Raw genomic sequence first — 274,881 nt, forward strand, 5'->3', positions numbered from 1 at the left:
GATCGAACCCAGTTCTCCCACATTGCAGGTGGATTCTTTACTAGCTGAGCCACAAGGGAAGCCCAAAAGGAACCATAAACAAAAAGGACAACTCAAAGAATGGGAAAAAATTTTTGTAAATGATGTGACCAACAAGGGCTTAATTTCCAAACTATATAAACAGCTCATACAACTGAATAAGAAACCAAACAATCCAATCAAAAAAAGGCAGAAGACCTAAACAGAAATTTCTCCAAAGAAGACATAAAGATAGCCAATAGGCACATGAAAAGATGCTCAACATCAATTATTAAAGAAATGAAAATTGAACTACAATGAGGTTATCACTTCACACCAGTCAGAGCTGCCATCATCAAAAAAGTCTACAAACAAGTGTTGGAGAGGGTGTGTAGAAAAGAAAAATCTCTACACTGTTGGTGGGAATGTAAATTGGTGCAGCCACTATGAAAACCATTATGGAGGTTTCTTAAAAAACTAAAAACAGAGTTAACCTAAGTCTATTTTCAAAAGATACATGCAACACTATTTACATATTCAGTTCAGTTCAGTATTAAACGCAACTTACATATTACTACATGTAGGATTGGAACATGGAACATATTGCAAATGTTCATAGCAGCACTATTTATAACAGCCAAGACATGGAAGCAACCTAAGTGTCCTTTGACAGATGAATGGAAAAAGATGTGGTATACATCCACACACATAATGGAATACTACTCAGCCATTCAGTTCAGTTGAGCTGCTCAGTTGTGTCCAACTCTTTGCGACCCCATGAACGGTAGCATGCCAGGCCTCCCTGTCCATCAACTCCCGGAGTCGAACCCAACTCATGTCCATCGAGTTGGTGATGCCATCCAACCATCTCATCCTGTGTCATCCCCTTCTCCTCCTGCCCTCAATCTTTCCCAGCATCAGGGTCTTTTCAAATGACTCAGCCATTAAAAGAATGAAATAATGCCATTTGCAGGAACATGGATGGACCTAGAGATTGTCATAATGAGTGAAGTCAGAGAAGTATATGCTATCAGTTATATTCAGAATATAAATTAATAAGGCATAAATATATTTACAAAACAGAAATAGACTTATAGACTTGAGAGAATGAACTTATGGTTACCAGGGAGGAAGGTGTGGGGGAGGGATAGGAAGTTAAGAAAAAACGTGCATTCAGTTGGGAGGAAAGATACTCACTTTCTCTCTTCACATTTAGTATCTTTATGAAGGGTTATTTGAAGCTCGATGTACAAAAGAGCAATGTTCCATGAATTAAGGTACTCCTTCATTCATGATGATAATTGTTTTTTCTATGATATTTTTGAAATGCTTAGATAAAAACAAGCATAAACAAAACAGGCCTTTTTGTATGACAGAAAGAAAGCCAATTAGCTATAAAATGCTAAGCAGAAGACAGACTGTGTTAAGATTTCAAAGTAAATTGCAGATTCAAAGGAATCCATGATTTTTTTATATTTTATTGTTTCTTCCCAACTTCTGGATTACAGAGGCACACAACTTCAAGTATTTATCAGGCTCATTATCAATAATGTATTATAATAAAATTAACTAGCTTTTCTTTGGTTCTGACTTGCCTTTCTAAAAACCAACTAGCTTTTAAAGGCATAAGTCATTTTTTCTGTTCATCTTAGTTGTTTTTTAAAAATCTGTTGTTTTTTAAAAATCTATTGTCTTGAGATTTCCCAAATGGTCTAGTAGTTAAAAATCCACCTTCCAGCAGAGATGACACAGGCATGATCCTTCTGGGAACTAAGATCTCACACACTGCATGTGTACAACTGCTGAGCCTGCATGCTCTAGAGCCTGTGCCCTGCAACCACAGAAGCCTGTGCTCAACTAAAGAAAAGCCCACGTACTACAACAATGACACAGTGCAGTTAAAAAAAAAAAAACAAACAAAAAAACGAGTATAAACCCAGTGAATGCTGAAAATATATAATCAGTTTCTTAATCCAAAACACTTTTTAAAAAAAATCATTACGGGTACTACACAGTATTTATTGGAGGTCACTGAGAGAGCCAAGGCTGAGAAAAAATGTTCATTATCCTATTTAAAAAGCAGAATAGTAAAGAAAATAACCACTTATCAACTATCAGAGTAACAACTGATTGAAGTGAGACTCATCAGTGTATTTTCTGGGGGGCAGTACTGGGTCGTCATTGCTGTGCGCGTTTTTCTTCCAGTTGCAGCCGGTAGGGACAAGTTCATTGTAGTGCCCGAGCTGCTCACTGCAGTGGCTTCTCTTGTTGCAAAGCATGGGCTCTAGGGCATGTGCGCTTTAGTGGTCGCAGCACATGGGCTCAGTAGTTACAGCTCCCAGGCTATAGAGCCCAGGCTCAACAGTTGTGGTGCACAGGCTTTAACTGCTCTGTGACATGTGGGATTTTCCTGGATTAAGGATTGAACCCATGTCTCCTGCAGGTGCATTCTTATTTCTGAGCCACCAGGGAATCCCAATGGACACTAAAACTAGTAGATGAAACTTAGAAGAAACAGGTATTTGCAGTGTCTTCCCATAAGTTACTTAATAAATCATTTCCAGAGGGAAAACTAGTAATGATACATTGAAGATACTATCTTGTGTATATTACCATGTGCAGAGAGGTAAATATGTTATGATGTTGAAAGCCAGGGTATGTATACATACTTGATTAAAACAAAAAAATACAACATTGTTTGGGGGTCAATAATGTACATATATGTGTCAACTAAAATGAGGATAAAAGAATACATACAGTTGTAAGGTTTCTACATTTTATATTAAGTAATACAATATTAACTCCAAGTGGACTTTGAGAGTTAAGGACTTATTTGTCAAAACAGGTAGAAAAAAAAAAAGCAAGACCCAACTATATACTGTCTACAAGTCATGCATTTTATATATATAAAGGCTATATTAATACTAAGACAGAGATCACCAAAGACAGTGGTACATTTCTTAATGCTAAAAGGGTCAAATTATTCAGGAAGATAAAATACTCAATAGCAAAGTTTTGACTGTTTTTGTAAATAAAATTTTATCAGAACAGAGCCACACACATTTATTTACATACTGTGGATAGCTGCTTTCATGCTGCAGTTGCAGATTTTAGTGGTTTTAAGAGACCAGGCTGCATGTCTCACAAAGTCTAAAATACACTACCTGCCCTGTTACAGAAAATGTTTGCTGATTTCTGCAAAGGAATTAAGTCATAAACAGGACATGTGTTTTATCTAACAGGAGGCAAGTCAAAAGTAAAGTGGTAAATACAATTCATAACTAATAATATTTGAAAAGAGGAAAAGAAAAAAATCAAAGTAAAATAAGGTTTGTGTTTTAGGGAATATACCTTGATTAGAGGTAACAAAAATATAAGAATAAGCCTCAAGCAGAAGTTGAAATTCAGTTATATTTTCATTTAATGAACAGTCCTAGCTCAAGAAAGAACCTCAATATATTTTTAACACAGACAACTAGTTTTTGCAACATACAATAAATGAAACTAAAAGGATACCAATCTGACAAAGTTTCTGTAAAACAGAGCATTAGGTTTTAATGACTTATTTTTTGCCCTGACATTAAATGGGTGACAGTTTAGTATAAACTCCAACCAGCCAAATTTTAAGAAAACTCTATTTGTTCAAGTAACAAATGTAAATGGTTACAAGGAATTGTGTTAATGTATACTTGAATTCAAACTTCACAGCAAAATTCTTAAAGAATATGAACAACTCCAATATGATATATTTATTTACTTACTTGTATTCTCCATCAGGAAATGGACATAAACACATAGGAATCATTTGTAAAACTCTGACTAGAGATTCAAATTTGCTTAAAATAAATATTATTAATATTTTTACAAAAGAAGAACATATACACACATAAACACACACACTTGGTTTTTGATTGAGGTGTATACAGAACCAAAAAGCAAAAAAAAAAAAAAAGTATCCAATATACTAAGGTTAAGACAAACAATAGGAATATGAAAGATGCTATAAGAGACAGAAAGACCAGGAAAAAACAGAAATGAAGATGGATGACAATTAGTACTTACCGTTAAATCTGAAATATGGGTTTTTTTTCTTTAGAGAGAAGAGATTAATAGATTAAAACTACTGTATTAAAAAAAAAGGCTGAAAAATACATGCAGTCTCTGCCTACACAGGCTTTTAAGAATAGGCAAATTGAGTGGCTTAAATAAACGCATACTTGCAAGAATAGACTAGATCTGAACTGTGCAGTTGGATGGAAATTAAAGTTACAATCAATTAAAATTAAATAAAATTAAGAATTCAATTCTTCCACTGCACTAGACACATTGTAAGTGCTCATTAACCACACGTGGCTCAAGGCCACAGTACTGTATAGTGCAGACAAAGAACACTTCCATCATCACAAAAATTCTACTGGGTAGCACTGGGCTAGGCTCAGTATCTTGAATAGAATATGCCCCTTAAGGAATGCGTAGCAACTTAAAATGTAATATATGACACAATGCTTTTTGAAAAATTTTCAGAACTGTACAAAATGCATACAAATATATGAAACTTATTAGTTTGATATTGTTTAGTGTAACTAGTGAATTACAAAAAATGTATTTTCTAAATATAAATCCAGATATACAATGGTTAAAAAACAGAAGTAAATCTAAGTTTACCTAAGTCAAATAGAGATACAAATAGTGAGGAATACACCAAATAAAATCAATGGTTGTAACAGCATAGCAATAAAATCAACCAAAATACAAATATACAAATTCTTCTTAAAGACTACTTAAAACATTCAATTCAAAATAAAGTACTAAAAAATTCCCTTGTATAAAAGAAATACATGAATGAGGATAAAGTTATGCTTTAAAATTAAATGGCCTAATGTAAAACTATTTAAATAAAAGATGATATATTAAATGAAATTTACTTCAGAATTAACAAATAATGTGGCAAAGGTAGAATCCAAGTTATCTGTATGTTAATAAGAAATTCATAACTGACTGAAAATGACACTGGTGGGTGAACATGTAACATTTTAAAGAATAAAACTAAAGGTATCCATAAATAATTCTTTAAGTTACTACAGGTTTTTATGTGACAATATAGTCACTTAATACAACAGCTATTTTTTAATATTTATACATTATTTCTACAAATATTCACTGTATTTTTTAAAAAATTTAGAACTTACACCATGTATCTTACTACATTTTACATGCAGTAATAAAGTTATTTTAAATTCACTGAATGGGGGTGAAGGGAGACTCAGATGAAGGTGATCAAAGGGTACACATTTCCAGCTTTAGGTAAGTAAGTACTGAAGATTTAACATACAGCATGATAAAGACAATTTACACTGCTTTCTTTGACTTACATATTAAAGTTGTTAAGAGAGTAAATCCTAAGTTATCTTCACAAGGAAAAACAACTTTTCTGTTTCTTTAATGTTGTTTTTATGTAAGACAACGGATGTTCACTAAACCTATTATGGTCATCAGCTCATAAGGCAAATTATTATGTTGTATATCTTAAATTTATACAGTGCTATGTGTCAACTATATTTCAATAAAAGGAGAAAGAAAAGTTCACTGATGCCTGATTTTAAAAACCTAATCACAAATGAGAATAAACAAGCAGAAGACAGTGGAAAGCAACTAAGGAAAAGGGGAAAAAAAAAAAAAAACTTTAGAAAAAATAAGGAAGGTTAAGAAGAATATTCTGAAGAACTAAAGTAAGTTTTAAGCAGTAAAATATAGAAACAGGAAGTAAAAATTTAAGACCAAATAAAAACACGTGTCAGATCAGGTTCTTTACTAATAATTAGATAATAATTTGCTCTTTTGGAGTCACAGATTAGCTTTCCTCCCCAACCCTGCCAGTACATAAACACATAGTGTCTATATACTGAGATTCACAGTTTCTGGATTTATTTTCCCACCACTTAGACTGTGGATCATTGCTATCATATGAGAATGTTTGTTTAACTCCTCTTGCTGAAGTTTTACCAGGGACTCTTTCTCTTCCAAACGACCTTCTAACTGAGCCTTTTGAACTTCCAGGGAGGAAGCCTGAAAAAAGGGGGTGGGAGAGAGAAATTGAAGAAAACAACTTAGCATGTTTTCTCTTCACAGAAACCTGCTTTAAGATGTCCTTATGTTTTATTTGTAAGACAACCATATCAAGGCACATTAATGTAATATGCTTTACTTAACAATTATATGCTAAGTTTAAGATCTGTTAACTGTTAAACAATAGTAAACAAACTGGGAAGACATGATTCAATTTGTCTTTTTAAGCCTGGACTTCTGCAGAAAATACTACATATTTACTATTTAGAATTACTATTAAGATAAACATATTAAAGCTAACTTGTATGCCTCTCCTGTCACTTATATTCTGTAGTTGTTCAGTCTTTTTAATCTTGGTCTGTTCTCATCTTCCTTGTAGTAGATGGTCCAGAAAGCATTATTCATAGCTACCACACTCAGTGAAATTGTTAGTCGCTCAGTTGTGTGTGACTCTTTGTGACTCCATGGACTGTGGCCTACTAGGCTCCTTTGTCCATGGGATTTTCCAGGCAAGAATACTGGAATGGTTAGCCATTCCCTTCTCCAGGGGATCTTCCCGATCCAGGGATTGAACCTGTGTCTCCTACATTGCAGGCAGATTTTTTCCTGTCTGAGCCACCTGAATAGCCCACACTCAAACAATCATAATGTAGAAAGAGCAATGAACTTAGAATATATGCCTACTATTTCACATAGCTATGTGACAATCTTGAGCAAGTAACTTAAGACTCAGTTTCATTTGTAGGATGAAAATATTTATAAATACTTATATATTAGTATATTTATTAAAGTGAGAAAGATTAAGAAAAATATTTCAGAGTCCTTTGTAAATTATGAAATTTTACATATATACAAACTTCTATTATTATGACCAGCCTTGTAAGCAAAGAGATACGGTTATATATATACAGGTAGCTATCTGTACATGCCATTATGCACTGAGAATCTCCTTCTGTATTCTTTACCCTCTTGAAAGCAGGAAGTGCTAGAACACAGTATACATTTAATCAATGTGTAACAATTTTAGAAAATACAAGTTTTCACACTATGACAGTCCTCATAACAAACAACTGTCCAATCAATTTGAGCTTCTGGTATCTTCTAAGCAAAATTACTGAAGAAACAGAACACTAATTTATACAGATTTACCTTTTTTCACAAAATAAGATTTTATCATTTCATTGCAAATCAGAATGCAGTAGATTCTTACCTTAATGCTCAATTCTTTTCTTATCTGATCTGTTCTATTTAATTCTTTTCTAAGGACACCAATGGTTTCCTCTTTGTCTTCTTTTTCTCTTTGTAAGACTTTAATCTTTTCTTCCTGTACTTTTATTTTTTGTTCTAGGTCTTAAAGCAAATAGTCAGCTTTATACTCAAAGGTCTTAAAACAAACAGTCAGCGTTATATTCAAAGGTCCTACACTGACATTACCCTGAAAAGGTTTAGAAGCTATTATGTTATAAAAGACAATTACAAAGAAAAAAGAAACATCTTGCTACACATAAGTTATATAGCATTTGATGAATTAAAAAAAAAAATCACGAGACTTTTCTCCTATGCCAGGATTCTACGGTGGTGGTTTAGTCGCTAAGTTGTGTCCAACTCTTGTGACCCCACAGTAGCCTGCCAGGCTTCTCTGGTCCATGAGATTCTCCAGGCAATACTGGAGTAGGTTTTCATTTCCTTCTTTATGGGATCTTCCCAACCCAGGAAGTGAACCCAGGTCTCCTGCGTTGCAGGCAGATTCTTTACCAACTGAGCTACAAGGGAAGTCCAGGATTCTATAGAAAATGTTACCATGTCTTTCCCTCTTCCTCTGTTCTAAATACAACATATAGTACTGAGGGGAAGGATAATCCTTATAGAGTTTAAGGGTTAGAAAAGAAAGGGTAAGAGAAAATTATGAACAATTATATAGGTAGATTTCTGTGCGTTAAGGCAAGTGAGTCAGAACAAAAACATTTTTGTAGATCACTTTAGAGTTACTACCATTGAGAAGCTAGCAACTATAAGTTACCTAGCACTGCCACCTGCTGTTATTTTCTTTAAAAAAAATTTTATTTTAAAAAGGGCAATCATTTCCTGTAACTCCTGATTTCAGAAAAAATGTATTGCTTTTTTAGTCTAACTAAACTGCTTTGTGGCAAGAAAAGGAGAACTTTTAAGATATGACTTAAGGATTAAAAAAAATGAGAGAAGTAGAAAATGAAACAGCAAACTAAAAACCACTCATGCTTTGATTTTCTTCCAACATAAGATTTATTAAAATATAGATAATTTATTAAACAAGTTACTTACTTGCTAGCTTACATTCTCTGTCTACTAGTTGGTTCTGTACTTCTTTTCTCTGTTCTTCTTTCTCTATCAATTGGGCAATAGTTCTGAAGTTATAAGACAATACAGAAGAAAACATTAGTGAACCATATAATTTCTTTTTCCCTCCAACAAGTATTTTAAGAAGAAATTTCTAAGACTAGTAATCACTCTTAAAATTCTGCCAAATATGTACTTTATATCTATAAGTAATAATTCTATTAATTTTAGATATAAAAAATAATGTTCTATATATAGGGAATCATTCTTTTTGAAAAATCCAAATAATTAAAATAAAAAACTGTAAATTTTACTTTTCATTTTGCTGCTTGAGTGACTCATTCAGCTTTTTCACAGTCTCAATTTGTTTACTTAGAGAATCACAAGTGACCTGTAAATCTTTGTTCTTCTTTTCAGCAGTTTCATTCCTGGAAAGACAAGGAGATACTTTTAGTAGAGGAATACACAGAGAAAAAGAAACTGAGTGTCTTCTTTACTACCTCTTCTGACTAAATTGCATATACTGCAGAAGAGGAGGAATGCTATGTGAACAAGCAAGACATAAACAGTTAGGTTAACTGTAAAAGACAATAAAGATATGTTTTGGCTGATGAAGAAGTAAAAAATTACTATGAAATGGAAACATGTGGGACGTTAACTTCATATTTATTGATAAACAGCTTTATTTACAGAATGCTACACTACAAAATTTGCTATTAATATAAAATACATGTCTTTTTCTTTATAGTCAAGCCCAGAAACTGAAACAATTTCTCTTAAAGGATAAGGTATTAAAAACAACAAAAAAAATTAAACTTACACCTATCATCACTAGCCTGTTGGGCATAATACATGTTCAAGGAAAAACATCAAATTAATGAATTAAGTGGTTGAAGATTTTAAGTTTCTCTTGCCTCTTTATAGTTCTGCATCATATAGTCCTGTGCTTATTTTACCTGTAAGGTAAACATATAAAAAATCCTTTCCAAAGTGATACTTTGACACCCAACTATCTTAAGCATAAAATGTCCTTTCAGAGGATAAACAAAACGGGTGCATTGGCCAAATGTGGCCAGCAGAAGTTTTATTTATCCCACAGAGAGTTTGTAAAATTCTGAAATTTGAATGCCTTGAGGTATCCCTATCATTACAAGCAAACTTTCCCAGCCAGCTTCATTTGTTATCCACCTGCCCCTCAAGGCTGGAGTTTCACTTTCTGGCCCACCCCTCACTATCTGGAACATAAGCAAATCCTAGAAAGCCTATTTTCTCTTGAACCACTGCCTACTTTCTTTTACACTCTAACTGAACACTAATAGTCCACATTATCAGGGCTGCCTCAAACAATCAGACTTAAAGTTGCTGGAGGAGAATATCCTATTTAAAAATCACCATGTCCTCACAAATTTTGTAGATGCTATACATTTCCACCCTTCATTTTTATTGATGGGCAAATAAAATAAGGGCTTCCCAGGTGGCACGGTGGTAAAGAAACTGTGCTTTCTATGCACGGGCACTGGTTCAATTCCTGGTCAGGGAACTAGATCCTGCATGCTGCACAGTGAGGCCAAAATAAAAAATAAAAAGAAACATTATCTTGCTAAAAAAAAAAAAAAGAAGTTAAAAAAATAAAATAAGCACACGGACCTTGTAAAGTTAAATTTTTCTGTATCTCTATATTAATACCAGAGAAAGAAGGACATTTTTTCAAGTCTTAACCTATCTTAAAGTATATATAAAGAAAAACAAGAAACAAGTTAACCAGAGTGTAATTTTTGTTTGGCAGAAGTAAATAACTATTACTGATCTTCCTTATAATTTATAAGTTAAAACTGGCTTAAAAGATAAAAAGTGACAAGGGGGGGAATAATCACTCTCATACTTTGTTAGTGAGTGTACAAATTGGCATTGGCATAGCCTTTCTGAAGGTAAACTGGACAATCAATCAAAAATTTAAAAGCACATACCCTTTAAACCAGCAATTCACCTGTAAGAATTTATCTTCCAGATATAGTCATACATATAAGTAAACTACACTCAAGGACTTTAAAGAGAAATACTGACTACAAATTCCAAGGTGAATTAAATACTAACATCCAAATTTCTATGCTATTAGGCTGATGATATGACAACTGTTAATATTCAACCACTTTCGATCTGCAGAAATGGCCAATTCATATGGTTCAACCTAGTATGAACTGTGACAACTAAGGTCATTCAACAATTACTTACGCTGTGCCTAACCATGCATCAAACACTGTTCTAGGCTCTAGAGATCTGTCAGGGAATAAAACAGGTCAAATTTGTCCTTGTGGCGCTAAGATCCCAGATGACTGATGACTGAATAAATGAAACTGGAAAGAGACACTTATATTCTGTTTCCAACTGTGGTACTGAATTTGAGTAAGCGATACTTCATTTCACTATGACATAAGTTTCTTGCTAACTACTTATCTTATATTAACAGTATTATTAGAACATATGAATGTTCAGAAAAGAACTTTAGGGACAGAGAAGAGAAATGCTGTGTGTTCATTCTAAATTCTAACTTTACACAGGAATTTTTACTTTATTAATTTACCTCTGAAGAAGTTCCATGTAGGATTTTGTCAGAACTTCATGTTCTTCAGCCACAGACTCTAACTTCCTATTATGTTGAAAGAGATGCTCAATATCACTCTGGGCTCTTTCCGATTCAACCTGCTGTGACTTCAGCAACACAGCAAGCTCTTCGTTTTTTCTTTCAACTTCTCTCAACATATTAGCAAGTGTCCGAGCCTAAAAGAAAATGGAATACTTTTCTACTATCATTTATATAATATGCTCAGTTTCTATAATTTAAAAAATTAATGAAATAAATCTGTTTATTGTCAATTATTAGGCCAGTCTAGAGTGAAAGAGGAAAAATTTTCCTCTCGAACATCATCAAGGGTGACGGTGGGGTCATACAATTTTCACACAGTGTGAGAAGTACTCTAAAAAAGGCAACACGGGGAGGAAGGGTCACCAAAAGTGTGGGCAACAGAAGACCAGAGAAAAGCTTCCTGGGAAATGGAGGAAGCTTTTAATAGATTTAATTTATTTAATAGATTTAATAATCTAAAGGATTATTAAAAGAGAAGAGAGGAAAAGGTATTCCAGATACAGAAGAGCAAGTGCAAGGGCAGGAAAACATAGAAGTATGTCAAGTTTCAGAAACTGCAAAGCAATCTAATATATTTATTTAACTGGGAAGAACGCAAAGAAGTGCAAGGAGATGGGGAATGAGAAGTAGTTAAAATCCCTGTGCAGTAAGTTCTTAGGAATTTAAATTCTCTTCTGAGCTAAAAGGTGAGACACTGAAGGATATTCGGTAAAGGAGTATATAGGATCAGAGTACTGCCTCAGGTATGACTGTGAAGGAAAAGCAAAGAGGATGGGTAGATCCAAACACAGCCAGTGACTGTATGTAGAGGGTGGATGAGACGAGGGTACTAGACTCAAGTAGGGAGACTAATTAGAGACTGCTGTCATTCATGTGAAAAAATAAAAAGGACCTGGCCTGTGACAAACAGCCATAGAACAGAGACAAGGCAAAAAGTATTATGTAGAAAGCAGAATCAACTGAATGTGATGAATGAATGACTACAGAAGGTAAACTATGATTTCCAGATTTCTTGTTTGGAAAACTCTAAGAATAGTACAGGGAATACGTAAGAAAGAATACATTTTTTAAAAAGGGAGGGTGATAGTTCATTACTGGTTCTATTGAGTCTGAAGTATTTGCTGTGTATTTAAATGGAGCTACACAGAAGATACTTAGTGCTTAAGGAAAAGGATCTGGCTCAGCATAAAAAATTTGGTGAACATTCTGGTAATAAGTAGAAATAAGTAGAAACCATGAATCACCTAAATAAAGGAAAAGGGCTTAGAACATAATCCCACTCAACATTTAAAGGATGAGTAGATAAAAAAAGATTTAGGAAAATAATATACATTAAGGTAGAAAAAAGATAACTGTGTAACCAAGATTAAAGGGGAGATAGTCTTAAGACAGAGGAAGTATTTGTGCCAAATGCTAAGGATAACTTACTTCAATCAGAGTAATGAAGGTAAAACTAATATTTTGTACATGTTCTATTTATTTATTTTTCTACTAATCAGATGTCTTTATATCGTACACACCTCAGTCTCAGCTTGAGTTCTTTGACAGCGATACTGAGCAATCAGTCTATCAGCCTGTGCAAGGGCTAGAGCTTTTGCTTCTAAGAGATCCTGTAGCCTGCTTTCTTTGGACTGTAAGAAAACATATCATAAATCTTCATTTGCTGGAAAATATCTCTTAGGGTTTAATTGATATACATAATTAAAATACAGTTGTACTCACAGCTAATGTGGATAGTTTCATCTCATACACATCCATTATGTCAGATAGTCTCACATCATTAATCTGATCCTTTACCTGGTTTTAATAAAGTAAAAAAAATCAGAAATCATTAGCACTCAATTAAAAAAAAACGAAAACACCTACCAAAACCAAATAATTGAAACTCAAAAACAAAGGGAAAAAAAGGATGTCATATGAGGCAGGTCACAAACATTCCATTAACCTGACTATTGCAGAAGAATTATCTTGGTGATCTGCTTGTGGGAATTTAAAGTATATTTAAACTGGGGGTGATGGGGGTAGGGGGGCAGGAAGGTAGGCTCGTATGGGAAGACTAAGAGAAAATTTATAGCTGTATTAAAACACTGGAATTTTATGACTGAGTTTTTCCTCTTTCCAAACTTTCCAGAATATTGCTACTTTTTATATTAAATAATGTTTCAATGATCAAATCTCTATCTAAGGTTGCTTAAGTAAATGTTATAATATGAGTTGATATTTAGCAGGTATGTTGTGGCTCAGCTGGTGAAGAATCTACCTGCAATGCAGGAGACCTGGGTTTGATCCCTAGGTTGGGAAGATCCCCTGGAGAAGGGAAAAGCTACCCACTCCAGTATTCTGGCTTAGAGAATTCCATGGACTGTATAGTCCGTGGAGTCACAAAGAGTTGGACATGACTGAGTGACTTTCACTTTCACTTTAGTTGGTATGATCAGGCAGAATCCCACTTTTCATGGCTATTTATCACTCACCACAACTCCAGATTGAAGTTTCTCTATTAATTCCTCAATGTTCAATCCAGGAACTCTATCTTTCAAAAGTGGAGGAGTTAAACATTTTACTGATGTTGGAAAACTGTGATTTAATGACTGCAAAGGCACTCTTCTAGGCATATGTTCTGTTTCCTGTTGTCTATAGGCATTGTTTGCTGCTATACTTTCTCCAAGTCTGAGTGGGAATCAAAATAAAAAAGAGAAATAATTATATGAAAATAGAGCAAAAGGCAGAGTTAGTATAGAACTAAGGACTTATTTAGAATGGGTCTTTTGAGAATTAAGTCTTCAAATATTTCTGAAATAATCTTGGACTCCAACCAGTCCATTCTGAAGGAGATCAGCCCTGGGATTTCTTTGGAAGGAATGATGCTAAAGCTGAAACTCCAGTACTTTGGCCACCTCATGCGAAGAGTTGACTCATTAGAAAAGACTCTGATGCTGGGAGGGATTGGGGGCAAGAGAAGGGGACGACAGAGGATGAGATGGTTGGATGGCATCACTGACTCGATGGACATGAGTCTGAGTGAACTCCGGGAATTGGTGATGGACAGGGAGGCCTGGCATGCTGCGATTCATAGGGTCGCAAAGAGTCGGATACGACTGAGCGACTGATCTGATCTGATCTGATGATGAGGCAGAATTTGGGGAAATACCCAAAATTTGCCAGAGGAAAACTTTTCTACTTGCAACCCTTTACAATGACAACTCCACCTCTGGTTTGGAGCCTCTAGAACTAGTTTGTGAGTATGGATTATTTGTAAAAATTACAGTTATTGTTATTGGTAAGAACATCCTTCTAACCATGGGCAATAACACCTGGCCTTTAGTTTTCCTTTACCCTTTCCTTTTCTCACTCAATATTATTCTTACCAACCTTACCACCATTCTGCCCCTGCTTCTGAAAATATCATCTCAATGGTTGAAACTGATGAGTACAGTAGATAATTCTGTCTGGCCATTATCCTACCTTCTTTAACGACAGAATTTTTCTTTAGGAATCCTTCCCATGGTAAATGACCCAGATCTAGTCAATGAAAGCAATACTCAGATTTAGTAATCAAACAGCTGCGAAGGAAAAGCTCTTTCTATGGAGAAACTAAATTGGTAGGATGTAAGCTTAGTACAGAAGCTACTGCATTAAACAGAGGTGTTGAGACAGGTATAGCATCTGAATAATAAATTTAATCACCTGAATGGATCTAGCTGTTTTCTAAATAAGTATACATCTGGTCTTCTGATTTGTTCGAAAGTTTATTTGAAAAATTACTATTACAATGAAGTCAATTCACTAATTTTCCAATTTGTCCATACTGAAGACTATTAAAGAAACTGGCAGGATATTCTAGTACCATACAAGATATACTGCAAATGATTATAACTCACACTAATGCAGGAAAATCTGGGAGTGGAGAAGCTTCCAATAATATTCCCAATCCAGACTGCACTTGTTCTCTATTATCTGATGTTAAAGCAAAAGCCAAGGGAGTAATCAGGCGAGGATCCTATGCAAATCAGAAACCAGAAAACAAAAAGTCAGGTCTTTCAGAGTAAGGTGAATAAATAGACCTAAATCATAAAAAATTCTAGGCAAATTCTAAAATTTCTATCTGATGTCTGAATGTATTTATTAGTCTTTACCTAATGTTAGTTTAAAAAACTCTGGCAAAAGTTTTGAATGCTTTTACTGTGCCTGAGAAAATCATGTCTTAAATGTTTTGATTTATTTAAAATATCATCTACAACTGATTGATGTTTTGAGTTACTGTTTTCTTTTTCTAGCTATCATTTAAAAGAAAAACTGGCTAGAAGAAAAATGGTAAATCATTTCCAAATTAAAGTAAAAAAATAAAATTCAAATTAATTTCATACAATATTTTAATTTAGTGAATGAAATAATTATATTTTAAGTATAAGTCCTTCATATCAGTACTTTAAGTACTGATTTAGTACTTTAAGCCTCAAATCTGTTGTGAAAAAATTTTTATTGACATAAAATCACTGTGACTCAATTTAAAATTTGAGTAAGTTGCTAACAGAGAAAAATATTACAATATAAATTCTTTATAATTATCAACATTTTAAAATAAAAATATTTAAAACTGGAAAAAAAAAAGCAAGAAACTAAAAAAAAAAAAAAGTTAAGTGTTTTATAGGTACTCAAATATAATCTAATGCCACAGAACCATAGGAGATGGCTTTTACCTCCAAAACCCTCATGGTAACCCTTCATATCTCGTCCATGAAGGGGGATCATTATTTCTACTTTGTAATCAAGAAAACGAGCTCACAGAGGTGAAGTAACTTGCTCAAGTCTGTACTAAGAAATGGTGGAGTCAAAATCCGAACCCCATCTTTTAAGCCCCGTGCTCTCAAAGTATACAAGTAGGTTCCAGTTTTAGCTTCTACCCTGTCTACACAGGCACTGGAGACATTTGTGTTATTACAGTAACTTAATTCACACATGTTTGTTATATATCTGTTATAAGCCAAATTTTGTGGCTATCAAGGAAAACATCTAGAACTTGTGTTTAGTTACAATGGTCAATAAAGTCGGTGAGTTAGCTATTTTCTGCACAGCTATCAAATTATCACTCACAATCAAGTTCTTTTCTTGCAGATGTCTTCTTCCTGCCTTAATACTCTACCTCATCAACCTTAACAAAAAACAAACACTCCAAAATAAATACCACTCCCCACTACCATAAAGCCGCCAGTCCAGGTTCAATGCACAATGCTGGATGCTTGGGGCTGGTGCACTGAGACGACCCAGAGGGATGGTATGGGGAGGGAGGAGGGAGGAGGGTTCAGGATGGGGAACACATGTAAAAAAAAAAATAAATAAAATCAATACAAATATAAAAAAAAAAAAAAAAGAAAGAAACAAATGAAGAAACCAGAAATATGACACAAGAAAGGAAAAGGCTGTGGAAGCACGGTTATCATGAATATCCCATACTTCAGAATAGGAAGCACTTAGGTTTAATCCTTGTGAAACTCTATAAAATAACTGTAGTGAGAAGATTGTTATATCAATGAACAATTTTCAAATTTTTTCCAATGGCCAGTTCTAAGAATATTAAAACAGAAACATGTATTAGGAAACATTTATATATAAATCAACTTCAATATTTTAAAAGTTTAAACTCACCTGAAGGATTTTGTAGAAGCTTACTTCCATACCAGGAACCAACTGTTTAAGTTTGTTCATCAAATCAAGAGTTTTCAAAATCACATCAGCAGCAAGTTTGCTTTAAAAATAAGTCATATTTAACTTAGATAACTCAAAAATTGCTTACAGCTTATTTCTGTCCATAAATCTAAAGAAAATAAAAACTCAAAACCTTTGTTCTTAAACCTCAAGATTAACCACTGTTTGTCATGAGAAGTAAAAATATCAGAGACCAACATCCTTTTAACTCAAGATCCAAAGAGAACTGGTATTAACAGTTTAAGTTTAGACAGTGTTTCTTTTTCTAATCTCAAATACCAACATGTTTCAACTTTTGCTTGAAATTACTAGTAGTATTAGCAATAGGACTCATTTAATTCTTAGTTTTGTCACTAGAATATGAACAGTAGAGGACAATTCTGCGTGTGTGGGTGTTGTCGTTTCAGTGTGTCCAACTCTTTGTGACCCTATGACTGTAGCCCATGAGGCTCTTCTGTCCATGGGATTCTCCCGGCAAAAATACTGGAGTGGGTTGCCATGACCTCCTCCAGGGGATCTTCCAGACCCAGGGATTGAACCGGCGTCTCGAACGTCTCCAGCACTGGCAGGCGGGTTCTTTATCACTAGCGCCACCTGGGAAGCCTAAGAGGGCAACCTTCAGCAATCTAGAGTATCTAACATTTACTGAACAAATTATACTAAGCTGTTTTTCACAGCCTTTTAATTGAAAAGGAGTACAAAAAAGTAAAAAAGAGATCATTGTTATTCTTGAGGAGTACAATCACTGACAATTATGACATTTATGAAAATTGGAACAAATTATAGTGTTTAGCATTCAGTGGGTCCTCAACAAACACTTGTTAGATGAACTTAATTCATAGGGGAGGACAGGGATAAAATAATCTCATTACTATCAGTGAAAATCCACATTTAACTGTAAGCCTTAACATGCTAAAGAAGAGTTGTCTTTATTACTAGAAACTTTCAGCAGTGATTGGCCTCTTTGAAATAAAAATGTTTTTTTCATGCTTTGTCATTTCAAAATATAAAATTAAATATAAAATAATTACTGAGTCAAAGTCAGGAAGGAACTCTAGGGGAAAAAAATGCACTGAAGCATAAAAGACTCGTAGATAATCACAATAAATTAAAACAAGACAAACAAACCTAAACAATGAAAAACAAATAACAGATATTAATATCTCTGTTCAGAAGCACGTAATCTATGACTTAAATTAAAAAAAAAAATTATGAATGTATTTTTAATTTTCTTTATATCTTGAGTTAACAGAACATACCCAAGGATGATCCTCTAAAACGAATGAGAATTACTACATTTTTTGATTTTTATTAAGTTTGGACTTACCATTTTGCCATTTGTATTTCATATACTCACCATAATTCAGAATCTGCTACCTTTGTTCCAAAGCCCATATCAATCTTGCCATATGTAAACTGTTGTTCTATCAGAGTGGTACACTTGATAGTAGTGAGAACTTTTGCAACATGCATTTTTAGAGTGTCATCTCCACACAGAGGTTAAGTTTTGTTAAGAAAAACAAAAAATTCTCAAAAAAACCCCCTTATATTTGTATAGCACTTTACAGCATTTAGGATGATTTCAAACAAATTATTCTTGTCACTGCAATCTGGTGTAATTATTGCTACATTAGCTCAATGACAGATTAGGAATTTAGGAGCTCAGAGCCGTTTAAATGACTGACAAGTGGCAAGAGATGGGACTGCCACCAAAGTTTCTGACTCAAAAGTAAAACAGAGAAAGGATCTGCTTTTCACTGGATATTAGTTTTTATTAACAGGTTTCACAATGGGTCAATAAATACTTGTTGAAATAAAGGAAGTTATTTTCTCATTTGTTTTTTTCTCATTTCTCTGTAAGTTAATTTAAATATCTATTATTAAAAAGGGGTTAAGTTTGGTACTATTCAATGAGAGGAGGCCTAAATATTTTAGAGAGTATCTCAAGGTCAAGCAAAATAATCCTGCCTTTACAGCAGTGGTTTTCAACTTTGGCTGCATGTTAGAATCACCTGGATAGTTTAAACAGTCACAAATATGCCTTCACATCCCAAGGTTCCACATTATTTAGTCTCTGGAAGTAGGAGTCAAGCATCAGTATTTTTAAATGTTCTCCAGATGATTTTAATACATAGCCAGAATTGAGAATCACTGCCATCAAGAAAGAAGAAAATTAAGGAGGAGCAGTTCAGAGAAGAAATTAAAAAGATGTTGAGTTTGCTATAGGGCAGGACAAAATTGACTACATTCTTGTTGCTCTGAAATACAAGGTTATCTTTTTTATAAGTAAGTGTGATGTCATCTTTATTGACAGGCTGAAAAACTAAGCTACAATAATAACTCCCAATGTATTTTTCTTCTCTGATATAGTCCATCACAACATACATCATCCAGGGGCAGCAATCAGCATGAAAAGAGAATATCAGGGTAGTTATTTATGTATCTACTAACCTCAAATTATGATAAAAAATGTACAAACCAAACTTAAAAAGCATTTCTAAAAATGTCTGAAAGTTTTATACAGAAAAACATGGGAAAAAAGTCTAGGTAATTTTTTCTAAGAGACTCTTCCGTGAGTATCAGTTCTTTAATTTAAACTTGAGTTCAGTAATTCTGTACAGATTCAAGCATGAGAGGTGTAAAATTATAAAGAAAGACATAAAGACAGTAAAAATGCAGAAAATAAATTCTAAAAAATATAAGCAGTTAGTTTCCATGGTTAAACTGAAGGATATTTAACAAAACTTCAATGGCCTTGACCATTCTTGCACATTTTTTCCTTATTAAGGCTTCGTCTAGATTTTGTTCTGTGAACTGAAGCTGATCAAGGATTGTAGGCAGCAGAAGAGTCACAAAACGGTCAGCTGAGGAACAGTTAGCAGTATCTATGACATCCTGGAGAATTCACCACCACCAAAGATTAAAAAAAAAAAAAAAAGAGAGAATACAGAAGGCACAGTCATCACTGAACTGCAACACTCTTTATATTTCTTATACAGATGGTCCTTGAACAATGTGAAGGTTAGGGGTGCCAACCTCACCATGCAGCTGAAATCTGAGTATAATCTAATTGGCCCTGGCCTCCTGTATCTGTGATTCTGTATCTACGGATTCACCTAACCTTGCAGACTGTGTAGTACTGTAGTACTTACTATTGGAAAAAAAAATCTACATATAAGTGGACCCAAGTAGTTCAAACCTATGCTGTTCAAGGGTCATTTGTAATTACTTCAGATATTCTTGACCTGTGTCTCCTATTTAAAATCTACACTTTCATCCAGTTTTGAGGGCTATGATGACTTTTTTATCAAATGGACCAGTCTCAAACAAGACTTTTTAAAGTGGACTCTGTGACTTAAAAATTATTCTAAGTATGTACTGAAAACAAATATCGTTAAGATGCTAAATGCAATTACAATAACAAGAGACACTGGTATTAACACTTTACAACCACAAATAATTCCCATCAGGAATCTCACAGGGCTTTTTCAAAGCTAAAACTGATTGTTAAGTCAAGATCAACATGAAACATAAAGAATAATTTGTGGATAATCCTTAACAAATATATTTAATCACTCATACACATTTTGGTTTGTGCATAGGATCTAGTCATGACAGTCATGAGAGGGTAAACATTCTAGGAAAATGCTGGTATAGACAGAATGGGTATAAAAATAGGGTAACAGTAGAGAAAACATAATGACCTAGATAACAGAATCTATCAGAATTTAATGGCCTCTGTGAAAAGGGCTTTTTTTCAGCCTGCACTGCATGGTATATGAGATCAGTTTCTGGATCCCAGATTCAACCCATGCCCCCTGCAGAAGAAGAGCAGAGCCCTAACCCACTATACTATAAGGGAATTCCCAGTAAAGGATTTTTGTTTATATCCTTAAATACCTGACATGTTCCACTCCATTTGACTGACTTAATTCAATGTTACTATATATCCACTCAATAAAAACAGCAGACAGTATCTACTGAGATAGAGAGACAGAATATAACTATTGCCAAGTACAGTCATACACCACAAACCATACAAATCTTAGTCATACCTTTACTTATTATTCTGAAAGGAGTATATGTAAGTTATTTAGTGAAAACACAGGAGTCTCACTAATTTTGGGGACTTGGCCAGAAAAACGAAATTCAGTAACTAGGGATTTACTACTAGAGGCAGGGAGTCCAGTAATTGCTAAGTTCCTAAAGGGTATGAACAATTGGAAATTTATTATAAACATATAATAAACATTTTAGAAAACTGTCTACTGAGAATCATAAGAGTGGAAAAGTCAATTTGTTAGTCACTCTAGTACCTCAAATATTTCCTTGAACAACTCCAGCGCTAAAATAGGACAGTTTTCTGATCCATCCAAAGGTTGGCTTGACCAACGAAGTAGAGCTACAGTAGGTTCTAAACACTTAGAACGGGTTCCCAGAACAGTGCTGCCAGATGGAGTTTGCTCAAATATCATCTGTGTGAGCACGTGGCGCAGCTGAGTCACTGAACAGAAGGCAAGAAGTAATTCTAAAACCTGTGCAATATAAAGTCTTCATTAAGGTCTATTTCATTAGACTTCAATGCACAAAGCAACCAAAAGATGAAGTTGGAAATGATATTTACTTTTAAATAAAATAAAATAAAAATTAAAAGTTGCTTCCCATTTTTCTCAGAGTATTATTTCTCAAAACGTGTCATTAGGTTCCAGAAGGTTACAAATAAACTTGTTAATGGTAGTTACTTCAGTTAAGAGGACTATGGGAACTGAAGAAGGGCAACTTCAACTAATGTTATATACCTTCCATAGTACTTAATTTTTCTTCAGCACAAACATGTGTCTCATGTTGCTGCTGCTAGTCGCTTCAGTCGTGTCCAACTCTGTGCAACCCCATAGACGGCAGCCCACCAGGCTCCGCCGTCCCTGGGATTCTCCAGGCAAGAATGCTGGAGTGGGTTGCCATTTCTTTCTCCAAGGCATGACAGTGAAAAGTGAAAGTGAAGTCGCTCAGTCACATCCAACTCTTAGTGACCCCATGGACTGCAGCCCACCAGGCTCCTCCATCCCTGGGATTTTCCAGGCAAGAGTTATGAACTGCTATAAAGTGTACTTTAGGATAATATTTAAAAATGGCATCCCTTTAAAACTTAAAGGATGGCTATTTCCACAGTTTACATAATGCTGGCAATATGCCCCTCAGCCTGCTTCCCTGGTCTACCACATTTCTTTTGTGCTTCATAACTAAGCCTTATGCCATTACATAGCATTCCACATCAACTTGTTTATTAGCTATTAAGTTAAATTCTACCTTATTTAACATACTACCAACTTATTATTAAAAAAAAAAGTATTGGTATCTCTTTGTGTGCTTATTTCCACCTTTATCTGTTCCTTGTAAATGACATACAATTGGGATTTGTGTTTTAATCAACCTGACAGTGTCTGATTTTAATAAATTCAACTCATTAGCATTTACTATGTTACAAATGATAAACTTTGACTTACTTTCTTTTAAATACAAATTGTAGTACTTGTTTTTGAATAGATAATACATTCACTTGGTTCCAAAGTCGGTACTGACCTGACCTCTACCTAACATTCCCTGGAAGCAACAGACACTATCACCAGTTTCTTATTTACCTTACCAGAGATTATGTACTGCACATAGAAGCAAATACTCTCATTTACAATTTCTCTATAAGTGTAACATAGAGGGAAATAAAAACATCAATAGCTAATGCAAAGCTAGATGTTCTCCCCAAAGTGAATTACCTGAATAACTAGCAACTAGATCATGAGAATTCCATCAAAACTCCTGAATTCCCTTGAGTCCCCTTCCAGACAATGCCTCAATCACTACTTTGACATCAGATTTTTGACACCAGACATTAATTTTACCTTAGCTATTCTTGGATCTTTGCATTTCCATATAAAATTTTCAATCAGCTTGCCATTTTATATAAAAAACTCACATGGAACTTTATATACCAATACAATCTTACAGTGTACACTTTCACATCTGTTTTAACTTAGCATTATGTTAGTGAGATTCACTTATATTTTCACATGCAGCTTCACCTCATACATTCTCATTGTTGTATAGTATTTCAGTGTATCAACATACCACAGTTTATTTGCCCATTCCACTGTTGTTGGCATTTAGGTTGTTTACAATTCCTGGCTATTGTTAACAACACTGCTGCGTTTTGTACATGGTGAACACATGTATTCAACTCTGAGGTAAATAAAAGAGTGGAACTGCTGGGTCAGAGTTTATACATGTATCCTATGTTAGTAGATAATACCAGTTTTCATAAAAGCTTTTACCAATTTTCAGCCCATGAGTATTTCAATGTTCTTTACATTATCTATGTTTGATAGTATCCGTATTTTAAATTTTAACCATCTTGCGGGTGTGTAATGGTATTGTATTACCATTTAAATTGGCATTTCCCTGAAGATTAATAAAGCTGAGCAACTTTTTCACTCTTTAAATTATTAGTGGCCTCTCATGAACAGAAAAGCTCTTAATTTTAACGTAATCTAACTTACCAACATTTTTTCCTACATAGTTCATGTTTTTGTTTTCTGTTTAAGAAAATCTTCATCCCAAGGCTACACAGATATTCTGCTAGGTGTTTCTTCTTAAAGTTCACTATTCTCCTTCCACATTGAGAGCTACAATCTTTATAAGACTGATTTTTTCATCTGGTGTGAGGTAAGGGTTAAAATTCAGCTTTCCCCCATATGGATATCCAATTGACCAGTATCATTTACTGCAATGATCATAATTTTAAGAGCGTACTGTTATCAATCAGGAGGCTATATTCTGTGGGTTTGTTCTGTACTGTACTCTGTTCCACTGAGCTAGCTGTTTATCCTTATGACAATACTGCACTATTTTAATTACTGGAGCTTTGCATTACACTTCAATATCTGGTACTATAAGCCCTCTAGCTTTGTTCACTTTTTTCAGAATAGTCATGGCTATTTTTAGACCCTTGCATATCCATATAGTGTTTATAATCAGCTTCCCAATTTCCATATACACCAAAAACAAAAAAAACTTAAAGCTTGCTATAATTCTGACTGACCTAATACGGTAAACTCGTTCAATCTATGAACTTGCTATATCTGTGTTTACTTAGGTTTTTTCTATTAATGTTTTGTAATCTCAGAGTAGAGGCCTTGTACATGTTTTGTTGGGTTTACCCTAGGATCTGCATTTAAAAAAATCAGTAAATAGTATCAGTTTTAAACTTTCACTTTCCATTTAACACTTTCTACGTCTTTTGTGAGCTTACTGACATCTCTCTCAACTATGTAGATGGGAGTGGAATCTGTGTCATAGGGTTTACATGTGTTCGACAGGCACCGTGAAAACAGTTTCCTAAAAGGATTATGCCAGTTTATGAGGATTCAAGGAGGGTTCTAAATATTGGTAATATCTAGTTTCTTGCTTGAGATCTTGGTTACATGGCTGTGTTCATTTTGCAAAGATTCAGAGATCTGTGCACTTACATTTTTCTGCATATTGTAGTTTTTAAAAACTTTAAAAACAAAAAGCTATATATACCTTTGAAGAAGAATTAGGATCCTTTCCATTAAGAAGACCTAATACTTGATTAAGACATGAAGAAAAGTGCTCATACCTAGGTTTAAAATAAAAACACACATCAAATGATAAGTATGAAACTGATACATTAAAAGGATTTATATGTAAGATAATCATACTGTTCAGAGGTAAAACTGGTTTTGCAAAGATTAATCAAGATATGTATATTGTGGAGAATGGTACAACCTTATTTACCTAAGACAAAGTAAAAAATACACACATACCCTTGTTATACTTTCATATTTCAAGTCAGAAAAACAAAAAGAACAGGAACATAAAGCACATGAAAACATTCTGATTTTAGTCTATTGTAAGTAAGTAGAGTCCAAGTTTACTAAGTGTAAAAAGGCAGTTTTATTACAAATACATTTTGGTTTAAAAAACGTCCTAAGTTAGTCAGATAGCCATACCTGGTAAGATAATCAGCAATTTTAGGATTCTTAAGAAGATCCACCAGTAGATCAACTGAATACTTTCTGGTCAGTGTGCCATCCCCATTTATGAGAATATTAAATATTAGCTGAAATGTCTGATGAATATTTCGTGCATGGAACAGCTTAAAAACAAATCAGGAAAAGGATATTATACAAAAAAAAAAGTTTACGTTGACACCACACTAAAACTCAGAGTCTCAACAACTTTTAAATTATCAGAGAATATAAACTTTAGAATTAGTTTCATAAATTGCAAAAAAATTTTTACCTTTTCCCCAACCTCTTCGTTTAATGTCAAACTGGATAATATTGAAAGTGCAAACACAACCACAGTTAAACTACTATGGGCCAAGAAGCTTATGAGAGTTCGATAAAAAGATTTCACATTATTCTGAGGAAGAAAAAAATTTAAAAATAGATTAGAATGAAAAAATTATGAGCCTTACATTTTGTTTTAGAAAGTTTGTCTTGCACAGAATAGGTAAACTTTTTAAAATATTATTATCAACTTAGAGATCATTCAAGGTGTAAGTGGTACTTTCACAAATTGCTTACAGTAGTATGAACAGGTACAATCTGAGTAAACAGCAGTGTGTAGTTTGAGTTTATGAGCAAATGTTTACCTTTCTCAAACAGTTTCATGGCTCAAAATAACCTCCACCAACAAAACAGGATGAGGCCAGAAAAATCCAGCACATGGACAAATGAGATACTGTTAAATTTAAAACTAAACAAGTAATACTGAATATTGTACAGCAAGGGAACTGTTCATAAAGAAACTTAAAGAATCAATGAACTTTCCTGATTTAATATATTTCTAACAGTGGTTCAGATAAACCTCATTTGAGTTCCTTCACTTCTCACAAGTACTGGTAATGATGCTACTGCTACTGCTAAAGCCACTTCAGTTGTGTCCGACTCTGTGCGATCCCATAGACAGCAGCCCACCAGGCTCTCCCGTCCCTGGGATTCTCCAGGCAAGAACACTGGAGTGGGTTGCCATTTCCTTCCTCAATTCATGAAAGTGAAAAGTGAAAGTGAAGTCGCTCAGTTGTGTCCGACTCTTAGCAACCCCATGGACTGTAGCCTACCAGGCTCCTCCGCCCATGGGATTTTCCAGCCAAGAGTACTGGAGTGAGGTGCCATTGCCTTCTCCGGGTAATGGTGCTAGGCACTTATAAATCTTTTTGAGAAAGTTGTAATTGATTGTGTAGAAATACAAGACTGAGGTAAATGCAACTGCCAATGGCATGTCTCCTCTCTATTAGCACAAAACTCAGCATTTCTTATATTATTCAACACAACAAATAATGAGATGCTACAGAAGAAAAACTTCTAGTATATAAATTAACATTTGTATTAACTCGTCTTAATTAAACATATATGAAGGCTAGAGTACTTCAAGTTACTTACGTCAATCTGATGCTTTGTTAACTTTGATAAGTCAGCTAGACAACACAAATTCTTGTTAAATTTCTTTTTAAAGAAAAAGGTGAGCCTATCACAAAATAAAAGAAACACTTTATAAACTTCTTACCAAAGTCTTTATGTGCGTTTGAACAGAAAGATTGTGCCGGCAAAGATTTGCCAATAATCCTAGACAAGGCATTGTCAACTCATCTTCAGAAGACTGACTGTTTTAAGAAAAATAATAAAAGATAAAAATATTAAGTTCCTTCTAAATTACTCAAAAACAGTCATTTACACATTTAAATTCCTTCCTTTTTATAAGCAAAAAGAAAAATCTGATTAACATGTGAAGACTGCCAAGTTTTGAATAGTACTGATCATTTATTTCATGTTTTGAAAGTCAATGATCCTACTCAATTTAGCATAAAAATATAGAAATAATTATCAGAGCAATCATATGCTATCTCATCAGTATATTCCTTCAAGAAGATTAAATAAAAACATAATTTTCAGTTTCAATAAGTTTTTCTGTCTCAATCAATTCATAAGTTTCTGTTATAAAAACTGATCAAAAACACCATTTGGTCCTTGAAATCATCCAATGAATAAACAGGAGTCATTATCTCAGTTTAAAAATTAGGGAAAAAATTATTTAAGAAAAATTGAATTATTACATATTTTAGTTAAAAATAAACCAGTAAGTCAACACAATGTGTTCCTGAAAGTGAAAGTTGCTCAGTTTCGTCCAACTCTTTGTGACCCTATGGACTATACAGTTTATGGAATTCTCCAGGCCAGAATACTGGAGGGGGTGGCCTTTCCCTTCTCCAGGGGATCTTGCCAACTCAGGGATTGAACCCAGGTCTCCCACATTGCAGGTGGATTCTTTACCAGCTGAGCCACAAGGGAAGTCCAAGAATACTGGAGTGGGTGGTCTATCCTTTCTCCAATGGATCTTCCCAACCCAGTAAATGAACCAGGGTCTCCTGCATTGAGGTGGATTCTTTACCAACTGAGCTACCAGGGAAGCTCAATGTGTTCAATGTGTTCCTCTTTCCCTATGTATTTTTGCTTGTCATTGTATTTCTTGAATGGTTTCATATTATTTTTTTCCTGTCTGTGAAATGGTTTTAAAAAGAAAACTTGGGACTACAAGTTGTACAGATGTATGTCTTTACCTGGTTGTTTAGGTAGACTGTTTAGTTAAATTGAAAAGAGTCAATTGATAGCTTATATTAGTTTTTAAAATTAAATTAATCCTGGATAAGAGTTGTTGTTGTTGTTTTTTTAAAGGGGTTAGTCCTTGACCACTAGTTTGAGACCACCTCTATTTTAGGTGACTTGTTTCACCAGCAGGCCTGTTACTCTCTATGACTAATTGTGTAAGTGCTTATAATGGAATCAACACTTCTTCTACATTAAAAAAAAAAACATAAACCAGTAGATTATTTGGTTACATGTGTGGTTGCATACTCACATATGATCTATCAGGAATGTAATTAATTCATCTATATTGGCACCGGAATGCAAAATTTTGATGTTGTATGTTAACCTCTGCAGAAGCTGAATGCACTGAGAATAAGAAAATAGCAATGAATATAAACACATAAAAATATATTTGCATGATCACAAAAATGAACTCCTACACATATTCTGAGCATGTAAGCATTTTAGGAGGCATTTAGAGTAAAACTCTTTCCATATCTTAGAAAGGTTCTATTTTCACATGCAAGTAATGAGATTTTACTTAAACATACACAATTAATGAGACTTTAAAAGTTCACCTCCTGATTCACACATTTCTATACATTCTATCTCAAACACAGCATTGTGTCAGCAACCTGGTTTACTTAATCATCTTAAACTTATATGCAAGTTGCGAATATATTCTATCAATTCTAAGATATATATTATTCATATATTATCATCTTTAAAATTGCATGTCAGTTTAATTTACAATGTTTTTCTTTCTTACAACTGATGGCATTTTAGGTTCAGAGAAATATGGGTATAAGAGCATTGAGCCTATGTTAAAGAAGACTAAATCTATATAGCTTTAATTTTTATATAATGTTTCCTCAACAGTATGAGCCTAGATACTAACTTTATTTATTTATTTTAATTTTTTAAATTAATTTTATTTTATTTTTAAACTTTACATAATTGTATTAGTTTTGCCAAATATCAAAATGAATCCACCACAGGTATACATGTGTTCCCCATCCTGAACCCTCCTCCCTCCTCATACCATCCCTCTGGGTCGTCCCAGTGCACCAGCCCCAAGCATCCAGTATCGTGCATTGAACCTGGACTGGCATCTCGTTTCATACATGATATTTTACATGTTTCAATGCCATTCTCCCAAATCTTCCCACCCTCTCCCTCTCCCACAGAGTCCATAAGACTGTTCTATACATCAGAGACATTGATACTAACTTTAAATTAAAATTTTAAAATGAACAGCTTACACCTCAAAATGCTGACATCTATGTTTATAAATCTGTCAAAATAGTTATGTGAATTTTCCTTCAATAATAGTGCTAGATGTAAATTTTCTTCTTTAGAATCTCTTAAGTGGTAGTACATGTGAATAACCAGTTTTTAAATTTAATGATGGTAAGAACTGTGCCTAACTATGCAGTATTAATGCCAGCATGCAGTACACTGTATGTCAGCACTTCATAATAGATACTATCAATTCTGATTTGAAAATAAGGAAGAATAAGCATGAAGTGGAAAGTAGGTGTGTATACCTGCAAAAACACTGAATCATTGTGGCAAGTACTGCTCCGACAAACCACTCCTGCCAGCACACTATTTAGGTTGTATGTATTCTGAAGACAGTCTCTAGTTTCATTGTCTACAGCTGTAAGTTAAAATAAAATGACACGAAGTAAATCATCTTTATATATGGCCTTAATGGATGAAAGACAAATAATTTAAAACTTACTTCATATTAAATTTACCATTATATAAAAATGTAAAATATGATGTGGCTATGTTATTTACAAATACCTCCCAATTCAGAATTTCAACCATGGTGGCTACTATACTGGACAACACAGATACTGAACATTTTTATGGTCTATTTGAAATGATCTGTTACCACTTCTGTATCAGTTTTTTTTTTTTAAATAAGCATGTACTAATTTTATAACCACACACAGAAATATCTCCCTTGTACCCCCAAACATAAATCAGGAAAAAAAGTAACCAGTGAATTAAAATCTAAAAACTAAGACAAGGCAGGGAAAAACAGAAAAAGCAACACTTGCATTTTTAGCTTTTAGCTCCAGGTTTAGTATAGTCTATCAAAAAAAGGATGATATTTTGATCACTAGTTATGATTTTCCAATACTGTTCATACTGACATTTGTACATGTATTTTTTTAAATTTGAAGGCAATGGCACCCCACTCCAGTACTCTTGCCTGGAAAATCCCATGGACGGAGAAGCCTGGTAGGCTGCAGTCCATGGGGTCGCTAAGAGTCGGACACGACTGAGCAACTTCACTTTCACTTTTCACTTTCATTCACTGGAGAAGGAAATGGCAACCCACTCCAGTGTTCTTGCCTGGAGAATCCCAGGGACCAGGGAGCCTGATGGGCTGCCATCTATGGGGTCGCACAGAGTCAGACACAATTGAAGCAACTTAGCAGCAGCAGCAGGGAAATGTACATTTCCCAAGGTACATTCTTTTCTGTAGACCACTGAACCCTTGATATGCTTCAGATTCTGTTTCAATAATCTTAAAAAAGGATGCGTATAATATTCCCTTTACAGGACATCCACAACAAGATAGTTCAAAGAGGTCCTGCAGCAAAGAAATATTTTTTTTCTAAGACATCTTTCAAATGTGAATCATCCTCCAAAAGATTCTGTAATGGAACCTGCCCTTTAAGAAAATACTAAATTCATGCATCTTCTAAAAAATAAAAGAGAAACTAAATACATTACCTAGTTGAGATAGCAAACTGATGATACTTAAGATCAGCGTGGCACTTATGTTTGGGTCTTCAAGTAGTTCTACAAGGCAACTTAAGCATTCACTTGGTAGTATCTGATTTGATGTAAATAATCGAGTGAGCTTCTGTCCAGAAATTACCTAGAAAACAGTCATTAAAACGTGTTAGTTAAGAAATGGCAATTTTCACTTCTCCATCTTACATATAACCCAGTTTTTCCAAAGTGGCACTGCCACACTTTTCCAATTTAGAAAATTCATACACGCTGTTCCCTCTACATGGAAGATCACCTATCCCTTCACTAACTAATGTAATTATTCCAGTCTGGTTTTGTTTCCTCTACTAAGCTTTCTCTAATTCTCTTCCACTAATTAGGTTAGGTTTGCCTGTTACACTATCCTATAGGGCATTATAAAAAGTACACATGAATCCACTTATCTGGACAAGGGACATCTGAACAATCCATGTAAAGGACAACTTATGTGGTGCTGGAAATGTTCTACCTCATGATAACAGGTCGTAGCTACTTGAGAGTACACTTTGGTTTAAAAATAAATAAAACTACCAAGCTCTTCATTTAACATTAATGCACTTCATGCAATGCACGTGTGTTATATTTCAACTAAATGATAGAAGAGTTTTTGGTAAACCTCTTGAAAAGTCTGAGAACAGAGTACATAGAAGTCAATCTCTAAGCCTCAAATTTCTTTGAAGTCTCTTTCAATTGTTGATAACACTCTGCTCAGATTCATAACATACCTGTTTATTCTCAAAAATAAACAATGTTTCAGATTACAATCTAAAATTCTTAACTTAATTCTTAAAGAAAACAAGTATTCTTAGGAGACAGGCAGCTCAAGTACTAAGAAGAAGAGCACCAGAGAACCTTGAGAGTTCTCAAGGTTACACAAGTAACCTTGAGTGTACACCAGTTAGAGCAAAGGCTGATGTTGCTGGGCCATTCACAATAGCCTTCTTCGTAGCAGTTTCTAATCTTTGCAAATTTAGCCTTTTATCATAGGATTAATATAACAAATAGGATATATTTTAAAATTATGTTCAATTCTATGTTGAGAAGCTGCAACACAGAATTAAGAGTAACTTTGAGCTTAATTACTTTTTATTAAACTGATGTCAATATTAATTGGAATTCCATTAAAGTATAAGAAATGACAGCCGGAGTTTAAGAGTCTAAAAACAAACAGGATCACAGAAAGCTGTGGTTATATCTTTTAACACAAAATAAGCACACTCTAGAGGCAAATCATTGGGAAGTAACGGAAAAAGTGACAACAATTCAGCATTTTAGGACTGAAAAACTGTGAGCAATACATTTTGGTAAAGAAAAAAGGATTATGATTACTAGTAAAGAAGATTGGTCCTCAATCCAGAGTAAATTGAAAGAGTAATTTTCAAGCTCGAGATCAACACGAGTTCAAATAAAAGCAATAAGCAACAGGTTCAGATTGCAAAATGCCTAAGGGACAAGAGATAAATCAAATTTTAATCCTTATTCTCTAGCATCTCCACCTCCGAGAATTGCTGTACCTCTGAAAAGGCCTGTTACAATGGAAAAACGAAAATAAGCAGCAAAGGAAAAGATACAGCTCGGAGCTCTTTCCTCTACCAACTCCAAATACGCTGAAATTCCCCCACCTTTTGTCTCACCCTCCCGCTTCCTAGGGCTTTCAGTACTCTTTCCTCACTGCAGTCAGCTGAACGCGGAGAGGCCTGGGGTTGGGTGGGAATTCAAAGGTGACAATCTCTCGCTTTCTATACCAATACAAAAAGACAGCGGTGGGAGCGAGGAGTTGCCCTTTGTTTTCGAAGCTGAGACCGCTACAGTCTCGGCCACCAAGTGAACGAAGGCTACAGGGAAGTCCGTCTCGTCCGCCATCCCCGGAGCCCCTTACTTACCTCTAAGTGCCGCAAAAGCTGAGCGGTGTTCGCCTCGGACTTAACGGCTTTATACTGACTGATGCTCAGAAGCAAAGACTTCAAGCAGGCAGTGGAGTCCATCCGGACCCGCCGCAGGGCCGCTTGGAGCGGGTACCACCACCGTCCTCCAGCTTTTACCGCGCTTTTTTTGATTTTTCTTCTCCACCCCCTCGCTCCCAGAAGCTTCCGATTCCGGTTGAGCTCCGGAAGTCCCTTGGCAACTTGAGGATGGCACCCTACGAAGGAAAGGGAGGGCTGGGATGGAGTGGTGGAGGTGGGGGATGTCGAGGCCCAGTGTGAGTCCGTAAGGCGAGCTAGTAGTTGTCCTTTCAGACCCCCCGATCTGAAAAGCCGCGAGGTTTTAGTTCGAGATCCCGTGAAGCTGAGAAATCTCGCGAGAAGTCAATTGCGGCTCCACTGGCGTAGGGGGCGGTGGGGTAGCATGGGGTCCCTGTTCGTCTGTGGGCCCTCTTTGCATTTGCTTCCTTGGCCTTCACCGTGGGTGGCCAGTTGTTTCTTTGTGCGTCATCTTCTTCCTGAGAAATGGTCGCTTTCCCCTAGTCTAGACACGGTGAGGAGCTCTGAGGAGGAGAATCTTGGGTTCTAGATTTTGAGGCGGCCCGGGAGAGGCCTGTTTTTAAAATCGCTTGTTTGTCCACCGCTTCTACTGAGGAATGTTGGTTTCTGAGTAAACCTATGGCCGTTCGGATTCGGTGGCAAGTTAGTCATGCGCTTATGATAGTCGTTGTCAGTTTATTTGAGAAAGCTGGCCCAGGTGACTCCTGTGCCAGGTGTTGCTCCGAAGGCTGTTCTTATTAGCGTCAGTTTTGTAAGTGAAGGTGTCTGCTTTTATTTGGCGTGGTGGATTTATGAATCTTGGTGTCTAAGGGAATGGCACTGTTCGCGGTTTTTGTTCAGAAATAGTATTATGCATGTGAATATCATGAAATGAGTCAGAGTGGTTCTGGAGCTTTTTTGCTTATTGTACGGTATTGTTGAATGAAGCTTTAAAAGCCAGTTTGGAGAAAATTTTAAGAACTGGGTACACATCCTTTTTATTAAACCATCTGTCAGAAATTGTGTTTTGTCAATTCAAAAAAGCCTATTTTGCGTCACTACATTTTTAAAGACGAATTATTTTTATATTAAAAAGCAGTTTAATTCTGAAAGAAAAAAAATTGAGGCATAAATCATTGGGTAATTAATGTGTTTATGCATTTATTCATTCTGTAAACAATTATCGAGTGTATAAAGTGGGCTAATCCTGCTAGTTAGGGACCCTGCTGGGAAGGAATTAAATGTAGAGGATAATAGTAGGTACAAAATTCACCAATTAGAGGCATAATGCGATTATGGTAAGGAGCGGAGCCAGGCTGTTCGCTTACAAATCCTAGGTCTACCTTTTTACTGTGTGACCGTAGACAAATTCTCACTGTTTCTATCTCATCTTGAAGTAAAATCTGAGTAACAGTAGCATCTATTTCATACGATTGCTCATTGAATAAATAGCTGGAGCCTACAGCATGCTAGGCATTGGTCTAAGCACTAGATTCAGTGAACAAAGTAAAAATCCTATTGTCATGAAACAAAAATCCTACCATTACATTCTGATAGGGGAAAAAAAACAGTAAATAATAAGCACAGTAAGGAAAGGGAGATGGAGAAAAAGAGAATTACTCCTCTAGAGTAATGGTTTAAAAAAGAGAAATGGGAGGTCAGGATAGAGAAAGCATGATTTGAAAAATACTTGAAGAGTCGAAAAAGACCTGTGCTTTCTAAGGGGAAACATTTCTAGATAGAATAGCAAGGGGGAAAGCTTTGAAATGGAGCCTGATAATATAAAGAACAGCAAGGACCTTGCTATGGCTGGAGTAGAAAGCGAGGGTGAGAGAGAGTAGTAGAGATGAAGTCATGTCAGGTTATAAAATGAGCTAACCAATGACGAACAGTTGTCTGGCATAGTTATGTTCTCAGCAAGTGTCAGTTACATCTTAGGTCCTTGGCAATACAGGTGATAACAGTTTGACAGCATTAGACTTTTCATTCACAATGAGAAGTGCCTCACGATTGTCCCCATTTAGATCTGAGGGAAAGGGTCAAAGCTGTGTGCTAAAAGTGCTATCCTTTGAAATCTTGCATTTTAACTTGAGCAGTCGCACACATTTTGCATCTCCATATTTATTTTAATGTAAAATAACATCTTTCTAAGAAAATCCTCACCAAAAATTGAGCTGTGAAAAGGTCTGACATCTTTTGTCAGAGATACTCGTGTATCCCAATATGAGAAACAGAGCCATATTTTTAAGACCCAAAAGGGGAAAAGGAGGAGGAGGAAATGGAGCTGGGTCCAGATGACTGAAGGCTGTACTAGCCTTTGAGCTGGGACTCTATCTTGAATTAAGTGGTGATCTCTGGTTTCAAACTGGGTCCTGATAGTTAGGTTTGTGTTTTAGATTGATTACTCTGACACTCTGAGGAAGATAAGCCCAGAAGTAGGGAGAATATTTATTTTACTGGAGTCTTTCCAAAGGATGGCTGAGATAATTGAAGTGGAGTTAGCAAAAAGGTGACAAATTTAAGAAATATATATGACGTGAAATAGGTAGGACTCTGAATGACTTCAAATGGAAGAATGAGAGGGATAGGATTCCAAGTTTCTAGTCTGGCTGATAGAGAAGATATAGAAACTGCTGAGGTAGTCAGTATTAAGTATTCACGTTGTATTTTATGTTCAGTGAAATATTGTATAGCTTATCATGTAGTCTTGTACCATTCTCATTAAATTTATTCCTGGATATTATATAATGTTTGTTACTGTGAGTGGGTTCTCTTTTTCCCCTAAATTTTTTTAGTTTGTTTTTGCTACTGGTAAAAGAGAAACTGATTTGTGGTATGTCTTTTACTCAGTTTACTGACTGAAATATCCTTATTGATTCAGTTTTGCTTTCTCTCATAAATTTTCTAGCTACGTATCACCAGAAAATAATAATTGAATCCCTTCCAATATTTCTTGTCTTACTTTATTTCATCAGTGTAATTTCTAAAATATGGAATAATCATAATGATACTATTTAGCTTTGAAGATATGCTCATTAAGTTTTAACTCCCTTAAATGTGTTTCCTGATCTATAAATTAGGAAAAATATCTCCATCAAATACAAAGAACAGACAGCAATACCATTTTATGGAGAGATTTCATGCCAACCCCTGATAAAGAAATTGGATACTTGGTATTTTGTCTTAACACATTTAAGGGAGTTAAAACTTGCCTAGGAGCTTGCAACTCAAGGGCCGTTAAACTCCTTTATATCTTCTGGAAAAACTTAATGAGCATATCTTCAAAGCTAAATAATAAAATGGAAATTTTTAATGTCATGACCAGGGTTTAAGTCGTATTAGATGACTCATATTGAATGGAGATATTAACTGTATTTTTTGACAAAAGTGCAGTGTACTGAATGTTGTAATAGAGGAATTATATCGGAGGTGTGAATACAGAGCTAATTTTTAATTCATTTAATCTCCATATATTTAATGAGTGCTTGAGTAGTAGGTTCATTTCTAGGTTCTGGGGATAGAGTACTGAATCAATTAAACAAAAATGTCTGTCCACATAGAGCTTTTATTTTAATGGGAGATATAGCAAAGAAAAAAAAGAGATATAAGTAAAATATATGAATGTTAGTAATAAGTGCTATATAGGAAAAGAAAAAGAAGGGAGATAGGACATATAAGAGTCAAGATGGAGAATTGCATTTTTAATTAGGGTGAAGTATTGATCAATATTTGCTGCATACCAAATCACCTCAAAATTCAGTGGGTGAAACTGAAAATTTCTTTCTTGGTCTGTGAGTTGACTGCAGTTAGTCTGATCAAGGCCAGACTTGGCTGAGTGGGTACTTCAGCTGTTTCCTGGGGAAGGGGAGATATCCAGAAGTCAAGCTCAGTTATGGTGAGGTATCAACTAGACATCTGGAAGCTTTTGAGTGGGCTCTTCAATATATTATTTGTCATCAAAGGAGTGGTCAAGGCCAGAGATAAAAATGTAAAGCCTCAAGACTAAATGACATGGGGTGAGTAGGGTAGAAAAGACTGAACCTCGAAGAACTAAAATATTTAGAGGTTGGAGAGATGTGGACAAACAAAAACACTGAGAAGTAGTTGCCAGAGGACAGGGTACCTATGTTGACCCTGTGGTTGTCTGTTGGGATTCCTGTTACCTGTAGCATTTGGGCTGCTTTCAGCTTGTGAAGGTGGACTCTAGGTTGACAGAGAAGGAAGTCTTTATCTATATACAGGTTTCACTGTTTATTTCTGCCTTCAGAGGACTTGAAATGTGAGGAAGGATCGGTGACTTTATTCTTTATATCAGTATTGAATGCTTGAAGTATGCCAGGTACTAGGCACTGGGGATGTAGCAAGGGATTTATAAAAAGAAAAAAAAAAAAAAGTGTAACTCTGTGGGACTTCCATGATAGTGAGAGCATGAGGCCAAGACTAAAGCTGAGAGATTATTCAATAGGCATAAACAGCAGGTAGAACAAAAGTCCTATTGGCCCAGGTTCCAAAGATACAAGACAAATCAATGGTAGAAAATTGGCAGAGGTCTAAACATGAGGTCATTTGGATACCATGTCCCCAGTACGATTAAAATAATTTAAATATGTACTGATATTAAATTGATTTTAGCCTTTATACAGAGCCAGAAAACAGTCTGTACAGTTAATGTCAACTCTCATTTTTCAAAACAGTTTACTTTCCATCACAAAGCCAGGAAACCTAAATAAACCAAAATTATTCTCCATTTAAGATTATTTTTCATCCTGGTTTCTTTTCCAACCGTATATGATTAAGCTAATCTGTAAATGACTTACCAAACCATATAATTAACGTTCTCACTTTTCAAACAGTTCCTGATTTTATTTAATGTACATTTCACAGACTTCAACTCTAAGAATACAAGCAATGGATAATTTGGGTAAATGTTTTGTCCTGTATTTTCACATCTAATTTCATATCCCCAAAACTTTTGACTTTTTAAAAAGTGCTATCCATTGTTTCTGAATCGAATTTTATAGATACTACTACTACTACTACTAAGTCATTTCAGTCGTGTTCGACTCTGTGTGACCTCATAGACAGAAGCCCACCAGGCTCCCCTGTCCGTGGGATTCTCCAGGCAAGAACACTGGAGTGGGTTGCCATTTCCTTCTCCAATGCATGAAAGTGAAAAGTGAAAGTGAAGTCGCTCAGTTGTGTCCGACTCTTAGCGACCCCATGGACTGCACCCTACCAGGCTCCTCCGTCCATGGGATTTTCCAGGCAAGAGTACTGGAGTGGGGTGCCATTGCCTTCTCTGATTTTATAAGTAAACATGAAATGCCCACTCCAGTACTCTTGCCTGGCAAATTCCATGGACGGAAGAGACTGGTAGGCTGCAGTCCATGGGGTCGCTAGGAGTCGGACACGATTAAGCGACTTCACTTTCACTTTTTACTTCCAAGCATTGGAGAAGGAAATGGCAACCCACTCCAGTGTTCTTGCCTGGAGAATCCCAGGGATGGGGGAGCCTGGTGGGCTGCCGTCTGTGGGGTCGCACAGAGTCGGACACGACTGAAGCGACTTAGCAGCAGCAGCAGCAGCAAACATGAAATGGCGTACTTTTAAGTTACAGTAATCATTTTTAATTATAACTAGTATTTGTTGAAAGCCTCTGTGCAGAGCAGTGTCTTCTGCATATCTCATTTAAAATTTTCTAGTCTTTTAGGAAATAGAAATTATCAAGATCAGGAAAGGGGTATATGTTTCCTGAATTAAAATGTGAAGTCATTTTCTGAAACGGGAGTCCAAAGTAGAGTATGCACACCTTAGGTATGTGAAACTGACTATTACAGTGTTCAGTTCAGTTCAATAAATATTAGAACTTTTGTTTTTACCAATTTTAGTCTTACTCTTTTTATTTTATAGTAGTACTTACAATAGCATTAATAACATAAATGAATTGCTAGCCATATATTTTCATTGTATTTTCAGATTTGCTTCTTTAGAAGTATGTGATCCAAAAAATTGGAGACTTCTCCAAAATCTTTAACCTTGATGGAGGATAATATTGGATTTGGGTAGGGTCATTGGTGGTGGGAGAGTCAAGTATATATTGTATTCTCTATTCCCTGCTTGACTGTCATCTCGATATGAGTCATGTCTTAACAGTCTGTCATATCCTTTTTTTTCATTATTGTCTAACAACTGTAATGACAATGTAATATTTTTAAATGACTGAAAATATCCCACTTTGGGAGCGTTTCCTGAACAAATGGTCCTTCCAACAGTCCTAGCTGCATTTTTGAGTAGCATGGTTTTCGCAGTGCTACCTGTAAGTAACCTGAAACTGATGGATTGTTTAATATTTGGATTTTTTTCAGGCGAAGTCTAACCTGTGCATATTTATAATAGATACATTCCAAATATTTATAATATATATATATATATATATACACATATATATATACACACATATATATATATACATACACTTCAAATTTGCTTGTGTAAGTTCAGGAATAAATGACTGAATAGATCTGAAGAGAATTAAATACCTTCTTCAGACAAGATGCTAATTTTGGCAAGGATGTTCCCCATATTGGCAGATTTGTAAGGATGGGGCCTTGGGTGTGCATTGCTATTTTCTGGGCCTTGGGTGTGCATTGCTATTTTCTTGTGTCCTGGTGTGATCTGCCAGATAGTGCCAACAATGATCTTTGCTAAATAGCTAGAGCTGAGTAGTACCCTGATCTTTGGGGACAGATTAAATCTTTGGTTTCTGATAACTTTTGCATAGATTTTCCAACCATCGTCAATCAGTCTTGGAGTTTACTTAAGCAAACTATATATTTTTTCCTTGGGGGAAAGTGATATTTTGGCTTCCCTTGTGTAGGTATGTTTTGAGGCCTTGCCAAAGTGAAAGTCACTGTTGTGTCTTTGTGACCCCATGGACTGTAGCCCCCCAGGCTCCTCTGTCCGTGGAATTCTCCAGGCCAGAATACTGTAGTGGGTAGCCATTCCCTTCTCTAGGGGATCTTCCAAACCCAGGGATTGAACCCGGGTCTCCAGCATTGCAATGGGTTATTTATGTCTTGCAGATGTTCATTTTGAGTCTTTGCCAAGAACCTAAATTAATACAAAATGGAAGAAATAAATGGAAAAGTAGAAAATCAAATAATCAGTATATTTTGGCCATTCTTCAGACAGCTAATAACAAATTAATTGTACAATCTGTTATTCTTTGAGTTTAAACTGATGTCTTTAGCCCTTGTTGTTTACTATCTCACATGTGAGAGTGCTGAAGCCACAAAACTCCTGCTTTACTCTTTTCAAAGCCACCAAGTATGACTGTTTCTATTTGACTGACAGATTAATAGTTAAAATTTTGGTTCAAAGAAACTCCCATAAAAATGTCTTGAGTTATTCCTAGAAAGTGTCCTCTTTGTAGTTTCTTCAGCCTTGGAGTGGTTACTGTACTATATGTGGCCCGAACATCTCACATCTCCAGTTACAGGAGTGTTTTAGAATTCTTTTGGTAAAGTCTAGCAGAAGTGATAACTAGCATTGTCAGAATTTGCTTTAGTAACAGACCTGAAATACATTTAATTCAGTGCTGAAATAGAAATCCAGCTTTGTAAAGTAGCTTTCAAAATTTGACCAAGTTGCATGTTCAGGATTGTTTATTGCAGCATTGTTTATAATACCAAAAAATATATATATAAAACCCACATACAAACACAAACTGGATACAATTGAAGTATTTATCAGTAGTGGTCTGGTAAATAGTTTCATTTATACAATGGGATATCATGCAGTTTAAAGAATATGGCAGATTCATATGTGTTGATATGAAAACTGCAAGGTGCCAAATATATGCAGATTAAACTGCCAATTGTTATCATGTAGGATATATTTGAAAGATGTTTTTGACCCATTTTCTTAAGTCTCATTATTACTATTCCTTTTCATATAATAGCTTTTCTCCAAGGTAGAGAATTGGAAGGAAAGTGAACTGATTTTGCCATAAATTTAAATGAAATTAAATGAAGATGATGATAGTAACAAATATAGTCCTTACTATGTTCAGTTACATGTTTTAAAACATTTACTCTTTGCAACCACCCTGTGAATCATGGATCAATTTTCCCCCTATTTTTCAAATAAGGAAACTAAAGTACGGAGATGTTCATTCCACTTAAGGTTTCATGGTTAAATGTGTTGAAGCTGACTTGTACACTCTTATAAACTGGCTCCAGTGTCTCTTGTGCTCTTAGCTACGAATCCTGTGCAACCTCTCAACTTTTCACACTGATGGAAACTAAATGAGATACTTTATAATTTCTCTTTTTTGTAGACAAATGATTTGTTGTGTTTATACATGATACCTGAGTCCAGAAGATCCCCTGGAGTAGGAAATGGCAGCCCTCTCCAGTATTCTTGCCTGGAAAATTCCATGGACAGAAGAGCCTGGCAGGCTACATTCCATGGGGTGATAGAGTCAGATGTGGCAGAGCACACACACACGTACATGATACCTAATCACAGGATTTTTTTTTTTTAATTGCTGAGAACAATCTATATTCATTTAGTTAGCCTTTTCATTTTAATTCATTTAATAGGTAGTTCTGAGCTGTGGGCAATTTTGTCCCCTGAAGGACATCTGGCAGTGTTTGGTGATGTTTTTGATTGCTACAATGGGACTGAGGTGAGAGAGAGTTGCTACTGTCATACACTGGCTAGCTAGGCATGTTTCTGAACATGCTAAAAATGCATAGGACAACTTCTCATAACCAAGATTTACCCAGCCCAATATTTTTTTTTTTCAAGCTAGTAACATTAAGAAAGATGAACTTTATTTTTACTGCTTTTTTTACACTGTTATTATGCACTTTTCCCACCTGGCAGTGTGTTATCTGTAAGTGCCACAACTGATAAGGCTAGCAAATTCATGGGACCATAGGACATCCACCCATACATTGAAATGTAAACTTGTTGGCCAGGTGGAGCCTCTAACTTGGTCAAGTAACAAGAGTTAAAATGAGCATTTAAGTGGATATAAAGACAATGTAAATATATACAGTTTAAGGAGGTGACAGTGCTGCAAGGTAAATGTTTGAATGATTAAAAAATTATAAACAATAGTTGTGCCTACTTTTTTGTGAATAGCACAGCTTTAAAAATAGGGAAAGGAAACTCTTAAATTAAAAAAAACTTGTTATAATTCCATGAGAGGAAAAGTGGGTGATGGAACCTCAGAAAGGGGCAGCAGTAAAAAAGATATTTTGCTGCTTCAGGATATGAATGGCAGTACCTTATTTTCAACCAGTAAAGCAACATGCAGGTAAAATCATTTTGGTTAGTGGATAAAGGTGTGCTTTAAATCGACACTAAACTTTAGCTTGCCTTGTGGTCAGCCAGCCAGACCTGAATAGTTCCTGTTGAAGGGCAGTTCCTCAATTCCAAAAAGGCAGAGTAAATGTTTCATTTCCTGCTGACAAGGAAAGTCTACTGAAATGAATACACATGGGGAAACTGGATTCACCCTTTCCCCCATGTTAACCCTGATTTTCAGAGAAGGCACTGGCACCCCCCTCCAGTACTCTTGCCTGGAGAATCCCATGGATGGAGGAGCCTGGAGGGCTGCAGTCCATGGGGTCTCGAAGAGTCGGACATGACTGAGCGACTTCACTTTCACTTCACTTTCCTGCATTGGAGAAGGAAATGGCAACCCACTCCAGTGTTCTTGCCTGGAGAATCCCAGGGACGAGGGAGCCTGGTGGGCTGCCGTCTATGGGGTCACCCAGAATCAGACACGACTGAAGTGACTTAGCAGCAACCCTAATTTTAAAAGTATCCTTTAGCCTCTTCTAGAATAGTGAGAACTTTTGATTATTTCAGAAGTACAGTGGTAACTTTGCAGGCCGGCTGCTTCCTTTCTGTTGCTAGGCATTTATACCTTCTTTCCCAAGAAAGGCTGTAAAGTGCTACTGCTGCCGGTTTTGCCTGTGGGGCTTGCCACATGGCAGCTCAGCTCCTGGGAAATGATGGGATTAATGATCAATTCTGGAAAACCTTTCACCATAGATATTAAGAAGAGGTGGCAAGAATACACAGAAGAACTATACAAAAAAGGTCTTCATGACCCAGATAACCACAATGGTGTGATCACTCATCTGGAGCCAGACATCCTGGAATGTGAAGTCAACTGGGCCTTAGGAAGCATCACTACGAACAAAGCTAGTGGAGGTGATGGCATTCCAGTGGAGCTATTTCAAATCGTGAAAGGTGATGCTGTCAAAGTGCTGCACTCAATATGCCAGCAAATCTGGAAAACAAAGCAGTGGCCACAGGACTGGAAAAGGTCAGTTTTCATTCCAATCCCAAAGAAAGGCAATGCCAAAGAATGCTCAAACTACCGCACAATTGCAATCATCATCTCACACACTAGCAAAGTAATGCTCAAAATTCTCCAAGCCGGGCTTCAGCAGTACATGAACCGTGAACTTCCAGATGTTCAAGCTTATTTTAGAAAAGGCAGAGGAACCAGAGATCAAATTGCCAACATCCACTGAATCATCGAAAAGAGAGTTCCAGAAAAACATCTACTTCTGCTTTATTGACTATGCCAAAGCCTTTGACTGTGTGGATCACAACAAACTGTGGAAAATTCTGAAAGAGATGGGAATACCAGACCACCTGACCTACCTCCTGAGAAATTTGTATGCAGGTAAGGAAGCCACGGTTAGAACTGGACATGGAACAACAGACTGGTTCTTAATCAGAAAAGGAGTACATCAAACATCAAGGCTTTATATTGTCACCCTACTCATTATATGCAGAGTGCGTCCTGTGAAATAGCAGGCTGGATGAAGCACAGACTGAAATCAAGATGCCCAGGAGAAATATCAATAACCTCAGATATGCAGATGATACCACCCTTATGGCAGAAAGTGAGGAAGAACTAAAGAGCCTCTTGATGAAAGTGAAAGAGAAGAGTGAAAAGGTTGGCTTAAAACTCAGCATTCAGAAAACTAAGATTATGGCATCTGGTCCCATCACTTCATGGCAAATTGATGGGGAAACCATGGAAACACACTTTATTTTCTTGGGCTCCAAAATCATTGCACATGGTGACTGCAGCCATGAAATTAAAAGATGCTTGCTCCTTGGAGGAAAAGCTATGGCCAACCTAGACAGCATATTAAAAAGCAGAAACATTACTTTGCCAACAAAGGTCCATCTAGTCAAAGCTATGGTTTAGCCAGTAGTCATGTATGAATGTGAGAGTTGGACTGTAAAGAAAGCTGAGTGCTGGAGAATTGATGCTTTTGAACTGTGGTGTTGGAGATGATTCTTGAGAGTCCCTTGGACTGCAAGGAGATCCAACCAGTCCATCCTAAAGAAAATCAGTCCTGAGTATTCACTGGAAGTTTGATGCTGAAGCTGAAACTCCAATACTTTGGCCACCTGATGTGAAGAACCGATTCATTGGAAAAGCCCCTGATGCTGGGAAAGATTGAAGGCAGGAGGAGAAGGGGATGACAGAGGATGAGATGATTGGATGGCATCACCGATGTGGTGGACATGAGTTTGAGTAGGCTCCAGGAGTTGGTGAAGGGACAGGGAAGCCTGGCGTGCTGAAGTCCATGGGGTCCGAAAAGAGTCAGACACGACTGAGCAAGTGAACTTAACTGAATCATCCTGTCTCCTGGAAAACCTTTCACCACAGAGATTGATATCAGGTTGTATTTTAAAGCAGGCTGAAAAAGAAAGCCATTAGCCTTTTTAAACTCTTAATTTATGATCCAAATACATTTTAATTTATTGATTAATTTTATAATCTTTTCTTTTTCAAACTGTACACTGAATAGCTTAGTAGAGGCCTTCCATTCTGTCTGCCTTATTGCCAGAGGGTTTTCCTCCTTTTCAGCCTCACTATGATCTATGCAAACAGCTACTAACTGAAGGAGAGCTTATCAGAAAGGGGAATATCCAGGCCTGAGTTTTTAAATTCAGAAAATGAGAGGATTATTTTTTCTAGGAGAGGCATACTTTGTATGCTCTGGCTATGAAATGTCAGGTTTTTTTTTTTTTTTAATTAAAATAACAGGGAGGCTAAAGAAACCATAAAAACAGTTTGATCACAGTCCTACAATTTTCAAAGCCATGTCCTTTTCTGTACAGCTTTATTAAGAGAGAAAGCAGATCTGAGTTTGTGTGAAAGAATAGCAAGTTTTATCCAACCTTTCTCTGCTTCATTATTGGCTTTAGTTTGTATCTTTGTATTTGAATAGAGAACACAAATTTTAATAGACATATGACTTTGTATACTGAGTTTTTGAAATAAAACTAAAAGTAGAAAATAATATACCTAGGAGAACTATATTGTATAGGCGAGTTATGTAAATACTGACAGCAAGAAGTGTTTTATTAGGTATGGGCAGGAAATGGGTGTTAGAAAGCTCCATTGTAAATGATGGAGTTTAGTGGAAGTCTGTAAATCTTTGCATTTGTACTCTGATTAAGAAATATCAGCTAGCATTGAATTGTTAGAGAATTATCCTTTATCCTTGTTTCTCAAGCCTTTTTGTGTAACTTAGAACTGGTATGTGTTACTGGCTCAGTCGTGTCTGACTCTTTGCAGCCCCATGGACTGTAGCTTGCCAGTCTCCTTTGTCCATGGGATTCTCCAGACAAGAATACTGGAGTGGGTTGCCATTCCCTTCTCCAGGGGATCTTCCCAATACAGGGATCGAACCTGGGTCTCCCGAATTGCAGGCAGATTCTTTACCAGGTGAGCCAACAGGAAGTAAAGTCTCTCAGTTGTGTCCGACTTTGTAAGACCCCATGGACTGTAGCCTACCAGGCTCCTCTCATGGGATTTTCCAGGCAAGAGTACTGGAGTGGGTTGCCATTTCCTTCTCCAGAGGATCTTCCCCACCCAGGGATTGAACTCAGGTCTCCTGCATTGTAGGCAGACACTTTACCATCTGAGCCATCAGGGAACAGAGAAGCTAAGTCAAATACATAATATAGATAGAATAATTTCTTTCTTTGTCCCAGAGCACCATGCTCTGATGTGAAGAACTGACTCATTTGAAAAGACCCTGATGCTGGGAAAGATTGAAGGTGAGAGGAGAAGGGGACGACAGAGGATGAGGTGATTGGATGGCATCACGGAATCAGTGGACATGAATTTGAGTAATCTCTGGGAATTGGTAATGGACAGGGAGGCCTGGTGTGCTGCAGTCCATGCAGTCGCAAAGAGTTGGACATGACTGAGTGACTGAATTGAACTGAACCATGCAATAGTTTTATATACTTTTACTGTAATTCTTCCTCAGCTTGTGTACAGTGGGACCAGAAAGGGAAGCCAGCGTAACAGAGGGCAATAGAATTTGGAGACCTGAACCCTCAGTACAAGAGATCAAATGGGACTAACTTTGGAAGAATTGGCTTTGGGATAGTTAAATTAGAGAGTAATAAAAGATGTAGATACGCTGCTACTGCTGCTGCTAAGTCACTTCAGTCGTGTCCGACTCTGTGCGACCCCATAGATGGCAGCCCACCAGGCTCCTCTGTCCCTGGGATTCTCCAGGCAAGAACACTGGAGTGGGTTGCCATTTCCTTCACCAGTGCATGAAAGTGAAAAGTAAAAGTGAAGTTGCTCAGTTGTGTCTGACCCTCAGTGACCCCATGGACTGCAGCCCACCAGGCTCCTCCATCCATGGGATTTTCCAGGCAAGAGTACTGGAGTGGGGTGCCATTGCCTTCTCCGGTAGATACGCTAATGATACTTTATTCCCCTTTAGTTTTCATTTATTTTGCCACAGTTTTTTTTTTTTTTTTAATTCTTTCAGGAAACACCCACAACATCCAGTGATATTTGAATCAGAGAATATGCAAGAGTTCTTCACATCTCTTGTCTCCTATTAATGGAGATTCATACAATTTTGAAGAAAAGTAGCTAAATGTTATTTTTTCTGTCTTTCTTTGAGATCGCTCAGTCGTGTCTGACTCTTTTCGACCCCATGGACTGTAGCTTTCCAGGCTCCTCCATCCATGGGATTTTTCAGGCAAGAATACTGGAGTGGGTTGCCATTTCCTTCTCCAAAATATTATTTTTAGACTAAGAGAAATGTTGAGGCTTGGGAGAAACCAACATGATTCTGTAAAGCAGTTATCCTTCAATTAAAAAAAAAAAGATTGTGTTAAAGAGGTACTTCTTATAACTGGGAAATAAATTATTACAAACCATTTGGGAAGCCATTTAGCAATATGCACCTAGAAGCTTAAAATATTTGTGTCTTTGACCTAGGAAATCTATTTCTGAGGATTTATAGTAAGGAATTAATCCCATTACAGGCAATGGAGTTTATCACAGTACTAATTATTTATTGAAAAAATGGGAAACACTAAATGTTCGACTATCAGGAAGTGGCTAAGGAAACCGCAGTCAATCAATTGTTATGTAGCCATTGAGAATGTTTACTAGGAGTATAAAATAACATGAAAAGTGCTTTTGATATAATTCAGTGAAGAAGCTACTGTGGTGTATTCCATATTCAATATGATTATAAATTGGTAAAATATACATATGCTTGTATATTAAAACATAGGCAATGATTTATTTATGTTTAGATGATGAAACTATGTAATTTCACTTTCTTTTATAGCAGTTTCAAAATTTTCTTTAATGATTATATATTATTTAAGTAGTGGGGAAAAAGAATGAAATCCTCCTACCCTCCTACTAAAAACATTACTTTCCTTACAGCTTTAAACAGCAGTCGTAAAAGTCAGTCTTCAAGCCTTGGAATAAGATTTGCATAAGAATATTATGCAGCATGGATTCTCTACCAGAAGAATTTTTTGTGAGGTAAGGGATGGGCTGACAAAAACTGACTGTAGGTGTTACATTCTAAAAACACAACATTTGCCTTTCTCAGAAAATTTTGAGAAGCTAGTGTGAATGAGATACCCTTATATTTCAAGACAACAGTTTTTTAGTAGAGGATGTAAACTGGGTAAAATCTAATTTTAAAAAATTTCTCTAAGGACTTAGACCCTGACTCAATAGTTAAGAGTTGATGTGCCATAGCTTGCCACACTGGGGACATTCACAACAAAGTAATGTTTTATTTATCATTTAACAAGCATTTAAATAGATTTGGGACTTCCTTGGTGGCTCAGATGGTAAAGAATCTGCCTGCAATGTGGGAGACCTGTGTTTGATCCCTGGGTCAGAAAGATCCCCTGGAGAAGGGAATGGATACCCACTCCAGTATTCTTGCCTGGAGAATTCCATGACCAGAGGAGTCTTGCTGGGTATAGTCCATGGGGTCGCAAAGAGTTGGACACGACTGAGAAAGAAACACTAAATAGACTTACTTTCTGCCACACATTGTTTTGAATGCTTTTACAAACTTTAACCCATATAAACCTCATAACAACTCTAAGAGGGAATGCTATTATTTTTTCCATTTTATATAAAGTATCCTTAGTATAACACAGAAGACTACTAAGTGGTTCAACTGGGCCTAGGCTAAATGTCAGTCTCTCCCCTCCAATTAGGGAAAGTTCATCCTGCTTAGACCTTTCCCATAAAATAGCAAAGAGCTGGTTAGTATTGGAGGTCTCCTTCTCACCTTGCCCTATCTCATATAATAAGCAATGTGTTGTTTTTGCAAATATTTAATTACCTCCTTGACACTTAGGGAATAAGACTAAAATAAAATATCTGTACTTAGATAGCATCACTGACTCAATGGACATGAATTTGAGCAATCTCCTGGAGATAGTGAAGGACAGAGGAGCCTGGTGTGCTACAGTCCACGAGGTTGCAAAGAGTTGGACATGACTTAGCAATTGAAAACAACTTAGAATTATAATATAGTCAGAAGATATATAAAAAGTTGTTTTATATTTAGGCAAAATGCATGCGTAAGTATTATAGTAGAAATGCTGTGCCTGTATATAGAATGAAACACTAATTGACGGGGGGGTTCAGTGGGTTTTTACAAGGTGACATTTGGACTGAGCTTTAAAGGATAAAGATAGCTTTTGATGAATGTAGAAGCAGAGCACATGGGAGGTTGTTTAGCTGAGGAAACAGCAAGAAAAAAGTATTTAAGATAAATTATTGGGGAGGAGTTTGACTCCTGATGAGTTAGCTTTATTTTGTTCAGAGTTATGAGAAAAGGGGCAGAGGAGAAGTAAAGATAGGTTGAAGGTTTGTAATGATCACAAGGAAATATGTACTGTTAAGTAACATGGAGATCACAAAAGGAGAACAGTTTTAATGTGTGTTGAGAAAGTAAGTGAGGACAGATAATGAGTTCAACTTTAGCTATGAGCAGATTGAGGTGTTGCTAAGATAGTCTTACGGAGATTGTCAAATAGGTGGATGGAAATATGTAGCTATAACATCAAAGAACAATTAAGGTTGCAGATACAGATTTGTGAATCATTGGAATGGGTTATTATTTGAATTCATGGAAGTTTGCTTACTTATTTGTTTGTATATTCATACATTCAATAAATATTTGAGTATCTACTTTATATCAGATGTTGAGCTGGAGACTTGAAGGTAAAGATAGTGAATAAGAAGAACCTGATTCCTATTTGAGGGTGTTTATTCATGGGCATAAATGAGATTGATTTAAATAGAAAATTTAGTAAGAAGAAAGAGGGCTAAATATGGAACATTACTATATGCTATATATGTATATTTTGGGTTTATTATTATAGCAAAATTTCAGCTTTTCCTAGCAGCAGAGTAAAGTACACAGATGGTAGAAGTAGCAGAAGAGCAAAAAAAAAAAAAAAATACTAGTCTTGCACTTTGTTTTAGCTTTGCTGCATTCTAGTGTATGACTTCTTTGGGCATTAATTTACCCATTAATAGAATAAAGTAGATGCCATATATGACCACTGGGGTACCGTCCTGATCTAAGACATGGGGAGCATGGTTTGATAGTGTTAACATATGCAGTTCTATGTAAATATTATTAAAATAATATTAAGGTAAATGAAAGGAAGAGGGCTAGCCAGTGGTACAAACTGGTAAGTGGACAGCTGAGGGGGTAGGAGAAGAAACAATAGCAGCAAAGGATGTAGAGGTTTTCAAGGAGGGTTGGAATATATGATGTATTATGTTAAATAATACAGAAAGGGTCACTAAATGAGGACCCAAGACAAAGCTACTGGAGTAGCAAATAGAATTTCATTAGCAACTTTTATTAGAGCACTTTTAATGTTGTGGAGCAAGTGCAGATTAGTCAAATTTTCACATCAAAATTTGTTATGGAACCTATGGAACATATCGAAGCTCATGTTCCACACTTTTGTTTAAGAAGTTCTGAAGTAGGGTTTGGACATCTGGATGTTTCCAAAGCTTCACAGATAATTTTAATATGCATTAAAATCTGGGACTGAGAACTACTGGGTTAAGGAATAAATGATCCTGAAGTGGAGTCAACAGGTATAATATACCTTTCAAGAACATTTTTTACTCTCTCAAACCTTAACAGGCTTCAGAAGACTGCTTAGTATTTTTCATTCCTTGATAACACAAATGCCTTGTGTTCCCTTTGGAATGGGGCTTAGAAGTGCAGGAAAAAATGGTTAACAGGTTTCTTTTTACCATGACATTTTAAAGGGCACTGACTCCTGTTGTGAAATATTGTTTGTGTGTATAAATCAGCTTTTGTTGTAATGTTCACTGTGTAGACAGTTCTGTACTGTTTATCTGTCCCAGTTTTCCCTGACAAAATCAATTAGCACATAGTGGATGATAAATGATTGTCAGTCAAATGAGTATATAAATGTAAAGTGAAATAGGATATTTACAAAATACAATTCTGAATAAATCAATTGTACAAAGTACAATTCTGAATAAATCAGTTGAGGTTTCTCCCTCAGTTTTCTCTCTGCTAGAATATAGAATTAAGCAGATTATATAAATCATATATGACCCTATGTTATGGTTCTCAGATCTTGTGTCATGGTTCTGTATGCAGGCAAAAGCAATTTTATAAATAAATTTTTGGTTCAATAAACAATACTGCATATGTTCACATTTCAAGTACATGTCAAAAGCAAAACCTGTTATTCCTTTCTACAGAAATAGTTAAATAATTTCTAAATATGATACTGTTCTATTTCAGTTACAAAAGCCACTTTGGAAAACCAGATAATCTTGATGCTAAGAAGCTGGAAAAAAAAACTATGTAAGATAGACACTTCCCAAACCTTAATTATTTTCATAAACACACACACACCTGCACACACAAAACAAAATATCAATCTTTTTTTTCCTTTACACTGAAACAGTGCTATAAAGTTAATTTTTCCCATTATTTTGATCTATTGTGTGTTTGTTAAAGATGAAAATTTTTTTACATCAGTTTTCTGTTCTCTCTGCCACCATCCAGTAAGGACTTGGAATAATTTCTTTTCTTTGTCGTGAGTCCTTAAAGAGAGATAGCATGTACCACTATTACCAGGCTTTGGTACGTATTGTTTACACTTTTGAAACTTTCAGGCAAAAATTCATATGTTAGAGTCTTTACTAATACAGGCAAAAATTCATCAAAAATTTTTAATTGTGTTCTTTGTAAAGAGATGCTCTGAATATACCTTTCTTTTTCATTTAAAATAGGCATCTTCCTCTGGAAGAGCAGGCTACAGAGGAAACCAAGAAAAAGATAGACAAATCAACTGATCAACTGGTAAGAGAAAATTTAGTTAACTAATGTTGTGTAAGAATAGAATACTAAATCTGATCAGTTTAATTATCTGCTAAAAGTTTTCCTACCTATGTGGTCATCACTAAATCTTTTTTTCATAATTGATATTCGTGTCTCAAAGTTATTATAAACATCCATCCTCACTGTAAGTTAAAATTAGTAGATAAGTGAATTGACTTGCCCAGAAACATCACAATAATCAGTTTTAAGATATCTCTTATTTATCCTTTTAAGCAAAATTCAAACAAGATGAACACTATACACATAGCAAGAAAACATACACAAAGAATTTTATTTAGTAAGAAATTTCGTTGATGTGTTTCGGAAGTTAATTCTTTTTCCTGTTTTTATTTTTACTATCAGAACCTCCAGTTCTAAATGAATAACTTAATTATACACTAATACAAAGTGCTTGTTACCAGCAACAATAGACTTTATAGTAGATTAAAAGATACATTTGTGAATGCCATATGTATTTATATTTAGTGAAGCCTTGATGAGAGATATTTGTTTGATAGATTCTTTTTAATGCAGTTTTTACTTTCGACATAGTTTTATACAATGAATGATGTCCACTTGTTAATAAAGTTTATAAAAGTTGTCTAGTAACTTAGAAAAATATATAAACATAACATAACTATAGTATTCACCTGCATAAGGTTATTAAAATAATGTTGCAGAGAAGATACAACATGTGCAAATATACATAGGGATGTACACTTGGTCTAGGGGGACTGGATCCAGAAAAGCCATTTCTAGATATAGATTTCAGAACACATGGGCAAAGGAGGTAGAAAGTTTAAGTTGACTTTGGCTTAGATGCTAAATCTATTTTGCAAAAATAGATTGAGTACCAACTATTTTGACAACTTAAAAATTAAATTGTGTTTATAATAAGATTATTTAACAAACATGAAGCTTATAGTATTTCCTGTTGAAAATATTTTATTCATGCCATGATCTTACTTGTGTACCAATTTGATAATTAGTCTTAGATGATTCTGCAATGACTTTGACTGCAGAATTGATCTTTACTTTGAAATACATGCACTTTTGACAATGATCATTCTTTGTAAAAGTTTGTTTGGTTATTTTTTAGAAGCTCTTTTTAATTAACATTTTGAAATATTTCAGACCTACCAATAAAATTGTAAGAATACAGTGAACACATATAGTCCTTACTGAGATTTAGCAAACTGTTAACATTTCCTACATTTTTGCATGTAAATATAATGAAGTGTACCATAAAATGCAAGATGTATTTGTTTGGTGTTGTAGGTGGTGAAGGAATCTCAATTTAAGACTCAAACCCAGAAGGGGAGAGGAGGAGGAGGAGGAGTCCTGCATTAGACCTTATTTTTTTCTGAGTAGTTCCAGGTCTATTAGAAACCTGGCAGTCAGAGTCACCCCATACCAGTGATTGTTTTGCCTTCTCAGTGACTCTACGTGGCCTCTGCAGTAAAAATGTTTTTATATACATAGGTCAGTGGCTGCATATTCATAATCCCAAAGTTTCAGCAGGGTGTAAGAACTGTGGTATCTTGTTAAGGTTTGAAGGAAGGCCATCATCCATCCGTTCCAGGACATTTATTCATTTCTGTTGCCCACTCGTTTCTCACAATTAATGTTAATAGAAAATTCAGCAAGACTTGACTATATAGCTATCAGTTAACCATTAATTACAGCTTTATTAAGTCTACAAGGATCAGTTCCTGAAGTCCCAAGATTATTACTATTTATTCAGCTCTGACTGAATTGAGGTTAGGTGTAGATTATATTGTGCTAATTAATTATAATTTAAAGTATTACAACTGCATTCATTTTCAAATTGCTGTATGTAGTAGCTGACGCATTAGTCACATAATGTAAAAAGCACTGTTGGAGATACTTTTCATATTATTTTGTAGAATAACCTATTTAATATTTTAAACTTAGCATTTTTTATGCCTTTAAATGGACCAATTCACTACATGCTGTGTATTTCTCAAGGGCAATCATTTTTTGAGGCTTAATTCACATTTAAGCCTAAAATCATTCATGTTTCCCATCCTGCCACAATAAAAAAAGATATAATTATTCCCATCTTTGAATCTATGCTTTGTTTATAACTTATAAATGCGTTTATAATGGGCTTCCGTAAATTAAACCTTCTAGAGTTTTGATCTTAAACTTCTGGCTGTGTTTTACATTCCTTGAGAACAGAGAGAATGTCTTATGGGGATTTTCTGTAGTCTGTCAAAGTGATCACATATAGCATGGAAAGGTACTTTAAAAAAAATATGTCAACTGGTTTTAATATTGGAGTAAATAAGATCATGAATAATGGTGTAAATTTTAAAAAATGTTGTCTAGGACAAACAGGAAAATGACACACCTACTGATCTTGTCCCTGGTAACCTACTATTAGAAGTGAAGAAATTATTGAATGCAATTAACACTCTACCAAAAGGTGTGGTTCCTCATGTCAAGAAGTTCTTACAAGAAGATTTTTCCTTCCAAACTATGCAGGTAAGATAATAATTTGGTATTTGGGGCAGAAGTATAGCTCTCTATATATGACACACTGTGTTCCTTTACTGTCACACTACTGTCATACTCACACCACTTCTGACACTAAATATGTGGCTTTAGTCCCACACTAGTCAATTCTCCAGCATTCTCTGGGTGTCCTACAAGTCACTTCAGTTCTGACACTATCTACCTAGAGTTATCATCCAATCCCACAAGTTAAGAGCCCAGTCTAAGACTGCTCCCCTTCAGATGCCAATCACCTGTCCTCGATTTTCCCAGTACTTATGACTGGCTGGCTATCCATTGGCCAGTCAGTGAACACTTGTATACTCAGCTATGATCCCTCTTGAGTGCAGTAGTTTGCTAGAACAGCTCACAAAACTAGGGGAAACACATTTACCAGTTAATTACATGATAAAGGATGTGATTTATAGAGGATACAGCTGAACAATCACATGAAGAGATACATAGGGCAAGGAAGGGTCTCAAGTTCAGGAACTTCTCTCCTTTTGGAGTTTGGGTTCACCATTCTCCTGGCATGTACAAACGGGAAGTTCTTCAAACCCCATAATCTTAGAATTTTTACAGGGACTTCATCATGTAGGTATGTTGATGTATTAATTATTAATTTATCTTCCAGCTTCCCTCTCCTCTTTAGGGGTATGGTGCTAAAAGTTCCAAATTTCTAATCATGGCTTGATCTTTCTGGTGCCCAAGTGTCCATCCAGGAGTCCACCAAGAGTTACCACTTTAGAACAAAAGACACTGTCTTCCCTATCATCCAGGAAATTCCATGGGTTTTAGGAGCTATGTGCCTAGAACCAGAGTCAAAGACCAAATATTGGCAGGAACTGGGGACAGATCAATATTTGTATTTCTTATTACTTTACAATGACCCTTCCTCTCTCCCTCCCATCCATTCTCATTCTCTCTCTCCCTTTCCTCTTTCGGTCCTCTTCCTTCCCTTTCTTTCCTTCTTTCTTTACTATAACAGTGACACTAAGTTCTTGAAACTATCTTACACCTTATGAAGGGCTTTGGTTTCAGCTTAGACTTTTATTAATTAAATAAAATTGATGCTAGGCTTTCAAGAGTAATAGTAAGGATGTGGGTTAGTAGCTTATAAGCTATTACTAGCTTATAAGGTCTAGGGTTGAATTCTAATAATGGGCAACATACTGTTCTGGAAGAGGGAACTGCTTTCAGTTTTCCAAATTTGTAAAATGCTGATGGCTTTTTAAAAATATAAAATGTAAAGAAAATAATAAGACTTCTGGATTTTTAATGAGATAAATATTCTAGAGAATAGATTGTTGATTTGCATCTTATAGTTTTTCTAGATAATTTGTGAAGCTTTTGACACAAGATAGCCATTAGTTTGTAAATTAATGAAATTTCCCAAAGTTAAAGAAAATGATTATCTACTCTTCTTTGTGACAGTTAATTGGGGGAAGGAGACAACACCATATGTGTCCTGAAAAGGCCACATTTATTTTTTCTGTGCAAGAATATATTATTAATTATTTCCATGAAACAAATTAATACTATTATGATTAAAAATTCAAAAAAGCTCTAAAAATATCCAAAGACTTTATGTACAATTATAACCTTAACTGAGGTAATATACCACAAATATGAATTCTGGATTGAAATTGATGGAATAATGCCACTTTTTCCCTCTCATCTTTTGAAAATCACCTAGAAACCACAATATGAAATAGAAATCAGTAGCCTTATTATATAAACAATAGCTAATTAGAAGGTAAGAATGAAAGAAAAGTACTACTGATGGCAACAAAAAAGATAAAGTACCCAGGAAAACACTTAAGAAGTACACAAGAAATAAATTGGTATTTCTCAAAGTTTTTTCTAAGCCACTTACATGAACCTGTTCTGACCCTGATACTAGTCTCAAAGAATGAAAATCTATGGGGGTAGGTCTGGGAATCTACATTGTAGCAGGTACCACGAAACACCTATTTTTTCACATTTAAGTTTAGAAATAAATACTATATTAAAACAATATGTAAAAATTTCTAAGACTTTATTAAAAAGTAAGGTATGAAGACCTGAATGGGAAGCAATAGATATAGGAAGACACAGTGTGATAGAGATGCTGATTTTCCTGAAATTAAAATTTACAAATATCACAAAATTCCAAGAAAAATAACAAGAGGGTTTTCTATTTATTAAAAGCTAATTCTAAAGTTCAAATCAGAAATTAAAGGAAGAATAGCCAAGAAAATTATGAAAGCATTGTAGAAACAAAGGGCTGGGAGTTTGCCCACTTTGATGTTAAAACTTACCGTGAAGCTCTAATAACTAAAAGATTGTGTTACTTGCTCTTGACTCTACAGACAAGTCTGGAAAATAGAAGAGAAATTCCAGAAGTAGACCCAAATATATTCAGGAATTTTATGTATAAGATAACAGGAATTGATAATACTAAAGGGGAAATGAACCGATCAGCAGTCCCAGAGGGAGATTTTAACACAGCTGTCTTAATAAGTGATAGAACATGAACACAAAGCTAGTAGAACTGTAGCAAATGTAGTCTAATTTATTTGGTCTAATTCATTTATATATATGTAACATTGAACCCAACAGTGACAAAAAATATATTCTTTTTAAATACACACAGAATATTTACAAAAATTGACCGTGTGCTAGTTCATAAAGCAAGTCTCATCAAATTTCAAAGAATCAAAACATGCAGAGCATGTTCTCTAACATTTGTACAGTTGATTTAGAAATTAGTTATAGATATACAAACTAGAAAATCATTGTTCCTAAATTAAGATATATACCTCTAATCTAGTTAATCTAGGGGTCAAGTAAGTTAGCACATTGGACATTAGATACATTTTAGAACTAAAATATATGAAAAACATGTATCATAATTTGTGTTGTTAGATAAAAGCTGTGCTGCAAGGATTATTTGTAGCTTGAAATGCATATAGTAGAAAAAGAAGTAAGGTTGAATACCAGTCATCTAAACAAAATTCAAGAGTTTAAAGAAAGAACAGCAAATTAAAAGCAGAGTTTAAAAAAAGAATAAAGATAGCCAAATCTAATGAAATAGAATAAAACAAATGCCTGGTAAGAATGTTAAGAAAAAAGGCAAAAATAACCAAACTCATAAATAAATGAACATGAAAGCTTCAATACAAATTCCATAGTCATCTACTTTGTCTGAGGGGATTAAGAGATACAGACTTACAGCTGTAAGATAAATAAGTCAAGGGGATATAATATACACCTAAGGAATATAGTCAATAATATTATAACAAGTTTGTATAATGATGAATGGTAACTGGTGGTATTGCAGTCATCATTTTATGAGGATGTCATAAGAAAAATGTCAAATCACCATGTTTCACCTGAAATATGTTTATTATAAGTCAATACAGAATTCTGGTACTTACAATGGCTGCCTGGGTTGGTTTCAGGCAACCTTCTTTTGAGAATAACTAGAAAAACAAGGCAGAATCTTTCTTAGTAATGATTATTTGTGCTTTTCTTACAGATCACTTAATTTAGCTAGGGATTGAGATGATTCCAAGTTTTACTTCTGTTCTATAAAGTGTCTGTTTGTGGCTTACCCTTTGTAGCAGATACTGTTGGTGCCCTGCCCATACTCCTTGGTCCCTTGAATCATTTCAGTATGCTCTGGACAGTTTCTAATTTTCAGTATCTACATCTCTATGCTTCAGGCTTTTTTTTTTTTTTTTTCTGAAACTGCATGCATGCATGCTTAGTCACTCAGTCGTGTCCAACTCTTTGCAACCCCGTGGACTGTAGCCCAGCAGTCTTCTCTGTCTATGGGATTTTCCAGGAAGAATACTGTGAGCAGGTTGCCATTTCCTAGGATCTACCCACCCAGGGATTGAACCCACATCTCCTGAGTCTTGTGCATTGGCAAAAATATTCTTTACCACTGTGCCACCTGGAACTGCAGAAAGCTATAATTCTCACAGAATTTTAGAGATCTCAAGGAATTAGTACTCTCCTTGACCTCAGAAAGCACACCATCAATAAGCCTTGGGAATTACTATATAAAAAATCCCAGTTCTCTCTCTCCTTAAATTGAATAATACTGAGGTTGAATTTTTCAATGGTTTCTGTTGTATTAACCCTAGTGAGCCACTGTGGTAACTAGCTTAATAACACACCTGTTAATTTAAAGCCTGCTTTCTCTTCCCTGATTCCCTTCTTCACTCCACTACCATTGTTCTCTGCACCTGTCAAATAAAGTACTTGCATTCATATCTTTGTGTTAGGGTCTGCTTCCAATTGGAACCAAAACAGACACTTTTACTCTAAGGGTAAATTTCTTCAGGATTCTAACCAAAAGAATAAGGTGTTTACCAGGGACCCTGTTCCTTGGTAGGTCATACACTCCCAATTTCCCTCCCAGCTCCACAACTTTGTTGAAAGCTTTGCCTAGCATTTCAACCTCTCAGCCACAACTGAATACAGCAGTTGCATTAAGAAAAAAAAGTGGCTGCAAAATCAGTCTCTTGTCTCTGGGCCTTCCTTCTCTCTTGCATGTTGGCCCCATAGATTTTAATGCCTTGGTAGTCCATTGCTTTCAAAATTAAAAAAAAAAAAATTGTACTTTATTCAGCTTTTTAAAGTTCTGATTGAGAGGATTGCTCTGAAACTACCTAAACTGTTTGGCAAAGGTAGAGCTTCAGTGTTATATTTTATATACCTTCTCAGATTCAAGAGATATTCTTGAGTATATGAGTTAGATGAGTCTGCAATTCAGATGATAGTTCTGAGCTCAAAATATGAATTTGGAAAATGTCAATGTGTAGACACTATTTAAAAAGATGATCCTGTATTACTTTATCTAGGGATGTGTTTTGATAGAGAAAATTGAATGTTATGGAGACTGAAGTAAAGTATCTAGTTAACCTAGGAGAAGAACTGGAGAATATTGGAAACTGGAAACTGAGTTAAAGTATAGATTAAATTTCCGAATGTAATTTAAGCCAAGCACTTTGGGGTACAAGGCATTGGGGAATGGACACAGAGATAAGACATAGGTCTTCCTTTATTTCATCCATGTAAGTAACAAACTATGGTACATAATTTATATATTAACTTGGTTTCAATTAGATGACAGCATAAGATGATTTGCCCTGGTGTTGGTATTTTTAAAGCCAGCCTTCCTGCTTACTAGAGTTTTAGGGCTGGAAAGAAGTTTTTAGCTATGTTAGAGAATAGAAGGTATCAGAAGGAAGTGGGATTATGACTTTTCCTCTGAAGTAGGAGTGGACGTTACCAATTCTTTTGCAAAGTTGGTATTTAGTATTTTGAGGAAGTAGTTATAAAGATTTGTCAAATCCTTAAAAACAAACAAATATAAGAACAGTTTTGTCTAGGTTGTGTGGATTTTTTTAAGGCCTCTTTATTCTTTAGATTTTCTATGATTAGCATATATTATTTGTTTAATAAAAATAAATGTTGATATTTGTTGTAACTTAAGGAAATTTTTGGCCAAATTATTTTTCACAGAGAGAAGTTGCAGCCAATAGCCAGAATGGGGAGGAAATTGTTCCTGCTTTGACCTTACGTTTCTTAATAACACGACTAGAAGCAGCACTTAAGAACATTCAAGCTACTAATTATACTGTAAGTGTTTTCTTTTGGAAGTTTGAAATAGTGGATTTGACAACATTTTTCAGTGAGAGAGCATCCAGTATATGCTTATTTTAAGGTGTAGGCCAATTTGTATTTTCCTTACTTACCTCTAGAAATACATATAAATTGATTTCTTGCATTTGTCTTGTACTTTCTCATGACCTCATCTCTTTAATAAGCCTATTCTAGTTTCCTTTCCTACCATAAAATTGTTCATCTTAAATAGAGAACTTTGAACTAGTATAAATGGGCTTTCCCAGTCAGACATGAGTTATGAACTTCAAAAACTACTTCTTCCTTTCCTTCTGATTAATAGACATCTCTTCTTTTTACTGATATTTCTTTAATTGAAGTGTGTTAATTTCTGTTGTACAGCAAAATGATTTGGTTATATATACTTTTTTTATATTTTTTCCATTATGATTTATCTCAGGATGTTGAATACAGTTCCTTTTACTATACAATAGGACCTTTTGTTTATCCTTTCTATACATAATTCTACTGATATTTCTGTATTTGTAAAAATTGGAACTTCTATTATCTGTGTAATCATGTAAGATACAATTGACAAGACATATATTTGAGGTCAAATGATACTTTAGAAATAGAGAAAAATCTGAGGAAACATAAACATTGCTTCAAAAATAAGAACCAATAGAACAGGACATAAAAGGAAAAGGCAGTTCTTTGAATAATTGGGTCAGTAAAGTAAGCTAAGTTTTGCATACGTGTAGAAGATGGATTAGAGTTATCTTCAAGCAAGGACTACCCAGACATCAAACAAAGTAGCCGAAGACACCACTCCCATATTACAATGGTGTACACAGAGATGGAAAAATGATCTTTTTTTTAGGACTTTCAGGATAGGTTCTAAGAGATGATATATACTGCTGCTGCTGCTAAGTTGCTTCAGTCGTGTCCGACTGTGTGCGATCCCATAGACAGCAGCCCACCAGGCTCCCTTGTCCCTGGGATTCTCCAGGCAAGAACACTGGAGTGGGTTTCCATTTCCTTCTCCAATGCATGAAAGTGAAAAGTGAAGGTGAAGTCGCTCAGTTGTGTCCAACTCTAGCGACCCCATGGATTGCAGCCTACCAGGCTCCTCTGTCCATGGGATTTCCAGGCAAGAGTATTGGAGCGGGGTACCATTGCCTTCTGCGATCCTCTGTCTAAAATGTAACAAAATTCCGGACTCACAGAAGAAACTTCCTGATGTTCAGCATAAGTTGCTTCTTTGGCACAAACAGTCTAAGTACAGTGAGCCACCCCTGTTGGAGAACAATGGTAACACTCTTGAAATCCAGATTTCCAGACACCAGCCAAGGGTCAGACTTGAAAGCAGGTGTTTCAAAGGATAGCATTCTCAGGCCAGATATGATAAGGTTTTTTATGTACAGGTGTGTATTGGTTTCTGCCATTTTGTCACAAGTGTATATGTTTATAACCACTGCTGCAGTCATGATAAAAGAACTGTATCATCACCATGAAAATCTTTTGCTGCCCCTTTACAGTCACATATACCTTTTACCATCCTCACTCTTCCTAATGCCCAATCTATATTCTCCATCTCTAATTTGGCATAGGCTGTTTTTAAATAAGGGCTTTCCAGATGGCACTAGTGGTAAAGAACCTGCCTGCCAATGGTGGAGACAAAAGATGCAGGTTTGAGCTCTGGGTCGGGAAGGTCCTCTGAAGGAGGACATGAAGGAAATATTTGTGTTTCAATTTTTCATTAAATAAGTGATAAACTTTGTTTATGACAAAGTTTGGTTCATAACGGAGAAGGCAATGGCACCCCACTCCAGTATTATAACAAAAGCACCCATGAACAGTAAAAGACTTTGTTAAGAGATCCTTGTGCTTTTTAAGCTGGATGGTAGATACTTGGGTATTTGTTATTATCTAAAGTGTTTCTAGAGGCTTCCCTGGTGGCTCAGATGGTAGAAAACCTGCCTGTAATGCAGGAGGAATGGGTTCAATCCCTGGGTCAGGAAGATCCCTTAGAGAAGGAAATGGCAACTCATTCTAGTATTCTTGCCTGGAGAATCCATGGACAGAGGAGCCTGGTGGGCTACAATCCAGGGGTTGCAAAAAGCTGGATACAACTGAGCCATTAACATAACAACAACAACAACAGAGTGTTCTTCACCTAAAATACAATGAGAAAAATGGAGAATTAGAATTTTTTGAAAAGTTTTAGTATAATAAATATTGATGGCATTTGCTTTTATTTTCTTTGCTCAAACTCTAATGTTTTATTTTGAGATTATTAACTGTTTTTCTTCTGGGTCTAATTATTAAATACATCTAAAATGAATTCTGTCATGATTATTAGATGATTGACAATAAAATGATAATTTAGCTCCTTTTAATAGTTATTAAATAGGCCAAGGGTATTTAATTAAGCTTTCTATACTGAGAAGTAGCATAGTCTAAATAATCAACTAAGGTATATTTTATCTTTTTAGGCACATCAGATTAATATTGGTTATTACCTGACATTACTGTTTATGTATGGAGTAGCACTCACTGAAAGAGGAAAGAAAGAGGTATGTAGTATGTGTTATTTGTCCATTACAAATAAATCTTTTCACATACTTTGACTTCATTTTAGTAAGTTAAAATCTTGCTTTTTAAAAAAATTCTCTAAAAACTGAAACCATTCCATGACTTTTCTGTCATGTTTTTAAGATACAGAGTAATTGTGCCAGAGACTATTTTGTGAAACTAAAAATATTGATAAGATAAACTTAATGTAAGCGTATAGCCTTGAAATAACTACCATTTGTATAAAACAGAAAATTTTGTTTTGCTTGTTTCATATATACATTTTAATCCATTTTCTAGTGTAGTAGTGTAGTTTAATCTCTCTGGTTTTTATCTTACCCTCTTACGTAAAATATGAATTTGACCTCAGTTCTTCATTAAATAAGGTGAAGTACAAAAGTAAAAATCTAGGAGTTAACTAGGTGATCTCTAAGGGTCCTTACAAATTTAACATTTTCTTTTGCTTATTTTTAATGATTTCTCAATTTCAGCCTTGATATCTCTTTTACTTTTTGTATTCTTAAATTTGTACTCTCTTCTTGGTTTCATAAATAAGTCTAACTTATTAATTAGGTGAAGTAGAATTTATAAGTGACAAACTGAAAACATTTCCAGTTTAAATAATTTCACATAATGCTAATTATTGTTTAGTGTGTTGTGCTAGAGGATGTTTTAAAATGAGGCCATGTAGTACTTTTTTTCCCTCAGGGAGATTGGGGCTATTGTGCCTATTCTAATAATAGTAACTGAAACATTTATTAGAACTGACCTTTACTTCTATACCTATATTGCTTAGAATCAAGATGATCCTTCCCCAAAAGAGACTGTATGTGTGGTCAAAAAGTCACTTATTTCCTGTTTTAAAAATTAGGAAGATTTGTGCTCCAATTAGAAAAAAAAAATAGGAAGAATTATATTCCCATAGTCATTAGAAGAGCCCTTATTTTTGCTAGTAATATTTGTCAGTTTTAGACATAAAGATTATTATTTTAATGTTTCACTTTGAAACACTAAAGACCTTAAGTTCTTTTGTAACTGTTTTATTAAGCGCTGAGTACATTTTTTATGGGATCATATGCAGAGATTCTACAAATAGAGATGTGAATAAATGACCAAATGACTGAATCAGTATTAAAGCTGCTCTATCTTTTCTAGTTTAGCAAATAATTGTTTATTGTAAAAGGAAAAAATAATTTTTACATCAGCCAAACCTAGTTTTATGTTGCTACAGGATTATATAGAAGCTGAGAATAAATTTCTAGTGATGAAGATGGTAATCCAAGAAAATGAAATTTGTGAAAACTTTATGTCATTAGTTTATTTTGGCCGTGGTTTGCTTCGATGTGCTCAGAAGAGGTAAGAATTTTAATTAATGGGTAGTTCTTGCCTGTTAACTTTCAGTATTATGTAATGGAAATAAAGTTTGCACAATATACCAGGGATCATGACATTTGTGCTCCATTGATTCTTTTTTCTGTCACTGATTGTGTAGATCATTTCATTAATGTACTTGAGAATATTAAATATCAAATTTAACAGGCCATGGCAATAAAAGGTGGTATAGCATAGGCATTAGAAACATAGGCTTTGGAGTCTGACAGGCCGATTCAAATACATTTTATATCACTTCCTGGTATACGACCCTGGGAAATTTAATGTTGCTAAGCCTAATCTTTGGAACTAATAACAGTGCCCACCTATTAAGGTAATTAACACAGTGCTCAGGACACAAAAATACTATTCTTAATAAATAATAATTATAGTTATTAATATTATTACCACTTGAAATGGGTGTTTAAGTTATAAATGAGCTTATAACACATTGAAAGGGTCCCAGTTCTGAGTCCAGGGGTATTGGGTATTACGCAGTTAGGTACAGAGGAATGTACATGGGCTATCTGTTCACTTCCCATATGTATGTTGTTTAATCACTAAAGTCATATCCAGCTCTTTTGGAACCCCATGGACTGTAGCCTGCCAGGCTCCTCTGTCCATGGGATTTCCCAGGCAAAAATACTACAGTGGGTTGCCATTTCCTTCTTCAGGGGATCTTCCCAACTGAGGGATTGAACTTGAATCTCCTTCTTTACAGGCAGATTCTTTACCACTGAGCCAACAAGGAAGCCCTCCAATATGTGTATCCTTAGCCATTTGTAGAATCAATCATTCATTTTATTTCTAAGCATTTATTATATATTAGAGACTGCTCTAGGTGTTAGGGGTAAATAGTTTACAAAACAGTTTCTTTTCTCATGTAACTGACAGTATAGTGAAGGTTTATAGACCTTAATAAAATAATCAGTTATTTAAATAATCAATTATGAAATGTGAGAAAGAGCTATGAAGGAAAATATAATAAAGAATTAAAGTCCTTATTGGAACCTCAATGGGTTTCTTGGGAATCAGAAGTCTCCTTGAAGAATTAATGTTTGGTTGAAATCTGAAGGATGAATTAGGAAAAATGTACTTATGCAAATCCTTATGAAGGATTACTGCTGGGCCCAACTGTTGAATCCCTAAAAGCATCACTTAATATGGTAGTTCCTTGATTCTTTGAAAGGCTGATCGTCCATCCTCTGGTGTGCTTGGTTTTTATTATCCAGAAGACGTCCTGCTTCCTGTTTATTAGCATGACGTTCTCAATGTAGTTTGCCACTGTGATATTTCACAGAAAGTCAGGATAATCAAAATCTCTTTAATACTGTGGAGAGAATTAGCATAGCTCTGAGTCAAAGAATCTGGACTGCTGTCCTTCCTTCAGATATGTGAACTACCTACTGTTTATTTTCTTTATTGATGGGCATCGAGAATCCATTTTCCAAATCATTGACACTAGAAAACCCAGTCATCTGGCAGCAGCATTTCCTTTCATCCCTGGCCTATAGAGAACAGTCACCACTGAGCTGCTCAAAATGTCCTTCTTACTCTGTATTTCTTACTGCATTAATAAAATGGAATGTCCTCTGGACCTTTCTAGGGTACCCTGTCTGGTAATGGATTCAATGGTGTTATGTCCATTCTACCATCTTTTCCTCCCTGAGCTTTCTTGAATACTCTGCCAAGAAATTTTCAACGTTTTCATCTCAATTACTATTATAGAGGCCATTGGTTGTGTCCAGGCTTCAAGTAGCCTCAGCAACACGTTGGGATTGGCTTCGCATGTCCTTACACTCAGTAAATGCTGAATTATGGGAGAGTTGCCCCATATCAGTATACATTTCCCTATCCAGCTATATACTTGATCCTTGGTTTAGCTCTCTTGGACTTCCCTGGTGGCTCAGATGGTAAAGCGTCTGTCTACAATGTGAGAGACGTGGGTTCAGTCCCTGGGTTGGGAAGATTCCCTGGAGAAGGAAATGGCAACCCACTCCAGTACTCTTGCCTTGAAAATCCCATGGATGGAAGAGCTTGGTGCAGGCCACTATCCATGCAGTCACAAAGAGTCGGGCTTTGCGACTGAGTGACTTCACTTTCACTTTCAGTTTCATGACTGAGTGACTTCACTTTCACTTTAGCTCTCTTAGGATCCACTCCCAGACACATTCCTGCCACTGCACAGTAGTGAAAGTAGTGAAGTCTGCAATGCTTATGGTGAACAAGCCTTTTCTTCCTCTTTTTTCACTTGGGCTTTGCTTGTACCTGATCCTAGATTTTTCAGTATTTAGGCAATGAGCAGAGATAGGGGAGGATTTTGAGAAGGAAGAAGAGCATCATCTTTTGGGACATGTACCTCAGATAATGTACAGATATTTGCATGGGCTACTCGTTCCATATCAGAGTCCTGATAGTGTAATAGTCTTGTTGAGGCTGTGCTTTTGGTTTTTGCTGTTGTTATATCCCTGTGATTAAATACTGGGTCTTATTTTCAGCATGGTCTGCCTTTATGTTTAGAGTTGGTCATATTTCTTTAAATGTTACCATAGAGGCCTTTTAACTTTCACGGAGTACCCTTAGTTGATAGTAGTAGCCAGTTTCTCCCACTTTGTGGTTAAATCTGGGCCTGATTTTAGCACAAATTATCTTTATGGCTGTCAGAGCTGAGGGTCTCTTTAAATGCTGCCCTCAGAGGCCTCTGTCTTTCATTGTGTCCTGAGTCAATCATTGGCTGACCTGTGCCAGTCCTCTTTCTTCAAGGCTTCCAAGACAGTAAACAAAAGCCAGCCAACCCTACAACCCCTTTGATTTACCATGGCCCCCATACTGTTCAAGCTTGAGCTACTACATAATCTATTACCTCCCCTTCTACCTATATTTCATCTCAGTCTATTATAGGTGAGAATCCTAGTATTGTAGCATGCTAGACATTATCATCCTACTTACACACACACACACACACGCACACACAAATGGGTTGCCTGTTGTCTAATTGGTAAGCTAGTTACAGAGTCTTGTTCAAATTAACCTTTTAAAATGCCTTGCAGATATAATGGAGGACTGCTAGAGTTTCATAAAAGCTTACAAGAAATAGGAGACACAGATGATCATTGGTTTGATATAGATCCTACAGAAGATGAAGATTTACCTACAACTTTTAAAGTAAGAAATTATTTAATCTATGGCTAATCAGAATCATCTTTGATAAAGTGCAGTTTATGCTATGTCATTCTATAGAAAACATATTCTTTTATTGGACATTAGCTTTTTGTATGAGAAAACTTTGATTCCTTTATCTGGTACAGAATGTGAGTATGATTCAACAAGTAGAGAGAAGTGAGGTGGATGTGTTAGCATTTCCAGATAACAAGAAGATTAAAAGTTGTACTAGTTGACATGGCTAGAGATAAATGTAAGTTAACTTATTTTTTCTAATTATATTTGCCATTTTTTGTTGTTGATTTAAATTTTAAAAGTATTAAATGATCATTTTAGAAAACTTGAAAAATGTGAAAATGCCAAAGATAAAAAAATTCATCAATATATTCCTTCAAATGGCAAACTATTGTTAGAATTTTCATTTATGTATTTCCATACACACATGTATAAACACTTTTATTTTTAGTAAATTAGTATTATGTTATATACATTGATTTATAGTATAAAAATATATTATTGTGAATTTGCCAGCAAGTAGATTATTGTATATTGAAAGTATAATTTCTCATAGTCTATCATAAACTGTGCTTTAATTTGGTTAACCAATTCCCTTGGATTGAACATTTAGTTTATCCTAAACATTCTAGTTTTTTAGTATTACAGAAAGTGATCTTTTTTAATTTCTCACATCATTGCCTTAGTGTAAATTTCTAGAGGTGGAATTGTGAAGTGTTTACACACTTATATAAGTTATTCATGTATATTTTCACATTTCCTCCCAGAAAGTTTGTCCTGATTTATATTCTCAAGACAGAGTGTAAGAATTGCTCTTTGCCCTCATGTGCTTAGCCGCTCAGTTGTGTCCAACTCTTTGTGACTCCATGGACTGTAGCCGCCCAGGCTTGATTCTCTAGGCAAAAATACTGGAGTGGTTGCCGTGCCTTCCTCCAGGGGATCTTCCCAACCCAGGGATCAAACCCAGGTCTCCCACATTGCGGGCAGATTCCTTACCATCTGAGCCACCAGGGAAGCCCACACTCTCTGGATATTCTTTACCTTTTGGGTAATTTTTACCCATCTAATAAGCCATATTGGTCACTTTTTAGTTGTTTAATGTGAAAATAGCTACATTAGGCTTCTCTTGGTTAACATTTGAGTGAGGTATCTTATTCCAAACTTTTGCTTTAAACCTTTCTGGATCCTTACATTTTAGCTGACTTTAAAGCCAAATGCATTCCTCAGATTAAAAAGGATGTTTCATAAAAATAAGAAATTCAATTTTTCTAGGAATCTTTAACAACTCAAAGTTTCTATATATCTAATAATATAGCCTCAAAATACTTGTGACAAAAACTGGTAGAACTAAAAGGGGAACTAGAAGACTTCCCAGTCACAGTGGAATATTTTAATATACCTCTCTCAGTAATCAATAGAGTAAGCAAGATAATCTTTGGTGTTTGGTGAGATGATTATATGTCTTTTAACTTTGACTTAATATATTAAGTAGTAATTTTATGCATTAAAAAAATATTGAATTTCTGTGTTTACCTGAAGCAGCTCCTACTTGGTCTTGATTGTTTTTCTCCTAGTCCTTCTCCTTTTAAAATATTTTTCTTTCTTATCCAAATTTTATTTTTGTTTTATGCAAGCTAGTACACGTATACAGTTTGTTAAGTATATTAAAAGATTTTAACAGTCTGTGGTTCATCATTTCTAGTTGTAGTTTCTGACTATAGATAACTTATTTGAACCCTCTAGGCATTTTCCTTTGATATTAACCTGTACTTTTAAAAAGCTGTATCACTATTTAAAAAAAATTCTCCATCTTAGGTGTCATCTTTTGATTTCCTACTGTTGAAGATGAGGGTTTAGTAACTTCCCTATACATCTCCTTCACACACACACTTCCCAGTCCCCATCCTTCTAATAGTTACACGTTGTTATTAAAGTGGCCTTAGAGTTTCCCTTTATTCCTGGGAATACCCTTACCCTTCTCCTGTGTAAATCCCCTATTCTTGGATTAAGTTTTCCTCTTTCTAGGTGTACTCCCTTATTTTGGGGGAGTAGCTTTTATCCAGCAGCTTCCTAGAAAGAGAATTTACATGGGAGTTAAATTTTTTGAGACCTTTCAAGTCTCAAAATAATTTATCCTTTGTACACTTTACTTGTATCTTGCCTGGGTGTAAAATTATAGGTTGAAAATAATTTTCCTTTAATTTAAAAAATTATGTTTCTATTATCGTTTAGCTTCCAATAGTAGTACTTTTGAGATATTTGATGTCATTCTGATTCTCAATCTTTTGCTTGTAACCTGTTTTATTTTTTCTTTCTGGGAATTTTTAGGATATTCTGTATATCCCTAGTGTTCTGAACATATGTTTTTTTGGTGCTGCTGCTGCTGCTGCTACTGCTGCTAAGTTGCTTCAGTCATGTCTGACTCTGTGCGACCCCATTGATGGCAGCCCACTAGGCTCCCCTGTCCCTGGGATTCTCCAGGCAAGAACACTGGAGTGGGTTGCCATTTCCTTCTCCAATGCATGAAAGTGAAAAGTTAAAGTGAAATTGCTCAGTCGTGTCTGACTCTTAGTAACCCCATGGACTGCAGCCTACCAGGGTCCTCCATCAATGGGATTTTCCAGGCAAGAGTACTGGAGTGGGGTGCCATTGCCTTCTCCATTTTTGGTGCTAGGAAATTTTATTATTATTTTTTTAATTTGATGATTTCTTCTTTATTTTCTCCTTTCTTTTTGAGATGTTTGCTATTCAGCTGCTTGACATCCTGGACTGAATTTCTGACTTTGTTATTTCTATGGTAATTTTTATTTTTTGTCTTTTCTACTTTCTAGGAGATTTTCTTAACTTCATCTTTTTGCATAGAGCTAGTATTCAGCTAGTATACACTAGTGCTATCATACTAGTTATTATAATGTTAAAATATTTCCATACTACTTGGAAAATAGTTTCTGCCTCAAAAATAATTTGGGTAACCAGCTGCATTCCAGGTGCCCTATTCTGTCCTCCAGCCCTCTCTCGCCATACTTCTCTAAAATTCAATAACTAAAGGTTTAATGTACAATAGAGCAGAGCATGTCCATGATCCTGCTCTTGCTCTAGGCCAGCATGTTCTTATCTGTTTTAATTGGTACCTATGCCTGTGGCCCACCAAAAGTCCTACTTCCCAGACATTGTGATTAGTTTCTAAAGGAAACTTAGAGGGCTGGCCTGTACCCTTTATCTGGCATTGACAAATTCCAGATGAGTACCACCAGAGGCCTGCGCTGCCCCAGTTGCTCCTATCCTCATGTGTCTCCTGAGATGAACTTACCCTGTTGAAAGAAGATCATACTTATAGAGATACTGGCACCCTTGAGAGCAGTGACTTTCATTTCATCATTTTCAACATGATTCTTGTTTCTATCCTTCAGTTGAATTTTTAATTTCCATGATTATTTCAGCTATCATCTACCAAGAATTTTCTTGTTATGAATATTCCTTTAAAAAAAAAATAATATCCTGTCCTTTTTTCTTGCACTTGAGAGGTAAATGTTAAAGGTAAATGTTAGCCAGATCATTTAAGGCTTTACAAACAGTGGGGTGTTATAATTAAATTATAGTAAACATCTGAATACAGAGTTCCAAAGAATAGCAAGAAGAGATAAGAAAGCCTTCCTCAGCAATCAATGCAAAGAAATGGAGGAAAACAACAGAATGGGAAAGACTAGGGATCTCTTCAAGAAAATCAGAGATACCAAAGGAACATTTAATGCAAAGATGAGCTCAATAAAGGACAGAAATGGTATGGACCTAACAGAAGCAGAAGATATTAAGAAGAGATGGCAAGAATACACAGAAGAACTGTACAAGAAAGATCTTCATGACCCAGATAATCACAATGGTGTGATCACTGACTTAGAGCCAGACATCCTGGAATGTGAAGTCAAGTGGGCCTTAGAAAGCATCACTACGAACAAAGCTAGTGGAGGTGATGGAATTCCAGTTGAGCTATACCAAATCCTGAAAGATGATGCTGTGAAAGTGCTGCCCTCAATATGCCAGCAAATTTGGAAAACTCATTAGTGGCCACAGGACTGCAAAAGGTCAGTTTTCATTCCAAACCCAAAGAAAGGCAATGCCAAAGAATGCTCAAACTACCACACAATTGCAGTCATCTCACACGCTAGTAAAGTAATGCTCAAAATTCTCCAAGCCAGGCTTTAGCAATATGTGAACCGTGAACTTCCTGATGTTCAAGCTGGTTTTAGAAAAGGCAGAGGAACCAGAGATCAAATTGCCAACATCCTCTGGATCATAGAAAAAGCAAGAGAGTTCCAGAAAAACATCTATTTCTGCTTTCTTGACTATGCCAAAGCCTTTGACTGTGTGGATCGCGATAAACTGTGGAAAATTCTGAAAGAGATGGGAATACCAGACCACCTGATCTGCCTCTTGAGAAATTTGTATGCAGGTCAGGAAGCAACAGTTAGAACTGGACATGAAACAACAGACTGGTTCCAAATAGGAAAAGGAGTTCATCAAGGCTATATATTGTCACCCTGTTTATTTAACTTCTATGCAGAATACATCATGAGAAACGCTGGACTGGAAGAAACACAAGCTGGAATCAAGATTGCCAGGAGAAATATCAATAACCTCAGATATGCAGATGACACCACCCTTATGGCAGAAAGTGAAGAGGAACGCAAAAGCCTCTTGATGAAAGTGAAAGTGGAGAGTGAAAAAGTTGGCTTAAAGCTGAACATTCAGAAAACGAAGATCATGGCATCCAGTCCCACCACTTCATGGGAAATAGATGGGGAAACAGTGGAAACAGTGTCAGACTTTATTTTTCTGGGCTCCAAAATCACTACAGATGGTGACTGCAGCCATGAAATTAAAAGACGCTTACTCCTTGGAAGGAAAGTTATGACCAACCTGGATAGCATATTCAAAAGCAGAGACATTACTTTGCCAACAAAGGTTTGTCTAGTCAAGGCTATGGTTTTTCCTGTGGTCATGTATGGATGTGAGAGTTGGACTGTGAAGAAGGCTGAGCACCGAAGAATTGATGCTTTTGAAGTGTGATGTTGGAAAAGACTCTGGAGAGTCCCTTGGATTGCAAGGAGATCCAACCAGTCCATTCTGAGGGAGATCAGCCCTGGGATTTCTTTGGACGGAATGATGCTAAAGCTGAAACTCCAGTACTTTGGCCACCTCATGCGAAGAGTTGACTCATTGGAAAAGACCCTGATGCTGGGAGGCATTGGGGGCAGGAGGAAAAGGGGACGACAGAGGATGAGATGGCTGGATGGCATCACTGACTTGATGGACGTGAGTCTCAGTGAACTCCTGGAGTTGGTGATGGACAGGGAGGCCTGACGTGCTGCGATTCATGGGGTCGCAAAGAGTCGGGCACGACTGAACGACTGATCTGATGTGATCTGATGGTTTATAGAATTTAGGACTTTAATGGTTTCTATATGTATGGTAAAGGAGGAGTTAATAGCTGCAAATTGTAATCAGTGTTTTAAAGAAAAACAAGGGACTGGGATAGAGAAAATGGAGGAAATGCAGACACATATACCTGCATGTATCCATATTTATATGTATATATGCATAAATGTATATGTGTGTCTATGTGGTTAGGAAAGGCCTTTCCAGGAGGAAATATTTAAGTTGGAAGCCCAAGACTGCTAATGGAACTAACTCTGTAAAAAGTAAGGGAATAACTTTCTAGGTAAATGGCATTGAGTGGGAAAAGGCCCACAGGCCTTGAAGAGCAAGTTTGAGGAACTGGAAGTATAAAATCATATGAATTTTATAGGGAGTGAGGCTAGAGATGAATTTGAAGAGATGGGCCAGCGATGGATAGGTGTACTGGGTTCAGATGCTGCAAGTTCTGCAGAACCTTGAAGTCAGTCTTAAGGTAGTGGGAAGCCACTGAAGAGTTTTAAGCAAGAAACTGACATGATCTTTTGCTTCTTTATAGAGTGCTTTGGAACATAGTAGTCAGGGATGAGGGAGACCAGTTAGGCAGTTGTTATAGTTAGTAATCTAGGTAAGACGTAGAATGGTACTAATGGAGAGAGAATTAGAAAAATTTGCAGTATAATTTGGGAGAAGTCTCAACAGTATTTGCTAATATATTGCATGTAAAGGGTGATGGAATAACTATGTGATGGATGACTTCAAGCCTGCTGGTTGGAAATTAAATAGATTGTGGTAGATGTGCTTGATGTAAGTTCCATGAGGACTAAGTATATATTGACCTTCTAAGTTCACTGCTGTATCCTTAACATCTAACATTTCCTAGCATTCACAACAACCTAGCCCGAAACAGGCACTCAGTAAATGTTTGTTGAATGAGTGAGTATCAATGACTGGCACAGAAAATAAGAAGAAAGGAACAAGGAACAGATTTGGTGGGCAACTCAGTAGATCAGTATTGAACTATTAAGCATTAGATATGTGAAACGACAGTAGCTATATACACACTATGAGTCCTGTCCTTTTATTTCAGCATCTGCTCTTCCTATTGGCTATCCTCATAGGATATACTGCTTTCATATGGATAGGTCCTTGGATGCTGCTTCTTTATTTTTTGACATTTAAAAATTTCTAGTTGATTTGGTTAAAACATTTTTATTCTTCATAAAATTCTGAATGTCATTAAACAAATGTTATGAATGCTGACTTGATGCTTATAGAGGTTTACTTTATCATGTCATATACCCTCAGTATATATGGGTATGTCTCTCTAAGGGGCAGTATTAAGGACTTGTTTAGCTTAGACTTGATAATATGTTTCACAACCTTTAGCCAGCATTTTAAAATATGGAAATTGCATTCAAAATTGTAACTCTGAACACTGGAAACATTTCTGGCCCTGCCTCTGCCCATTTTAACTGAGCAGCCTGTTGCACCACTACAGGAGTCCCACTGCCAACACGGTGCTTGGGGGCCAGTTCTAGCAAGGACTCTCTTGGGTTTCCAACAATTTGTTGTTTCCCTGTATCTGTTTCAGAGAAAGTGATTCTTGTTAGGAACCCGCTGGCTGTTATGAGTTAGAATGGAAAATAGACGTATAGCTTCAAATGCAGACTTTTTCCACTTTCTCTGTGTTTGTATTCAGGAATAAATTTAGTATTTCATGTTTAGGGCCCTTCTGTGTATTGTTTTCTTTGAATGAGGGAAATAGGTTCTATGACTAAAAAAAACAACAACATAAAACACCTTCAAATAAAGGACATGAAATGAACCTATACCTTAATATAAATGTGTGGTCTTTTTATTACTGATTCATAAGGTTTTTTATTTTTAAAATTTAGGACCTTCTTAATAATTTCATCAAGACAACTGAGGGTAATATAATGAAGCAGACCATTTGCAGTTATTTAGATTGTGAGCGATCTTGTGAAGCTGACGTTTTAAAGAACACCAATTATAAGGTACTGTAATTATCAATCAACTGAGTTTTAAAAATGTAAAATTAAACTTAGGTGAAAATTGTTATATTATCATTCATCAAAATACTCTTTAAAAAGTACTTCATTTACTGTTTGTATACTTTTTGATAGCAGCCTTTCTGACCTGCGTGAGATGGTACCTTACTGTGGTTTTGATTTGCATTTCTCTGATAATGAGTGATGTTGAGCATCTTTTCATGGCTGATTCATGTCAATGTATGGCAAAAACCACTACAATATTGTAAAGTAATTAGCCTCCAATTAAATAAATTAATTTTTTTAAAGTACTTCATTTAATTACAGCAAAATGCAGTTGAGAAGTTGTTTGACTCTCGAAAATCTCAAAAGCTTAGATTCACTGTGATCAGGGATTATTTATATCCCGTGAGTCAATAAAAAAATGAATTAGCACAGAACCCCTGTTTGAGTTTCCTGAGCCATACAGCAAATTCCCGTTGGCTATCTATGTTACGTATGGTAATGTAAGTTTCCATGTTACTCTTTCCATACATCTCACCCTCTCCTCCCCTCTTATGTCCATAAGTCTATTCTCTATGTCTGTTTCTCCATTGCTGCCCTGTAAATAAATTCTTCAGTACCATTTTTCTAGATTCTGTATATATACATTAGAATATGATATTTATCTTTCTCTTTCTGAATTACTTCACTCTGCTGTATGGCTCAGGAAACCCAAACGGGGGCTCTGTATCAATCTAAAGGGGTGGTGTGGTGCGGGAGATGGGAAGGAGGTTCAAAAGGGAGGGGATGTATGTATACCTGTGGCTGATTCATGTTGAGGTTTGACAGAAAACAACAAAATTCTGTAAAGCAATTATCCTTCAATAATAAATTAAAAAAAAAAATGAATTGGCTTTGCTAGTGCTTTTGTAATATTCACAAGTACAGTAGTTCAGGAGCTGTTTATCACCAATCTAAGGTCTGGTGATTGATGACAAAGAAGTTTTAGGGACTAATGCTATGGAATTGGGGCTGAAGGAAAAGAGAAATATAAAAGTTCTGATGAAGTGGGGCAGATAGCATGTTCAGCTACAAAGGTCACTCACTGAGTTTCTGATATTTTGTTGTATATCAACAAAATGTTGTATACAGCATATGAAAAATATTAACTTACTCAAATTATTGCCTATTTTTTGTCTGTAATGATATAAAAATGATTTTTATAGTTCTTTGATTACCAGTGATCTGTTGATAAATTTTCAATGCCAAGCTCATCTAGTTATAGAATAATAAAAAGTAACTTAAGGTGATATTTTCTTTATCTACATGATTTCTTATCAACAGTTTTTACTCTTTTCCAGGGATTTTTTCAGTTAATGTGCAGTAAGAGCTGCTGTGTTTACTTCCATAAAATTTGTTGGAAAAAGTTCAAGAATTTAAAATATCCAGGTGAAAATGATCAGGTATTATATTTGTACTTCCTTTAAAACTTTACTAGAGCATATCCTCTTCTACTCTTTCCTGCTTTTTTATTCTTTCCCCTTCATTCCTTTCTGTTTACATCCTTCCTCTTCCTTTCTCTCTCCATTTTTCTTTCCCTATTCTCTCTGGTACTTTTCTCCTCACTATTTGGTCATCATTACTGTTTATTAAACAGGTCTTTGTAGGAAATTCACATAAAGGACATAAAATCAAAGAATAGAAGTGTTTAATAAAAAGAAAGGACAACTGTATAGTTTTAAGGGTAGAGAACAGTGATACATTTTATAGTCTTCAAAAATATATTTGTGTTATTGGGAATTCCCTGGCAGTCCAGTGGTTGGGGCTTGGTGCTTTCACTGCCAGGCCTCGGCTTCAATCTCTGCTTAGGGAACTAAGATCCCACAAGCTGCATGGTGTGGCAAAAAAAAAAAAAAAAAAAAACCAACAGAAAACCTTCAAAATATATTTGTATTACTTATATTTGCCTAAAATCATATAACAAAATTGAATTTTTTCCACTGAAATTAAAATAGAAATTGATTGCCTGAGTCTGTTACTTACTCTTTACTCTTTAATGAGGTAATAGCCATAAGTTGGGTCTATAATGTTTAATTCTAAAGTGTTTACATTGTGCAAACCACAGAAAATACTTATAAAGCAATTGTATATGGAGTTGAGTGTTCTGAGTTCAAGTCCATATTGAGCCACTTACTAGGTTTTTTTTTTACACTAGGCTGAAACTCATTTTTCTAAGCCATAAAGTGAGGATAGTAATACCTACTTTATAAGGTTGTGAAGATTAACAGATAAATTTGTATTGTACATTGTAAAAATCATTATATAAGGCACAGTTGTTCATTTTTTAAGCAGTATGTAAATACTTTTCACTTTCTTTGATTGTTAGGGCAATCGGTAGTGCTCAACTTTAGAAAGACAAGTAAAAGAAAACTAAGTAAGTTAACCAGAGGAAATGGCAAGATCAGGATCAGAGGACTCAAATTTTTATTCTTTCTTTTCCACTGAAATCTTCACTTATCTAATAAAAATTCAGTATTTCTTTTTGCACTTATTTAATTTGTATATTTTGCTTGAAGTTGCTTTCACTGGGAGCAGCAAATTCATTTTAGTTTATAATGTAACTATGTAAAGATTTTGAAATATTAATAGAAATGAGAGAGAAAAGTGTGATCATACATTTTAAATAGGAAATCCATTGGTACAAGTAATGGACTATCTTTGAACAGCTAACTCCAAGTGTTCGTTCACATCTTTTGTTTTACTGTTTAGCAATATTTGCTTCTAACTTTATATAAATATAATCAGTTTTGCACATCAGTGGGTTTTTTCTATTTTTATTGTTCATATTATTTTATCTATTGATAATTTATTGTTGTTTTCTATTGATAAAATTTATAGAGTTTTAGTGGAAAAAAATGTTTAAAGGAAGGATGTACGGGTGACATGGTAAGGATGCTGCAATGTGAGGTACCTGGAATTGTCAAAATTTTGGTGAGTATCTTTCTCTTGTTTTTCTTGCTTTCCTTCACTGGAATGATGTTTTTGACTTGGAACAGATTTGGGAATTATAATAATAGTAGCCTAGTCATATTCTCTTTGATGGTGACTAAGCTCTCTAACATTTTGTTGTGTTGATTTCTCTAAAGTAGTATTTAAGTGGTACTTAAAAGTAAAAAAAAATAAAAAAATAAAACACACACACACAGAAACTAACAAAACAGGCCATGACCAGTGATGAAAGTCTATCATGCACAGAGGATGATAATCTAATTCTGTTCCACATATGGTTAAAAAAAATTTCAGAGTTTCTGAACCCTTTATAGTCTTGGTTTTGCTATTTCATTTTATTTAAAATATCTTCTTGATTTTTTAGTTTATCAGTAAGTAAACCAAAATTTAAAAAATATATATATGTATTATGTTTAGGTATGATCTTCTCTTTTAGATTTGGCATTTAAATCCTATGGCCATATAAAGTAGAACTGGTTTTTGAGATCAGCTCTACTATTTGACTGAGATTGTTTATAGCTTGTTTCTTCTGTTTTATTTGTTGTATATTCATTATAGTTTCATTCTCACTGTCTTCTTTCAAACATTAAAGCTAAGAAGTAACACTAAAGAATTTTGAAAATTGAACTACTTTAGGGCTTTTTTTTTTCCCATCACTTGCAGTTTGAAGTTGTGAGAAAGGATGAATATATAACCATTGAAAATTTAGGAGCAAGGTAAGTTTGAAATTAAATATTCTACTTTTTTTTTTTTAGCATGTATATATTTTTCAGTTGCTTCTTTCTGTGTTTTCTGTTACTTTTTGGTGCTTCATTAAATTGAAAGACAATATCAGTTGTGTGAAAAACTGTATTTAATTGACATTTGTTTACCCTTCCCCACCTCTTTGTAGACACTTAAATTCTAAAGAGGAAAAGAAAATTATGTGGATGCTTTTACCTTAAGTATGAAAAGAATCCCTTCATGAAAACCAAACATATTTTTCTTAAAGTTATTTAAATTAGGTTGTTATAAAAAACTTTCTTCTAGCTTTCACAACTCATCCAGGCCTCCAGGCTCATCTGAGAATTAGAATCATTCTGTTTCTTAGATGAGAAAGCTGTATTGTTACTGTATATACTGCTTATATATCATATATAAGCAGAAATTCACTGAGCTATAAATTGTTTCTGTTGAAATTAGGAATTTCAATATAAAACTTACCCTAATCCATTGATTTTCTTTTCTTTTGTTTAAAATGTCTACCATTTTTTAATCTACCAGGATTAGACATTAATACCTGAGGCATCAATTTTCCCTGTGAGCTAATGAAACGCAAATCTTTATCTCTGCTTCAGATCTCACTCTCAAAACTCTAGGTCTATCTACCTGAATGCTAAATATTTCCATTTTTATTTTTCAAAAAGATCTATAGTTCAATATGCCCACAGTTAGATTCACAATATTTCTTCCCAACACTGCTATGTAACTTTTTTTAGGTCCAATTAATTCAGCTTCTTAAATATATTGTACATGCCTCCTTCTGCCCTTGTGCTTCTATTAAGCTAAATAAAGTTATTTTTCATTTGGAATTCTGAAATAGCTTCTATACTTGTCTTTCTGGCTCCAGTCTTACCTTTCTTCAGTCTGACTGTTCAACAGTCTATAGAACTGTCTGTTCAGCCATTAAAATAGCTTTTTTAAAAGAAAATTGGAAATACTTCACTTCTCTGCTTGAAAATCTTTAACAGACTTCTAGTTGTTCCTGGTTAAGTTCAGACTTATTAGCTTGGTTCTTTAAGACACTTTGGACCCTGCTATACTCACTGGTGTCTCTTGTCATTCTTTTCTTACTATATATGCAGCAACTATACTCAACTTGTTTTAGTTATTAAGTGTGCCATCTGTTTTACTTCTAGAATTTGCCCAGGATACTCCACTCCTTTGAATTTGGCTGGTTAAAACTTCTAGAAAGTCCTATTTACTTTGCATTAGGTGTTTCAATGACATAGTCCCTTTTTTTCTCCTATTAAAACATTTACTAAGTTCTGTTGTACTTTTATGGCTCTCTTTTCCATTTGACTATAGCCTCCACGAGGGCAAGAACTTTAACTTGCTTACTGGTATATTCCCAGAATGTAGCATAATGCCTGGCATATAGCTAGTACCCAATAGTTACATGACAGATGTGGAGATTCTGCAATGAGTGTGTTAGTTTTGTTTTGATAGGCAATTAACTTATTTGGAACTGAACTGCAAGGCTGTTTTTTTTGCCTAGTGGTTCCAGTTTCAATTCAGATCTTTTGTCTTTAGCTGAGCTGCTGTGAATGAGTGTTCCACATGTATGGTTCAGCTGTCAGTCAGAGACATGGCCAAAAAAATTGGGGGATCTCTTCTCTATTTCCTTTCTGGAATTCCCCCACACTCAACAGCCATGGCTCCATGGCTTCAATTTTTTGGTTCCTTTAACCAGGGAGACCTTTGTTTTCCTCTGTGTTATACTTGTGCCAAAGAATTGATGCTTTTGAATTGTGGTGTTGGGGAAGACTCTTGAGAGTCCCTTGGACTGCGAGGAGATCCAACCAATCCATCCTAAAGGAAATCAGTCCTGAATATTCATTTGAAAAGACCCTGATGCTGGAAAAGATTGAAGGCGGGAGGAGAAGGGGACAACAGAGGATGAGATGGTTGGATGGCATCACTGACTCAATGGACATGAGTTTGAGTAAACTCTGGGAGTTGGTGATGGACAGGGAGGCCTGGTGTGCTGCAGTCCATGGGGTCGCAGAGTCAGACATGACTGAGCGACTGAACTGAACTGAACTGAATGTTATACTTAGCCTCAGACTAAAAGCTCTAAAAGTGATAAACTTAATTTCATGTAGTTCTCTTCTCTTCTCTCTCAGCATATATGTATACCCTCTACGTTCAGTTTGTTTGGTTGGTTTGTTTCTTCCACTCTTTGGTGTCTTCAAGGAGTTGCTTTTTGAAATTTGTGTAAGTTTTATAGTTATTTTCTGTGGGAAAACCCTGGAATAATTGAACCTTATTATCAAAAGTGGAAGAACTACCTCATAAGGTTTTATGAATGAATGACAGAAATATTTGGTTGTTTTTTAACTTTAAAATGCTTTATTGTTATTAAAACATGCTTAAAGAAAAGCCCCAAAATGCTTTATTGTTATTAAAATATGCTTGAAGAAAAGCCCACAAAATATAAATACAGAGTTTAAAAAAGAATTATGAAGCATACAGTCTTGTGGCTTTACCGAAAGCACCAAATAGTTTTGTTAGTGCTCCAGAAGCACTCAGTTCTCCTCTTCCTAGGTAACTGTTGACCTGACTTTCACAGTAATCATCTCTTCACTTTCTTTATTAATATAAATGCATTTCTAAACACTGAATTTTTTTTATAGGTTAGGCTTTTTTAAGCTATAGTTCATATACAGTAAAATTCACTTAAAAAAATATACGTTTAAGTGAGTTTCTTTATATACAACCAGGTGACCACTACCATGATCAATAGCTCTTCGTCTTCCCTAGTCTTTATAAAATCTATTACATAGTCATTCCTCTTCAACCTCTAAATTCTGGTAACCAGTGATATGATTTCCATTCTGATTAATACTGCTTTTTGCTGATTATCCTCTAGTAGGAAGACCTGTAGCATCTGGATTTATTTTACTTAGTGTAATGATTTTGAGATTCTTCCTTGTTACTGCATGTATCAGTAGTTCAGTTTTCTTTGCTGCTGAGTAGTCTTCCTTTGTATAGATGTACCATAACTTATTTATCCATTTAACAATTGGTGACATTTGAATTGTTTCTGGTTTTTGGCTTTATATATAAGGCTGCTATAAATATTCATGGATTACTCTTTGTAGAAAGAGATGCTTTCATTTCTCTTGGGTAAATTCCTAGAAGCAGGATTGCTGAGTCATATGGTATGTGTTTAATGTTACAAGAAACTGCCAGACTGTTTTCAAAGTAGCTATACATTTTGTTATTTTCACCAGCATTGTAAGAGAATTATAGTTTCTCTGTATTCTGTTTAGCACTTGGTATTATTAAATTTAAAAATTTCAGCCATGTTAAAAGATATGTAATGGTATCTTATTGTGGTTTTAATTTGCATTTGCCTAAATTTTCAAAACTAGTTTTCTATTTTAGATCCTTTGCTTTTACATGGTAAATCTCAGAAACACCTTATAAATTTCTGTAGACTTCTTGCTGAGGTTTTGATTGCATTGAATTTGTAGGTCAGTTTGGGGATGATTTATATCTTAGCAATATTGAGAACGCCCATCCATGAAGATGGTGTATAATTAATTTCATTTAATTGAGTCTTCTTTGATGTTGCTCAGAAATATTTTGTAGTCTTCTGTGTACAGGCTTATAAATATTGTGTTAGACTATCCATGTATATTTGACTTTTTATGCTATTGTAAATGATAATTATAAAACTTCAATTTCTAGTTATTTCTATTATATAGAATTGATTTGTGTCTATTGAACTTATATCCTGTGACTTGCTACTTACTAATTCTAATATTATTTGTAGATTCTTTGAGGTTTTCTGTAAATGATTATACCATCTGTGCATAATGACAATTTTATTTCTTTTTTGCAATCTGTTTGCTCTTTGTTTATTTTTCTTTACATGTTGCATGAGCCAAGTTCTCTATTACAGTGTTGAATACACTTGTGAGAGCAGACAGACATCTTTGTCTTTTCCAGATCTTAGGAAGAAGACTTCAGTGTTTCACCATTTAGTATGCGGTTACCTGTAGAATTTTTACAGATGTTCCTGTTTAGGTTGAAGAGATTCATTTCTCATGCTACCTCTCTGAAAATTTTTATAATGAATGAATAATGAACTAATGCTTTTTAGCATGCATTGAGATAATCATATGGTTTTTGTCTTCTTTATTGTTAATCTGTTGAATTACATCAGTTTATTTTCAAATGTTGAATCATATGTGCCTTACAGGAGCAAATAGTTAATTGTCATGATCTTTATTTTATTTCATGTTGCTGCTTGTCTTTTAATTTCTAGCTTTATTGAGCTATAACTGGTATGTAATATTGTGTAGGTTTAAGTTATACAGTGTGATGCTTTTATATATGTATAATATTCACATATATATGTTCATATATATATATATATACACATATATATATATGAAACAGTTACCACCGTAAGGTTAGTTAATATATCTATCACCTCATATAGATTTTTTGTATGATGGGAATTTTTAAGATGTTTTGTTTTTTTGGCTGCACCTTGTAGCATGTAGAATGTTAGTTCCTCAACTCAGGATCAAACCTGCACCTCCTGCATTGGAAACATGAAGTCTTAATCAATGGACTGCCTGGAAAGTCCCTAAGATCTACTGTCTTAACAACTTTCAAGTATACATTGTAGCATTGTTAATTATAGTTACATGATATATTTTGGATCCCTGGTTTGTACCTTTTGACCCCTTTACCCATTCTGTTGTAGAAACCAGTACTCGAGAAACCAGGCACCACACTTGGAGAGTGGGAGAACTCAGGTCTATTATGCTGGGGGGCCCAGAGGAGTTAACACTCCGAACTCTGAGCCCCAAACAAAGGGGTTACAGAGTTTTTTATACATGGACAGGCATGATTAAATGGGTTTGCAGGTTTGCAGGGGCTAGGGCGATTGCAAAGAGCAAAACAAGGGTGAGTGAGATAAGCTCCAGTTCCTAGTATTGTGAGTCCCTACTTTCTGAGACCTACATGATCTAGACTTTGCAAGGAGCAAGCTGGGTTACAGATGCAGAAGGAGCAGGAAGTTATGTAAAATTTTAATTTTTTCCTTTCATTTACCCCCTCTTGATGCTTCTATCACTTATTGTAGAAAGCATCATCTCATGTTTTGGTAGGACATTCAGAGCTCCCCATCATTTAGGGGGCTATATTGAGCTATTACCGTTTGTAACTTTATGGATTTAATCCAAGAGGTTATGAACTGACAATTACATTGAGAATACAAGGACCACAGAAGAGCACTGCAAAGAACATGAAGAGAGGACCTGTTAAAGGGAGAAGTCAAGATGCCCAGCTCCAGATATTGTTCTAATTACCCCAGAAATTAGCTAGTTTCTCTCTTTGTATGATTTATTCCCTTAGTGGTTGGGCCTTGCCCTTGACTATTTCTGATTGGTTTATAGCGTTCTTCAATTAAGAAGAGATAGAGTCGTCTCTTTTCAGCTGTCAGTAGGTCTCAGTTCAGTTCAGTTCAGTCTCTCAGTTGTGTCTGACTCTTTGTGACCCCATGAATCATAGCATGCCAGGCTTCCCTGTCCATCACCAACTCCCAGAGTTTGCCCAAACTCTTGTCCATCGAGTCAGTGATGCCATTCAGCCATCTCAACCTCTGTCGTCCCCTTCTTCTCCTGCCCCCAATCCCTCCCAGCATCAGGGTCTTTTCCAGTGAGTCAGCTCTTCGCATCAGGTGGCCAAAGTATTGGAGTTTCAGCTTCAGCATCAGTCCTTCCAATGAACACCCAGGAGTGATTTCCTTTAGAATGGACTGATTGGATCTCCTTGCAGTCCAAGGGACTCTCAAGAGTCTTCTCTAACACCACACTTCAAAAGCATCAATTCTTCAGCTCTCAGCTTTCTTCACAGTCCAACTCTCACATCCATACATGACCACTGGAAAAACCATAGCCTTGACTAGACAGACCTTTGTTGGCAAAGTAATGTCTCTGCTTTTGAATATGCTATCTAGGTTGGTCATAACTTTCCTTCAAAGGAGTAGGTGTCTTTTAATTTCATGGCTGCATGCACCATCTGCAGTGATTTTGGAGCCCCCCAAAATAAAGTCTAACACTGTTTCCACTGTTTCTCCATCTATTTGCCATGAAGTGATGGGACCAGATGCCATGATCTTAGTTTTCTGACTGTTGAGCTTTAAGCCAACTTCTTTACTCTCCTCTTTCACTTTCATCAAGAGGCTTTTTAGTTCCTCTTTACTTTCTGCCATAAGGGTGGTGTCATAGGTCTAGCCCTTTCCTATTCTGTAAAACCACCTCAGCCAGGGAGTCTAGTTGGTCCTGTAATGAAAAGCACAGCAATAATACTGATTAGGGATAGAGGCCAGAGTTGACAATGAAAATCCATTGATATTTGGATAGCAAGATCCTCAAACTTTTGCCGTGCGTTGACCAGCCAGCTGCCAGAGTGTGGCTGGAGCAAGGCTGAAGAGTCCTCAAGCTTCTGCTGTGCATTGACTAGTCAGCTTCTGGAGTGACTAGAGCAGGGCTCAGCGTCCTTCATGGGTGAGGGCTGTTGTCTTTGGAACCAGACCTTGAGGAGGTTTTTTGGGGTCCCAAACTGTTTTCCAGGTGTCCTCATCAAGGAAGCTGCAGATTTCTTGACTCTGGTGTAGTGACTCGAAGGGATGACATCTGTAACTTTAACAGCAGTAAGGGTTGCCAGGATGACCATGTGAGGGCCTGTTCAAACTGGCTGAAGTGGTTCCTTCTTTTAATCTTTAACCCATATCTCATCTCCTGACTGATAGGGATAAACCCAGTTGCCCAAAGGAATGGGTATCCTTTTTAAGGTTTCTTGGGCAATATGGCTGAAGACTTTTCCAGGGCCTGGAGGTGTCAGGACATCTCCAGGTCAGCTAGTTGTTGGTGGTCTCCCTTGAGCTTTTCTATTACTGGGGGCAGTCTCCTGTATAAGATCTCAAAGGGAGAATAGCCTGAGGACCTCAGGGTGCATTTATGGAGGGAGAGGAGAGCCCACAGAGTGATAAGGCAGCTTGTTCTAGCATTGTCTGGGTGTTTGCTGGGTGGATGGATATTCTTGTTGTACTACTACTTGGAGAAACAAACTTAACAAGAAAGTTAAAGATATATAGCCCAAAGATTAATAGATTAGGAAAGCTGTTGTGGGGCTAGCCAGGAGAACCAGGTCCAGACATTGGTTTGTGACATTAGTGCTTCTCTAGGTATGAGAAGATGCAAGAATTTGGACTCAAAAATCTTTACCTAAAAACATCTGAAGGCCTGTTTTCTGGGTTTTTCCCAGAGCATAGAGTGCCTTATTTTTTTTGTCTCCATCCTGAACTCCTTTCAAGGGTGTGTTGAAGGTCAGCATTTTGTAGTGGTCATGATTTAATCTTTGTAGAGGCAGCTGGCAAGGGCCACCTTCCAGTCAGCAAGGTCCCTTCATAGCCACATACTTGGCCATATTTTTGGGGCATTTCATGGTCATTCTGTCCCACTTAGCTGGGAAGGCTCATTCCCAGATCTAACAAAGATTCCATTGAAAGGCCAATCAATGTGTTGTCACTAGACCAGGCCTTGTAAGTAGCAAAAGTCTCTGGACCATATCTGTCTTACTAGCCTCTTGGTCCAGGAAAATATTTTCTCTTGTTGTTTCTATCCATATCTAGAGTTACATTATTACAATTATTGATCTCATATGAAACTGCATATCAGCATTTTATCACAGGCTTAGTCACACATTTGGTAACATAAGAGATAATCTTCTGAAGCAAGCTACATAGAAAATAATATAGTTAGCAGTTATTAGTAAGGTCACAAGCAAGAATTTAAGTCAAGAATTTTCACTGGGTATAGCCTGGTGTACCCCAGCTCATTTGACTCAGTTAAATGATTATAGCCAAGTTTTCATCTCCTGGTTGTATATCATGGAACATCTGATCTTTATGCAAAGACTGGTTATTGAGATAAGCTTTTAGAAACAATCTTAGAGTGTCCTTTTTAATAACTTAATTAAAACTTTTGGCAATATAACATAACAAGGAACTATCTCAGAAGTGTCTTAGAAGCACAGACCTTAATTAACAACACTAGACTTAATATTCAGTGAAACATTTTTCTTCTTTTTTTTTTTTGGAGAACTCACTGTGAGGGCATTAACACTGTAGCCAGGTAAGGCTTTAACCCATCAAATAAAAATGAAGTCTGTCAGGGAGCTGGGAAAAGCCAAGAGGTCATCTTGGATTTCCCCTAGCCCTGGCTCTTTGATTTTGAGCTGTTGTTTATCTATTTTTAATTTCCTGATTTAGGAGCAGACTATTGCCATGTTTTAAGGACATCAGGACAGCAAAAATCTTAACTGTGAGGGTTTTTTTGTTGTTGAAGCAGAATGAACTTTGGCTACATGTACCATAATCTTAAATGATGTTTATTTACTTTATCAAAGTAACAAAAATATTTTAAAAACAAATATAACTCACTTAAATTTTTAGGCAAAGAAATTCATAATCTGTTATTTAAAGCTGCATTCTAAGAACTTTGTTCTCTAAATAGAAAGAAGACCAAATTCCAGTCTGGGACCGGCTTACTGTTAGTAACAAAATTTGTTTATTTGCTTAATCTTAGAAACTCTTTTCTATAAATCTTGAAGAACTAGCAGTATTTTTTTAAAGGCATGAGAATAAAACCATAGAAAGCATGTTTAAAATCCGATTCTATAGCAATTGACAAGGAAACCTGGTCATAACATTTTAATATGATAACTAGAATTATAATTGACCATATTTTATCAGGACATATCAGATTTATATGAATTTTACACAATTTTAGGATACCTATATTAGTAACATCAACCATACAGTATAATCTGAAATGATTTATTACCCCTTCAACAGTACTTCCTTTGTGACTCAGCTAGTAAAGAATCTGGCTGCAATGCAGGAGACCTGGGTTTGATCCCTGGGTTGGGAAGATCCCCTGGAGAAGGAAAAGGCTATCCAGTCCAGTATTCTGGCCTGCAGAATTCCATGGGCTGTATAGTTCATGGGATCGCAAAGAGTCGGACACAGCTGAGCAACTTTCACTTCACTTCAACAGTACTTCCCATGTAATTTAACATGTCCAGTGAACCCAGGTAGCTTAATAGCTCTTTGGGATGTCTCAGGGGCCCTCTGAAGCATCCCAAATTTATCTAGAAGTCAAGTTGTTTAGGAAGTTTTATCAATAAATATCAAAAGGGTTTATAACAGTCAGGTAAAATCGTATAAGTCACAATAGTTATTTACTTAGCCAAAGTTAACAAAAGATTTTAAAGGTAAATTTAGAACAGATCAATTAAGAGGTAAAGAAACTTAAATCTATTATTGAAAGTAGTTCAACATCTGAAGAAAGTATGTCCTGTTAACAGAGAGAAAGGCCAAATTCAAGTTTTGTACCAGCTTACTTTAAACTCATTTAGGTGCACAGACTTTTTAGGGTCCATTTTCCACAAACCTTTTAATCAGTCTCTATAACAGCCACCTGTAAGTCAGACCTACTTTGTTTTCCCTTTATAAAATAAAATTTTATTTTTTATATCTTCTTTATTAAAAACATACACCTTACTTCTTTATTAGATTAGCAAACAAACATTAATACTAGATATTTAATATTGAATATTTCCCGGTTTATGTGAATCTGAAATTTATTTAGGTTAATTTTTCATGTGCTTAGAATTGTTTAATTTATAAGCACTCAATTTTCTTTAGGTCAATTAAATTAGAATGCATTTACAACTTAATATTATCAGTAAAAAGACATACACTGAGACATACATAAATCCAGACAGACAGACAGAGATCTTAGAGTTTTCTGTTTGAGATTTAAAATATCTCTTTGACCCCTTTTTTTTCTTTGCATGAAGTTCTAATTTGCCCAAGACTGAGGTCTCAGGCAGAGTGGGCTGTGTATCTCAAGGACATGGAAAGGGTTAACTTCAAGCTTTTTCCTTGGCAGGCCTTTTAACAAGCTAGTTATTTTTAACTGTATATGCAAAAAGAATTGGCTTTGCAGTTTCCAAAAAAAGTTTCTCTCACTCAGTTCAGTCAGCAATCACGCACTCACAATCATTCAGAGGCTATCACAATGCCTCCCTTCTCCTGAGTCCCCAGGTTTTCTTAACTGTTGCTCCCTTCCTGGGAGCCCCAAGGAGGTTATCAGTTACAATGCCTCCCTTCCTCCCAAGTCCCCAGTTCTTCCTATCTAGTGTTCCCTTCCTGGGAGCCCAAGGAGGTGATCAGTCTCTTCTACCCGTTGGGGTAGGTTCCTGCCTGGGGAGCGACCCCAGAGCCTTACCTTATCCTGTGGCCATTCCTGGTGAGTTAGTCCATCCCTCCAATGAGTCCAGTCGGGGCTCGGCCGTCTGGAGATTTGGAACACCGGTCTGAAAGAGAACCTGGAATACCTTCAGGTAACATACCGCCACATTCATCTCCAGGTTCCTTGCCTCCAGCCCGGCCAAGCCACCAGTCTAGTGGCCCAAGGGGCCAGTGTGGTTGGAATCTGACTGGGGCCTCCAGAAATGTTGCAGTAATAAGTACTCAAGAAACCAAGCACCACACTTGGAGAGTTGGAGAACTCAGGTTTATTATGCTGGGGCCCCAGAGGAGTTAACACTCCAAGCCCTGAACCCTGAACAAAGAGGTTACAGAGATTTTTATACCCAGACGGGCATGATTAAGTGGGTTTACGGGTTTGCAGGGGCTAGGGTGATTGCAAAGAGCAGGACAAAGGTGAGTGAGATAAGCTCCAGTTCCTAGTATTGTGAGTCCCTACTTTCTGCGACCTATGTGATCTAGACATTGCAAGGAGCAAGCTGGGTTACAGAGGCAGAAGGAGCAGGAGGTTATGTAAAATTTTAACTTTTTCTCTTCACTCCCACCCCTGGCAATCACCAGGGGTGGTTTTTGAGTTCAGGATTTTTCAGCTCCCACATATAAGTGAGATTGTACAGTATTTGTTTTTCACTGTTGGACTTATTTCACTTAGCATAATGCCCTCCAAGTTTACCCATTTATCACAAATGGCGGTATTCCCTTTTTATGGCTGAGTAGTATTCCATAGTGTATATATATGCCAAATTTTCTTTATCCATTCATCCATTAACAGACACTTAAGTTGTTTTCCATGTTTTGGCTGCTGTAAATAATGCTTCAGTGAACATGGGGATGTAGATGTCTCTGAGACAGAAATTGTATTTCCTTTGGACACATAAAATGAAGAAGTGTTAGTCACTCAGTCGTGTCTGACTCTTTGCAACCCCATGGACTGTAGCCTGCCAGGCTCCTCCATCCGTGGGATTCTCTAGGAAAGAATACTGAAGTGGGTTGCCATTTCTTTCTCCAGGGGGTCTTTTCAACCCAGGGATTGAACCTTGGTCTTCTGCATTGCGGGCAGACTCTTTACAGTCTCTAGGTTGCCTTTTCATTTTGTTAACTATTTCATTCAGTGTGCAGAAGTTTTCTAGTGTGATGTAGTCCCACTTAGTTATTTTTGCTTTTTTATATGTGCTTTTGATGTCATATCAGAAAATCATTGCCAAAATCATTGGCAATGTTGCCTTCCTCTTTACTTTCAAAGGTCTCTCTTTGTCTTTTACTTTTGTTAAATAAGTTATAATGCATCTCAGTGCAATCTTTTTAAGGTTCAACCCATTTGTGGTTCTTTGAGCCCTATGTATCTGGATGTCCATTTTGCACCTGAAGTTTAGGTAAGGGATATTATTTGTTTTAAATACTCTTCTGTCCCTTTTTCTTTCTCATCTTCTTCTGGGATTACCGCACAATTGCAGTCATCTCACACACTAGTAAAGTAATGCTCAAAATTCTCCAAGCCAGGCTTCAGCAATATGTGAACCGTGAACTTCCTGATGTTCAAGCTGGTTTTAGAAAAGGCAGAGGAACCAGAGATCAAATTGCCAACATCCTCTGGATCATCGAAAAAGCAAGAGAGTTCCAGAAAAACATCTCTTTCTGCTTTCTTGACTATGCCAAAGCCTTTGACTGTGTGGATCCCAATAAACTGTGGAAAATTCTGAAAGAGATGGGAATACCAGACCACCTGATCTGCCTCTTGAGAAATTTGTATGCAGGTCAGGAAGCAACAGTTAGAACTGGACATGGAACAACAGACTGGTTCCAAATAGGAAAAGGAGTTCGTCAAGGCTATATATTGTCACCCTGTTTATTTAACTTCTATGCAGAGTACATCATGAGAAACACTGGACTGGAAGAAATACAAGCTGGAATCAAGATTGCCAGGAGAAATATCAATAACCTCAGATATGCAGATGACACCACCCTTATGGCAGAAAGTGAAGAGGAACGCAAAAGCCTCTTGATGAAAGTGAAAGTGGAGAGTGAAAAAGTTGGCTTAAAGCTGAACATTCAGAAAACGAAGATCATGGCATCCAGTCCCACCACTTCATGGGAAATAGATGGGGAAACAGTGGAAACAGTGTCAGACTTTATTTTTCTGGGCTCCAAAATCACTGCAGATGGTGAATGCAGCCATGAAATTAAAAGACGCTTACTCCTTGGAAGGAAAATTATGACCAACCTAGATAGCATATTCAAAAGCAGAGACATTACTTTGCCAACAAAGGTTCGTCTAGTCAAGGCTATGGTTTTTCCTGTGGTCATGTATGGATGTGAGAGTTGGACTGTGAAGAAGGCTGAGCGCCGAAGAATTGATGCTTTTGAAATGTGGTGTTGGAGAAGACTCTTGAGAGTCCCTTGGACTGCAAGGAGATCCAACCAGTCCATTCTGAAGGAGATCAGCCCTGGGATTTCTTTGGAAGGAATGATGCTAAAGCTGAAACTCCAGTACTTTGGCCACCTCATGCGAAGAGTTGACTCATTGGAAAAGACTCTGATGCTGGGAGGGATTGGGGGCAGGAGGAGAAGGGAACGACAGAGGATGAGATGGCTGGATGGCATCACTGACTCGATGGACATGAGTCTCAGTGAACTCCCGGAGTTGGTGATGGACAGGGAGGCCTGGCGTGCTGAGATTCATGGGGTCGCAAAGAGTCGGGCACGACTGAACGACTGATCTGATCTGATATTGTTTCTCTTATCACTGTCCTATAAATTCCTTAAGCTTTATTTATTTGTTACATTCTTTGTGCCTTTTTCAGGAGCCACTGCAAGAAGGAATGTAGTCTGCCAAGATACAAGCACTGCTTGCTGTAATTTCTACCCCTCTTCTCTGTTTATCTGATACTCAATGGTTGCACTCAATAGATTTGCCTCAGTGATCCCTATGAGGCAAGACCCAAATGTAAGCCTCCTAGTAAGCCTCCGACAGTGCTAGGTTGCCAGATGCCTATATTGAGTTTTCCTTTTCTCAATGGAGAAACTGTAGGCCCAGAGGGACCCTCTTGGTTCAGTGCTGTGCCAGCCTGGGAGACGGGTATGTGGTCAAAGAAGGACTGCTTTTCTAATCCTTTTAAGATAGCTCTGCTTTGTCTCTGTTGTCCAGGGAGATGCATCAGCCTCACAGTTGGGTTCTTGGATTTTCATAAAGGTGTCTTGTCTCTGGAGAGTTACTCGTTAGTCTTTTTTTTTGTGAGGGAGACTGAAGTCTGGAATGTTCATGTTGCTGTCTTGATGATGTCATTTCATTGGTGTTGTTAAAAATATTATTCATGATGAGTTTTAATATGATAAGGCAGGCTTTATTCAGAACTTTCATGAGAGGCATAGAGACTACTGCTAAGGGTTTTGTAGTAGGGAGTGAGACTGGACAAGTAGGAATTTATAGTCAGGAAGAAGAGTGGGAATCAGTGGACGAAAAATTACTAAGAATCATCAAGGGTAATTCTTTGTTAAACTTACCTAATAGGACTCTTGCTGAAGTCAGGCCAGGATAATCAATGTTACCTGAGGGAATACGGAGGAGAGGAATTTGGTCTGATATCAAGAGTGACCAAATAACCAGTAGCGGATTCTGGCTAAAATTGACGTAGCAGAATTCTTCCTAATTTGGAGCTATTGAGCACCTGGACAGGCATGGGGCCTAACTGAAAAAGCATTCAAAAGGAACTGACTAGCGTTTGGTCTTAGAGAGAATCTTTGTCATTTGATTCAATTTTCTAGTATAATTAAAGGATTTCTGCCCTTTGCACCTAAGGGAAATTGATCCAAAGTTTGTTTGTTTGTTTTTGTAGTATCTTTGTCTAGATTTGGTATCAGTGTAATGCTAGCCTCCTAAAATGAGTTTGAAAATTTTCCTACTTTTATTTTGTCAGAATGCTGCCTTGATACTATTTTATAAATGCTTTGAACTGTATAAAAGGCCAAAAAGATAGGACACCAAAAGATGAGTCTCTGAGGTCTGAAGGTGTCCTATATGCTGCTACTGGGAAGAATGAAAGAGAATCACCAATAGCCCCAGAATGAATGAAGTGGCTGGGCCAAAGTGGATACAACACTCAGTTGTTGACGTGTCTGCTGTCAAAAGTAAAATCCAGTGCTGCAAAGAAAAGTATTGTACAGGAACCTGAAATGTTAGGTCCATGAATCAAGGAAAATTGGATGTGGTCAAGCAGGAGATGGTAAGAATAAACAACATCTTAGGAATCAGCAAACTAAAATGGATGGGAATGGGCAAATTTAATTTGGATGACCATTATACCTACTACTGTGGGCAAGAATCCCATAGAAGAAATGGAGTAGCTCTCATAATCAACAAAAGAGTCTGAAATACAGTACTTGGGTGCAGCCTCAAAAATGACAGAATGATCTTGGTTTGTTTCCAAGGCAAAACATTCAACATCACAGTAATCCAAGTCTATGTTCCTTCCACCAATGCCAAAGAAGCGGAAGTTGATCAGCTCTATGAAGACCTAGAAGACCTCCTAGAACTAACGCCTAAAAAAGATGTTCTGTTTCATCATTGGGGATTGGAATGTGACAGTAGGAAGTCAAGATATACCTGGAATAACAGGCAAGTTTGGCCTTGGAGAATAAAATGAATCAGGGCAAGGCTAACTGAATTCTGCCAAGAGAATGCACTAGTCATAAAAATACTCTTTTTTAACAACAGAAGAGACAACTTTTCACATGGACATCACCAAATGGTTAATACCAAAGTCAAATTGATTACATTCTTTGTAGCCGAAGATGGAGAAGCTGTATACAGTCTGCAAAAACAAGACCTGGAGCTGACTGTGGCTCAGATCAGCAGCTCCTCATAGCAAAATTCAGGCTTAAACTAAAGAAAACCGGGAAAAACACAACGCCAGCCAGGTATGACTGAAATGCTGTATGAATTCACAGTAGAGGTAACGAATAGATAAGGGACTGTTTCAAGGGACTAGATCTAGATAACAATGTGCCTGAAGAACTATGGACAGAGGCCTCTAATATTGTATAGGAGGCGGTGAACAAAACTATCCCAAAGAAAAAGAAAAACAAGGCAAAGTGGTTAACTGAGGAGGCTTTATAAATAGTGGAAGAATGAAGAGAAGCAAAAAGCAAGGGAAAGAGGGAAAGGTACATCCAATTAAATGCAGAGTTTCAAAGAATAGCTAGAAGAGAAAAGAAGGCCTTCTTCAATGAACAGTGTTTAATAATAGAAAAAGAATACAAAAGGGGAAAGACTAGAGATATCTTCAGGAAAATTGGAAATACCAAGGTAGCATTCCAGCCAAAGATGGGCACAATAAAGGATAAAAATGGTAGAGACCTAGCAGATACTGAAGAGATCAAGAAGAAATGGAAAGAATACATGGAAGAACTGTATAAAAAAGATCTTAATGAACTGGATTACTACGATGATATGGTTAGTCACCCAGAGTCAGACATTCTAGAGTGTGAAGTCAAGTGGGCCTTAAGAAGCACTGTTAATAAAGCTAGTGGATATGGCGAAATTCCAGCAGAACTATTCAAATCCCTAAAGGACAGTGCTATCAAGGTGTTGCATTCATTATGTCAGCAAATCTGGAAGACCCAGCAGTGGCCAACAGGACTGGGAAAGTCAATTCTTATCCCAATTCCCAAGAAGGATAGTACCAAAGAATGTGCTAACCATTGGACAATTCCACTCATCTCCCATGATAGTAAGATCATGCTTAAAATCTTGCATGGTAGGCTTTAGCATTATGCAAACCAAGAACTTCCAGATGTCCAAGCTGGGTTTAGAAAAGGGAAAGGAACTAGAGATCAAATTGCCAACATTTGCTGGATTATAGAGAAAGCAAGGGAATTTCAGAAAAACATCTTATCTCTGTTTCCTCAAATATAATAAAGCCTTTGACTGTGTGGATCATGACGAACTGTGGAAGGCTCCTAGAGAGATGGGAATACCAGGCCATCTTACCTGTCTCCTGAGAAACCTGTATGTGGGTCAAGGAGCAACAGTTAGAACCCTATATGGAACAACTGATTGGTTCAAGGTCGAGACGGGAGTATGACAGGGCTGTCTGCTGCCACCCCGTTTGTTTAACCTATGTGCTGAGCACATCTTGAGAAATGCCAGGCTGGATGAATTAAAGGCCAGAATCAAGATAGGTGGGAGAAACACCAACAGCCTCAGATATGTGGGTGATACCACTCTAATGGCAGAAAACAAAGAGGAACTAAAGAGCCTCTAGATGAGGATGGAGGAGGAGAGTGAAAGAGCCAGCTTAAAACTAAATATTAAAAAAAGTAAGATAGTGGCATCCGGCCCCATTACTGCATGGCAAATAGAAGGGGAAAAAGGTGGAAGTAGTGACAGATTTCCTTTTCTTGGGCTCCAGAATCACTGTGGACAGTGACTGCAGCCATGAAATCAGAAGACAATTGCTTCTTGGCAGGAAAGCGATGACAAACCTAGACAGTGTGTTGAAAAGCAGAGACATTACTCTGCTGACAAAGGTCCGTATCGTCAAGGGTGTGGTCTTCCCAGTGGTCACATATGGTTCTGAGAGGCAGACTGTAAAGAAGGCAGAACACTGATGCCTTTTAACTGTGGTGCTTTAGAAGACTCCCGAAAGTCCCTTGGATGGCAAGGAAATCAAACCAGTCAATCTTAAGGGAGATTAACCCTGTATATTCACTGGAAGGACTGATGCTGAAGCTGAAGCTCCAGTATTTTGGTCATCTGAGGCAAACAGACGACTCATTGGAAAAGTCCTTAGTGCTGGGAAAGATTGAAGGCAGAAGAAGAAAGTGGCAGAGGTTGAGATGGCTGGACGGCATAACCGATGCAATGAATATGAACTTGGGCAAACTCTGGGAGATGGTGAGGGACAGGGAGGCCTGGCGTGCTGCAGTCCATGGGGTCACAAAGAGACACAACTGGGCGACTGAACAACAACAACAATTTTATAAATGTTTTGAATGTTTACTCGAGAATCCATCTGGACTGGAATTTTCTTTGTGGAATTTTCTTTTACATATTAATTAAAAATTTTTAAGAGATCAGTTCAGTTCAGTCACTCAGTCGTGTCCGACTCTTTGAGACCCCATGGACTGCAGCACGCCAGGCCTCCCTGTCCATCACCAACTCCCGGAGTTCACTCAAACTCATGTTCATTGAGTCAGCGATGCCATCCAACCATCTCATCCTCTGTCGTCTCCTTCTCCTCCTGCCTTCAATCTTTACCAGCATCAGGGTCTTCACAAATGAGTCAGTTCTTCGCATCAAGTGACTAAAGTATTGGAGTTTCAGCTTCAGCATCAGTCCTTCCAATGAATATTCAGGACTGATTTCCCTTAGGATGGACTGGTTGGATCTCCTTGCAGTACAAGGGCCTCTCAAGAGTCTTTTCCAACACCACAGTTCAAAAACATCAATTCTTCGGCACTCAGCTTTCTTTATACTCCAACTCTCACATCCATACACGACTACTGGAAAAACCATAGCTTTAACTAGACGGACCTTGGTTGGCAAAGTAATGTCTCTGCTTTTTAGTATGCTGTCTAGGTGGGTCATAACTTTTCTTCCAAGGAGTAAGCGTCTTTTAATTTCGTGGCTACAATCACCATCTGCAGTGATTTTAGAGTCCAAGAAGAGGAAATCTGTCACTATTTCCACTGTTTCCCCACCTATTTGCCATGAAGTGATGGGACCAGATGCCATGATCTTAGTTTTCTGAATGTTGAGCTTTAAGCCAACATTTTCACTCTCCTCTTTCACTTTCATCAAGAGGCTCTTTAGTTCTTCACTTTCTGCCGTAAAGGGTAGTGCCATCTGCATATCTGAGGTTATTGGTATTTCTCCCGGCAATCTTGATTCCAGCTTGTGCTTCATCCAGCCCAGCGTTTCTCATGATATACTCTGCATGTAAGTTAAATAAGCAGGATGACAATATACAGCCTTGTCATCCTGCTTATTTAACTTGACGTACTCCTTTCCCTATTTGGAACCAGTCTGTTGTTCCATGTCCAGTTCTAACTGTGGCTTCTCGACCTGCATACAGATTTCTCAGGAGGCAGGTCAGGTGGTCTGGTATTCCCATCTGTTTTAGAATTTTCCACAGTTTACTGTGATCCACACAAAGGCTTTGGCATAGTCAGTAAAGCAGAAATAGATGTTTTTCTGGAACTCTCTTGCTTTTTCAATGATCCAGCGATGTTGGTAATTTGATCTCTGGTTCCTCTGCCTTTTCTAAATCCAGCTTGAACATCTGGAAGTTCACGGTTCACGTACTGTTGAAGCCTGGCTTGGAGAATTTTGAGCATTACTTTACTAGCGTGTGAGATGAGTGCAATTGTACAGTAGTTTGAGCATTCTTTGTCATTGCTTTTCTTTGGGATTGGAATGAAAACTGACCTTTTCCAGTCCTGTGGCCACTGCTGAGTTTTCCAAATCTGCTGCATATTGCATGCAACACTTTCAGAGCATCATCTTTTAGGATTTGAAGTAGCTGAACTGGAATTCCATCACCTCCTCTAGCTTTGTTCGTAGTGATGCTTCCTAAGTCCTATTTGACTTCGCATCCCAGGATGTCTGGCTCTAGGTCAGTGATCACACCATTGTGGTTATCTGGGTCATGAAAATCTTTCTGTATAGTTCTTCTGTGTAATAGACACATAGCTATTAAGATTATTTTTTCTTGAATGAGCTTTGATAGTTTGTCTTTTTCAAGGTATTTGTCAATTTCATTCAAGTTATATATCTTTGCATAAAGTTATTTATAATATTCCCGTATGATCCCTTTTTAATATCTGTAGATTCTACAGTGACGTCACCCTTTTCATTTCTGATGTTGGAAATTTGTGTCTTTTTTTGCTTGATCATTATGACTAGAAGTTTATCAATTTTGTTGATCCTTTCAAAGAATCAGTTCATTTCATTGATTTTCTCTCATATTTTTCTGTTTTCAATTCATTGTCTTTTGTTCTTAACGTTTGTTGTACATCCTTGCTTCTGCTTGCTTTGGGTTCAGCTTTCTCACATTTTTATACTTTTTTAGAATGAAAGATTTCATGATTGATTTGAGACTATTTTTTCTTTATAGAATATATAGCTTTATATATAGAATATATAGCTTTCCTTTAGCATCACTGCTTTTGTTGTGTCCCATCCATTTTAATATGTAAGTTGTTTTTAGGTTTTTCAACTCAAATTATTTTCTAATTGTGTGTGTGTATAAGTATGGAAGTGTGTTAAATAATTGCCAAATATTTGGGGATATTTCAACTATGTTTCTATATATGAATTCCAATCTCATTCCCTGTGGTCACAGAATATATTTTCAAGCATTATAGCCTTAAAAATTGTGGAGATTTCTTTTATGACACTTAAATATTGTATATTTTGATAAGTGTCTCATTGCATTTGAACTATATCTGCCTTTGTTTAGTACCATGTTCTATTAATATACCAAGTTGATTTATTAGTTTTGTTTCAGTGTTTCTGTATCACCACTGATTATCTGTTTACTTTTTCTATCAATTACTAAGAGGGAAATGTTGAAGTTTGATGTCTATATATTGTCTTTTTCTATTGCCTATTAGTATATTTTTAAACTCTTTTCATTAGATACTACACACATATATAGGGTTACTTTCTTTTTTTCTTTATGATTTGAATCCTTTATCCTAATGTAAAAGGATATCCCTGATTATCCCTGATAATATTTTTGCTTTAAGTTTATTATCTGATATTTGCATAACTATTCCAGCTTTTAGTTACTGTTTGTGCGGCATAGCTTTTTGCAACCATTTACTTCAATTTATATAATCCCATGGATAGAGGAGCCTGGCAGGCTACAGTCCTTAGGGTAGCAAAGACTTGAACACGACTGAAGTGACTTAGCACACAGCACATATATATTTTTACCTTTAAAGAGGGTTTCTTAGAGATAACATAGGTCTTGGTTGTTTTTTTTTTTTTTTATATCCAGCTTGACAATGTCTGTCTTTAAATTAGATGGTCATTTCCACATACATTTGCTATAATTCTTGATTGTGTTGGATTTAAATCTACCATATTCTTGGTTGTTTTCAATTTTTCCCTTCTGCCCTTGTTTTTTGTTTCCCGATAGCAGTTTTTTGTTATATTTATTATATTTATTTTTGTTATAGTAAGTGACTGCTCTGAAACCTTTGATACACATTTTTAAATTATTTTATTGCAATATAGTTGATTTACAATGTTGTGATGATACACATTTTTAACCTATAAAAATCTGTTTTTAAATAATGCATCATATATAGTGTATGAGCATTACAATAATATAGTGTGATTTCTTCCCATTTTTGTGCATCATATATTTTACTTCTACATATTTCCTTGATTCCATAATATACTGTTGCTTATAAGTATAGTTTATTTTTTTCTGTTTTGAATTTTATATACATTTAAACACTCATTTTTATGCTTTTAAATAGACATTGAAATTTTTTTCCTATTATAGTTTTTCATTTCACTGGTCTATTTCATTTATAGCTATGGGGCTTCCCTCTTAGCTCAGTCAGTAAAGAATCTGCCTGCAGTGCTGGAGACCTGGGTTCGATTGCTGGGTTGGGAAGATCCCATGGAGAAGCAAATGGCAAGCCTTTCCAGTATTCTTGCCTGGAGAATCCTTTGGAGACATTTATAGCTATACTACTTTAGTTGTTCTATCATTGATAGACATATGGGTTATTTCCAGTTTTAGACTGTAACAACAGTTCTATGATGTACATTCTTATATATGTCTCCAGGTGTACGTGTGCAAAAAATTCTCCAGAGTGTATTCCTAGGAGTATAATTGCTAGGCCATCTATTCATATCTTCAACTTTACTAGATTTTGCTGAACTGTTTCCCATAGTGGTTTTACCAATTTACACTCTGGCTGGCTGGCAATGTAGAATTCCTTTTACTCAGTGTCTTTGCTGTTACTATATATTGTTAAGAGTTTAAAATGTTTTCTTTGTAGCAGATGATTGGCAGTGTTATGCTGGTGCTAGAGATAAAATCAGTAACAACCACCACCACCATCTCTGTCCTTTAAGCTAAGCATACATTCTAGTGTTGCCTTTTTTTTTGGTATTGTTTTCTGTGGGAGAGTTCTTTTCCAAGTCAAGTGCCAAGTTTTTTCAGCTGTTTCATGGCAGCATTTACTTAGTCTATTTAATAAATCTTGCTACTTTTTTTCTCTTTTTTTCCTAGTTATTTGTATTGACACTATACCAGTTTCTTTCTTTGTGTCTCTTTTAATTGCTAGTCATTAAAAGGGGGACTTCCCCAATGGCTCAATGGTAGAGAATCTGCCAGTGATGCAGGAAACGCAGACACAAGTTTGATCCCTAGTTAGGGAAGATCTCATCGAGGAGGAAATGGCAACCCATTCCAATATTCCTGCCTGAAAAATCTCATGGACAGAGCAGCCTCGTGGGCTACAGGCCAAAGGGTTGCAAAGAGTCAGACACGACTGAGCGACTGAGCATGCATGCAGTAATTAAATGAGTTTTTTAAGAATAGTTGTTGGTAAGAAGATTCTGTGGTGGAAGAGGATATGGGAGGAGTTCCAGGTTTGCTGACTTTTTATAATGCAAAGATTTCTATTTTTTTGCTACCATACAGTCTTCTTGCAAACAAGTTAGTCATGTGATTCTTTTTGTATGAAATCTAACAATTCTACTTGCCTCTGAATTCCAGTGAAAATGGCCTTGTAGGGTTGTTATTGTTGGTGTTTTTATTTGTTCATTCAGTTTTCTCCTTTGCTTTTAAATTATTTCCAGGAGTAGAAGAAGAAAGTGCTCACTGACTTAGCCATGCTGATATCAAAAATCTTCACTGACTTTTTTAACTTATTTTTTTCCAATTGCAGCTATAAAAAGTTGATGCATCTGAAAATAACTGATACTGATATAAGACCGAAGATCAGTTTAAAACTTGGTACAAAAGGTATATTTTACTTTCATATGTCTGCTATTAAAAACTGTGTTAAAAAATTTGACTTTCTATGTAAAGTATCATGCCATTAACAACCATATGTTTATTTATGTTTGCCGTTCATGGGCTTGGGTTTATACTAACAAGCATCACTTGGTGTAGGCTGGAATTCACTGACAGAAATATCAGGTGTACGGGTATCACATTACCTTGCCTCTACAGAGAGGTAGTGCATAACTGTAGCTATAGAGATTGAGCTTCATCTGATCTTCTTACCAACCTCTCCTTCTTTGCTGCATTCCCTGTTAAAAGGGTGAAATGGAAAGAATGAACATTTTGGGTTCAAAGTCCAAATGGTGCCACCTCTTCAGGAGTGCGCTAACAAATGCCAGCTGCTCAGCATTTGGAGACCTTAAGGTCTCCTGGCCCCAGGGAAGTGTAGTCTGGTGGCATTCCTTCTTGTTTGGGGATGTCCCTGATTCTAGCCAGCTGCTTATTTGGCAGCCCAGAGAAAGCTCCTCCTTGAGTCATTTGCTTTGTAACCATGCTTGCCTCCACAGTTTATGTCAAGTATATCAAGCAAGAGTATATTACTTTAAAAATCTTTTGAAACACACATTCATTAAAGATAATGATAAATATTAGTTTAAAAATATACTGTCATATACCAAATTCTTATTACTTTCTAATTCATCTCAGTCTGCTTTCTCGTTTGGAGGTGCTACTAAACCAGAAAAAATATCAAATAGTTCAAATAGTTCAAAATATCAAATATCAAATAGTTCAGTCTCATGCCTCATTCCATTTCATTGATGAAACACCTACTTAGTCATTAGTTTATTTTTTGGGAAGATAAGAGTAAGAGATTCATTAGATTGGTGTGTCTCAAACTTTAATATATGTTTGAACTATCTGTGGTTTTGTTAAATTATAGGTGCTGTAGGTGCCAATTCAGTAACTCTGGGTTAAGACCTGAGATTCTATATTTCTAGCCAGCTCCCACGTGGAAGTTGCTGTTGCTGGTCAATGGACTATACTTTGAGGAGCAAGGCATTAAATCATTTTACGTTTCTTAATATAGTTCTGCATTTTCTAATAAGGTAGCCACTAGCCATATGTGGCTATTTAAATTTAAACTCGTTAAAATTAGATAAAGTTTCAAATTCAATTCCTATGTCAGACAAGCAGCATTTCCACTCTCACTGGATAGTGGAAAGCAGAAATTTAAAATATTTTCACCACAGAAATTTTTATTGGACAATGCTGATTAAGGTAAAACGTAATTGCCTAAATAAAGTATAATTAAACACCGGCAATTACCATTCTTGACAGTCTTCAAAATATTCAAAGGCCTAATACTTTTATGCCATTTGGTGGCCACAGATCATTTATTTGAACAAAACACTGAATGGTTGAAAGGCTTCTGTGGTGATGAGTTTTTGTGATTTCTTTTGCTTGGAACATACTGTTTTTGTTTTGACTTTTTGACAGCTAGACAGATAGCAGCATGCTTATTGAGCACTGGCTGTGGCAAAGCTCTGTAGTATATACTTTATTCTTTTGGAATAGTGCCTGTCCTACATGAACTTAGGATGTAATACCTGAAACCACATAGAAAAAGAATGTTAATGTGGAATCTTTTGACTTCTCAAAATTCATTTTCAGATGAAATGCCTATCTTCAAACTTGATTATAATTATTTCTATCATCTGCTTCATATAATTATTGTTTCTGGTACTGACATTGTTCGGCAAATATTTGATGAGGCTCTGCCACCCCCTCTTTTGAGAAAAGAGCTTCTTATACACAAGAATGTACTGGAACCCTACTACAACCATCTTTGGACCAATCACCCTTTGGGTGGAGCATGGCATCTGCTCTATCCCCCAAACAAGGAGCTACCACAGTCCAAACAGTTTGACTTATACCTCCTATTAGCTCTCATAAAACATTTGAATGTGTTCCCTGCACCCAAAAAAGGCTGGAATATGGAACCACCACCTTCTGATCTCTCTAAGTCTGCAGACATCTTGAGGCTGTGCAAATACAGAGATATCCTCCTTAGTGAGATTTTGATGAATGGTCTCACTGAGTCACAATTCAATTCAATTTGGAAAAAAGTTTCAGATATTCTTCTGCGCCTTGGGATGAAAAAAGAAGATATTGACAAAGTGAAGGAGAATCCCATTGAGAATATCTCCCTTGATTACCATCAACTGTCCATCTATCTAGGCATACCAGTACCAGAAATCATCCAGAGGATGTTATCCTGCTATCAACAAGGTACAAAATAGTTATTTACCTAAGCTAGTAAACCTTCAGTGAGTGTCTGCTATGTGTCAGACACACTGCTAAGGCCAGGAGATTCAGTGAGCTCACATTCTTGAGAGAATAGACTCATCAAGACATTAGTAGTAATTACAGTGCTAGAGATGTTTTCAAAATACCATGGGAAATTATAGTCTAAGAGAATCCAAAAAGGCTTTCTGGAGAATATAATATCTTAGGAATTCTTAAATGTAAAAGTTAGCCAAGTGAAGAAGATGGAGAAAGACATTTCAGAAGGAAACAAGAACAAAGGTATAGAAACATAGAAATATAATTCAAGGAACAAAAAGTTTGGCAATACAGAGTTTAACATAGGGGAGAGTTCATAGAATAAATTCAAGAGGATTTCTCTTGCCACGCTGAGGAGTTTGTGTTTTCATAAAGGAATTGTTGAAGATTTTTAAGTAGAGGAGTTTTATCACTTCTACAAAATTAAGGATGCCTAAAACCGTGAAATACAGGTACTGCGTGTTTCAAGAATGCTCTTGTAAATACCATGAGTGCATGTTTCACCTTTCTATCAGAACTGTGACTTTTAGTTTAGAAGTTTAGCTCTCCATTGGTCATAGGTAATCTTAAAAATCAGATAACATTTATGCAAGGTGTCTAAAGTCAACAGTGGCCATGCTCAGACACTCTCTGTTATGGGAAAGACTTTAGACCACCTTTCCACATTCCAGGATAGCTTCTCAGCTGTCATGGAAGGTGAAGGTGAATGTATGTCAGCATCACTGAAACCCTCACTGTGCTATTCTGGCTGCATTTTCCTGGTCCCAAGTTATTAGTCATACTACCTGGTGAGCAACTGATGATTACACTGATGCTATTTAAACATACAGCTTTCCAAGTCTAGTAATTGTTGACCTGGTCCAGATTTTCTTCAGAAATAATTGCTAGACCCCATCCCAGTCCTTTAGCTAAGGCTCTGGGATACCATTGTGTTTTCCTGCTTAACCTTTAAAAGCTGTTTTTGAACATGAAAGAAGAGAATGCTGAGTTTGATGATACAAGAAAGTCAGGCAAAAACCCTTGACTTGTAAATTAACTTATAAATTAGAGGCTTTCTTTTTTGCATTTATTCTGTTAAGATTTTAAATAACAATAACTTAAAATAAAGGTAATATTTGGGAAAGAGCTTTGAGTAATAAATTCAAGGCATTTCAGTTCTCACTCTGGAAGTCTGTAGAGCTTACTGGTCAAGTCTCTTTAATAGAGGCTTTCCTAGAATCTTATCATTCTTCCCTAGTAGTTACTACAGTTGTAGTTTTCTTTTGTGTATCTGATTAATATCCATTGTCCCCACTAACTCTCTATAAAGGTTATCTTTTTTCTTCACCTTTAAAACTCTAGAGCCTAATACAACCTCATATATCATAGGTGCTTAATAAATATTAATGGGTAAGGAGAGGGGCTGCTTATCAGGATTTTGCTTAAAAAAAGGCTCAAACTTACAACGGAGATTTGCTTCATAATTACCTATTATTACTTCATGACCTTAGACTGTCAATTGTAAGAATTTGCTTCTTGGTTTAAAGTACTGGTGTTCTAGACATTATTATGAACTATATTTTTTAACTTTTCTTTCTCTAATCATGGATTAGATAAGCTTTATAACAAAATTTATGTTTTAATCTAAAAATTATACTTTGTTTAAACTGGATTCATGAGTGAAGTTGGTTATTTTTAATTATATTTATTGGTGCAATATAAAAAAACTTTCTTTTCTGGTTTTTCTTATTCTCAGTCTGATATTTGTTGGTTGCATTTTCAATTATACATCTAAAATTTTTCTTTATGTATCATAGGAATTGCTCTACAGTCAATAACAGGCAGTCAACGTAAGTATGTTTAGAAACCAAATACCTAAGTGACCTTTCAACCCTGTGTAGCTAAGGGGCACCTGTAGATTTTTACTTGGCCAAATAAACTGTATGATAAACTGTGTTTACTGTAAGTTTGGAAAATTATATGATCAAATCACTACTGATCAACTGAATCTAGTATGAGCCTTTTTACCCTGCCTTCCTCTTAGTACATGTGCCCTGAGGTTTACCCTAACAGAGTATTTTAACTTCTGACACAAAGGACACTTCAACAGGCAAAAATGCTTACTTGTTTGCTCTGCCTGATCATATATGCTACTCGTTAGCTTATGTAGCTTTTATTTGGTTAACTATCCATTGTTAAGCTATATACTTTTTGCCAGGTAATGAGTTGCTAATTATTTGATTTTCATTTATGTACTGTTAGTTTTTTTAAATGTAATTCAAATTCTGCAACTAAAATTATACTTAAGAAAGGAATACCATGCCTTTTGTTTGAACCAATTGTGATGAGTCAAAGGAAGGAGCACAATCAAGGAGCACAGTGTCAAAGAAGAAGTTACATTATAGGGGGCTGATACCCTTTAACAACCTTTGGTTATGAAAAAGAAGGAAAAAAGGGAAAAAAATAAATCGAGCTTTTCCTTCTTTTCTTTATGTTTCAAATTTATGCCCTAAAATAATACTAGTTGCAGTATTAACAGTGTCAGTGTCAGGATACTCAAAAGCTAATATTTAGGGTTGACTTAAGTTCTAGATTATCTAATATCTATAGTCTTCTTAAGATAAAAGTAAAATATCTTACCATTGTGTTCATACTGATTGGTTTCAGGCTAGTATATGTACCTATTATTATTTGGTCATTGATAAATAGACATTTTATTTTCATTTAGTACTTGAACAGAGTAAGATGTCTTCTATTTTTATTTCTGGGATGGTGTTATGGGGGGAGTAAATATATTTAAAATAGTGATAAAGCTAAAATTATGTGCATACAGATTTTGAATGTTTTGGTTTTAATATTTAGGTATTGAAGTAGAAGAGTTACCAAATGAAGAAGAAGAACTAAGTCCACCTCTTATGGAGTACAATATAAATGTGAAATCAATCCCTGAAATACAGTTAGCAGAAATGAATAAAGATGGGGCATCGATACTCAGTGAATCTTCAGCAGAATCTATTAAAGATCTCCAGGAAGTATAAGCTCTCATTAGTATTTGAATTAGAAGAACTTAATCAAGGCTTTCAGTTTGTTACATGTTCTGTTCTTAAAGAATCCTAGATAGTCTTACTTTATATTATCATACTGTTTGTACAGAGCTTGAATTGGAATAGTTCTTTTCCCAGTACTTTCTTCTACAATCTTCCCTGCCTTAATCATGTATTTTTGACAGCATTTATTGAACACTTATTATGTGCCAGGCACTGTGCTAGATTTCCGAACATGTTTCTTCATCCTAAATGGTGGAGTGAATATGGAAGGTTAGCAGAAAGTGGAAGAAAGCATAGTAGGGAATAGAAGGAGAGAGAAAGGAAGAGAAAACAGGGATATTTCAATACTATTTACACAGAGGTAGAATTAAAATCATCCAGGATGTATTTCTTTACAGATAAGTGGTAGCAGTTAATATGTGGTCACTAAATTCTTTTTAGGCTTAGTTTTTCATCTTATGGACCTGAATATGTTGATTTTTTTAAGGTGCCTTCTTCCTTTGTTAGTCTTACATGCATGCACGCACACACACACACCTTTGTTAGTCATACATGCACATGTGTAAGTGAAGACCTCTGAGCTCTTTTCAGTAGCCTACTCATCAATGTTATATATTGTTCCTTTATACATCAGTGATTTCTCAAGCAGAAAACTGAGATTGAAATTAAAATGAAACTAATGTTCCATAGAATCTAGAGGAAACTATGATCTATTTTAGAAGATAAAATTCCAAGTGGTTAGAGGAAATATATTTTGCAAAATAATCCATTGTACAGTTTGAATTGCATATTAAATAGATGTATTTCTTACCTATCAGGTTAAGAGTAAACCAAAGAAAAAGAAAAAGACCAAGAATAAAAAGGTAAGTGACATTATAATGGAGGAATGTCTGATTATGAACAGTTAGGTTTAATACATGGTTTTACTGTTGTTTAGTTGCTAAGTTGTGCCTGACTCTTTTGCTGACCCCATGGATTGTAGCCCGCCAGGCTCCTCTGTCCATGGGATTTCCCAGGCAATAATACTGGAATGGGTTGCCATTTCCTTCTCTAGGGGATCTTCCCAACCCAGGGATCAAACTTGCATCTCCTACATTGGCAGGCAGATTCTTTACCACTGAGTCACCAGGGAAGCCTGGTTCTACTGTTTTTTGTTTTTTTTTTAATTAATTTTATTTTTAAACTTTACATAATTGTATTAGTTTTGCCAAATATCAAAATGAATCCACCACAGGTATACATGTGTTCCCCATCCTGAACCCTCCTCCCTCCTCCCTCCCCATACCATCCCTCTGGGTCGTCCCAGTGCACCAGCCCCAAGCATCCAGTATCGTGCATCGAACCTGGAGTGGCATCTCATTTCATACATGATATTTTACATGTTTCAATGCCATTCTCCCAAATCTTCCCACCCTCTCTCTCCCACAGAGTCCATAAGACTGTTCTATACATCAGTGTCTCTTTTGCTGTCTCGTACACAGGGTTATTGTTACCATCTTTCTAAATTCCATATATATGCGTTAGTATACGGTATTGGTGTTTTTCTCTCTGGCTTACTTCACTCTGTATAATAGGCTCCAGTTTCATCCACCTCATTAGAATTGATTCAAATGTATTCTTTTTAATGGCTGAGTAATACTCCATTGTGTATATGTACCACAGCTTTCTTATCCATTCATCTGCTGATGGACATCTAGGATGTTTCCATGTCCTGGCTATTATAAACAGTGCTGTGATGAACATTGGGGTACACGTGTCTCTTTCCCTTCTGGTTTCCTCAGTGTGTATGCCCAGCAGTGGGATTGCTGGATCATAAGGCAGTTCTATTTCCAGTTTTTTAAGGAATCTCCACACTGTTCTCCATAGTGGCTGTACTAGTTTGCATTCCCACCAACAGTGTAAGAGGGTTCCCTTTTCTCCACACCCTCTCCAACATTTATTATTTGTAGACTTTTGGATCGCAGCCATTCTGACTGGTGTGAAATGGTACCTCATAGTGGTTTTGATTTGCATTTCTCTGATAATGAGTGATGTTGAGCATCTTTTCATGTGTTAGCCATCTGTATGTCTTCTTTGGAGAAATGTCTATTTAGATCTTTGGCCCATTTTTTGATTGGGTCATTTATTTTTCTGGAGTTGAGCTGTAGGAGTTGCTTGTATATTTTTGAGATTAGTTGTTTGTCGGTTGCTTCATTTGCTATTTTCTCCCATTCTGAAGGCTGTCTTTTCACCTTGCTGATAGTTTCCTTTGATGTGCAGAAGCTTTTAAGGTTAATTAGGTCCCAGTTGTTTATTTTTGCTTTTATTTCCAATATTCTGGGAGGTGGGTCATTGTATATCTGAAATTCCAAACTCTACTTTAGATTTTTAATTTATGCTTTTTGGTATTTGATATCAATTTTGTACCTGTATTTTCTTTATGATTTTTGTGACATTGTTTGTTTTTGTTTGTTTTCTGTCTTTATGCTTCTTCTTCCTTTTTTTTTAACATTGTATTTTTGAAATTCCAAACTCTACTCTAGATTTTTAATTTTTGCTTTTTGGTATTAGTTATCGATTTTGTACCTATATTTTCTTTATAATTTTCGCGACCTTGTTTGTTTTTCTTTGTTCATTTTTTCTCTCTTTCTTTTCCTTCTTCTTTTCTTTAACATTGTATTTTTGAAATTCCAAACTCTACTCTAGATTTTTAATTTTTGCTTTTATGTATTTGTTACCAATTTTTTACCTTTAAGAACCCAATCTTCAGGACCCATTTTTCACTAGGGAGCGAGATTACTGGCTTGACTGCTTTCTCTCCCTTTGGACTCTCCTTTTCTCCACCAGGTCGCCTGTATCTCCTCCCTAACCCCTCTCTACTCTACCCAACTCTGTGAATTTCTGTGTGTTCCAGATGGTGGAGAACACTTAGGGAACTGATTACTGGCTGGATCTGTCTCCCTCCTTTTCATTCCCCCTTTTATCCTTCTGGCCACCTCTGTCTCCTTCCTCCTCCTTCTCTTCTCTGTATAACTCCGTGAACATCTCTGAGTGGTCCAGTTGTGGAGTGCACATAAGGAAGTGACTATTGCTACCCCACTCTCTCCACTATTGATTCCATCTCATCTCATTGGGGTCACCTCTAACTCCCTCCTCCCACTTCTCTTCTCCATGTAACGCTGTGAACCTCTCTGAGTGACCCTCACAGTAGAGAAACGTTTCATCTTTAACGTAGATGTTTTATCAATGGTGCGTATAGAAGGAGAAGTTTTGAAACTTCTGTAAAAATAAGACCGATAACTGGAAGCAGGAGGCTTAAGTCCAAACCCTGACTCCAGGGAACTCCTGACTCCAAGGAACATTATTTGACATCAAACGCCTCCATACCGACACTGAAACCAAGCACCACACAAGGGCCAACGAGTTCCAGGACAAGACATACCAAGCAAATTCTCCAGCAACAGAGGAACACAGCCCTGAGCTTCAAAATACAAGCTGCCCAAAGTCACCCCAATACCATAGACATCTCATAACTCATTACTGGACATTTCATTGCACTTCAGAGAGAAGAAATACAGCTCCACCCATCAGAACACCGACACAAGCTTCCCTAACCAGGAAACCTTGACAAGCCACCTGTACAAACCCACACACAGCGAGGAAAAGCCACAATAAAGAGAACTCCACAAACTGCCAGAATACAGAAAGGACACCCCAAACTCAGCAATTTAAACAAGATGAAGAGACAGAGGAATACCCAGCAGATAAAGGAACAGGATAAATGCCCACCAAACTAAACAAAAGAGGAAGAGATAGGGAATCTACCTGGTTCTACTGTTAATAGAACTTAAAACTAGTCCAAGTAGACAAGTAGCACAAATGACTTATAAATGTTCATAGCTTATTGAATATATGATTATAGAGAAGTCTATATATGTTAGATTCTGAAAATGATTTAAATTTATAATATACCCTACTTTACTTCTCTAAATCATAATATATACATTTAAATATATAAATAAATTGAATTCATCACTTTGAAATTTCATTAATTTCTGGATATCACTTTCATTTTAAAAATACCTACTCTGTTTTAAAAACAGCTTCTTTTCATATTTCTACAGATAAGTTCAGAAGCATTTTTCAAATCCTAAGAAATCTTGATTTTCTCCTCTGTATCTAAGACTCTGCCAACAATGCAATAATGTACTAAAATGGTACAAACCCAAGAAGCTTCTTTTATGCCTCTTCCTGTTGTATGAGAGTTGTAAAATGAGCAAGTTACAGTCTGTAGCAGTTTTAGCAAGAAGTCTCTTAATAGCTTGAAAAATTATAAGAGAAAGTCAAGAGTATTTTTTTATTGGCTTAATTTTTTTAATCAAGACTGTATTAATAATTTTAGAGCAAGTTTTTGGTTCAGAGCAAAACTGAGAGAAAGTTACAGATATCTCCCATATACTTTCTTACTCCAAACACGCATGTAGCCTCTTCACAACCAACATCCCCTTGCATACTGTTACATTTGTTACAGCTGATGGGCCTGCATCCATAGATCATAATTACCCAGAGTCCATACTTTACAGTTTGGTTCACTCTTGTACATTTCAGTGGATTTGGACTCAAGATGATTTTTTTATTATTTCTGGCTTGAAACATAAAGTCTAGATTAAATTATAAACAGTGAAAGTATTTGCCCAACTGCAAATTCATCTTATTATACATGAATTTACATTATTTATATACACAAACTTTAGTCATAAATGAAATTTTACACAATGAAGGTAAATTTACAAAATACTTATTAAAGTCAAGAACAAGATAAAGATTTTTATTCTAATCTGATCAGTAAAATATCAGTATCATTTTCATATTTGTTGAAAGTTATCTTAAAATTAAATTTTAAAAATTAAATTATGTTTTTAAAACACATGAGTATAAATATTTTTTCCTTGCTTTTAGACAGTTCTTATCTAATAGAACATAGCCTTGTAAATTGGTTTAGCTGATGTTTTTTATTTTTGCCAAAACATTTGTAAGTTCCAGGTCTAATACAGTGTAAGACTGATCAAATATATCTACAGCTATCAGACCACTGATCCAAACTCCAAGAGTTACAGTGTATATCTTCCTTACTTCCAAAGGATTAAAATATGATAATACTCAGATTGTCAATTTTAGCTAAATGGAAAGCCCACTCCTGTGTCAAATTGAAATTAAACGGAATAAACACAAGCAGAAATAATGTAATCACTACTTCAAAATTTATACACTAGTAATACTAAAAATTTCTTATAAAGTCAGCAACTATTTATGGATTTTTTTTTAAATTTAATTTTATTTTTAAACTTTACATAATTGTATTAGTTTTGCCAAATATCAAAATGAATCCATCACAGGTATACATGTGTTCCCCATCCTGAACCCTCCTCCCTCCTCCCTCCCCATACCATCCCTCTGGGTCGTCCCAGTGCACTAGCCCCAAGCATCCAGTATCGTGCATTGAACCTGGACTGGCATCTCGTTTCATACATGATATTTTACATGTTTCAATGCCATTCTCCCAAATCTTCCCACCCTCTCCCTCTCCCACAGAGTCCATAAGACTGTTCTATACATCAGTGTCTCTTTTGCTGTCTCGTACACAGGGTTATTGTTACCATCTTTCTAAATTCCATATATATGCGTTAGTATACTGTATTGGTGTTTTTCCTTCTGGCTTACTTCACTCTGTATAATAGGCTCCAGTTTCATCCACCTCATTAGAACTGATTCAAATGTATTCTTTTTAATGGCTGAGTAATACTCCATTGTGTATATGTACCACAGCTTTCTTATCCATTCATCTGCTGATGGACATCTAGGTTGCTTCCATGTCCTGGCTATTATAAACAGTGCTGCGATGAACATTGGGGTACACGTGTCTCTTTCCCTTCTGGTTTCCTCAGTGTGTATGCCCAGCAGTGGGATTGCTGGATCATAAGGCAGTTCTATTTCCAGTTTTTTAAGGAATCTCCACACTGTTCTCCATAGTGGCTGTACTAGTTTGCATTCCCACCAACAGTGTAAGAGGGTTCCCTTTTCTCCACACCCTCTCCAGCATTTATTATTTGTAGACTTTTGGATCGCAGCCATTCTGACTGGTGTGAAATGGTACCTCATAGTGGTTTTGATTTGCATTTCTCTGATAATGAGTGATGTTGAGCATCTTTTCATGTGTTTGTTAGCCATCTGTATGTCTTCTTTGGAGAAATGTCTATTTAGTTCTTTGGCCCATTTTTTGATTGGGTCATTTATTTTTCTGGAGTTGAGCTGTAGGAGTTGCTTGTATATTTTTGAGATTAGTTGTTTGTCAGTTGCTTCATTTGCTATTATTTTCTCCCATTCTGAAGGCTGTCTTTTCACCTTGCTAATAGTTTCCTTTGATGTGCAGAAGCTTTTAAGTTAATTAGGTCCCATTTGTTTATTTTTGCTTTTATTTCCAATATTCTGGGAGGTGGGTCATAGAGGATCCTGCTGTGATGTATGGAAGAGAGTGTTTTGCCTATGTTCTCCTCTAGGAGTTTTATAGTTTCTGGTCTTACGTTTAGATCTTTAATCCATTTTGAGTTTATTTTTGTGTATGGTGTTAGAAAGTGTTCTAGTTTCATTCTTTTACAAGTGGTTGACCAGTTTTCCCAGCACCACTTGTTAAAGAGATTGTCTTTAATCCATTGTATATTCTTGCCTCCTTTGTCAAAGATAAGGTGTCCATATGTGCGTGGATTTATCTCTGGGCTTTCTATTTTGTTCCATTGATCTATATTTCTGTCTTTGTGCCAGTACCATACTGTCTTGATAACTGTGGCTTTGTAGTAGAGCCTGAAGTCAGGTAGGTTGATTCCTCCAGTTCCATTCTTCTTTCTCAAGATCGCTTTGGCTATTCGAGGTTTTTTGTATTTCCATACAAATTGTGAAATTATTTGTTCTAGCTCTGTGAAGAATACTGTTGGTAGCTTGATAGGGATTGCATTGAATCTATAAATTGCTTTGGGTAGTATACTCATTTTCACTATATTGATTCTTCCAATCCATGAACATGGTATATTTCTCCATCTATTAGTGTCCTCTTTGATTTCTTTCACCAGTGTTTTATAGTTTTCTATATATAGGTCTTTAGTTTCTTTAGGTAGATATATTCCTAAGTATTTTATTCTTTCCGTTGCAATGGTGAATGGAATTGTTTCCTTAATTTCTCTTTCTGTTTTCTCATTATTAGTGTATAGGAATGCAAGGGATTTCTGTGTGTTGATTTTATATCCTGCAACTTTACTATAGTCATTGATTAGTTCTAGTAATTTTCTGGTGGAGTCTTTAGGGTTTTCTATGCACAGGATCATGTCATCTGCAAACAGTGAGAGTTTTACTTCTTCTTTTCCAATTTGGATTCCTTTTATTTCTTTTTCTGCTCTGATTGCTGTGGCCAAAACTTCCAAAACTATGTTGAATAGTAATGGTGAAAGTGGGCACCCTTGTCTTGTTCCTGACTTTAGAGGAAATGCTTTCAATTTTTCACCATTGAGGATAATGTTTGCTGTGGGTTTGTCATATATAGCTTTTATTATGTTGAGGTATGTTCCTTCTATTCCTGCTTTCTGGAGAGTTTTTATCATAAATGGATGTTGAATTTTGTCAAAGGCTTTCTCTGCATCTATTGAGATAATCATATGGTTTTTATTTTTCAATTTGTTAATGTGGTGTATTACATTGATTGATTTGCGGATATTGAAGAATCCTTGCATCCCTGGGATAAAGCCCACTTGGTCATGGTGTATGATCTTTTTAATGTGTTGTTGGATTCTGATTGCTAGAATTTTGTTAAGGATTTTTGCATCTATGTTCATCAGTGATATTGGCCTGTAGTTTTCTTTTTTTGTGGGATCTTTGTCAGGTTTTGGTATTAGGGTGATGGTGGCCTCATAGAATGAGTTTGGAAGTTTACCTTCCTCTGCAATTTTCTGGAAGAGTTTGAGCAGGATAGGTGTTAGCTCTTCTCTAAATTTTTGGTAGAATTCAGCTGTGAAGCCGTCTGGACCTGGGCTTTTGTTTGCTGGAAGATTTTTGATTACAGTTTCAATTTCCGTGCTTGTGATGGGTCTGTTAAGATTTTCTATTTCTTCCTGGTCCAGTTTTGGAAAGTTGTACTTTTCTAAGAATTTGTCCATTTCTTCCACGTTGTCCATTTTATTGGCATATAATTGTTGATAGTAGTCTCTTATGATCCTTTGTATTTCTGTGTTGTCTGTTGTGATCTCTCCATTTTCATTTCTAATTTTATTGATTTGATTTTTCTCCCTTTGTTTCTTGATGAGTCTGGCTAATGGTTTGTCAATTTTATTTATCCTTTCAAAGAACCAGCTTTTGGTTTTGTTGATTTTTGCTATGGTCTCTTTTGTTTCTTTTGCATTTATTTCTGCTCTAATTTTTAAGATTTCTTTCCTTCTACTAACCCTGGGGTTCTTCATTTCTTCCTTTTCTAGTTGCTTTAGGTGTAGAGTTAGGTTATTTATTTGACTTTTTTCTTGTTTCTTGAGGTGTGCCTGTATTGCTATGAACTTTCCCCTTAGGACTGCTTTTACCATGTCCCACAGGTTTTGGGTTGTTGTGTTTTCATTTTCATTCGTTTCTATGCAAATTTTGATTTCTTTTTTGATTTCTTCTGTGATTTGTTGGTTATTCAGCAGCGTGTTGTTCAGCCTCCATATGTTGGAATTTTTAATAGTTTTTCTCCTGTAATTGAGATCTAATCTTACTGCATTGTGGTCAGAAAAGATGCTTGGAATGATTTCTATTTTTTTGAATTTACCAAGGCTAGCTTTATGGCCCAGGATGTGATCTATCCTGGAGAAGGTTCCATGTGCGCTTGAGAAAAAGGTGAAATTCATTGTTTTGGGATGAAATGTCCTATAGATATCAATTAGGTCTAACTGGTCTATTGTATCATTTAAAGTTTGTGTTTCCTTGTTAATTTTCTGTTTAGTTGATCTATCCATAGGTGTGAGTGGGGTATTAAAGTCTCCCACTATTATTGTGTTATTGTTAATTTCTCCTTTCATACTTGTTAGCATTTGTCTTACATATTGTGGTGCTCCCATGTTGGGTGCATATATATTTATAATTGTTATATCTTCTTCTTGGATTGATCCTTTGATCATTATGTAGTGACCTTCTTTGTCTCTTTTCACAGCCTTTGTTTTAAAGTCTATTTTATCTGATATGAGAATTGCTACTCCTGCTTTCTTTTGGTCCCTATTTGCATGGAAAATCTTTTTCCAGCCCTTCACTTTGTCTGTATGTGTCCCCTGTTTTGAGGTGGGTCTCTTGTAAACAACATATGTAGGGGTCTTGTTTTTGTATCCATTCAGCCAGTCTTTGTCTTTTGGTTGGGGCATTCAACCCATTTACGTTTAAGGTAATTACTGATAAGTATGATCCCGTTGCCATTTACTTTATTGTTTTGGGTTCGAATTTATACACCGTTTTTGTGTTTCCTGTCTAGAGAATATCCTTTAGTATTTGTTGGAGAGCTGGTTTGGTGGTGCAGAATTCTCTCAGCTTTTGCTTGTCTGAAAAGCTTTTGATTTCTCCTTCATACTTGAATGAGATCCTTGCTGGGTACAATAATCTGGGCTGTAGGTTATTTTCTTTCATCATTTTAAGTATGTCTTGCCATTCCCTCCTGGCTTGAATAGTTTCTACTGAAAGATCAGCTGTTATCCTTATGGGAATTCCCTTGTGTGTTATTTGTTGTTTTTCCCTTGCTGCTTTTAATATTTGTTCTTTGTGTTTGATCTTTGTTAATTTGATTAATATGTGTCTTGGGGTGTTTTGCCTTGGGTTTATCCTGTTTGGGACTCTCTGGGTTTCTTGGACTTGGGTGATTATTTCCTTCCCCATTTTAGGGAAGTTTTCAACTATTATCTCCTCAAGTATTTTCTCATGGTCTTTCTTTTTGTCTTCTTCTTCTGGGACCCCTATGATTCGAATGTTGTAGCGTTTAATATTGTCCTGGAGGTCTCTGAGATTGTCCTCATTTCTTTTAATTCGTTTTTCTTTTATCCTCTCTGATTCATTTATTTCTACCATTCTATCTTCTAATTCACTAATCCTATCTTCTGCCTCTGTTATTCTACTATTTGTTGCCTCCAGAGTGTTTTTAATTTCATTTATTGCATTATTCATTATATATTGACTCTCTTTTATTTCTTCTAGGTCCTTGTTAAACCTTTCTTGCATCTTCTCAATCTTGTCTCCAGGCTATTTATCTGTGATTCCATTTTGATTTCAAGATTTTGGATCAATTTCACTATCATTATTTGGAATTCTTTATCAGGTAGATTCCCTATCTCTTCCTCTTTTGTTTGGTTTGGTGGGCATTTATCCTGTTCCTTTATCTGCTGGGTATTCCTCTGTCTCTTCATCTTGTTTAAATTGCTGAGTTTGGGGTGTCCTTTCTGTATTCTGGCAGTTTGTGGAGTTCTCTTTATTGTGGCGTTTCCTCGCTGTGTGTGGGTTTGTACAGGTGGCTTGTCAAGGTTTCCTGGTTAGGGAAGCTTGTGTCGGTGTTCTGGTGGGTGTCCAGTAATGAGTTATGAGATGTCTATGGTTTTGGGGTGACTTTGGGCAGCCTGTATCTTGAAGCTCAGGGCTGTGTTCCTTTGTTGCTGGAGAATTTGCTTGGTATGTCTTGCCCTGGAACTTGTTGGCCCTTGAGTAGTGCTTGGTTTCAGTGTCGGTTTGGAGGCATTTGATGAGCTCCTGTCAATTAATGTTCCTTGGAGTCAGGAGTTCCCTGGAGTCAGGGTTTGGACTTAAGCCTCCTGCTTCCAGTTATCGGTCTTATTTTTACAGTAGTTTCAAAACTTCTCCTTCTATACAGCACCATTGATAAAACATCTACATTAAAGATGAAAAGTTTCTCTACTGTGAGGGTCACTCAGAGAGGTTCACAGCATTACATGGAGAAGAGAAGAGGGAGGAGGAGTTAGAGGTGACCCAAATGAGATGAGGTGGAATCAATAGTGGAGAGAGTGGGGTAGCCAGTAGTCACTTCCTTATGTGCACTCCACAACTGGACCACTCAGAGATGTTCACAGAGTTACACAGAGAAGAGAAGAAGGAGGAAGGAGACAGAGGTGGCCTGAGGGATAAAAGGGGGGAATGAAAAGGAGGGAGACAGATCCAGCCAGTAATCAGTTCCCTAAGTGTTCTCCACCATCTGGAACACACAGAAATTCACAGAGTTGGGTAGAGTAGAGAGGGGTTAGGGAGGAGACACAGGCGACCTGGTGGAGAAAAAGGAGAGTCCAAAGGGAGAGAGAGTAGTCAAGCCAGTAATCTCGCTCCCTAGTGAAAAATGGGTCCTGAAGATTGGGTTCTTAAAGGTACAAAATTGGTAACAAATACATAAAAGCAAAAATTAAAAATCTAGAGTAGAGTTTGGAATTTCAAAAATATGATGTTAAAGAAAAGAAGGAAAAGAAAGAGAGAAAAAACGAACAAAGAAAAACAAACAAGGTCGCAAAAATTATAAAGAAAATACAGGTACAAAAGTGATAACTAATACCAAAAAGCAAAAATTAAAAATCTAGAGTAGAGTTTGGAATTTCAAAAATACAATGTTAAAAAAAAGGAAGAAGAAACATAAAGAGAGAAAAGAAACAAACAAAAGCAATGTCGCAAAAATTATAAAGAAAATACAGGTACAAATTTGATATCAAATACCAAAAAGCATAAATTAAAAATCTAGAGTAGAGTTTGAAATTTCAGATATACAATGTTATATAAAAGAAGAAGAGAATTAAACAGAAAAAAAAAAAAAAGTCACAGAAAGTATAAAAAAAACTGTAGGTACAAAATTGATAACATATACCAAAAAGCTAAAATTAAAAAACTAGAGTAGAGTTTGGAATTTCAAAAATACAATGTTAAAGAAAAGAAGAAGGAAAAAAAAAACAAGGTCAAAAAATTATAAAATATATATATGAAGTTTGCTGAAGAAGAAAAAAATAGGGTCTTTTTTTTTTTGCAAAGTAATAGGTTATAAAAGTGAAAATTAAAGGAACAATAGAGGACTTAAAAAAATTTTTTTTAATTAAAAAAGAAAGAAAGAAAGAATGATCGTAAAAATAGTAAAAATATATCTAGGACTTTCTCTGGTTTTGTTGTATGGTGGGTTCAGTTCATTTTTGGCTAGTTCCTTGGTCCAACTTATATTTCTCAAGATCTATAGGCCCCTTCCTATGTAGTCCGTAGTAACCACAGGGTTTTAATCTATTGCCTGTAGCTTCCAAGGCATTTCCCTCTGTTATAACTTCTTCTGTTTGCTGGTCTCTTCAGTGTCTGGCTTCCGCCCTGACACAAAGGGGACGGTGGGGGAAACTTTTTTTTTTTTTTTTAGGCTCACTTGTTCAGTCGCGCTGTGGGGAGGGAGGGAGGGATGCTGCAAACAAATAACACTGGCGTGCGCTCGCAGTCCCTCAGCCACACTGGGTCTGCCCCCACTCACGGCGCATGTAGCCTCCCTGCCCACACTGCTCGGGCTCTAGGTTGTTTCGCCGAGAACAATCCGAGGCCGGCCCTGGGCTGCATGTACCTCCCAGGTCCAAGCCGCTCAGGTTCAGGCACTCGGGTAGTCCTCAGAGGCGCAGACTCTGTTGGGCCTGCATTTTGTGCTCTTCCCAGGTCCGAGCAGCTCAGGTGATGAGGTGTTTGGCGAACGCCAATGCTGCGACTTATCGCCTCCCCGCCACTCAGTTATCTGGGTGTAAAACCGGCGCACCTTCTCAGGCAGATGTTGACCGTCCAGACCCCCAAGCAGTTTTAGTTAGCAAAGAAGCCTGCTTACAGTTTTATAGATAATGTCTCTCTGGGGCTGCGATTGTCCCCTTCCGGCTCTGGCTGCCTGTTACCGGAGGGGGAAGGTCTGCAACCGACTATCTCTGTTCAGTCCTTTGTTCCGTGCGCGGGCCTGGTGGTGTCTTAGGTTGGGGCTGGCTTTTTGCGTGGTAGATATCCCACAGTCTGGTTTGCTAGCCCAAATTATTTCGCTCAGATAGCGCTCAGGGTATTCAGGCCAGATTCTTACTCTGAGCGATGCAGCCCGCGCCGCGCCTCCCTGCCCAGCCCCCGCTTGCTAATGGCATGTGCAGGCGTCTGCGCTGCTTCTCCGCTGGGGGAGTTACCGTAGGGCTCGCAATCTGCGAGTTTTAATTGTTTATTTTTTCTCCCTGTTATGTTGCCCTCTGTGCTTCCAAAGCTTGGCACAGATTCGGCAGTGATAAGGTTTCCTGGTGTTTGGAAACTTCTCTCTTTTTAAGACTCCCTTCCCGGGACGGAACTCCGTCCCTCCCTCTTTGTCTCTTTTTTTGTCTTTTATATTTTTTCCTACCTCCTTTCGAAGAGTTGGGTTGCTTTTCTGGGTGCCTGATGTCCTCTGCCGGCATTCAGAAGTTGTTTTGTGGAATTTACTCGACGTTTAAATGCTCTTTTGATGAATTTGTGGGGGAGAAAGTGTTCTCCCCATCCTACTCCTCCGCCATCTTGGCTCCTCCCCTATTTATGGATTTTTATAAAACATTCTTAGTTTATTTCCAATTTATTTTATTAAAAAATTGAGATACTTTGAAAATAAAATAATAAGTTTATCAAGAAAAAATTTGGACACTAGAAGAGAGATCTTATATCCTTTATCTAAATTTTGAAGTATAAACCTAAAAAATGCTGAAAATTTTTCATATGACTATTTCATATACAGTGGTCCTGTTATACTCAATTGCTGTTATAGTAGGAAAGAATTGTCTAGTGTAATGTAAGCAACCAGTTATAAAAAGCTGAGTCCATCAAATTATCTAATCACGTGTTCTCTACATGAAAAATTCTAATATGTAGAAGTATGTGTGATACAGAGTGACTACAGAATCCTTATGCATGAAATTATATCCTCTGTTAATTATTTGATTTTCAGCATGTCTACCTAACAATATTTGAGGTCCTAAAAACACCTATCAGGGATTCTCTGGATGAAGATGACAAAAAATAATTTACGTAGCAAATAGAGGGGATAATAAGATAACTTCTAACTAGTATATGTAGTAGTAAATTGTAAATAACTCTTGAGAGTTAATTAGTTATTTCTTTCTTTCATCCCAATTTTATTCCCTACTCAGAGGAACTGACGTTAGAAGTAGAAAAGGAAGGTAAAGCAGATGGCAAAAGAATAGAAGCATTGAGGGAAAAAAATACGGCAGGAAATAAGCTCTTCAAAGTGGATGTCCTCTCTAAAGGGAAGTTGCTGAGATGCATGTAAGACAGGCTGATACATAAAGTTATCCTGGAAAGAGCTTAAAAGGAATTTTAGAAATACAGGTATCTCCTGCTTTCTGAAGTTCACTTTATACCACTTTGTCTTTATGAAAGACCTGTATTAATATCTGTTTATGCTAACCAAAAGAAATCTGAAGAGGATTTTTGCTTATACAAAAAAAGTTACAGGCTTACTTCATTTTATTGCACTTGTACTTTGCAGATACTGAATTTTTCACAAATTGAAGGTTTGTGGCAGCTCTGCATCAAACAAATCTAGTGGCACCATTTTCCCAATGGCATTTACTCACTTTGTTTCTGTGTTGCATTTAGGTAATTCTCACAATATTTCAAACTTCTAAATTATTATCATATTGTCATTGTGATCTGTGATCAGTTATCTTTTTTTAGGTATAGTTGATTTACAGTATTTCATTATTTTGGGGTACACAACATAGTGATTCAAAATTTTTATTGGTTGTACTCCATTCAAAGTTATTATAAAATATTGGCTATATTCCCTGTGCTATATAATATATCCTTATACTTTATTTTATACACAGTAGTTTGTATATCTTAACCCTCCCTTCCTGTGGTGTCCCTCCCCACTTCCCTATCCCTATTGGTAACAACTAGTTTGTCCACTATATATTTGCATCTGTTTCTATTTTGTTATATTTATTCATTTGTTTTACTTTTTAGATTCCATATGTAAGTGATAACATAAGTATTTGTCTTTCTCTGACTTTTTTCACTAATCCTAATGCTCTCTAGATACATCCATGTTGTCGCAAATGTAAAATTTAATTCTTTTTTCTGGCTGAGTACTATTCCGTTGTGTATATAAACCATAGTTTCTTTATCCATTCATCTCTTGATGGACATTTAGGTTGCTTCCATATCTTGGCTATCATAAATAATGCTTCTGTGAACATTGGGGTGCATGTATAGTTTCAAATTAGCGTTTTCATTTTCTTTTCCTGTATGCTCAGGAGTGGAGTTGCTGTATCATGTGGTCATTGTACTGTTGGTTTCCTGAGGAACCTCTGTACTGTTCTCCATAGTGGCTACACCAGCTTCCATCCCCACCAATGGTGTACAGTGTTCTTTTTCTCCACATCCTTGCTGACATATATTTGTGGTCTTCTTGATCATAGCCATTCTGCTACATGTGGGGTGATCTCATTATGGTTTTGATTTGCATTTCTTTGATGATTAGCAGTGTTGAGCGTCTTTTCATGTGCCTTTTGGCCACCTGTATATCTTCTTTGAAAAAATGTCTATTCAGGTCTTCTGCCCATTATTTAGTCAGGTTGTTTGGGTTTTGTTTTGTTTTTTTATACTGAATTGTATGAACTGTTTGTATTGGATATTAGCCCCTTTTTAGTCATATTGTTTGCAAATATTTTCTCCCATTCAGTAAGCTGTCTTCTCATTTTGGTCAGTGGTTTCCTTTGCTCTGCAGAAGTTTTTAATTAGGTCCCATTTGTTTACTTTTGCTTTTCTTTCCTGTGCTTTAGTTCAGTTGGTCAGTCATATCCGACTCTTTGCGACCCCATGAACTGCAGCACGCGAGGCCTCCCTGTCCATCACCAACTCCTGGAATCTACCCAAACCCATGTCCATAGAGTCGGTGATGGCATCCAGTCATCTCATCCTCTGTCGTCCCCTTCTACTCCGGCCCTCAATCTTTCCTAGCATCAGGGTCTTTTCAAATGAGTTACCTCTTCACATCAGGTGGCCAAAGAATGGGAAAGACTAGAGATCTCTTCAAGAAAATTAGCGATACCAAGGGAACATTTCATGCAAAGATAGGCTCAATGAAGGACAGAAATGGTACCCACTTTGTGGAGAAATTTTATCATAAACAGATATTGAATTTTGTCAAAAGCTTTCTCTGCATCTATTGAGATGACCATATGATTTTTGTTCTTCAGTCATTGTGGTATATTACATTGAGTAATTTGTAAATATTGAACCGTCTTTGCACCCCTGGGTTAAATCCCACTTGAGGCTATCAGTGAGCTTTGATGTTAATATTGCAGTTGTTTTGGGCTGGTACAAATCATGCCCATATTAGATGGTGACCTTAAAAGATAAATGTGTGTATTCTGACTTCTCTACCAACCAGGGCTCCCCTGGTGGCTCAGTTGGTAAAGAATCCACCTGCAGTGTGGGAAACCTGGGATCATTCCCTGGGTTAGGAAGATCCCCTGGAGAAGCGAAGAGCTACCCACTCCAGTATTCTGGCCAGGAGAATTGCATGGACTGCACAGTCCATGGGGTCACAAAGAGTTGGACATCACTGAGCGACTTTCACTCACCAACCAGCTATTCCCTCATCTCTGTCCCTCTCCTTGGGTTTTCCTGTTCCCTGAGATGCAACAGTTGTTGAAATAGAGCAATTAATAACCTTGCAATAGCCGCTAAGTGTTCTAATGAAAGGAAGAGTTGCAGGTCTCATTGCAAATCAAAAGCTAGAAATTATTAAGCTTAGTGAGGAAGTTATATTGAAAACTGTGATAGGCCGAAAGCTAGGCCTCTTATGCCGAACACTTAGCCAAGTTGTGAATGCAAAGGAAAAATACTTGAAAGAAATTAGAAGTGCTACTCCAGTGAACACAGGAGTGATAAGAAAGTGAAACAGCCTTATTGTTGATATAGAGAAAACTTTAGTGTTCTGGATAGAATATTAAATCAGCCACAACAGTCCCTTAAACTGAAGCCTAATCTAGAGGAAGGCACTTCAGTTCTGTAAAAGCTGAGAGAGGTGAGGAAACTGCAGAAGAAAAGTTTGGAGCCAGCAGAGGTTGGTTCAAGGAAAGAAGCCATCTCTATCATTTCAGATTATAAGGTGAAGCAGCAAGTGCCGATGTGGAAGCTGCAGAAAGTTATCCAGAAGACCTCGCGAATATAACTAATGTAGGTGACTATACCAAACAACAGATTTTCAGTGTAGTCAGTACAGCCTTCTATTGGAAGAAGATGCCATCTAGGGCTTTCATCTAGCTAGAGAAGAAAAGTAATGCCTGTCTTCAAAACTCCAAGACACAGGCTGACTCTCTTGTTGGGGGCTGATGTAGCTAGTAATTTTAAGTAGAAGCCAGTGCTTATTTACCATTCTGAAAATCTTAGCAAAAAGAATTATGCTAAATCAACTCTGCCCTCTAGAAATGGAACAACATATTTGGATGACAACACATCTCTTTACAACATGGTTTACTAAATATTTTAAGCCTACTCTAGAGACTTACTGCTTAGAAGGAAAGATTTCTCTCAAAATATTACTGCTTATTGACAGTATATCTGGTCACCCAGGAGCTCTGATGGAAATCTACAATGATATTAATATTGTTTTCATGCCTGCTAATACAACATCCATTCTGCAGCCTGTGGATGAAGGAGTCATTTCAACTTTCAAGTCTTATTATTTAAGAAATACATTTTGAGAGGCTTCAGTTGCCATAAATAGTGATTCCTTTGATGAATTTGGGAAAAGTCAATTGAAAACCTCTGGAAGGATTCACCTTTCTAGATGCCATTAAAAATATTAATAATTAATGGAAAGAGGTAAAAATATCAACATTAACAGGAGTTTGGAAGAAGCTGATTCCAGCCCTCATATGACACTGATGGATTTAAGACTTCAGTAGAGAAAGTAATTGCAGATGTGAAAATAGCAAGAGAACTAGAAATAGAAGTGGAGCTTGAAGATGTGACTGAATTGCTACAATCTCATGATAAAACTTTAATGGGTGAAGAGTTGCTTCTTTCAGTTGAGCAAAGAAAGTAGTTTCCTGAGATGAAATCTACTCCTGGTGATAGTTCCATAAATACTGTTGAAATGACAACAAAGGATTAGAAGATGACATAAACTTAATTGCAGGGTTTGAGAGGACTGATTCCAATTTTGAAAGAAGATCTACTGTGGGTGAAATGCTATCAAAACAGCATTGCATGCTACAGAGAAATCATTTGTGAAAGAAAGAGTTGATCAACGTGATAAACTTTGTTGTTGTCTTATTTTAAGAAATTAGCACAGCCATTGCCACTTTTAGCAACTGTCACCCTGATTAGTCAGCAGCCGTCAACATCAAGACAAGACCATATACCAAAGAAAAGATTGCAGTTTGCTGAAAATTTAGATGATGGTTAGTATTTTTAACAATAAAGTATTTTAAAATTAAATTATACACATTCTTTTTTAAAGACATAATGTTATCATCACACACTTACTTGCATGCAATATAGTATAAACATAATTTTTATATGTACCAGGAAATCCACAAATTTATGTGACTTGCTTTATTGCAATATTCACCTTATTGAGGTTGTCTGGAGCCAAACCTTCATTACATCTAAGGTATGCCTGTAATTATTTCTTCAGTTTGTATAGTTCCTTTTGGAGAAGGAAATGGTAACCCACTCCAGTGTTCTTGCCTGGAGAATCCCATGGACAGAGGGGCCTGGTGGGCTGCGGTCTATGGGGTTGCAAAGAGTTGGACATGACTAAGTAACTAACACATGCCATTTCATCTTTGGAAAGGTGTCATAAAAATGATGTACTTTTGGGTAGCTGGGGAACTGATTATACTAGATGTATTCATTCAGTTCAGTTCAGTTCAGTTCCATCGCTCAGTCGTGTCCGACTCTTTGCGACCCCATGAATCACAGCACGCCAGGCCTCCCTGTCCATCACCAACTCCTGGAGTTCACTCAAACTCACGTCCATTGAGTCGGTGATGCCATCCAGCCATCTCAGCCTCTGTCGTCCCCTTCTCCTCCTGCCCTCAGTCCCTCCCAGCATCAGAGTCTTTTCCAGTGAGTCAACTCTTTGCATCACGTGGCCATAGTATTGGAGTTTCAGCTTTAGCATCAGTCCTTCCAAAGAACACCCAGGACTGATCTCCTTTAGGTTGGATCTCCTTGCAGTCCAAGGGACTCTCAAAAGTCTTCTCCAACACCACAGTTCAAAAGCATCAATTCTTTGGCACTCAGCTTTCTTCACAATCCAACTCTCATCCATACATGACCACTGGAAAAACCATAGCCTTGACTAGACAGACCTTTGTTGGCAAAGTAATATCTCTGCTTTTCAATATTATATCTAGGTTGATCATAACTTTCCTTCCAAGATGTATTCATTATGAACAACCAAAGCTGTTTTCAATTTAGTTTTTCAGGTACACTCAAGGCAGGAGTCGATAATTCTAAATTGTAGAATCAAATTGGCACTGGACATTGATCAGACAATGAAATGCAAAAATCCTCTTAGTATGCAGACAATAAAGCAAAACAAATTAGTAAGTTTATCATAGAATCTGTGGGGAAAGAGACCAGAATTTTTTTGTAAACAAGAGATGATAGTAGAAATTAATACTGTAATTTACATGACAATAATTGATACTCTTAGTAGAAGGGTGATATCTGAATAATTAATATGTTGTGTCATTGATATTACCTTTATTTAATAGGTTGCCTTTATAGTTTTTTTTTTTTTTATAGTTTTGTTTTAATGAAAATAAAATTTAGGGCTATTTAACTTTTCCTCCCAATTGTGATCTCCCTAGCATTTTTTTCCCTGTAAGATTCTTAGTATATCAGTCTGCTTTCTCTTTACATGTAGATTTTTCAAGAATGCTTGTAATTAGTGTCCGATTTCATAAATGAGAATTACATATACCCTGTCCTAAGATATAGCAATAGGTACAAACTCAACCTCAACACTCATTTCCATTATCTGAATTTGTGTGTGTGTGTTTCATGACTCAGTGGTTAGATAACAAAATCGATTTGGTAGGCCACAGCTATAATTTTAGAAAAGGAAAATAATTAGTATGAATAAAAAAATTCTAGAGTTCCTCACGCATTATCTTAGTTTAGGCTGCTATAGCAAACTACCATAGATTGGATGGCTTAAACAAGATTTTTGTTTTTCACAGTTCTGGAGGCTGAGAAATTCAAGATCAAGGTACTAGCCAATTCAGTGTCTGGTGAAGGCCCTCTTCTTAATATGCAGAAGAAGGCCCTCTTCTTATAGCTACCTTTTTGCTATATTATTACATGTTGAAGAAAGAGTGAGTGAGCATGCACAAGCAAGCAAGCTAGCTCTCTGATCTCTTCTTATAATGGCACTGATCCTGTCATCAAGGCTCCACATCATGTAAATCTAATTACCTCCCAATGGCCATACCTCCAATTACCATCACATTGAGGGTTAGGGTTTCAATGTAAGAATTTTGGAGACACACAAGTATGTAGTCCATAGCACACATAATATGAGTAAGATTTGTTTCATGGAACTTATGTTTCAGTTTCATGCTTGTGTATAAAAATAGCTATGTAAGTGCATTTAAGTCATAATGTAAAATACATTTATTTTGGTTGTGGTCAGAAAGCTTGGTGGTGGTGGTGGTATAGTCACTGAGTTGTGTCCAGCCCTTGTGACCCCATGGACTGTAGCCTGCTGGGCTCCTCTATCCATGAGATTTCCCAGGCAAGAATACTAGAGTGGGATTGCCATGCCCTTCTTCAGGGGATCTTCCCAACCCAAGAATCAAACCCACGTCTCTTGCATTACAGGCATATTCTTTAGACCTTTGAGCCACCAAGAATCCCCCCAAAACTTGAGAAATGTCTAAATTCAGTTAGATTAGGTACTGTACCAACATAGTTAATATATAATACTAATTCTTGATGTTGTTTTTCAGAATAAGGAATCAAAAGAAGAGCAGATGTAAGTATTTCATTTTAAAATTTTTCTTAGTACTTTCAAGTGTGCTTTACCAGTATGACACAACCTTGCTTTGGTACATATTCTCAGAATATGGTAATATTCTTAAGAGAAGAAAAGACAGTTTTTTTTATCTTAATAAGTTGTCAGGTTTTTTATTGAAAGTGACAGAAAGTTAAATTATCACTTGTTTTTTATTGAAAGTGACAGAAAGTTAAATTATCACTTGTTTTGGGAGAATAGAATCTCTTACATTTTTCTGTGTGGCTACTCAAGAGTCATCCAATGCCTACTGCTTTATTCAAGGACTAAATTTGTTTCCAGCATAAAATCTTTTAAAATACAGTCTAGATTACAGTTAGCCAATGTAGATGAAATAAAATTTAACCTTAAAGACAGATTATCTTTTGTCCCAGTAACCCCTTTTACAAAAAGAGTTTCATGTGGTTTGGTTTGTTTAATTAATCTGTCTTATTTTTTTTATAATCCCAGTTGTTAACAGTGAATTTTGAACCTTTACTGAACACCTTTTAATGTCTGAAGATAATTGTGAGCTATATTCTCCAGCAACATGATTAATGACAGTGTAGTAGAGGAAGGAAGTAGGGGAGACATCCTATGAAGAGATCAGTTAAAAGTTTTGTTAAGTAGCTATAGAGAACTCTCTATAAGGACATACTTATCTTTAAAATGGTAACAAGAACATACTTTGTTAGCTTTAAAGCATCTTGTAGTTGATATTTTCTCATTGATAATGGACATGATCCACTTGGTACATTAGTAGTTCATTATCTAAGGTGGGTTTTCACTTTCTCTGTCAACAAGTTGAGCCACTAAACTGATAGTGTATGTCTGTGTCTTTTCAAGGTTATGTCTGTTGTTGTTGTTCAATCATTAAGTCTTATCTGACTCTTTGTGACCCCGTGGACTGCAGCACACCAGGCTTCCCTGTCCTTCACTATCTCCCAGAGTTTGCTCAAATTCATGTCCATTGAGTCGATGAGGGTATCTAACCATCTCATCCTCTGCTGCTCTTTTCTCCTTTTGCCTTTAATCTTTCCCAGCTTCTGGGCCTTTGCCAGTGAGTTGGCTTTTCACATCAGGTGGCCGAAGTATCGGAGCTTCCACTTCAGCATCAGTCCTTCCAAAGAACATTCTGGGTTGATTTTCTTTAGGATTGACTGATTTGATGTTCTTGAAGTCCAAGGGACCATCAAGAGTCTTCCCCAGGACTGCAGTTTGAAAGCATCAATTCTCAGCACTCAGCCTTCTTTATGGTCCAAGTCTCACATCCTTATATGACTACTGGAAAAACCACAGCTTTAACTATACAGACCTTTGTTGGCAAATTCATGTCTCTGCTTCCTAATATGTTGTCTAGGTTTGTCATAGCTTTCCTTCCAAGGAGTGAACATCTTTTAATTTAATGCCTGCAGTCACTGGACCATCTGCAGTGATTTTGGAGCCCAAGAAAATAAAGTCTGTCACTGCTTTCACTTTCCCCCTTCTATTTGCCATGAAATGATGTAACCGGATGCAATGATCTTAGTTTTTTGAATGTTGAGTTTTAAGCCAACTTTTTCACTCTTCTTTCACCCTCATCAAGAGGCTCTTTAGTTCCTCTCACTTTTTGCCATTAGAGTGGTATCATCTGCATATCTGAGGTCGTTGGTATTTCTCCTGGCAATCTTGATTCCAGGTATGAATGAATGAATGAATGAATCTTGATTCATTCATCTAGCCTGGCATTTCACATAATATACTCTGCACATAAGTTAAATAAGCAGGGTGACAATATACAGCCTTGATGTACTCCTTTCCCAATTTTGAATCAGTCAGTTGTTCCATGTCCAGTTCTAACTGTTAATTCTTGGCATACAGGTTTCTCAGGAGACAGGAAAGGTGGTCTGATATTCCCATCTCTTTAAGAATTTTCCATAGTTGTTGTGATCCATACAGTCAAAGACATTAGCGTAGGTAATGAAGCAGAAGTAAATGTTTTTCTTCAACTCCCTTGCTTTCTCCATGATCCAATAATCTGGTCCCTCTGCCTCTTTGAAATCCAGCTTGTGCATCTGGGAGTTCCCGGTTCACATACTGCTGAAGCCTAGCTTGAAGGATTTTGAGCATAACCTTGCTAGTATGTGAAAAGAGCACAATTGTACAGTAGTTTGAACATTCTTTGGCATTACCTTTCTTTGGGATTGGAATGAAGACTTAACATTTTCTAGTTCTCTGGCTACTACTAAGTCTTCCAAATTTGTTAACATATCGAGTGTAGCATTTTAACAGCATCATCTTTTAGGATTTTAAATAGCTCAGCTGAAATTATATCACCTCCACTAGCTTTGTTCCTAGTAATGCTTCCTAAAGCCCACTTGATTTCACACTCCTAGATGTCTGGCTCTAGGTGAGTGATCATACCATCATGGTTATCTGGGTCATTAAGACCTTTTTTGTGTAGTTTTTCTTTGTATTCTTGCCACCATCTCTTAATTTCTTCTGCTTCTGTTAGATCTTTATCATTTCTATCCTTTATCATGCCCATCCTTACGTGAAGTGTTCCCTTAATATCTCCAATTTTCTTGAAGATATATCTAGGCTTTCCCATTATATTGTTTTCCTCCATTTCTTTGCATTGTTCATTTAAGAAGGCTTTCTTACCTCTCTTTGCTATTCTCTGGAACTGTGCATTCCGTTGAGTCTGTCTTTCCCTTTTTCCCTTGCCTTTTACTTCTCCTCTTTCCTCAGCTGTTTGGAAAGCTTCCTCAGACAACACTTTGTCTTCTTGCACATCTTTTTCTTTGGGGTGGTTTGATCAAGGCCTCCTGTACAGTGTTACAAACCTCTGTTCATAGTTCCTTAGGCACTCATGTCTACCAGATCTAACCCCTTGAATCTTTCCTTCACCTCCACTGTATAATCATAAAGGATGATTTAGGTCATACCTGAATGGCCTCATGGTTTTCCCTACTTTCTTCAATTTAAGACTGAATTTGGCAATAAGGAGCTCATGATCTGAGCCACAGCCAGCTCCAGGTCTTGTTTTTACCGACTTTATAGAGCTTCTTCATCTTTGCTGCAAAAAACACAATTAGTTTGATTTCATTATTGACCATCTGGTGATGTCCACGTGTGGAGTTGTCTCTTGGGTTGTTGGAAAAGAGTGTTTGCTATGACTAGTGAAAAAGTAAGTTTATGTCTAGATACCATAAATGTAAATTATTAAAGGATGAAACAGTATAATCAGTCATTTTGCTTCTTTTCACTTACACCATAGACCCAAACCTGGATGATCATCAAATCACCCAGGGAACTTTGTTTTAAATGAAAAATTTCAAAACACACAAAAGTAAAGAGAATAATAACAGTATATCTATGTTTGTAGGTATACCTGTCATCCTGATTTTACAGTTTTCATTGTTTTCCCACATTTGCTTCATTCTTCCCTTCATATTTATTTTTTGAGTGTTTTCAGTCTCAAAACTGTATAATTTTATCTATACATGCTTCAGTTTGCATCTCTTTAATAGAAGAATATTTTCCTATATTATCACAATGCTATTATCATACTTTAAAAATTTAGAAGTAACCTTTTCTAGCTTTTCAAAAGTATAAATTCATATTTTTGCATCTGTTGTGGTTTCAGGAAGAATATAAATTTTAAAAAACTGTTGAAGTAATATGGAAAACTGAGTTTTGGAACTGTGGTCTAAAGTAATTTATTTCATTGAACTTTCCAAAATGTTTGAGTTAGTCTAGAATACTTCAGTGATATGTAATGACTGTTCTATAGTGTTTTACAAGTTATTCTACAAGCATAATATGTCCTTTTTTCTAGATCTCATTGACCTAAAATAAGTACTAATGCATCTATTTTCTTTCTATTTGCTAATAAAGTCGAGTAATTTATATCATGCTATATGTAAAAGTACTATTTCTTGTTATTATTCAGTGAGATTAGGAAGGAAATTCATAGCTACTAAATAGTAGGCCAACTGAAATGATACTAGCATGCATTTAAATTTTAGACATACGCATAAAAATGAGTTAATTGCCATTGTACTTATAGTATTTCCTTTCTTTTCTCAGTGGTTTCTAGTTACTGAAATTCATTATTACTACGGCTTGTTTTTTTTTTTGAATAAAATCTTGTTACAAAAAAAAAAAAACCCTGTTACAAAACAAACCTCCATCTTAAATCTGCTTTATGTATGTTACTATTCGGAGCCCTCTATTTAAATATACATGAGACCTAAGCACTGAAGTTGATCAAACCAACCTGCCTGTCAGGAATACTGTAATGATAAATAATATGGCAGATGTGGAAATGCTTGTCAATATTTCCCAAAGTATTGTTTCTCAAAGTAACTGATATATAATTAACATAATTATAACTTGAAAAATGAACTCCATGGTCTCATAATTCTTAGAAGCACTACTATGAACAGAATAGGTACCTCAATTGAGTGCTATCTCAAATACGCTAAAATTGATTGTGAGTCTCCAAAAGAAATACATGGTATCGGCATTGTCCAAACTTTGAACCTTTCTGATCTAAGCATCTCATAAGACCAGTACAATATTAATTTGGGAAATAATGGCTTAGATGAAAAACACTATACAGTTATAAAAGGTCACATTGGTTATGTCACCACTATAGCCCAAATATGATAGGAAAGGAAGAGCAGTTGAAGAAAGAACAAGCAAATCTGTATGCAGTCAGTAGATTTATGAAAGATGATGCAAGCAATATTCAAGAAGATTCTACGACTGAAGACAAGTTCTGTAGTCTGGATGAATTGCATATTCTGGACATGATACAGCAGGTAAGCCTGATTGGAGAGGGTACAGTCCTGCCTTCCTTCTTCCAGAATAATTGTTAACCATTTTCTCCCCACGACTCTTGGAACATCACATTAACCTAGTGATTTACGTTGTGTTTGTGAGGAAAAAGAAAAAGTAGGAAAGGATGGACAGAGGGATGGCTGACATAAAAAAGAACTCTAGGAACTAGAAACTCTTCACTTCAGTCCTCAAACCATTTCCTGGTTTTAAGTATTGGGCAGAGTTGATTACAGATGCATACTTTATAAAGAGTTTTCAAATAACACAAGGAAGAAAAAATACCCTAGCATAATCCCATTGGATTAAATTTCATTAGGAAAATAGCTTTATAAAACAAAGCTACTTTCACTTGTTAGATAATTAAACTTGGCTGTTACAAAGAAATATCTACAAAAATATTAATAACAACACTTTTTTGGATTCCTTTCCTGTTAGTAGTCAGTGCTGGTGATGACATACATATATGAAGGTGCACGTGAGCATGATCTATGTGCTTAACAGAGCACTTAATGAGACAAAACTATGAAAGCTTTTTTGTGTGTGTGTGAAAAACCACAGGATTTACTTACCCATGAGAATTTTATACTGAGATAATTTTATGATAACCTGTTCCAGGGTTTAAGTATAATAATATATAGTATATAGTATCGATAATATTGATTGTCTAAGGCAACAGTTAGTGCAAATGATTCTCTGACTGATAGTACATTAGTATGATTGTCATATCTTTCTGTCTCCTTTCCAATTAAAATACATAAAGTTTAACTGAAATGACATTTTCTAGGCTTTGGATGTCACACTAAGGTTTAAATATGGGGTCTTTAGTTTTCATTCAACAGCTATGAGAACTCAGAATCAAAATGTCACACACATTTTGAAAAATGTTTATTCATTCATTTTTTCAAAAATCACTTAGCACCTACTTTGTGTCAAGAGGTATGCCAAGATATGGTCCCTGTGATGATAGTGTTTATAATCCAGTGGAGAAATTGAACATTAACCTAAGGTGATAATTCCTAAGGTAATAATTAGGGACTTGAGCAATCACGATTGCCTGAGTTAGAATTCTGGCTCTTCACTTACTGTGTGACCTTGGGCAAGCTACCTAGTTTTATCATCTCTAAAACAGGAATATCAAGTACCTTCTTCATATGATCTTGTGACAACAAAAGCATTATGAAAAAAACTTTAAAAATGGTGAGCTTGCAGTTAACATTATCCAGTAGTAGCAGCAGCAGACAAATAACTCTGGTACTGTTCAGTGAATGCTGTGATTGGAGAGAGGTAGATTTATTTAAACTAATCAGAGAATGATGTTTGCATTGAAAGCTATAATGTGTGAGTTAGCAACTTAAATACCCACCAAATAACTAAAATAGTAGTGCTTTTCCTTTAAATAACTGTCATATTAAGTGCTTTTTTTTAAAGTTACTTATGTATTTCTGTCTGTGCTGGGTCTTTGTTGCTGTGTGGGTTTTTCTGTAGCTGTGGCAAGTGGGGGCTGCTCTCTCATTGCGGTATGCATGCATTTCATTGCGGTGGCTTCTCTGGTTGTGGAGCACAGGCTTAGTTGCTCCACAGAATATAGGATCTTCCAGGAGAGGGATTGAACCCATGACACATACATTGGTAGGTGGATTCTTTACCACTGAGCCACGAGGGAAGTCCCCTAAGTGCTTTTTTAAAGAGAAAAATAAAGCATTCATATTCCATTTGCTCAATAGGGCTCAACCAAGATAACTACAGAATATGGAGAAACTGAGAAGGAAAAGCTCGCTCGACAACGGCAGCTTTGTAAATTGCACTATCAGTGTGAAGTAAGTACTTTTGCCCTTAGATCTGAGGCAAGTTAGAGATAGTTTTTGAAGAGTCCAATTTTTTTCTTTAAATTTCTGAAGACTTGAACAAAATTAGTTGAAATAATATTTTTCATTAATCAGGATTTCAAAAGACAGTTGAAAACAGTGACTTTGTGGTGGCAAGAAAACCAAATGCAGATTAAAAAGAAAGATAAAATCATCGCATCTCTTAACCAACAAGTGGCTTTTGGAATCAGTAAGATGTCCAAGTAAGTGCAAATCTGTTGATAGAAGAAAATCCTGTGTTAAAAGGTAATCCCTATGTAGCCACTAGGTGGCATTGTGACTGCACATTAGGAACTGCCAACCACAAGGACTGCACTTGCTAAAAAACCCACTGTATTTTTGCCTTGCCAGCTGGATTGAGAAATAAGCAACTGCTCACTCTGTATATCAGCTTTTCATATATTGGCTGAATAAGTGTGAAGATAATAGAATTACATGAGAATGATAATTAACTTTCAGGTCATGGCTCTAATTTGTAAAAATGTGACTAATGATTGGCTGGTTTATAGCATATGAGAATTACATTTCTCAAAGACATCACTGACTCACTTTTATACTTTTTAATGTTGGTTTCTGAGAGTGTGTTTTAAGCACAAGATATTGAAAACAAATCAAATTCCTGGAGAATCTTTTCTCCCCTATCAATCTCATATCTCTTACAACCTTAAGTATTAAATGCCTAAGACTAAAAATTCTGATTTAATATGGAAAATTAGTATCCTGCTCCATTCTTTTTAATCTAGCCACTGGCTCAAACCACTATTGAGTGAAATAGTAGTATAATTTGTAACATATTATTTTGATAAACAGTGATACCACAAAATACCAGTCATTCATGATATGTGATTTGAAATCCACTGCAGTACCCAGCAGAAAAGGCAGTGGCAACCCACTCCAGTACTCCTGCCTGGAAAATCCCATGGGCGGAGGAGCCTGGAAGGCTGCAGTCCACGGGCTTTCGAAGAGTCGGACATGACTGAGCGACCTTTCACTTTCACTTTTCACTTTCATGCTTTGGAGAAGGAAATGGCAACCCACTCCAGTGTTCTTGCCTGGAGAATCCCAGGGACGGGGGAGCCTGGTGGGCTGCCGTCTCTGTGGTCGCACAGAGTTGGACACGACTGAAGTGACTTAGCAGCAGCAGCAGTAGTTCCTAGGCTGCTAATAATGAAAATAGGTTCTAGGGAGTACCTCAGTGTAAGGAACCCATGATGCCAACTGGAAAATTGGAAAAATGCTTGACAGAGATTTTGGTCTTAAATTTTCTCCCACATAACATATCATTCAACCTGAAGGGGTTTTAAGGAAGAACAGGATGCCATACCTCTGGCAACATGATATCACTTGCAAACACTTTCAGGTTTGTGGACCTAAAATAGGTGGGGCAAACTAAACTGGCTGACATCACTTAAGAAACCACACTTCAGGATTCAAAACTTTGTCTTTTAGCCTGGAAGATAATGACCAATCCACGAGTATGTTACATAGCATCAGAGATCAGAAAAGCAATGCCACCCATGCAGCTGCCTTTCTCCTTCACTATCTAAGATGTTCCTCTTCAATTCTGATACCTTACCCAGTGTAAGCAACCAGTTATAAAAAGCTGAGTCCATCAAATTCTCTAATCAAGTGTTCTCATGAAAGATTCTAGCTTGTGTGTTCATTGTGTGAGGACATCAAACATTTATCAGGTTCCCACGGTGTGCAAACAATTATGCAAGGACATGTAAAAGATGCCAAGATGTATCAGATATTAACTGTGAGCTTGTGGAAAATATAGATTAATATGAGAGGATTAAAATTACATACAATAGAGGGACCACCACTTCACCAACAGGTAGTAGCTTCTTGAGTTGCAAGTCCTCCTTAAAATTAAAACACCCTGGATAGAACACAGCGAACATAGGAAGACTCTGAAAGGTAGAAGAAGAAAGGTGACTGTCTAGAAACCTTGGAACTTGAAGAATGATGTGACAGTGATTTTTCTTATCGCCTTCCATGTATACTAGACAGGGCACTGCAGAAACCTCCAACGTAGAATTGCTAGTAAGCACAGGGGAGGGGGGGAGGGGAGCACTAAAGCACCAAGAAAAGTCTGTTCCCTTTAACCAAATGATGAGGGAAAGGAAGATAGAATAACATGAAACCTTTTTGGCACTACACATTTACTCCAGCCAAACACCAGTAGCTCCACACCACTCCCCCCGGACACAGGTGCTGCACTCTGACAAAAGATGGACATACTTGGTTCCTCCTCAGCCACAAATAGAATTGTTCTGACTATTAATAACAAATGATTTCTAACATTTTATGGCATTCTTTCTTCTTAGATTACAGCGTCAGAGCCATGCTAAAGATAATGAAATCAAGAACCTTAAAGAGCAACTTTCTATGAAAAGGTAACAAACAGCTGGTCCTACAATAGACTACTGTCAGAGACTAGGGCTTATGAGTTCTTTTCCCTTTATTGCAATCATTACTGCTATCTGTGACTGCTTTATGAAACTGGCTAAGTTTTGTTCTGATTCATACATTTTTTTATAATTGTTTTGAGATCTAATTCATATAGAATAAGATTCACCCTGTTAAAGTATACAATTACTTGGTTTTTAGTATATTCACAGAGGATTACAACTGTCACCACTATCCAATTCCAGGACATTTTTATCACCCTAAAAAGAAACCCTGGATCCATTAGAAATCACTGATTCTCTTTTCCCCCAACTTCTGGAAACCACTACCCTTTTTTTTTTTTGGTCTGGACATTTCATATAAATGGAGTCATATAATACATGCCTCTTCTGATTAACTTCTTTCACTTACCATGATGTTTTCAAGGTTCATCCATATTGCAGCAGGTATCAATACTCATTTCTTTTTTATGGACAAATAATATTCCATTATATGGACATTTCGTTTGTTTCCAGTTTTTGACTATTATCAGTAGTGCTCTTATGAATATTTGTGTACAAATTTTTTGTGTGGATATATGCTTTTAGTTCTCTTGGGTATATACCTAAGAGTAGACTTGGTAAGACATGCAGCAAGCTCTGTGTTTAACTTTTGGAGGAACTGCCAGACTGTCTTCTAAGTGACTATACCATTTTACAATCCCACCAGCAATGTATGAGTATTTTGATTCTCTACATTCTCACCAATACTTATGTTACCTGTTTTTGTTTCACCCATCATAGTATTTGTGAAGCGGTATGTATCTTTGTGGTTTTTATTTGCATTTTCCTAATAATTATCTTTTCATGTGCTTACTGTCTGTCTGTGTATCTACTTGGAGAAATGTCCATTTACTTCCTTTAAATATTTGTAATATTAGATTGTTTCTCTTTCACTGGGCTTCCCTAGTGGCTAAGTTGGTAAAGAATCTGTCCGCAATGCAGGAGACCCGGGTTCGATCCCTGAGTCAGGAAGATCCCCTGGAGAAGAAACTGGCAACCCACTCTAGTACTCTTTCCTGGAGAATTCCGTGGACAGAGGAGCCAGGCAGGCTACAGTCCATGGGATCGAAGTCAGGCTTGACTGTGTGACTGACTTTCACTTTCACTTTTTTCTCTTATAACTATTAAGAGTTCTTTGTATATTCTGGACACAAGTTTCTTGTCAGATACATGATTTATAAATATTTTCTTCCATTCTGTGGATTGTGTTTTTACTTCATTGATGAAATCCAATTAATTTTTTTCTCTCATAGGCAAAATCTTCACAACATTCAATGGCATTGTAATTCCTTTTTGTTGACTCTTCCATATTTTATGATTTTTCCCCTCAAAATACTCTGGCCTTAATGGATATTAACAACATATTTTTTATCAAGCCTCTCATAAATGTTTGTCAGGTATTGACAAAGCATCCAGATGTTTCTAATAATAAAGCATTGAGGAAAGCCTTGTGAAAAAGTTCCTATTACAATGCTATATGTCCAATTAAATGCTTTCATTGGGAATATAATTTGGTATGTATGGTCTAGTGTTCTGGGGCTCAAGTGTAGGAAGTTGAAATGGGTTAGGAAAAAGAGAAACCTCATAGGTAGCCATTTTCCATAATGTCCTTCATAAATAATATCCTTATCAGCATCTCCTCCTCTCTTTCTCAACCTACAGGAATTGTTTTCATTCTGAGGTACTGAATATGAGCACTGAGATAACCAATAAAATATTTTAATACAGTAATGTAGCTTTATTACAGGGGTGGTTGCTATTGTTGTAACATAAAAAGGCTTGTAGAAACTTTATTTGATGTAAAATTTGTTAATAATAATAGCTTATTACTTAGTACTAAATATGTGCCAGATGCAAGTACTTGAAATATATTATCTGAATGAATGTTTCGCAACAACTCTTTGAAGTAAGTAATATAGTTTTCTCCATTTTTCTATGTGAGGAAACTGAGGTATAGAGAAGTAACTTGTTCATGATTTCTTTTTCTTTAGATGCAATTGAAAGTTTAATGATCTTATTTTTTTTTTAATTTTACATTTTTTTTTAAATTTTATTTTATTTTTAAGCTTTACAATATTGTATTGGTTTTGCCAAATATCGAAATGAATCCGCCATGATTTCACATTTAATAAGTTTTGAAGGTCAGATTCATCTTCAGACAGCTTGATTTCAGAGCCAAGTTTTAAATCATAACCTCTGTACTGACAACTTTAAACCTTCCACACTCATGATAGTAAAGGATAACACTAAGGGTTAAGCAGTGTCTCTTCTTGCTTCTATGTGCCGTATAGTTTTCAGGAAATCATTTCCTATTCATTGAATAGCTTGTATCTGTGTGCCTCCTGAATAAAGTGGAAGAGTCTGACCTTGCTGCAATGTTACTGACTCTTTAATTATCATATATTTCAGATCTCAGTGGGAAATGGAGAAGCATAATCTGGAAAGCACGATTAAAACATACTTAAACAAACTGAATGCAGAAACTAGCAGGGCTTTAACAGCTGAGGTAAAAAAAAAAAGAGAGAGAGAGAGATGGAGTTGGGGAGGGAAGTTTTACTTGTGTACTAGTAAATACTAAAATACTAAAGAATTTTGAAAAGATTGTTTTTTGAATAAACAGAATTAAAACATCATAGGACCAGCCAGAAAAACCCAGTTCAAACTCTTGTGCTTTTCTTTTGACTCATTGGCGTTTTGTATGTTTACTTGAAGGTTGATGATCTTATGTTGTTTTCCCCCAAATGACTCCAAGAAATTGGTTTGCTTCAGTATATATATCGTACTGATTTTGGAAAATTCTTATTAAACCAGGTGACTAAGCCAAATGTCTAAGAATAATATTTCACTGCTGCTATAATAAATCCTTTCTTTTCCGTTTAACTGTATAGATATTTCAAAACCACACACACACCATACATTCCAGTCAAAAACTAACTTACCTCTTCCCCTAGAAAGTCATCCAGTCTCTCCTAAGTTATTTTTGAACACCACAGCTAGGATTTCTCAAAAGAAATATGATTTTATGTATGTGTATAATTTTTATTTGTAGATAACCAAACGATGTAAAATAAAATTCAAATTTTTGGAGAGCTTGTTGACATTAAAATCATCACAAACCTTCTCACCTTTGTCATGGGTAAGGTCTATTTTTAACAGAGTACTCTGAAATCCAGAGCTCAACAATCAAAGGTTGATATCTGCACCAAAAATCCCTGGAGAGTGATGTATTGGAGTACTAAATTTAACTGGGAAAAGAAAATGACTTCAGATTACCTTAAGAACTCAAGTTTATAGACTTTTTCACTGCTTTTAATTGGAAAGTTTCTACTTCAGTTATTAATTTTAGAAACACTTAATGCTGTCCAAGAGTATAGTAAGCTACCTTCAGTGAATATTGAGTGATCCATAGAAAAAAACAAAGGCCAAATGACCATGCATCAATAATACATGGAGAGACATCAGACTAGATGATTTCCAAGCCACATTTGGATGGCATAGTCCTATATGGTCTCATTGTTTTCTTACTCCTTCATCAATTAAAACAAAAGTCAAACAGCAGGACTTCTTTTGAGTGTGCTTAAACTTTGCGGATGACACCACCCTTATGGCAGAAAGTGAAGAGGAACTAAAAAGCCTCTTGATGAAAGTGAAAGAGGAAAGTGAAAATGTTGGCTTAAAGCTCAACATTCAGAAAACTAAGATCATGGCATCTGGTCCCATCACTTCATGGGAAATAGATGGGGAGACAGTGGAAACAGTGTCAGACTTTATATTTTTGGGCTCCAAAATCACTGCAGATGGTGATTGCAGCCATGAAATTAAAAGATGCTTACTCCTTGGAAGGAAAGTTATGACCAACCTAGATAGCATACTCAAAAGCAGAGACTTTACTTTGCCAACAAGGTCTGTCTGGTCAAGGCTATGGTTTTTCCAGTGGTCATGTATGGATGTGAGAGTTGGACTGTGAAGAAAGCTGAGTGCCGAAGAATTGATGCTTTTGAAGTGTGGTGTTGGAGAAGACTCTTGAGAGTCCCTTGGACTGCAAGGAGATCCAACCAGTCCATCCTAAAGGAGATCAGTCCTGGGTCTTCTTTGGAAGGACTGATGGTAAAGCTGAAACTCCTATACTTCTCCCCCTCATGCGAAGAGTTGACTCATTGGAAAAGACCCTAATGTTGGGAGGGATTGGGGGCAAGAGGAGAAGGGGACGACAGAGGATGAGATGGCTGGATGGCATCACCGACTCGATGGACATGAGTTTGAGTGAACTCTGGGAGTTGGTGATGGACAGGAAGGCCTGGCGTGCTGTGGTTCATGGGGTCGTAAAGAGTCAGACACGACTGAGTGACTGAACTGAACTGAACTGAAACTTTGCTGCATAATATGAGAGCTTTTAAAAACCCCATTTACCAGACTGCACCTAGAATCAATTACATTAGAATCTCTGGAACCAAAGCATCATTGTTTAAAGTTTCTGAGATGATTCCATTGCATATGCAAGTTTGAAAACTAATGTTCTGAAATGTTTACCAACCAAGTAACTTTTGAATAAAAATAGTAGAACTTCAGGATTGATCAAAGAGCTTTAATGTGTTATGGTCAGGAAAGAAGCTCAGGTACTATTAGAAGAGATCTTTTAAAATAGCTTTAAATTTACTTGAAATGTTTGAAGAAAAATGTGTTCTTCTATAAGGACACCTTTCACTTCTTTCTCTTTCTCTCAAAAATCTGTAGGTATATTTCTTACAGTGTCGTAGAGATTTTGGTTTGCTTCATCTAGAGCAGACTGAAAAGGAATGCCTCAGTCAGCTTGCCAGGGCGACTCATATGGCAGCAAGGTAACCTCTCCCTCTTCCTTAATGTGTCTTGAGCTCTGAGATCTCACAGGTGGCTCCAAGGTTGAACATAATCTGTGTTGTGTTTTACATATATGACATCAGAATCTTTGGAATGAAGAAGCCTTTTTTTTTTTTTAAACCCTCAGATGTCATTTAATCACTTTGAGCTTTTACTTTGTTGATCCTGCTGTAGCACGGAGAAGTCTATTAAGTGCAGTAATAGCTGCTAGCAGATTTTTCCCATCCTCTAGCAATGAAGCAGATAGAAAGTCTCAGTCAGAGACATGCATAAAGACCAGATATTTACAAAACAAGGTGGATTCCAACTGGAAAACTTTTTCTAATTCTTTTCTCTTAATGCTTGATTTGAAATGCCTTTGGAAAAATGCACTGAGGGAAAATCATCATTAATACCTAAAACTGTGTTAAAGGCAGTTTGCTACTGTGCTACAAATGAATGGTTTTCAAATTTTGGGCAGGTTGCATAGGATTCTTCTTTAATTTGTAATTTTACCAGGTACACCTTTAAACTTAAGGAATTAATTGAGTTAAACATCTCTGGGACCAATGCATCACTATTTTTAACGATTATTATTTCAATATAATCATCATTCTTCAGTTCTGAAGAATCAGAATCTCTGATGTTTAACAAGATTCCTAGGATATACTGTGGAGAAGGTAATGGGAACCCACTCCAGTACTCTTGCATGGAAAATCCCATGGGAGGAGGAGCCTGGTGGGCTCCAGTCCATGGGATCACTAGGAGTCAGACAGGACTGAGGGACTTCACTTTCTTCACTTTCACTTTTCATTTTCATGCATTGGAGAAGGAAATGGCAACCCACTCCAATGTTCTTGCCTGGAGAATCCCAGGGTCAGGCGAGCCTAATGGGCTGCCATCTTTGGGGTCACACAGAGTCAGACACGACTGAAGCGACTTAGCAGCAGCAGCAGCAGGATATACTGATGTACATTCAGGTCAGGGAAGCACTGTTATAAGTGATCCGTCTGTCTGTGCTTCCTCAAGGGGGAAATGATGCTCTATAAATTAGAATATTATCAAGCTTCTTTGTTGGAGAAGGCAATGGCACCCCACTCCAGTACTCTTGCCTGGAAAATCCCATGGACGGAGGAGCCTGGTAGGCTGCAGTCCATGGGGTTGAGAAGAGTCAGACACGACTGAGCGACTTCACTTTCACTTTTCACTTTCATGCATTGGAGAAGGAAATGGCAACCCACTCCAGTGTTCTTGCCTGGAGAATCCCAGGGACGGGGGAGCCTGGTGGGCTGCCACCTCTGGGGTAGCACAGAGTTGGACATGACTGAAGTGACTTAGCAGCTTAGCAGCAAGCTTCTTTGTATGAGATGATCTCAGTGATAACTTGTTAGGCTCTTTTAAAGTTATTGTGCTGGGTGATTTTGGGGTGGGGATGTTACAACAGATAGAACCTTCTGAAAGGCCACATGAAATCTCTCTTCTAGAGATACCAGACCCTAAACACCTTAAAACTGTTTTACTTAAATCATTTGGTGGGCTGCTTGGCAGAGCTGCTGTGTCTGTGCAATTTATACATTTTATAGAGACAGAAATCTATAATTCATCCTTGCAAAAGAGGTACTTCTTTGTGATTTGCCTTTTTGTAGGAAATATCTTTTTCTAATTTACAAAAGAGCCTTATAGGCCAACCATGGCCCTGTGATGTCAAGGTTAATGTGAAAATGGTCCAAAACCTGCTTCCAAGATGAGTCAACATCTTTGAGATTGCTCGTGCACTGATGCACGTGTGAGTGCCAAGTCACTTCAGTCATGTCCCATGACTCTGCCCTGTAGCCCGCCAGGCTCCTCTGTCCATGGGATTCTCCAGGCAAGAATGCTGGTGTGGGTTGCCATCCCCTCCTCCAGGGGATCTTCTGACCCAGGGGTTGAACCTGCATCTCTTATATCTTCTGCATTGGCAGGTGGGTTCTTTACCCACCTGGGAAACCAAACTAGATGGCTAGGGCAATTTCCCTACTTGGTCTTCTTTGCCTGCCTTCTTCAGTGGAGGGATTCATGTACAAAGGTTTTATAGTATATCCTAAATAATATTGCCAAGATAGAAAAAACTTAGTGTTCTGGAAGCAGAGGTTATATCCACTGTTCAAAAAAGACATCTTGTCTTTGTTTCCTAGTCTTTTTTAAAACTTTTAATAACAAGTCCTTCCATACAACTTTCTTCCCATTTGAGGCAACTGGTGATAGAGGTAATTTTGTTGTTTTATTTACATATATACTAGGGAACATAATAGAAACTTTTGGAAATCTAAGTGGCATATACAAAGAACTTTTTTTTGTGTTTCCATTTTTGTACCAGCAACCTAAAATCACTTCAATTAAAGGCTGCAGTAGACAGTTGGAATGCCATTGTGACAGATGTTAGAAACAAGATTGCATTCCTCAGGGTAAGTCATGAAGTATTTAGAGTAAATTGACTCAACGGTGTAGATGGTATACACTTAAAAAAAAATCTAATATTAAAAACATGGAAGAAAAGCTATGACAAACCTGGTGGTGGTTTAGTCAGTAAGTCATGACTGACTCTTGTGACCTCATGGACAGTAGCTTGCCAAGCTCCTCTGTCCATGGGATTCTCCAGGCAAGAATACTGAAGTGGATTGCCATTTCCTTTTCCAGGGGATCTTACAGACCCAGGAATCGAACCTGGGTCTCCTGCATTGCAGGCAGATTCTTTACTGACTGAGCTATGAGGGAAGCCCTAGACAGTGTATTAAAAAACAGAGATATCACTTTGCCAACAAAGGTCCATATAGTCAAAGTAGATTTTTCCAGTAGCCTTGTACAGATGTGAGAGCTGGGCTGTAAAGAAAGCCAGGCACTAAAGAATTGATACTTTTGAACTGTGGTGCTGGAGAGGACTCTTGAGAGTCACTTGGACAGCAAGGAGAGCAAATCAGTCAATTCTAAAGGAAATCAGCCCTGAATGTTTATTGGAAGGACTCATGCCAAAGCTGAAGCTCCAATATTTTGGCCACCTGTTTCAAAGAGCCAACTCACTGGAAAAGACCTGATGCTGGGAAAGACTGAGGGCAGGAAGTGAAGGGGGCAACAGAGGAGGAGATAGTTGGATGTCATCATTGACTCAATGGACATGAGTTTCAGCAAACTCTGGGAGATAATGAAGGACAGTGGAGCCTGGCATGCTGCAGACCATGGGTTCACAAAGAGTTGGACATGACTGAACGACAACAGAAATTTAAGGAAAACATGTTTTTCATTGCAATTATTAAAGTATGCCTTTTTGAAATTTGATTACTTCCATGTAGTTGATTGTAGATAGCATCCTAACTCTCACGCGTCTTCTTTCAGGTTCTTGGTTTAGTAAATGGTACATTCAAAAATTGTGCCTCACACTTAATTTTCATAGAATTCCAAAGCTAACTGTGCTCCAATCATAACTGAATGTTTTAACTTTGTCTGAGTAATTATATGTTTATAGAATTAAAAGGAAGGTCAAGAATACCTATATTAGTTTTCAATGTTAAACTTTTTATGTATGAATAATTACTCCCTAATGCCAAGTAATAAATTCTTAATTATTCATGTAATAGAATTAGGACTGTGCTAAAGGTAATCTGTGAAGAGGTAAACCACTGAATATTTATTAGTTTATTCATTTGTTTTTAGAATAATTTAATATTTATATATTACAGTTGATATATAATGTTGAATGTTTTGTGATTCCATAATACTGCCAGGAAAACAATGACATTCAGTTATAAAGAGCTGCTTCAAAGCACTATCTACTTGTCTAGCTTTGTCCTTGTTGGTCTTCCCTGTTTCTTTCATCCTCAGCTTTTAGTGATGCCTAGCATTTTAATTGGGTTTATTAAAAGTTCTGGCCTCAAAAGATCTGCCCTTTGTTCTCTATCATTGTTTTCTTCTAAGAACATGTCCTGTATATGAAAGTTTCTAAATGTTTTAAAATTTTTTATTTCCACTCTTGTGGGTTGTTTACAAAGTAATATGGAAAGCAAAATGGGGACCAAAATGCCAATAATCTAGAAAGTATGTTTTTAAACTTCAAGGTTGGGAGTCTTACTTTTGGCAGAATCCAAGAGGAAAAAAACAAAGCTATATGGGGAACTGGAGAAAGCTAAAGATATAACTTTTAAGATAAAAAAATGTGGACATTTAATCAGTTTTTTCTAAACCTTTCCCTCCATTTCCAAAATGAACATTTACAAGTAGTGAAGCTCCTGGTGGGCTGCCGTCTGTGGGGTCGCACAGAGTTGGACACGACTGAAGCACCTTAGCAGCAGTAGCAGCAGCAAGCTGTTATAAATACGTTTTTCCCATATTGATCAGCTAGTATATTATTTACATCTTGATCTTTAGACATTGTTTACTTTAATCAGTGGTTACCATTTGGGGGCTAGAAATTATGGAAACACTGAGGAATTATCACAGAGATCTGTGAATTATGTGTCATACCTTGTCACTCAATAGACACTATTAAAGACACAACTATTAATATTTACATTTATGGAGAGTGGTGTATAGAGTTGTTTTATATCAAAAATTATTTTTATATTATTTTTGGCATACTAGATTGAGAATCACTAACCTGTGTTGTACTATTCAAAACTACATCAAGTATTTCCATATGCTCTTCCTTTGAAGTTGATTTTTCTGTAAAATATTGTTTCTCTTCTTATATTAGACACAATACAATGAACAAATTAGCAAGGTGAAGCAAGGGTTTGCCTTGAGTACATTGCCTCCAATCCAGCTTCCTCCACCACCTCCAAGTCCTGAGATACTGGTAAGAAATACAGTTGACTCTTGAACAACACAAGGGTTGGGAGGTGCCAACCCCCCATACAGTCAGGAATCTGAGTACTGCTCTACTCGAAAACAATGATTTGATAAATGACTACCCAAGAGTAGAAAGCTGAAACAGTTTGGATAGAATCAAGACTCAAACCCTAGTTTTTTTATTCCATGTATCAAATGCAAACTCTCTCTGCATTTAAAGATCTATAAAATGAAAATACAGGGACTATATTTGTTGAAAAAAATAGGCATATAAATGGACCCACACAACTCAGACCTGTGTTGTTCAAGAATCAGTTGCATATGATTTTGAACAATCACCATCCTCATCTTGATAAAATGGTGAGAACTGTAAAACACTTAATGAGCAGTACGTTCATGTGTCTTCAAAGTGGATAGGGCACATGTTGTGTGTATCATTTGTAATTACGTCCATTCCTGTTGTATCATCTACAGATGGCATGACTAGTTTGTTGGCTCAGCTGAGGCCAAGAGATAGGTTGTATCACTGGATTTTAGTAATGCGTTTGATATCTAAAGAGGTAATGTATGCTCATTCATCTTGTCAATCACATTTACATGGTGGGAGAAAACTGATGAATGCTCAGAATTCCCAAATGCTCTCAAATTACCACTAGACTACTGAAACCTCTCAGCATAATACCCTATCAGGCTGGACTTCACTCCTCCACTTCTACTTCAGACCTTGTTTCCTTAACTTTTATCTTCTATTCTTACCTTTAAACATCAAAGACAGCTTTCATTTAGGTCCCTTCCCTGATTGTGGCTAGGGATAAATGGGTCTTCATCAGACAAACTAATCTCTATGCCATACTATTTCTGTTAGCCTTCTGGGAAACATAGTGGGGTAAAAAGTGAAAAAAGAAACATAGTACCTTAGCCCAATAAACTCATACAGCTTTCCAAAAGACCTTTTGGAACAGAACCACTAGATGATAGCTTTTATTATGATAACAGATCTGAGGATAAGAAAAAAAAAGCTGTGATATATTTAGGGGTAGATCACTTTTGACATTAGCATTTCTGCTTGTAATAGAACTTTGAAAATATTATTTCTACAAATACTAGTTCAGTATATCAAAGAACTTAAAAATTGTTAATATGTGAATTGTGTGGAGTTACACTGTGTTTCAAAAGCAGAATTTTGAAGAAGGCAATGGCACCCCACTTCAGTACTCTTACCTGGAAAATCCCATGGACAGAGGAGCCTGGTAGGCTGCAGTCCATGGGGTCACTAAGAGTCGGACACGACTGAGTGACTTCACTTTTACTTTTCACTTTCATGCACTGGAGAGGGAAATGGCAACCCACTCCAGTGTTCTTGCCTGGAGAATCCCATGGACGGCAGAGCCTGGTGGGCTGCCGTCTATGTAGTCGCACAGAGTCGGACACGACTGAAGCGACTTAGCAGCAACACTGTGTTTCAAAAGCAGAATTTAGAGCTGAGAAAGTATTTTATGATATGCTTGGGCTTTAGTTTAGAATGAGAGGATTGCCCTTTATATTTTTGATTAGTTCAAGTTTTATAGGAGCTTTGTATTACGGATATTTTTATTCTAGGCTTTGAACAACATCTTTGCCAATTCTGATAAGGAATGTGTTGCATAGATGACAAATCCCAGATTCCCTTTAGTTCTATGGGAAGTAACATAGTAGGATTTCTAGAAACCCTGTTGCCTTTTGCCTGTAGGTTGTAAACTCTCCCATGACTCTAAACATAAAATGGCTCCAGAGACTTGGAAGCTAGATACAGAGTTGTTCTTTGGAGTTTTCTGGAATCAGACTGGCATCAGCTGTCTGTGAAAGCTACATGTGACACTGTAACTGACAAACATTATCTAACCTTGACCTCTACATCCTCATCCTTTTCAGAGACTTGCTTATGTCTGATGTGGCTTTCCAGGTTTCAATTCAGTTCAGTTCAGTCGCTCAGTCATGTCCGACTCTTTGTGACCCTGTGAGTCGCCGAACTCCAGGCTTCCCTGTCCATCACCAACTCCCGAAGTTCACTCAGACTCGTGTCCATCGAGTCAGTGATGCCATTCAGCCATCTCATCCTCTGTCGTCCCCTTCTCTTCCTGCCTCCAATCCCTCCCAGCATCAGAGTCTTTTCCAATGAGTCAACTCTTCGCATGAGGTGGCCAAAGTACTGGAGTTTCAGCTTTAGCATCATTCCTTCCAAAGAACACCCAGGGCTGATCTCCTTCAGAATGGACTGGTTGGATCTCCTTGCAGTCCAAGGGACTCTCAAGAGTCTTCTCCAACAACACACTTCAAGAGCATCAATTCTTTGGCACTCAGCCTTCTTCCCAGTCCAACTCTCACATCCATACATGACCACAGGAAAAACCATAGCCTTGACTAGACGGACCTTTGTTGGCAAAGTAATGTCTCTGCTTTTGAATATGCTATCTAGGTTGGTCATAACTTTCCTTCCAAGGAGTAAGCGTCTTTTAATTTCATGGCTGCAGTCACCATCTGCAGTGATTTTGGAGCCCCCAAAAATAAAGTCTGACACAGTTTCCACTGTTTCCCCATCTATTTCCCATGAAGTGATGGGACCAGATGCCATGATCTTCGTTGGGCAAAAACCCACTGGCATTTAGGCTCAGTAAAATTCATAAGCATCCTTTGCAAACATTTAAGAGGTGCACGTGTATCTTTTGTGCTTCCTAACGAGAGTCACTGCTGTGCTTGATCAGAGAGTCACTTTAAGACTGTTGTGTTAAAGTATAGGCATTAGTGACCACTGAGCATTATGGAACAGTTTGAAAGCACAGATGCTAGAAATGTGACCATTCTTTCAGTATAAATTGAGGCGGTATTGTACAATGGGAATACACTAGAGGTCTGGGTTCAGGTCCTAACTGTGAAGAACTGTGTTGGTTTGGGGAAACTCAGCTGTCTCAGACTTTGGTTTTCCTATTGACAAATCAAGAAATTGCCCTGGATGATCTGATCACTAATGTCTGTCTCTCTGAAATTCTAGTATTGTAAAGAATGGTCACCAGGCTTTTCAAATAAATATAGTGGTCTAACCTGGGAAGTCTGGAATAATGGGTACTCTTCCCAGTTTAACCCAGTATTTTTATGTGTTTCATTATATTTTGATTTTTATACCCTGGCTGTCTAATTCTCAAAGTAATATTAGGTAATTGTTGTCCTCAAAAAGAACAGGACCACTGATTCAGAATCACCATTTGTTATTTAAGAACTTTATATTATGAATATATTGAAACATACATAAAAATAGAATGATGAACCTCTGTGAACCCAAGAGCCATCTTCAACATCATAATCAAGTTTTATCAATCTTGTTTCATGTTATTCCTTCCTTCTTCCCCACTGGGACATTTTAAAGTAAACCTTATATATCGTATAATCTCATCCATTTATAGTTTAGTATGCATTCCTAAAAGATGAAGATTCTTACTCTTATTGGCTATAATCACACCACCATTCTCCTAAGAAAATTATAATTTTTATATCTGATATTAAAATTCATATTTCCCAAATTGTTTCAAAAATATCTTTTTCTTAACTAGATTAACAATATTTCTAATTTGGTTATAATTACCATTACTTTAAAAACCCTTATTTTTAAAAAAGCAATCCAAACAAGTTTTATAATTTCATTTGGCTGATTATTTTTCCTTAAAGTTGTAACAGCTACCCAACACCCTCTCTCTTATTCACATCATTTATTCATTGAAAAACTTATTTCCTGTATTATTGATGTAACTGATTACATCCTTATAATGTCATTATACATGTTCTGTTATTTCCTATAAACTGCTCATTGGTCTAGAGGGTTAAATTAGAATCAGGGTCAGTATTTTTAGCAAGAGTACCTTATAGGTGGTGAAGTATATGCATATTAGAAGGCACAGTGTCTCTCATTTATTGATGTTAGGAGTCAAATGTCATTCTTGTCTCCATTATAAAGTTCCCCAGTAATTGTCACCTTTCTGGTTTCAGTATCATTACTTAAGAGCTATACTGATGTTCATTTTTTAAATTCAAAAATAGGTGAACTTCTACTTTATGCCAGTGCTAGACCTGGCACATAGTAGATGTCCCATAAACTTGTCTTCTTTTGTAGTCAAGCCAATAAGGTATCCATCCCATTGGTAGGTGCTAAGAAGGGCTAGCTTTCTATGAATCCCTGGGAAATTCAGTAATATCCACAGGCATGTCTAAAAGTCACTGTAGGAGGGTTTATCCCCCTGGCCCACCCCATTTTAGCTTTCTACTATCCTTGAAACTAAACATAAGTTCAGAACTCCACCAGGTGGTAAAAGGTCCTTTCAATACATAATAGCAAAAGTAGTATTTTCTATAGACAACTTTGATTCTTTAGTGAATTTCTGAGTGTCAATATTGTTTATCAGTATGGCGAGTACTCACTGAGGAACTCCTTTGTACAGTCCTTTGCATTATTCCATTTGGCAGAGAACTTTACAGATCATCTAATCTCAATTCTTAATTTATAGATTAATAACTTGGTATCAAGGCTTCCCAGCAAGATGGAAAGAAAGCAGGACTAGAATCAAGTTCTTTTCTCTCTCTGTGCTCTTTAGTGTATTTTACTGCTCCCTGCCTTTTTCAAATATTCATATATTTAACTAGTGTTATAACAGCACTGTTTCTAATATGCTTTGTATCTGGATTTCAAATCAATTCCCCCCCCCAAAAAAAATTCATTGCTCTATGAGTTTATATTATTGACTACATAATCATGTGGGGGGTTTGTTTTTATTTTCTATCTTTTCCATTTTAGATGCAGCAATTCTTGGGAAGACCCATTGTGAAAGAATCTTTCTTTAGACCCATACTCACTGTTCCTCAAATGCCTGCCGTTTGTTCTGGAATCGTCTCTGCAACTGGTCAATCTAGATCTCCCTTGGTAAAAAAAACCCTCTTGGTAGAATAGACATTAACTAGTCCATTGTCACAGTAGACTCTCAGAATGAATGTGTTCTCTTTGTTCATTTATTTAATAAAGTAAATAATGATGATAATTGAATGACTATGTCCATGAGGTACTGTGTTAAGTGCATTATATATATATATTAACTATTTCATTAAGTGATAATAGTTTAGTTTTTAGATACAAAGATAAATCTGATGTTATAGTAGAGAATTCTTAGTTTTGCTTCTGAAACAGAGTGAGATTGATATTTTTAAGAGATAGTTTATATTTAGCATGGTTGTTGGGTAGGTTGAAAAGCAAAGAAGCCAAGTCACATTATGCCACAAAGCAAAAGAAAAAATTTTTATACATAGATACATATGTGTATATTGTAGGACATTGTTTATCTATAAACAGGTAATATAAATAGTATCACCCTGAAACATGTTATACTGCAAAGTTACAAATTTTCTTAGTTACAAAGAGCCAGATAAGCTTTATCAGAACCTAGAGAAGAAGTAGAGAAGTTTAAAATGATTAGGATTATTAGTTGTAATCTTGGTCAAGGTATACTTTTTATTAAAAAACCTCACAGAAGATTGATGTTTAATATAATTAATGAAAAAGTCTCTAATCTTGAGTTTGTCATAACTGCATTCTAATGAATTGAGGTTTATTCTATACCTGTATATTGCTGACAGACTCCCTTTGAAATGTATAGTCAAATAGATTTACTTACTTGTATAGAGGCCTCTCTACAAGCAAATATGTATCTAAGCTTTAACATGTTTATTAAGCACCACATTTTTTTTATCACCTTGATATTGCAGTGTTGCTGATGTGTTTTGCTCCTGCAACATTCTATGAGGATCCGTAAAATTTTAAAGTACCTCAGCCTTCTAATAGGATTACTTTCTGATTCCTCTGAAAAAGCTTGGACACTGAGGCAAACCCAGATTTCTGGGGATATTCTGCTCTTTCTCTGACTTACCAGGCTTTGTATGAGTAATTTCAGTGGCTGTTAGTAGTTGCTAGTTTTTCATAAGTAGTAACCTTCTATTTTAAAATAATCTGTAATCTTAGATAGAAGATACTTTGTTTATAATTATCCTAATAATCAGATAAGGCAATTAAAAATATTCACATATTGATATTAATTAATTAGAAACTTAATGGTTCTAAGAAAGAACTATCATAAAATATGGGGCAATTTTTGTTTGGTGGTTTCATGGCTCTTGAGTTGTCACTACAACTTCCATATATCACCTATGTGACGTTTTGAGACATTGGGCAGATATTTTAATAGTATTCTCATCCTTATTCAGTTGTTTGAAAATTAAACTTTATTATTTGCTTTTTATGATTAATAATTTTATCTTATATTTATTATTAGTAATTAGTAATTTTATTAATTACTTTTATAATTAGAAAAATACAATACACATAGTATATACAAAATATATACTATATACAGTAGAAAGCAAAACTACCTTGCTGTTGAACCCTAGAAAATAATCACAGTTTATGGGTTATTTTATATCTTACAGTCCTTTTTCTATGCATACACATTTGAACAATATTTTAATATAACATGAGTTCTACCATAAATGCTGTGCCATAGACTTTTTTTATACTATGGATATCTCTTATGCTCAGACATACAGATCTATTTTTAAGGACTTGATTAGATATGCTACAGTTTATTTACTTATTCCCCTATTAACAAACTAGGTTGCTGTCAGAAATGCACACTCTGTATTTCTGTTTATGTTTGCAATTACTGAGACTAGTATGTGCCATTTTAAAAATAAAGGTAAACATATATAAATAATTAGAAATATTGTGCTGGTTAAGGAAAAAAAAACTTCTAAAAAGGGAACATGTATATCAATATTCCTCTTTATTATACCCATTTTCTGAGGTATGGAGATGTCATGTTGACATGGAACTTTGCTTCCCCATAATTGAAGCTGATGACATAACTGTGTTTCTTACAGATGACTAGCATAGCCTGGACACTGCCAGCTCCTGTGGGAGAAGCTGTGCCTCCCAGTGCAAGTCTAGGAAGTGATCCCCTTATGATGAATTGGGAGAAGATTACAGAGAGGCTGAAAACTGCCTTTCCACAGCAGACCAGGTAGCTTAGTCTCTTTTAGTGTTGTGAACAGATCATACTACAGTTTCCATAGCCATAATTATGCCAGTGAAACATTTCAGAGAAACAACACTCACCCTCCCTCCTCCCACCACACAGAAGGTACAGGTATTTCCTAACCATCACCTTGGTAAGGAAAATGAAATTCATTAAGAAGGGATAGTTTTCAGTATAAATGCTAAATATCTCCACGAAAACTATTAGTTTTAGTTTTAAGTCACGAGGGAATGAACTTTTGAATTTAGGTTTGCTTGTTTAATGCAAGTATGGCTAGTTATAAACCTATCCAGTTTTAATGCCACTAGCTACAATAATTATCTTAATAACCTATTTCCAAAGTGAATCTTAAGTGAACTGTATGCTATATAAGCGCAAACATAATCAGATTTCCTTAATTTATTGAGGGTTTTTATGGTTTCTTTGTTAAGGAACACAGTTAAATGCAAGAAATCATTATTTTACTGTGCTTTTCACAGTTCTGACTTTCACAGAAAGCTATTTAATTCTACTCCTCCAGAAATGAAGTGTCTTTTATCGTTTCCAAGGCAAACCGTTCAGTATCACAGTAATCCAAGTCTATGCCCCAACCAGTAATGCTGAAGAAGCTGAAGTTGAACGGTTCTATGAAGACCTACAAGACCTTTTAGAACTAACACCCAAAAAAGAAGTCCTTTTCATTATAGGGGACTGGAATGCAAAAGTAGGAAGTCAAGAAACACCTGGAGTACCAGGCAAATTTGGCCTTGGAATACGGAATGAAGCAGGGCAAAGACTAATAGAGTTTTGCCAAGAAAATGCACTGGTCATAACAAACACCCTCTTCCAACAACACAAGAGAAGACTCTATACATGGACATCACCAGATGGTCAACACCAAAATCAGATTGATTATATTCTTTGCAGCCAAAGATGGAGAAGCTCTATACAGTCAGCAAAAACAAGACCAGGAGCTGACTGTGGCTCAGACCATGAACTCCTTATTGCCAAATTCAGACTTAAATTGAAGAAAGTAGGGAAAACCACTAGACTATTCAGGTATGACCTAAATCAAATCCCTTATGATTATACAGTGGAAGTGAGAAATAGATTTAAGGGCCTAGATCTGATAGATACAGTGCCTGATGAGCTATGGAATGAGGTTCGTGACATTGTACAGGAGACAGGGATTAAGACCATCCCCACGGAAAAGAAATGCAAAAAAGCAAAATGGCTGTCTGGGGAGGCCTTACAAATAGTGTGAAAAGAAGAGAAGTGAAAAGCAAAGGAGAAAAGGAAAGATACAAGCATCTGAATGCAGAGTTCCAAAGAATAGCAAGAAGAGATAAGAAAGCCTTCTTCAGCGATCAGTGCAAAGAAATAGAGGAAAACAACAAAATGGGAAAGACTAGGGATCTCTTCAAGAAAATCAGAGATACCAAAGGAACATTTCAGGCAAAGATGGGCTTGATAAAGGACAGAAATGGTATGGACCAAACAGAAGCAGAAGATATTAAGAAGAGATGGCAAGAATACACAGAACTGTACAAAAAAGATCTTCATGACCCAGATAATGATGATGGTGTGATCACTGACCTAGAGCCAGACATCCTGGAATGTGAAGTCAAGTGGGCCTTAGAAAGCATCACTACGAACAAAGCTAGTGGAGGTGATGGAATTCCAGTTGAGCTATTCCAAATCCTGAAAGATGATGCTGTGAAAGTGCTGCACTCAATATACCAGCAAATTTGGAAAACTCAGCAGTGGCCACAGGACTGGAAAAGGTTAGTTTTCATTCCAATCCCAAAGAAAGGCAATGCCAAAGAATGCTCAAACTACCACACAATTGCACTCATCTCATGCGCTAGTAAAGTAATGCTCAAAATTCTCCAAGCCAGGCTTCAGCAATATGTGAACCGTGAACTTCCTAATGTTCAAGCTGGTTGTAGAAAAGGCAGAGGAACCAGAGATCAAGTTGCCAACATCCTCTGGATCATAGAAAAAGCAAGAGAGTTCCAGAAAAACATCTATTTCTGTTTTATAGACTATGCCAAAGCCTTTGACTGTGTGGATCCCAATAAACTGTGGCAAATTCTGAAAGAGATGGGAATACCAGAACACCTGATCTGCCTCTTGAGAAATTTGTATGCAGGTCAGGAAGCAACAGTTAGAACTGGACATGGAACAACAGACTGGTTCCAAATAGGAAAAGGAGTACGTCAAGGCTGTATATTGTCACCCTGTTTACTTAACTTATATGCAGTGTACATCATGAGAAACGCTGGACTGGAAGAAACACAAGCTGGAATCAAGATTGCCGGGAGAAATATCAATAACCTCAGATATGCAGATGACACCACCCTTATGGCAGAAAGTGAAGAGGAACTCAAAAGCCTCTTGATGAAAGTGAAAGAGGAGAGTGAAAAAGTTGGCTTAAAGCTCAACATTCAGAAAACGAAGATCATGGCATCCGGCCCCACCACTTCATGGGAAATAGATGGGGAAACAGTGGAAACCAGTGTCAGACTTTATTTTTCTGGCTCCAAAATCACTGCAGATGGTGACTGCAGCCATGAAATTAAAAGACTCTTACTCCTTGGAAGGAAAGTTATGACCAACCTAGATCACATATTCAAAAGCAGAGACATTACTTTGCCAACAAAGGTTTGTCTAGTCAAGGCTATGGTTTTTCCTGTGATCATGTATGGATGTGAGAGTTGGACTGTGAAGAAGGCTGAGCGCCAAAGAATTGATGCTTTTGAAGTGTGGTGTTGGAGAAGACTCTTGAGAGTCCCTTGGACTGCAAAGAGATCCAACCAGTCCATTCTGAAGGAGGTCAGCTCTGGGATTTCTTTGGAAGGAATGATGCTAAAGCTGAAACTCCAGTACTTTGGCCACCTCATGCGAAGACTTGACTCATTGGAAAAGACTCTGATGCTGGGAGGGATTGGGGGCAAGAGGAGAAGGGGACAACAGAGGATGAGATGACTGGATGGCATCACTGACTTGATGGACACGAGTCTGAGTGAACTCCGGGAGTTGGTTATGGACAGGGAGGCCTGGTGTGCTGCGATTCATGGGGTCACAAAGAGTCGGACACGACTGAACGAGTGATCTGATCTGATCTGATTGTATCAAATAATTATGGTTTTCACCAGCATTTTCATTTGAAGGCCAATGCTTTTATTTAACACTAATACTATTATGTTTCGTGGTTATATTATGGTTTTGTAAACATAATGATGAATAGAAAATGAAAATAGAAATTTAATATAGTTGGTAAAACTATAGTTGGTAAAAAATGTTTATAGAAAATAAATAGTAAATCAAAGATAGTTTTATAAGGCTGGTGACATGACATTTCATTTGAGAAAAAATATTTTATCATCCTACCCTGTTCTACCAAAATGTGTATGCAGACTTTGGGTCAGTGGGCCATGGGAACTGAAAAATAACATGTCGATTAAAATACTCCTAGGTTTCTTTATCACATAATGTGTCTTTTAGTCTTTGCTCTCCTTCTGTTAAATCTTTATTTTCTGTTTATGTATTTTATGAAAGTAGAATTCATAGCACAATGATAGAGACTGATAGTAACATAATTGAAAAGAAATATTTTAGTCTCTCTCAAGTAAGAGAACATTGAGAAGTACAATATAAAGAGGCTCAGTACATAAATAAGTATTTAGATAGCAAATTTCATTTTCACAAGTGAGCTTTTATAAACAGTTGAAATATCATTAGGGGAAGAAAATAAATACTAAACTTTACCAATCATGAACACATTAAGTATCCTTAATGAGCACATTAGCAGGAATTTTCATTCTGGTTTAAGATAAGTGCAGATGGACCCATGATCATGTTTTTAGATCAGAGATCCAAAGGGTCACATCTGTACGGTGGATATTATCCTATGATAGGATTTTATATCTCCTTTGGAGGGCACATCTTCAGGGCAGTAGGAGAATGACCACTACTCTTTCCTTGATCTTTTCCAGAAAGGAGCTTACAGATTTCTTATGGAAATTGAAGGATACTCATGGGAAGTCCTTATCTGGACTGACATTTGATGAAATTGTTCTCAAGATTTCCCAATTTATTGACCCCAAGAGATCTCAGGTAAAAAAAAAAAAAAAAAAGCAACTAAACAACAGAAAACTAAAACTATCTCCTGACCCTTATCTTTATTTAGCTATACTAATTATTTCCATAACATGATCAGGAAATCAATTATAATCATATTAAATCATATATTAACATTAAACAATTAAACTTGACAATGGCGTTGGAAACACCACCTGATCATTCTAGAATAAAACTGAGGCTTTTGAAATTTAGGTTATTTTGGATATTTCATAAAGGAAACTTTTTTTTTCCCTAATTTTCTGCAAAGACTTATTTTAATTACAAAAGCACCTAGAGTTACTTTTGTTTTTACCTGGTTCTTATATTGCCATAATTGCTTCAAGATTTCTCATGAACCTGATTATTAACCTTTCTGTTGTTGTTCAGTCGCTCAATTGTGTCCGACTCTTCGTGACCCCAAGGACTGCAGCACACCAGGCTTCCCTGTCTTTCACTATCTCCCAGAGTTTGCTCAAACTCTTGTCCATTGAGTCAGTGATGCCATCCAACCATCTCATCCTCTGTGTACCCCCTTCTCCTGCCCTCAGTCTTTCCCAGCATCAGGATTTTTTCTAGTGAGTCAGCTCTCTGCATCAGGCAGCCAAAGTATTAGATCCTCGGCTTCAGCATCAGTCTTTCCAATGAATATTCAGGGTTGATTTCCCCTTTTGCTAAATTCCACTGTAGCCTATTCTATGGTAGTCTGTCAGTTCTTCCTGTCTTATGCAATTCTAAAAAAATAAGTATGATATTCTTATTTTCAGAGTCAAGGAAAATCAGTGCCAAATGGTAATCATGTTTCACCTAGCCATACTCCACCACAGGCTAATGCTGCCCAGCCCTCAAAACCAGACCGGAGGCCCCTTGGTTCACAAGGCTCTGTCACACAGGAAGGAGCCAATCATTTGGTAAGACTGAGACTGTTGATTCTAAATACATTTAAATTTAGGAGAGAGAATGAGCTGAATTTAACCATATGTATGTTTTCCCTAGGATAATGAGGAAGAAGAGCCTTGTGTGATCTGTCATGAGAATCTCTCTCCAGATAACCTCTCAGTTTTGCCTTGTGCGCATAAATTCCATTCTCAGGTAAACTTATCTGTTTAATATTTTACCATTAATCAATTAAGTGAAATTCATGCTACATTTCTTGAAATCATATACACGTATGATCATCCACTGTGTCATGAATTTCACTGGTTATTCACATAGTGGATAGCGTTTATGTGTTTGCCCATACCTAGTCATGGATTGCATTGTGTTTTCTCAGGTCTTGATATACCTAGCAGGAGAAGGGGACAGTGATGAAATTTAATGGGCAGAGTGGCATTTCCTTTGAACAGATGAACAGAACTGGAAGGAATGTTGATTGATATGACAGTTGACCGTTTAGCAAAGTGACACTTCACCTTGACTTGTTATGAATAGTGTTCTTTGTTCACACCTAATGATGGCCAACTGCTGTTACAACACAGAAGAATTACCTTAACAGTCTGTTCTGTACTTGCTTTTGAAGATGCTAAGCCTTGAGTTTTTTGTTTTTAATTTATATTGAAGTATAGTTGCTTTACAATGTTGTGTTAATTTCTGTTGTACATCTTTGAATCAGCTATACATATATCCCCTCTTTTTTGGATTTCCTTCCCATTTAGGTCACCACAGAGCACTGAGTAGAGTTCCCTGTGCTATACAGTAGGTTCTCATTAGTTATCTATTTCATACATAGTAATGTATATATTTCAATCCCACTCTCCCAATTCAGCCCACCCTCCCTTCCCCCCTTGGTGTCCATACGTTTGTTCTCTACGTCTGTGTCTCTGTTTCTGCTTTGCAAATAGATTCATATGTACCATTTTTCTAGATTCCACATATATGCATTAATATATGATATTTGTTTTTCTCTTTCTGACTTACTTGACTTGAATGACAGTCTCTGGGTCCATCCATGTGTCTGCAAATAGCACAGTTTCATTCCTTTCTATGGCTGAGAAATATTCCATAGTATGTATGTAACACATCTTCTTTATCCATTCCTCTGTTGATGGACATCAAGGTTGCTTCCATGTCCTGGCTGTTGTAAATAGTGCTGCAATAAGCATTCGGATGCATGTATCTTTTGAAATTATGGTTTTCTCCAGGTATATGCCAGGAATGGAACTGCTGGGTTATATAGTAGTTTTTTTCCTAGTATTTTTAAGAAATCACCATACTATTCTCCATAGTGGCTGTATCAATTTTTATTCCCACCAATAGTGCAAGAGGGTTCCCTTTTCTCCACACGCTCTCCAGCATTCATTGTTTGTAGTTTTTTTGATGATGACTATTCTGACTGGCGTGAGGTGATAGATACACCATTGTAGTTTTTTTTTTTTTTCACCATTGTAGTTTTGATTTGCATTTCTCTGATACTTAGTGATGTTGAGCATCTTTTCATGTGCCTCTTGGCCATCTGTATATCTTCTTTGGAGAAATGTCTATTTAAATCTTCCACCCATTTTTTGATTAGGCTGTTTCATTTTTATATTGAGCTACATGAGCTGTCTGTACATTGTGCAGATTAATCCCTTGTCAGTTGCTTCATTTGCAAATATTTTCTCCCATTCTGAGTGTTGTCTTTTCATCTTGTGTATAGTTTTCCTTTGATTTTAGAAAAATGTGAGGCTGGCATATCTTTTGTTAATTCTTGGCATTTATAGATTAGCAACATAAATTGACTTGTTGGCAACATAGATTAACTTCTGACATTGTTGCTGTGCAAGTGCTATTGATATACTATTTATGATCCAAGTCTTCTGTTGTGGAAGTGTAACATGACACAAGAAAAGATAATCTTATACAAGAAAGGCTTCTCAGGGAAATGAACAATAGCCACCTTATTCAAGCCATATCTGTAAAACATCATTTCAAAGATAATCTGATACCTGGTACAGAATTATATTTTTTCATCTGCCTTGTTAAGAGATATGCATAGAATGACTAATCCTAAATGATCTCCAAATAGATAGTTCAGTTCAGTCGCTCAGTTGTATCCAACTTTTGGTGACCCCATGGACTGCAGCACACCAGGCCTCCCTGTCCATCACCAATTCCCTGAGTTTACCCAAACTCATGTCCATTGAGTCGGTGATGCCATCCAGCCATCTCATCCTCTGTTGTCCCCTTCTCCTCCTGCCTTCAATCTTTCCCAGCATCAGGGTCTTTTCCAGTGAGTCAGTTCTTCACATCAGGTGGCCAAAGTATTGGAGTTTCAGCTTCAACATCAATCCTTCCAATGAACACCCAGGACTGATCTCCTTTAGGATGGACTGGTTGGATCTCCTTGCAGTCCAAGGGACTCTCAAGAGTCTTCTCTAACACCACAGTTCAGAAGCATCAATTCTCTGGCACTCAGCTTTCTTTACACTCCAACTCTCACATCCATATATGACTACTGGAAGAACCATAGCCTTGACTAGATGGACCTTTGTTGGTAAAGTAATGTCTCTGCTTCTTAATATGCTGTCTAGGTTGGTCATAACTTTCCTTCCAAGGAGTAAGCATCTTTTAATTTCATGGCCACAGTCACCATCTGCAGTGATTTTGGAGCCAAAAAAATAGTCTCTCACTCTTTCCACTGTTTCCCCATCTATTTCCCATGAAGTGATGGGGCCAGATGCCATGATCTTAGTTTTCTGAATATTGAGCTTTAAGCCAACTTTTTCAATCTCTTCTTTCACTTTCATCAAGAGGCTCTTTAGTTCTTCTTTGTTTTCTGCCAGAAGAGTGGTGTCATCTGCATATCTGAGGTTATTGATATTTCTCCCAGAAATCTTGATTCCAGCTTGTGCTTCATCCAGCTCAGCATTTCTCATGATGTACTCTGCATACAAGTTAAATAAGCAGGGTGACAATATACACCCTTGACGTACTCCTTTTCCTATTTGGAACCAGTCTGTTGTTTCATGTCCAGTCTGATTTTCCTAAAGATCTATTTAGAAAATAAATGTTTCATAAACTTATTTTATTCTTTGCCATCGCTCATTGAATAGAAAGCAAGTAATTCATTTGGGTTACTGTCTAGGGATAGAGGTAATGGGCCTCATGTCTACTGCCTATTCTTCATACTCTTAATACTCTCTCATCTGGCTAGGCTCTCCATTATTCATTCAGGTAAAATGATTTGTTTTTGGAGAGTCAGTATTCAAGCAAATAACTTAATAGATAGTTCATAGCCAAAGAGTACTACCATTATCACCAAAGAAAGGTGATCTTAAAAGTATACCCATTATCTAAAGATTTTAACTTCAAACACCATAAATACTTGATACAACATATTTGTGACATTTGTATATTTAGATATGACTTTTTCTAGATTATCAATTAGAATAATAGATAATAAATAGAAAAAATATATAGGTTTCCTAACGTCCTTGTTAGGAAGAAGTGCTAATCTACCTGAAGATTGGGGTTGGAGAAAGGAACTTATTAGAATAAACTGGCTGAAAAGTGTTGTCCTGTTACTAACTATATTGCTCAGCAAACCATGGACAAAGTGCCTTGATGGCAGCAGTTTTCATGGCAATCCACCAAATAAGGCTCTAAGATCCATCAGAAGGGTTAGCAACCCTGATGTATAGAGTTACACCTGCCTCTGCTAGGCTAAATCTGAGCGACTGACATGAATCTTTTTGCTCCTTAGTGCATTAGACCTTGGCTGATACAACAGGGGACCTGCCCAACCTGCAGACTCCACGTTTTGCTACCAGAAGAATTTCCAGGTCACCCCAGCCGGCACTTGCCCAAGATCTGATTCAGCAGGGTGACTATGCAAAGGAAGTTCAATTTTCAGACTCCAGAATTTAGTTTTCCACTTATTTGAGCTGATAGTATGAGTGATGTGAAGTGGTATGTTCTTCAGTATTATTCAAAATAAGCTAGTTAATCTAATCAAAGCTGCAGCCAAAGAGGAGAGGACAAATCTTCAGGACTGTGAACTGAATTGAAAGGGTTTAAAGAAGAAAAAATTTTGAAAGTTAAATTAGATTTGCCCTTATTTTAGTAGATATTTTCTTCCAACTTAAACGTGATTACTGTTACCATATATCTTAGGATGTCTTCTCTTTTCCTTATTCCACTCATCCTTTACTTTCTCTTGAATATGCTACACTTTAATTTCCTGAACTAAATGTAAACAAGAGTAAGAAAATTCCTCAGATTTTAGTGTTCCTTTTAACTTTTAAAATTACTTATAAAATATATGTTATTTATTTATATTTTATCTCTATCTTCCCCATTCTTTCCTATTCTCTAAAATATGTACCTGTGAATAGATTATAAGCTACATGAGGGTGAGGACCAACCACTGATGTCTTGGAGCTGGCTTATATACTGTACTGGTTTGTGAAAGATGATTCTTAGTTTTAGGAATTTTGTGAAACAGTTATTCAAACTATTGTTAGCATGAAATCTGGTATAGTGGGGCTATTTTATACCACAGAAATTGGTGAATGCTATAGATAAGGGCTTTTTTTCCCTTCCCCCCAAGAGCTTGTTATTAAAGATTTACCAGCATACCACTGGGACCGTGCCTGAAGATTCTTACTGTTCTCAATGTCTTGCACAGTAGATAACACCATAAATAGCCCTCCAAATCAGAAATCAGGAAGCAGTAAGAAAATTAGCATGCAAATTAAGTCACTTGCTCATTTGAATAACTTTATTTGTAAACATGCTCTTTGGACCATAATCATTTATGCTTTGGAGGAATTTTTTTTTTCAGCCTTGAAAGTTTCTAATTTCACTTTCTCACGCATGGGTGGTGCCCTGTTTGTGTGTAGTTGTCTCTTATGACAGAGTTGACACCCACTGAGCTAAGTGGCACATTTAAAGCTTGTCACTGAGAACTTTCATTCTTAGAGGTCAAAAATATTATTTTGAAATTAGTACTGTGTAAATGTTGTGTTATACATGTCTCTAGCTACAAAATTATTAATAAAAGAATTCAGTTACCTTGTAAGAGAAATGTTACTTGGTTCGTATTATTTTCCATAAATGAAATTCATTCTGTGAATAAGTGTTTCCTGACTCAGCAACTATTTTACCTTTATATTTCACTATAAATGTATCTTGAAGTTATTTTAAATCTCTACTTAAAATTACTATTTCTGAAATTATATGCTGTTTTCTTCTGTAATGAGAATAGACTGGACAATGTGAAAGAAAATACCCCAAAGTGAAGGTAGTCATCTAGATTTGTTAAGTGCCAAAAAAGTCTTAGAATTATACAGTTCAGAACTTACAGGGTCTTTAATAATTATCTCGTCTAACACCTCAAGATCATGGTCATATAGCAGATTATCTTGTAAAACATTTTTTAGTGTATGTTTACAATTGTATTTACATTTTCATGTGGGAAAGAATAAATGTTTCTTAATTGAATGCCTATTATTTTACTTGTGTTTATCGCTGTAACTGTATCCTAAAACTACTTGAAATCTCTTTCAAACATCTCTTTCTGTTTAGTTATGCTTAAACTTTATCTTCTCTTGTGAGAAAGGGGAGGAAAATATCCAAGAAGTCAGTCATTTATACTTGTAAAATACCAAGAATATCTTAGAATCATAAAATGTCAGAGTTTATAGGGTCTTTAATGATCCTCTGGTCTGTTGCCTCATTTTATAGGAACAGTTTGCCCTAGATCATGCAGTTAAATAGTGGCTAAGCCAGTCCTAATTCTTGAGAGAGTCCTGATACTCAGTAAGTCACATGTTTCCTCCATAAACTCAAGCTGCAAGGCTGTATTGGTGCTGACCTGTTGTTCTTAGCTCCAAAGATGGGGCCAGAGAACTTAACAGGGTAGCTGATACATAGTGAGAATGTAGTGGGAACATGCTCTTGAATGTCATGTCCAACTCTGCAGATGCTAAAGGTAATGGGATTTTTTTTTCTTTTTGAGGTTTAACAATAAAGACAACTATAGCAGTCATTCGGAGAAGGCAATGGCACCCCACTCCAGTACTCTTGCCTGGAAACTCCCATGGACGGAGGAGCCTGGTAGGCTGCAGTCCATGGGGTCGCTAAGGGTAGGACACAACTAAGTGACTTCACTTTCACTTTACACTTTCATACTTTGGAGAAGGAAATGGAAACCCACTCCAGTGTTCTTGACTGGAGAATCCCAGGGATGGCAGAGCCTGGTGGGCTGTCGTCTATGGGGTCACACAGAGTCTGACACGACTGAAGCGACTTAGCAGCAGCAGCAGCAGTATAGTGCTCATTCTTTGATAAACAATGATTGCCGTCATGCCTGTGGCTGCTGAAAGACCCGGAACACCATACTGCACATAAATTCAGTGAGAGAAGTAGTAGTATTTACTTTACAAACAATCTGTACACCTCCTGTAATGTAACATCACTGCAACTGCTGTCAGATATGTCTTGTAGTGTTTCCCTTTATATTCATTGTCCATGTGTATAATAACATTTTCCAGCTTTTATGGGATACCTTCCTTGATCAAATTTTACTTTGTTTGATCCACTAATAACTTTAAAGTGGATACTATCCTTTTTATTTTGCAGAGGATGAAACTGAGGCTCAACTAAGAGGGTATACTTTGTCTGAGGTCACAGCTGTGAAGTGGCATTCTGGGATTTGAATGCAAATCTCTGTGCCTTAGCTGATGTTCTCTCTTTCAGTTCTTCATAGTGGTCTCCCCATTCTGGATTGACTAAATACACAAATTATTTTAAATAATATGCTTCAAAATAAAATGAAACAAATGGTAAATCTGATTATTTTGGGCTATGAACATGGTATTGAATACATAAAAATATATGTAATAGTGATACAATATGGTAAGAAAAGTTTGACTTTTCCCTCAGATGTCTTGGTTTGCTTGGGATGGTTCCAATTAATGCCTGTTGTCCTGACATATTAATAGTCCTCCCTTTTACTCTCAACAGTGTCCTAGTACAGATGATTAATTTTATTGTATAGTTAATTTTTTTTTACTAGATTCAAAATTTAGCAAAACTACTCTACATTTATAAAATGCTCCTGGAATACCTTAATCCCTTATCACAGAGCCTCTCAGGTAGGAATCACCCACACACACAGCCTCTCAGGTAGGGAACCATCCACACACAAATATGATATAAAAAGCAGCAATCATGAGAAGAGAGTGCAAGTGCAGGATATTGGAAATGCATTTAAAATGAAAAGACCATCAACTTAAAACAGTCGTGTGTGTGTGTGTGTGTGTGTGTGTATTTTTATATATAGCCTGCTACATTAAAACCTTATGGTAACTGCAAACCAAAAATATACAATAGATGAAAAACAAAAAAGCAATCCAAACACAACACTACAGATAATCCTCAAATCACAAGAGAAGAGAACAAAAGAGGGAGGGAAGATAAAATACCTATCAAAAGAAATCCAAAACAATTAATAAGATGGCAATAGGAACATATAATTGGTAATTACCTAAACAAAAATGGATCAAATATTTCAACCAGAAGACACAGATTGGCTGAATGGATACAAAAACAAGACCTATATATATGCTGTCTATAAGAGACCCACTTCAGATCCAAGGACACATACAGACTGAAAGTGAGGGGAGAGTAAAAGATACTCCATGCAAATGGAAATCAGAAGAAAGCTGGAGTAGCAGTACTCACATCAGACAAAATAGACTTTAGAATAAAGACTAACGGATGAAGAAGGACACTACATAATGATCATGGGGTCAATAATCCAAGAAGAAGATATAACAACTATAAATATGTGTGTATCTACCATAGGAGCATGTCAATATAAAAGGCGAATGCTAAAAGCCATCAAGGAGAAATCAATACTAACACAATAATAGTGGGTGACTGTAACAGCCCATTTTCATCAATGGACAGATCATCCAGACAGAAAATGAGTAAGGAAACAGACCTTAAAAGATGCATTAGACCAGATGGACTTAACTGATATTTATAGAGCATTCTATCCAAAAGCAGCAGAATATACATCATTCTCAAGTGCACATGGAACACTCTCCAGGAACTAATTGCATACTGGGCCACAACGTGAGCCTTGGTAAATTTAGGAAAATTGAAATTATATCAAGCATCTTTTCTGATCACAAGACTGTGAGATTAGAAGTCAACTACAAGAAAAAACTGTAAAAATCACAAACATATGTGGGCTGAACCATGTGTTGTTAAACCACCAGTGGGTCGCTGAAGAAATCAAAAAGGAAATAAAAAAATACCTAGAAACAAATGACAACAAAAAACCCAGTTATCTAAAACCTATGGGATGCAGCAAAAGCAGTTAGTTTTGAGTTTATATTAAATATAGCCTTACCTCAGGAAATAAGAATAATCTTAAAGAACCTAACCTTATTTAGGGCTTCCCTGGTGGCTCAGACAGTAAAGAATCTGCCTGCAATGTGGGAGACCTGGGTTCAATCCCTGGGTTGGGAAGATCCCCTGGAGGAGGGCATGGCAACCCACTGCAATATTCTTGCCTGGAGAATCCCCAGGACAGAGGAGCCTGGTGGGCTACAATCCATGGGGTCGCATAGATTCAGACATGACTGAGCAACTAAAGCACAACATGACCTTATTTTAAAAACCATGGTGAAAGACTAAATACTTTCCCACTGTGTTCTGGAATGAGGCAAGAATGTCTGCTGTCACAGCTTCAGTTTAATATTGTATTAAATGGTCTAGCCAGTGAAATTTAAAAAAAAATAGAAGTGAAAGACATTCAGCTTGGAAAGGTAAAAGTGAAACCTTTTTAGTACACAGACATAAATATATGAAGAAAACTACCATCTTCGGGGATTGAAACACTTGATACAAGGTCTCAATTCTCCCCAAGTTGATTTATAAATTCAAGACAATCCTAGTTAAAATCCCAACAGACTTTTTTCATAGAAATCTACAAGCTGATTATAAATTTGATTTGGAAATTCTAAGGACTGAAATCGTTTGCCGAGAGAAATATCAATAACCTCGGATATGCAGATGACACTACCCTTATGGCAGAAAGTAAAGAGGAACTAAAAAGCCTCTTGATGAAAGTTCAGTTCAGTTCAGTTGCTCAGTCGTGTCTGACTCTTTGCGACCCTATGAATCACAGCAAACCAGGCCTCCCTGTCCATCACCAACTCCCAGAGTTCACTCAGACTCACGTCCATCGAGTCAGTGATGCCATCCAGCCATCTCATCCTCTGTCGTCCCCTTCTCCTGCCCCCAATCTCTCCCAGCATCAGAGTCTTTTCCAATGAATCAACTCTTCACATGAGGTGGCCAATCTCCTTAGGATGGACTGGTTGGATCTCCTTGCAGTCCAAGGGTCTCTCAAGAGTCTTCTCCAACACCACAGTTCAAAAGCATCAATTCTTCAGCGCTCAGCCTTCTTCACAGTCCAACTCTCACATCCATACATGACCACAGGAAAAACCATAGCCTTGACTAGACGGACCTTTGTTGGCAAATAATGTCTCTGCTTTTGAATATGCTATCTAGGTTGGTCATAACTTTCCTTCCAAGGAGTAAGCATCTTTTAATTTCATGGCACAGTCACCGTAGGAGAGTGAAAAGTTGGCTTAAAGCTCAACATTTAGAAAGATTATGGCATCTTGGTCCCATCACTTCATGGCAAATAGTGATCATGGTCCCATCACTTCATGGCAAATAGATGGGGAAACAGTGGAAACAGTGTCAGAGTTTATTTTTGGGGGCTCCAAAATCACTGCAGATGGTGACTGCAGCCATGAAATTAAAAGATGCTTACTCCTTGGAAGGAAAATTATGACCAACCTAGATAGCCTGTTGAAAAGCAGAGACATTACTTTGCCAACAAAGGTCCATCTAGTCAAGGCTATGGTTTTTCCAGTAGTCATGTATGGATGTGAGAGTTGGACTGTGAGGAAAGCTGAGTGCCAAAGAATTGATGCTTTTGAACTGGTGTTGGAGAAGACTCTTGAGAGTCCCTTGGACTGCAAGGAGATCCAACCAGTCCATCCTAAAGGAGATCAGTCCTGGTGTTCTTTGGAAGGACTGATGCTAAAGCTGAAACTCCAGTACTTTGGCCATCTGATGCAAAGAGCACAACTGAGGAACAGCTAGACAGAAGAGATGAATAGCACAAGGTATCCATGGGGTTGCGAAGAGTCGGACACGACTTCACTTTCACTTTTCACTTTCATGCATTGGAGAAGGAAATGGCAACCCACTCCAGTGTTCTTGCCTGGAGAATCCCAGGGACAGGGGAGCCTGGTGGGCTGCCGTCTCTGGGAGTCACACAGAGTCGGACACGACTAAAGTGATTTAGCAGCAGCAGCATGGAGGAGGAGAACAGAGCTTCTCTGCCTTCTCTGGGTGTGGTACCCTCCTAGCACCTTGTGTTCACTAACTCAGCTCTCTGAACCTATTATTTAAGGGGTTTTATATGCACATGATTAATTAAATCACTGGTTATTGGTGAGTACTTCAGTCTCCAGTCCCTTTCCCATCCTGAAGAAATGAGATCAGGACACTGAGAATTCCAACATGTCTTTCTGGTGACCAGCTCCTATCTTGAAGCTATCCAGGGACCCCTCAGCCAAATCATCTCATTAGCATGCTGAGAAATTTATCATTCAGACAATTCTCAGGGTAGACCTGGAGACAAAGACCAAACATATATATCTCATTATATCACAACCCCTCACTATGTAAATAGATAAATAATAATAAAAAGGACAAATCTTATAATACATACAACAATTTGGATAATTTCAAAATAATTCTGCTAATTGAAAGAAGCCAGACAAAAATGTAATACATATTATATGATTCCATTCTTGTAAAATTCTAGAAAATGAAAACATCTACTTTTTGTTTTGGCCATACCATGTGGAATGCAGGATATTAGTTTCCTCACCAGGGATCAAACCCGTGCCCCCTGCATTGAAAGCATGGAGTCTTACCCACTGTACTGCCAGGGAAGTCCCCCCCAAACCTTATCTATATTGACAGAAGACACATCAGTGGTTACCTGGGAGCAGGGAGGAACAGGAAGGAAGACAAGGAAAACTTTGGGAGGTGGAAAATATGATCATTATTGTGATGACAGTTTCCTGAGAGCATATTTATACCAATACTTATCAAGTTGTATGCTTTAAATACATACAGTTTATTGTATGTCAGTTATATCTCAATTAAGCTGTGTGGGTTTTTTTTTTTTTTTTTTTTTGAGTCCTGGATTTCACACAGTACTATGGTTGTTACATCCTAAGGAGATTGCATTAGCCAACTGGAGTAAGACAGTAAGACCAGGACCTACTAAGGACCACCACCCAGCTGGGCAGATCTGAGCTCCACTAATATTCTATTGATGTTCTCCCCCAAAAAGCTTCAGTTCAGTTCAGTTGCTCAGTTGTGTCTGACTCTGCAACCCCATGGACTTTGGCATGCCAGGCTTCCCTGTCCACCACCAACTCTGGAGCCTATTCAAACTCATGTCCATTGCGTCGCTGATGCCATCCAACCATCTCTTCCTCTATCGTCCCCTTCTTCTCCCGCTTTCAACCTTTCCCAGCATCAGGGTCTTTTCCAGTGAGTCAGTTCTTTGCATCAGGTGGCCAAAGTATTGGAGTTTTAGCTTCAGCATCAATCCTTCCAATGAATATTCAGGACTGATTTCCTTTAGGATTAACAGGTTGGATCTCCTTGCAGTCCAAGGAACTCTCAAGAGTCTTCTCCAACACCCCAGTTCAAAAGCATCAATTCTCCAGTGCTCAGCTTTCTTTATAGTCCAACTCTCACATCCAGACATGACTATTGGAAAAACCATGGCTTTGACTAGATGGATCTTTGCTGGCAAACTAATGTCTCTGCTTTTTAATATGCTGTCTAGGTTGGTCATGGCTTTTCTTCCAAGGAGCAAGCGTCTTTTAATTTTGTGGCTGGAGTCAACATCTGCAGTGATTTTGGAGCCCCCCAAAATAAAGTCTCTCACTGTTTCTGTTGTTTCCCCTTATATTTGTCATGAAGTGATGGGACCAGAAGCCATGATCTTAGTTTTCTGAATGTTGAGTTTTAAGCCAAGTTTTTCACTCTCCTCTTTCACTTTCATCAAGAGGCTCTTTAGTTCTACTTCACTTTCTGCCATAAGGGTGGTGTCATATGCATATCTGAGGTTATTGATGTTTCTTCCGGCAATCTTGATTCCAGCTTGTGCGTCATCCAATCCAGCATTTCTCATGATGTACTCTGCATATAAGTTAAATAAGCAGGGTGACAATATAGAGCCTTGACATACTCCTTTCCCAATCTGGAACCAGTCTGTTGTTCCATGTCCAGGTCTAACTGTTGTTTCTTGACCTTGATTTGTCAGGAGGCAGGTCAGGTGGTCTGGTATTCCCATCTCTGTAGGAATTTTCCAGTTTGTTCTGATCCACACAGATTTTGGCATAGTCAAAAAAGCAGAAGTATATGTTTTTTTCTGGAGCTCTCTTTCTTTTTCGATGATTCAGTGGATACTGGTTTGATCTCTGGTTCCTCTGCCTTTTCTAAATCCAGCTGGAACATCTGGAAGTTCACGGTTCATGTACTGTTGAAGCCTGGCTTGGAGAATTTTGAGCGTTACTTCGCTAGTGTATGAGATGAATGCAATTGTGCGGTAGTTTGAACATTCTTTGTCATTGCCTTTCTTTGGGATTGGAATGACAACTGATCTTTTCCAGTCTTGTGGCCAGTGCTGAGTTTTCCATTTGCTGGCATATTGAGTGCAGCACTTTCACAGCATCATCTTTGAGGATTTGAAATAGCTCAACTGGAATTCCATCACCCGCAATAGCTTTGTTCATGGTGAAGCTTCCTAAGGCCCACTTGACTTTGCATTCCAGGATGTCTGGCTCTAGGTGATCACCCCATCATGGTTATGAGTCTTGAAGATCTTTTTTGTATAGTTCTTCTGTGTATTCTTGCCACCTCTTCTTAATATCTTCTGCTTCTTTTAGGTCCATACCATTTCTGTCCTTTATTGTGCTCATCTTTGCATGAAATATTCCCTTCAGTCAGTTCAGTCACTCAGTCGTGTCCGACTCTTTGCGACCCCATGAATCGCAGCATGCCAGGCCTCCCTGTCCATCACCAACTCCCAGAGTTCATTCAGACTTATGTCCATCGAGTCAGTGATGCCATCCAGCCATCTCATCCTCTGTCGTCCCCTTCTCCTCCTGCCCCCAATCCCTCCCAGCATCAGAGTCTTTTCCAATGAGTCAACTCTTTGCATGAGGTGGCCAAAGTACTGGAGTTTCAGCTTTAGCATCATTCCTTCCAAAGAAATCCCAGGGCTGATCTCCTTCAGAATAGACTGGTTGGATCTCCTTGCAGTCCAAGGACTCTCAAGAGTCTTCTCCAACACCATCTCAAATTTTCTTGAAGAGATCTCTATTCTTTCCCATTCTATTGTTTTCCTATATTTCTTTGCACTGATCACTGAGGAAGGCTTTCTTATCTCTCCTTGATATTTTTTGGAACTCTGCATTCAAATGGGTGTATCTTTCCATTTCTCCTTTGCCTTTAGCTTCTCTTCCTTTCCCAGCTATTTGTAAGGTCTCATCAGACAATCATTTTGCCTTTTTGCATTTATTTTCTTGGGGATGGTCTTGATCACTACCTCCTGTACAATGTCACAAACCTCCGTCTATAGTTCTTCAGACTCTATCAGATCTAATCCCTTGAATCTGTCACTTCCACTATATATTCATAAGGGATTTAAGTCAAATCTGAATGGTCTAGTGATTTCCCCCACTCTTTTCAATTTAAGTCTGAATTTGGCAATAAGGAGTTCATGGTCTGAGCCACAGCCATCTCTGGGTCTTGTTTTTGCTGACTGTATAGACCTTCTCCATCTTTGGCTGCAAAGAATATAATCAATCTGATTTCAGTATTGACCATCTGGTGATGTGCATGTGTAGAATCTTCTCTTGTGTTGTTAGAAGAGCATGTTTGCTATGACCAGTGCGTTCTCTTGGCAGAACTCTGTTAGCCTTTGATCTGCTTCGTTCTGTACTTCAAGGCCAAATTTGCCTGTTACTCCAAGTATCTCTTGACTTCCTACTTTTGCATTCCAATCCCCTGTAATGAAGAGGACATCTTTTTTGGGTGTTAGTTCTAGAAGGTCTTGTAGGTCTTCATAGAACCATTTAGCTTCAGCTTCTTCAGCATTACTGGTCAGGGCATAGACTTGGATTACTGTGGTATTAAATGTTTGCCTTGGAAATGAACAGAGATCATTCTGTCGTTTCGGGGATTGCATCCAAGTACTGCATTTTGGACTCTTTTATTTACTATGATGGCTACTCCATTTCTTCTAAGGGATTCTTGCCCACAATAGTAGATATAATGGTCATCTGAATTAAATTCACCCACTCCAGTCCATTTTAGTTCGCTGCTTCCTAAAACATCGATGGTCACTCTTGCCATCTGTTTGACCACTTCCAATTTGCCTTGATTCATGGACCTAACATTCTACATTCCTATGCAATATTGCTCTTTACAGCATCGGACTTGACTTCCATCACCAGTCACATCCACAACTGGGTGTTGTTTTTGCTTTGGCTCTGTCTCTTCATTCTTTCTGGAGTTATTTCTTCAATCTTCTCCAGCAGTGTATTGGGCACCTACCAACCTGGGGAGTTCATCTTTCAATGTCATACGTTTTTGCCTTTTCACACGATTCATGGGGTTCTCAAGGCAAGAATACTGAAGTGGTTTTCCATTCCCTTCTCCAGTGGACCACGTTTTGTCAGCACTCTTGGCCATGATTCCTCCATCGTGGGTGGCCCTACATGGCATGGGTCATAGTTTCATAGAGCTAGACAAGGCTGTGGTCCATTTGATGAGTTTGGTTAGTTTTCTGTAATTGTGGTTTCATTCTGTGTGCCCTCTGATGGATAAGGATAAGAGGCATATGGGAGTCTTATCAGTCTTCCTGGTGGGAGAGACTGCCTGGGGGGGGGGGGGGGGGGTGGAAACTGGGTCTTGTTCTGATGGGCGGGGCCATGTTCAGTAAATCTTTAGTCCAGTTTTCTGTTGATGGGCAGGGCTGTGTTCCTCCCTGTTGCTTGACCTGAGGCCAAACTATGGTGGAGGTAAGGAAGATAATGGAGACCTCCTTCAAAAGGTCCCATGCATGCACTGCTACACTCAGTGCCTCTGACCCTGAAGCAAGCAACCACTGCCCCACGCCTCCACTGGAGGCTGCTAGACACTCATGGGCATGTCTGGGTCAGTTTCTTGTGGGGTTACTGCATCTATCTCCTGGGTCCTGGTGTGCACAAAGTTTTTTTTGTTCCCTCCAAGAGTCTATTTCCCCAGTCCTGTGTAAGTTCTGGTGGTTCTATGGTGGGGTTAATGGCAACCTCCTCCAAGAGGGCTTATGCCATACCCAGGTCTGTTGTACCCAGAGCCCCTGCAGCAGACCACTGGTGACCCATACCTCCATAGGAGACACTCAGACACAGTTCTGGCACAATCTCTGTGGGTTGAGCATTTGTTTTATGCCATTTCCAGGTCTGAGCAGCTCAGGTGACCAGGTGCTTTGCATGCGCACTGTCCCAGGTGGACTGTGCATCTTAATCACGTTCCTGATCCTGGCCACTTGTTTCCTCGGTGTGCCATGAGAGCACTGTCTCAGGTGTGTAGTATGTCTCCTCTGGAGAGCTGATCTCAGGCTATGACCCTCTGGTGGATGTCAACCATCCAGGATCTCAGGAAAACATGGTTAGCAGCTGCAAGCCTGCTCCCAGTTTGGTGGAAGATGCCCTCTCTGGGGCTGAGATAGTAGCAGCCCCTTGCCTTCTGGCTCTGGCTGTTGAAAGCCTGCCTCTCTGCCACTGGGCGGGGAGGGGCCGGTAGGTAGCCGGCTAGTTCTGCTTTGGTATTTGCTCAATCCTTTGTTCTGTGCTGTGAGATGGCCAGGCTATGCATTAGGTTATTAAGTTAGAGCCTTTTGTGGGAAAATTCTCCTTTCTGCAGTTGTAGTTAGGTGTGTATTCTGTGGGGTTTTTTTTTTGTTGTTTTCTTTTTTTCTCTCTCTCCCGGTTATGTTGCCTTCTTGGATCTTTCCTCACATTTCATTCTGAATATACTCATAGAATGACCCTGGATTGGCAATCACCCTGTTTCTACCTATCACTCCTGACACTGCTCTCACTTAAAAAAATCTGATCTACCCTGGGAGGCACAGCAGGGTGGGTGGGGGGCGATGGCAATGGTACCTGAGATGCAGGCAGCACTATAACAGAGCATGAATTTCAAAATGGGATGAACACCAGTTACTAGCTACATACTACGTGTGTGTGTGTGCTGAGTTGGATACAACTCTTTGCAACCACATGGGCTGTAGCCTGCCAGACTCCTGCAATGGGATTCTCTAGGCAAGAATACTGGAGTGGGTTGCCATTTTCTTCTCCAGGGGATCTTCCTAACCCACAGATCAAACCCATGTCCCTAGCATTAGCAGACAAATTCTTTACCACTGAGCCACCAGGGAAGCCCCATAACTACCTACATGCATGACTGCTTAGTTGCTCAGTCATATCCAACTCTTTGCGACCTCATGGACTGCAGCCCACCAGGCTCCTCTGTCCATGGGGATTCTCCAGGCAAGAATACTGGAGTGGGTCACCATGCCCTCCTCCAGAACTAGCTACATAACCTCGGGCAAATCAATTTATCTCTCTGAACTGCAGTTTTCTCATTTCAAAAATATGTAACAGTTCTTACCTGTCAGGGTTGTCCTGAAGGCGCATATGAAAGGATGAGACAGTGCCTGGCCAGAAGAGAAGTGAATATGGAATACCTCGCCCTCCTGCTGTTGTTTGAAGCCCCCTCCTTAAGCCAGTGATTCTGCGCTTGCATCATCACGTGTTTTTGGGATGCCAGCTAAAGCCTCAGGTGTAAACTGTAAATGAGGTTCTAAGTTAGTGGGTCTCAAATGTTGCTACTTATTACAATCTTCTGGGGAGATATTAAAAGTAGCAAAATATGTGATGCCTGGGTTCTACCCCTAAAAGCTCTGATTTGACTCTATGGTGCAGCTGGGCACTGGGATATTTAAAAGCTTCCCAAGAGATGTTAAGAAGGGGCCAAGTTTGTGAAACACTGTTCTAATGCTGCTCAAATGTTAATGTCCATTGAATCTCCTGGGATCTTGTTAAAATTCAGATTCTTATTCTGAAGGTTTGAGATTCTGCATTTCTAATAAGCTTTCAGTGATGCTGATGCTGTTAATCCTCAGATGACACTTTGAATAAAGAGGCTGAACTCTGGCTGAGCATCAGAATCACCTAAGGATCTTTTAAAGCTGAGGAATCCCAGGTCCTGCCCTGGGATGGGGCCCTAGCCCCTGCACTTGCATAGGTCAGCCAGATGAGTCTATGTGCTTCTCTTACTAAGAACAATGGATCCAGTTGACCTTTTACACTTGAGGACACTGTGCCCCCAGGAAGCTGTGTGACCTCTATCCTGATGTAACTTTCTGCCGGGAAAGTTCATTACTGAATGAAACCTGTATTCAACAGAAACATTTTCTGGTGTGTAGGTTTCCAGTGCTGATTGGGAACTGCAATCTGCAGCATGAGTCGAGCGTGACGGTTTCATTAACACACAGCTCAGAACCTAGCCGAGGAGCAGCCTGTGTGATGAATGGGGTCCCAGGTTCTACTTGAAGCATTATCACATAATATATCAGCTTTATGTCAAATGAACTGATGGTTTTATGGCCTTTCCATTCAATTTGATAGGCTCCTTGTCATGGGCTCTTTTTAATATGGCTAGAGGGCATTTTTTTGTGATGATGACATAGTGATTTATAAAACCCACTTCATGCATCAGCCACACATATGTAAATCAGAAACATTTCTTTCTGGAAAAAATTGTCATTGCCATCGTGTGATAAATAGGTGCATATTCAATGAGCAGACATTCATCAAGACACAGATTTGAATTCATTTTTCTATATACCATAAGGCCAAGCAATTAGTACCATACCTAGGAAACAGTCATATAATTCAGGGTCCTTCCCTGAGAAAGGATGTGCTGCAACTGAGCTTGGTGCCAGCTTGCCCCATCACTGCTGCAGCAGGGTGACCTGGAACTCATCTAGAGACACCAGAGCATCAGCCGAAGAAGAATCTTTTTTTGTTTTTTAATCTCTCAAGTTCCAGGATTGTTACAGAACTTAATATTCTTCACCTTATTTAGTCCTCAAACATGCTGCAAGGTAGGAATTACCATCTACATATTAAAGATAAGAAAACTAAAGTTAAAAGACTCATTGAATCCTTAAAATCAGGTCACTCTGACTCAAAAGCCCATGCTCCTCCTGTTTCACTACAATGCTTTCACAGAGCAGGTGCAGCACCTGCAGGTCAATGGAAGTGAGCTGTCACCATAACTCCAGCTTTGCTGACACCAGACTTCAGCTCTTAGCAGTTGTACCCACCATCTGCTTTCTGTGCCCAGCCTTGACTCTGCAGAGAAACATCAGAAGTACTCATGCTAAAATGTGAAAGGTTGAAAAAAATAAACCCACAGAAACTCTCTTTCATTGATGAGTGAAACCAAATCTCTGCAATATTCTTAGTTAATTGTGTGAAATCAATTTGTAACTACTATATACTTCTTAGAAATAATTGGCAACAGGAATACATGAAATGAATTCAAAAAGAATATATTTTATTTCCTAATTATTTGTTACTTTTGTTGAAGGCAGCCTTACTTAGAGAAACAAAGTTGCTGTCCCAAAATATGTCTCTCTAGCATGAAGATTATTTTAGACTGATTATTTTTTAAGGAATAGTAGATGCAGGTCTTCCTTATTACCTCTGCCTTAACTACCTAAAAGAATTTACACAAAGAGCCTGGTTCAGGAGGAGTGCTATGCCCAGAGATACCTACAAAGAATATGGGCTACGTGTGGTGTGAGGAGCTCAGCAGCACCTAGAGCCCCAAATCCTGTCTGTGTTCCAGCACATATTTGTTACCAAACTTTTGCTTTTCCATCTGCATGTGAATTTACTTCCTCACCTCTGAAGTCCCAGTACCCTACTCCCTTTTTCTCTCAGATGGCATATAAGCCTCAATTTTCTAACTTGTCCTAGTGTGTCATTTTTTTCTTTCAGACCCCTGTAGATACATAACTAAATTTGATATTTTCCTGTACATCTGTCTAACAGCAATTTAATTCTTAGACCAGCTACAAGAACCCAGAAGAGGTGAAGGAAAATGTTTTCCTTCCCCAATATTTACTGACTTAAGACGCTGCTCATTTTAAAAATAATAATCAGTTCAATTCAGTCCCTCAGTCGTGTCCAACTCTTTGCGACCCCATGGACTGCAGCGTGCCAGGCTTCCATGTCCATCACCAACTTCCAGAGCTTGCTCAAACTCATGTCCGTTGAATCGGTGATGCCATCCAACCATCTCATCCTCTATCGTCCCCTTCTCCTCCTGCCTTCAGTCTTTCCCAGCATCAGGGTCTTTTCCAATGAATCAGTTCTTCGCATATGGTGGCCAAAGTATTGGAGTTTCAGCTTCAGCATCAGACCTTCCAATGGATATTCAGAACTGATTTCCTTTAGATGGACTGGTTGGATCTCCTTGCAGTCCCAGGGACTCTCAAGAGTCTTCTCCAACACCCCAGTTTAAAACATCAATTCTTTGGCATTCAGCTTTCTTTATAGTCCAACTCTCACATCCATTGGAGAAGGCAATGCAACCCACTCCAGTACTCTTGACTGGAAAATCCGATGGATGGAGGAGCCTGGTAGGCTGCAGTCCATGGGGTCGCAAAGAGTTGGACACGACTGAGCGACTTCACTTTCACTTTTCACTTTCATACATTGGAGAAGGAAATGGCAACCCTGGAGAACACTCCAGTGTTCTTGCCTGGAGAATCCCAGGGATGGCGGAGTCTGGTGGGCTGCCGTCTATGGGGTCGCACAGAGTCAGACACAACTGAAGTGAGTTAGCAGCAGCAGCAGCAGCAGCAGCACATGCATACATGATGCATACATACATAGCTTTGACTAGATGGACCTTTGTTGGCAAAGTAATGTCTCTGCTTTTTAATATGTTCTTCATAAACTTTTGCAGAACTTTCAACATTTGTAAGTTACTTTCACAAATATTATGTGAACCTTATGACATTTCTGTAATGTTGGGAGATATTATTTGATGCATTGTTCACCACACTGTAAGTTGCATATGCTGTTTGCTGCTCAAGAAAATACTTTCTTTAAAAACTACTCTTCTGCTTTCCCAAATCTCCATATCAAAGCAGGAAAACATTTACTCTAATGATCACAGTTACAAATATATTCTTTCCCTTTTAAAGAGGTAAGAGGATTTGTTGGCTCACATATTTCATTGGGGACTTTCTATATAGTTTGGTATCCTGAATATTATCCTGAATTGAATATTGCAAATCACTCTTTTCCTCATTCTACACTTTCTCTCTAAATATGAAACCAAAGATGGATATTTAGTAAACAGAAAAAAACAACGGTATCTCTGACAAATTTTGTCAGAGAAAATATATAATGTAAACAGGATGCCCCAACCTCTAACAGCAGAAATGGAAAAAAGATCATGGGCCTGGATTCTTTTGGAAGAAGAGGGAGGGAACAAACAGGATATATAGTGAAAGAACTGGTTTGGGTAAGGGATTCCAGGGCTTCCTTAAAGTCAAGAATACTTGGTGCTTTTATCCTGAGTGTTCCTTGTCAGAAGGAAAACCTTAAGGTGGTGGAAATGGTATGGAATCTGACAGGAGGTGACCCTGTGCCTCTGAGGTGGTTGTGTTGGTGGTACCACCATCAAGAGATGCTAGGAGCAAACTGGAAACCACTTTGGCGACTGGAAAGCACTAGTCACTTAGAAACTAGGAGAATTTATGACACCAGGCTTCCACTGATGCTTTTGAACTGTGGTGTTGGAGAAGACTTGAGAGCCCCTTGGACAGCAAGAAGATCAAATCAATCAATCCTAAAGGAAATTAGTCCTGAATATCCATTGGAAGGACTGATGCTGAAACTCCAATATTTTGGCCACCTGATGCAAAGAATGGACTCATTGGAAAAGACCCTGATGCTGGGAAAGACTGAAGGCAGAAGGAGAAGGGGACAACAGAGGATGAGATGGTTGGATGGCATCACTGATTCGATGGACATGAGTTTGAGCCACCTCCAGAAGTTGGTGATGGACAGGGAAGCTTGGCATGCTGCAGTCCATGGAGTCATAAAGAGTCGGACACAACTGAGCTACTGAACTGAACTGACTCCTTTTTTAATCACAGGCTAGAAGACACCCTTGGAGAATTTATGAGACACCAGGCTTCCACTGATGCATATACCCTCTTGATTGACAGAAGCAAAGAAGCAAAACCATCCACACACAGATGGCTAATAGGATTTATGAAGCATAATTTTGTAATCATTGTAAACATCTGGTAGACCTAGCCAGGTGAGAAGACCTCAAATATGAGCAGATAAGTCTATTGGTGCAGCTATATTTTGGAATACCTGCATTCTGATTATGAGGTAAACGTGCTTCCTTGGGAGCGCTTCCCCAGCCTCTGGTCAAAGTTTAATTTCCTGGTATTTACTTCTATAACACCCTGTCCGTCCCCTCCCTACACTCACCTGATCTGTGCTTGTTTTGTGCTTGCAAGCAAAGTTGTCCCTGTCTGGTCACTTCTGGTCTTTATCAGGTAATGTAAGCTTGTGTATCATTCTAAAGAAATGTTTATTAAATTTAAATGGAAAAAAAAAGCCCTAGGATTTTGGTTAACATGGAAAGATTCATACAGTGGCTAATTGAAAAGGCAATCAGTTTAGAAAACCGTGTAAGACTATGATCCAGTTTTAGTAAAAAATTTCTTTTGAATGCATAGCAAAACACTGAAAAGATATATTCTGAACGGTAACTGTGGTTTTCTGAGTGGTAGAGTACTTATGCTTTTCATTTTCACTATTTTTGCTTGACTGTAGTTTTTTAATGACTAACGTGTTTTACTTAGGTGGAAAGAAAATATCAATTGTTGTTGTTTAGTTGCTAAGTTGTGTCCTTTGCAACCCCATGGGCTGCAGCATGCCAGGCTTCCCTGTCCTTCACTACTCCCGGAGTTTCCTCAAATTCATGTCCATTGAGTTGATAATGGTATCTAACCATTTTATCCTCTGCTTCTGCCTTCTCCTTTTGCTTTCAATCTTTCCCAACATCAGGATCTTTTCCAATGAGTTGACTCTTCACATCAGGTGGTCAAAATGTTGAAGCTTCAGCCTCAGTCCTTCCACTGAATATTCAGAGTTGATTTCCTTTAGCACTGATTGGTTTGTTCTCTTTGCTGTCCAAGGGACTGACAAGAGTCGTCTCCAGCACCACAGTTGGAAAGCATCAATTCTTTGGCACTCACCCTTCTTTATGGTCCAACTCTCACATCTGTACATGACTACTGGAAAAGCCATAGCTTTCTTTCCAAGGAGCAAGTATCTTTTAATTTCATGGCTGCAGTTTCTATCTGCAGTGATTTTGGCGGACTAGGACTGATCAGATGTGAAGAATGACCTATGATGCAGTCCTTATCTGACAACTGTATATGCGAACTGCATAGAAAGAAGTAGGCTCAACTGCAGGTCACTTTACTAGGAGACTAGAAGGAGCTGGGAGAAAGGAAAAGAGGTAACAGAATCGAAGAAGGAAAGAGCAATGTAGGGTAGAATCCAATTCTTTGAAAACTTAAGATACAGATTCAACCCCTCATAATGATTCTTAATGACTATGAAGCTAATACTCCTGTCTATAATAATTTGCCTTCAGATTATTGAAGAAACTCAGATGAAGGCAGAAAGATGATGGTCCTGTGACCTATTGGCCTTGTTAAATATCACTGGAATCCATTTTTATCAGAAGATTACAGATTTCTAGAATGTGATTCATGTATCACACAAAAACTTGTGGTTTCTTAACTTTCTTAATAAAAGTTCTAAGACAGAGGGAAGTAAGTTTCAAATACCATGCTTTTCCCTAACATTCAGGTGTGTGCTTTGTACTCCTCACATTGACTAGAGAGGACTTTTTGGTAGTAATCTGAGCAGATAAGAAAAAATACAAAGAAAAATGGTTATTTCTTGGTCACTGAGACAAATGATGGGTTCTCTCATTTTTCTGCCAAAAACCCCATTACAAAAAGAAGAAAAATAAAGTTCAAGAAGTGGCAGAAGCTCTCATTTCCTTTGAAACAATAATCACATTTAAGGCTATTTAAGTTTCTATCAATAATCAGAATATCTTCTACAAATATTTTTAAATGCTTTAATAGAAGCACTGAAAGTGGAAGCTTAAATTTTATCTTCGATCATCTCTTGAGACCTTCGCCCATGCGCCTTCAAGTCCACCTAACTGATGAGATGCTTGTAAGAGCTCCTGCCAGTTGATAGCCTACCACAAGGAAGGTTTTATACCACTCACCTTAAATTATTCCCCATCAAACAGCTCTTTGGGGGGTTAGATTAATGATTGATCACAGTCAACCACTAGAAAATTTCAAAAATTGAGAAGGAGGAGGAGGAGCCAAGATGGCGGAGGAGTAGGATGGGGAGAACACTTTCTCCCCCACAAACTCATCAAAAGAGCATTTAAACGTCGAGTAAATTCCACAGAACAACTTCTGAATGCCGGCAGAGGACATCAGGCACCCAGAAAAGCAACCCAACTCTTCGAAAGGAGAGAGAAGAAATACAGCTCCACCCACCAGAACACCAACACAAGCTTCCCTAATCAGGAAACCTTGACAAGCCACCTGTACAAACCCACACACAGCGAGGAAACGCCACAATAAAGAGAACTCCACAAACTGCCAGAATACAGAAAGGACACCCCAAACTCAGCAATTTAAACAAGATGAAGAGACAGAGGAATACCCAGCAGATAAAGGAACAGGATCAATGCCCACCAAACCAAACAAAAGAGGAAGAGATAGGGAACCTACCTGATAAAGAATTCCGAATAATGATAGTGAAATTGATCCAAAATCTTGAAATTAAAATGGAATCACAGATAAATAGCCTGGAGACAAGGATTGAGAAGATGCAAGAAAGGCTTAACAAGGACCTAGAAGAAATAAAAAAGAGTCAATATATAATGAATAATGCAATAAATGACATTAAAAACACTCTGGAGGCAACAAATAGTAGAATAACAGAGGCAGAAGATAGGATTAGTGAATTAGAAGATAGAATGGTAGAAATAAATGAATCAGAGAGGAAAAAAGAAAAACGAATTAAAAGAAATGAGGACAATCTCAGAGGCCTCCAGGACAATATTTAATGCTACAACATTCGAATCATAGGGGTTCCAGAAGAAGAAGACAAAAAGAAAGACCATGAGAAAATACTTGAGGAGATAATAGTTGAAAACTTCCCTAAAATGGGGAAGGAAATAATCACCCAAGTCCAAGAAACCCAGAGAGTCCCAATCAGGATAAACCCAAGGCAAAACACCCCAAGACACATATTAATCAAATTAACAAAGATCAAACACAAAGAACAAATATTAAAAGCAGCAAGGGAAAAACAACAAATAACACACAAGGGAATTCCCATAAGGATAACAGCTGATCTTTCAATAGAAACTCTTCAAGCCAGGAGGGAATGGCAAGACATACTTAAAATGATGAAAGAAAATAACCTACAGCCCAGATTATTGTACCCAGCAAGGATCTCATTCAAGTATGAAGGAGAAATCAAAAGCTTTTCAGACAAGCAAAAGCTGAGAGAATTCTGCACCACCAAACCAGCTCTCCAACAAATACTAAAGGATATTCTCTAGACAGGAAACACAAAAACAGTGTATAAATTCGAACCCAAAACAATAAAGTAAATGGCAACGGGATCATACTTATCAGTAATTACCTTAAACGTAAATGGGTTGAATGCCCCAACCAAAAGACAAAGACTGGCTGAATGGATACAAAAACAAGACCCCTACATATGTTGTCTACAAGAGACCCACCTCAAAACAGGGGACACATACAGACTGAAAGTGAAGGGCTGGAAAAAGATTTTCCATGCAAATAGGGACCAAAAAAAAAGCAGGAGTAGCAATACTCATATCAGATAAAATAGACTTTAAAACAAAGGCTGTGAAAAGAGACAAAGAAGGTCACTACCTAATGATCAAAGGATCAATCCAAGAAGAAGATATAACAATTATAAATATATATGCACCCAACACGGGAGCACCGCAGTATGTAAGACAAATGCTAACAAGTATGAAAGGAGAAATTAACAATAACACAATAATAGTGGGAGACTTTAACACCCCACTCACACCTATGGATAGATCAACTAAACAGAAAATTAACAAGGAAACACAAACTTTAAACGATACAATAGACCAGTTAGACCTAATTGATATCTATAGGACATTTCATCCCAAAACAATGAATTTCACCTTTTTCTCAAGCGCACATGGAACCTTCTCCAGGATAGATCACATCCTGGGCCATAGAGCTAGCCTTGGTAAATTCAAAGAAATAGAAATCATTCCAAGCATCTTTTCTGACCATAATGCAGTAAGATTAGATCTCAATTACAGGAGAAAAACTATTAAAAATTCCAACATATGGAGGCTGAACAACACGCTGCTGAATAACCAACAAATCACAGAAGAAATCAAAAACGAAATCAAAATTTGCATAGAAACGAATGAAAATGAAAACACAACAACCCAAAACCTGTGGGACACAGTAAAAGCAGTCCTAAGGGGAAAGTTCAGAGCAATACAGGCACACCTCAAGAAACAAGAAAAAAGCCAAATAAATAACCTAACTCTACATCTGAAGCAACTAGAAAAGGAAGAAATGAAGAACCCCAGGGTTAGTAGAAGGAAAGAAATCTTAAAAATTACGGCAGAAATAAATGCAAAAGAAACAAAAGAGAACATAGCAAAAATCAACAAAACCAAAAGCTGGTTCTTTGAAAGGATAAATAAAACTGACAAACCATTAGCCGGGCTCATCAAGAAACAAAGGGAGAAAAATCAAATCAATAAAATTAGAAACGAAAATGGAGAGATCACAACAGACAACACAGAAATACAAAGGATCTTAAGAGACTACTATCAACAATTATATGCCAATAAAATGGACAACGTGGAAGAAATGGACAAATTCTTAGAAAAGTACAACTTTCCAAAACTGGACCAGGAAGAAATAGAAAATCTTAACAGACCCATCACAAGCACGGAAATTGAAACTGTAGTAAAAAATCTTCCAGCAAACAAAAGCCCAGGTCCAGATGGCTTCACAGCTGAATTCGACCAAAAATTTAGAGAAGAGCTAACACCTATCCTGCTCAAACTCTTCCAAAAAATTGCAGAGGAAGGTAAACTTCCAAACTCATTCTATGAGGCCACCATCACCCTAATACCAAAACCGGACAAAGATGCCACAAAAAAAGAAAACTACAGGCCAATATCACTGATGAACATAGATGCAAAAATCCTTAACAAAATTCTAGCAATCAGAATCCAACAACACATTAAAAAGATCATACACCATGACCAAGTGGGCTTTATCCCAGGGATGCAAGGATTCTTCAATATCTGCAAATCAATCAATGTAATACACCACATTAACAAATTGAAAAATAAAAACCATATGATTATCTCAATAGATGCAGAGAAAGCTCTGACAAAATTCAACATCCATTTATGATAAAAACTCTCCAGAAAGCAGGAATAGAAGGAACATACCTCAACATAATAAAAGCTATATATGACAAACCCACAGCAAACATTATCCTCAATGGTGAAAAATTGAAAGCATTTCCCCTAAAGTCAGGAACAAGACAAGGGTGCCCACTTTCACCATTACTATTCAACATAGTTTTGGAAGTTTTGGCCACAGCAATCAGAGCAGAAAAAGAAATAAAAGGAATCCAAATTGGAAAAGAAGTAAAACTCTCACTATTTGCAGATGACATGATCCTCTACATAGAAAACCCTAAAGACTCCACCAGAAAATTACTAGAACTAATCAATGAATATAGTAAAGTTGCAGGATATAAAATCAACACAGAGAAATCCCTTGCATTCCTATACACTAATAATGAGAAAACAGAAAGAGAAATTAAGGAAACAATTCCATTCACCATTGCAACGAAAAGAATAAAATACTTAGGAATATATCTACCTAAAGGAACTAAAGACCTATATATAGAAAACTATAAAACACTGGTGAAAGAAATCAAAGAGGACACTAACAGATGGAGAAATATACCATGTTCATGGATTGGAAGAATCAATATAGTGAAAATGAGTATACTACCCAAAGCAATTTATAGATTCAATGCAATCCCTATCAAGCTACCAACAGTATTCTTCACAGAGCTAGAACAAATAATTTCACAATTTGTATGGAAATACAAAAAACCTCGAATAGCCAAAGCGATCTTGAGAAAGAAGAATGGAACTGGAGGAATCAACCTGCCTGACTTCAGGCTCTACTACAAAGCCACAGTTATCAAGACAGTATGGTACTGGCACAAAGACAGAAATATAGATCAATGGAACAAAATAGAAAGCGCAGAGATGAATCCACGCACATATGGACACCTTATCTTTGACAAAGGAGGCAAGAATATACAATGGATTAAAGACAATCTCTTTAACAAGTGGTGCTGGGAAATCTGGTCAACCACTTGTAAAAGAATGAAACTAGAACACTTTCTAACACCATACACAAAAATAAACTCAAAAATGGATTAAAGATCTCAACGTAAGACCAGAAACTATAAAACTCCTAGAGGAGAACATAGGCAAAACACTCTCTGACATACATCACAGCAGGATCCTCTATGACCCACCTCCCAGAATATTGGAAATAAAAGCAAAAATAAACAAATGGGACCTAATTAACCTTAAAAGCTTCTGCACATCAAAGGTAACTATTAGCAAGGTGAAAAGGCAGCTTTCAGAATGGGAGAAAATAATAGCAAATGAAGCAACTGACAAACAACTAATCTCAAAAATATACAAGCAACTCCTACAGCTCAACTCCAGAAAAATAAATGACCCAATCAAAAAATGGGCCAAAGAACTAAATAGACATTTCTCCAAAGAAGACATACAGATGGCTAACAAACACATGAAAAGATGCTCAACATCACTCATTATCAGAGAAATGCAAATCAAAACCACTATGAGGTACAATTTCACACCAGTCAGAATGGCTGTGATCCAAAAGTCTACAAATAATAAATGCTGGAGAGGGTGTGGAGAAAAGGGAACCCTCTTACACTGTTGGTGGGAATGCAAACTAGTACAGCCACTATGGAGAACAGTGTGGAGATTCCTTAAAAAACTGGAAATAGAACTGCCTTATGATCCAGCAATCCCACTGCTGGGCATACACACTGAGGAAACCAGAAGGGAAAGAGACACGTGTACCCCAATGTTCATTGCAGCACTGTTTATAATAGCCAGGACATGGAAGCAACCTAGATGTCCATCAGCAGATGAATGGATAAGAAAGCAGTGGTACATATACACAATGGAGTATTACACAGCCATTAAAAAGAATGCATTTGAATCAGTTCTAATGAGGTGGATGAAACTGGAGCCTATTATACAGAGTGAAGTAAGCCAGAGAGAAAAACACCAATACAGTATACTAACGCATATATATGGAATTTAGAAAGATGGTAACAATAACCCTGTGTACGAGACAGCAGAAGAGACACTGATGTATAGAACAGTCTTATGGACTCTGTGGGAGAAGGAGAGGGAGAGGGTGGAAAGATTTGGGAGAATGGCATTGAAACATGTAAAATATCATGTAAGAAATGAGTTGCCAATCCAGGTTCGATGCATGATACTGGATGCTTGGGGCTAGTGCACTGGGATGACCCAGAGGGATGGTGTGGGGAGGGAGGAGGGAGGAGGGTTCAGGATGGGGAACACATGTATACCTGTGGCAGATTCATTTTGATATTTGGCAAAACTAATACAATTATGTAAAGTTTTAAAATAAAATTAAATTTAAAAAAATTGAGAAGGAAAAAAATCTATAATCACCCCCAAATTTAGTAACCCAGAGGCACCCAGGTTGGCTTGTAAATAATTTAATGTTGATCTTTATTTTTAGTGTCTGTGTGTGTGGTATTTGTATGGTCTTATTTCAATTATCTGTTAACGGATATTTAGGTTTATATTTTCCACTACCTTAGATAGTGTTACAGAACAATCTCATATTTTTGGAGGCTCTTGTCCAATTTTTTCCTCTGGAGAAATTTCTAGAAGTCAGACTGCTGGTTTAAAGAATATAAAATGTAAGCTGGTTTAAAGCTCTTTTTAAAGAGCTTTTTTAAATTGCCAAAGTGTTATTCTGGATAAAGCAAAATCAGTCCCACTCCTAATAGCAGTTATATGAAGATTCCTGTTTCCTTACACAACCACACTGACACCAGATCATTTTATTCTTTTAATCTTTGTCAGTCTGGTAAATCAAAATCGTATTTTAATTTGCTTTTAATTATTAGTGAGGCCGAAATCCTGTTGTCAAAGCAGGTATTTTTCCATTTTGTAGTCATTTCTTCAGAATTCTTATTTGTACATCAATTGCAGCAGAAATGAACTCGGATGAATCACAACGTAACTTTCAATTCGACATTTGTTATGCATCTTCAGTGTGCTTCACTGTTAACCATTTTTATTGTCTACAAGACAGTGGACTCTTAGGTGAGACATTTTTACTTTGTTCATCATGTCCAAAAGTCCCGCTTTCTTTCAGGTTCTAAGACATGTATATCGTCACGTGTGGATGGCTTGCAATACATCAAAAGAGAGGAGAGAGTTCCTGGCACCCGGCCCGATGACCACATTTGCTTTCATCAGGTGTGCACATGCTTCAGTCCCACCTTGTACCCCTCTGCTACGGGGACCAGGAGCCCAGGGAGTTTAAGTAACTTGTTCAAAGCCAGAAAGCAGTTAGTTGGCAGAGTGGGAGGCTAGAACTTGGGTCTTCTCTCTTCCTGTCACTCTGTTGTTACCTCCTATAATCTGTGTCACCTCAGATCTGAACCCAAGTGAAGGCTTTATTTCTGAACTTGCTCTTGATTTTCCACTGTAATTACTGCCGTTGGACTGATTTTTTGTGCATCCAGAAAAGGAATCATGCTGTCCTCTGCTGATCCTTCCTTCTCTTGTGCCTAATGAGCTATTCCAGGCTAGAACCTTTGATAAATACTTGCCTGGTAGTGGAGTGAGAGGGGGTGGAGGGGTGGGTTGGGGGGAACCTGGGTGGGGGGCGCTGTGTCTGTGTCCTCTGCTCTGGCTATAGAGGGAGACCCTTCACAAATCTCCTAGCTGGTTGCTTTTTAAAGTATAAAAAGTCAGGCACATTTCCAGTTATCTTGTTTCAGAATGTTTGTGCCCTTGTCGATTGCATAGAACCTCTCTAATCAGAACATTAGGACATTATTTGTTATATGCTATAGCTTTATTTTAAAATTTAAAGGAAATGAGTTCTCTTTCCGTCTGCTGAGGCATTCAATAGTCACTAGGTGACTTGGAGTGCACTCAATTTGTTCTGAGCTTCATTTGGTGATTTTTTAATTTTTACTTTTACCATCATTAAAGTCTATAGTATTTCTCCTTAGAGAGCAATGGCTTTAAAACAAAACAAAACAAAAACCTCATTCCTTTCCAGTCACTAACTGCTTAATCTATTAATAAAATGAAAAAAAATTTTTTTGTAGCATAACCAACACTAGCAAGCAACTCCAATATTCTTCTAACACAATAGAACCTACTTTTAACCCACCATGAAATGTTAAATTCTTGAAGAAGGAGGAAAGAGAAAGTTAAAAATCATCAATGAGGGGTTAAGAAAAATCCTGATAATCACACTTACTTTTCCTGAGGGGGAGGGGGGGAAATACCACTCCCCTCTAAAACTGCCCTCGTCCCCAGAGAACCACCCAAAGCCAACAAACAGACTGTGACCAGAGAATTTTCCATCCATAGCACCCTCACTTCCTGTCTGAATGATAAGACAGATTGTTACCAGATAAAACACTCAGAACTGATTTAGAGTGGTCAGGGCTTCTTCAGTGGTCTTGATTATCAATGTTAATTCTGGGATCTCTGCCATCCAGTGGGCCCTAGGAGATAAATAACACCATTATTCTTCAGCTCTCAAGCTCAGGTATAAGTCTCACTTAGGGGGAGCTTAGATTTATAGGTGATATAATTTAGAATTCTAGGCTCATAAGTTAATGCTTCAGAAATGTCTTCTTTATCTTTTCCAGAGTGATAAATGGGCAGATCCCTGGCTCAGCTCCCCATCTCCTTGCTTGATCTCCTTGCTTTTGATGAAACCCTTATTCTGCCAGATTCACTACTGTTTGTAGTAGAAAAAGCAATGATCTGGTGCAGACAAGAAAGAAAAGATTAATGTCAGTAGCAGAGGAGAAGTGACACCTTTGGCAAAATAAATAATACTCTAGAGCACTTTTTTTTTTTTTCTAGAGTACTTCATATATACAAGGCCCTGAACTGGTACTTTGGAAATTTTTATTTCAAATATATTTAATTATATAAATAACTGAAGCTAATGTTTACATAGTATTTTACATATAGTTTAATTTTTTCAACTTCTTTCTGAGCTGTGTATTATTATGCCCATTTTCTAGATGAGACAGCCATAGAGACATTATGCAACTATCTCATGTTTATGTTCTTTCTTAACATTTAGATGTTTGATTTTTAATCTTCACGTTGGCTATAGAGTAGTTTTGGGTAGTACTGCTGAACAGAGGAACATAAGAAAAAGCACAGAGGAAAATGGTTAGTTCTCGGTCACTAAAGCAAATGGTGGTTACTTCTCCTTTGCCTGTCTATTACTTCATCACAAAATCCCCCAAAATGTCCAAGAAAAGGCAAAAGCTCTCATTTCTTTGGAAACAAGTGTCACAGAGACTATTTACATTTTCATCAATAAACAGAAAATTTTTTTTTCAAATATTTTTAAAAACACTTTAAAAGAATAACAGAGGCACGGAAAGTGGAAGCACAAATTCCATTTTCAAGTATTATCTGAAACCTGGGCCCATGTGCCCACAAGTCCGCCCATCTGATAAGAAAATAAGTGTTCCTGTCCACTGAGAACCTACCTACCATATGAGAGGCTTTATACCAGTGCCTAGACTGAAATTGCTTCTCATTCTCACAATGCCTTTCAGGTAGTGAACTCAATGCTGAGTTAGACGTTGCAATCCTGCTGTCCTTGTACCTGGGACACCCCTTCCACCCAGCATTTACTGCGTTCTTTTGAAATTATATTGATGTCTCCCAGCTACTCGATGACTTAAAAAAGCAGAAGCAATTTCTTTATCATTGTTGTATACCTCAGTCAGTCAGTTCAGTCATTCAGTCATGTCCAACTCTTTGTGATCCCCTGGACTGCAGCATGCCAGGCTTCCCTTTCCATCACCAACTCCTGGAGCCTACTCAAACTCATGTCCATCGTGTTGGTAATGCCATCCAACCATCTCATCGTCTGTCGTCCCCTTCTCCTCCCACCTTCAATCTTTCCCAGATCAGAGTCTTTTCCAATGAGACAGTTCTTCGCATCAGGTAGCCAAAGTATTGGAGCTTCAGCTTCAGCATCAGTCCTTCCAATGAATATCCAGGACTGACTCCCTTTAGGATGGACTGGTTGGATCTCCTTGCAGTCCAAGGGACTCTCAAGAGGCTTCTCCAACACCACAGTTCAAAGGTATCAATTCTTTGACGCTCAGCTTTCTTTATAGTCCAACTCTCACATCCATACATCACTACTGGAAAAACCATATCTTTGACTAGATGGACCTTTAGTGGTAAAGTAATGTCTCTGCTTTTTAATATGCTGTCTAGGTTGGTCATAGCTTTTCTTCCAAGGAGCAAGTGTCTTTTAATTTCATGGCTGCAGTCACAATCTGCGGTGACTTTGGAGCGCCCCAAAATAAAGTCTCTCACCGTTTCCATTGTTTCCCCATCTATTTGCCATGAAGAGATACCAGATGCCATGATCTTAGTTTTCTGTATGTTGATGCTTTTTTAAAAATTAATTAATTTTAATTGGAGACTGATTACAATATTTTAGTGGTTTTTGCCATACATTGACATGAATCAGCCATGGATGTACATGTGTTCCCCATCCTGAAACCCTCCCCCTCCACTCCCTCCCCATCCAATGCCTCAGGGTTATCCCAGGGCCCCAGTCCCGAGCACTCTGTCTCATGCATCAAACTTGGACTGGCGATCTATTTCACATATGATAATATACATGTTTCAATGTTATTCTCTCAAATCATCCCACCCTCGCCTTCTCTCACAGAGTCCAAAGACTATTCTTTACATCTCTATCTCTTTTGCTGTCTTGCATATAGGGTCATCGTTACCATCTTTCTAAATTCCATATATATGTGTTAGTATACTACATTGGTGTTTTTCTTTCTGACTTACTTCACTCTGTATAATAGGCTCCAGTTTCATCCACCTCATTAGAACTGATTCAAATGCATTCTTTTTAATGTCTGAGTAATACTCCATTGTGTATATGTACCACAGCTTTCTTATTCATTTGTCTGCCGATGGACATCTAGGTTGCTTCCATGCCCTGGCTATTGTAAACAGTGCTGCAATGAACACTGGGGTACACGTGTCTCTTTCAATTCTGGTTTCCTTGGTGTGTATGCCCAGCAGTGGGATTGCTGGGTTGTATGGCAGTTCTATTTCCAGTTTTTTAAGGAATCTCCACACTGTTCTCCATAGTGGCTGTACTAGTTTGCATTCCCACCAACAGTGCAAGAGGGTTCCCTTTTCTCCACACCCTCTCCAGCATTTACTGTTTGTAGACTTTTTGATAGCCATTCTGATTGGCATAAGTTGGTACATCATTGTGGTTTTGATTTGCATTTCTCTGATAATGAGTGATGTTGAGCATCTTTTCATGTGTTTGTTAGCCATCTGTATGTCTTCTTTGGAGAAATTTCTGTTTAGTTCTTTGGCCCATTTTTTGATTGGGTCATTTATTTTTCTGGAATTGAGCTGCAGGAGCTGCTTGTATATTTTTGAGATTAATTCTTTGTCAGTTGCTTCGTTTGCTATTATTTTCTCCCATTCTGAAAGCTGCCTTTTCACCTTGGTTATAGTTTCCTTCATTGTGCAAAAGCTTTTAAGTTTAATTAGGTCCCATTTGTTTATTTTTGCTTTGATTTCCATTACTCTGGGAGGTGAGTCATAGAGGATCCTGCTGTGATTCATGTCAGAGAGTGTTTTGCCTATGTTTTCCTCTGTGTTGTGGAGAATTAGCATGGTATGTGTTGCTCTGGAACTTGCTGGCTCTTGGGTGGAGCTTGGTTTCAGTGTAGGTATGGAGGCTTTTGGATGAGCTCTTGTTGATTAATGTTCCCTGGAGTCAGGAGTTTTCTGGTGTTATCAAGTTTTGTATTTAAGCCTTCTGCTTCTGGTCTTCAGTCTTATTCTTACAATAGCCTCAAGACTTCTCCATCCATACCGCACAGATGATAAAACATCTCGGTTAATGGAGAAAAGATTCTCCATAGTAAGGAACACCCAGAGAGGTTTGCAGAGTTACATGAATAAGAGAAGAGGGAGAAAGATAGAGATGACCAGGAGGAGAAGCTGCTGCTGCTGCTAAGTCGCTTCAGTCGTGTCTGACTCTGTGCGACCCCATAGACGGCAGCCCACCAGGCTCTGGGCTCCCAGCCGTCCCTGCGATTCTCTAGGCAAGAACACTGGAGTGGGTTGCCATTTCCTTCTCCAATGCGTGAAAGTGAAGTCGCTCAGTAGTGTCCGACTCTTCACAACCCCATGGACTGCAGCCTACCAGGCTCCTCCGTCCATGGGATTTTCCAGGCAAGGGTACTGGAGTGGGGTACCATCGCCTTCTCCACAGGAGGAGAAGAGGGGGAATCAAAGGGGAGAGAACAATCTAGCCAGTAATCAATTCCCTATGTGCTCTCCACAGCATGGAACACCCAAAGAGGTTCACAGAGTTACATAGAGAAGAGAAGAGGGAGGAAGGAGATAGAGGTAACCAGGTGGAGAAGAGGGGGAGTCAAAAGGAGAGAGACGGAGCTAGCCAGTAATCAGTTCCCTAAGTGTTCTCCACAGCCTGGAACACACAAAGAGAGTCACAGAGTTGGGTAGAGAAGAGAATGGGGAGGGAGGAGATAGAGATGACTGACCTGGGGGAGAAAAGGGAGAGTCAAAAGGGGGAGAGGGCAATCAAGCCAGTAATCACATTCCCAAGTAAAAATGGGTACTGAAGATTGGATTCCCAAAGGTACAAAATTGATAACAAATGATTAAAAATCTAGAGTAGAGGTTAGACTCTCAAAAATACAATATTAAAAAACAAAACAAAATCACAAAAATTATAAAAAATATATATGAAATTTGCTTTTAAAATCGGGTCTTTTTTTTTTTTTTTTGCAAGGTAATAGGTTATAAAAATGAAAATTAAAGGAGCAATAAAAAAACTTAAAAATAAAAAAATTAAAATTAAAACATGATAATAGTAAACTATATCTAGGAATTTCTCTGGAGCTGTTGCGGACAGTGTGGGGTCAGTTCAGTTTCAGTCAGTTCCTTGTTCCAGCTTATACTTCTTCTCAAGGTCTATAGGCCCCTTCCAATGTAGTGGTGCTAACTACAGGGTTTTAATCTGTTGCATCTGTCACTTCCAAAGTGGTTCCCTCTGTTTATTTTGGCTTCTTTTGTTTGCAAGTCTCTTCAGTGTCTAATTTCCGCCCTGACACAAGGGGGCGAAGGTGGTCACTTATTTAGGCTCACTTGCTCAGTTGCCCTGTGGGGAGGGAGGAACACTGCAAACAAATATCACTGGTGTGTGGGGAGTGTTCTCAGTGTCTGGGACACACTGGGTTTGCCTGCACTCATGGTGTGTGTGCTTTCTTAGTCTACACTGCTCAGGCTCCAGGTTGCTCAGCAGGGGAACCATCTAAAGCGGGCCCTGGGTTGTGTGCACTTTCCAGGTCTAAGACTCTCAGATTCAGGTTCTCAGGTACTCCACAAAGGCACAGACTTGATTGGGCCTGCGTTTTGTGCCCTTCCCAGGTCCGAGCAGCTTTGGTGACCTAGTGCTTGGTGAGCACACTCTCCCCAGGTGGGCGGTGCATCTTATCACTTCCCTGGTCCCAGCCTCTTGGTTTCCTGGGTGTGCAGCGGGAGCGCCATCTCAGGTGTGCCGTGTGTCTCCTCTGGGGAGCTAATCTCTGGCTGAGACCCTCCTGGCGGTTGTCAACCGTCCAGGGTCCCAGGAAGTATTGGTTAGCAACTGGGAGCCTGCTCTCAGTTTGGTGGAAAATGCCGTTTCTGGGGCCAAAATTTCCCCTCGCCTTCCAGCTCTGCCTGTTGCCCGCCTGCCTCTCTGCCTCCGGTGGGGGATGGGCCAGTCTGCAGCCGGCTAGCTCTCCCCTGGTGTTTGCTCAGTCCTCTTTTGTTCTGTGAGCGGGCGGCAGTGCCTTAGGTTAGAGCTTTTTGTGGGAAAGTTCTGTCTCTCTCTTTTTTTTCTATCTCTCTGGCCATCCCACAATTTGGGTTGCTATATTATGTTAGCTCCCTCAGATTGTCCTCAGGGCATTCAGGCTGGTCCTTACCCTAAGCAATGCAGACCGCGCCTCCCTGTTCAGCCCCCGCTTGCTGATGGCAGACACAAGCATCTGGGCTACTTCTCCACTGGGAGTTGCAGTTAGGCACCTAGGTTTTATTTATTTATTTTTTCCCTCCCAGTATCTTGCCCTCTAAGATTCCAAAACTCCCCACAGATCCGCTGGTGAGAGGGTTTCCTGGTGTTTGGAAACTTCTCTTTCACGACTTTCTCCCCAGGATGGGTCTCTGTCGCTAACTCTTTTGTCTCTCTTTTTATCTTTTATACTTTGTCGAAGTATCTCCTCCTATCGAAGGCAATGGGCTGCCTTTCTGGGTGCCTGGTGTCCTTTGCCAGCATTCAGAAGTTCTTCTGTGGAATTTGCTCAGCGTTCAAATCGTCTTTAAATGAATTTGTCCGGGAGAAAGTGGTCTCCCCATCCTGTTTCTCTGCCATCTTAGGATCGCCCTCCTGAATGTTGAGTTTTAAGCCAACTTTTTCTCTCTTCTCTTTCACTTTCATCAAAAGGCTCTTTAGTTCTTTTTGGCTTTCTGCCATAAGGGAGGTATCATCTGCATATCTGAGGTTATTGATATTTCTCCTGGCAATCTTAATTCCATCTTGTGCTTCATCCAGCCCAGCATTTCGCATGATGTGTGAGTGAGTGATAGTTGCTTAGTCATGCCTGACTCTTTGCAACCCCATGGACTGTAGCCTGACAGGCTCCTCTGTCCATGGAATTCTCCAGGCAAGATTACTGGAGTGGGTTGCCATTTCCATGATGTACTCTGCATATAAGTTAAATAAGCAGGGTGACAATATACAGCCTTCAAGGACTCCTTTCCCAATTTGGAACCAGTCTGTTGTCTCATGTCCAGTTCTAACTGTGGCTTCTTGACCTGCATACAGATTTCTCAGGAGGCAGATCAGGTGGTATGGTATTCCCATCTCTTTCAGAATTTTCCACAGTTTGTTCTGATCCACACAGTCAAAGGCTTTGGCATAGTCAATAAAGAAGAAGTAGGTGTTTTTCTGGAACTCTCTTGTTTTTTTGATGATCCAGCAGATGTTGGCAATTTGACCTCTGGTTCCTCTGCCTTTTCTGAATCCAGTTTGAACATCTGAAAGTTCATGGTTCATGTACTGTTGAAGCCTGTCTTGGAGAATTTTTAGCATTACTTTGCTAGTGTGTGAGATGAATGCAATTGTGTGGTAGTTTGAACATTCTTTGGCATTGCCTTTCTTTGGGATTGAAATGAGTCCCACCTTTCCCAGTCTCATGGCTACTGCTGAGTTGCATACCTAGAACTTGCCAAAATGTCGAGTACACCATAGCTGCTAAATTAATGCTTGCTAAGGAATATTTTAATCAAGAAATCTTTTAAAAGTTCATGATGGCTTCCTGGGATGAAGTCTCAATTATTCCCCACAAAGGAAAAAAATAAAGTTAGGAAAATAATCTCTGTTTTGGGTCAACTTTTTCTTTGTCTAGGATATAAAAATGCTACCCATCCTCTTCTGGCTGTCTCTTCATTGTTTTTGTCCCTCCTACATATGAGATAAACTCTGATCCTTGAGGATGAGGCAGATGAGTCTTTGTTGTGTGTTTTTGGCATTTTCAAATCCTCCCAACATGAGAATTATGTGCCTTCCAAAGGGCTACATGGTGAGCTGATGACAGGCACATGACTTCCCCTGAAGAATATGAGCCAGCCTGTGACCAGGACTGTCTGAAAAAGAGAAGCAAGTGATGATGAGGCCACAGATGTGACCAGCAACAAACAAAACCAGGAGGCCAAAAGCTGTGATAAAACAAGTCCTGATGCACTGAGTTTCATGAACCTAATGGGCAAGGCTAGTTCATATGCCTCTTCATGCCTCTGAAGCCTAGATAGTGCTCAGAATAAAGTCCAATAAAGGTTTCTGGGATAATGAGGGGACTGGGACTCTGGTGTCTGTCTTGGCTCTCACAGCACAACTCCCCTTGAGATGAGATGAGAACACTTGGGAATCAGGAGGTGTGGTTGGAGGCATTCTACATGATCACAAGCTGGGCTGTGTAAGAAGTTCCATATGTCTTTATGAATTTTGATTCATAGTCCCCATTCTTCCAGGCTTTTAAGAAATTCAGCTTCATTCTTTTGCAGGGGTATCCACATTAGAGTAAGCATCTTATACAAAGCTAAGGAATAGGAAAATTCCTTTTGATCAGCCATTTACCAGAGATCCCTGTTCTCCAAACTCCATGGCCCCTTTGGGGACATCAGTTCTACTCTTTCCTTACTATGTTCAGAGCACTCTGGATGCTGGAATATAAAACTATGGGGTTCTCATCTTCTAAGGTGTTTTCACCTCATTCAGATGGAGTGATGAAGATGAGGTATGAACAGCCCTGCTACTAGGAGAGCCCTTAGACTTCTCTCCAATTGCCAGCCCAGGGAAGTGTCTCCTCCTTGTCCTTACTATCAGAAAGTGTCTTTCTCTCCTGCCCATCAATGACACATTACCACTATAGGCACAGGAAAGGCTGTGTGCTTGGCACTACTTCTATCTAGCCAGAGTCCTTGAAGCAAGGATTGGTAAAACTGGGCTACCAGTTTGAAATAAAAGGAGAGGAAAAGCATGGGGAAAATAGAAATAAGTATTTCACTTTTAAACCACTATTCCCTAGGGGAATGGTAAACACAGAGGCAGAGAAATGCAGAGACCATTATTTCTTGGAACAGATGTCACTGTCAGGGGGGACTGGGCTGGAGAAGACATACTACAGATTACTTAGTGAGGTTTCCTGATTGGGGCTGAGGTTTCCTTAGGGCTCACAAGGGCAACGTCTTTAGGTCTCTTCTTTTACAGCAGCAAGTAGTGATCCAGCCTATGATGGCATACGGATAGTGACAGATGGTTTTCCATAGAACATTCACGAACCACCATCATAGACACAAGTACAACCAGTAATGAGGTACCTTGCATGGTAAATGGGACAGAAATGACAGAGTCCTTCAATTTCTAAAGGGAGGAATTCTTACCTCTACCTACTCTACCTCACTCTTGCTCACCCTTCCTCACCCTGTGACTATCCTTTCAAAACCTTTGGCAGTTCAGAAAGTGTCATATAAGAGGCAGGTGAGGAGGAGCCAAAGGACAGAAAGGATGGACTAGTAAATAAGCAAGTGACAAAATATCTCTGAAGGAAAGAATGGAAGAGGCCTTAATAGCCAGGAGAGAAAAGGGATACCAACCAGCAATCTATCAGCATCATCCTCCAAGGAAACAGAGGTGAGAGGACAGGAGTTAAGGACAGTGACTCAGATCACTGAGCTAGTGCTCAGTGAAACAGGCGCTTGGGGAAGGCAGAGTAGCCTGAACTGGGGGGAAGGAGGTCTTTCAGATAAATTCTCAGTGAGGAATAGTCAGCTGAGACTTTTGATGCTAATATGGGAAAGATATACTTTGGGGTCACACACCCTATATGGGAAAGAATGAGGGATGAATCAAAGACCCTAATCCACTCAAGTGCCTGCGAGAACTCACTGAGTTCAGGCTGAGATTATTCTAGAGACATCATGAATCTCATGAAGAGAGAGGACAAAATCATTCAATGCAGACTTTGAAGGTGAGGAGATGTGAAGATCCATCTGTCTAATACAAAGTCAATGCTCTGTACACAGCATGGACTTCCTACCTCTGAAATAAAGCTATAAGATGGAGTAGCTCACTCCAGAATCTCGTTATATATCATTTAAATGGCAGATAATAGCAATACTTATAAGAAGCAGAAATTAAACTCCTACACTATGTAAAATTCTGTCCTAAGCACTTTGGAGGATGGATGTGACATAATCTCTGCTGCACAGAAAACTTAAAATCTAGTAGAAGAAATGAGACACAACACATAAAGAGATAATCAACAACACAGGAAGAAACCTGCAAGTGTGAAATGAAGGTTTAGACAGATACTGGGGCCAAGAGGAAGTTGTGGTCACAGTGGGCTGAGGTTGGTCAGTGGGGATAGGGTTTCTGTTTCTGACTTTCAAGGACAGGTAGGCTTTCTATAGGCAGGACTTGGATATGGGGAAGAAACTGTGTGGCTGGCATTTTGGGTAGAGGAAATGGATTGAAACAAAGCACAGAGGGAAAAAAGTTTGGAGAGTGAACTAGGGGAGCTGAGAATGGAACATATGATGGCATGAAGGTCCTGTAGGGGAATAGCAGTGGATATGGTTGGAAGGGTAGATTGGAAATGATAGTGGAGGGCACCAGGGCAAAGCTGGGTATGGTAAGCTGGGTCCAGTAGGCAATGGGGGCAGTGAACATTTTGCATAGGGGAGTGATTTGAACAGACAAGTTCAGGAAAGAACTTATACAGATGAGCAGAGTTGGGTACAGCAGGTGAGGCCAGGTCAGAAAGAGTAGTCAGAGGCTCATGGGGAGGTCCACAATGGGATGTAGCCTGGTCTGGGGAAAGATAGCTTTGGAGTTAACACAAACCAGAGTTAAAGACCCCCCCACTCTGGCTCTCCTCAACTGTGTTATTTCAGGAAAGATCCTCAGTGGTCCACAGACTCAGTTGGTTCTGTAAAATGTAGATAACACCTTTACCACAGAATTATTTATTTGACTTCTTTAAAACATTTGAGTACTACCTCTATGCCAGGTAATGAAAGAAGAAGGGTCAAGAATGACTCCAAAATATTTGGCCTGAGCAATGAGATGAGTGGATTTGCCCTTCTAGTGACACTCAGTAATATACCATGTGTAAGATGCCTATTGAAGCGCCTGGCACATAGGGGCTATGCTATGCTAAGTGACTTCAGTCGTGTCCGACTCTGTGCAACCCCATAGACGGCAGCCCACCAGCCTCCCCCATCCCTGGGATTCTCCAGGCAAGAACACTGGAGTGGGTGCCATTTCCTTTTCCAATGCATGCAAGTGAAAAGTGAAAGTGAAGTCGCTCAGTCGTGTCCGACTCTTAGCAACCCCATGGAATGCAGCCTACCAGGCTCCTCCGTCCATGGGATTTTCCAGGCAAGAGTACTGGAGTGGGGTGCCATTGCCTTCTCTGACATAGGGGCTAGTCAGTTAGTGTTAATTCTCCTCAAAGGACTAAGGGCCTGAGCTTGGATGTGGCAATGGAATAGAAATGAAGATATTAACATTTCATCAACAGAGAAAGCAGTCAGGGCTGAAATGAAGGATGATCATCCAGGAATGTGAAGTCAAGTGGGCCTTAGAAAGCATCACTACGAACAAAGCTAGTGGAGGTGATGGAATTCCAGTTGAGCTATTCCAAATCCTGAAAGATGATGCTGTGAAAGTGCTGCACTCAATATGCCAGCAAATTCAGAAAAGTCAGCAGTGGCCACAGGACTGGAAAAAGTCAGTTTTCATTCCAATCCCAAAGAAAGGCAATGCCAAAGAATGCTCAAACTATCGCACAATTGCACTCATCTCACATGCTAGTAAAGTAATGCTCAAAATTCTCCAAGCCAGGCTTCAGCAATATGTGAACCGTGAACTTCCTGATGTTCAAGCTGGTTTTAGAAAAGGCAGAGGAACCAGAGATCAAATTGCCAACATCCACTGGATCATGGAAAAAGCAAGAGAGTTCCAGAAAAACATCTATTTCTGCTTTATTGACTATGCCAAAGCCTTTGACTGTGTGGATCACAATAAACTGTGGAAAATTCTTCAAGACATGGGAATACCAGAACACCTGATCTGCCTCTTGAGAAATTTGTATGCAGTTCAGGAAGCAACAGTTAGAACTGGACATGGAACAACAGACTGGTTCCAAATAGGAAAAGGAGTTCGTCAAGGCTGTATATTGATACCCTGCTTATTTAACTTCTATGCAGAGTACATCATGAGAAACACTGGACTGGAAGAAACACAAGCTGGAATCAAGATTGCCAGGAGAAATATCAATAACCTCAGATACGCAGATGACACCACCCTTATGGCAGAAAGTGAAGAGGAACTAAAAAGCCTCTTGATGAAAGTGAAAGTGGAGAGTGAAAAAGTTAGCTTAAAGCTGAACATTCAGAAAATGAAGATCATGGCATCTGGTCCCACCACTTCATGGGAAATAGATGGGGAAACAGTGGAAAGAGTGTTAGACTTTATTTTTCTGGGCTCCAAAATCACTACAGATGGTGACTGCAGCCATTAAATTAAAAGACGCTTACTCCTTGGAAGGAAAGTTATGCTTTCATATTCAAAAGCATATTCAAAAGCAGAGACATTATTTGCCAACAAAGGTTCGTTTAGTCAAGGCTATGGTTTTTCTTGTGGTCATGTATGGATGTGAGAGTTGGACTGTGAAGAAGGCTGAGTGCTGAAGAATTGATGCTTTTGAAGTGTTGTGTTGGAGAAGACTCTTGAGAGTCCCTTGGACTGCAAGGAGATCCAACCAGTCCATTCTGAAGGAGATCAGCCCTGGGATTTCTTTGGAAGGAATGATGCTAAAGCTGAAACTCCAGTACTTTGGCCACCTCACATGAAGAGTTGACTCATTGGAAAAGACTCTGATGCTGGGAGGGATGGGGGGCAGGAGGAGAAGGGGACGACAGAGGATGAGATGGCTGGATGGCATCACTGACTCGAAGGACGTGAGTCTCAGTGAACTCTGGGAGTTGGTGATGGACAGGGAGGCCTGGCGTGCTGCAGTTCATGGGGTCGCAAAGAGTCGGACACGACTGAGCGACTGATCTGATGAAGTTTTTAAACCCTTTGTGCTCCCTGAATACAAGGCAGTAGGGGAGGGATGGACTTGCTAATGGTGAGTACACCTGTCAGAACCATGGCAGGACACAGATCCTTACTCCACCTGGGTAATAAGGACAATCTAATCATACCTAATAATAGGCATTTTCTTGGGAATGCAGATAGTATAAGTTCTATCCCACCTGAATCTCTCCAAGATTTTCTTAGTACAAAAGGGCTTCTTCTTTTCTAAGGTGAAGGGCACATGAATCCTGCATCTTACCCTACAGATCAGTTCGGTACAGTTTAGCCACTCAGTTGTGTCTGACTCTTTGCAACCCCATGGACTGCAGCACACCAGGCTTCCCTGTCCATTACCAACTCCCAGAGCTTACTTAAACTCATGTCCATCGAGTTGGTGATGCCATCCAAATAGCTCATCCTCTGTTGTCCCCTTCTTATCCCACCTTCAATCTTTCCCAGCATCAGGGACTTTTGCGATGAGTCAGTTCTTTGCATCAGGTGGCCAAAGTGTTGTAGTTTCACCTTCAGCATCAGTCCTTCCAATGAACACTCAGGACTTTCTGCCACAAGGGTGGTATCATCTGCATATCTGAGGTTATTGATATTTCTCCTGGCAATCTTGATTCCAGCATGTGATTCATCCAGCCTGGCATTTCACATGATGTACTCTGCATATAAGTTAAATAAGCAGGGTGACAATATACAGCCTTCACAGACTCCTTTCCTGATTTGTCTCATGTCCAGTTCTAACTATGGCTTCTTGACCTGCATACATATTTCTCAGGAGGTAGGTCAGGAGGTCTTGTATTTCCATCTCTTTAAGAATTTTCCACAGCTTGTTCTCATGCACATAGTCAAAGGCTTTGGCATAGCCAATAAAGCAGAAGTAGATGTTTTTCTGGAACTCTCTTGCTTTTTTGATGATCCAGCAGATGTTGGCAATTTGATCTCTGGTTCCTCTGCCTTTTCTAAAACCACCTTGAACATCTGGAAGTTCACGGTTCACATATTGCTGAAGCCTGGCTTGGAGAATTTTGAGCATTACTTTGCTAGTGTGTGCTGCTGCTGCTGCTAAGTTGCTTCAGTCGTGTCCGACTGACCCCATAGACAGCAGCCAACCAGGCTCCCCCATCCCTGGGATTCTCCAGGCAAGAACACTGGAGTGAGTTGCCATTCCCTTCTCCAATGCATGAAAGTGAAAAGTGAAATTGAAGGCACTCAGTCGTGTCCAATTCTTGGTAACCCCATGGACTGCAGCCTACCAGGCTCTTCCATCCTTGGGATTTTCCAGGCAAGAATACTGGAGTGGGGTGCCATTGCCTTTTCCGTGCTAGTGTGTGAGATGAGTGCAATTGTGTGGTAGTTTGAGCATTCTTTGACATTTCCTTTCTTTGGGATTAGAATGAAAACTGACCTTTTCCAGTCCTGTGGCCACTGCTGACTTTTCCAAATTTGCTGACATATTGAGTGCAGTGCTTTCACAGCATTATGATTTAAAGCAAATCTCTATGTTCTTTGTTGTTATCATGTAAAGTCAATGTTTTAGAATGTATCAATAGAAAATCTCTTATCTTGCTCAATAAATACTGCCCTCAAGCGTATTGCCTCACTATGGATCCCAGATCCCAGTTTTGTGACCCAAAGGTGAGAGATTGTTTCAAGGCTGCAAGTTCCTCACACCTAGGTTGGAAGATTTTCAGGTGTAAACATTGTTTCTATGATTAGTTATAAATCTGCGTAATTACTATTCCAGTGTTGAATTTTCTCATGTCTCCCAGGGTACTTTTACTTTAAACCTTTGCCAGTAAACATCTACTTCCAGATGAGTATAGACTTAGCTTCTACTGGTCCTTCTCCCATGAGTATTATTTCTAGTCTGTCCCACTGATACTTGGGACTTCATACAGTTTGATCATTTTTCAAGCTTTGTATATCCTCACATAAGTCTCACTCATCAGACTATTTCCTGTAGAGCGTTTTCTTCAGCCTGTGTGTAGAGGAAAGCTACCCTTTCATCTAGGTACATTCATTTATGTACACTCAGTCTCAGTCAGTCCCCAGAGCATTAAATGCACCTTGACTACCCCAATCTTTTTCTCTGAAACACGTCCTTACTTTCTTCCTTTTCTTCTCATTGGCTCCTTTGTTAGAGCACCTCCTCTTAGGAAGCTTATGCTAATAGACATATTTTTCTTTCTTTCTCCCTTTCCCCTCCAGGGTCATCTCTATGACAAACAATAGAGTACATAGTGACATAAATAAAATTTACCTTCATGTTTTTTTTCAAGTTGCATTCCAGTACCCTTCCTATTATACACATTCTGTTGTTTGATAAGGTTCGAAGTAGATATGTGTATTTAATTAAGAGGGCTCAGAGACTTCTAGACCTAGCCAAATTAAACTAACGGCTGTATTCCTACCATGAAACATAATAACATTTAAAGGAAGATCATGAACTAATCTTTGTTCAGAGAAGAGCTGCCACTGTGGAGGTGGAGAGCTATTTTTCAGTAGCCTCTTTCATCAATAACTGTAGAGGACAGCTTCATCATAAACAATGATTTCTCTTCTAATTTCTCACTAGCGCCTAAGGAATTGTGTCCTGGTGTTAGTCACTTATATATATTCCTGTCCCTGCAGACCATGTCCATTAACTTCCTTAAGGACTTGCCAAAAGATAAAGCAACAGATCCAACTATTTATAATTTCAATAAGAAGAGAGAAATATTTAACATAAAAGACATTTATTAAAATATAGACATATGTGTCAGCTGGAGATAGAACCTCACAAGAAGTGAAGTAAAGTGAAGTGAAGTGAAGTCGCTCAGTCGTGTCCGACTCTTTGTGACCCTATGGACTGTAGCCTACCAGGCTTCTCTGTCCATGGGATTCTCCAGGCAAGAATACTGGAGTGGGTTACCATTTCCTTCTCCAAGGGATCTTCCCCACCCAAGGATCAAACCCAGGTCTCCCGCATTGGAGGCAGATGTTTTAACCTCTGAGCCACCAGGGAAGCTAGAACCTCACAATGGATGGTAGAGGGCTTATCAGGGCTCTGTTAAGTACTTTCTGTGTTGCTGCTAAATGATTGAAATTCTTAAGGCTTCTGAACTCCAGAGAGCAAATAAGAAGGTAAAGCTAGAGGCTGGAGTAAATATATGACTCTATAGTTCATAATATTCTGGAGATGCCAAGTAGAGAATTGTTCAGGTTGATATTATTACTTATAGTTCTTGGAGGTCTGGATATTACTGCTCAAAATAGCTTCCAGACACTTAATTTTGTTTAAACAGGTGAAGAATCACTCTTCTTATCACTGTTACGTGGAGAAAAGATGCTAAAATCAACTAGTGGCTAGATTTCCAAAGTAAGGTGAGCATAGGTATGGCTACTACCATGATAATGTTGGCCAATATTGAAGTTGCGGTTATATATACAAGTCAAAGTGCAGCAGGTTCTAGTAGGGTAATACATTCTTCTGTTGATACTTCTTGAGTATCTGTGCTGAGAAAAGGTGCATGTACCTTCTGAAAGAAGCCCCAATTATAATCCAAAACCCAGGAGAATATACCCTTCTAAACTTTCAGAAAGACAAACACTTGTGTGTATAGAGTATGCACACTAGGTTTTGAAAATTTGCCTTAGATATATACTTTCTTCAGAGAAGGCAATGGCACCCCACTCCAGGACTCTTGCCTGAAGAATCCCATGGACAGAGGAGCCTGGTAGGCTGCAGTCCATGGGGTTGCTAAGAGTCGGGCATGACAGAGCGACTTCACTTTCACTTTCATGCATTGGAGAAAGAAATGGCAACCCACTCCAGTGTTCTTGCCTGGAGAATCCCAGGGACGGGGGAGCCTTGTGGGCTGCCGTCTATGGGGTCGCACAGAGTCGGACAGGACTGAAGCGACTTAGCAACAGCAGCATATACTTTCTTATTTCCCCTGTATTTTTAACTTCATATATTAGGGCTTTTTTTTTTTTTCTTTTGGTATATACAGAGTTAGTGTCTTCCTGGTGAATTGATCCTTTTATCATTATGTAATGGCCATTTTTACATTATTTTCTTTGCTTTGAAGTCTACTTTGATATTAATGTAGATTCTCCTGTTTTATGTGATGTAAGATGTGAGAGTTGTGAGATGTGAGAGTTGTACCATAAAGAAAGCTAAGAACTGAAAAATTGCTGCTTTTGAACTGTGGTGTTGGAGATAAGTCTTGAGAGTCCCTTGGACTGCAAGGAGATCCAACCAGTCCATTCTAAAGGAAATCAGTCCTAAATGCTCATTGAAAGGACTGATGTTGAAGCTGAAGTTCCAATACTTTGGCTGCCTGATGCAAAGAACTGACTCATTGGAAAAGACCTTAATGCTGGGAAAGATTGAGGGCGGGAGGAGAAGGGGATGACAGAGAATGAGATGGTTGGATGGCATCACTAACTCGATGGATATGAGTTTGAGCAAGCTCCAGGAGTTAGTAATGGACAGGGAAGCCTGGCATGCTGCAGTTCATGGGGTCACAAAGAGTAGGACATGACTGAGCAACTGAACTGAACTCCTGCTTTTTAAAAAATTAGTATTTACATGATTTATTGTTATCCACACTTTTAAGATGACTATGCTATTGAATTTGAAGTAAGTTTTTTATAAACAGCATTTGAGTTGTATTTATTATGTTAGGTTATGTCTTAATTTTAATTATATTTAGACCATTAAAATTTAAGGTAAATATGTGGTTAATTAACACTTAATTTTCCCATTTTACTATTTACTGTTTTTTCCTATATTTTTGTTCTTGGGTTTTACTTTTCTTATTTTCCTATTGGTTACTGAAACACATATTTTAAATTTTTTATCTTTATTTATTGTTTTTGTATGTATCTCTTTGCATAGTTTCTTTCTGATTGCTCTGAATATTACACTATATCTGTAATTCATTATAATCTTTTGATATTAATGTTTTATAAATGAAGTATGAATATTTTTCATGTAGTACCTTTATTTTAAAATATCATTGTTCTAAGTATCAACTGGTGTTATAATTTTTGTTTACTAGCCAAATAAGACTTATAAACCTCATAGGCAGGATAGTCTATTTTTTTTTTTTTTTTAGGATAGTCTATTTTAAATATACAGTATTTCTGCTCTTTCCATTTTTTTCTTCTTTCCTGATGCCTGAAGATTCATTTTTTATCATTTCTCTTTTGTTTGAAGAACTTCCTTTAGCTATTATTTCAAGGGTAGTCAACTAGTACTATATTCTTTTTATGTTCTTTCACCTGAGAATGATTTTGTTTCCAGAAGGATAATGTCTCTGGATATAGAGATTGAAGTTGACAGTTCTCTTTTTTCAGCACTGGTAAAATGTGACACTTCCTTTTGACCTCCTTGGTTTAAGGTGAGAAATCCTATATCATTTAAAACTGTCATTATAATAGTTAGTTGCGCTATTTACATTTTGTAAGCAGATGCTGACCTATTTTGTGGGCTGTGGTTCCGATGAAATTTAATTTTCAGAGCTTTTACAGTGATGATTAGGTCTGCTTGGCACATTTGGTGCCACTGGCGCTCCTCCTGGTCCCTGCCTGTTTTGCCTGAGAGAACAGAAGGAGTTTGTCTCAACTGAGCCATTTGATTTAGCCTGTAACTGTGGCAGGGTAGCCTTGACTTGGGCTACCTGTGGCAGGAACCCTCTTACTACTGTTGCTTGGTTTTCTGATGTCTCTCTGTGGGATGGGGCATCTCAGATCCAGTGGGGAAAGAAGTTTTCCCCTTGGTTACTTACTGTCAGTGGGGTTCCCAAATGATACCTTTTGCTGAGGATGCTGGGCTTGTCCGGAGTTTTAGGGAAGAAGAATAAGCCTACATACACCACCTGCTATCACTGGGTTCAGATAAAAAATGCCAGACGTCCATGACTTTCTGTTAGGAGAGAGTTGTAAGACACACTGCCACTACATGTTTCCTCCAGCTCTGGGGTTCCTAACTGTTTTAACTTCCTCTTCCCCAATGGCTTAGCAGGTAAAGAATCTGCCTGCAATCCAGGGGACACAGGAGACTTGGGTTCGATTACTGGGTCAGGAAGACCCCCTGAAAATGGCAACCTGCTCCAGTATTCTTGCCTGGAAAACCCCATGGACAGAGGAACTTGATGGGCTACAGTCCAAAGAGTCGCAAGGAGTCAGACACGACTAAGCACACAGGCATGGCATAGTTTCTGTTTCTACTATTCAGAGCTCTCCTTTAGTTGCCTCTTACATTATTTCCAGGCTTGATATCTTCACTTAGCAGAAAAAAATAAGTCTGCCATATTGTCTAGACCAGAAGTACCACCTATATTTTTACTCCTTTCCTGGGTTTCCTTTTTCACTTTTACTTTTTCATATTTAATCTTCATCCTCTGTCTTCATTCTATGAGACCTTAGCAAAATCAGGACATTATAGAGATTTATACCATATGTTTAAAATTTATGTTTATAATTACTGAAATGTATAGGTGAGATTTGAAAAACAAGTCAGTCTAAAGTAAATCCTACTTTACTGAGGATTTTTGTTTTCTGAAGAAATTCCTAATAATTCCCCAAATGTATCATGAACCCAGGGTAACTTTGTGTTGGTGGTTATTTCCCAGCTAGAAGAATGTTTTGACTTATTAAGTGACATGGGTTATTTAAAGAATTAGATCCCCAGTTTTCTGTCTGTTTTTTTGGAGGAAATAATTCTATGATGGTTAAACCCTCTACTTCTAATATAACCTGGAAGAGAGGGATATGTGAGGAGAGGGCATTGAACGATGGTCAGGAGTTCAGAAGATGAGAGAGAGAAGGAAGGACAAATGCCTTAAAAGATCTGAGAGGAGATCAAAGATGAGAAGTCAGTCATAACTTCCCTCCCCAACTGATAACCCTCAGATGATGTCCTCAAACCCAAACCTACACTCTAGTTCTTCCTAGTGTAAGAAAAGACTGGCACTTTATTAGTGGAAACTTTGTTCTTTGAATGATGTGATTTACACATCAGTGTTATCAGCAACTAGACAATGTCCTAAACCATAAGACCAGTATCTGCTTGATTTTCCCATGGCAGAACAGACTTGTTCTGGAACAACTTGTTCATGGAACATCAGCTTGTGTTAAGACTCTAGTATCAGACTTTGGCTTTCTTTATAAAAGGAAAATTTTGAGTTTAGTTCAAATTTTTTCTTTCAGAGAACCCTGATCTTAAACATTATTTCCTCCCTAGGGATTCAAAGAAGTTGGCTTTCAGACTCAAATATAAGAAATGACTCCATTAATTCAATGGGTGGGGAAACTATGAGAAAATGAAGAGCTAGCTGTTATTACTAAGAGCAAAAATGTATTGATTGAACTGAAAAAATATTACATCAGTAAATTCTTGTAATGTCTTCATAAATTATGTGTATTTCATACAATTAAAACAGCTATTATTATGACTATTAGGATGTAAGGATGCTACTTTTAAGGATAGCGGTTCTATTTAGAGGAGGCCACATGAGTACATCATGAGAAACACTGGGCTGGAAGAAACACAAACTGGAATCAAGATTGCCAGGAGAAATATCAATAACCTCCGATATGCAGATGACACCACCCTTATGGCAGAAAGTGAAGAGGAACTAAAAAGCCTCTTGATGAAAGTGAAAGAGGAGAGTGAAAAAGTTGGCTAAAAGCTCAACATTCCGAAAATGAAGATCATGGCATCTGGTCCCATCACTTCATGGGAAATAGATGGGGAAACAGTGGAAACAGTGTCAGAGTTTATTTTGGGGGGCTCCAAAATCACTGCAGATAGTGATTGCAGCCATGAAATTAAAAGACGCTTACTCCTTGGAAGGGAAGTTATGACCAACCTAGATAGCATATTCAAAAGCAGAGACATTACTTTCTCAACAAAGGTCCATCTAGTCAAGGCTATGGTTTTTCCAGTGGTCATGTATGGATGTGAGAGTTGGAATGTGAGGAAAGCTGAGTGCCCAAGAATTGATGCTTTTGAACTGTGGTGTTGGAGAAGACTCTTGAGAGTCCCTTGGACTGCAAGGAGATCCAACCAGTCCATTCTGAAGGAGATCAGTCCTGGGTGTTCTTTGGAAGGACTTATGCTAAAGCTGAAACTCCAGTACTTTGGCCACCTCATGCAAAGAGTTGACTCATTGGAAAAGAGTCTGATGCTGGGAGGGATTGGGGGCAGAAGGAGAAGGGGATGACAGAGGATGAGACAGCTGGATGGCATCACCGACTCGATGGACATGAGTTTGAGTGAACTCTGGGAGTTGGTGATGGACAGGGAAGCCTGGCATGCTGCGATTCATGGGGTTGCAAAGAGTCAGACACGACTGAGCAACTGACCTGAACTGAACCGAACATCCAGTGTAGTTTACCAAGCTGTAAACTCCAGGGCAATGGTTCAGTGACAGGAAAGGGCTGAGTTTCTCTTTTGTTCCAATGGAGTTCAGTTCAGTTCAGTTGCTCAGTTGTGTCTGACTCTTTGCCATCCCATGGACTGCAGCATGCCATGCTTCCCTGTCCATCACCAACTCCCAGAACTTCCTCAAACTCATGTCCATTGAGTCAGTGATGCCATCCAACCGTCTCTTCCTCTGTCATGCCCTTCTCCTCCTGCCTCCAATCTTTCCCAGCAGCAGGGTCTTTTCAAATGAGTCAGTTCTTCGCATCAGGTGGCCAGAGTGTTGGAGTTTCTGCTCCAGCATCAGTCCTTCCAATGAATATTCAGGACTGATTTCCTTTAGAATTGACAGGTTGGATCTTCTTGCAGTCCAAGAAACTCTCAAGAGTCTTCTCCAACACCACAGTTCAAAGGTATCAATTCTTTGGCACTCAGCTTTCTTTATAGTCCAAATCTGACATCCATACATGACTACTAGAAAAACCATAGCTTTGACTAGATGGACCTTTATCAGCAAAGTAATGTCTCTACTTTTTAATATGCTATCTAGGTTGGTCATAGCTTTTCCAAGGGAGAAGACACGGCAAATCATTATTATGAACAAAGCAGATGCCTGGCATGTAAATTTAGGAAAGAGTACACATGCAAGCCAAAAATCTAGAAATTGATGCCTTTTCTTTTTCCTTTTTAAAAATTAAAGTGTAGTTGAGGTAAATATATATATTCTTTTCCAAATTATTTTCATTTATAAGTTATTATAAAATATTGAATATAGTTCCCTGTGTTATACAGTAGGTTCTTCTTAGTTATCTATTTTGAATACAGTATTGTGTATATGTTAATCCCAAACTCCTAATTTATCCCTCCCCACTCCCACTTTCTCCTTTGGTAAGCAGTGTATTTTCTATATCTGTGGGTCTGTTTCTGTTTGTAAATAAGTTCATTTGTACTATCTTTTTAGATTCCACATGTAAGCAATATCTTATGATATTTGTCTTTCCCTGGCTTTTTTCACTTAAGACAATAATCTCTAGGTCCATCCATGTTGCTGCAAATGGCATTATTTTATTCTTTTTTTTTTTGCTGCTTAGTGATATTTCACTGTCTATATGTAGAAATTGATTATTTCAAAGCTGTCCTTGCCTGCCTACTTGCTGCAAAGCCTGTCTGGCCACTATTCTAGTCATTGGGCTTCATAAAAGCATATTTGTTATTTCATCTCTTTGTACCTCCAATCCAAGCAAAGTTTTATTAAATAATGAGGGAACTAGGGGTTGGAGTGTCCATCACATGTTGTCCCAGATGTCCTATTTGGGATCATAGTTTCATTACAGTCAAAACAGTGAGGTTTTCATTCTCCTCCCTCTCAGGTCAGATGGCAGCAGCAGGCAGTGGGTCCAGTCTACTGGGTTGCACTGGCTGTGACACGTGGATTTCCCCCAGGTGTCCCAGGAGCCACAGGTATAGCCACAAGCTACAGCCAGTGACAACAGACCCTGTGTGGGCACATGAGACACAGACATCAGATTTCTTTGATTTTGAGAGCGGGGAGGTCCGCTCATAATTACCTTTCATTCATATGCATCCCAGAGGTAGATCTAGGGTTTGTGGGATCTAAAACTAATTCAATGTTGAAAGTCTTCTTAAGAAAAAAAAATTAATAAAAACTACTAAAACAAATTTAGGCATAGGACTGTGAAAGTGAGTGGCCTGAGCATTTCTGTTTTCTTAGGGTCATGGTAAAGACACCTCTGTGCTGGCCTTTAACAACCAAAGCAGGAGAACAGGGAAAGGAAGACAAAAGACAGGGGAGAGGTAGTGCATGAGCATAGCAGGACCACTGAAGAGAGGAAGGGCTGGTATAAGCAGCCATGAAAGGGAGGCAGGAAGGGAAGAGGCAGATGCCCAAGCTTGCTCAGTAGAATCCTCACAGGAAATGAGAATGGGAAGGGATCTCTGGGAGCTGAGTGATGTATCAGCCCCAGGATAACAGAAACACAAGATCAGGGAAGAGGTAGGTGCTTGTGGTAGACAGGGGAGGGGATGGGGGCATCACACCCTCCATTCCTCCCTGGAGAGGGAGGAAGGCAGGAGGACAGTTTGCCTGAGTTCTTGACACTGAAGCATGAGCTCATCTTCTCTGTGGCAGAGGCTTGAGTCTGAGCAGGGGAGAAGGGACACTGTCCATAATCTCTGTCTCCCATAATCCCCTTCTACCCAGAGGTGTCACTGTGTTCATAATCAGGCCTCCCACTAACTTTTAAGGTTTATAATCAGGGGTTACTCTCCCAGCCCCTCCCTCTGACTGCCTGACCCCAGTCAGTTACCAATGAGAGCATTTTTTATATTTTTATCAATAATGGAGTCTAAGGGGTATGGAGCACCCCCTGGGATTATCATGGAGAAGGGATAGGCTACCCACTCCAGTGTTCTTGGGCTTCCCTTGTGGCTCAGTTGGTAAAGAATCTGCCTGCAATGCAGGAGACCTGGGTTCTATCCCTGGGTTGGGAAGATCCCCTGGAGAAGGGAAAGGCTACCCACTCCAGTATTCTGGCCTGTAGAATTCCATGGAGAGTCCATGGGGTCACAAAGAGTCGGACATGACAGAACGACTTTCACTTCACTTCACTTCAAGAGGGATGGTGATGAGAAGGAAGCAAGAGGTTGGCTTCATCCTGTAGAAGGGCAGTGTCCTGGGCCTGGAAGGAAAGACAGAAAGAAACTGAGATCTCAGAGCTGTGGTTGTGAAGGAAGAAAGGAGAGAATGTGGAGTCTCCATAGAGAACAGATGAAAGAATGTCCGTGTCAAGATAGAGGAGCCTGGGGCTCTCTAGGCAGTTTGGAGAATCAGGGAGCACAGCTGCAGAGCAGACTCACTCACCAAAAAGGTCAGAAAAGTTCTGAAAAGACTGGTCAGGCAGGGATGTTTTATGCATAGCAGTATTGACTGGTTTATCCCCTTAACACACAAGTCTGCACCCGCATACAAACACACTTCCTGGTAAATTTTCAAAGAACTGTCTGCTGGGGTATGGCACACAAACTGATAACTTCAGTGTGCCCAAGGTGAGCAATGACTTCCTTTATGCTGGTTCTCTGCCAAGAAGAGAATTCCTGCCTTTCTGTTCTTTCTTCTCCTTTCTTCTTGGCAACCTGACAAGGCCAGCACCAGGGCCTTTGTTGAGAGGCCCATATTATAGGCCTCTTGTTTAATCCTTCATTGGGAAGTGGTGGCTTTATGGTCTGCCAAGTGAGGGCCCTACTTGTTACCTGTTTAGACATTGTTTTATTGCCCTGGGCTAATCTCATCTGTAGGAAAGTAACAGAAAACCTGCTTAACACTGGTTTATAAACAAGAAATTTATTATTTACTTCACCAGAAACATTGTGCTTGGTTCAGGGTTCTTTAGGAAACTCAGAGTTATTAACAGCCTGATCTTTCCCCCTTTTTCTCTACCATCTTCTGTTTATTGGCTCTTCATCCTTAATCTTGTCTTCTCGTGTTCATAAATCAGGACTCACATCCTCCACTGATACCCAAAGCAGGAAGAAGGGATTAGGGTAAGCCCATGCTCTTTGGAGGCTTTCCATCTTTATTTTAGAAGCAAGAATTTCCTCTAGAAGATCAAGCAGATTTCCTGTTATACTTCATTGTTCAGTTTTGGGTCACATGACATCTTTTCCCACCCTATGTGGCTGAGCAATTGAATAAGGCTCCACAATCCCTTATCCAAGATCAGTGGGCCCCAGACATGTTTCAGAATCCAAAAATTTTCAGATTTTAGAAGGAAAGAGAATGCAAATTCTGTATATTATGCTGTACTTATTACTAAGGGATCTGGGGCAACATCCTGTAATGAAACATCTTAATATTCTGCTGCAGTAACATGAATATTCACAATACATGGGGAAAAGATCATAAATAGCTTGACACCAGGCCATAGCAGGTTTTGCTGTCAAATGAATTATTCTCAAACTCAGGGGAACATCTTTAGGCTTATAGAGCCCTTTAGATTTTGGAATAGTGGTTGAGGACTTGTATATGGCCAAGAGGAGCAGGAGTGCTATGATTCATCCTCCAAGATGGGGCACATGATCACTGTGAGGAATCCCATGATTCAAGAGCAAGATGAAGAAGCAGAGAATGGCTGTTGGATGACAACTACTGGAGGCAGTCAGGAGGGGAAGCCTGGCCCTGCTTCCACTGTGGCCAGCCTCACTGCCCCTTCCTTAGAGATGCTCTCTAGTGAGCAGCTGTTTGTTCTTTATCTCTCCCTCTCAGGCAACTTTGAGAGTGGGGCTCAGTGATGCCAGCAAGAGGCAGAGATTCTTCCTTATTACCAGACAGAAATTTGAGAAAAGGGAAAAGTGATAGAGAGCAAGAGAGAGCACAGGCTTAGATTTGGTCTGAAGTTGGGTAGATTAACTCATTTGTTAATTCAGTGACTATTTATAGAGCTTCTCTGTACCAACTTTAGCTTTGGTGATTCATCAGTGGGCAATGAAGACGAGGTCCTTGCCTTCTTGAGATGACATTCTAATGTGGGAGGTAAAGATATAATATGTCAGATATTGGACAATGCCTTGAAGAAAAAGAAATCAATTTCAACCACTCTCAAAATATGGATCCTATATAGATCTTCATTTAAACAACAAAAAGCCATTAAAAATTTAGAAGGCGATTAGGGAAATATTGACTGAATATTTGCTAATATTTATGATAATTATTTTAGGTATCATAATGACACTGTAATCGTTTTAAGTGGTTTGACCTTTTAGGGATGCACACTGAAATATGACATCATATAATATCAGGGGTTTGCTTCAAAATAATCTGCTGGGATTGAGCACACACACAATCTATTAGGCAGGAAAGAGCTGATGGATATGAATGAATAAGATTAGTCATGTACTGATGAGTACTGAAGTTGGGTGTTGATATTATTCTATTTCTGAATATGCTTGAAATTTTTTTGTGATAAAGAACTAAAGAAAGAAAAACAATTGAGTGTGCCTCTGTGCTGTTGTACACAATGCAGTGTGTTCAGGCAAAGTATCTCAGGAAACAGAAACCCACAGAAGTGTGGGTGAGCCATAGACAGAGCTGGGACGAATGTTCCAGGCTGAGGGACAAGCAAGAGCCCAAGGCAGGGAGATGGGTGTTGTGTTGAAGGAATTAGCAGCAAAAGCGGTGTGACTGAAGAGAGTGAAATGATAAAGGGAAAGCAATGTCAGATTAGAGTCTAAAACCCAGCCCAGTCCCAATCATACAGCACTTCTGAGCCAAAGTAAGGGCTCTGGGTTTCACTGTAAATTTGACAGGAAATTACTGGAGTGTTTTGCTCAGGGGAGTGGCACAAGATGATTTATGTTTTATAAAGCTTTCCAAGGCCATTGTTGTAGAAAAGAGATTGGAGGAAAAACAGGTTAACAAGGAGATGAGGCAGGAGGCTTTAGCAGAGTTCTAGAACTCAGATGGTGGTTGAGGAAGGAGTGAGAAGTGGGTGGGTTTGGTTATACAGAGAAGGTTGAGCCTCTTTAGGATTTCCTGATGGACTGTGTGTGAGGAATAGGAGAAAGAGAGTCATGAAAGATCAAGATTATGTTCTTAACAACTTGTTGAAGAGTGATACCTTTGACTGCACTGAGGACCCCTGGGGGGAAGAGTAGGTATAGCAAAACATTCAATCATATTTGATTATGATCAATTTAATATCTCTATTAGACACTCAGGTGGAGCTCTGGTATAAGGAGTCAGGAATACAAGTCTAGGGCTCAGAGGAAAGGTGAGAGTCAGAAATACAAATCTGACTGTAATCAGTCCACAGATGATATAAGAGCATGTGCTCAGTTGCTCAGTCAGGTCTACCCCATAGACTGTAGCCTGCCAGGCTCCTGGGCCCATTGAATTTTCCAGACAAGAATACTGGAATGGGGTGCCATTTCCTACTCTAGGGGATCCTTCCTGACCTAGGGATCAAAATCGTATCTCTTGTGTCTCCTGTACTGGCAGGTGGACTCTTTACCATTAGTGCCACCTATAATAGCATAATCTAATGAAAGAAGAGAAATCTGATTTTTTTTTTTTTTGAGGGAATCAGGTAAAGAAAGCAACTGAAAAGTGGTTGCCCAGAAGAACATTGATTTAATGATATGAATTGCATTGACTAGTGGGTTTGTTGAGTGACAGAGGAAAAAAGAGAACCCAGGATCACAAGAGTGCTCTTGGGTTAAGTTGAGCCCTGACAACAGGGAGAGTGACCACCCACTCTGAGCAACACTTGCAGTCATTGGCGTGTTGAGTGCATCTGACACCCAGAGGAGTTAGTAATTTTTTATTCCATTCATGTATTTTGAAGTTTCTTAAAGGATCTCTTTTTAAAAGACTAAGAAATATTTGTGAATAGTCACAGAATTCATGTCTTTAACATTTCATATGGGTCAGAATTCCCTGAAGGCTATTTGGGGCAATTTACTGCATGGTGCCTTAGTGTATTCTTCTGTAATTTTCTGACTTCTGGGTCCTCTCCAACATATACAAGTTAAGTCTCCTGCATTGCTGGTGGTTTCTTTACCACCGAGCCAGAATAATATACTTAATATTACTTGAAACAAAATATTAACCATATTACCAAATATAGGTTTATCTATTTGTGTTTATTATATAAAAATCAGACATACTAGAGATACAGAGTTTAGTCACTAAGTTATGTCTCTTTGTGGCCCCATGGACTGTAGCCCACCAGGCTTCTCTGTCCATGGGATTTTCAAGGCAAGAATACTGCAGTGGGTTGCCATTTCCTCCTCCACGAGGATCTTCTCAACCCAGGGGTCGAATCCACATTTCCTGCGTTGCAGGTGATTCGTTACCACTGAGCCACCAGGGAAATCCAAGATATAGGTTACTTTTCATTTAAAAAGATTCTTGGCTGTTCAAGGTATTCACAAATAAGATTATATGTGAATAGTGCCCTTAAAATGGAAACAAATGTATAAAATTTGTGGACAACAGAATCTTGGCTTGCAGGGAGCTCTTAGGTGTCAGGGGTCTTAGATTCCTTCTGCTGCATTAGATCTCTGTATGCAAATCACTTAACCTCACATGTATAACACAAAAGACCAAATTAGGACCACTGGGCATCTTTTCTATTCACATACTCCCTAAATGAAATTTAGAAAACTATGTATTGCCTTATACCTTTTGAATTGATTTTCAGAAATTTAAGTCATCAGTGTAAATAGTAGCAAAAGGCTTATCAGTTTAAAATAAAACATTTATTAAAAATATATGCAATGAAATCTATTTGTCATGGCAATTTGACACCTACCACCCATTTTTAAAATGGAAAAGTAAAGCTTGTATTAATACAGTATGATTCCACTTATGTGGGCTATGTAGAGTGATCAAATTTAAGAGACAGAAAGTAGAAGGGTAGTGGTCAGGGGCTGGCAGGAGGGGCAGATTAAAAATTGTTAATGGGGTATAGAGTTTCAGTTTTGTATGATAAAGCGTTCTGGAGACTGGTTGCATAGCAGTGTGAATGTACTTACCACTACTGAACTGTACATTTAAAGATGGTTCAAGTGGTAAATTTTATGTGATGTGTATCTTATCACAATTTTTTAAATTAAAAATAGATTTTAAAGTGAAAAAAATAAAGTGAATCTTGTATTTAATAGTCAAAAATATTACATTATTACTAGTTTCCATCCCCTTCCTCTATGCTATGCTAAGTCACTTCAGTTGTGTCTGACTCTGTGCGACCCCATAGACGGCAGCCCACCAGGCTCCCCGTCCCTGGGATTCTCCAGGCAAGAACACTGGAGTGGGCTGCCATTTCCTTCTCCAATGCATGAAAGTGAAAAGTGAAAGTGAAGTTGCTCAGTCACTGAAGACCCTCAGTGACCCTATGGACTGCAGCCTTCTAGGCTCCTCTGTCCATGGGATTTTCCAGGCAAGAGTACTGGAGTGGGTTGCTATTGCCTTCTCCGACATTGGTCTATAACATTATGTAAGTTTCATGTATATGACATTATAATTTGACTTCTGAATATGCTGCAGCATGATCACCACCAAAAGCCTATTTTTCATTCATCAACATACGTTGACTCCTTTACCCATTTGCCCTTTCCTCAACACCCTTCCCCATAGGGGATCGTTCTTTAACACTCCCATTTTTTATATAAAAAATTACTTCCAGTAATAATTATGTAATGATCAGTAATAATCATTATTTCTTGACCTATTCTAAAGTTTTAAAACAAAACAAAACCTATTAAAAGGAGCAAATGTCAGTTTTAAAGATGCTATTTAAATTCAGTATGTACTTTTGTATGAATTAAAATTTGTACTTACCAAAATTACTATACCTCCCAGTTTTCACTCTCTGAATTTAAGTTTAAAACACAATTAAACTCAATATAATCATATAGAATAACCAAATTGATATAATTCAAGTTCTGTTTAATTTGTCTTAACAATCACCAGGCTGTCATTGCTTATTTAGATTCTACTGTTTACCTGCTGGAATACATAGAAGGATAGGAATTGTAGACACACACTCAAACTTGAAATGTTTTTTAACTGTTACAAATTGACTTTAAAAATGAAGGCATATAGCTGAAGCCAAGTATCAACACATGGGGCCAACGATGTAATTGGAAGTACTCTGAACTAACTTCCATGTAGAACACAACACTTGTTCAAAGATATGTAATAACACTGTGCTAATTTGAAGTTTACATAAATTTTATTAAAGCAACAGTAATCATAACATTGTTTAGCCTAACAAATTATGTGTTGGAGGAGGAATATTTTACCACTGACTATTTAGAATTGCATGTATATGGTGATAACAGAAGTTGAGTTGACTTTTATTGAGATTTATTAGTGTTTTTAAATTCTCTATAGACAATGCATCCTGCTTCTTTCCTGCGCCTCTACCTTTGATACTCATGGCTTATATTAATAGTATGAAGACACTACTTGTAGTCAGCCACCACAAGGTAGAATTTCCATTTCAGCATTCTTGGAAAATGGCAGAAGATGCTACATACACAGAGAGGGTAGAAGAAAGGTTTTTGCTCCTTCACAATCCATAGACTAAGTAGAGTCTTTTAATATTCTTTTCTCCTTAGAGCTACCCTCTTCCTAAGAGTTCACTCCTTTCCCAGTGGCTCAAAGTTTGAGGTACATTTTTAATCTGTCTTATCAGATTTCCCCATCTATTTAATTCTCCACTGTTTATTTATATAAAATACCAAAATCAGATTGATTATATTCTTTGTAGCCAAAGATGGAGAATCTCTATACAGCAGCAAAAACAACACCAGGAGCTGACTATGGCTCAGATCATGAACTCCTTATTGCCAAATTCGACTTAAATTGAAGAAAGTAGGAAAAACCACTAGACCATTCAGGTATGACCTAAGTCAAATCCCTTATGTTTGTACGGTGGAAGTGACAAATAGATTCAAGGGATTATATCTGATAGACAGAGTGCCTGAAGAACTATAGTCAGAGGTTTCTGACATTGTACAGGAGGCAGGGATAAAGACCATCTCCAAGAAAAAGAAATGCAAAAAGGCAAGGGGGTTGTCTGAGGAGGGCTTACAAATATCTGAGAAAAGAAGACAAGCTAAAGGCAAAGGAGAAAAGGAAAGATACACCCATCTGAATGCAGAATTCCAGAGAATAGCAAGGAGACATAAGAAAGCCTTCCTCAGTGATCAGTGCAAAGAAATAGAGGAAAACAATAGAATAGGAAAGACTAGAGATCTCTTCAAGAAAAAAGATCTCTTCAAGATACCAAGGGAACATTTCATGCAAAGATGGGCACAATAAAGGACAGAAACAGTATGGACCTAACAGAAGCAGAAGATATTAAGAAGAGGTGGCAAGAATACACAGAAGAACTATACAAAAAAGATCTTCATGACCCAGATAACCACAGTGGTGTGATCACTCACCTGGACCCAGACATCCTAGACTGCAAAGTCAAGTGGGCCTGAGGAAGTGCCACTTACGAACTAAGCTGTGGAGGTGATGGAATTCCAGCTGAGCTATTTCAAATCCTGGAAGATGATGCTGTGAAAGTGATGCACTCAATATGCCAGCAAATTTGGAAAAGTCAGCAGTGGCCACAGGACTGGAAAGATCAGTTTTCATTCCAATCCCCAAAAAAGGCAATACCAAAGAATGTTCAAACTAGTGCACAATTGCACTCATCTCACATGCTAACCAAGTAATGCTCAAATTTCTCTAAGTGAAGCTTCAATGGTATGTGATCTGAAAACTTCCAGATGTTTAAGCTGGATTTAGAAAAGGGAGAGGAACCAGAGATCAAATTGCCAACATCAAATCTGCTGGATCATTGAAAAAGCAAGAGAATTCCAGAAAAACATCTACTTCTGCTTCATTGACTATGCTAAAGTCTTTGACTGTGTGGATCACAACAAACTGTGTAAAACTCTTAAATAGAACGGAATACCAGACCACCTTACCTACCTCATGTGAAACCTGTCTGCAGGTCAAGAAGCAACAATTATAACTGGACATGGAAAAATGGGCTGGTTCCAAGTTGGGAAAGGAGTACGTCAAAGTTGTGTACTGTCACCCTGCTTATTTAACTTCTATGCAGAGTACATCATGTGAAATGACAGGCTGGATGAGGCATGAGTTGGAATCAAGATTACCAGGAGAAACATCAGTAACCTCAGATATGCAGATGACACCACCCTTATGGCAATAAGTGAAGAAGAACTAAAGAGCCTCCTGATGAAAGTGAAAGAGGCGAGTGAAAAAGCTGGCTTAAAACTCTACCTTCTTTTGAAAAAAAAAAAAAAAACTCTACCTTCAAGAAACTAAGATCATGGCATCCAGTCCCATCACTTCATGGCAAATAAATGGGGAAACAATGGAAACGGTGAGAGTATTTTCTTGGGCTTCAAAATCACTGCAGATGGTGACTGAGGCCATAAATTAAAAGACACTTGTTCCTTGGAAGAAAAGCTACGACCAACCTAGACAGCATATTAAAAAGCAGAGACATTACTTTGCTGACAAAGGCCCATCTAGTCAAAGCTATGGTTTTTCCAGTAGTCACATATGAATGTGAGAGTTGGACTATAAAGAAAGCTGAGTGCCAAAGAATTGATGCTTTTGAACTGTGGTGCTGGAGAAGACTCTTGAGCATCCCTTGGACTTAAAGGATATCCAACCTGTCAATCCTAAATGAAATCAGTCCTGAATATTCATTGGAAGGACCGATGCTGAAGCTGGCCACCTGATGCAAAGAACGGACTCATTGGAAAAGACCCTGATCTGGGAAAGATTGAAGGCAGGAGGAGAAGGGGACAACAGAGAATGAGATGGTTGGAAGGCCTCACTGACTCAACGGTCATGAGTTTGAGCAAGCTCTGGGAGTTGGTGATGGACAGGGAAGCCTGATGTGCTGCAGTCCTTGGGGTCGCAAAGAGTTGGACATGACAGAGCAACTGAACTGAACTTACATAAAATGAAACAGAATGCAAAGAAAAGTTGCAAAAGTTGGTAGCAGAGGACAGAGGCTTCAAAGAACAGGGGCATAAATCTGAGTAAGTGTAACTGGACAATTGGGAAAAGTAAAGGTAGGAAAGATGGTGCTGAGACAGGGTCATCTGTTACAGGTTGGACTCAGGCACAGCACTGATTCCCTATGACTCCCCTTTCACCTGGGTGCAGGAGTTTTCAGTGTGGAATATAGAACCCTAAAGGGATACCAAATAACCCACTGAGTTATAAGAAGTAAACAACAGAGCTTCTATATTTATTTTATTCTCAATCTTAAACATTTTCAGTCTATATATGTTTTAGGGTAAAGATAATCTTACTACATGTTTATAGTTTTAAAATGCATTTAAATGTATGCTTAATTTTTAAAAACTCATGGTGTATTTAAAAAAAAATACCAAGAACCACAGGAAGTTTGCAGGTCTCAAGGATAAGTTTCAGCTCCGTTTTTGGCTAGAGTTGGAGAGCTCTCTGATGAGGCATTTAAATGCTGCAGTTTCATCTTGTGAATTCATATACTTCAGATATGACATGATAAATCAGTCAATATTAGAGATTAAAAACTGAGATGTTGATCAAAATTGAGAGGCTGATCCACAGTGAATAGAGATTAGTCATAGATTTGCTTGTAGATAGGGCAAAATGTCCCTTAAAGATGATCTTGGAATCTGCTCAATGGTTGCAGAGATACCACTGCAGAGGTAAGACTGCAGAGTTCTACATCATTAAGCAGGGGGAAAATTCGTTCTGTGACTCTTGATGAGCTGATGCCTTCAATTAGCTGTGAAACCATAAAGTTTCTCTTCTCATCAAGGTTCCAATCAAGTACAAGTCATCCCTAAGAAGAGAATTTGTATTCTGGAGGCCAAAAAGAATATATAAAAATATCCTAGAATGGCTGGATGGATTGATTTTTCCAAAGCTGTTGTCCCTCTGATAAAGACAGCAGTATGTTTTTGGCATTATCTATCATCAAGTTAGTTGTGGCACTCTTAGGTAACAGACTGAACTGTGGAGAGAGACAGAAATACTGAGTGGAGAATAATTACAGAGAGAGTCACTGGGGAGGAAATAATGAAAGAAGAGCATCCAGGGAAGAAAATAGAGAAGAGGAATTCAAAAGAAAGAAGACAAGCATGGCGGAGGCTAGAAGAGGTACAGGCACATGGATTTTCTGGAAGTAGACAGCATTTCTTGGAGTCATTTAAATATGACATAGATTAAGTCTGCATGGTCAAATTCACCTTAGGACCATGTGCCATAGCAGCCATCCTAGCTCAGTGCTCTCTTCCTCACTTGTTCTGTCTCTGTTTGCTGGCTAGAGAGAAGTAATGGAGGATTCCAGGGCTCTGATTCAGGAAGGAGATGGATCTAGGGGGAGATAAACAAGAGCCCCTGAAAAGAAGAGAGACCTGTGGAAACTGCCCTTTTCCTCAGTGGAGGCAATAGGAGGTAGTGGGTTGTCAAAAGGTCAAAAGGTAGGATTATTCATGCCATATTCCTATGAGTGGATGCCTACCCATTTGACTCTCCAACTGCTGCTGTTGTGAAAGAACTCCTGTTCTGCCAGTAAAATGGGGGTTAGGGTGAAGGTAGATTCACCATAACTCAGGCAGTTTCCTTTAATTCTTTGAAGGTGTAGGAGATCAGAGCTGGTCAGGGACAAGCTAGGTGGCCTGAGCATGTCCATGTATCTCTATCTCTCTCTGTCTTTAGTGATATGTATATAGAGACAGAAAAATCTACCACAATATTGATTAACATGCATTTTAATGACATTATTATTGTTGTGCTGTGTGGTAATTGGTCATATATGACAAGGAGCTGACATACGTGACTAATACATATGGTTTTCCAGAACCCAATCAGGTTTATGGTTTTACTTTCTGTATATTTGGCCACCTATAATAAATGTCCATGTTGATAGCATTCCTTTACACCAGATTCTGTCTAATTCACATCATAATCACTGGCTTAATTCTAATTGATAAGTCATCTTCAGGTACCCAGGAATAAAACATGGGATTGGGAAACATCTGGCTAGGATTTGACTCACTCTTTTCTTGAGATTCCTGGAGTGCTGAGCTGGGTCACAGGGAGAAGGGAGCCAAGTTTATAAAGGGGCCAAAGAGGTTACTGGGAGAAAAGGGATAGAGCCTCTAACAATTCACTTTCAAGTTCAAAATCTGTAGAACCTTATGTCTAGAGTCATACTTTTAGGACAAAGATGATTCTTTTGACTCAAAGTTTGAGGATTCAGATGGTTGTGAATGAGTTCTGCTAACACAAAAGGACATCAAGATCCCAAATGAGAGCCCATTAGGAAGGAGGAGGAAGTCTAGACTGGATGACCTGGGCTCCACACCAGGAATCAGAGTCTCACTGTTGAAACTAGTTCTGGAAAAGCCTGGAGTCCTCTTTGGTATTTATTGCCTGTGATTTGATAATAAGCAACTTGGGAGATTCTTGATTGGGGGTGCTTAGTTTTAAGATATAGTTTGGAGCAAAATCATGTTTCTGACTCGTTTATTCTTAGTGGTGAAAAGTGAACGTGAAAGTGAAGTCGCTCAATCGTGTCCGACTCTTTGCGGCCCCATGGACTGTAGCCTACCAGGCTCTTCCATCCATGGATTTCTCCAGGCAAGAGTACTGGAATGGGTTGCTATTTCCTTCTCCAGGGGATCTTCCCTACCCAGGGATCGAACCTGGGTCTCCCACATTGTAGGCAGACGCTTTACCATCTGAGCCACCAGGGAAGTTTATTCTTAGTGGTAAGACAACCTTAATATCACAAATGAGTTTAAAGGTCTAACTATGAACACATTGTAGATCCATAAGCCTAAATAACTAGACACCAGGTATCTCTTCCCTGCCCACTTGTTTCTTTTCCCTAATGTTGATGACTTACTAGATTTTTAAGCTGCTTAAAAGCCAGAATCATTACTTAATTCTTCTCTATCTCCATTACTCACAGTGTCTAGCACAAGGCAGATGTCAGTAGTTGTTGGTTGGTTAGTTGAATAAATAAGCGGATGAATTTTGGCCTAAGAACTTATTATATATTTCTTCCTGGTTCTCCCATCCAAGTGCTAACCAGGTCCCACCCTGCTTAGCTTCCGAGATCAGACGAGGTCGGATGCGTTCAGGGTGGTATGGCCGTAGACCCTGGTTCTATCATGAGACAACTTGAGGGCCAAGTTAGAGTCTTTCATGCTGTTGAAGTATACCAACATATGTTTTGTTACTTTTTAAAAAAGGACAATGACTAAGTTTGGATTGAAAAGGGTCATAAATGGGTTGTCCAGTCTCCCTGATTCTTATACCACATGTTACTTTCATCTAGCAGTACAGAGGTATCTAGCAAGCAGTTTTCTAAATCTCCCTGATCCACCTCTGCTCATAAAATTAATTCTAGTTTTCTTTTTCCACCTCTCTCTGACTTTTGAGCAAATAACTTTTTTTTCTTTCTTTTCCTTCCCCCCCTCCCTTTTCATTTTCCTTCCTTCCTTCAATCCTACTTTTCTCCCTTCCTTCTTTCCTTTTTTTCTTTCTTTTTTAATTTTATTTAAATTTACAATATTGTATTGATTTTGCCATATATCAAAATGAATCTGCCACAGGTATACATGTGTTCCCCATCCTGAACCCTTCTCCCTCATCCCTCCCCATACCATCCCTCTGGGTCGTCCCAGTGCACCAGCCCCAAGCATCCACTATCGTGCATCGAACCTGGACTGGCGATTTGTTTCATATATGATATTATACATATTTCAATGCCATTCTCCCAAATCATCCCACCCTCTCCCTCTCCCACAGAGTCCAAAAGACTGTTCTATACATCAGTGTCTCTTTTGCTGTCTCATATACAGGGTTATTGTTAACATCTTTCTAAATTCCATATATATGTGTTAGTATACTGTATTGGTGTTTTTCTCTCTGGCTTACTTCACTCTGTATAACAGGCTCCAGTTTCATCCACCTCATTAGAACTGATTCAAATGTATTCTTTTTAATGGCTGAGTAATACTCCATTGTGTATATGTACCACTGCTTTCTTATCCATTCATCTGCTGATGGACATCTATGTTACTTCCATGTCCTGGCTATTATAAGCAGTGCTATGATGAACACTGGGGTACACGTGTCTCTTTCCCTTCTGGTTTCCTCAGTGTGTATGCCCAGAAGTGAGATTGCTGGATCATAAGGCAGTTCTATTTCCAGTTTTTTAAGGAATCTCCACACTGTTCTCCATAGTGGCTGTACTAGTTTGCATTCCCACCAACAGTGTAAGAGGGTTCCCTTTTCTCCACACCCTCTCCAGCATTTATTGCTTGTAGACTTTTGGATCACAGCCATTCTGACTGGCATGAAATGGTACCTCATAGTGGTTTTGATTTACATTTCTCTGATAATGAGTGATGTTGAGCATCTTTTCATGTGTTTGTTAGCCATCTGTATGTCTTCTTTGGAGAAATTTCTGTTTAGTTCTTTGGCCCACTTTTTGATTGGGTCATTTATTTTTCTGGAATTGAGCTGCAGGAGCTGCTTGTATATTTTTGAGATTAGTTGTTTGTCAGTTGCTTCGTTTGCTATTATTTTCTCCCATTCTGAAGGCTGTCTTTTCACCTTGCTAATAGTTACCTTTGACGTGCAGAAGCTTTTAAGTTTACTTAGGTCCCATTTGTTTATTTTTGCTTTTATTTCCAATATTCTGGGAGGTGGGTCATAGAGGATCCTGCTGTGATGTTTGTCGGAGAGTGTTTTGCCTATGTTCTCCTCTAGGAGTTTTATAGTTTCTGGTCTTACGTTGAGATCTTTAATCCATTTTGAGTTTATTTTTGTGTATGGTGTTAGAAAGTGCTCTAGTGGTTGACCAGTTTTCCCAGCACCACTTGTTAAAGAGATTGTCTTTAATCCATTGTATATTTTTGCCTCCTTTGTCAAAGATAAGGTGTCCATATGTGCATGGATTTATCTCTGCGCTTTCTATTTTGTTCCATTGACCTATATTTATGTCTTTGTGCCAGTACCATACTGTCTTGATGACTGTGGCTTTGTAGTAGAGCCTGAAGTCAGGTAGGTTGATTCCTCCAGTTCCATTCTTCTTTCTCAAGATAGCTTTGGCTATTCGAGGTTTTTTGTATTTCCATACAAATTGTGAAATTATTTGTTCTAGCTCTGTGAAGAATACCATTGGTAGCTTGATAGGGATTGAGCTGAATCTATAAATTGCTTTGGGTAGTATACTCATTTTCACTATATTGATTCTTCCAATCCATGAACATGGTATATTTCTCCATCTGTTAGTGTCCTCTTTGATTTCTTTCACCAGTGTTTTATAGTTTTCTATATATAGGTCTTTAGTTTCTTTAGGTAGATATATTCCTAAGTATTTTATTCTTTTCGTTGCAATGGTGAATGGAATTGTTTCCTTAATTTCTCTTTCTATTTTCTCATTATTAGTGTATAGGAATGCAAGGGATTTCTCTGTGTTGATTTTATATCCTGCAACTTTACTATATTCATTGATTAGTTCTAGTAATTTTCTGGTGGAGTCTTTAGGGTTTTCTATGTAGAGGATCATGTCATCTGCAAACAGTGAGAGTTTTACTTCTTCTTTTCCAATTTGGATTCCTTTTATTTCTTTTTCTGCTCTGATTGCTGTGGCCAAAACTTCCAAAACTATGTTGAATAGTAATGGTGAAAGTGGGTACCCTTGTCTTGTCCCTGACTTTAGAGGAAATGCTTTCGATTTTTCACCATTGAGGATAATGTTTGCTGTGGGTTTGTCATATCTTCCTTCTTTCTTTCTTCTCCCTGCCACACCAATTCTGGTCTCTTTGACTAGTGAGCCATAGTTCTTGTTATCACTTTTAAACACGCACTTTTATAGCTAACTACTTGTCTACAGGAAAAAGAGACTAATATAATGATAATTAAGGACAGACATTCCATTAAGACATCTTCTTCTCCATTTTCTCTCCTTGATATCTCCAGAGGGAGAGGCAAGCAGTAGACTGAGTGGGTGAGAGAATGCCAGTGGCTGATGAAAGTGAAGAAATTGTTTAACATTATTAATTCATAATGATATACAAATGGAAATTGCTATGAACATCAATTTCTACCTCTCAGATTCTCCAGGGTTAAGAAAACAAGGAAAGCAAGAATTCCTTGGGGTATTTTTCTGCTGAAAACATGAAATCATTAATACATTTTCATGGGACATCAGTTGGCAAAATATCTCAAAGCTTTAAAATATGTATTTTTTTTGACCCAGAAGTTCCACTTTATGGGCTTAATCTTTTTAAAAAATCAGAGACATGCATGAAGATTTATATTTTTAAAGTTAATTACTATTTATAGTAGTAAAAATATCTGAAATATTTAAATAAATTATAGCATGTTACATACATGAGATATTATGTACATTATGATATTATATTTAGGGTTTGTTGTCACATTATGAAAATCAGGGCACGGTATGCATTTTTTGACCCGATATAGACAGGTATAGGAAAATTCTGGGAGTTCTTATGCTGATCAGATTAACAGTCATTCTCTTGGGGTGGTGGTATTAAGGGTGATTTTGGACATTTTCTTACTTATAATTATTGATATATTCTACTTTTTCTACAATTATAATGGTTCATTCTCACCAGAAGGGAAAGAGACACATGCACCCCAATGTTCATCGCAGCACTATTTATAATAGCCAGGACATGGAAGCAGCCTAGATGTCCATCAGCAGATGAATGGATAAGAAAGCTGTGGTACATATACACAATGGAGTATTACTCAGCCATTAAAAAGAATACATTTGAATCAGTTCTAATGAGGTGGATGAAACTGGAGCCTATTATACAGAGTGAAGTAAGCCAGAAAGAAAAACACCAAGACAGTATATTAATACATATATATGGAATTTAGAAAGATGGTAACAATAACCCTGTATATGAGACAGCAAAAGAGACACTGATGTATAGAACAGTCTTATGGACTCTGTGGGAGAGGGAGAGAGTGGGAAGATTTGGGAGAATGACATTGAAACATGTAAAATATCATGTAAGAAATGAGTTGCCAGTCCAGGTTCGATGCACAATACTGGATGCTTGGGGCTAGTGCACTGGGACGACCCAGAGGGATGGTATGGGGAGGGAGGAGGGAGGAGGGTTCAGGATGGGGAACACATGTATACCTGTGGCAGATTCATTTTGATATTTGGCAAAACTAATACAATTATGTAAAGTTTAAAAATAAAATAAAATTAAAAAAACAATAATGGTTCATTCTCTTATTAAAAGGTGTCTGTGCCAGATGGAGGTGAAGAGGGATTCAACCAGGCCTCTGATTTCTGTGTATAATTGTCTTAGAGTCCATTCACTGATGGGAAACATAGCAAAGTCTATTCCCCCATCTCCTAAATCTGATCTGACCTTGTGACTTGATTTGACCAGTGGGTGTGATAGAAATAATGCTGTACAACTTTTGGGGCCATGCCATTAGAAGCTTTGTTGCTTCCATTTTGTTCCCTTGAAGTGCTGCCATGAAACCATCACATAAGGAAGTCAGTCTAACCTACTGGAAGGAAGGAGGCCTCACAAAAGAGAACCAAGGTACCCCAGCCAACAGTCTGGACCAGGTGCCAGACACCATGAAAGGCATCACGGACCTTCCAGGCCAGTCAACTCTCCAGCCGAATGCAGGGAGGTGCCTGAGCCCAGGTGAGTCTGGCAAAAGAGCTTTCCCATCAACCCTTTAGGTGAGAAATAAAAAATACTGTTGTTTCAAGCACCAGTTGGGGTGTTAACTCAGAAAGAGATCACAGAAACAGTGGCATAAACATTAATCTTAAAAAGGAAGTTGAGGCTGGCTATGGTTGTCCATAACTTCCTGAAAATATTACCTCAGATGTTTGTATAGAAGCTTCATGGCAGTCATGTGCAGCTTGTGTTTTGAAAGGTTGTCTGGTGAGAAAAGATGATGGTGGTCTATGATGGGCCAGCAAATAGGAGTGAGTATGTTTTTGTGTGTGTGCAGCTTTTCCTCATTGATAGAGCACACTTTCTCCAAAGTGCCTGTGGATGGCTCAGGACAGGATCCCTCCCTTACCCCCACTGCTGCAACTCCTCCCCCACCTCGGCCTGGCTGTCAGCTCACTCCGTGGATCCTCCTTCCTATCTATGGGTGCTGTTGGAGGGGGTGTCTGATCATATTCCCTTGTCTCCTTCAGAACTTTCTTACTACTGGAGCCTCCAGGGGTATAGAAGGACTATTTTTGTAGGTACTCTTAATGTCTTTATTTCTTGTCCAGCAAAATGAATAGGAATACTTTAAGAAATAGTATTACTAAGGAATAGTAATAGTAATGCTTAGGAATAGAATAGTATGACTTAGGAATAGTAATACTTAGGAATACTAAGCAGAAATGATAGAAAGATCTCTGTTACCTAGTTCCTCTGAAGTCTATTTGGGGAAATTTTCAAGATATCTTCCCAACACGCCACCCCCTAGTGATCCACATACATTACAGGAATGAAAGCTCAAGGATGAGGCCAATGAATGTCTCAGAAGTCAGCCTGAATTCAGCACCAGAGGGATAGAAATAAATACCCTCTCCAGCGCCCTTGGAGATGATCAAATTCACCCCACTGTTCAAAAGAGAGCTCAGTCTAAAACTGAGACAGTTGTGGTGGCTTACTTCTGGTCATAAATAAGTGACCTCACAGGCAAAGAGCTAGGAATAAACCCAAGTCTCTCTGCTCCTCTGCATTACACTTTATATGATGTTGTCCCACTTATTCCAGCCCAATGAAATTTGAGAGGTAGGATAAAACACGTGGCCTTTGCTAATTTTAGGAACATTTCACATTTCAGTGGGATTGTAGGTCATAAAAGACGGGGGTCCAAAAAGTTATGCAGCCAAAAAGTTTTATGCAGTCCTGTAAATATAACCATCAAATAAAATTGCAAAGGGGTTTCTTTCTCTGGATGCAAGACTGCCTGAGACCAGCAGAGAGTGAAACTCCACAGCTTCAGTTTCACAGGTTGTGTTCCCAGCAAAGTATTTCCAAAGCCAGATGCCTGGTGATGGATGTTGTCTCTCTCCTCTCCTACTGGGTAATTGATATTTATTATAAAACTAAGCAGGAGCATGTGGGAAAAAGAATTCTGACAACTGCTAGTTTCAATATTCAGTTTTTTCTCAGTTCATCTCCCCTAGGCATAATCCTCATGGATGTCACACTCACTGACATATTCCTCTGCTATCAACCTCCGTTATCATCATTTTGTTTCTTCCATTCGAAGCCCTGCCCAAGAGCCCTGTGCTAGGTATGAGGTTTCAAAGCTATATCAGAAAATACAAGGACTATGAACTACTGTCACATGCCCAAACCTGGCAGTTGTGTCTGTAGATTAGAGTCAAGGGGTTGGTTCTGCTGAGGGGCCCTCCTCTTTCCTGCTTTACTTCCTCCTTGGTGTGAAGAATTTCTGGCCCAGAATTAAGGGAAGAATTTAAGCCACCAGCTCTTTCTGAAGCTTTCTGATGCCAACCAAGACATCTGGGGTGTCACCTCAGCACTCCCTACTGGCATCAAGTTTGGCACAAAGCTCTGTGATGTCTGAGATTTCTTTAGTCCTGACAGCCTTTATTTCTCACTCATCTCACTATTCTGCCAGCCAGCAAGACAACAGTTCATGCTTGCATAAATCTGGCAAGGGCCCAGAATATTTGTATGTATTGTGGGGGAGCGGCTGTCACTCTTTGTTGATATGGAGCCCTTCCACTTGCTCTTTGTGGGGTCTGGCCTGGAGGTCTGGGCCTAGGTCTGGAGATCTGGGCAATATGTGAATCAAGAGCTGGCAACCTGCTAATCTAAGCTGACCCTTGCTTTTGGAGAGTTTTTTGTTTGTTTGTTTGTTTGTTTTTTTATCAGGGTCAAGAAATTCTGGCCCCTTAATTCTGGGCCAGAAATTCTTCACACCAGGGAGGAAGTAAAGCAGGAAATAGGAGGGCCCCTCAGCAGAACCAACTCCTTGACTCTAATCTACAGACACAACTGCCAGTTTTGGGCATGTGACAGTAGTTCACAGTTCTTAAGAGTCAGGACCCAGGAGGTCAGCAGTTTAGCAGACCCTGGGAAAAAGTGAATGGTAAAAGAATAAGACTAGGAGCAAATGAAGAAGATCTAATAATATAAAGAAGGCAAATTTTGGCAAAAGAGCTTGGCTTGTACAACATTTTGAAAAAAAAAATAAATCAGTTCACATTTAACCCTAGGGTATTTTATTTTCAAATCTAGATTCCCATCTCCTCTTGAAGCACCCTGTAGGTCTCCGGCCCAGGGAAGGTAAGACAATCCCATCCAGAGTTCTCTCCAACCACTTAGCTCATCCCAGAGGAAAATGCTCATTTCAGGTGTGCATTTCTTGGTCTTCATTTTCCGTTTTCTTCACAAAGCATGAGGTGGAGTACATAGGACACACATTATCCTTTCCTCTGAGTTTTCTCCTGAGGAATGGTTCATTATTTAAATCAAAGACTAGAACTTGAGAAACAGAATACTATCTGACATTCTAATGCTGCTTCTGTTTCATACTATGATTTTTTTGCTCCCCCAAATCCTTCCTCCAAGTCACACTCTTGAGCCTGATCTTGGTGGAGAAATAATGTATGAAAGCCCACGTTTGACCTTAGTGTCACCATTGTAGGGAAACCAGAACAGGTTTTCCAAAAAAATTTTTAAAGGAGCCCTTTTTAAAATATCACTTACACTTCCATGATAGTGGTCAGACTTCCCAGTATCCAGTAACAAAAGTTTTTTGTATTCATTTTTTAAAATATCTTATTGAGAGACTATTAAGAGTCCAGGATATGGACTGCCAACAAAATAAACATAGTCTCTGGTAGTTGGACCATACAGAAGGCTGAGCCCCAAAGAATTGATGCTTTCGAACTGTGGTGTTGGGAAAGACTCTTGAAAGGAGATCAAACCAGTCAATCTTAAATGAAGTCAGTCCTGAATATTCATTAGAAGGACTGATGCTGAAGCTCCAAAATTTTGGCCACCTGATGTGAAGAGCTGACTCATTAGAAAAGACTCAGATGCTTGGAAAGATTGAAGGTAGGAGGAGAAGGGGACAACAAGAAAGGATGAGATGGTTGGATGGCATCACCAACTCAATGGGCATGAGTTTGAGCAAGCTCTGGGAGATGGTGAAGGAATGTGAAGCCTGGTGTGTTGCAGTCCATGGGGTCACAAAGAGTCAGACACGACTGAGTTGACTGAACAACAACTGCCTTCATAGACATTATAGTCTAGTGGGGGATAAAAACATTAACTTTCAAAGAATGACTCACAGAAATAACTACATACTCACCATTTAGGAGTCAGGATGAGAAAGTAGAGAGGAATCTCCCCTGTGGAAATGACATCTGTGTGACTTGACGATGAGTATAACTTAGTCCTGGGGTGGGAAGGCAAAGGCCCAGAGCAGGAAGCAGCCCCTCCCACCAAGAGATTTCCACACAGGGAAGGCCAGGCTGGGGCGGGAGGGAAACTCACTCAAATATAACTCACCTGGTTAGGAAACCATTGGCTGGAACTGGATTTTACATGCCAAAGCAAAGGGCCTTTTTGGTTCTTTCAAGAGTACCCAGAAAGCCTACAGGACCTGCTTGAGACTTCCTCCTAACATGGAGAAAGTGAGGCACAGAAAGCAGAGTTGACAGTTCACAGGAGAAAGAATAGAATTTCATGATGATTTTAGCTTGTCAATTCCTACTCATTCACTAAAAGAATTAGGAAAGATTCTGTTTGTTAATATCTGCGTTCAAGGAGCATTCCCTGGGTACCACCCAGAGAATGGCTTAGAAAAGAGCAAGGGTCCTTTCAGGGAGACCCTTAGGAGGAAGAGTAACCTTGGGGACAGATGAAGTCTGGAGGAAGGTGACAGCAGGAGGGTGGAAAGAAGTGCAGACATATGAGATGCAAACCTACATACATAATATTAATAACAGAAACTTCTTAGGAATTTAGTGATACCTTTAGAGTTTGTGTTTGTTATATCACTACCCTTACACATTTGAAAAATACTAAAACACTTTGCAATTACACCCAAGGAGATGATGGAATTCCAGTTGAACTATTTCAAATCCCAAAAGATGATGCAGTTAAAGTGCTGCACTCAATATGACAGAAAGTTTGGAAAACTCAGCAGTGGCCACAGGACTGGAAAAAGGTCAGTTTTCATTCCAATCCCAAAGAAAACCAATGCCAAAGAATGTTCAAGCTGCCACACACTTGCCCTCATCTCACATGCTAGCAAAGTAATGCTCAAAATTATCCAAGACAGGCTTCAACGGTATGTGAACTGTGAAATCCCATGTGTTCAAGCTGGATTTAGAAAAAGCAGAGGAACCAGAGATCAAATTGCTAACATCGGCCAGATCATCAAAAAAGCAAGAAGAATTCCAGAAAAACATGTATTTCTGCTTAATTGACTATGCCAAAGCCTTTGACTGTGTGGATCACAACAAACTGCGTAAAATTCTTAAAGAGATGGGAATACCAGACCACCTGACCTGCCTCTTGAGAAACCTGTATGCATGTCAAGAAGCAGCAGTTAGAACTGGACACGGAACAGCAGACAGGTTCCTAATTGGGAAAGGAGCACATCAAGGTTATATACTGTCACCCTGATTATTTAACTTATATGTAGAGTACAGCATGCAAAATGCCAGGCTGGATGAAGCACATGCTGGAATCAAGATTGCTGGGAAAAATGTCAATAACCTCAAATATGCAGATGACACCACCCTTATGGCAGAAAGTGAAGAAGAACTAAAGAGCCTCTTGATGAAAGTGAAAGAGGAGAGTGAAAAAGTTGATTTAACACTCAACATTGAAAAACTAAGATCATGGCATCAAGTTCCATCACTTCATGACAAATAGATGGGGAAACAATGGAAACAGTGAGAGACTTTATTATTTTTGGGCTCCAAAATCACTGCAGATGGTGATTGCAGCCATGAAATTAAAAGACACATGCTCCTTGGTAGAAAAAGCTATGACCAACCTAGACAGCATATTAAAAAGCAGAGACATTGCTTTGCCAACAGAGGTCATCTAATCAAAGCTATGGTTTTTCCAGTAGTCATGTATGGATGTAAGAGTTGAACTATAAAGAAAGCTGAGCACGGAGAATTGATGCTTTTGAAGTATGGTGTTGGAATAGACTTTTGAGAGTCCCTTGGACTGCAAGAAGATCCAACCAGGTCCATCCTAAAGAAAATCAGTCCTGAATATTCATCGGAAAGACTGATGCTGAAGCTGAAACTCTAGTACTTCGGCCACTGATCTGAAGAACTGACTCATTGGAAAAGACTGATGCTGGGAAAGATTGAAGGCAAGAGGAGAAGGGAACGACAGAGGATGAGATGGTTGGATGGCATCACTGACTCGATGGAAATGAGTTTGAGCAAGCCCTGGGAGTTGGTGATGGATAGGGAAGGCTGGCATGCTGCAGTCCATAAGGTTGCAAAGAGTCGGACGTGACTGAGCAACTGAACTGAACTCAACTGAAAACACTTTGTGGTATACAGTCATGAGGATTTTATTAGGGGAAAAGCCTGAGGAAAGAAAACAGGGAGGTGACCAGTAGCTGGGTGAGGGTGGTGGTGGCTGTGACTTAGGATACCTCTGACACACTGATGGATTTCCTTAGTGAATGGGGTTCTCCTATTCCACTCCTTGGAGGGGGAGGTCTGTGAAGGCTTTCTCATGACTGCTGAACACGTAAATAGGTGTGTTTTATTCACTCAGGCTACAGATAGACCCTGAGGTTCTAGGGAAGCCAGGATCTCTGCAGTAACTTTGTTTCTCCTAACTTGGAATAACTCAGAGATTCAGAGGTGGGAAATAGGAAACAAGAGTAGGTATATCTCTTACCTTTCTCTTTACGTAACATCTCTACACATTCTCCTCTTGTCCTGTTAAATCCCTCTCACTTCCAGTATCAGCTCAATTCAGTCGCTCATTAGTGTCCAACTCTTTGCAACCCCATGAACTGCAGCACACCAGGTCTCCCTGTCCATCACTGACTCCCGGAGTCCACCCAAACCCATGTCCATTGGGTCGGTGATGCCATCCAACCATCTCGTCCTCTTTTGTCTGTTTCTTCTCCTGCCCTCCATCTTTCCCAGCATGAGGGTCTTTGCAAATGAGTCAGCTCTTCTCATCAGGTGGCCAAAGTATTGGAGTTTCAGCTTCAACATCAGTCCTTCCAATGGGACACCCAGGACTGATCTCCTTTAGGATGGACTGGTTGGATCCCCTTGCAGTCTAAGGGACTCTGAAGCGTCTTCTCCAACACCACAGTTCAAAAGCATCAATTCTTTGGTGCTCAGCTTTCTTTATAGTCCAGTGCTCACATCCATACATGACCACTGGAAAAACCATAGCCTTGACTAGATGGACCTTTGTTGACAAAGTAATGTCTGTGCTTTTTAATATGCTGTCTAACTTGGGCATAACTTTCCTTCCAAGGCGTAAGTGTCTTTTAATTTCATGGCTGCAATCACCATCTGCAGTGATTTTGGAGCCCAAGAAAATAAAGTCTGACACTATTTCCACTGTTTACCCATCTATTTGAATGAAGTGATGCGGCCAGATGCCATGATCTAAGTTTTCTGAATTGAAGCTTTAAGCCAACTTTTTCACTCTCTTTCACTTTCATCAAGAGGCTCTTTAGTTCCTCTTCACTTTCTGCCATAAGGGTGGTGTCATCTGCGTATCTGAGGTTATTGATATTTCTCCCAGCAATCTTGATTCCAGCTTGTGCTTCTTCCAGCCCAGCGTTTCTCATGATGTACTCTGCATAGAAGTTAAATAAGCAGGGTGACAATATACAGCCTTGATGTACTCCTTTCCCTATGTAGTCTGTTGTTCCATGTCCAGTTCTAACTGTTGCTTCCTCACCTGCATACAGGTTTCTCAAGAGGCAGGTCAGGTGGTCTTGTATTCCCATCTCTTTCAGAATTTTCCACAGTTTATTGTGATCCACACAGTCAAAGGCTTTGGCATAGTCAATAAGGCAGGAATAGATGTTTTTCTGGAACTCTCTAGCTTTTTCGATGATCCAGCAGATGTTGGCAATTTGATCTCTGGTTCCTCTGCCTTTTCTAAAACCAGCTGGAACATCAGGAAGTTCACAGTTCACGTATTGCTGAAGCCTGGCTTGGAGAATTTTGAGCATTACTTTACTAGCATGTAAGATGAGTGCAATTGTGTGGCAGTTTGAGCCTTCTTTGACATTGCCTTTCTTTGGGATTGGAATGAAAACTGACTTTTCCAGTCCTGTGGCCACTGCTGAGTTTTCCAAATTTGCTGGCATATTGAGTGCAGCACTTTCACAGCATCATCTTCCAGGATTTGGAATAGCTCAACTGCAATTCCATCACATCCACTAGCTTTGTTCATAGTGATTCTTCTTAAGGCCCCCTTGACTTCACATTCCAAGATGTCTGGCTCTAGGTGAGTGATCACACCATTGTGATTATCTGGGTCGTGAAGATTTTTTTTGCACAGTTCTTCTGTGTATTCTTGCCACCTCTTCTTAATATCTTCTGCTTCTGTTAGCTCCCCACCATTTGTTCCCTACCATTTCTGTCCTTTATTGAGCACATCTTTGCATGAAATGTTCCCTTGGTATCTCTAATTTTCTTGAAGAGATCTCTAGTCTTTCCCATTCTATTGGTTTCCTCTATTTCTTTGCATTGATTGCTGAGGAAGGCCTTCTTATCTTTGCTATTCTTTGGAACTCTGCATATAAATGGGTATATTTTCCTTTTCTCCTTTGCTTTTAGCTTCTCTTCTTTTCATAGCTATTTGTAAGGCCTCCTCAGACAGCCATTTTGCTTTTTTGCATTTCTTTTTCTTGGGGATGGTCTTGATCCATCTCCTGTACAATGTCACAAAGCTCCATCCATAGTTCATCAAGCACTCCTCTTATCAGATCTAGTCCCTTAAATCTATTTCTCACTTGCACTGTATAAGTCATAAGGGATTTGATTTAGGTCACACATGAATGGTCTAGTGGTTTTCCCCACTTTCTTCAATTTCAGTCTGAATTTGGCCATAAGGAGTTCATGATCTGAGCCACAGTCAGCTCCCAGTCTGGTTTTTGCTGACTGTATAGAGCTTCTCCATCTTTGGCTGCAAAGAATATAATCAATCTGATTTCGGTGTTGACCATCTGGTGATGTGCATGTGTAGAGTCTTCTGTTGTGTTGTTGGAAGAGGGTGTGTGCTGTGACCAATGCGTTCTCTTGGCAGAACTCTGTTAGCCTTTGCCCTGCTTCATTCTGTACTCCAAGGCCAAATTTGCCTGTTACTCCAGGTGTTTCTTGACTTCCTACTTTTGCATTCCAGTCCCCTATAATGAAAAAGACATCTTTTTTGGGTGTTAGTTCTAGAAGGTCTTGTAGGTCTTTATAAAACTATTCAACTTCAGCTTCTTCAGTGTTACTGGTCGGGGCATAGACTTGGATTACCATGATATTGAATGGTTTGCCTTGGAAATGAACAGAGATCATTCTCTCTGGGGATTCTCTCTTTTGGGGATTGCATCCAAGTACTGTGTTTCAGCGGAGAAGGCAATGGCACCCCACTCCAGTACTCTTGCCTGGCAAATCTCACGGATGGAGAAGCCTGGTAGGCTGCAGTCCATGGGGTCGCTAGAGTCGGACAGGACTGAGCGACTTCACTTTCACTTTTCACTTTCCTGCATTGGAGAAGGAAATGGCAAGCCACTCCAGTGTTCTTGCCTGGAGAATCCCAGGGACGGGGAAGCCTGGTGGGCTGCCGTCTATGGGGTTGCAACAGAGTTGGACACGACTGAGGCGACTTAGCAGCAGCACTGTGTTTCAGACTCTGTTATTCACTATGATGGCACTCCATTTCTTCTAAGGGATTCCTGACCACAGTGGTTGATATAATGGTCATCTGAGTTAAATTCACCAATTTCAGCCATCTTAGTTCGCTGATTCCTATAATGTTGATGTTTGCTCTTGCCATTTCCTGTTTGACCACTTCCAATTTTCCCTGATTCATGGATCTAACATTCCAGGTTCCTATGCAATATTGCTCTCACAGCATCGAACCTTGCTTCTATCACCAGTCCCATCCACAACTGGGTATTGTTTTTGCTTTGGCTCCATCCATTCTTTCTGGAATTATTTCTGCACTGATCTCCAGTAGCATATTGGGCACCTATTGACCTAGGGAGTTCATCTTTCAGTGTTCTATCTTTTGCCTTTTCATACTGTTCATGAGGTTCTCAAGGCAAGAATACTGAAGTGGTTTTCCATTCCCTTCTCCAGTGGACCACATTCTGTCAGACTTCTCCACCATGACTCGTCTGTCTTGGGTGGCCCCACATGGCATGGCTTAGTTTCATTGAGTTAGACAAAGCTGTGGTCCATGTGATCAGATTGGCTAGTTGTCTGTGACTGTGGTATCAGTTTGTCTGTTCTCTGATGCCCTCTCTCATTGCCTACCATCTTACTTGGGTTTCTCTTACCTTGGACGTGGGGTATCTCTTCGTGGCTGCTTCAGCAAAGTGCAGCTGCTGCTCCTTACCTTGGACGTAGGGTAGCTCCTCTTGGCCGCCGCCCCTGACCTTGGACGTGGGGTAGCTCCTCTCAGCCATGCTCCTACGCCATTGCAGTATATCTTCCAGTATACCACATTCACAAAACTTCTTTCTATGAAAAAAATTTGTTTCCTAGTTTCCCATTCTCCCACGTACTTTCTCATCATTCTCCTCCCACTCTGACCATTCTGTCTGCCTAGCCAATTTCTAGTCTTGTGTTTCTCAGTCTCTCTCTCTGGCTGCTGACGGTTTTGGACAAAATTAAAAAAAGAAAAAAGAACACGCTGCTTCATCTACTAAATATTGAAGCTGAATAACTTCTATTGATCTTCCTGGAGCTCTTAGTTGTTTCTTATTGGTAAATTATGGCATGTCCCTCAAGACTGCCCTAAATTCCCTGCAGTGCCTCAAATCTCAAAATAACCTTCAATTCAACCTCAAGAGATGACATCACTTCCTACTCTCCTGGCTGTGAGACAAGGGGTACTTAACTGCTTAGGATCTTAGTTTCCTCCTCACCATAATGAGGAAACAATGGTTCAAGGGCTGTGATGAGGATTAAGTGGGCTATGTTTACAAAATTACAGTGGTTTGTTAGTTATTATTATGTCCAGTAATAAATTATATTAGTGCATTATTTTTCTCCTCTGAATCAAATTTCAATAAGCTAAATATTGGTTAATAGGCTGTTGGACCTGAATGGGCTTATTTTGAACATAGAGAAACAAATTCTTTTCATTGTCAAGGCAACTAGCTTTGTTTGAAAGACGAAGCTTCAAAATGTTATTTCATTCTGGTACGTCTCTAGGCCTGAGATAATTAATAAATCACACCCGAACTTATAGTGAAATAATAACCTCATACCCAAAGACAGTCTTTCGTTTCAGAAATTATTGCTAAAACAAAATGTTTCCGGTATTTACATTTTTGCGGTGTAAACAACAGGAGAATCTAGTCACGTATTTAGCTTTTAGCTCTTTCCTCCGCGCTCGCATATTGTTTACTGCGTTAGTCAGTATTGGAAATGGCAGTCATTAAGCTGATTCCTACTTCAGTTTTTCTGTCATTGCTCTAGTCACCTTAAAAATTAGCTTTTTGTCTTATACATAAGACTCCCTAATTAAAACCAGACTCTCCTCATTTGGTCTTATTCTTCCCTGCTTCTCTCAGATGAATTTCTTTATGTTTCTAGACTCCTCGTTGTCATGAGGAAACAGCAGCAAACACAGGGGAAGAGAAAAAGATTAAAGTCATGCACTCTCCTCAGTCTGCTTCCTGGGTTTGAATTTGAGTTTTAAATTCGAGCTCACATGTTTAGTTCCACTCTAGGTCTCAGCTCTGCCATCAGAAATAATGTGTTTCTGTTGATTGACGCCTTTATTAGTTTGCTCAGGCTGCCATAACAAAGTGCTTAAACAACAAGAATGATTTTCTCACAGTTTGAGGCCAGCTGTCTGTGATAAAGTAATAGGAAAGGTGGGTTTCTCCTGAGGTTTCTTTCCTTGGTAGATGGCCATCTTCTCCTCTGTCTTACATGTTCTTTCCTTTGGACACGTCTACAGCCTAATCTCCTGTTCTTATAAGGATGCCAGTCCCATATAGTCTAATTTTACCTCAAGTTCCTCTTTCAAGGCCCTGTCTCCAAATACAGTCACATGCTGAGGTCCTGGGGGCTGAGGACTTCAACATATGATTTCAGTCCATGAAACTTATTGGAGGAAAGCAGGAGGAAATGTGTTTTTATTAAAAATTCATAGTTACTATTGATTAGATGAGCTATCCAGGCAAGCAACTCAGTATGTAACATTTTGAAGGAGGCATCTTTTTTCATAATGCACTGTAATAAAAGTTTAATGAGATACTTTAATAAAAATATATAAAGATTTGTTCTGATTGCAGGACCAGGACAGCAAAAATAGCAAACAGGCTGGATGTCCAAAGGGATACAATGGTTGCTTTGGGATGGAAAAGTAAATTAGAAGAGTGCTTTATTTGCTGACATAAGCATTCTTTCACTGTTACTTCAAGAATTTGAAGATAAAATAATGAACTATTTATGCTTAATAAGTGGTGGCCTGTAAATTTCAACCCAAGTAGCTCTCATGGCTCAGATGGTAAAGAATTCACCTGCAATGTGGGAGGCCTGCAATGTGGGTTCGATCCCTTGGTTGGGAAGATCCCCTGGAGGAGGGCATGGCAACCCACTCCAGTATTCTTGTCTGGAGAATCCCCATGGACAGAGGAGCCTGGCAGGCTACAGTCCATGGGGTCGCAGAGTCAGACATGACTGAGGACTAAGGACAGCACAGCACAGCACTCGTACAGGGATATGAGGATACTGACACAGAGATAGGAGGGGGCAGTTAGGAGCCCTCTGTTGCAAACAGTATCCTCAAAAACTGAAAAAAGATTCCAAATTAGTTTCAAATGCTCTCACATCCTTTAATCTGTGGGATAGACTTTTCTGACTGCTTAAAAGGAATAAACACAAGCAAGACATCTGAAGGTCAGGTTCAGTGTCTGCCTCCTCTCCTAGAAAAATATTTTGGTATGTCTTTCCCTAACTGGGAAATCCTCATCTTTGCATCTCTCGTCTGGCCACATATCATACAGTCCTCCTGAGGATTGTCATTAAAACATTTAATTAATGTAATCACAGAATCTTTTTTTTTTCCCCCAAGAAGGAAGGACACTGAAGATTTAGGCCAACCTTCTCCTTGATTTAAAATTATTCACAAGTAGAGTTTTCTAGGAGATCAGCTGGAGCAGTCTTATCACCCAGTCACATTTACTATTGTGTCTGTATTACAATTCAACTTGTTCTAGAAAATCCTGGTCTGGTCACATATATTGCCCTGCATAAACCTAAGAAGCCTCTTTAACATTCATTGTAAAGACAGTTTATTGTTACTTGCATTAAATAGGTGTGGTTTGTATATTATGTTAGTGAATTTAAGTAAGTCACATAAATGGGTCTGCAACATGCCCAGAAGATAACTGTTACATATTTAAATAAATAGAACATGCAGTGTTGCACTGTTCCTGTAAAAATCTCTTCTTCACTCAGAACTATTTCTGGTTACTGTTTAATACTGCATTTGTTGCAGCACCATCCAATAGAGGTTTCTGGGATGATGGAACTGTCCCAAAATACCTTTACTAATACACAAATTCTGAGAAGTGAGCAAGCTTGGATATCTCATTCATTCATTCATTGAAACATTAGCTAAGAGCCCAGTGTGGCCTAGATAATGTGTCTAAGAACTGGACAGATAATGGTGAACAATATACAGTCCCTGCCATTGAGGAGCATAAGAGCTAATAACTCAGACAAACTGGAATACCAAAAAACAGTTTGTTATAGGGGCTGAGGAAGTACACAGAGAGACATCTAATCCAGCTATGTAAAGGGGGTTGGGGATTCACAACTTGCAGCATGCTTTGTACTTCAGTGAATTACTCACAGTAGGCCTGGCCTCATTCCCCACTTTAAAAAGGAGGTATCAGTCTCAAAGGGTTCTGTGATTTACTCAAGTCCACGTGAAAACTACTCAACCAGATGGATTTAGTTGAAAAATTCATATGCTTTCAACTGCTTTCTCAAAATGCCAATCAACATTTCTTCAAAGTTGATTTTTAAAGTCACCCAACTTCTACCTGTCACTATAAAAATAAAAAAAGGGATTTTCAAATAAGGTAAGAACAGTGAGGCAACTCCTGCAGTACTTAACATTAAATTAAACCTATGAATGATTAGTTAATGGTACATGCATAGGCATATTATTTGTAGTGGATTAAATTTTGCTTGTTCTATCAAAAAATAGTGGATGTTATAAACTTTGTTAAAAAGCAGTACTTCAACTTAAATAATTCCACTTAACTGCTGTCCCTTCATCCTTGCACTACTGACAAGTAAGTGAGTTTACAAGGCTCAATTCTTGAGCTTTGCAAACCTATATGATAATATTGTATTGAAATAGACATCTTCAATGACTTCCTAGAATCAGAGTGAAATTAAGCAAGAATCTAAAGGTAAATAGAAACCACAGATAGTGAAAACAATCTTTGAATAGCAGAAATCAATTTTCTAAGGAAGGGAGGCGGGACAAAAAGGGATGGGCCATTTTTATTTTGAGCATCTATGATGTTCATAAAAGGAAAGGGAAAGGCAGATTGTTTCATCATCTGTGGGGCCACAAGCTCAGTACTAAAACAATCTAAGAATACTAGGTATATTTATTATTATCTTCCACATTCAGCTGGATGGTTCTCACTTGGGGTTACTCAAGCACTCGTGGCCAGATGTTGGCATCTAATGGCTCAGCTGGGCTGGTGGTCTGGAGGGCTCACGCACATTGCTAGCCATTGGCTGGGAGCTTAAATAGGACTGTTCACTGTGACAGTACCTTTTTTTCATGAGCTTGGGCTTCCTTCAGTATGGTGGCTGGATTTGTAAAAAGGGTTTCACAAAACCAAGTATTATAAGAGACTGAGGAGGAAGCTGCAATGTGTAACATCACTCCTGCCACCTTCTATTGGGAAAATAAGTAACAAAGGTCAAATCAGATTCAAGCAGAGGAAAACTGATGGGGAGTGACAAGGTCACATTACAGTTGAGCATGCGACTGGACCAAGGAAGCAAGAGGTGCCTAGGAAGAAGACAGATCTTATTACATCCATCTTTGAAAAATACAAATTGTCACAGTCTTATCTCCAGATACAACAATTCACATCACTCTTACATGTGACATACAATTACTTCCAAAGTCTCATCAGCCCCAAATCCAGATCTTGTCATTATATCCAGTGAGGGGAGGATGTCTCCTCAGCTCCGGGTGCAGTTCTTTAAGTACAACTCCTTGGAAACAGATCTCCTTTTCTAGCTACTCTACCATATCCTCCACCCCACTGCTGCCCTCCCCCGGAAGTTCACCTAAGCGCTCTACAGTGGCAATGCAGGTGGGGAGAAAGGCAAAATGGGACAGGCTGTTTTCATTTAACACAGTCCTAAGAACACTTGTCCTCTCTGGACCTGGCTCTTTCTCTGTGTGCACTTGGCGGGGTCTTCATGCTCCCATTCTGAGCTCCTCAGACAGCAGCTGTGGTGTCTGGGCTATCTGCTTCTTGCAGATTGACTTTGCTGGTATCTCATCGCCCTCCTAGCCAAGTCTCTTGAACAGGAGTTAAAATGACTAGTGGCTTCCAGCCCAGTTGAAATAAATGACACTCCTCCTTAGCTCAGGTGATTCCACCAAAATGATAAATTGATTTATTTATTTATGAACAAAGATAAAATGTAACCCACTACCTTCCCTCCCATTTTCCCACCTCTAGTCCCATGGTAGAATGGTTTCATTGAAGGAACATTTCTTTCCCCTGGAGAGAACATGCAGGTTTCCAGGCATCCAGGAAGTATTAATGGTTTCTCTCTGACAACAGCTCAAGTCTATAGGGCCTTACATCTCTTAAAATGAGAAGAGTTGGAGTCAGTTTGGGTTTCCAAAAAGAAATGAATGTCACATTAACTGTATTGGCTTTGGTGTATGTCCAGGACTCAGAACTCTTACAAAATTTCCTTCTGCTATTTCGCAAGTTCCTACACACCAAAACCATGTCTTCCTGATCACTGCCCTCAAGGCTGCAATATCAAAAATTAGGATCATTTCTCATTGCTTTATTCCTTCTCAAGATCCAGGCAGAAGATTGAGGTCCCTTTATTATAGACTCAACTACTTTATTTAATGAAAGTAATATATTAGAAAAAAGTATAACTTTAGGCCCCAAACACTAAATAAGACAAAGATGACAATTTAATTTATTAATAAAAATGTAATCAATCAGAAAGATAAAATAGTGGTGAAAGTTTAGATCCTGATTAACAGAGCATAAAATACAGGAAATTTAAAAAATAATACAAATAAAAGGAAAATTGGGAAAAATAGAGTAGAAGACAAACTCCTCTACAGAGCTTAGCATTTCAAATGATAAAATAATAATGATAATGACAATAACAAGGATATAAAGGATTTGAAAAATAGTTAACCCAAGTGATTTAAAGTAGATGCCATGCTCTTTGATGTCTCTCTGGTTTAAGTTATACTGTTCCATTTGGTGACAAAGCCCCTTCCTGCCTTCTCCATTTACTCATTGTAAGTCCTTTCTCAAATGCCAATTTCTCATTGATGTCTTCTTGTTACCTGGATTAAGCATGGCATCTTATAAATGCCTTTGTCCTACACTTATTTCACTGCATGTTCTAGTATAACTGGTTATGTTCATGCCTGGGTTCTGGTAGATCAGAGAGGCAGCAGTAATCTCATCTCTGTATTCTCATTATTAGCACAATATATGGTGGCTGTGGTGAAAGAAAAGGTAGTAATGCAATGCGAGTACAGCCCACTTTATCAGTATAAGTGGGGGCAGCAATGGAAATAGTCTCTCCCATCTGTGAGAGCCCATTAATGGAGGGGAAGCGGAGCTGAGGGAAACCACAGTCTGTGCAGTGGCTGGCCCTTTGAGGCGGTAGCAGCCGTTACACTGAGATGATTTAACTCCTTCTCAAAACAATACACTCACCTCAAGTGCTCTATCATTTCCCACCTGTGAGGGAAATAGCATCAGAGAGAAAAGTTAAAAGCAACTCAACAGTGGAGAACAAAGTAGGTTCAAGATATTTCAAGATTGGGGTTGACAAGGAGAGGATATATATAGGCCCAACCACAAGGTAAGGTGTTATTCCCACTCCTGAGTAAAACGTGGTATCTAGAGAAGCCACTCGGGCCTCTAGGCATAGGCAGCTCTGCTTTATGAGCCAGTGTGGTTTGAGGTGCACCGCCCACACCCCTTCCCAGTCAGTCTGTGCAGCCGAGAATGAACCGGCCCAATTGCACTCCTACCCCCATGCCCCCTGCCCCCCACTGGAGGAAATGGGCAGTGCGTGCCCTGTCTATGGGTGTGCTGGGCTTGGATTCTGCTCTCCAACAGAGGACGGGGCACTGAAAGTGGGGTTGGAAATTCGTCTCCTGAATGCTTGCTTGTCACAACTAGCACCCTGGGTTTGGAGAAGCTTCTGAGAAGTGATTTGTCACTCTCAGCAGGCAGGAAGAAACTTCTCTACTTGTGCTTTGCCAGGTCTTCTCCAGTTCCCATGTGTGGACCCCCTGCTTATCTGCTGAGCTTTCTTCTCTGTCATGGTGGTGACCAATGGGAATTTCCATGAAGAAACTGACACAAAACAAGAGGAAAATAAACAGGGAGCATGATAGCAAAAGCAAGCTACAGGTTGAAATTGTTTTGTCCCTGAAGTGTTTATGGAAGGCCAACTTGAGATGACCTCTTCCTAAGGTTTCTCCAAGGAAGCTTTTCAGGGAAAGCCTAATGGATCTTCTTATTGGGACAGTAAGGAATTTGGTGGTTTGGTGTAGTCACAGGTCAACCAGCTGGTGAAGAAAATCTTGCTGTAGGCAAATCATATCCTTGGGAAGACTTTGTTCTTTGTCATTCTTCTTTGTTGTGATTCTTGTATTAGAAAGCCCCGAGGTCATGTAAGTAGAAATCAATCCAATACCGCAGCTCACACTGTCTGGTTTGGCAGCCAAAAGGTAATTTAAAAGATTTGATAATTTAATCAGTCTCTCAATGGACCTTGTAAGAGAAAAGTCTAAAGCAAGGTGAGGATCTTCAAAAATCCTCTTTTACCATCATTCTCCACTCTGTATCCTCCACCCAAGAAGTGTCTGTTTTCTTCATTTCTTTCTCTTATGCTGAACTCTCTCGACTGCCACTGGCCTCCAATTCTTAGAGCAAATGTACACAACCTTAGTGTCATTTTAATTCCATATTAGACACGCCAATGAGGAATTCCCATTGGTCTTTCTCACTGTTCCCTCCTCATTACTGATTTCTTTAGAACCAAGGAGGGCCCAGGAGATGACTTAAAATGCAAAAAATCTTTGGAATCCTTAAGAATGAAAATTGAGAATGTTCATGAATTAGTCAATTTTTCATTAGTAAAATTTCTATTTTTCTGAAACTAAAAGAAAGAAAAGAAATCTTGATGAGGAATTATACCCTAAAACACACAATCAAGCAGCAGAATAAAATTGCCTGATATTTTTCCTCAAGTTTAGTTTTGGTGATTACTTTGGAAGGTGGACCTTGTAAAAGGGGAGAAAATCTGAGGAAGCGTTGTGCTGTAGACAAGGTTGGATTTAAAATTTTGCTTGATTATCATTGAGCTGGATGAAAATACAGACATGAACGATCACTTTATTTTTATAATTACATTTATACCAGTAATGTCTGATGTCAGATTAATTTATCATGTACTTGATGGTAAAATAACTGATGAAACTTTAGCAACAGTTTTATCAAGCATTCCATTATTGAATGGAATGTATGTACAGATGTGGGAAAATTGGTGCCAAATATGTAAGAACCATGAATCCCAGAGTGGATGCTCACATGGCCATTAAATCTCTCACATGTAGCAGCAAGACACTTTGCCTCAAAGTCTGCCTTTGTATGTCCCAGAGAGGGGTAAAAATAATTAGTTTCAAAGAAGAGCGTGTGTTAAGTGTGTTAAGTCACTCAGTCATGCCCAGCTCTTTGTGACTCTTTGGGCTGTAGCCAGCCAGCCTCCACTGTCCATGGGATTTTCTAGGCAAGAATACTGGAACAGGTTGCTATTTCCTTCTACAGGGGATCTTCCCAACCCAGGAACTGGACCCATGTCTCCTGTGTCTCCTGCACTGCAGGCAGATTCTTTGATCCACTGAGCCATTGAGAAAGCCCTTAAAAAAGTTACATACTTTCTAAAAAAGTATTTTGCTATAAAGACATACGTTTTCTTAGCCAGGACAAGTTGCTAGTCAGAGTTTCAAACTGAAGATTGAATTTCTATTTTTCGTTCATTAATAAAAGAAAAATCCACCATGGCAAAAGGTAAAATAGGGAAACATATGAATTTACTTACCATTTTGGGAATAAATTTGTACTCATAAATTTAGCTTATTTAGCAGATTATTCTTTGGCGTTGAACCTTCAACACATAATATGTGGAGTACACTGTGGATATTTATTAGCACAAGACAAATGAAAACAAGGAAATGTTTAAGAGGTGGGTAGGAATTTTGATGATAGCGAAATGAATCACTTAGGACTCATTTCATTTATTGTTGTTGTTCACTCGCTCAGTCGTGTCTGACTCTTTGCAACTCTATGGACTGTTCTGACTCTTTGTGGTCCCATGGACTGTAGCCCACCATGCTCCTCTTGTCCATGAAATTCTCCAGGCAAGAATACTGGGGTGGGTTGCCATGCCCTCCTCCAGGGCATCTTCCCAACCCAGGGATCGAACCCTTGTCTCCTGCATAGCAGTCAGATTCTTTACCATTGAGCCACCAGGGAAACTCCAAACACAGTGTTCTCTCTCCTCAACTCATAGCTTTCAGTAACTGAACCACTGAGGGCCACAGCATTTTACTTGTGAGACAAGAAGACGTGCACAAAAGTCTCTTTTTCTTCTGGCCACCTTTTTAAACATTGTTTTTGTGTTATGAAACAAATGTCAATATATTATAAAGAGAATATACTATGATGTATCCAAGAAGCTGAAAGAAATTTCCATTAGAATAATTCTGCTTCCAGGCCACAGGAAGAGGAAAGCAAATCCATTTCTGCCAACTTAATAACCTTTGGTCCTTTCAAGTTCCAAGTCCATTGCCAGGAGAATCAAAACTTTCATTTTGAAAAAATTTCTTAATAACAAACATGAGGCAGAAAAAAATTGTAAAAACAGTACACCTAAATTAAACACATTTAAAAAAGCATTTACAGATATGAAAGAAAAAAAAACCACTGAGGGGGGAAAACATGGAAAAAATAGAACAGAAAGATTATAATAAAAGACACATTGGCAAGAAAATTGACCCAGACTGGATAACTTAAATATACATATGTATAATATGTATGATATGTATAATAATACAAATCAGTGAAAAAATAGATAAGATAAAGAAAAGAATCTGACAAAAGTATAAGTCAATTAAAAAGGAAAGAAAATCATATTTTTATTAATCTTCAGCTGCTACATATATGTAAGTTAGCAGAGGAGCAACATGTTCAAGAAACGCAAGTGGAAAAAATAATGTAGCCAAGGAGTTTAAACTTTTCTTCAAGCATTCAAGGCTCTGGGAAATAAAATTTAAACATAAAGTAATCCAGGGATTACTGTACTAAGGTGCTATACTTGAAGAATCAACCAGAGGATTAACATTATTCATCAACAAGATGACTGGGAAAACTGGCAAAGGAACGGATGGTAAGCAAAAGGTACATTTAATTATAGGGCCACATGAAACACCAACATGAGAGGAAAAGTATAAAAGTAGTAGGCAAAGACTTTGGAAAATTCAACCTTGTGTCAAAATGACAAGGAAAAAAATGAGTGGAGAAGGGCGAGAGAAGGAGGAAGAGGAGTGATTTTACCAACTGCTGCAAAGATAATAAATGAGACTCAAAGTGTATCATCTAAAAGTGGTACACCAAAAAGTACAAACAAAAGGCATTCTGAAAAATAAAAAAATAAAGTAAAGGAATAAGTATAAATTTAAACACTAGGAAAAGAAAACTTCCTAAAACCCCAAAGATATTTTTTAAAGTACATAAACTAATCATTTAGGGAAAACATATAATAAATGTGTTGCAAAGAGTAAATATAAAAATCCAATGAAAGAATTAAACATATTGGTGATATAAATAGATCAAAACTGTTTCAATTCTCTATCAAAACAAAAATATTATAAGACTGAATTACCGGTAAAACCCTGTGCCATATACAAAAGCTACCTTTAAAAGAAAGTGATTAAGAAAAGCTAAAAATTAAAAGATAGGCAAAGTATTACCAAGTTTTATATATTATATATATATATGTATATTATATATATGTACTAATAAAGCAGTTTGAAATGCTGTGGTGGTAAAAATATATTTCAGTCCCCAAATTTAAATGCTATACATGGATTGTTTATATAGTGAATTCAGCAAATTTATTTATATGCCAGATAACATAGCAACCATTTTCATGAAGCAGAAACAAAAGATGCCAAAAGAAATAGACAAAAACTTCATTTTTATTGTGGATAAAAGTCATATAAGATAAAATTTACCTTATTAACAAAATATTAGGTGTACAATATTGTTAATTATATACACATAGTTATGCCACAGATCTCCAGAGCTTTTCCATCTTACATGACTGAAACTCTATACCCATTGAACAGAAACTCCGGATTTTTTTCCTCCCCGTCAGCCCCTTGCAAATATTCTACTGTCTGCTTCTAAGAGCTTATATAGGACAATTTTCATAGAAGAAATAGAGAAAGTTATCAAAGGACAACTTCACAGATATACCAGGAGCAGACAGTTTCACAGGAGGGAGTGTTCAAACCTTTCAAAGAGCAGATAATTTCAATGCTATGAAACTGTCTCCAGGTACAGAGAAAAGAGGGAAAAGCTATCAAATTTCCTTTTATAAAGCAAGTGTAATTCTGACATCCAGAGTTTATACTTGATAAACTATAGCACAAACTTGATAGTTAGCATACTAAAAACTGTATTATCAATGAGTTGATAATAAACAATTATAAATAGTTGTAAAAACTGAGGAAATGGCTATTAGCAACTTGAATTTACCAGCACAGTAAAAAAAGTCATGACCAAGTAGGATTTACCCCCAGAATATAAGGATTATTCAATATTAGAGGGAATTTGTTATTTTAATTCACCATATTAATAGACTTAAGAGAAAAGTAATTTGCATATCTCCATACATTATTGAGAGATATTTGAACATAAATGGACATTCATTTCTGAGAAAAACACTGAATAAAATAGTAATTGAGATACATCCTTAACATGAAAAGCATATAGTTTGGTACTTAAAAGTAATCACTTTATTTAATGGAGAAACTCCAGAAGCTTTCCCAATAACATTAGTAACAAGGCAAGAATGCCCACTTTCCATAATTATTTCACATTGTATTAGAGGCTTCTAACCAGCAATATTGTTCTTAACGTGGGTGGTATGATTTTATAATCATTCTCTAAATTGTATATGTGTGTCTTGTGCATTCTTTTAAGTATCCATTTCAAACTAAAAAGGTAAAAAGTGCAACATAAGGAAGCCATCTATGTGTACATCAAAATGGGCTATTTGATGTATTAGTAATTTATGTTCATTTGTACACTTTAGATTTGTGACTGAAGGATATAAAACCAGGCATTTTCAGCAAAATAAAAGGAAGCGTCGTAGATGCAAAACATGCAGCAGGAGATATAAAATGGTCTGTGGTCTTTTTACTGCTGGTGATAAAAATCTAAATCAACGAAAGTTGATATATTGTCAAGAAGAAAAGCACAAACGTTTTTAAGATTTAAGTATGAAACTTTCAACTGCAAAAGACAGCCAGTGAAAGTTAATGCAGGTTTCAGCTCCAATATTTAAAGAGTTTAGAGGTCATCACTCCTATCCTTACCATAAAAACAAGTTGCACAAACTAAAAATCAACACCATTTCTTTGATCCATTAGAGAACTGAGTTTCCAGTGCAAAACACTGCCTTGAAATCTGGAGAGATAGGTAAATCCAACATCACAGTGAGATTTGCTTACCTAGAACAGAGTCCCTGAAGGTATAAACTGATAGAAATAACTTAAGTGGTAATTGTGATGAATGGCTGATGGATTAGGATAAGAGTAACTCCTGGATGTGGGGGGGGGTCTAAGTTTTAGAGGTTCAGTTCAGTTCAGTCACTCAGTCATGTCCGACTCTTTGCGACCCCATGAATCACAGCACACCAGGCCTCCCTGTCTATCACCAACTCCCAGAGTTCACTCAAACTCATCTCCATCGAGTCAGTGATGCCATCCAGCCATCTCATCTGTCGCCCCCTTCTCCTCCTGCCCTCAATCCCTCCCAGCATCAGGGTCTTTTCCAGTGAGTCAACTCTTTGCATGAGGTGGCCAAAGTATTGGAGTTTCAGCTTCAGCATCAGTCCTTCCAGTGAACACCCAGGACTGATCTCCTTTAGAATGGACTGTTTGGATCTCCTTGCAGTCCAAGGGACTCTCAAGAGTCTTCTCCAACACCACAGTTCAAAAGCATCAATTCTTCGGTGCTCAGCTTTCTTCACAGTCCAACTCTCACATCCATACATGACCACAGGAAAAATCATAGCCTTGACTAGACGGACCTTTGTGGGCAAAATAATATCTCTGTTTTTCAATATGCTATCTAGGTTGGTCATAACTTTCCTTCCAAGGAGTAAGCATCTTTTAATTTCATGGCTGCAATCACCATCTGCAGTGATTTTGGAGCCCAGAAAAATAAAGTCTGATACCGTTTCCACTGTTTCCCCATCTATTTGCCATGAAGTGATGGGACCAGATGCCATGATCTTCATTTTCTGAATGTTGAGCTTTAAGCCAACTTTTTCACTCTCCTCTTTCACTTTCATCAAGAGGCTTTTTAGTTCCTCTTCACTTTCTGCCATAAGGGTGGTGTCATCTGCATATCTGAGGTTATTGATATTTCTCCCGGCAATCTTGATTCCAGCTTGTGCTTCTTCCAGCCCAGCATTTCTCGTGATGTACTCTGCATATAAGTTAAATAAACAGGGTGACAATATACAGCCTTGACATACTCCTTTTCCTATTTGGAACCAGTCTGTTGTTTCATGTCCAGTTCTAACTGTTGCTTCCTGACCTGCAAATAGGTTTCTCAAGAGGCAGGTTGGGTGATCTGGTATTCCCATCTCTTTCAGTATTTTCCACAGTTTAGTGTGATCCACACAGTCAAAGGCTTTGGCATAGTCAATAAAGCAGAAATAGATATTTTTCTGGAACTCTCTTGCTTTTTCTATGATCCAGTGGATGTTGGAAATTTGATCTCTGGTTCCTCTGCCTTTTCTAAAACCAGCTTGAACATCTGGAAGTTCACGGTTCATGTATTGCTGAAGCCTGGCTTGCAGAATTTTAAGCACACTTTACTAGCATGTGAGATGAGTGCAATTGTGCGGTAGTTTGAGCATTCTTTAGAGGTTACCCCACCCTCTTTGTCAGCTTTACCTTCAGGAAACCCAACAAGTTCTCATGGTGATGGTATAAAAAAATATTCCTTCTAGCTCTGCTTGGGGGAAGGAGAGTAATCCTTGTGAAATTCATCTGCCTGAAGCCTCCCCCATAACAAAGGCTTACTTCTCAAGGGGAAAGACGTCATCAGAGCCTTGCTCCAGAGCTATGGCAGAAATGTATTCCCCTCACCCCAGCCCCATCTAGCCATCCTGCCTCACCTAAGGGAGGTGGGGAAGAGCTATGAAAGACAAAATCCTTATGAAAGTCATAGCCCAGTGACATAGACCCATGAAGAGGCTGAGATTTAGTGGGAAGATATAAATTGCCTCAAACCCTACCCCCACCATGAACACTCATATACACCTCACCTTCACATTAGCAAGGTTCTAGTACAGTCACAGTACTCTTGCCTGGAAAATACAATGGATGGAGGAGCCTGCTGGGCTGCAGTCCATGGGGTCGCTAAAGAGCCGGGCATGACTGAGTGACTTCACTTTCACTTTTCACTTTCACGCATTGGAGAAGGAAATGGCAACCCACTCCAGTATTCTTGTCTGGAGAATCCCAGGGACAGAGGAGCCTAGTGGGCTGCCATCTATGGGGTCGCAGAGTCGGACACGACTGAAGCGACTTAGCAGCAGCAGCAGTACAGTCACAGTGGATTAGCTCTGAAAGACCTACAGGACACTGATTCCCTCTGAAGAGGAATGCTTAAGGAAGCCCAGAGTAAGATGGGAGGTAAAAATGAGGACACTAGAGAAATTTGAAGCCTCTGTGCCTATAGCTACAGCAGACATTAAACACAGCCCAACTCCTAGCCACCAGAGACCTATGTATCTGACTTCCTGTTTCCAAATACAACTTATCTGGCTATCAACAAGCTGTGGCAAAAATCAAGGAAAAACAGTCTGAAGAAACAAATCATTAGAACTCAACTTAGATATGACACAGACATTGAAGTTATCAGACAAAGGGATAGCCGTGATGAATGTGTCAAGGTCTCTAATGGAAAGCATAGACGACATGCAAGAAAAGATGGATATTAAAAGGAGAGAGAGAAATTCTAAGATAATCAACAAGAAATGCTAAAAAAACTCAACATGGCTGGAAAATCAGTGTCCCTAAAGATAGGGCAATAGAAAATCCCCAAACTGAAATGCAAAGAGGATAAAGAAAATGGAACAGAATGTAGAAGAACTGTAAGATAGTTTTTATACAATGTATATGTATATGCAATTGAAATACCTAAAGGAAAATAGAGAAAAGAATAACAGAAATATTTGAAATAATGTCACTGAGAACTTCCCAAAAGTATGACAATACCAAGCTACAAATACAGGAAGTCCAGAGAACACAAAACACAATAAATATCAAAAAAGTACACCTAGATAGATCATCTTCAAACTGCATGGAACCAAAGACAACAGAAAATTCTTGAAGTCAAGCAGGGGAAAAAAAAAAACACCTACCTATGGAAGAACAAGTGTAAGAGTTAAAGCAGATTTGTCAGAAAAGAAGCAAGCTAGAGGAAATTGTAACACTTAAAGTTTTGAAAGAAAAATGCTTATCAACCTAGAATTCTACAGTGAAATGCTATGTGAAATTATCCTTCAAAAGTAAAGGAGAAACGAAGTCATTCTCAGACAAACAGAAATGAGGTGAATTCATCACCACCCAACCTACTGTGCAAAAAATGTCACGACTTTTTTCAGGTAAAAGGAAAATGATATAGGCCAGAAACTTAGATCAATGGTAAAGAAGAGACAAATTTTAGAGAAGGAATAAGTGTAGGTAAGATAATTTAAAAAAATAGTTGATCTAAAAATTAACTATTTAGAGCAATAATAGTGATAGTCTATTGGGTGATTATAACAGTGGATAAATGAGTGAATGAATGTCACAAGGGTGAGGAGGAATGTTAGAAAGTTCCTGTAGTTCAATAAAACTACAAAGTGGAATAGTTTCATTGAAGGTTGGCTTAGTTAAAAATATATATTGGAAACTCTAGCTCAAACAGTAAATTTTGTTTGTATAAAATATAATTGGCATGCTAAGAGAGGAGAGAAACTGGAATCTTATAAAAGACTGAAGCAGAGAAGACAGAGACAGAAGCTTCTAGTAATTAATAGAAAACACTTCAGAATCTGAGTCAGACTGTAGTGAGGTGGAGAAGCCTAGAGTGTGTTGTACAGAGTGAAGTCAGTCAGAAGGAGAAGAACAAATATCATATATTAACATATATATATATGGAATCTAGAAAAATGGTAACTGATGAACATATTTGCAGGGCAGGAATAGAGAAACAGACACAGAAAACAGATTTATGGACACAGCAGGGGAAGGAGAGGGTGGGGCAAACTGAGAGTAGCACTGAAATACACACATTACCATATGTAAAAGAAATTGAGCTAGCTAACGATAAGCTGCTATATAACACAGCAGCGAGCTCAGCCCAGTGCTCTGTAACAACCTAGAGAGGGGGGATGGGATGAGAGGTGGGAGGGAGGTTTAACAGGGAGAGCATATGTGCATACCTATGGCTGATTCATGTATGACAGAAACCAATACAACATTTTAAACCAATTAAAAATGAATTTTAAAAGTTCTAAAACTAGTTGATATTAATCCAAATATATCAATAATCATTCTAAGTGTGAATAATTTAAATGCATTAATTAGAAGATGCATTTTAATCTACTGTCAGGGTAGATTAAAAATAGCCAAGTATTTCTGATTTACAAGAAATCATTTTAAATATAAAAGACACTGACAGGTTAAAAGTAAAGGGATAGGAAAAAATACATCATTAACTGTGATAAGTGTAACCAGTGTAATGTAAGATGTTAATAGGGGAAATCAGGTATGGGGCATATGGGAGCTCTCTGTCCTGTCTTTATTATAAATCTGTAATTCTAAAACTAAAAAGTTGGCTTAAAACTCAACATTCAAAACTAAGATTCAAAATTCAATGTTGAATTTTGAATTCAACATTCAAAAACTAAGATCATGGCATCCAGTCTTTTCATTTCATGGCAAATAGATGGGGAAACAATGGAAACAGTGAGAGACTTTATTTTTGGGGGCTCCAAAATCACTGCAGATGGTGACAGCAGCCATGAAATTAAAAGATGCTTCCTCCTTGGAAGAAAAGCTATGACCAACCTAGTCAGCATATTAAAAAACAGAGACATTACTTTGTCAACAAATGTCCATCTAGTCAAAGCTATGGGTTTTCCAGTAGTCATGTATGGATGTGAGAGTTGGACTATAAAGAAAGCTAAGCACCGAAGAATTGATGCTTTTGAACTGTGGCATTGGAGAAGACTCCTGAGAGTCCCTTGGACTGCAAGGGGATCCAACCAGTCTATCCTAAAGGAAATCAGTTCTGAATATTCATTGGAAGGTCTGATGCCAAAGCTGAAACTCCAATACTTTGGCCACCTGATGTGAAGAACTGACTCCTTGGAAAAGACCCTGATGCTGGGAAAGATTGAAGGCGGGAGGAGAAGGGGATGACAGAGGATGAGATGGTTGGATGGCATCACAGACATGCTGGACATGAGTTTGAGCAAACTCCAGGAGTTGGTGATGGACAGGAAGGCCTGGTGTGCTGCAGTCCATGGGGTCGCAAAAGTTGGACACAACTGAGTGACTGAACTGAAAAGTGTTCTAAAATTACAAGTTTATTTTAAAAGGTGGATAATGAATTATTTGAATGAAAAATAAGGCAAGACAGTTCAATATAAAGTATCTTTGAATTAGAAAGAAAACCTGCTCTGAAATATGCATCTTAAAGATCACAGCATCTCTTTAGCTTACTCTGAATGATAAATCATAACCATATATTAGGCTGATAGAATAAATAATTCAAAAACTAGTCTTCTATAAAATCTGCTTATTGTTCACTAAGAACTGGTGTTAATTTATCCATTTATATTGAATACAACTGAGCAACTGAACTGAACTGATATGAATTTGAATTTTCAGTAGGGATTAAAAAGTTTTAAATGCACAACAAATTGAGGCTTTTCATAATATTTAAGTGTAAAGTGTGGATAAGTCACTGTATAATTTAGGACTGTCTAGGTTTACCAGTTTGATTTAGCACTAATTCCATTCTGTTAATAAATGAGCATTGAGCATCTCCTATATTTGTAGAACTGTTTTAGGCATTATGGAAAATCACAAAAATACATAAGAAATAGAGTCTGCCCTAAGAAGATTGCAAAATACAGCCTGAAGTTTTTTAACTACAACTTCTGCAACATTTATGCTTTTCTATAAATTCAGATATTTTATAACAGTAGAGTCAGAAATAAATTGGACCTTTGCCTTGCGAGGTTTTGATGGACAGTGAGTTTGTATGTTTCACCTGTAAGGGGGCCTACAGTGTTGTTTCTTCTCAACCACATGATGGCTCAATTGATATTGAGCTAGAATACTATTATTGTTTTATTTTTAAAAATTTATCAAAAAAAAGAAAAAAATTTATCTGCATTTCCTTATCTGGAAACTATTTTTTCATTTTTATTTTGGTCAGAATTAATTCACAGTTGTTCAAATACAAGAAAATTCCTTAAAAAGCTGTGAAATACAAAAATGTATCATTGGCCACAATTCTCAAAATAATTTATTAGCTTCTTATTTTTATCTGGATGGTTTTAAGGGCTTCAACCTGGGCTTTTTGGTATCAAATAAAGACCTGGATTTCCAAGCAAAGTGAAATCCCTATATTATGATCTCTTCCATCCTAACAATTTTGCTTTTGTTAATAACAGGGCAATATTGAGCTTTGTATTAATTAATTTGAATTAAAAGGATTATTAACTTGGATTAATATAATCATTGCTAGCGATTAATTTTGATGTTTCTAATACAAAGACTCACTGATGTAAGAAAGATGGTGGCTAATAGGAAAAATGTGGATGAATATTTACTGGAATAATTTAGCAAGGGGCAGCTCTCAAGTGTGAAAATGAAAATAGCCAAAAGAGTCATTTAAAAACAATCTTTTCTATAGTGAGAACAGGCTAAAATTGAAAAGATTTGTACCAATATATGCAAAATACTTCAATAAGACTAAACAAATAGCAACTTTATACATCCCTTCCTTTTCCCCTTTTTGTCTAGAAGTGTAGATGCTTAAAATAATCACTTTATTATTATTTAGTAACTCTGCAGAGATTCCTTGAAAATTATAAAATGATGTCAGTTAAGACTTAGTGGTGGGAAAAAGAGGGTTGAGGTAGAGTGGTAATTTCCCTCAGGATATCCATCTTGCAGCTCATGGTAAAACTAACTTGGAGGGCATGATAATGAAATCACTGCTTGCTAATCATTCTGAAGTCCATCATTTGCCATTTGCAAACAAGATGACAACTGCCAGGCAACTTTATCTTGTAACACCAGAAACCCTTAGTATCTTTTAATACTGTCACTGCAAATTTATCTGTATGTACAATTTACAGAAAGTTTCAGAAACTGAATATTAGCCACCTCTGGATTTAGTAGCATGGAACACCAACCTTACTGTAGTAAACAAACAAACAAACAAAAACACACAAATGCTTCTGGTGCATTCATTGCCGATGAAATCATAGGGAAAATCTCTTTTCTCAAAATATACTTGCTATTTACTTCAGCAAATATCTAAGAAATTCTGTGTAAACATCTCTGAGTTGGACATTCTAGAGCTGCAAAGATAAATAAGGTAAGTCCCTGCAAGATGTGGCCATGGCCAAAGAGAAGTGATTAAATGATTTACAGTGTCATATATTCAAAGTGGCTTCCTAGTTTGCTCAGTAGTAAAGAACCTACCTGCCAGTGCAGGAGACGTGAGAGATGTGGGTTTGATCCCTGGGTTGGGAAAATCCCTGCAGTAGGAAATGGCAACCCACTCCAGTATTCTTGCTTGGGGAATCCCATGGACAGAGGAGCCTGGTGGGCTACAGTCCATAGCATCACAAAGTGTCAGACATGACTGAGTGACCAAGCGCGCACACACACACATATTCAAAGGAGGACAATTATATTTTTGTTTTTTTCTTCACTCTATCTTCAGCTGTCAGATGAAATTTGGTCTAGCTCCTTAAATACCCAGTGACAACATTGTCTGAAACTCTCCATTGCAGAATGTGAAATCGTTCAGTTGTGCCCAACTCTTTGCTTGACAGTAGCCTACCAGGCTCCTCCATCCATGGGATTTTCCAGGCAAGAGTACTGGAGTGGATTGCCATTTCCTTCTACAGGGGATCTTCGCAACCCAGGGCTCGAACCCAGGTTTCCCACACTGCAGGCAGACGCTTTACCATCTGAGCCACCAGGGAAGCCCAAGTACAATTTCACTGAGCTCCAAAAGTCCTCCATTCCAACCTGCTTCTCCCTCTCCCTAGTTCAGACTCACAGCCACTAGAAGAAACTCCCGTTACTTTATCCCCACTATAGAATGCTTCAGCTACGTCTAACCATGCTGAGTTCTACAGAGCAGTTTCCACTGGGGCTTTTAAGATCAGTGCTGACTGTTCTTGTCCTGGGGTTAACAGAAAAATTCTTGCTGAGTCTTTGAGGTGGTGGTTCAGGATAAGTAGGGTAGTGCATTGGGGAAATCTCAGAAGGCATCCCTTTGATTTTCAAAATCTCTTAGTCATAGTAAGATAATGATAGTCATGCTTCTGCCCAACGGACAAGTCTACCGAATCATGTCTTGCCCCACACATCCCACAGGTGGTATCAATCTATATTTGCTGGATGAATGCTGCTGCTGCTTAGTCGCTTTAGTCATGTCTGACTCTGTGTGACCCTATGGACTATAGTCCACCAGGATCCTCTGTCCATGGAATTCTCCAGGCAAGAGTACTGGAGTGGGTTGCCATGTCCTCCTCCAGGGGAAATTCCCAACCCAGGGATCAAACCCAGGTCTCCTGCACTGCAAGCAGATTCTTTACCACTGAACCACCAGGGAAGCCTCACTGGGTTAACAAATGTGTGAATAAATACAAAGAGCAAATAGACAACTGCTCGAGCTACAATCACAGTGTTTGTTGTTATCTTCTCTTGTATTCTAGGCTGATTTGAAGGGAGAAGAAACATAGTATTTCTTGTGGAAAATTTATATTAGTTGTGGAATTAAATGACTGAACACCATTTAGCAAAGATAGCTATCCTAGTTACTTTTCTTTTTTTTTAATCAACAAATATTTGCTGAGTACATCCTAAGTGCTGTCACTTTCTAGGCAGTGGGGAAGCAGGGCTGAGGAAGACAGACATGGGACCTGGCTTCCTGGAGCTTAGTGTCTTGTGGAAGAAAGGAGGCAAACAAAAATATGAGCAAGACCATTTTTCTTGTAATGTGTAATGCAGGAAACAGGATATGATAGTGTAGAGTGTACCTGGGGAGATGGGTGCCCTCCTTTAGAGTTATAAAGGAAAGCTCTTCTGAATATTTAAGTTTTGAGATGAGACCTTGAGGAAAAGATGGAAGACATTTTGTAAAGAAACATTTTACTCTCTCCAAGCAGAAAGGAGGATGAGTTCAAAGGCTAGAGGTAATTAAAAGTTTATCTTGATCAAGGGGAGGGGAAGGAAGCTAATGAGACTCTAGAGGAAGAGTGGGCACATTTTTTCTCTCAAGGTTCTGGCAGTAAATATTTTCGGCTTTTCAGGACATGTGTTGTCTGTTAAAATTCAACTCTGTTTTACAACACAAAAGTAGCCATAGACATTCATGAATGAGTGTGGCTGTGTTCCAGTAAAACTTTGCAAGAACAGGCAATGGGGTAGATTTGGCCCATGGGCTGTAGTTTGCCGTGGCCTGGAGGTGGTGGTGGTTTAGTCGCTAAGTTGTGTCTGACTCTTGTGACCCCAAGGACCATATGTCCATGGGATTCTCCAGGCAAGAATACTGGAGTGGAACTCCGGGAGCTGCGGCGGCGCGAGGTGCGGCCTTGGGGGCTGCGGGTGGCGGCCGGCAGGCAGGTACACTGATGCTGAAGTACTATGAGCTTTCAGAACTTCTGGAAAGACTACAAAGTTCTGGTTGTTATGGTACCTCTGATGGGGTTCATACATTTGGGGTGGCACAAGATCAAAAGCAGCCCTGTTTTCCAAATTCCTAGTAAGGACAACCTCTCTGAACCAGACAGTCTGGCACTTACAAGTCCTAAGAAGAACCACCTCCCAGGGAAGTAGCAGGCTTGCAAGTTTCAGAAAGAAGCAGCTCTGAGTCAGAGCTTGAGCTAGAAAGAAGAGATGAAAAATAGCAGTTGGATCAGAAAGAACTGGCTTCTTGTAGCTGTGGTTTCCTTCATAGGTGTCCATCTTGGAACGTATTTTATACAGAGGGCTGCAAAACAGTCTGTAAAGTCTCAGCCTGAAGGCAAACAAAAGAATTTGAATAATGAAGTAAAATAAATATTTGGAATTACTAAAATGTCATTATATCGATCCTTATGTGCCAATTCGCTTCATAAGCATGGAGCTCAGTATTTAATTTTAGAGCCACAATGCTGTAAATCCTAACTCTTGATTCCTGAAAGATAATCTTGTTAAATGTTAAAACCCACGACAATACAATGAATAGAAAACTCTGGTTAACAAAATAAAAACTTTCTTCACAAATTAAAAAAAAAAAAAAAGAATACTGGAGTGGGTTGCCATTTCCGTCTCCAGGGAATATTTCTGACCGAGGAATTGAACCCAGGTCTCCTGCATGGCAGGCAGATTCTTTACCGACAGCTATGAGGGAAGCCCTGCTGTGGTCTGGACTATAGAGCAAAAGAAATGTGTTGAAACTGGAACACGGCAGAGTCCAGATTTTGTGGGGCCGAGGGCATAGTAAGAAGTTGGAATTTTATCATTAGTGCAATCTAAAGCAATTGCAAGTTCCCACTAAGCAAAGGAGTGACTTTGCTTGATTTAGTTTTTAAAATATTCTAGATGATGTGTAGAGAACAGATAGATCATAAAACCATCAGAGTAGAAGTAGGGAGGTACTTTGTGGTGGTCTGGGCAAGAGATGGAGGTGCTTGGCCTCCAGGCCAAGGTGTGCATGAGTTCATAGCCTTCAAATTGGGACATGAAAATGGATGAGATGTGAGGGTAAGAGACATGTCAAGGCAGCAAGGATGAGCTCTAGGTTTCTGATTTGCTTTACGTTTCTTGGTGGTGATAGTGCTGTTCTCAGAATATGGAAGATGGATAAGAAATCAGAAGTTCAGATTCAGAAAGTTTTAGTTTGACACGTCTGTGAGACACTCTGAGTCATCCTACAGAAGAATACCTGAATAAATAACAATTGAGGGAAAACAGCCCATTGCTGACCCAGGTCAAAGAGAAAGGCAAGGCCAGTATGCAGTCATTCACACTAGAATGGCTTTGGAGGGAGTGTACCAAAGTCCGTCATGATATATATACATTACACACATACAGAGGCCAGGCTGTGAAGTTACTCAGGACCTTTGTTAAAGTGGCCACAACAATCAGTACTTTCTGTCTCAAAATAGAGGGCAACCTCCTTCTCCAGCGTGGGAAGCTGCACTTCTCTTTCTGCACTGTCAATGAGCAAGCCAGCTCAGCAGTGAAAGGGGGCTGACTGCAGCCAGATAAAAATAACCATGGTAGAGAGACACAGGATGCTAATTGTGACCAGCAAACAAAGTTTGCAAGTTAGTTGTAACCTGCAAATGCGCTGCTACACATGTTTATCTTTTGGGCTTTGACCACATCCTAAAACACAGTTCAGCATATGGATTTTTTTGAGCCAGTTTGCCTTCTTGAGTAATTTAGTCATAAGCATAAGAAAAAATATGACCACGTTTTACTGTTTTTGATTAATTCAACTTCAACTGGATGTTCCAAGGAATATTATTGCAGAAAATAATCCTAGAAAAAGGGAGCAAGTTAATGCATCATGATGGATCAGAACCATACTAAATAATGTTTCCCAATCCATTCCATAGTAATAGGTGAAGTTTCAAAAGGTACTTTTTGTCAAATATGTTTAAGTAGCATAAACTTTGTTGAAGTAGGTTTATCCCTGGCAGAATACTTAATACAAATAATTAATATCATTCATGCTAATATGCAGTGTGAAGTCTCAGAGAATGATACAGTATTTGGTGTTTTCCAACTTATTGAAAACATAATTTGATAAACATGCACACATGTATATCAACTATATATTTTCAAGAGTCATCATTCTAGCATATAACTTGGGTCAGTTTGGGTTATGCTTTGCTTTCAGTGGCAAAATATCCAATTTTAGCTACTGAAGTAATTAGGGGTTATTTTCTTCAAAGAGCAAGAAACCAAGAGATGGGTTTGTGGCTTTATTGAGTGGCTCAATGAATGTCAGAACAAACTCAAAAATTCTCTTGACCTTTCTTTTCCTCTCAGTTGCAAAATAATTCCTGCAGCTGTAAGTACCACAGCTGTGTACAAGAAAAGGAAGAAGGAATTAGGAAGAGGTAAGAGGATGCCAGCTTCATCTGTTCCTTTTTAAAAAAGAAAACAAAATATTTTTCAAAATTCCTAGTGTATTATTATAGTGATAATGAGACTCCTGAGTCTCATTATCTTATTACCATCAGGCCCCCTGACCACAAGTAACTGCTGCAGAGGCTGGGAGGGTAGGGGGAGGTTCTGGGAAGCAGAGAACAGGATTCTCATAATTGGTTTAGACACCACTCTTATGTCACCTGACTTAAGCACATCCTGCTTCAAACGAATTAGACACAAGGAGAAGCTGGATCTTGACTGGGCAACTAATAGTGTCTGCTGCACAGACTGTGTTACCAGAAAAACTCAGCTTAACTCATTTGCATTTTCTAATTGTGGTGAACATTATAATGTACTGTCCAGATTCCTGTTCAGGAATTAAGGACTAATTACCCAGCTTCTGGGAGGTTTGCTGGAAGGAAAACAGGCCTCCAGCTATCAGCTCCCTTCAGGTATCTCTGCATGTGAAGAGTCACCTCACCAAGGATATACCGCTTCAAGGCCATCTTCAACACAGGCTTGTTATGGCCCTACCCTTCCTCTATCCCTTCGCTTACCCCTCCCAGCCCTCTCCATTCTCAAAACAGCTCTGAAAGCTCATCCTATCTTCAGAGCTGGGGATCGTGAAGCTTGAGACTGTATTGCCCCTTGACCTTTTCCTTTGCCCTGCTTTAGTCTCTTGTCTTCTCCAGATTCACCTGATCCCTAGTACGCTTCTGGTAAACCTATCTCAGAGCCACCTTCCTGAGAACCCAACCTGCTGCAAAAATAGAAATTAGATATACTCTAAATAGGTTCCTTTATCCAGTTTTAAAGTTTGTTTGGAAGCTTAAATTTAAAAAAAAATTAGTTAAAATTAAAATGTAATTTTTAAGGATACCACACAGCACTGACATTCATTGTCACTCTAACATTGGCAAGTGTAAGAATATTTGCCATCTGTGCCAACTATTCATTTCCTCAACTGAGCAAACCCTTGATTGCTTATAAATGTTTTAAAATTTATTTTTAATTGAAGGCTAATTGCTTTACAATTTTATGTTGCTTTCTGCCATACATCAACATGCATCAGCCATAAGTATACATATTCCTTATAAATTTTTTTGGAAAATAGCTTCATTTTTCTGAATTAATTAGTGCTTATTGTAAAGTTACAAAAAAGGTGAAAGTTTAAATAAGAAAGAAAAAAATGCCTGTAATCTTAACACATATCTGTTATTAATCTTTGAGTGATATCTGTCCAGATCTTTTAAAAGGAGCTAACAGGCACCCCACTCCAGTACTCTTGCCTGGAAAATGCCATGGACAGAAGAGCTTGGAAGGCTGCAGTTCATGGGGTTGCTGAGGGTTGGACACGATTGAGTGACTTCACTTTCACTTTTCATTTTCATGCATTGGAGAAGAAAATGGCAACCCACTCCAGTGTTCTTGCCTGGAGAATCCCAGGGACGGGGGAGCCTGGTGGGCTGCCGTCTATGGGGTTGCACAGAGTCGGACACGACTGACGTGACTTAGCAGCAGCAGCAGCAACAGTTGTTTCTTTGACTTTTGTTCAATCTTATGATTGAAGATTTGATCCATGTTCAGTCTTCCTTCCTTCCTTAACTGAAAGAATTTTTAGAAACAGGACTTGAGCAATTCTATGCTTAAAGAGGATCTGGACGAGGACTAGAGGACCAAACCATACCTCATCATTGAGAATGAGTGATGAATAACTGGCATTTGAGATGAAGCTGCAGAGACGTGGGGCTAATGGCATACACATGAGAACAAAGAGATGAGGACTAAAAGCTTACAGGCCCCCAGAGCTGATGATTCCCTGAGCTCTTGGAGCTGTGTATTTTCAGCTTCACTTCTATGACCATGTGTGCTCTGTAAACAGCATGGCTGGCACATTGCAAGCTATGACTGGGAGGTCCAAGACCACAGCTTTGTTGTATGCTGGGTTATTTCCTGTTTGTTTTCTTAAAACTAAATAACCACTGGTGCTGGATGAAGTCTGATGTGCCCTATGAGTTTAATTGTTAAGTTGAACTCTAAATAACTACAACTAGAGGAAACTGACGTTTCTATTATCACACAGATAATTCAGAACTCTATTCTTACTATAAAAGATTCAACTAATACAGAGCTTCATAAACTCCTTCCCTGCATTCCCCCTCTTCCCTCATTTTTAATTGATATTTAATTATTTTGCATAAGTATATCCAGATTTTCTATTAGTTCTCAAGTCAGTTTTTAGTACTTTGTGAATTTCGAGGAATTTATCCATTTCATCTAAGTGTTAAATTTAGAGTGGAGTGTTCATCTAATTCATATTTAATGTAAGTATTGATATAGTTGGATTTATATCTGCCTTTTTGCTATTTGTTTTCTTAATATCTCACTTTCTTTTGTTCTTCTATTGCTCAATTTCTGTCTTTTATGTTAAGCAAAAACTTTTTTGATACCACTTAAATTCCTCTGTTCGTTATTTTCACTGTATTCTTTGAGATTTTGTGTTGTGGTTAGCTGCCCTAGGGATCAAAATATTCATTTTTAACTTTCACAATTCACTTAAAGTTAGCACTGACATAATTAAAATGTAGCATACTAGTAAAGGTCTATGTCATTTCTCCTTATTTTTTTGTGTTGACATATATATAGAGAAGGCAATGGCACCCCACTCCAGTACTCTTGCCTGGAAAATCCCATGGACGGAGGAGCCCGGTAGGCTGCAGTCCATGGCGTCACTAAGAGTTGGACACGACTGAGCGAGTTCTTTCACTTTTCACTTTCATGCATTGGAGAAGGAAATGGCAGCCCACTCCAGTGTTCTTGCCTGGAGAATCCCAAGGACGGGGGAGCCTGGTGGGCTGCCGTCTGTGGGGTCGCACAGAGTCGAACACGACTGAAGCGACACCATCAGCAGCAGCATATATATAAAACCTTCATATATGTATTGTAAATTTAATACTGTGTTAGAATTAAGATTTTAAACAATCTTCTAACTTTAAAGAAGTTAAGGAAGAAAAACATTGTACATATGTGCTTATAGTTTTTGTTTACTTACATATTTCTGGTGACCTCCTTTTTTTCTTGTGGATCTGAATTACTGTCTGGGGTTATTTCCTTCAACCTAAAGAACTTCCCTTGTGTTTGCAGGTTTCCTAGCAATAAATACTATTAATTTTTTTAAATCTAGAAATATATTTTTCTTTAAGGCTAATTTTAGTAGGCTACTTGGTGGTCTTTTTTTTTTCTTTTAGCACTTTGAGTATGTCATTTCTTTCTTATGGCCTCTATTGTTTCTTATGAGAAGTTAAGTATTAACCATACTGTAGCCCCTTTTTATATGAGTTGCTTTTCTCCTGCTGCATTCAAGACTTTTTTTTTTTGGATTTTGGGAATCTGAATATTATGTGCCTAGTTGTGTTTTATTTGTATATCTGCCTGTGTTCATTGAGCTTCTTAGTGTTCATTGGGTCTGGAAATAAATGTTTTTCTTTAAAATGGGAAGTGTTTAGCCATTATATTTTTAATATAATGTCTTGTTTCCCTATCACTCCTCCTTTTATGACTCCCAATACATACATTCTTGAAATTGTTCTACAGATCTTTGAGACTATTCCTTTTTAACAAATCTTCTACTTTTGCTATTTAAAATCTGCTGTTGAGTCTATCTAGTGAATTTTTTATTTCAGTTATTGTACTTTTCAAATCTAGAATTTCCATTTGGCTATTTTATCTGGGTTCTCAAGAGTCAATTTCTATTGACCGCATACCACTCCCCCGCCCGCTGAATATGGGTCACAGTCTTCCGTTTCTTAACATGTCTTGTCATGATTGTGTGAATTTTGAGACTGATGTGGTGGTAATAGGGCAGATAACTGTGAATTTTAGATAAAATTGTAGCAGCTGTGTATTCTTTTTTTCTAAGGCTTATTGTATTGTGGGTTTCTGTTGTTTGTTTTGATAACCTGCCTGGACTTAAACCACAGACCATCTTTGAAACTGAATGTATCTGGTCATTTCTTTTTTGGGGCTGCTCTGTCTACATAATTTAGTGGTCAGTCAATGATTTGAGCAGACACCTTAGTTCTCCAAGACTTGCCCAGATGTTGCCAACTGAGATTATGTGTGTGACGAACACCTTCAAACTTGCAGTCAGTTCTCAAGTCTACCTTGGTGTACATTATCAGTAGATACATGACTTTAGTTTGTTTCATTATTGATAGCATTAACTGTAATACTTACTTAATATTATATCTGCTAGGTTTCTCTATCAATAAATTAATATTTTCCCTTTAAAATAGTAATTTGTAGAGCTTTTGTCAAAGTTTGTAATTTCTTAAAATTTGGTCATTTACTTACTAATTTAGGACATATTGACCATCTTCTCTGAATCAGTTACTAAGTTGATAGTTTCAAAATGTTGGATGTTCTACCATCATTATTCCTTCCACTCTATTTTATGAAAAAAAACTCCCCTTACTACTTATTAATCATTTATTTATTTGTTTTACTTATCAACATTGGACTCATAGATTCTTTTCTTTCCTGTCTTCAAATTTTTGAAGTTAGCTTTATCCCATTGACGGAGGAGCCTAGTGGGCTGCAGTCCATGGGGTCTCTAGGAGTTGGACACGACTGAGCGACTTCACTTTCACTTTTCACTTTCATGCACTGGAGAAGGAAATGGCAACCCACTCCAGTGTTCTTGCCTGGAGAATCCCAGGGATGGGGGAGCCTGGTGGGCTGCCGTCTATGGGGTCGCACAGAGTCGGACACGACTGAAGTGACTTAGCAGCAGTAGCAGCAGCAGCTTTATCAAAGTATAATTTTACATAGAGTCAAAATCAGTTCAGTTCAGTTCAATCACTCAGTTGTGTCTGACTCTTTGCAACCCCATGGACTGCAGCACTCCAGGCCTTCCAGTACATCACCAACTCCCATGTCCATTGAGTCGGTGATGCCATCCAACCATCTCATCCTCTGTTGTCCCCTTCTACTCCCGCCTTCAATCATTCCCAGCATCAGGGTCTTTTCAAATGAGTCAATTCTTCATATCAGGTGGCCAAAGTATTGGAGTTTCAGCTTCAACATCAGTCCTTCCAGTGAATATTCAGGACTGATTTACTTTAGGATGGACTGGTTGGATCTTCTTGCAGTCCGAGGGACTTGACACCACCGTTCAAAAACATCAATTCTTTGGCGCTCAGCTTTTTTTACAGTCCAACTCTCAAATCTGTACATGACTAATGGAAAAACTGTAGCCTTGACTAGATGGACCTTTGTTGGCAAAGTAATGTCTCTGCTTTTTAATATGCTGTCTAGGTTGGTCATAACTTTTCTTCCAAGGAATAAGCATCTTTTAATTTCATGGCTGCAGTCACCATCTGCAGTGATTTTGGAGCCCCCCAAAATAAAGTCTGTCACTGTTTCCACTATTTCTCCATCTATTTGCCTTGAAGTGATGGGACCAGATGCCATGATCTTAGTTTTCTGAATGTTGAGCTTTAAGTCAACTTTTTCGCTCTCTTCTTTCACTTTTATCAAGAGGTTCTTTAGTTCTTCTTTGCTTTCTGCCATAAGGGTGGTGTCATTTGCATATCTGAAGTTATTGATATTTTCCTGGCAATATTGATTCCAGCTTGTGTTTCTTCCAGCCCAGTGTTTCTCATGATGTACTCTGCATAGATCATGATGTACTCTCATGAGTCAAAATAGACCTCTTTACATTTTCCCCAAAGAGTTCCCTTTTGTCCTTTTGTAGTCAATTCCTCTTTCAACTTCTAGCCCCCAAACATACTAATCTCATTTCTGTTCCTATTTTATGTTTTTTTTGTTAGAAATATAAAATTTTATATATTAATTTTATATTATTAAACCATGCTACACTTTCTAATTAATTGTAGCAGACTGTTTTTGTAATTTTCATAAAATCGTGTCAATGGTGAGACCTCTTTCTTTACTTCTTGCTTTCCAATCCAAATGCATTTACTTTGCTTATTGCTTGGACTAGAACCTCTAGTACCATGTTGAATTAAAGTGGTGAGAGTATATATCCTTGCCTTATGTCCATATTAGAGGGAAAACATTCAGTAACTGACAAGGTTGACCTCCTAAATGATTAAGTGTTAGTCGCTCAGTTGTATCCAACTCTTTGTGATCCCATGGACTGTATCCCACTGGCTCCTTAGTCCATGGAATCCTTCAGTCAAGAAGTCTGGAGTTGGTAGCCATTCCCTTCTCCAGGATATCTTCCCCAGTCCAGGGAATGAACCCAGGTCTCCCACATTGCAGGCAGATTTTTTACTGTCTGAGATACCAGGGAAGCCCCTACTTAATGATTAAGGATGATGTAAGTTGTAGGCTTTTTTTTTTTTTTTTTAAGTATCTTAATTCTGTTGAGAGTTTTATTTTTTAAGTCAGGAAAGCATGTTGAGATTTTTTTCAAGTAGTCTTTCTGCCTCTATTGAATAATCACATGGTTGTTTTGTTTTTTGAGTTTTTTAGTTGTTAACCTGATGATTTACATTGATTTTCTAAGGTTAAACCATCTTTTGTTGCTGGAATAAATCCCACTTAGTCACGATATATTATCCTTTTAATATAATGCTGGATTAGTTTTGCCAAAATTTTAAGAATTTTCCTATGTATGTTTATGAAGAATAATTTTTCTGTCATTTTCTTTTCTTTTAGTGTCTTTATCTGATTTTGCTATCAGGTTAATACTGACAGCATCAACATCTATGCTTACTGTTTCATATGCAGCATATGCTATACTTACTATTTCATATGTAGCATATGCTCTTCTAAGTAATTTACATGTATTTATTAACTTTTACATTTGGCATGATTTTAGACTTTACAAAACAATTACAAGAATAATACAAAGTATTCTCATGTACTTTTCATTTAAATTCTTCAGATTTAACCATTTGCTACATTGGCTTTATTATCTCTCTCCCCTTCCCACTGCCTTTGAATCTTTTGACTTAAAATTTTATTTTTCTTAAACCCTGGGAACTTTTCACATATAGTTTCCTTTATTATGTACTCCCTTCAATCATTTTGGTATCATCTTGGGATACATTTTATCCTTAGTTTTGTTTCCTTGTGCCAGAACCAACTTATTTTTTAGGAATCTCAGGTTATTATTTGGAAAAGGAAATGGCAACCCACTCCAGTATTCTTGCCTAGAGAATTCCATGGACAGAGGAGTCTGGAAGGCAACAGTCCTGGGATTGCAAAGAGTCAGACACAACTGAGCAACTATCACTCACTCACTCAGGTTATTATTATAAGGTCAATAAAACTGCCTTGATGAATCTAGTTAAAAATTTCAAAATTGATTGCTCTTATTTACTCTTCTGTGCTCTGCAGAGTAAGTCTACTTACAAAATTGTAAAGTCTATGTGTGTCAAGAGAGATATTTGTGTGTACTTAGTTGCTCAGTTGTATCTGACTCTTTGCTACCCATGGAGTGTAGCCCACCAGGGTCCTCTGCCCATGGGATTCTCCAGGCAAGAATATTGGAGTGGGGAACCATTCCATTCTACAGGGGATCTTCCTGACCCAGAGACTGAACCCAAGTCTCCTGCTGCTGCTGCTAAGTCACTTTAGCCGTGTCCGACTCTGTGTGACCCCATAGATGGCAGCCCACTAGGCTCCCCCGTCCCTGGGATTCTCCAGGCAAGAACACTGGAGTGGGTTGCCATTTCCTTCTCCAATGCATGAAAGTGAAAAGTGAAAGTGAAGTTGCTCAGTCGTGTCTGACTCTTAGCGACCCCATGGATTGCAGCCTACCAGGCTCCTCTGTCCATGGGATTTTCTAGGCAAGAGTACTGGAGTGGGGTGCCATTGCCTTCTCCAAGTCTCCTGCAGTGCAAGCTAATTCTTTACCATCTGTGATGCTAGGGAAGCGCCATCAGGAGAGATAGTACCTATCAAAATTAAATTCATTCTCAGCCACTTACTCACACGTTTTCTCTCCAGACTTACTCTTTGTTCTTCACCTTTCTCAGACCATGTGAGGCTGACCTCTATAGACTGTTTCTTGCAGGTTGCCTTCCCTGGATTGACTGGGTTTAATGAGGAAAATGGGTGGGAGACTGAGATTGGAGGGCAGAGAACAAAATTGGGATGTTTTTCCACAGATTTCCCTTTGCCTGGTCATAACTGGCACTGGTTGTTTTTCTTGGTGGGGGTGGGCATTGGGGTGCGCTAACAAAGCCATAGTCCTTGCCTGGCAGCCCTTTCTTACAGCTATATATCTCACTTGGTTCCAGTAACTGATACTCCTCTAATACCTTTAAGCCTAGGAGTTGTCATGGGTTCCCTCTGTTGTTACCTGGCAAGGGCTTCACCATGTCCTGTTCTTTCCATCAGCCCTGACTGCACCTCTGCCAATAGTCACTTCATTAAAGTCATTCCATGCCTCCTTTTGAAGATGCACATGTTTTCAGCCAGGACTCTTACTGCCCATCACTTCTTGTTGCTCCTGTTTCTACTCTATGTTCCTACTCCTTAGGGTCCTCCAACTAGAGCTTACCTTCCCTTAGAAAGGTCTGAGTCCTAAATCTTATTTTGATCAAAATTTAATGTAATGTATGCCTTCCTTGAAGGAAGATCCACTAGAACTAGTCTCACTGTTCAAGCTATACTGAGAATTCTAAATTGCTACCTGTCCAGGAGCATTTGAATTTTAAGGGCCTATTCTTTTATGATCTCATGCAAAACATCTTAAGATGGAAATTTCTATAAAGATGGTAAAATTGATACTCTCCATGGTACTCCTCGAGTAAACCAGGCTCCAAATGTGGAACGAGGGTAGAAAGTAAGACCCAGTTCAACAGGAAGAAAAAGTTGCTAAAATACATACCTCAGAACAGTAGTTCTGCAAAATGTTAAAAAAAAAAAAAAAAAAAAAAGGAATGCTTCTCTTATATGATAAGTTTTGGAAACGCTGCATACTATATCCTCCCGAGAAGTGAAATTGCATATTAGCTCACTAAAATTATGAGAAGTTTTATGATAAACTGGTTTGCTTTGTTTGAGCCAGTTCTGTTTCAAATAAGAACAACATTTCTCAGAATGCTTAACTTTGTTAAAGGACATCACATAGAAATTTGTGCAATGGGGCAAATTGTTTTCTTCCAGAAAATATGGGTGTTTAAGCCTTTTACATGTAGGAAAATGAAAATTTCTTTCATTTCTGAATTTTTGTTATCTACTTTTATTTCAGTGTTTGATTTTCCAGTGTTTGATTTTTGGTTCTACAAGGCTATTATAAATGTAATAAAAAGATCTGAGAATCTTAGGCCAAATCTATGCAGCATTCTATTGCTTTTAACTTTTTTTTACTCATCTGAGTAATTATGTTTTCTGAAGGATCTTATAGTATAAACTTGATGAAAATATGAATCAGTATGGTTTAATCAGATGCAATTATAACATTCTAATTAATTTCTAATTAATTCTAAATAATTTCATATTTTAAAACAGCATAATTGGAAGCACAGGGGCCCTTTCCATTTTGTCTTTCATAAAGTTGTTTGCTTGCTTTGTACTAGCTTCAGTCTTACTAAAGAATGATTTTCCAGAATAAGGGGAAAAAAATCACAGAGAGAGAAATTCTAATTCTATAAAACAAGGTATTTCAATGAGCCTTTAAAACTAGGAAGCATTTTTAATTCCAATTATAAAAGTAGTACATGTTATTGTAAATAATTTTAAACAATAAATCACCATGTAAAATGTAAAGTCAAAGTCCCTGATAATCCCCTGCTAATAGCTACTCTTAACATTTTGGAACTCTTTGAGAAAAGCAAAACATTTTGTAACACCTTAAATATATGTGTGTATAATATATGCATGTGTATATGCAGATATAAATAAGCAACTACAGTGATAGAAAGTAATTAAAAAACTAATAGATAACCATAAAATACAGGTAGGAAACTGTGTCTCTTTTTATACTCCATGACCCATTTTTCTGAGTATGGAACCTCTTGCCATTTTGACATGTTTTTTAGTTTCTTTTGGCAACAAAACCTCAATTTTGTTGGCCTTAAAGTCTTTATTTCTTGACAGGTGCCCATCAAAACCACACCTTTCCCCTAAATTTTCTACAACATATCTAATTGCTTCAATCTTGTCAGGACATTTCTTCTTTGTCTAGCTATCTTCTATACTTCATTTTGATCACCTGTCTCATTAAACAGTAGTACAGAAGCCTCATGTTTATTTATTATTTGAACATGACTCATGAAGGCATGATTCAAATCTCTGAATGCACTAATATATTTCATAACAAGCATATCTGTAGGTGTTTATATTCTGATAATGTCTTCATGTGCTCAGCCATCTATATTTGATGAAAAACTATCATTTTTCTCTAGCAGATTGCAAACATCTGTGGAGCTAAGCTAAGGCACAGACACAGACTTTGCATATGACCTTGGACAATCTTGTTCTATCTCCTGAATATGTAAGACTATGACTCGGGGAACACTGTAATGCAGGTCATTTTTCAGGAACATTACAATAATTAGAAATTGTGAAGTGGTTTGGATTTATTAGCCAAAGTTTGACAATTTTGGAAATGCCGGTCATGCAGATTATGTACAATCAAGTACGTTAACTCTTTTAAACCAGTAGGCAATCACTCAGCAGGTACCACAGATTGCCTTATTGACCCAAAGTAGGGGGTATACCCTTGCTTAGTCCCTGCCTGTCTCCTCTGCCCTTGTCTTTTCTCGATCTTTGCCGACTTGTGTTTTTGTGAGGCTGCAAACTTGAGACAGGCAAGCCTTAGCCATCTTCAGGCACTGTCCCACAAGTGTTTGTCTCCTTCCCTGTTGGTCTGTACTGAGAGTTACACCTCTTGAGCTACACCATGGAATTCCTGTATTTTGACCTGAGTCATTATTGCTGAGTCTGACTTTCTCTGCATCCAAAACCAACTACTGAACACCCTTCTCGTTTCTAGAATTGTGCTTTATGGATCAGCCAAGATGAGGGTATCTTTGCACCTTCATTCCCATCCTCAGCACTGTTCTTGTTCTAACAAGGGGATGCTCGTACCTCAATGTCCAGTCTTGAAACTCTTTCTCCCATGTCCTCTGCATGCCCCAGTTGGTAGAAATGGGAATCTATCAATACTCTGCCCCCAAGCTAAGGTCCTGCTTGGGGAATCTATACAGTTCCTTTCGGAACCTGGGCCTTCTATCCTTCTTTCCAATCATCCTGTTTCAAGACCAAAGGGTAACCCCTCATGGCCACCTGAGCCAGCCTTCTCCTCCTGAACTGATATTGCAGGTGTCCAAACCTCTATGGAAATCTGGGAGTCATCTCTTCAGTCTCCATTCCTAAATTCTATCTAATCTTGGATGGATCCTTCTGATTTTTGTTGTCCTTTTGTCCCTACATGTACCCGAGACTTCTGTCTCCTTGAGATCTTTGTCTGTGGGCATCCAGACCCATTTTATACAATCTGCCATCTGACTAATGGATGGCAGCCAAACAAAAAGTTCTCTGGACAAAGAAGTTTAGAAAAAGCTCTGATAAAAAATGTTTTTCAGGTTTCCTTTTTGTAGGATTATATCTAAGACTTTAATATACTAATATGCATCCACAGAGATGAAAATATACAATTTTCCCAAATATATTGGTTAAAGGAGTATTTTTCCCAAGGATTTCTTGAAAACCTAGAGCAAAATGTGTTCTATGAAATGTATTTTGAAAAATTTTTTTAGAAGATTAGGCTAGGGAATCCCCATGACTTCTTTCAGTTTTATCGATTCTGATTCAAAGATTCACAAGAACTTTTTGGCCAATTCAGTGTTTTGGAAAAAAGTGATCAAGGTAGAAAAATTTGTTAGTACTTAGTTGACTCTATCCAAGGAATAGAGAAACACTGTATTTTATTTACTGGGAAGTTCTTTACTGTGATGGAGCTGGGAGAAAGCAGAAAACTAACATTCTTTTATTTATTCAATCATTGTGAGAATATTTATTGAGACTACAGCGTGCTAGTCATTATTCTAGATGCTGGAGTGTTACGGACAGATAAGATCAGTGCTCTCCCTGCCCTCAGGAATCTTAGAGAAGCTAA

General features: G+C 37.9%; 2 protein-coding genes and 1 non-coding gene across 12 annotated transcripts; 1 reads left to right on the plus strand and 2 right to left on the minus strand.

The window, feature by feature from the left end:
- Positions 1–3,400: 3,400 nt before the first annotated feature.
- Positions 3,401–32,171, minus strand: CIP2A (cellular inhibitor of PP2A). Its single transcript, XM_061388210.1, has 21 exons — positions 32,070–32,171; positions 30,145–30,292; positions 28,941–29,053; positions 27,665–27,759; positions 26,315–26,411; positions 25,046–25,168; positions 24,754–24,899; positions 24,305–24,380; positions 21,046–21,264; positions 19,465–19,624; positions 18,087–18,228; positions 16,670–16,769; positions 14,905–15,023; positions 13,498–13,693; positions 12,746–12,820; positions 12,544–12,654; positions 10,961–11,157; positions 8,694–8,807; positions 8,365–8,447; positions 7,274–7,413; positions 3,401–6,063 (listed from the first exon to the last, which is right to left on the minus strand). The coding sequence occupies exons 1-21, from the start codon at positions 32,169–32,171 to the stop codon at positions 5,893–5,895; spliced, it is 2,727 nt and encodes a 908-aa protein (XP_061244194.1). The 3' UTR covers positions 3,401–5,892.
- A 399-nt stretch (positions 32,172–32,570) lies between these two features.
- On the plus strand, positions 32,571–162,507 carry DZIP3 (DAZ interacting zinc finger protein 3). Of its 10 annotated transcripts, none has more exons than XM_061387656.1 (34): positions 32,571–32,661; positions 46,909–47,010; positions 50,300–50,362; positions 50,794–50,863; positions 53,234–53,389; positions 58,916–59,032; positions 61,510–61,590; positions 62,820–62,944; positions 66,010–66,124; positions 73,447–73,566; positions 74,904–75,005; positions 76,441–76,533; positions 77,215–77,267; positions 99,584–99,660; positions 101,314–101,931; positions 103,782–103,814; positions 104,827–104,996; positions 105,830–105,874; positions 126,041–126,066; positions 130,727–130,892; positions 132,636–132,728; positions 132,852–132,979; positions 135,107–135,175; positions 137,639–137,735; positions 139,964–140,067; positions 142,422–142,509; positions 144,789–144,890; positions 149,703–149,828; positions 151,832–151,971; positions 155,964–156,084; positions 156,855–156,998; positions 157,084–157,179; positions 157,743–157,782; positions 160,769–160,852. In XM_061387656.1, exons 2-33 carry the CDS (start codon positions 46,979–46,981, stop codon positions 157,758–157,760), a joined length of 3,588 nt encoding a protein of 1,195 aa, XP_061243640.1. In that variant the 5' UTR covers positions 32,571–32,661; positions 46,909–46,978; the 3' UTR covers positions 157,761–157,782; positions 160,769–160,852. The 10 variants fall into 10 exon arrangements, with proteins under 10 accessions (XP_061243640.1, XP_061243273.1, XP_061243899.1 ...); XM_061387376.1 differs by lacking the exon at positions 157,743–157,782 and adding an exon at positions 46,130–46,207 and having other exon boundaries at positions 32,577–32,661; positions 160,769–162,507; XM_061387466.1 differs by lacking the exon at positions 157,743–157,782 and adding an exon at positions 44,776–44,925 and having other exon boundaries at positions 32,581–32,661; positions 160,769–162,507.
- Positions 162,508–223,187: 60,680 nt separating this feature from the next.
- TRNAC-ACA (transfer RNA cysteine (anticodon ACA)) lies at positions 223,188–223,259 on the minus strand. Its single transcript has one exon. It is a non-coding gene; the product is annotated as a tRNA-Cys (tRNA).
- Between the last annotated feature and the right edge of the window lie 51,622 nt (positions 223,260–274,881).

The sequence above is a fragment of the Bos javanicus genome, chromosome 1, assembly GCF_032452875.1.
Source record: "Bos javanicus breed banteng chromosome 1, ARS-OSU_banteng_1.0, whole genome shotgun sequence".
Lineage (NCBI taxonomy): Eukaryota > Metazoa > Chordata > Mammalia > Artiodactyla > Bovidae > Bos > Bos javanicus.

Bases quoted from the DNA above. Each gene is read 5' to 3' on its own strand.
- DZIP3 (XM_061387289.1), top strand. From the start codon at position 46,979: ATGGATTCTCTACCAGAAGAATTTTTTGTGAG. The intron at 101,932-103,781 runs GTACAAAATAGT...TATGTATCATAG, and splicing joins GTTATCCTGCTATCAACAAG to GAATTGCTCTACAGTCAATA. The intron at 149,829-151,831 runs GTAAAAAAAACC...TGTTTCTTACAG, and splicing joins GTCAATCTAGATCTCCCTTG to ATGACTAGCATAGCCTGGAC.
- CIP2A (XM_061388210.1), bottom strand. From the start codon at position 32,171: ATGGACTCCACTGCCTGCTTGAAGTCTTTGCTTCTGAGCATCAGTCAG. The intron at 29,054-30,144 runs GTAATGTATTTA...TTTAACTTACAG, and splicing joins CAGTTTGCTATCTCAACTAG to CTGTAGACAATGAAACTAGA. The intron at 7,414-8,364 runs GTAAGTAACTTG...ATTTGCTTTAAG, and splicing joins CAGAGAATGTAAGCTAGCAA to ACCTAGAACAAAAAATAAAA.